At 40.6% G+C, this 280,947-nt stretch overlaps 6 protein-coding genes and 1 non-coding gene across 22 annotated transcripts in view; 6 read left to right on the top strand and 1 right to left on the bottom strand.

The window, feature by feature from the left end:
• Positions 1-32,202, top strand: part of SKOR2 (SKI family transcriptional corepressor 2) — a 40,719-nt gene extending 8,517 nt beyond the window's left edge. The window contains exons 5-10 of one of the 2 annotated variants that reach the window (XR_012065780.1): positions 9,437-9,502; positions 9,883-9,981; positions 19,318-19,385; positions 26,507-26,572; positions 31,480-31,593; positions 31,758-32,202. Coding sequence is in view for 1 of the 2 variants with exons in the window: in XM_072952309.1 (XP_072808410.1) it covers positions 9,437-9,502; positions 9,883-9,981; positions 19,318-19,385; positions 26,507-26,569 (296 nt within the window). In the remaining variant the exon portion in view is untranslated. Of the gene's footprint in view, positions 1-9,436; positions 9,503-9,882; positions 9,982-19,317; positions 19,386-26,506; positions 26,573-31,479 lie in introns of both variants that reach the window. The other variant, XM_072952309.1, reaches the window with a different exon arrangement.
• A 17,652-nt stretch (positions 32,203-49,854) lies between these two features.
• Positions 49,855-61,830, top strand: IER3IP1 (immediate early response 3 interacting protein 1). Of its 2 annotated transcripts, XM_072952308.1 has the most exons (4): positions 49,855-50,038; positions 58,414-58,515; positions 60,480-60,598; positions 61,766-61,830. In XM_072952308.1, exons 1-3 carry the CDS (start codon positions 49,948-49,950, stop codon positions 60,551-60,553), a joined length of 267 nt encoding a protein of 88 aa, XP_072808409.1. In that variant the 5' UTR covers positions 49,855-49,947; the 3' UTR covers positions 60,554-60,598; positions 61,766-61,830. The 2 variants fall into 2 exon arrangements, with proteins under 2 accessions (XP_072808409.1, XP_006217862.1); XM_006217800.4 differs by lacking the exons at positions 60,480-60,598; positions 61,766-61,830 and adding an exon at positions 59,033-60,241 and having other exon boundaries at positions 49,856-50,038.
• A 2,315-nt stretch (positions 61,831-64,145) lies between these two features.
• On the top strand, positions 64,146-97,641 carry HDHD2 (haloacid dehalogenase like hydrolase domain containing 2). 3 transcript variants are annotated; one of them, XM_006217799.4, is made up of 7 exons: positions 64,146-64,295; positions 70,249-70,359; positions 72,847-73,055; positions 76,876-76,960; positions 90,987-91,203; positions 93,218-93,281; positions 96,301-97,641. In XM_006217799.4, exons 2-7 carry the CDS (start codon positions 70,259-70,261, stop codon positions 96,402-96,404), a joined length of 780 nt encoding a protein of 259 aa, XP_006217861.1. In that variant the 5' UTR covers positions 64,146-64,295; positions 70,249-70,258; the 3' UTR covers positions 96,405-97,641. The 3 variants fall into 3 exon arrangements, with proteins under 3 accessions (XP_006217861.1, XP_031548210.1, XP_015106302.1); XM_031692350.2 differs by having other exon boundaries at positions 64,159-64,352; XM_015250816.3 differs by lacking the exon at positions 64,146-64,295 and having other exon boundaries at positions 70,256-70,396.
• Positions 97,642-102,966: 5,325 nt separating this feature from the next.
• KATNAL2 (katanin catalytic subunit A1 like 2) lies at positions 102,967-192,669 on the bottom strand. 7 transcript variants are annotated; one of them, XM_072952306.1, is made up of 17 exons: positions 192,584-192,669; positions 190,767-190,803; positions 145,886-145,956; positions 139,198-139,364; positions 137,813-137,855; positions 133,811-133,928; positions 132,617-132,715; positions 130,365-130,463; positions 130,082-130,159; positions 127,098-127,196; positions 125,080-125,143; positions 124,763-124,881; positions 120,237-120,328; positions 117,948-118,058; positions 104,797-104,959; positions 103,865-103,967; positions 102,967-103,385 (listed from the first exon to the last, which is right to left on the bottom strand). In XM_072952306.1, the coding sequence occupies exons 3-17, from the start codon at positions 145,948-145,950 to the stop codon at positions 103,246-103,248; spliced, it is 1,560 nt and encodes a 519-aa protein (XP_072808407.1). In that variant the 5' UTR covers positions 145,951-145,956; positions 190,767-190,803; positions 192,584-192,669; the 3' UTR covers positions 102,967-103,245. The 7 variants fall into 7 exon arrangements, with proteins under 7 accessions (XP_072808407.1, XP_006217860.4, XP_031548207.2 ...); XM_006217798.4 differs by lacking the exons at positions 190,767-190,803; positions 192,584-192,669 and adding an exon at positions 177,616-177,742; XM_031692347.2 differs by lacking the exons at positions 190,767-190,803; positions 192,584-192,669 and adding an exon at positions 177,616-177,742 and having other exon boundaries at positions 132,617-132,712.
• TRNAA-GGC (transfer RNA alanine (anticodon GGC)) lies at positions 143,657-143,730 on the top strand. Its single transcript has one exon. It is a non-coding gene; the product is annotated as a tRNA-Ala (tRNA).
• Positions 161,441-163,770, top strand: LOC102538905 (elongin-A-like). The gene has a single exon (XM_072952303.1). It carries the CDS (start codon positions 161,500-161,502, stop codon positions 163,417-163,419), a length of 1,920 nt encoding a protein of 639 aa, XP_072808404.1. The 5' UTR covers positions 161,441-161,499; the 3' UTR covers positions 163,420-163,770.
• Positions 192,670-193,476: 807 nt separating the features above from the next.
• PIAS2 (protein inhibitor of activated STAT 2) lies at positions 193,477-268,471 on the top strand. 6 transcript variants are annotated; one of them, XM_072952299.1, is made up of 15 exons: positions 193,477-193,693; positions 213,170-213,278; positions 219,765-220,239; positions 226,375-226,459; positions 233,205-233,255; positions 233,386-233,476; positions 237,969-238,103; positions 240,347-240,452; positions 241,851-241,924; positions 247,264-247,424; positions 249,624-249,757; positions 251,291-251,462; positions 258,645-258,784; positions 263,589-263,626; positions 266,298-268,471. In XM_072952299.1, the coding sequence occupies exons 3-15, from the start codon at positions 219,768-219,770 to the stop codon at positions 266,478-266,480; spliced, it is 1,842 nt and encodes a 613-aa protein (XP_072808400.1). In that variant the 5' UTR covers positions 193,477-193,693; positions 213,170-213,278; positions 219,765-219,767; the 3' UTR covers positions 266,481-268,471. The 6 variants fall into 6 exon arrangements, with proteins under 6 accessions (XP_072808400.1, XP_072808401.1, XP_072808403.1 ...); XM_072952300.1 differs by lacking the exon at positions 213,170-213,278 and adding an exon at positions 196,522-196,580; XM_072952302.1 differs by lacking the exon at positions 213,170-213,278 and having other exon boundaries at positions 266,327-268,471.
• Positions 268,472-280,947: the final 12,476 nt, after the last annotated feature.

Below are 280,947 nucleotides of genomic sequence, written 5' to 3'. Positions count from 1 at the left end.
AATAAAATAGGAAAACTTGCATGTAACCCATTTAGAGGCACGATATGGCCCCCACTTTTCATTTACTAAAGACAGGTTTTAATTTCATGTTACTTGTTAAAATTAGTTCTTTGTAATTCATATGCATGAATTTTAAGGTCATTTTTGACTACCTAAGTTTGGCAGGTTTGGAGGCTTTTATTTTGGAGTTGATTATTGGTGCTATCAAAGTTCAAATTATAGTATACATATATTTAATATAAAACAACACATTGAGAGAATAATTCACACCAGATCTCACACTTCATTTCATTAAACCATAAATCATCAGAAATCTCCTTGTGTTAAACTCTTACTCTGTTTCGGTGCATATTTTAAAACAATTAAAAAATTTTTGTAAATATTCCATGAAAGATACAAAATGTACATAGTTTTTCAAGCAGTATCAATGATTTGTACAAAACTATGGGATAATTTGATGTTTAAATTGTTAAATTTAAAATAGTTTCCATAGATTTAAGGAGGAAATCCAAATTTCACAATCTGAAATCATCTTTTTAGGAAGTCTAATTTTCTTCTTTGCATTTAACAGCTAGTATTCATAATTCTTATAATAATTTTAAGTTACTATTTCAACAAATGTGTATACCCATTAGAAATCTAAATGTATGAGAACATACTGATGCCTTTAACGAGTTATATTCACTTTGTGTACAATAATAGTGTCTGTAGATTTGTTAGAAACTGCATTTCTCTTCTTTGTCTTCCTCTGATTTGAATTGGCTGTGCTAGTTCCATTGGAAAACAAGTTTCTCCTGTCCTTGAAAGGGGCTTGGTTCCCCCCCATTTAGTAAGTTCAGTAAACCCTGAAAAGTCATTAGAACCCCCAGGATGATGGCCAGAGTAGGTCAAAAATCACAGAATCCACTGTTGTTTGATGTTCAGATGGAAATACAAATGCCAAAAGGAAGTAAGAAAAAGTACAGTCAGGATCGGTGTTCGCATGACATTTCCACGGTGCCTGGAGCTCAGCGCAGTGCGGTCAATAGTTACGTTGGTAATAACACCTAGACATACTATTGATATATTACTAATCCCTCCCTCACATTAATTAATTTGATACAGACTCCCGGAGAATCTTGTTCCACATTGATTTTCCATGTTACAATTTCATTCTCACATTATCCAGGGAAGTATGTAGCTAGTAGGTTATACGATATTATTATCCTGTATTGAATGGGGGGCAGGTGAGATGTGGAAGGGATGAAAAGATACTGTTGAAATGAACAAATGTTTGGGTGAAGAATATATTTTGCTCAATTTATCTCGGAATCTTGGGTCACAAGAATTTCATCCTCATGATTCCTTTGCTGAGCCCGGAGAGAGAATGTTTTAAACACCAGGAAGTGTTAAGGAGTTTGGGTTGTTGTAGGATTTACTGTACCTTCAGGTGTCCTTGCTGGTAGAGTCTTCACACTGGAATATACATTTGAGAAGTTTCCAAAATGGTCAGCTAATTGGCCTATCTTTTGGTATTAATGTATTTACTTGTGGTCAGACTCCAGGAATCCACTCATTTAGCCAAGTGTCAAAAATCCAGATGCGCCAAAGAGATTACGAAGACTTGTGATTAACTGCTTTGGAGTGGTAGCAGTGGAATGCTTTATCCAGAACACCATGCTTGTTAATGGAGTTATTTCTCCCCATGTAACAACAGCTATTAACTTCCATGTGCGCTTGATAGCATTCATGCATTTATTTACTCAATTACTCCCCTAAATACTTCAGAATGCCTACTGTGTGCTAGACTCTGGTTTAGAGTTTAGAGATAAAATTAACACCAGTCCCTGCTCTCAGATTGCTTCCAATCAAAAAGAGGGGACAGATAAGCTGTAATGCAGTGTGAATCCTATAATAGCAGTCTACACAATATAATGTCCAAGAAGGGTTATAACCATATGTCTCTTTAGCCAGTGTTTAATTCAGTCATCTTATTGGAAAATATTAGTATTTTATTTCTCTCCGTATGCAGTATAACATAGAAGAATGAAATGTCTTTTCAAACTGCATAATAAGTATGGAATTTTTTATTTTTATGTGAATTTTTCAGTCCCATGACAATCATAAATGTAGTTTATCAGGAAATTTCTGTGACCCTTCTCTAAACAAGTGAAAACACAGACTCTTCTTTAAATGGTAGATACTTGCTTTAATTGTTCCCTTATACAATTTCAGTTTAGCAAGAATACTCAATCCCAGTTCATTTTTTTAGTTCATCATTTTAAGTTTGGCCATCCTTCAACCTTTCAGTCTTATTGGTAACTGTTAATTCTCAGCAATTTCAAAGAGATTACATTTTTTTAAAATATATATTTTACTTTTTTTTATTATTTTTGCAGGGGGGGAGTAATTAGGCTTATTTATCTTTAGAAGGAGGTATTGGGGATTGATCCTAGGACCTTGTGCATGCTGAGCATGTGCTCTAACACTTGAGCTATACCCTGCCCCAAAGAGATTACGTTTTTCAGTGATTTTTTAAAACCTCCATGTTTGTGGTCATTAACCTTACAGCGATATTATATGATATTCTTTATAATTAGAGGGACCAAACAAAGTTTTAAGCAGCCCAAATCCCCCAGAAGCCAGTATAACTTTTACCTGTAGGTCCCTTTAAAATAAGACCCATGGCTTTAAAGCCAAATGATACTGACTTAGGGGGATGGTAGTTTGGTCAAAATATTACCTACTCAAAAATATAAATGACAGCATTTTGCTTGCAATCCCAGAGTAAGGTTTTGCATAGCCGTTTTGAATAACTTTAGTGAAGTTAAGTGATTTGAAATTGAATGCAGGGGGCTGAGCTGGTGAGACAGCTGTAAGCCACTGCAGGTCAAGGAAATCACGGGAAGTGGAGTCATCCCAGATTTCAATCCCTTTCATTGTCGAACCGCCAGCACCATTGGACTCGGAGCGTGGCTGCATCTTGTTATATGTATAGGAGTTTTAAAATCAATTTGATTTTCACTGGTATGATTCTCTGGTGTACTTAATATGCTATGGACAGATTTCTGAGAATGGTGAGAAGCAGTTACACTTCTCATGAATATATAGCGGATGAGGCACTCTGATTTATTATTCCATTCTATTTTAGAACATGCTTATGATTTAAAAAAAAAAAGAAGAGGAAAAATTCTAAAAAGCACAGACTAGTAGATCTGAGTTGTAATTCTCTCACTTACTAGATGACTTTGGGTAAGCCTTTTAATTCTTTTGAGCCTCAGTTTATCCACCTGTAAAATTTGATAAGCCTCCTACCTCCAAATTCCTACAGACATTTTGATGAGCAATGAATACTGAGATATTTAAATAGATGTATTCAGAACTAAATAATCCATATGTTTCAGATACGAGTTTTTCTTTATGGAAACCTTTTCCTTCTTGTGATTTTTAAAAATTTATAGGAAAATCAAGGAGACAGAGACAATAAAAAACTCCTCGGGAAAGAAAAATAGCATTAATTGACAACACAGTCTAAAACTCAGGAGAATTCCAAAGGAACTAACGATTGTATTTGATATACTGATTCAAGAAGCAATGTGTTTGCAGCTCACGATAAATTTTGATCATGAATTGTGAAGTTTGCTCTTAGTTTACTAAATCTACCGATATTAATCTTACTTTTGTTCCTTTTTTTAGCTAATAATATTTAGTTAGTTTATTCTGTAGCATACCCTCCCCGGTGGTATTGATTTTCTTTTCTCTTCTGTTCTGTGACCTCACTACAGGGCCAGACGTCACAGGGAAGAGTTTAATGTAGAATTTAACACCAAGAAATTAGCAAAAGTCCATGTCCCACTGATTGAGGAGAAAATTACTTAACCTTGCTTTCTGTGTAATTGATTTTTTTAATGCCTTAACGCAACGTGTTCTTTAAAACCTCTCTAAACCATACATTGTGCTCCATTTTGGTCAGTGTCAAATGTGCTCGTTGTATCAACTGTAGATTAACTATGATCCCATCCAAATTGTACCTCTAAGATAGATTGCTAGGGAAAAAGAAAATAACAATTCCAGGAATTTTAAAGCCCGATGATAAAACTAAGATTAATGATTAAAATTCAGTGTTTCTTTGAGAGTTCAACGTCTATAAATGCAGTCTCTCTCCTTGAACAGACGCCAAGGCCCTGTGCTGAGGGCAGGACCTCAGCCCAGCCCTGAGGGCATGACAGGGCCCTGGGGACTGCGGGCAGACACTGTGGCTTTGTGTGCAGATCGTGCCTTCCCTGCCAGGGTCTGCTCCCCTGCGCCAGAACACACAGGGTGGTGGCACCCAAGTCCCCGTGAACGATGGAAACATCTGGAATTGTTTTATTCATCCAAATGTTATCATGCATGTGTATCTCATGTAAACCAAGATAGTTGCATTGACCAAATTTACCCTTCAGTATGCATTTTCTGAAATGCATTTTCTCCAAATGTTTTTCGAGTGTCTTCAACAAGAATCCCGGGAGAACACAGAGGATCTTTCAAGGGCAAGCAACTTGCTAGACCCTGGGACTGCTGGCTGGGGTAGTGCCCCTGAATGCTGGTGGCAGGCTCAGAGGGAAAATTTAAAAGGGAGACGGCCAAGATAAGGAGTAGGAAATGGAGTGGGGTTGAAAGGAGGAGGAAAGAGGGTGTTTCCATGGAAGGGATGGGCGAATGCCCAAATTGTTACTCTTCACCCAAATGTCAGGCATTTTGTATTGTACCCTATATGCTCAGATGCTCTGTACACAGACAGGATGTAATACTTAAATGATCTTATTTATTGAATTCAGGCTTAGCTTGAGAACAGTAGTATATATTTAATCAGCTTTTCCTCCCATCTCACGACCACTAACAGAACAGGTCATCTGAACTCTTCATGTGGCTCTTAAAATTAAATGAGTTTTAAAAATACGTAAGATAGTTTTGCTATTGGAGGCCACATCAGACATGTATGTGAATTAGTACTTTGATGTCTCGGTTAATATCCAGTGCTATGATTTTGTTTGTCTCTGAAAGAAATTTTCAAAATGTCAGATGGGAACAGAAATTGAAACATCACAAACTTCCCCAGTAAACTGAGAATATAGGGTGAGTCTTAGAATAGACAGTGGATCAAAATGTGCTTTTTTCATTCATAGGAATGAGTTAGTGCTTCAAAAACCTTATGACAATTGAGGATTTATAGTAGCATTAGTTTGTATTTCTTTCACAAACAAAATTGGATTAAATGAAGCACAACGAGTGTTTGTGGAGTGTTATCTGTACCCTTCCCTAGGGTGGAGGTGACAGGGATTATCTATATGGCAGGTTCTTCTGCCTTCAGAAAGCAGATTTTCTAGCTGGAGAAGACCAGGCTAACATAGGTAAAACGCTAGAGTACTGGGTACAAGTTGGCAGAGTGAAGATGATTAGGACTTAGAACTTCAGCCCAGGAAGGAACAGATCTGCAGGAGTTGGGAAAGGCTTTATGAAAAGGCAGGTGCCACTTGGGTGGCATTCTGGTTCTGGCTGCACAGGGAGAGGAGGGGAGGCACCTTAGACAAGAGAAGCAGCATAAGGCAGAGCCAGCAGATGTGAGAAGTAAAGGCGTGACTTGGGTAAAGTGTTCGTGCTTCTTGACAGGTTGGCTCAGCCGGAGGGGACAAGGTTACGGGAGAATGTGGAGGCTCCAGGGGGAGGAATTGAATGGATTCTGCAGTGTAGACCATGGAGAACCACTGAAACTTCTTGAGCAGAAGTGTGCCGTGATGTTTAAGAGAAAGCAATTACCCTTGTGCCTTGAAACATAGTGCAAATGAATCTGTTGGCTGTTTCTTTGGGTTTTGGGTTTTTTTCCTTTGGATACTCCAGCCTCCTCTTCATCTGCTGTTTACTGCTTGTGTCTGCGTTGTCGTGATGTATCCTCACAGCGATCCCTCTTGCACTTCCAGTTTCTGATGGCTCTGTGAGGGTAGAACCAAGGGTGGGATGGAGCATTCACCGGAGTGCGGGACCACCTGGTCCCGGAGGACCCTGGAGAGACAAGGGAAGCAGGAACCATGTGGCTCCAGGCTCTCTGGCCTCTGCTGTACTCAGCGAAGGTGTGGTTTCTCTGATGTGGCATCCCACTGCCTCTATCCTCCTGGGACGAGCAGGATTCACGGCAACAATGAAGGTCACAGTTAACTGGCCCCTCGAACGTGCACTTGTGGAGAACTGCTGTAGACTCATCTCTGAGCAGCAGCTCCCCGTCACATCAGTCCACGAGATGCATTTTAGGCCCTAATTTTTCATCACTCTCCAACTTTAAGCCACCCAACTATTTTGTCTTACAGTCTGACTTAATATATACTTTAGATCAGGCCTCCAAGAAAAATGTTCTCTCCACATTTTGATTTTCTCTCCTATAGATCCACAATTAAGATCTCTATGCCCCCTGCCCCTGGCGTTTTTTGGGGTTTTTTTGTTTTTTTTAAGAGGGGGAATATAATGAGAAGGAAAGTAAACATTTCAGTTTTAGGATGTCTCCATTCATTCATTTTAGAAAAGTAAGATGCATTTAACCTTATGGAATATTTATAAAGATGGGAAGCTCATTGTCAACTAAATCTCGTGTATTTAATCTAGTATTAGACTGCCCGTTTTTTTTTTTTAACCAGATGGAAAACATTAGCCGTAATAGTGAACAAACACATCCAGGCTCCCAGAGGTCATTTTTAACCACCATTAACAATCTGGTTCTCGCAGATTAGTAATACACAAAAGGCAACAGTCCAGTAAAAGACACACGAAAGGCAACTGAAGCGTCTGTGCGCCTTAGCTACCTAACAGTGATCCACTTTTTAAAACCCCTTGTAAGTGAGACATTTGAATCTTCTAAGCTCAAAATTGGCAGCTTTTTCTGGGAAGTTGTGGCAAAATATCTGTTTGAAATAGACACTGGTATAAAATATTAATAAAACCCCCACAAAGCTGGGGAAAAGAAAAGTTTATTATTAATGTCATCAGTAGATTCGCCTGTGGTTAATATAGTTTTCATTCACTTGCTATTTGTTTAATGCTTCATATCTAGGTAAACCTCCTAACTGTAAAGAGGAAAAAATGTATTTTTGCATATTATAGTTTTTTTAGTTGAAGTATAGTCAATTTCTGGTGCGCAGCACAATGCTTCAGTCATACATGAATATACATACGTTCATTTTCATGTTCTTTTTCACCATAAGCTACTACAAGATATCGACTATAGTTCCCCATGCTACTACATTTTAATTGTTAAAGTTAATTATCTGGTTGAAATGTAATATAAGGTAAACAATCCAGAAAATACACTAGTAGATCCAAAAGAAGCTGGTCTATAATGTGACAAGGAAATAGCTCCTAGAGTTGCCTATTCAGAAACAAACTATCTCATTTAAATCATGTCTTGAGTGGTTGGGAAAGTTGTAGGATGATAAAATCTCATTATGCTCTGTAGATAAATGTGGAGATGTTTGCATGTGACTTTTCTTGTTCAACCTCAACATTATATCTGGGCATGAAACATTTATACATTTAACTGGTTAACTGAGACTAAAGTAAACATAGGCAAACTGCCCATAATATGCATTTAGCTTCATTTAAAAATAACCATTTTCTTGGTTTATATGTTTATGATTTGTTATCAACCTTCATGTTACTCTTCTTTTGGATAATGATAGTTTATAGGAATTACGTTGAGGTCTGTATTTAAAATGCTTCACAGGTATTTCCTCCTTATATTATTACATGGAGAAGAAAGCCAAGGCATTAATGTGCAAAAGCCTTGAGAGAAAAGTCATGTCCAAGATGAGAGGGAGAATGAGTGTGTGCAAATATGATCTAGATAGTACGGGAAATGACTGCCATCAAGGAACTCAAGGATGCCCTGGATATTGCGTGCTAATGGTGGGGAGCCAGAGGAAGTGCCTTCCCGTAACTATGCACATGCTTGGGAATATTCATATGTATGAATTCACATGCACACACATTTGCACACCTGCACACACATACTTCTGACAGTCATCAGGTAGACTGTAGGATTGCTGTTTATAATATCATGTTAAGGATTTTCCTGTCTGTCCTTGATACTGTAGGCTCCTGCTTTGGGAAATTCTGTTTCCCTCTTTGTAGAAATTTTTACCTTGACAGTGAAATTCCCCAGTATTCCTGCAAGTGCCCAGGGCCATTACTTTCCATTTCCTGCTGAGGAAGGGAAATGAAAAAATAGTGAGAAGAGGACTGAAGTGATGCATCTGGTCTGTGCTATAATTTAGAATTTATGACCTTCTAAGGTCCCTCCCTTTCAGTGACAGCTAAAGACACTTTATTGAGTACCCAGTCTGTGTGTCCAGCACTGCGCTAGGCACTGGCCATACAGAAAAAAACAGAGCCCCTGCCTCCCAAGTAGCTGGCTGCCTAGTAGGTTCTGAAGGCTAGAAGCAAACAGTACCAAAGACACAGAAGAGCTAACCTGGGGCGGGGGCAGGGGTGGGAGAGGGAGCCAGGAACCCTTCTCAGAGCACCTTTGTTTGTACAGCCACATCTTTTTTGATGAAAGTGGAAAGCTTACTTGAATTATGTAGGTAACTGCCAATAGCAAGTTGACATTTTTTGAAAATTCTGATAGCTGAATGATTACATTTCTTTGGTTTATTTATGTTTTCTGGATTATATAGACTCAATTTATGACTGTCAATATGTTCATTTTCTTAGCTAGCCATCATTCAAGTTAGCACGTAAGCAAAATAGGTAAGAACAACCATCTAACTCCTACCCACAACGTAGTCAAAGACAGGTAGTTAGGAACCATCGTCAGCAAGCATGTGAACGTTACAGAGTAACGTAATTATTTCGGATCTCTTTTTGGTTGATGTCTTTTTTAACCAACTATCAATTATTAGGGAGCCACTCCAGGTTTATAAATTCTCTCCCAGGGACAGCTAAAGCCTCCTCCCACTTCTTTTTCAGCGCCCCACATTTTGGTGGCCCAGGAAGGCTGGAGGCTTTTGCTTCCAGTCTTGGGGGCCTTCCTGTTGACACCAGCCTTCGATGCTTCTGGAAGGAGAGGGACTCTGATCAGGTTTCTACAAGAAATGTCAATTGTTCAACCTCCTCTCTTCCATTCTGGCCATTAATTTCGTTGTAAAAGATGGGTGGTGGTGAGGGCTGGGAGGAGGGCTGACATCAGGAAATTTGCTTTCAACGGAGCTGCCGTCACAGTCTAGGAAGACTGCCCTCATCTTCCCCTCGTTGTTCCCCTCTGTGGGAATTATACACGAGTAAATGAGGACAGCATTTGACTCCGAGGACTTCCACTTTGAAGTTATATTAAACAAACTCTTTTGTAGATATTAAAAGATAATGAAAATAAAAACTTGCAGAAAATAGCCTACACAAAACTAATATTTTTTTCTCCTTTTTTTTTTTAAAGGTGAACACACGCAAGAGACGAATTCACCCCATTCACTCAAAAAGGATGTAGAAAATATGGGGAAAGGTAAAGAAAAGTTTTAATTCTGTAGAACTGCTCTTAGCTTTAAAAGACTAAAGAGATAATAGGAGGATATTTTTGTTCTACACCATATTTTAAGCTTGACAAGCAACATATGAATAATATATGGACCATTGGGTGGATATAATTGAGATTAATGCATACATATCAATCAATACATGACATTGTAATATAATACTTTAAAATAATATATTACATTGATTTATATTCATGGATTTCTGCACAAAATCTATCCTATGTCTATGCAACACTTTCTAAACTGGTAAAATATTTTGTCTTCTAATAATAAATTGCTATATATAACAGTTCTCTGGAGAGTTATTTGTAAAGATTAGTAAAATGACTCTTCTTTTTTTCTTTATTAGAAGAACTTCAGAAGGTTTTATTTGAACAAATTGATTTACGGAGGCGACTAGAACAAGAATTCCAAGTGTTAAAAGGAAATACATCTTTCCCAGTATTCAGTAAGAAATCACTTTTATTTCATTGCATTATGAGATTTGATAACATTTCTATTATTTGGCTTCAGCATATGTTTCTAAGTATTAAGTGATTGTGTAGAGTACCACACAGTCTTCCCATGGTCTTTAAGTATTTGGAAATTTTAGTCTATTATTTATGCTTTGAATCAGCTCACAGATAAAATTTCTTACAAGAATCTTTTGGTATTGATCGTACTGTTGTATGTGTATCTGTGCATATGTATTGTGTATACTTAAAACGTGTATGCAAATGTATCATTAAATATGTAGATATATTTAAATATTCAAATATATTTAGATTATATTTTTTAAACAAAAGAAATAGGTATTTTTATTCTTGTTTTAACATTTTTCATTGATTTATAGTCATTTTACAATGTTGTGTCAAATTCCACTGTTCAGCACAATTTTTCAGTCATAGATGGACATATACACACTCATTGTCACATTTTTTTTCTCTGTGAGCTACCATAAGACTTTGTGTATATTTCCCTGTGCTATACAATATAATCTTGTTTATCTATTCTACAATTTTGAAGGTAGGAAAAACAAAAGAACAATTAATTCCTATTCTCAGATACTGCCAGGGAGCTGCGTGGTCCTTAAGATGTGAAGATTTAAAATTTAACAGTTCAATGTACACATATTTTGTTAATTGAAATTAGTATAATTTTAGTAGTTTTGAATTCTCCACTCATATTTAATGTTAAAAATCCACTCCAAATTTGGTGGCAAGAGATATTATAGCATTAAAACCTGTTGGTTCTTCTCCCAGAGTCCTGGAATTTCAGAAAGAACTTGTGACAAGTTGTCCAGATTTCTAAAAATCACCAGTTCTGTTCTGAATCACATTTCGACAGGTATTTCACAGTAGTCTTTTTCAAGTTCTTTGGAGTTTTGTTTAGTCATATTCCTTTCTCCAGAGAGAGGAAAGTGGGAAAGAAAATAGTATGTTAACTTACATTTTAAATTATATACATTTAAAATTAATTTGGGGGTGGGGGAACACCTTTTTAGAATGTCAGTGTCCTTTGTTTTTTAATCCAAGCATCACAAAACTCGTGTTGGCAATTCCTGTGCTAGACTCATAAACGAGCACGTGGAGAAAGATTTGTTGGTAATTGTGGCAGGTTTAATAGTATGAGCATGAAGGTCTGCACTCACCAGGACTTCCCAAATGTAATCATCAGCACAGGGGAAAGACATGCCCTCTTTGGTAGCATTTTTGAATAGTACTGTGTTCCTGGTAACATGTCAAACTAAGTCCCACCAGAACACTTAGCAGGGGTTAAAAATAAGGAGGACTCATGATGGAAGAGAGTTCTGGCCACAAGGAGCAATAGGTCGGCCAAGTTTGTGATCTGTCAGTACCCACAAAGGAGATTTGCAGCTCACATTGCTTCAGTATTTTGAATTTGGTGGATGCCCGCTGAGGCTTAAAATAAGATCAAAGAGAGGAGAATGGCCACTAGCTTTTGATAGTGTGTTAAGGTCATTATGACATTTGTAGTTCCAGAAAAAGAGAAACATGTTAAAAATGTCTTTGAAACCTAAAAAACCAGGTGGTTTCAGAGGATCCAGGATTCTCTAATTTCTAAAATGGCATCTTAAGAAAGACTGCACAGTTCCTTGCGGCAGTGAGCAGACACTGAGAGATTTGTTCCCTCTAAGCTGACGTTAATCTATTAATTGAGTTTGCAGATCTAGCAGAGTGGATCCCAGTCCTACTGAGACCCTGAAGTGCCCACCCAACTCCCTGAAAAGCCAGTATAGCCATAATTTATCCCATTAATAAAAGCTGATCAGGCATTGTAAGGAATTAAGTAATTTATAATAATTTATACATTTTCTTGCTAATTACTCTACAATACAACAAATACATGTTTCTGATTTTTAAGATATTAGAATGTTATAGTGCAACTGGCCGGTTTCCATTCAGATCCATCACTTATCCATTTGATGTGAATGAAAATGAATCCTCTGTGATGGCCATGTATAAGAAACACTTCAATGAACCAACAACAGAAAAGTTTTCCTCTCTTTTATCTGTAGTGTACTCCACTGACCAAGGAAGTGGTGGGTGCCCAAGTTTGAATAATGCGCGGTTTAGACACACCGCAAAGAGGCAGTTAATTTCACACCAATGAAAGTAGCAAGTGCCCATTATGTGCTTGTTAACTAAACGTGAGAGGCTGTGAGGCTGGCAGACAGATTTAGTTTCTCTCAGATGGAAGGGGGAGGACGGAACTTTGTAAAGCCACATCAGAGAGGAACCCCTGCCAGAGCTTTTTACCAAGAGGTGGACTCATGGCCAGGACACTTTAAATCCAGTTCACTTAGAACACGGGAGAGCTAGGCTAAGCTATGGCATGTGACAGTTAGGAATCCAGGCTCAAAACCCCCCAGACCTGACATATTTTGAGGCTCTGCTACTTCCTTGGTTGTAAGACCTTGGAAGCTGTAACATGGGCCAGACCATTCCTGTCCCGTAGGAAGAGGCTCCCCAGGAAGGTCTGTGTGCATCCCCAGCACAGGACCAGCGCTCAGTGATGTCTGCAGCGATGGTGATGGTGCTGACGAAGCAGGAAGAGAAGAGAGTCCTAGAACTGAGTTCTAGGAAAGAATGAGTCCTGACTTCTGAGTTGCCCTTGGGCTTCTTGTTGTAGTTCTGGGGGTTAATAAGGACCACAGGAATGATCCTTGGCACAGAAGAGTGAGGATAAAGATTAGAGGAAGGAGAAAGAGGAAACCAAGGGGAGGGAGGGAAGGATGGGGGAGAAGAAAGCAATTCTCCGTGCTTTGGAGGCAGAGGCTGGGAGAAGGAAAAAGAATAAGCAACTTCTCCATTTGCCAGGACAGAGGCTTCCAGAGCTGCAAGACCCTGATGGGGAAATACAGGAAGGGTGACAGGAGCTAAAACAGCAGGGCAGCGGGGCAGGCAAGCGTGGACGTTAGTAGCCGGAAGGGGGTGGGGGACTCTGGGTTTGGGCACTGACTCCCCCACTGAGTACCTTAGGCAAGTTTCCTAACTTCCTTTTCAACAACTGCTACCTACCTCACTGCTCTGCAGAAAGCATTAAACGTATTAAGCGTTTATGTGAGTTGTCACTACTATTACCAATTCTGAGTGTAATACTTAGAGTCCTGCAGGGCTTTGTCGTAAAGCAGCTGATATTAGAAACTAGAATTTCTAGAGCTTTACTGGGCTGTAGTCATAGAGAGTGGACGAGGCAGTGCGACTTGTTTTGATACGAGACAATTCGTTTAGTTGACCAACTGAGTAGGAGATGAGAAGAGAGATTGGGAAGGCACCCTAAGGAAAGGCGAGAGAAAAGTAATTGAGAATTGGGTGGAAATAAGAGTTTGGAGGAAACAGAAGAGGTGGAGCGTCGCCTTTATCAAGGTCACTTTGAGATGACAACAGGACAGCTGGTCCCACATTCTGCAATGACAATCGTGTGCTACCCTCCTCTCCCCTACAGTGTCGTAAATAAGTTCAGGAAAGAGCCTCCTATTGCTACCCACACATGACATTCTCCCAGCCAATGGTTGGTATAAATTTCAGGGTCATGTTGGAAGAGATTCAAACTGACAATGCAGGATAAGATTGGATCACTGAAAATTGTTGTATAAAGGGATATTAACAAGGACTCGTGAGTTGAGTCCTTGGATTTGCAGGTATGATGCAAATGGAGTGGGAAGGCCAGTGAATGCCGACAGGGAAGACCTGATGGCTGGGGTCTTGTGAAAAACTTAACTTGGAGATTTTGGTCATGGCATGATTTTAGATTTTGATAAAGAATTACTCTTCCAAGTTACTGTTAAGGTCGCTTCTTATTAAAAACAGACTACAGTTCATCTCCCTGAGATGTCTGTCCCTTCCTTCACCTGTGGCTGTTAGTAGACTTACTCTGTGTTCAATGGTTTCCATCCTGCCTTCTTTTGTAGAGCAACCTCTGGAGCGGGGGGGGGGGGTTCTAAAACACGGTACAGATCAAAAGTTTCTATTGTTGTTTAAAAGCAGTGATAACAAAATGAAGATTGTGGAAATGAAATAAGCCCCAAAGCCTATTGCCTGATGGGTAGGACCTACCGGGTCCTCTTATTTCTGGTACCAGGAATGTAGGCAGGATACTTTTTGGTGCTGTTTCAAAACCTCTTCCGCTTTTCAAACTGTCCACGTTTGCAGAGCACAGCCCTTGCCTTGAACTTCAGTGCTTTTCCCTATTAGCTCCCTTTATGCTGTCATCTTCCAAAAATAGTTGGGTTTTAAGTGATTCTCACTAGAGAAATCAGCTTAATGATGTTTTCATCTCCAGTTAAATTGTGCTTTCATTAACCTTAGAACATAGGAGGGGAAAAAAAGTAGGTTTTTTTTTTCCCTTTTGCCAATTAACAATCTTTCTATCACAGAAGCTATACTCATGCTTGTTGGAGAAGAGCTTAAATATACAGGAATATAAAGGAAAGAAAATTAAAATCACCTGTAATCTTGTCACCTAGAGGAAAACCAATGTTAACATTTTGGAATTTCAGTCTTTTTAATGCCAATTAACTCATGCTTTCAACAAAATGAAGTATTATACACACCATTTTTTACCCTCCCTTTTTTCGCTTCACTGAGCGGCTTTTCATGACTACACAGCAATCTATAAATATACTCTTAGGTTGGACCTTAAAGTTTATCCAAGTTTTAGACATCATTGTTGCTAAATCTTCACACAAATCCGTGATCATTTCCTTAGGATAAACTCCTAAGAGAATTACTGTGTTAAAGAGTATGAACTTTTCAAAGCTCCTGATACATAGAGTTACGTTGCTTTCCAGGAAGATTGTACTAATTTATACTCCCATCCCTGGAGCACCATGTATCATCTTTTCTTTAGAGCTTTGCTAAGTTTGGTGGAAAAAGTGGTACCTCATATTATTTCCTTTTCTTTTGTTGCCAGGGATACGGAACACTTTGCATGAGTCTTTTGTCTATTGTAGGTTTTGTGAATGCCTATTATATTTTCTTGTCTTTCTTTTGACATGTTCATTTTCTTATGGTTTATATGAACTCTTTATGTACTAAAATATTAATTCTTTGCCACGTTGCAAATATTCTTTTGTTGTAACCCTTTTTTTTAAAACATTGACTATGGCATTTTTGTATTTGGAGAGTTTAGTTTGTTTGTAGTTTATTGTCATACTAAAGTTTTAAATTTGTATCTAGTCAAACTTACCGATCTTTTCCATTTGGTGTTTGTCTTAATGCCTTTTCCCACTCCAATTTTATAAAAATAGGGCAAGTTATAGCTCAGTGGTAGAGCATGTGCTTAGCATGCACGAGGTCCTGAGCTCAACCCCCAGTGCCTCCCTTAAAAAAAAAAAAAGATTCAATAAAGCAGATCAAATAGCAGATAGTAAAAAAATTTTAAATAAATAAATGAAGCAAACATTTTTTAAACAGCGGGAGTTGGGGCATAGCTCTGTGGTAGAGCACATGCATGCATGAGGTCCCGGGTTCAATTCCTAGTACCTCCATTTAAAAAAATTTTATAAAAATATTCACCATTTCTCTAATGATTTAATGGCTTTCTTTTTTTGTTGTTGTTTTGTTTTAACTTAAAGAATTGTACTGTGTACCATCATAGAGCAGTGAGCATGAATTAAGTAAGGACTAGTTATCATCGTTCCACTCTGAATTGCCTTTAGCTGTTTCTTCCTTCAAAATCAGACTCTCCTAGAATTCCAGGAAGGTACCACAGCCAGCTTCAGGCAGCCCTTATTCCCAGGCCATCTCAGTGGCCACCCTGATCAGAGGCACTGCGGAGCCTGAGAAGGACAGAGAAGGCTGCCGAGGCTCAGAGGGCAGGTCTCTCCTTCACAGACAGAGACCTGCCTGGGATGTGCGCTGGTGTCTGGAAAACATACTGATCTTCCTGGAGGTGTTCTGGCCCAGGCACCTAGCCAAGGGCACTGGAACCAGGGCAGCTTGTGGCACACTGTTTCCTGTTGCCTTGTGCCCAGCCGATGGGCTTTGACCCACCTCCAGAGCATCCTGAGGTGGCAGGTGGGTGCCAGCCCCTCCTATGGTACTTGACGCCTAATTGTTATCATTGTAAGTCGAGATGACCCACTCCCCATTTTCCAGCACAGGAAAGACAGAGCTAGGTGTACAGAGCCTACGCAAGTCTGTTACCTTGTCATCATATCTTGAAGCACTAGAACAAGAAAGGACCTTTGCAAGCACATCGTTCCACACCCTTGTTTATTCAGATAAAGGTCCGAACCCCTAGAGTGTGGTAATTACTGTCCCTGGCAGAATCCAGACCTTCTGGTGGACACTTCAGTGCTTTTTTAATTCCTCATTCATTAACTAACCCCTGTGGTGTTGCCAAGCACTGTGATGGGCTTTAAAAAGTGTCTAATTTAAAAAGTGTCTAAAATTTATCTTCCTGCCCTCCAAGAACCCACTTGATATTAGTTGATAGACAGATGTATAACAACGAATCATAGTACAGATTATGGTTGCATTAACGGAGGTACATACAGCGTGCTGGAGGAGGACGGGAGAAGTGTGGCGATTTCGGCAGGAGGAGGCAGGAGAATCAGAGAGAACATCCCAGAAGAGATGACATTAGTGCTGGACTTTAAAGAAAAGGGAGATGTTTGCTGTAAGGGCAAGACCACAGCAGTGGCAAACACACAGTGTCTAGGAGCACAATGCATGTGTGAACACTGGGGTGTGGTTTGATGGGTGGGGTCCACGGGGTGTCCTCCACCCTTTTCGCTGCAGTCAGTTGAGCCACTTGCTGTTGCCCACTCCTGCTCCCACATCATAGTGAAGACTGCCGACCACATCTCTGCTCAAGGCCTTCCTCCCCCCACCCTCCAAGGGAACCAGGACTCCTCCCTTAACCCTTGCATCATGCCTTGCACGTGTTTATTAGAGTCACGTTAAATTCAGAGGTGAGGGTAGGAAATGGGTCTTTTAAAAATTTTATATACTTGGGGGAGGGTATAGCTCAGTGATAGAGTGAATGCCTAGCATGCACGAGGTCCTTGGTTCAATCCCCAGTACCTCCATTAATTAAGTAATTAATTAATTAAACCTAATTACCTTCCCCCCCCAAATAAATTAAATATATATTATAAAAGCCAAAACTACAGAGACAGTAAAAAGATCAGTGATTGCTAGGGGTGGGATGGCAGGGAGGAATGAATAAGCAGAGCACAGAGGACTTTAGGGCAGTGAAAATACTCTGTATGACACTGTACGTCACTATGTATTTGTCCAAACCCATGGAATGTACAACACCAAGCGTGACTCCTAAGGCAAGTAATAGGTTATAATGAGGTGTCAATGTAGGTTCATCCTTGGTTACAAATGTACCATTCTGATGAGGGATATTGATAATGGGGGAGGCTGAGGGGGGCACAGAGGGTATATGGGAAACTGTACCTTCCTCTAAATGTTGTGTACCTAAAACTGCTCTTTAAAAAAAAAAAAAACTCCTAAAACTAATTAATTAAAAATATACACTTGATGCAGGGTTTTTGCATTTTAATACGAGATTGTTTGGTAGTGTTTATCATCTGAAATCCAAACCGTGTCAACTTTTTAGCTATGATATTTAAGATCCGTGTACTTTAAAAAAAATTCACACCGAGTAAGAGACTATATTGAAATACCGTCACAACAGCCAGTAATGGGCCTTGTTGGGTTTGGTTTTGTTTTCTTTTTCTTTTCTGTAAAGCAACCCATAAATAATGAATTCACTTTATTCGCAATAAAAAATAGACACACAGGGTCAAAATGAGTATTTAATGGTGGCTAAATTGTAGACACTACTCAAATCCGCCTTTGGACACGTGCACCTCATTACACTACTAGACCCTCTATTATAACGTTATTTACAATGTCTAAGTATGTATTTTATACACAACGTACCAAACATCTCCGACAGCCAAATGTTGCTGCATTCTTAGAAAATAGAAGTGAAACAGGAAAAAAAGAGCAAATTCTCTGTTCTCAGGACCTCTTTTTTGCTTATTTTGATCCTCAGGTCACCTTGTTTCAAAAGATACCCACCTTCTTTCTTTTTTCACTGGAAAAAAATTTCAAATTAATTTACAATAAAAAGTGAATAAAACAAAGCAAAACAGAAACATATAGTTGAGACTAGGGAAGAAATTCAAATCATATAGAAAGGTGGAAGTCAAAAAAAAAGAACAGTATTTTTAGTTTCTAAGTATGCAGAATCTCATGAGTGGTAAAGGATGTATTAGCTTGAAAGTGATGGAAACCATCACAGACTTCCAAGCAGGAGAATGAAAGGAATTTGGAGGGATAGGCACTGGAGGCCAGGTGGTCAGCTGGGAAACTATTCAGGGAAGAGGTGTCTACATTTGGGAGGTGACGATGGCAAAGAGAAAAGAGGATGGAGGTGGAATGTGCAGGATTCACACCAGTTTCTTTCTGGTTTCTTTGAGCTATTGCCCTGACCATCCACCGCAGGTTCATATGAAATCATGTTAACTTCTCCTTTAAAACAGAAAAAGCCAAAGTTAGCCAAGCCCACATTGTAAAGAAAGATCACACAGAGAAGATGCAACAACAAGATCTACATTAGGAAGTCATTCCTTTCCGGAAATACAATAAAAACGATCAGTATGTAGAATTTCAAAGATATTTTGCACAGCAATCTCTCTTCAAGTTCATTCCTTCTCAGATGGAGGCAAGGTCTGTAGACCCACCATGGCCCAAGGAGGAACATAAAATAAGGCTGATGCCGGGTGAGAGAGTTTGCAGGTTGGGAGAGTCTGGCCAGAATACATTTATCACTCTCCTAGGTGTGAGATGAGCTGCAGTGAAGCCAGGCAGGCATATCTAACAGACCTACGTCTAATCTCCCAGAAGGCATTACGTGCACAAGGGTCCACGTTTCCTGTGATCAGCTCTCTCTGAGCTTCACTGCCTCGCTAGCACTAGACTTCCAAAGACAGTGGAAACTGTGACTTGCTCAAGTGTGCAGAGACCAGTGAACATGATTGCCCTCGACATTCCTGAGTAGTTAAGCGCAAGGGATGACATTAGATGGCTGTGAGCTACTGTGAAATGTACCATCTAGACCTTAGCCTCTCCGAATTTACTGTCTATTCTGATTAAATTATAGTCTTGAAGAAAACATCTCTTCAAACAACCATATTATTTACTTAAAAAAAAAGAGGGATGGGGTTTTTATGGGACCATCAGTAATATTTTTGCTAAATATACCAAAAGTAGATTTTGTGCTTTAATGAATTTCTTTCTCTATTTCTCACTCCTACCAGATAATTTCCAGGATCAGATGAAACGGGAACTAGCCTACCGAGAAGAAATGGTGCAACAGTTACAAATTGTAAGATGCATTTCTACTTAAAAATGAGTGCAAAGGGATGGGTTTGTCTGCAAACCACCTGTATGCAGGAAGCTGTTCGTGTTTTTGCCTTGAAATCCATTGGTCCACTTACCTCTCAGCTGGTTTAGATGCTAATTGCCAAGAGATTTACTTAGACACAGAATAAACAGATGTGTGGGTACGTTTCCTCTAAATGTAACTACTTACCATGTGTTAATAGACAGATGTGTACGTTGTCCCCGTGGATGAACCAGAGGTAGTTGCATTGTCTTCCACTGCTAACGTCCAAACACGGTCCTGGGCTGCACCAGCAGCTCAGAGAAGGGCCATTGTCTCCTGTCTTCCCCGTCCTTTCACCGCCCAGACCTGAGTCAGGCCCTCCGCTGTCAATAGAACGTAGTATAAACACAATTAATCAATTACGTTCACTTGAAGGATGATGAAAAGAAACGAATTATCTCCAAATGAAGTATGTTACTCACTCTATCCTAATCATGTCTGAAAGTGGACACTAAGCTCTATTTAAACACAAGCAGGGAAACAGGAAAATGGTAAACAAACAGAGTGAGGGTTTTTTTTTTTTTTTGGTTTTCGTTTTTCTCAAAAATTTTTTTTCTGAATTCTTCACCTTCTGTCCCCACGTAGATACATCTGGTATAATTCATTAGTGCTTGGAAAGCAGTCTCCCAAGCGTCCTCATTTTCCTGAGTACAATGGGGAAATAATTTCTGCTCAGTATTTGTAAGATATTTGTAATCACCTGGGTCAAGACATACACTGATCCTTAGTGTTATTTACAGCATGATTATTATAATTTGGGTTGCTTGGCATTTCTAGGCAGGTCCACGTGGTCCTCATACCATTAAATGTGTATCTGTGCCGACCCTCTTGTCTTGAGAGCCAGGCATCTCTCTTTCTGTCAGGATTATTTAAGAAAGATGGTTATTAATGTTTCCTTTCTGCGTGGGAGAAATCATACTTGTGTTAATGGAGATTGCTGAGAGTCATTTCGAAAGCGTCCTTGTATTTCACGATGTTTTCCCCCCCTTCTGGGGGCTCTATTAAAAGTGCTACTTCTAACTCTGCTGAGGCTTTCCTGGCTCTCAAGTGCTGTAACAACTCTCGGTTCTGAAAAATCACCTCAGCATAAGACGCCTCTTAAACAGGATCTTTCTTCTTGTTTTGGTTTTATTCATACCTAAATCCACTGGGGAGCAAAAGGACTTTCTTAGTCAATTGATGACTAATCCCCTACCGAGGTTTAAAAAAAAGAAGTATCTACTATTCTTTGCTTTTGATACCTGAATAATAGGAGCTGCTCATCACTTGCTGTGAATTTATTTATTGTTTTATTCGTCCAGAGGCAGGCTGTGAATATAGAATCAGAGGCAGAAGGATATAAAACTTTAAGACCTTACTTATTTACCATAGGATATCATTTTCAGACTCTTAAAACAAAAATTGCAACACATGCAGCCAAAAATGTGTGATTTCGGGGTGATGACGAGCATAGCAAAATGGGCATTAGGAAAGGAACCTATTCCAGTGCCAGTTACTTAAGGCCAGTCATGTAACTTTAATGTGTGAAATTTCTTTGCTATTTGGTTTCTTTAGTAGAAGAGAAAACGATATTACCTCCATGTACTAAGCAGGCAGTATTAATAAAAGAAAAAAATGTCTCATGTCTTTTGAGATATTTGGTACATGGAAGATATAAATTGGTATTACAAAATACCTTTATTATACTGTATTACTAAATATTTTATCATCATGTATTTATTCATTTATCTAGACAAGTGTTATTAATACATATTCCTCTAGATAGTAAATTTTCCTGGTTGCAAATTAAAGTCTCCTGGAGAAGCTAGAATTTTTCCCCCCAGCCTTCTCTCCTCTACCTAATTCCTGAAATTCACAAAGGCACACCCGTGCTACTAACATGAAAATTGGTGAAATAGTCATGATTTGTCCCTTCTGCTCCTTCCCCTTCTTTTGTGTCCCCCACCATAAGATGCCCAGGTCTTCATGCTGCCTTCAACGCCTAGCCTGGTGTCTAATATCAAATAGCTCTTAGTAGACATTGTTGAATTAATCACCACCCGTGGATGCCCCCGACCAACTATGATATTCTCATATAGCAGCCATCTTAATTCTTTTCCAGATTTCCCTGGCTTAGTCCTAATTTCCTCAAATGTTCTTTTGTGCTAAGTAACTACCACCAAAACTACTAAAGGAAGGCATACTAGTAAATTACCAGGAGCTTATGTATTACTGCACTGTCCTTGTGACTAACAGATAATAAGCTTTAAGGGTCTGCAAACTTGAGTTCAAGACTCATCCCACAGTTCATTAAGTGTCAGTTCCTAAACCAAAGGAACCTGTTGTAAGGGCCAACCTAGTACCCTGGTAGGGATATAATAAGGCACAAGTGCGTAATAAACATGAAATCACATGTAAATCATAAAATGCTATGCCAGTATGAGTAATCACTTTAATGGCGTGCTCCTCAAAGTAGCATTTCTGATAGTGGACCTGTTTAAGCCCTGCTGACTAGAGACATGTTTGTGCCGGAAGGGCCTATGTCCATACTATACGATTGCTTTAGATTTGAGGCAGCAGACTCAAGGTTACTTGAACAGAAACTTACCCCGTCCCTTATTCAGCTTGTGGTACCTGGGGAGAAACGTCTTTAGAAAATTATATCTGAAGATTATCAAGAAGTTGCCAGGCATCACAATTACTGACTTTCTCAATATTTTTAATTGAATGTTCTGATTCATCAGTAAATATGGTTACATGCTTTCCTCCTTGAGAACAGAACGATTCACTCAAAATTAATTTATTCTTTTACATTTAAATTATTTTATATTTAAAGTTTACAGAGTATATTACAGACTAGTCATTTCCCTACAGAATAGGCATTTTTTTCCTTCAGATGAAATAAAAACCCACTCTATCCTGCAATCAAGAAGAATTCAAATATATTAAAACCATCATATTTTGTAACAATTCCCATAGACCCACAATGCATTTATCCTATGCTGTTACACAGTGTTCTTATTCAAAAGATTATATCAAAAGTGTCTTGGGTATCATTGCCATAGAAAGAAAACTTATGAATTTCTTTGGCTCCTGCATTTTTAGATTCTCTGCTGACTGTAATTTCTACACCATTGCTTCCTTCTCCAATTTGTTAAGTGCAAAGTTGTGAGGACTACAAAGTCGTATGAATGTGCATTTATCCCAATACAAAGTTTAAAGTACATGCAGTTTATTTAACACTTGTACATGGACCATAAGCTAACATTTTTCACAAATAGCTTAAAATTAGAGTTTTGCAGTCCTGAACACAGTTTGTGTTAAAGTCCCCCACTTTTGCCCTGGGTTTTCAAATGCTTAAAATGTTTTCATTACCATTTCATTGATTTATTACAAGCAAAGAAATATATTCCTCTCACTAGGAACCTCAAATCAAAAGTCTGAGAATTTAGCAAGTTCACGAAGATGTTAGTGTTTAGTACAATAAAGAGCAAACGATTGCTCCTTCACAAGTGAATTGTGATTCTAGGGGAAATGTGTTCCATTTTTAAAACACAATCCATTACCCCTAAGGAGTAAGAAGAAGGTGAAAAAACCATTACAACGTTATGTATAAATTATATCTCAATTTAAAAACTTTTTAAAGAAGAGAGTGAAAGTATATATTAAGCATATAACCCTTTGATTAAAGTTTTTCCGAGGACTGGAAATATAATACAATTTCCAACATAGATTTTTTTGAAGGCACGTCATAGGTGAAGACATAGTTACTTAAGACATTGGTCATAGTTCTTGAAGTACATTACGAAGCTCAACAGAAAACACATGATAAATGGCTAAACCCAGATTCACATCCTTTGAACTTGCTGGATCGTTACCAAAGGGCGCATAGATTGAGAAAAATGTGCTAAAAAAAAATGTGCTAGTCTTGAAGTGCCCTCTGCTGTCTTTCTAGAATGCTGCAGTCACACGCAGCCAGGGGGAACTGGTCTCAAAGTTCTTCATTAAAAGACTCAAGTAAAATAATGTTAAATCAATAGATTTAGTACCAATGTTTCATTCACTGTGGACTTGTAAAAAAGCATCTTACCGCTTTCTGATGGTGTGAGCACTGCGCTTCCTTGCAGGGAAAGGAGCAATGACATGTCTTCACCGTTGCTGGACAAGTGCTCCCTCTTTGGCAAGGGCACAGCTCTTCGGTGATATACGGTCTTTTCTTGGCAGTTCTCCAGTATTTATTAGGATGGGAACTTGCCCAGATTTCTACCATCTGAACCCAGAGAGTTTTTAAAATATGTTTTACATATTTCTTAAAAGATAGATAGAGCACTTTATTTTTAGGAAAAGTGCTGGGCCACTAGAGGATTTTGGTTTTGTGACTAAATATATAACAAAAAGAGGTCCCGGCAAGTCAGAGGATTTGATGTAAGTCTGAACTTCCATAGAAGCTGCTTTAAGATTTTGCAGGAGACAGACTTCAACCACAGTGGGTCCTTTTCCAATTATTGGCCTATTGTCTGGCATGCTGACGATGCAATCACTTGTTTCTCAGTTATATATCCTTTTCTCCCCTCATCTTCCTCCTTTTGAGACGTTGACCCACCTTAATGTCTGAGCTCAGGCTGACTCTCTTGGCACAAACTAGGCAGTTATCTTTTTCGGTAAAAATCACAATACTTTTGATAGACTAGAGCCAACTGGATAATTTAGAAGTTACACGGCAGCTTTGAGGGTTTCTTGTCCGTGCCAATCTTGGTGATTTCCTAGCTGGTCAAAATGAAAAGAAACCTTTTGTAAGTTCTGTTATAGGACATTCATGTGGGATAATTATCTTAAATGGAGCCTCTGAGATCCTGAGCTCCCCAAGTTGAGAAATACAGAATTTGAAGCACCATCAGTTGTAGGAGCCCTCATTATTTGATGTGTCACAAGAAAAAAAGCTTCCAACCATTAGTCTAAGATACCATCAGTTATAATACACCCAACTTCAGAAATGTTAAAATGTGAGGGAAAAAACGTACATCTTAGAATCAGTGAAACAGGATAGCTTCCATGAACCACTGGGCCATGTGCTAATATACTCTTTATTTATCATTCATGATTTAGGACTTAGAATTAATGATTCTCAGCTTACAACCTTTGCTTTTTTTTTTCTTTGTTGTTGTTCAGCTTTTATTTCATTTTGTTTTAATGAAATAAACTCATCAATCAGTGTTCGATTGGGGAATCATTCTTCACACAGATTTAAATTTCAGTCTGGAAATTTGGGGGGGTCAAATGTGCTTATTTGGAAATGTGGGTTTTTTTCCCTGAGTCCTTTTTTTATTTTCCTTATCAGCTTCCCATCTTAATGAAATGCTACATTGTTATTTCTTAAAAAAAAAAAAGAAAAATAGAGAAAGAAAAAGAAAAAGTAGTGCCCTTCCAGCAGTTTTCTTGGGTTTAGAATGAGTAGATTACTGGCTTTGATGAGATGGCTCATGGTGATATTAACTTATCTCGTGTAGTGCATGGCACAGAACAGACACTTACTAAATCTTTGTGGCATCTAATTTTGGTGTTGCGGAATGCTTTCTAAATGTGAGACTGGCACAACCACATTTCACTAGGCGATTCCTCACACCCCAAGGTTTACATTGTTTCTGCTTGTTATCCTCGATAACAGAATTCCATTCAAAGCTCTCTTACGTCATGCATCTAAAGAGAGAGGTGGTCCGTGTGTTTTGCCATATTGCAGCATACACCATAATGGAAAATCAAGATTCAGATATGTCTCTGTTAATAGCAGGTGTAGCATAACCCAGAGTGGAAAGAAGAGGTAACTAGAGTAGGTCCCAGTGTAACTGTTCTTGTCATAATTATCAGGCTGATCTCAGTTCTCATCCTAAAATGTGACATTAAGACACTGAACATTTTATGGTCCTCGATGAATCCTTAATTTCAGTGCTGCTATTATGACCTTTATCAGGTATGTCCCTGTCAGGTATATCCGTGTTGTGACTGTGTGTCAAAATAGTGAGGTGGTTATTTTTGTCTTCTCCCTTTTTTTTCCATTAAAAGGACTTTTTGATTCAACCGGCCAGTTATGGCAAAAAGGTACAGCTAATCTTAGTCACTAGCATCATTGTAGATTTGCAGCTCCTCCCCACTAATAAAGGCTCATATTTATGGGCTGCTAAACCAGGAGAGAAAACATAAATATCCTACGAGTGTGAGGAAGGCATCTAGCAGTATTCAATATATTGCCTAACTGAATGACAGTGATTGTATTTCCTTTACTGCTTGTATGTAATATCAGCCATATTTCGTGTTACGTTCTAGAAGGCTGAATATTTCTTTAAATATAAAATGGATTTATATCTTTCGCATCCTGAAGTTCGCCTTGTAATGATGAAGGTAAGTACCATACCTGGGGTTAATGAAGAGGCAAATCTAAATAATCCATGTGGTCCGGTTTCAACCATTTGAATTTTCCAATGAAAAGTAGCGTACCAAATGCGATAGGCTTCCATCCAAAGCTCCAGTATTGAAAAGGACTTTTCAGATTTATCCAGGTCGAATTCTCAAGGGTCATATTTTCCATTCCGTGCAGTTATTTTATTGGGGAATTACCCAGAGTAACAGCTTGTGTTTAGATAGTTAGTCTTATTTGTGATTGTAATGATGGCATATTTCATCGCTCTATCTAAATGAAAGATGACCTCGCTCTGGTTTGTCACCACATTCTTGTTTTGTGACCTTGGACATACATGATACCATCATGAGTTAGTTTTCATACCTAAATTAAAAAAATAAGAATACCGTATTATTAAATACAACATTTAAAAAACTTCTTAAGTGAAATGTCACCAAGGAACCTCAGAGAGTAGCAGTGGCAACACCCTAGTGTCATTACCTGGTCTGTCCTTAATACGCTTTCTCACGGGCCTTAGGGATGCTGGACCCCAGGAACCTCATACTGCTTCTCTTCTCAAGGCGGATCCACTGGCATTCAAATTGCTAGGCATGATGAAGGATCTCCATCACTCATCTGTCTCAAAATTTAGCTTACCCAGAGAGGTTTGCTTGTTTTTATCTTGCAGATCCCCTATGCAGCAAGCTTGATCAGGAAAGAAAAGCTTGGTGCCCATCTCAGCAAAAGCTAAAAGGTGAGCTCACCAAGGGAAACGGACTTTCCGTAACTCTCTGAATCGCTATCGCTCAGCTGTATTCTCTGATGTACTTGAAATAGTCCAAGGGATTGGGGACGCTGCATCTTCTTATTGTGTCTCCTCTTCTCCGTCTCTCTTTTGCTTCCCAAAATTTCTCCCTGAAATCTGACTTTCAGTGAGTTACTGACAGATGGTGCTATAAATAATTGCTGACAACGTAGACCTTTGAGAACTTCTACTGCAGGAGTAATCATTCTTTCCCTAAGCCAATCATTGCTTTGCTACAGCTGAAGCCAGAGCCAATGTCCCACACCTGGCAGCAATTTAAAGGACAAATATTCAGGACTCCTCAGGAAAAGAAGACAGTAAAAATTCAATGACTATATTCAGAATATACCTAAACATTTCAAAAGCAACCTTTTGATTATATGGAAGAAAAAATATATAATTATTAGCATTGAAGGAATACAAAAACTGGGAAATTGCTGTTTCTGCAGTAAGACATGAGGATGACATAGCAATTGGAACTGCTAAATCAGGGGAAAACTCTGATGTTACAGAGGTAGCATTTGTAAGTGCTCATGGCCAACTAGGATTGCAGACATTTATCAGTTTTATTCATTCCCATCAGTACAATTCTTCCCACTCCTTCCCTCTGGAACATATTTTCAACTCAAGAGAATTTATTGGCAAAAAAAAAAATCCTGTACAGTGCGGGTTCACAGTTCCTTTTGTTCCCTTCCTCTCTTCCGTGGATCACAAGCCGCCTCTATAATGTGCACGCGACAGTCCTCCTTCATGCCATCATCTTTATTTGTGATAATCTTCAGGATTTGTCTTAAATAATTATATTTATGTCACATTTCATTAGGAGCTCAAAACTCTTTCCAAACCGGTCTCTCATTCATACGCTTCCCCCTAATTTTACACACAGGAAATCGAGGAATCCTATTTGTTTGAAATCCATAGGCAATCCACTTACAGTGCAGAGAGCTGAGATGTTTTATGTCTCTGTTGCAAAGCTAGGAAGAGATTCCAGGGCTCCTGACTTGCAGTGCAGTGCCTGCTTGCCCCTTATGCTTGGACTTTCCTGTCTTCTCTGAGCAGATATTTCACAGCAGAGTTGCCCAGATAATAAGTCATTCTGTTTTCATCTCCATGAAGTCATACACAGATGGACCTGTGAGCTTGGCTTCATTAGAATTCTGTATATTCAAGTATTTTTCTTAAGTCTGAAGTTGACTTCGGGCGATTTCTTTCTCATTATTGTAGACCAGTTTTGTACCAGCAGTGAGAAATAAATAATTTTAGAACATTCAGGCTCTAATATATCTTAACTCAGCATATCAAGGTAATCAAACAAGAATCACCCAAATTAATGCTGATAAACTCCTATGTATAAAAGTTTAAAAATGTCAAACTCGTTTTTTTTCAAATCGAAGAGTATATATTGGAATTTCTTTTTAGGTAACCTTTTTATTGAAGTCTTAACACCTAGTCACTCAAGCCTATAAATCATCGTCATACAAGCCATGAAGTCTACAAATCAAAACTCAACCAACTCGCTTAAGGTTTCCAACACCCAGAGAGTTACCTGTGTTCTTGCCCAGTTACTCCTCTGGCCCCCAAAAGATTGGGTTTGCCTGGTTTTGAACTTTAGTAAAAGACGTTATATAGAACTTTCTTTTGTATCAGGTTCCTTTTACTCCACTTTTGTGATTCATCCATTAGAATGCAGTTTGATTTATACTTAGGAACTTCAATAAACTCTTTTCACTCCTTCCACTTCCCCAGTTCATCTTCTCTGCTTGTCAGACATGAGCTGTTCTTGCACCTGCAAAATGAAGACTTACTGCCCAGAAACCGTGCCTTCGATGGCGACAGAGTATACAGCGAGGCTGGGGAAAAAAAGATTGATTTGTGTTTAGTAACTAATGCTTCCTCCATGCTGATTTTGTTTCCATCCTTGCAGACAATAGGGATTTCTCTAAGTAGACCCTGGTGCTTTCAGAAGATTAGTGGTTACTTAAATGCTGAGCTAAATCAGCCAAGCAGAGAATCACAACCATATTGTTAGAGACAGTATTTGATTCTCAACATGCCAAGCCTGCAAGGAATTACCCCGAGAGAGATTACAAAATAAAAATCATTACACCAAGGGAGAGAGACAAATTCCGTCTTGCTGAGTGAACACAGGTTTCCAAATTAGGGACTGATGCATTAATGTCTTATGCAAGAGTGACCCTTAAGGTAGTGGGCTGTGTTCTTGCCACCCAGTGGATTCCAATATGACTCTTAAGAGGAGGAAGCTTTTCAAAACCATAGGCAATCCACTTAATAAGCTGAGCAAGTACTGCCACATATCACTGCTCTACACGTCTTTTTTGCCCTACATTAGGACGTAAGAAGTTTCACGTTGAATCAAAATAAAAGTCCACCCATACCAGGGTCCTAACTGCAATTCCATGAGAAGATCCAAACTGTTATTCTTAACAATCCCAGCCTCAAAATGTAGACCTCTGTATTGAATACTCTTAACTTTCCCTTGATAACTCCTTGAAGATCCATTATCCATGGATTTACTTAAACCTTTCTTCCACCTAAGCATAGTCCCCTTTGGGGCAATGAATCCTATTTGTTTAGCGACCAGCTGTGTAGACTGTAGTTTATTTTATTTATCTTCAAACTCCCCGCTAAAACAAGCCCTAGTAGATTAGAAATTGTACTGCTCTGAGTATTTGCTTCATCATGAGCTCACAGGTACAAAGGAAGTGATTTGAAAAACAAATTTTTAAGAAAAGGACTTCAGAATGTTGGGTGTATTATCCTTTCATCTGGAAATGTTTTTTTAAACACCAGGATTATTCTTCATGGTCTTCCTCACCTTTGGTAGTTTCTGTACCCCAGTTCCTACATAGACACTCCAGTATAATCTGTGCAAAATCTGCACCCCAAATAATAGTGTCATGATGTTAACACCAATTTCATTATTACTTTACATTCTTTTTTCCCAAGCGCCTTTTAACATTCTGCACATGTCATGCCTGTAACTGGTTGTAGCATCTATGTCTTTCACAGTGAACGTGATCATTTTACATAAGTGGAAAGTGAATCATGGGATATGACTCATTCAGAGTCATACAGAAACTTGTGGAACAAGCTGGAAATAATAACTATCACTTATAGAGTATTAACTATGCCAAATATTGGGTTAAGTTTTTTGCCACGTTCTCTCTTTTGATCCTTACAATCCAACTCTGTGTGGTAGGTCCTATTATTCTCCCCATTTCATACATGGGAACACTGAGGTTCAGTGAGGTCACTTAGCTAGGAAGTGACAGTGCCTGGATTCCATGCAGGTCTATTTGACTCTAAGCCCCTCCTCTGTCTTTCTAGAATCACTGGACTGGTTTTAAGAGAGTCTGGCTTCTAAATCTGACACTACCTCCCTATGTTAAGAGATTACTCTTGGAGGCTCTTTCTTCTATATAAATGTGGATGGTCAAACCTGACCAAAGGCTTTGCTAGCTCAAATTTTTAAATTATATTTCTTTTTTTAAGGGCAGGGTTGGTAATTAGGTTTATTTATTTATCTTTAGAGGAGGTACTGGGGATTGAACTCAGGACCTCGTGTGTGCGAAGCATGCACTCTACCACTTGAGCTATACTCTCCCCACCAAAATTTCAACCATCACTCTTTCATGCTAGTCTTCTGCCAGATTCTCCCTTCTTTCCCCAAAGGGGGTGCTTTTATCTAAGTCTGCTCGGAACCATCTATAACACCCAACGGTGTAACCCACCTACTTTTTACATTATGTCTGCATTTTCTTCATCACTTATTGCTACTTTGCATCCTTCTGGAGAGTTTGAAACTGCGATTTTTTTTTTATGCTAACAGTATCTACCTCTTTGGTAAACTCCTGTTATTCTTGTTTCACTTCTGGGAGAATTTCTAAGATACAATAGCAATGAAAAGGTCTTAAAAGGGTGTGGAGAGATTCTCATCGAACACTCTTGTGTCTTCCTTTTGCAACGATAAAAGATAAAAACGGGGTGGTGTGTCCATTTCTCTCCTCTGTAGTCAGACAAAAGAGGACCAGTTTCTTTCAAGAGTCTCCATTGGTAATGACAATGTGCCCCTACACTTCTAAGTGCTTTACACCAATTATCTTATTTAACTTTCATAACCACTCATTGAGAGACGTACTGCTACTGTCACAGTTCATCCACTGAGCAAACAGAAATGCTGAGATGAGTGAGCTGTGTGTGGTCTGACTGCTAGCAAGTGACAGGATCTGAACCAGGCTGCCTGGCCCTGCAGCCCACACTTCATCTGTCCTTCCCTGATTTGTCACCTGAAATCGTGGCCTCACTCACATCTTCTGCTATCACTTATAAACATGAAGTCAATAACCAATCTGGTGCTTTCATTGATGTTGAATTGCAAAACCTCCAGTCACACTTCTAGAGCTGCCCTAAGACCCCAGGACAAGAAAAAGAGACATAACTTGGACCAACCAGCCAAAGCCAGCCGAGCACCAGTGCATGGAATTCTGTCTGCCCCTTATACCGCGGGCTGCCTTAATGTTTGCCCAACAACAAATCGAAGTTTCCAGAACCCAGCAAATGACTGAACTGTAAAGAAGGCATAGCAAACCATCACACTCTGATTTAATAGTTCTGGTTTGGCTCAGTGCCAGCAGAGACGCATACTCTAAGACAGCAGGCCAACAAATGTAAAAAGGAAGATGCTTTCGTGGTCACTGTTTAAACATTTTTATCCAAATGGTACTAAAAATCTCTTGTCTTAAGGATATACTAAATAATACTTTCAATACTTTTCAGTTATCAGAGTGTATCATACTGAGATTGTCATTCTGTGCTTTTTTTTTGTCATATCCCAGGTGCCCAGAACCCCTTACTCTTGTTCTCCTGTAAGATACAGCCTGCCGCTGAACACTTCTGACCCGCACAGAGACTGCAAATTGAAAGGGCTTGGGAATCAAATACAAAATCAGGTTCGGGAGAACCCAAGGGTGAGCGACCTCAAAGCAGCATGGACAGCCATGTGAAATGGACTGCAGGGGCCGTTCATTGGTGGGGGGAGGGGGGCCCACCAGAGCAGTCAGTGCTTGTCGCATCTTTTGGTGGAACCAAAGTTTGAGTCTTTGTGTTTTTAAAGGCCAGCTGGACCCAGAGCGTGGGAGTGCTATTAGCCAACCGGGGTGGGAAATCCATGGACGGTCCCAGGGCATCTCAGTGCCGCACACTTGGAGAGAGCAGCTCACCAAGACTGTCTTTTACATTTGAAGAAGTGATTCTTGGTGGAAAGAAAACACAAGACCTGTCGTAGGAGTGGGGGTCACGTTTCGATGGCTAGAATGGTGTCAGCCGTACGAACCTGCTTTTCACAGCAAACTGGACAGATTTACATGTGGCCTCTTCCTCTCTGCTTCTTTGCCTGCTGTATGAATGAAGATTGTATTCCTCTGGAAATATTTTACAGTTTAATATTGAGTGTAATTAAGAATATAATCATGTTATCAAAAATGGTATTTAACTCTGTTGTAGTTTCTTTAACATTCATGTGGATAAAAAAAGTCTATAATAAAAAAACTATGAAGTAATAGTTGTGTTCATGTAGTTAAATGCACATTTGCTCGGGAGCAACTAATAGAAACATACTTTAAAGAATTATTTTGGCATAAAATACTTGAATAAATTATTTTTGAAAACGGAATTCCTCCAAAAATGATTATTAATGTCCAAGTTAGCCTTTGGCCATTGTCAGCACCTGGGGTCCTCCCATCATGGTAGGATCTTTGTATGGGTAAGGGAAGGTCCTAAATTCCTGCTAGGTCTTCTAACAGAACTGGTGAGGGAGTTGATAATATGCCTTCCTCATCACTGTGATGTCAAATCAAAGTCCATGATTATTTTATGCCAAAAATCCTGCCTCCCAGATGAGACAGAAGAGCCAAAATGGGATTTCTAAAGTAATGCCGGGTTGGGCAGAAGTGCACTGTGGATAATCTCCCCTGGAGCTGCCAAAGACCATCCTAACATAAGAGGCATCTCTCCACTGCCAGTTTCTGAAACTGACCGTTGTGCTTGGCAGGGGGCATAGCTGGTCAGTCCAAGTTGGTGGGGCATTTTCTTTTATGTAAGCTTTAAATTACAGGTAGGGATGGAAGCCTGAACATCCTTAGCTTTGTACTCAAAGCCGGTAACACCAAGGGTGACAGAAAATTACCAGGGTGGACATAACCCTGGCTTCATGACCAGCCACCAGGGGACAGCAGAGGTCATTTTCTGCAGAACCCAATACAAACTCAGGGACCAGGTAGCTTCTCAGAGCGAGGGCAGCAGCTCTGGAAGGAGAAAATAATTAAAGATTTGCAGATGAATTTAAGGTCTTTGTCCTGCAGCTGCATCAACTGACCATGTAACAAGCCTGAAAGGTTGTTCTTTACTTTCCAATTGCAACTTTAAATGTCTCAGAGTTCTTAGTGCTAAAACATCAGCAAACAATTTTGAGCAAAAGAGAAAGGAGAACCAGATAACTTGACACGTAGGTCTGAGAGCCTAGAGGAGTTAATCGTGGCATAGCTCTGAACTGAGTTTACAGCCAAGTTCAGCGTGAAAGTCCATCGGCGTCTGCTGCTAGAATGTTGAAAGTACATCAGTGCCTTCCTGTTCGCCACCTAAATCCCAGGCTCCACTGAAGCCCCTCTGTGCACCTTTCCCTGGAGCGCCAGGTGACTCCTGTCATCCTTATTGTCATGGCCTTAGCACCTCCGCATTTCTTGAGGTATTTTGTCAGACTGAGTCTATTCCTTGACAGCACTGGAGCCATTCAATCCTCCATGCAACCATGAAGTTACACACCACAGCCCAAAACCTTCAGAATGAAATCCAGCATACAATATGGAAGCATCACTGACCCATATATTTTCTCACTGAGGGGAGGAAAGACCTCTTCTCTATTCTAAGGGATGCTTGATGCTTCCAAGTTGGAACGAAAAGAATTTGTCCCTAAAACTGGACGTGATTGGGTTATCTGACCTGCTGTGTAGAAACAGACAGGACATTCATTTAGAGTGCTGCATGGAGCTGAAAATAAAGCCACTCTTTAGAAGGACAAATAAAATTCTTGGCTCCATGAAATGACAGCAGAGAAATGCTGTGTTCTTTTCTTTGGCTGTCTTATCATTCCGAGGTTGACCCGAGTATCAGCTAATGAAGAATATGAGCAATGCAAATAGAATTTTCTATTTTAATTCCAAATGAAATTGTAAGGTGAGAAAGGGCCAAAGCAAATCAAAGCAGAAATCCAGGCCCATCCTGTTCGGATTAGACTAGACATTTCAGACTGATGCTTTTGACCCTCAGAATGCCTGAGTCACTGCTCATCCCTTTGCCACAGGCAAGGAGGGTGAGGTATCATGTCCCAGTTTCCGTAGATTGTGCAGTAAGTGTAGCCTCAGCTCTTTGGAAAATAGAGACGAATTCTCTCCCAGCTACAGGGGATATAATCAAACAGAGAGGAATCACTTTCATTTAAGGGTAAGAGTTTAAAACAGCCTTCGTCAGCAGTAGGGAAGTTCAGAGAAGAGAAACACCACTGCCATGTTAAAGATGTGTAACCGTGTCATTCAATGGGGGACTTCCAGTCAATTCCAGCCCCGATGAGGAAAGCTCCTTTGTCTCCTTCTACAGAGTTGAGTTCACAAAGTTCAAGTGTGACCTTCTTGCAAGATTCTCCATACACTCACTCCACTACAATATGTAATTATACCCTCTTTTGTGGGAAGGAATACACTGTAAACTTCATGAAGGCAGGAGATGTTTGTTTGAGCTCACTACCATCTCCCTCGTGTTGAGACTGGTCCCTGGCATGCACTAGCTAGACAAAACAATTTTGTTGAATGAGTGAATGAATCTCATTTATTTTATTTGAGCCAGTCGTAAGAGCAGCTCATTTAGCTGTTATCCCTTTAAACTCTCTAAGAATGTTGACATTTCGTTTGGTTTCACACAGCTATCCGTTGCAAGTTGCTAGTTGTCATCCAACGGTATCCACTCTCAGGTGGCAATACCCCGTAAATGAAAGACTACATTTCCCAGGCTTACGTGAGCTTAGCTGTGGCTGTGCGACTATGCTCTGTCCAATAAGATGTGTGTAGGAATATGTGGGACTTTCAGGAAGGTCACTTCAAAAGAGCTTGACTTACTTACGCAGTGTTTCTCTTTTTCCTTCCCTTTTCCTTTTTTTTGGGGGGGGGAAGGGAGGTAATTCGGTTTGTTTGTTTGTTTGTTTGTTTGTTTGTTTGTTTATTTATTTATTTTCAGAGGAGGTACTGAGGACTGAACCCAGGACCTCATACATGCTATGCATGTGCTCTACCACGTTGAGCTATACACTCCCCCTGCCCTTTTCCTCTTTTCTGATGTCTGGACTGTGGATGGAGCCTCAGAAGTCATCTTGGACCGTGAGGTGGCTTTTAGGACAGAAGCCATATGCTAACACAGCCCAGAAAGATAATAGAAGCCTGGGTCCCTGACAGCTACTGAGACACCATTCCAACTCTGAACTGCCCAATCCCAAACTTCTTTTATATTGAAGAGAAACGAGGTTCTATCTTGTTTGACCACTGTAACTTTGGATTTTTCTGTTAACTCCAACTGATTACAAAATCCTTTTTTCTATTTGGGGGCTCTGATCAGCCAACAGTAACACACCTTCCTATTTGTATGACAACTTTCCAATGCATATCTATGCTGGTCACATCATTTTATGTTCTCATTATCCCTGTGATTTAGCTAAAGGAGGTCAGTGGTTATGAAATCTATTTAGTTGCCAAGTCAAGCCTCCCATCCAGTTCTTACTGCCACCGCGAGCTTATCCTACTCAACCTCTTGGCCTCATCACCACAACTGAGCCGGTCTGTAACGTCTCGATATCCCCCACTGCAGTACAGACAGGTAAAGGTGGGGGAAGGGGCTGGGCCTGAACCTGATCTGCTCCCCAGAGTAGGACAGAAACTGAGTCAGAAAGGTACTCTGTCCAAAAGGCAAGCAAAGCTATGACCAGGTGTACAGCCAGGATCTCACAGGGAGCAGAGCCCAGTGGCACCGGCATCTCAGCATCGGGAAGTGGTCAGTCGTCATTACCTGTGCTAGCAGGCGCCTGCTGCTCACCTGGTGTTCGTGGGCAGGTTCCAGCCTCGGGAAAACACACCGCTGAGAATAAGTAGTGTGGCGAGAAGCTAGCTCAGTCCTTGGCTCAGGGATGTGACAGGCAGACAGGAATTTGGCTCAGGAACCCATATGGGCACTGGCTCTCCCAGTCAGTGGGAGAGAGCAGCAAGGTGGGCTTAGGAGACCACATGGTAGCCCTGGGACTCCCAGACTTGGGTCAGAAACCATCACACAAGACTAGAAGAGGACTAAAGCTTTCTAGATGCCTCTTGACTCCACTCTTGATTCCAGCTCTGAAACAATGTTGCAGCTTTAGGAGGGGGAATGGAAAGAGGGCTGGTTTTGAGCTGAGAAAAGGTCAGAAGAACCCTAAGAGCTGACAGTACCTTTCCATAGCAGGCCAAATATACAGACAGTTTAGAAGTAATAAGCTCGAGTTACCTAAAGGAAATAATCATGCTGAAAAGTCATGTCTCTGTACTAAATTAAGAACTTCCCTGAAAGCATTGGTAACGTCTGGAGTTTTCAAACAATCAAATCATTCTTCTCATCCAACTTTTATATCATCTCACTCTTAAGGGCAGTGGCTTCCTGGATGATTGTTAATGATGGCTTTCTTTATTATATTTTAGACCATTTAGCGAAGTTTATTGATTTATACTTCCTTGTAATTAGTTGTAGTGATTAAAATAGCTTTTATGGCCCTCTAGAGATTGACTTTATAAAGAATCAACATTTCCCCCAAATTGTGTGCTTTAAAACATGGTTAAATACTGTTTGAATTCAGTACTAAACCATCATTGGGGAAACTGTGATTTTATATGCAGCTTTCTCATCCCGCCACTTAATACGGCGCTATCACCCAATTACTTGGCAGCCAATAATAATCACAACAGCCAACTTTCAATGAGTGATGGAGCCAGACATTGTGCTAAGTGTCTTACTGCATTATTTTATGTAATTCTTTTAACAACCCTATGATGCCAGGACTGCAGTATTTAACTGTTTAATTGAAACTTGAAGAAGTTAAGTCACTCTGCTGATAAGTGAGTGAATAAGGAATTTGAACCTTCAGCCGTTGTGACTTTGGAACCTCTGCTTTTAACCACTAAACTCCACTGCTCACTGCCACGTGAGCCGAGCAAGACCTCTTGTACACCTGAGTAAACTGGCAGTCCTTCGACTGACACAGATTGAAGGGTGCTGGAGATCTGTCTTAAAAATTCCTCTCCTCACCAACGTCATTTGAAGCTGAAATTCCACCGTTAGCATGATTCTTTGGACTAAGGTAGTATGTTCCTGGAAAGATAAGTGCCCAGAACTTGCATCTGTCACTTCTTCCACATTCTACTGGTCAAAGCAAGTGCAAAGGCCAGCTCAAATTCAGAGTGGAAAGAGGAGAAGCAAGGAGGTTGTGGCCAGAATTAATCCATCACACACACCACATCGTGGCATCACCTCTGAAATCCAGCTCTCGTCATTGAAATGTCCTTTCTAACCTCAATCACCCTTCTTTCTGCATTTGTCTTCAAGACTTCCATTCCCTGACCTCTCAATTTTCTCAGTCTCTTCCTAACCTTTCTTCTCTCTCAGGGTAAGTGGTTGATCTGAGCTCTCTTCTCACCTGCCCCCATCATTCCTACCCAGAGGGTGGAAGGGTTGGGCAAGGCTGAAATCACGCAGTTAGGAAGAAATCACACAACCGATTGGGACTGACAGATTTGCCTCCCCTAGTCTTAGAATCTCAGCTCTCAGCCCCACCTCACAACATGTTCACCTGTTTTTGGTCAGTTCCTCTCCAACCGCCCTCTAAAGCTAGTCCAGCCCTCGACTGCACTGTAAGCTCCTTACACAAACCTTCTCCCACACTCTCAGCAGACAGTGCTCCTTCTCCGCTAAGGAGACATAAGTCATCACATATGACCTCTCTCAGCTTCCTGCTCCCCACTCACAGCAGTATCTACCTCACCTTTTCCACTTCCATCTCAAAGGATGAGGTTTCCCCTCATCCAATTCAAATCTCAACTCCTACTTCCGCCCTTGACCCTAGACCAGCATTTGGATTCAGGGAATGTAAATTGAAGACATACAGAGGAGTGGCTGGTGGCAGGGAGCAGAATCCAAAATGGAGAAAAAAAGGCAATAAGCGAAGTTGGGCGGCAGTAAGAGTAATTAATAAGCAATGGAGAGGAAGCAGAGGCTGAGTAATCAGAAGCAATAAGGCAAAGAAAAGGAGAGTTGAGAGAAGGTGGTTGTCAGAGGCAGGAACAGTAGAAGCAAAGGCAGCAAAAACCAAAGTAAACTCTTTTTTTCAAATTTACTTATTTATTTTTATTGATGTATAGTTAGTTACAATGTGTCAATTTCTGGTGTACAGTATAATGTCCCAGTCATATATGTATATGTGTGTGTGTGCGTGCGTGTGTGTATACATATATATATATATATATGTATACACACACACACACACATATGTACACACTTATATTTGTTTTCATATTCATTTTCATTAAAGGTTATTACAAGATATTGAGTATACTTCCCTGTGCTATACAGAAGAAATTTGTTTTTTATCTATTTTTATACAGTGGTTAACATTTGCAAATCTCAGACTCCCAAATTTATCCCTTCCCATTCCCTTTCCCCTGGTAACCATAAAATTGTCTACTATGTCTGCGAGTCTGTTTCTGTTTTGTAGATAAGTTCATTAGTGTCCTCTTTTTTTTTCTTTTTTTTTAAGATTTTTTAAGATGAGTGATATCACCAATTTTTCTCTTTCTGGATTACTTCACTTAGAATGACAATCTCCAGGTCCGTCCATGTTGATGCAAATGGCATTATTTTATTATTATTTTTTTTGTCACTGAGGAGTATTCCATTGTACACATATACCACAACTTCTTTATCCAGTCATCTGTTGATGAACATTTAAGTTGCTTCCATGTCTTAGCTACTGAATATAGTGCTGCTGTGAACACTGGGGTGCATGTATCTTTTCAAGTTAGAATGTAGTTTGGTGCAGCCATTATGGAAAACAGTATGGAGGTTCCTCAAAAAACTAAAAATAGACTTACTGTATGACCCAGCAATCCCACTCCTGGGCATATATCCGGAGAGAACTCTAATGCAAAGTCAACTCTTAATCAAATAAAGAGGCCTGTAGACTGGTGTGGCTCTCACACTTTGGTAGCTTACATCAGCAAACCAAACCTAAGCCAGTGTCAACGCACTTGAAACCAAGAGAGTGAAACATAAGAACAACCACAAACAGTATTTTTCCCAAATAAGGCAACTGCTTCAGCTATAGCCAATCAAATAATTGCTTTGCTCTTTTCAGCGTCTTCTCTGCAAAAACCTTGGCCCCTGTCCTGGAGTACTCCTAACCACCTTGGTTTGGCACTGCCCTATTCAAAGCAATGTCTGGTCAAATAAACTCTTGAAAACAAATTTTTAATGTGCCTCAGTTTACCTTTTAATACAACATAATAGCCAAGCATTGAAAGAGGGAGCTACAGACCCACTGCTAGGCTGGAAACTGAATATCCAGGTAACTAACCAAGCTCCATCCCTGTCTTTGTGAACCCCATTGTGTGGCACTCCAGGGTCCTTGTGAGGCCTAGATGCACAGACAAGATTCCTGTTCTCATTATTGCCAGATACAAATCCTCCAGTCAACTCCAGGTACCTGAAATTACTTGGATCGGCCTTTACCAGTAAAACCTACAAACAAATGCTTAGCCCACTATCTGTGTTGCTTTCTTATAGTCCTAATTTACTTACATTTATGTCTAAAGACATAAAAGACATTTTCTGGATTCCCTGCTCAAGGAAATTATGGTGGAAGAAAACCATGCATTTTTCCTACTACTTAGAAAAAGGAAAGGCATTCCCTAATATAACAGGTCTTCATAGCGCTTCCAGTACCATATCCTCTCTAACATCTGTAAGGCATCCTTCCTGATATACTTTGGCTTCCCTCCCCTCCCCGCCTGTCCCATCTTTCCTAAGTGTATGAGGTTGATTCAACAGAGATTAATAAGGTAATGTTTGTAAAGAGAGCTCTTTTCTTTAATAAGCTACATAAATAACAACAGACATAGGGAAATCCCTTGGGAGATACTAATTAATTCTCAACGCATAAGAGGTTTCCTTCCTTAAATATTAAGTAACAAAGAAGGAAAAATCTTGGCAATAGCAGATGGGTGTTCCATCTTCCGAAACAGAACTTTTTATTCTTAACTCTCAATAAGCCAAGGCTAATTGACCCTTGTGGCTGCCCCAGAACCAGACTGAACTGGTATCATATTCTCAGATATCTGAAGGCTTAAAAGACGAATATTGGAAAAATAATAAGGTTTAAGGTTTTGTACCACCGCTGTTACCTTGAAAATTTCTGATGCAAAATAAATCCCAAATCCTTACCTGTTGTTCAAGGCCCTGTGTACAGGCAGACTGCCGTGCACTGTGCTTCACTTTATTGCATTTTGCAGAGATTGGGTTTTTATTTTTAAAAATGGAAGTTTTGGGGGCAACTCTGCACCAAGCAAATCTGTCAGCACCACTTTTTCCAACAGCATTTTCTTACTTCATGTCTCTGTGTCACATTTTGGTAATTCTTGCAATATTTCAAAACTTTTCATTATTATTCTATTTGTTATGGTGATCTGTGATCAGTGATCTTTGATGTTACTATTATAATTTTTTGGGGGGGGCACAAACATGCCCATATTAGACAGCAACAGACAGAAGCATAATAAAAGACATAGATATTCATTGCATGTATTCTGACTGCTCCTCCGACCAGCCATCCCTCCCTCCCTCCCCCTCTCCTCAGGCCTTCCTATTCCCTGAGACACAGCAAAGTGGATACTAAGCCAATGAATAATCCTACAATGGCCCCTAATTGTTCAAGTGAAAGGAACAGTTGCCTCGCTCTCATTTTAGAGGCTAGAAATGAGGAAGCTTAGTGAGGAAGGCAAGTTGAAAGCTGAGACAGGCTAAAAGCTAGGCCTCTTGTGCCAAACAGTTAGTCAAGTTGTGAAGGCAAAAAAAAAAAAAAAAAAAAAAATTTAAGGGAAATCACAAGTGCCACTCCAGTGAACATACAAATGATAAGAAAGCAAAACAGACTTATGGCTGATATGGAGAAAGTCTGAGTGGTCTGGATAGAAGATCAAGCCAGCCACAACATTCCCTTAAGCCAATACCTGATCCAGAGCAGGGCCCCAACTCCCTTCAATTCTGTGAAGGCTGAGAGGTGAGGAAGCTGCAGAAGAGAAGTCTGAAGCCAGCAGAGGTTGGCTCATGAAGTTTAAGGAAAGAAGCCATCTTTGTAACATCAAAGTGCAAAGTGAAGCAGCATGTTCTGATGTAGAAGCTGCAGCAAGTTATCCAAAAGATCTAGCTGAGATAACTAATGCAGCAGGCTACACTGAACAACAGATTTTCAATGTAGATGAAACAGCCTTCTATTGGAAGAAGATGTCATCTAGGACTTTCATAGCTGGAGAGGAGAAGTCAATGCCTGGCTTCAAAGCTTCAAAGGACAGGCTGACTCTCTTGTTAGGGACTAATGCAGCTGATGACTTTAAGTTGAAGCCAATGCTTATTTACTATTCTGAATATCCTAGGGCATTTAAGAATTGTGCTAAATCTACTCTGCCTGTGCTCTATAAATGGAACAAAAAGGCCTGGATGACAGTACATTGCTTTACAACATGGTTTACTAAATATTTTAAGCCCACTGTTAAGACTTACTGCCCAGAAAAAAGATTCCTTGAAAAATATTACTGCTCATTGTCAAAGTACCTGGTCACTCAAGAGCTCTGATGGAGAGGTACAATGAGATTAAAGTTGTTTTCATGTCTGCTAATACAACATCCATTCTGTAGCCTGTGGATCAAGGAGTAATTTCTACTTTCAAATCTTATTCTTTAAGAAATGCATTTTATAAAGCTATAGCTGCCATAGATACTGATCCCTCCAATGAATCTGGACAAAGTAAATTGAAAACCTCGAGGAAGGATTCACCATTCTTAAATGCCATTAAGAAGATTCATGATTCCAGAGAAGAGGTCAAAACGTCAGCCTTAACAGTTTAGAAGACATTGCTTCCAACCCTTTTGGATGACTTTGAGGAGTTTAAGACATCAGTGGAGGAAGTAACTGCAGATGTGGTGGAAACATCAAGAGAATTAGACTTAGAAGTGGAACCTGAAGATGTGACTGAATTGCCGCAACCTCATGAGAAGACTTTGATGGATGAGGAGTTGCTTCTTACAGATGAGCAAAGAAAAGTGGTTCCATGAGATATCTGCTCCTGGTGAAGATACTATATGATTGTTGAAATGACAAAAAAGGATTTAAACTGTGACATAAACTTAGTTGATAAAGCAGGAGGAAGATTTTAGAAGATTGACTCCAGTTTTGAAAAAAGTTCTACTATGGGTAAAATGCAGGCTACAGAGAAATCATTCATGAAAGGAAGAGTCAATCAATATGGCAAACTTCACTGTTGTCTTATTTTAAGAAATTGCCACAGCAGCTCCAACCTTCAGTAGCCACCACCTTAAACAGTCAGCAGCTGTCAACACTGAGGCAAGACCCTTCAGCAGAAAAAGATTACAACTCACTGAAGGCTCAGATGATGGTTAGACATTTTTTAGCAATAAAGCATTTTTAATTAAGGTATATACCCTGTTTTTTAGACATAATACTGTTGCACACTTAATAGACTTCAGTATAGTGTAAATATAACTTTTATATGCATTGGGAACCAAAAAAAATTGTGTAACTCACCAAACCCACAATATCTCTGAGCTATTCCTGTAATTTGGACCCAACCTGCATCTGCCATCTCACAGCAGGACTCTTTTCCTATGCTGGCCCTCAATTCCCACCTTCTTGCCTTGGCTGACACCATTTCTCCACTTGGAATGCCCTTCCTTCTTCCTCTTTTCTTGCCTAAACTCTGTCCAATCTTCAAGGTTCGGCAGCTGAAGTTCACGCTTGGATCTGGCTCTAAAACTTTCCGATTTTCTCCATCCTCTAAACCCTACAAGGGGAGTTGGATTTCTGCACCAGTCACCTGGCCCTCCTTATGTGCTGCCTTGGGTTTCTCATTACTCTTTTCTTAAGCATTTAAACTACTCAGTACCCTTGGAGTCTTCTCAGTTTGAACATTCATGCACTTGTCATTTCTGAAATTTTTAATTGTTTATTATTATTTCTTGTGTCCTTCATTTCTGTTCTTATGAAACCCTCACTTTTCCTGTTTTCTATCTTTCTGTCTCTATTTTCTTCTATATTCTTGAATATTCCTTCAAGTGTATCTTCCAATGAACCTTTTTGGAGGGCTACCATATTTTAACTTTAAGAATTCATTCTTTTTCTCTGATTCTTCCATTTTAAAAGAAATTTCAGGGGGGGGGTACTGTTTAAATGTCTTTCAAATCACTTTCATTATCATTAATTGGCCCTTTTCCCCCCTGAATTATCACTGTCCTCTTCTGAAGTCAGTTTTACTGATTTTTTTTCATCTTAATCTTTCCTCTCCATGTTGCTGGTTTTCATCATGTGTCCTGGTTACCTGTTAATAATGAAGCTGAGTGGATATTTGTATAATGGTGTGAGGAGAAATATCTAACTGGAAGCTCTATGTATTTGGAAAAGGATGTAATCAACAACCTAGCTGTAGACTGGACTCGTAAGGAGTGAGTAACCAAGCTAACAGCCTCCTCGATGTCAGAGTAAGAACGGCCCTACCCTAGAGCAGCCCTATGCACACGAGAAGGGTGTAGCTCTCCTCGGATAGTTTAATTTCTTAAGAGCAAAGTACTTTTAGTCTTGCCTGGTGGGAAATGCATACTGTTCGCTATATTGTCCAAGTAGTTTGGGAGTCAGGGTTGGGAAAGTTGACTATTTCATGAACAGATCATCAATCAATCCACCTGTTTTCAGCCCCGATTTCCCTTCTGGATCTCTGAATCAGGAGCTTTCATGAAATTCTTCAGGACAATAACTTCTACTTGCACGCAACCCCTTCATGGTTCATTCTGGGCTACAGTTTTAACCATTTATTGCTATGCTCTCTTCCCTTTTTTTTTTTGTCTTCCAGAAATTGTTGAAATTTCTTATGTTCCTCTATATCTTTACTATTAGAAATGTATTTCACATTTTTATTCCTTTATAATTTAATGGAGTCTTAGGAAATAGTGAAGAGAAATACATGTTCTTGATGTGCCATCTTTTTTAAATCAACAAATATTTTTATTTCAGTAATGTAGGTAACAAAAAATGGAAGTAAAGTAGGTGACCATACAATTTATCATCTGAACTGGGACGATTTTGAGAATGAATGGAAGAGCTGTTAACAATAATGCAAGGACATCACATATAAACCAGAACTGTCCATGGAAAATAGAAATGTTCTCTATCAATGGGAAAGTGGTTAAATGAATTGTATTATATCTAAGCAGTGGGATTTTATATAGCTAGAAGAAAGAAGATCTAGGTAACTACCAACAATTTATCTATCTTCATAGAGGCTGCCTGTATACAATTTTGATTGAAAAAGAGACATGGAGCCATATATACAAATACAAACAGGCTTGTGCAAGTAGCCATTTCCAAAAGGATAAAACCTTAGCTCTGGGACATGGGATACAGAGGGAAAAGAGAGAAGAATTTTAAGTTTTTAAATGTTATATTGAATTTTGGAATTTGGGGCCATAAGCACACACAATAAAAAGCTAAAAATAAATCTATTCTTCATATGTTCTGGTCTGCATTAAGAAGATCCCATTGAATGGCTCCTACATATTTTTCCCCTTTTGTCATCTCATAGCTACTGGCTTCCTTTCCCTTCTGTCAAGAATGTGTATTTTAATTTCACTTCCACTGTCTCAGGTCAATCAAATAACACTTAAAAAATACAGTGGAAGCTCTTTAAAATAATATCCACTTAAGTGGCTTAAATTATCCAAGTTTTCCATTTTCTTAGTAAAACTGGATCTTACTGCTTGCAGGCAAGGTAAGCCAGTTTCTAGTATACATTGTGTCACCTTGATCTAGAAGAAAATCATATATATTTAAAAGCTCCCAGGCAATTCTGATGATCTGCCAAGTTTGGGAGACACTGTTCCAAATCATCTTTTGTTCTCACTTTCCCTCTATTTTAGGCACTGAACATTTACTGCTTTGTAACTCCTTGCATTCTATGGCTCATTTTCCCCATTATTTGATAATTTTCATCAGAGCAGGACGTCTGATTACTATTCATGCTTATCCCATGCCTTGCACAAGGTAAGGCACATTTTAGAAGTTCAGTAAATTCGCCTTGAGTAAAAGAATGAACACATGAAGCAGTGAAATGCATTTGAGTGAGCAGTTTCTCTATTTTTTTTAATTCTGCTTTCATTTACTCAGATTTTTTGAAAATAGAACTAGTCATCTATATGTAGCCATTTAGGATTAATTCCCTTTAAAAATAGTTACAGCAACTTATTTTTATTTTTTTAAAGAAACTTTCCATTTTTAAGAGCCCTATTTCCAGAAACACTTTATAATGCACAAGCTTTCAGCTTACAAATGGTTCCATTTGAGTCTCATACCAGGAATAGCTTGTATGAATCCATAAACATGAATGAGGCTCATCTTGTGGGATTCTCCTATTTTAGTCCAATGCTTACCTCAAATAGAATCCATTTGAGTGAATTCTGCTGCCATAAATGCATTTAAACTGAAGGTAGCCATTGTAAATAATAGGATTAAAAGCAAACATACCTCAGTCATCATTGATTCATACCTCAGACAATAAAATAAATATATCTATGAAAATATATTAGGCTAAACATGTTAAAACCCAATCATCCATTTTTATTCTTCATGGTGAGTCTAAATATTTAATAAATACTATGCCTAATCCTTATAATGAACTGTTTTTTAATGAATGCAGAAATAGAAATGCTGAAATTTAAAAAAAGGAATGGAAAAAGAGCAGCCAACACATTTATTAAAGAATTTATCCTAAGAAAGATCTGACTTGTGAAATTTGTTTCCTTACAGTGTACCTGATATTCTTCATTGAGTCAGTAAAAGGTTTTAGTTTAAACAGTGGCTGTTATCTTCAGTCAGCTAGCACTTTTTTCATTTTTGCAGGTGATTCAGGTACTACGCCTAGCACTTTAGCCATCCAGGACAAGGGGGATGCAATCAGCAAAATCCACAATGTGGGAAGTTCTCCAGGACAAATGACCCAGTTCTCTCAGCAAATAAATTGTTTTTCTTGCTTGGCCTTAAAAGACGTACTTGAGCTACTCTGGGGAGAATAAGCTTCAGAGAGGCACTGTTGGAAACACAGAGACGTGTTAGGAGCTTTTGCACTACTCTGTGCAAGAGATGATCATGAGTTGGATCAGGGTTTTAATGGTAGAGAAGGTGAGAAGTAGTCAGATTTGGATATACTGTGTGTTGAAGTTTAAGTCAAGAGAATTTGCTAATGGACTGACTATACAGTGTGAGAGAAAGAGCTAGAAGAATGGAGATGCGATTACCTGAAATGGGATGACTGCAGGCGAAGTAGGTTTCAGAGGGAAACCAGAAGCTCAGTTTGGGGCAAGATGAGTTTGAGATAATGTATTAGACACCAAGTGGTGCTCAGCTGGAAATGCGGTCAAGAGTTCACAGGTGAGTTCTGGGTAGGAGATATAAACTTGGGAGTTTTCAGAGTAAATAAGTGTTTTCAAGCCATTACAGTAAATTAGATCACCAAGGGAGTAGGTATAGTTCCTCTGTTCCTTCAACAACAATGCGGAATGAACAACCCCAAAATTTAGTGACTTAAAACAACAATCATTTATTCTCACGGATCTGTGATTGGATGAGGGTTTGCTGATGTAGGCTAGGGTTGGCTGGGATGACTTTGTTCTGTTCCAAGTGCCTCTCATTCCTTCTCCTAGAACTGGTAAACTAGCTGAGGCTTTTTTTTTTTCATGATAATGTCAGAAGCACAAGAAAGAAAGCAGAAATATATAAGTTCTTTTGAGGTCTAGGCTCAGAGGCGGCGTGGCATTCTATTGGCCAGAATAAGTCACATAGCTGAACTCAAAGTCAAGGACCAGCAAAATGGTAGGCAAAGGCATTGATACAGGGAAGGGTAAAATTCTGAGTTCATTAACACAGTCTCTCAGAAGTCCAAGGACTGAGTCCATCCTCGGTCATTTGAACTTTAAAAAATAAGTTTGAATTCTGCATCTATTCTGCTCCCCACATCTAATCAGGGGCCACACGTAAAAATTACCCTAGACATAATTTTAACCATTACTCCCCCTGTCCTGAAGGAACTTTATTGAAGACATCCAATTTTTGATTCCCGTCAAAGGAATAAAAACACTGGCTCCATATTACTAGTTACAAAGAAAGTCTATAGCAAAATGGTCCAAGATGCTAAGATGAGTCATCTAATAGTTAGAAGAGAAAAAAAGCAAAACAAAACTTGAGGAAGCAAATGATAAGGGGACATCTGTGTCTAAAATTGGAAAAACAGTTTCATCCTCAATAGTAGTTAGGACATCTGACATGAATGTATTAAAATGTATCATACACACATCAGAAGCTTGGCCAGTTCTAATTTTAAATAGGCCATAGCCAGTAATTTTTTTTCAAGCTAGTAAGATGCAGAATATACATTTTACCCAGTTCTTTGTTTGGGGACAGCTTTTTTTTTTTTTTTGACTGAGATAACTATTTTATAAATATATTTTAAAATTTCAGAATTAAAAAATTCAGGAAGATCAGAGGGAAATTCTTTTTTAAAGCCACAATCTGCTGTTACCAGCTTAGGCTACAAACCTGGATTTTTGAAAAGTAATGAATCAGATAACATGGTACTAGTAGTTGTACACTATCTTATATTTTAAGCTTCTTTTGCTAGATCTAGAGATTTTGGGGGGCTGAAGCAGCCTTAGAGATCATAATCACCTAATTTTATAGATGATGTAACAGAGGACCAGAGAGGTTAACCTGATTCTTTTGACAATAGAAGAATCGGATTATGTGAGTTGTAACCCAGCGGTGGGTGGACAGAAAGGGGTGACTCTAAGGTGCTTTACTCCCACCTCCACTCCATCCATCCATATAATCCAGTCATCCCTCGTTACCCCCTCTTCAGTAAGCATAAATCCAGTAAAAACTGATTCACTGATCAAGCAAAGCTTCTAGACAAGGCCCCCAGGGGCCCCCTAACTGACCCCAGCCCATTGTAGAAATCCTGGAGTGGTCACTGTCCTTTTACAAGAACAATTTTCCTTCTCTATCATCAGTGTCTATAGAGTCTTGTGGGCCTTGAAAAACTGGAGGATTTGTTGGCATCCTGTTGTTTCTTTTATTCCCTTACTTTATTTTCTTGTGTTCCTCCCTACTTGATTTGCACTAAGGCCGATTTTGGAGATAGTGTTTATGTGTATCTGTGGGAAATGGTACATCTCTTCTTCCCTGTAGGCACTAACTAGTTGTCCTATTTAAGCTTAATTTCTTCTTGGGAGTTTAACTAATTATTCTTTTTTTTTTTTTGCTGATGTCTCTTCCAGCAGCAGCAACATACAGGCTTCCAAAATCCTTCCTGAGACTAATGTGCTGCTTTTTCCTTTTTTTTTTTTTGTAAGGGAACCTGAGAAATTCGGGAGATGATTACTTTGCATACTTGCTTTCAAGAAGTATCTAAAATTTGCCATGATTGAACTCAACCTCTTACTGCTGCTGTCAAAGATAAACAAAGCTGGGCATCAGTTACAGTGGTAAAGACAGACTGTAATCAATAATATTCTATTGCAACTTCCATTTGTGCAGAGGTAACTCAGCATTTTAAAGGGAGAATGAAGGAGTACATAAGGGAAGTGAGCAGGGCTCAGTAGAGTCAGGGAAGTGAAAAATTACCAACACGTAGTCATTGTAAATGCTGATTAGGCCAGCGGTGTCTGTCAGCTGGCAATCATCAAAACTAGGATTCTTCCCTCCCACAGAGGCTGGGAGACCGGAGGCCCTTCTCCTTCCTCATGATTACACTTCAAAGGAAATGCTTTCAGGTCCTTGAGAAAGACACTAAGTGAACTGTAGGAGATGCATATACATCTCAAAGAGACAGAGGAAAGATTCACAATTATAAACCCATTTTTTAAATGGAGATTAAATCCCCAAGACCTCGTGCACGCTCAGCATTCGCACTCTAACCACTGCGCTATACCCCCATCCCATGTGAGCTCATTTTAATAAATGCTAATGGTCTAAGAAAGAGTGGGCAGGACTCTATTTGCAGGTCTTGACTAGAACCAACAGTAAATTCTTTGGGAGCCTTGAGCTTTCTCAGGCAGGCACTTTAAGGGGGGCTGGGGTCATCCTAGGGATGACTTGAGCTGTTAGAAACTATGTTAGGTTTAAGCTTTTTAATATGGGGGTAAGGGGAGTGGATGAAATCATTGTGTTGAGAATCTGTAGTTTTTATAGTCCAACGCTGAGATCTAATCAAGAAGAGGGCTCAGAGGGCCTGCAGGAGTTTGATCAAGGACAGAATGTTTCTCACTGAGTAATTTTAAGACATACTAGTTTACTTTAAATTTTTTAAAGGTTTATTTGCCAAAGCCTTCCTTTCTTCATCTGTGAAATAGGAATTACGTATTGACATCTCATACAGTTCTAGGGCACATCTAGTACAACGCTGTCCAACAGAAGTATTGGACACGCCTCACATGTTTTTATCAATATCTTCACAGCCACTTTTTAACAAAAAAAAGTAAAAATAAATAGTAAAAATTGATGTTAGTAATTTATTTTACTTACCTAATATATTAAAACTTATCATTTCAACATGTAGTCAACACTTGTAAGTTATTGGGAGATTTTCCCGTTCTTGTTTTCGTCCTGTGTATTTCACAGTTCCAATACAATTTTTAGTCTTCAGTACCCACTCTTGGCTGCTGCACTGGCCGGAGCAGATACGGACCACTAAGCAGCCACGCCTTGATGACGTCAGCGTAGGGCGGGTCTTAGCCGGATGGGGGCGGGGCTTTTCCGGGAGCGCGTTTTGGGCCTCACTGGCTGCCGTAGCAGAGCGGCGGCGGCGCCACGTCCCCGGCCGCGGCGGGAGAGGCATCCGTTGGGCCTCGGGGCGGGTGACCATGGCCTTTACGCTGTACTCGCTGCTGCAGGCGGCTCTGCTGTGTGTCAACGCCATCGCCGTGCTGCACGAGGAGCGCTTCCTCAAGAACAGTGAGTAGGGCCGCGGGGCCGGGCTGAGGGGCGGCGGGGGCGGCGCTCCGGGGGCGCGGCCCCGGCCCCGAGTCGGGCCGCGCGAGGGGAGAGCCTGGGCCGGGAAGGAGGCGCGGCCGAGGGCTCGCCACCTGGGGCCCTTCCTTGGGTGGGGAAGCCGAGCCACTTCCTTCTCACCAGGTTTGTGCTCCACAGTGGGGTGAAGATTGTCCAACAGACGCCCGCTGTGTGCCGGGCCCCGGGGGCGGGGCGGGATGGGAGGATGTGGAGATGAGCCAGGGACGCCCCTCTGCCTGAGACCAGTTCCTCTTTGGCGTAGTCGAAAACCCGGGGCAGGAGTTTTCAGTTCAAGAGGGAGGGGCGTGGCTCGTTTTGGAGCATCGGTAATTAGAATGAAGTGGTGGAGGGCCATAGGGGTTCCTGGGCTTTGGGAGTAAGAGGAAAGGGAAAGTGTTGGGAGTATCACGACATCCTGCCATCCACGTTTCAAGAAAAGCTTATTCAGCACAGTTTATTGGGTGCCTACTATGTGCCAGGCTAGAATCTAATACAAAGAGGACAGAAGTTAAGCCTACCGGCATCCCAGAATCTAGAGACCTCCTTGCCTCCTGGGCAGCCTGCTTCCTTCTGTATGAGGCACAGTTAAGGCAGGATACTGCATGATGTGTATCATATGTCACAGCTTACCAGATATGCCTGTGTGGATCACCGAAACTCAAACCCATGAACAAGATTGTTTTATTTCATTTATTTCTTCAAGAGAGATTTTTTGAGCACAAATTACGGCCAGGCCCACGTAATAGGAGCTGAGGGCGGCCACCCTGCCCTTCTAATAGAAGTTAATCTAAATAAAAACTGAACAAGCACCAATAACAAGTATGCAGAATGTTATGGAAGAGAGGTGCTGGGAGATAGTAACTTGTGAATCTTTGGAAGCTTGGAGGAAGTATGTCTAACCCCAAATCTGATAAGTAAGTTATATGAATGAAGTGAAGGGTCAGGAGGTGAGGAGTAAGAGCTGATGTGAACACTGGCATGGAAAAAGCAGGGCAGTGACAGGACCAGATCTATGTTATTTGCAAGATCATTCTGGTTACTGTGTGGAGAACAGATTGGAAGTGGAGAAGAGTGGATGCGGAAAGCACCATTCCAAATTGAGCAGGGAGAGATGGTGGATATAACGTAAGTCAAGTGCATATAATAAAGTAACTAACACCTAGCACGCGCCAGGATCTGCATCAAGTGTTTTACACGTATTCCCTTGTGTGACCCTCACAACAACCCATGAGACAAGTCCTGTTTTCATCCCCGCTTTAGTGATGGAAAACCTGAAGCACAAGAGTAGATGACTTTCCTGAGATCACACAGCTAGGAAGTGGCAGAGGCAGGATTCAGTTTAGGCAGCCTAATGCAAGAGTCCATCTCTTCACCACTACGCTGTCCAGAAAAGTAGAAGGAATCATGTCATGTGTTGAACTGTATGCCCCTAAAAGACATGTTAAACTCCTAACCCTTGGTTCCTGTGAATGTGATCTTATTTGGAAATAGGATGTTTGCAGGTGATATCAAGTTAGGATGAGGTCACACTGGATAAGGATGGACACTAAACCCAATGAGGTGTCCCTGTCAGGAGAGAGATAAAGAGACACACACACCCAGGGGGAAGAAGGTCTTGAGACAACAGAGGCCGAGACTGGAGCGATACAGCCATGAGCCAAAGATTGCCAAGGATTGGCAGTAACAGCCAGAGCTAGGAGAGAGGCATGGACAGGATTACCCCTCAGAGCTCCCAAAAGGAACCAGCTCTGCCAACACCTTGGTTTTGGACTTCTGACCTCTAGAACTGTGAGAAAATAAACTTTTGGGGGGAGGGTAGTTTATTTATTCATTTTTCTTTTACTGGAGGCACTGGGGATTGAACCCAGGACCTCATGCATGCTAAGTATGCACTCTACCACTTGAGCTCTGCCCTCCCCATGAGAAAATAAACTTTTGTTGTGTTAAGCCACCCAGTTTGTGGTGCTTTGATATGGTAGCCCTAGGAAACTAATACAAATCAGGAGATATTTTAAAGTTTGAAAAGACAGGATTTACTGATGGACATTGGGAATGAGGAGAGAGGAAAAAGCAAAGGTCTTTCTTGGTTTTCTGGTGTAAGCAAATGAGTGAAGATTAATTAGTACCTTTCCTGAGGCAGAGAGCCCTGGAGGAAAATTGGCGGGGAGGAGGTAAGAAGGTGAAGAGATAATGAAATAAGTTTTGGACATGCTGAGTTTGAGATTTCTGGGAGATAATGCAAGTGGAGATGTGGAATAGTCAGTTGGACTTGAGTCCGGAGACCAGAAGCAAGAGCCAGAGTGGAGACTGAAATTTGAGATTGTCAACCACAGATGATAAATGAAGCCATATGAAGAGATGAAATTGCTCAGGGAAGGAGTAGGGTACTTTGTTGATCAGGGCAGTCCTAAAATCTCCAGTGCGTGATGTTTAGGTAGAGATAGGAGAGCTGACCGGAGAAATGATGCGAGAGCGAAACAGGGAGATGGGGAAATCTAGACAGTGGGGTTTCACTGAAGCGCCAAGGAGTATTTGAAGGAGGAGTGGAATGTTCTGACAAGCCAAGCAAGATAAAGACTGAAAGGCGTCCTAAGGGTAGCAGAGGTTGTTGGTGATTTTACAAGAGCAGCTGCAGCAGTGGGCAAAGTCCACATTGGAATGGGGTTGAGTGAGAAGTGAGTGGAAAGTGACAGAATGGAAATGGGAGGATTATCCAACTGCATCACTAAGTTCAAGGAAATGAAGAAACGATGCTGGACGGGGGTGCAGGGATATGTTTTATGGTGGTTTTGTTTTTAGGTAGGAGAGCTTGAGCATGTCTCGGCAATGACAGAACCAGCCAGGTCTCTTCAGCAAATCAGTGCCATGAGAAAAGTGGGGAGGAAGTGACCACTGAGGCAAATATACAAAATACGAGAAAGACAAAAAGAGATGTAAGGGAGATATTCATATGCAGCATGTGGGCCTTGATTGAATTCTGGCTTAAACATATCAACTGTAAAAGACATATTGGGAACATCTGATGAAATTTGAATATGGACTAGATACTAGATGATATTAAGGAATCACTGTAAATCTACAGTGTGAGGAAGATGCATACTGAAATATTTAGAAGTGAAATATTATAGCACCAGCATTTTATTTGTAAAATACTCAAGCAGAAAAAAGATGAAGCACATAAGGCAAAAATGAACAATTATTAAATCTAAGTGATAAGTTTTAAAAGTTAAGTAATTAAAGGTAAAAAAAAGAATTGCTATGGAAAGGATCTAGTAATGAGAGAAAAATGAAAGGTATAGGACAGAAGTGAGATATTTGGTAGTTCAAGGTTTCTAAGAAGGTGGATAGGGATGGGTTCTAAGGCACAGATGGAGGAGATGGTACCATACGTTCTTCATTGAAAAGGAGGAAGGATTAGCTGGTGAAATAGGAGGTTTGTAGAGTTGGTGGCAGGCAGTTTTTCTTTTTTCCTTGTAACAAATAGGCCAGTCACTGTGACCTCGGTGGGAGGGAGGTCGCAGTGAGCATGACACGGCGTCTTTGTTTTCATAGCTTAGAGTTGGATGGTAGAACAGAGTCTAATGGCAGAAAGCAAACAGTTGAGTCTAGGCTAACTTGTTTGAAGGAAGAGAATTGGGTAGGAACCACGGGAATGTAACCTCCTGGTTGAATCAGGACAGTGTCAGTTCCTAGGAAACAACATTAAAAGCTGAGTCCTGAAATAGGAATAGAAATTAGCCAATTTTTAGGTACCTTTAACACTTCCAAGAGGTGACGTGTGGGCACTTGCATATACAGGTCTGGTGCCCAGAGTGGCAATCTGGGAAGGCGTTACATGTGGGGACAAAGTAAAGCACATGTATTCTCCTTTACAGATACAGAAACTGATCTCAAAAGACCCTGAGACTTGCCAGGGTCAGCCAGTTCTCAAAACTGTAGCAGATACTTGTTTTCGTCAAAGTGTGTCTAGCTGAGCATTGTTAGCTGAACCTGGATGGATTGCCATTTTTTGTGTGACTTTTTGAAGTCCCAGCAGTGGAAGAACATGTGTGGTATTTGCAATTAGTAACTTTTTCTATTTAAGTTCATTCCTGAAATTACAGCAGCAACTACTGCTGCCTGGTCTGATCATTTGTTCTCTATTAGGCCCTCTAGCTGTGGGCAAGAAAGCTGAAATATTTCTCCTTAAAAAAAAAAGAAAAGCAAAGCTCTTTAAAGGTTTGGCCAGGTTCCTTGAAAAACAACTGAGACTCCCTAAGTAGCAGTTGGAGAGAAAACAGATAATTTACTCTCTCTACCCAAAATTCAGTTTTCTTTTTCATTCTACTGGCATAAAAATAGAGAGGCTAAAATTAGCTAATAACTCTTAAAATTATTTCAATGCTGATGCTTAAATTATGGTACTCCCAATATTGTAGAGTTTTATCCTTTTTTTGTTGAAGCGCAGTTGGAAGATATATTTTTTTTCTGGGAGTCACTCCTCTCCTTATGTAAAAATATAATTTTACAAAAATATATTTAAACATCTTTTTGGAATGGGTCTAAAAGAAAAAAAAAGATTGTTGGAAATCAACGTCTCTATTTAATAAAAATTGAGTGCATAATCTACAAAGTACTTAAAACAAGTCCTTTAACCATCTAAGAGACTTCAGCCACGGAGGGAAAGGATTGGTAATTTGAGCAATGATTAATTTCCAGAAAGTAAGTAAAGGAAAGGAAACCAACAATACCATATAGCAAGGTGGTTTTAAAACAGTTTTAAATATTCAAAGTGACTCACAGTGGAAGCCCCACACTTGAGGAGCTCATCCCTGCCCTCAGGCTGTGCCTGTTCTGGAGAGGAAGGCCTCATTCCAGAGGGGTTTCTCCAATAGAGGAGCATCTCTGTAGGCTTTTTTTTTTTTTTTAAGCCATTTCTGTTTTTATGGAAGCAGGGTATGTATGTGGTTTTAAAGTCAGAAACCTCTTCAGTTTATAAAGAAAGAGAGAACCCTCCTGCCCCATCTCCTCAACCTCTCCCATTCCTCAAAAGCAATTATTTTCAACTCTTCCAAGTTCTAAGTCATGTACTTACTACTGTGGAAGTGTTTAGCACAATTATATGAGCAGCAGCACACTCATGGTGTGTAAGCACAAGTGCAAACATACCTCCCTTCCCCCCATCTCCAGCAGACTTTCATTCCTTCCACCTTCCCTGGACGTCCCCAGGTCCAGAGCTCCTGCGTTCCGTGTGTGCTGAGAGGAAACCCCTGTCTTCTGAGGCGGTGACTCTTCCCATCGGTTCAGTCTAGGGAAGGGGCTCGGAGGGGCGGGGGGAGCAGCGCTCACTACCCTTGTAGAGACTTGCAGTTAGTCCTCCTGTGTTTCAGCTGTGTCGTCCTCGCTGGCGTTTTGAAGTTTCTCTCAACTTTCCAAGGTTCTCAGCACGACTCACCTCAGTTTTTTGTTGTGTCCTCCCTGAAGGTTTAGGCTTCAGCTTCCCCTGCTACATCAGTTACTCTAACGTTTATTTTTTATTGTCCCAGTTTTTGTGGAGTTTTGCCTGGAGACAAAACTTGTTATCCTACTCGTGACATTAAAAGAGGAGATAAAAGTGTGAATCCATTGTTGGAGTTCAGGACGCACTACCCCAAAATAAGGCACCTTGGCATATTGAATATCTTAAGCCGTAGGAGTTTGAGAAAAGAGCAGAAGCAGAGATCACTGCCCCTCTCCCTCCCTGGCCCTTCTTTTCTGAAAGCAGGAGTGAATCTCCCACGTGAAAGATGCCTTCCTTGTACCAGGAGGAAGGGAGACATTTTTATCCCTAGAGATGGGGAGTTTAGGGCCTGGAAGGCTGTGTTAACAGACTGTTAGTTTTTCCCCATTTACTACCCATAGCGTACACTCCTTTGTATTGTTAATTCTTCACAAATTTATTCCTTTGTCTGAAATTTATAGAAGCTTCCTGCTCTAGTCACTTTTTCAGATCTTTATTCTCTTGTGAAGGCTCCCAGATATATTTAAAAGCTTAATAAGCTTGTATGGTTTTTTTTCCTGTTACTCTGTCAGTTTAATCTTCAGACTTAGCCAGGGACCCTAAGAGGGTCAAGGAAAAGTTTTTCCTTCCTTACAGCAACCACTGTGTTTAACCAGAACCAGGCTACCTTCTCACTGTGCAGAGCTGTCAAATAGGTTTATATGAGTAAGACTAAACTAGCTTAGAAAATGACACAGCTGGTGCTGGTGGTCATTTGGGGTTTTATGTCTGTCTAGTGACGCTAGTATGAAATAGTTTTGACCGCATTATAAGTAGTTAAAGGCTGGTACTATGCCTTTGAACTTAGATTATAAAAACGGGACTGCCTCGGAGTGGAAAATGCTGATTGAGTTGCCTGGAGGAGTGAGACAGATGTGTGGAAGAAAGAAGTTCTCGTAGAACCTGTGACATGGTAAAAGTAAATGGAGAAGCAGCATAAATATGTTTGCTCGAGGGAGAGAAGCAGATCCAGTAGGAAGCACGAGGCAGGTGGGCCCACTGGAATTGTTTCCAGCTTCCACAGAGGTGTGCACGTAATCCTGGAGGATTTCTTTTCCCCTCCCGTAAAACTGCAGTTGAATGATTGGTTCATGTTATACTTTATGTGTCTTAAAAGTAAAGAAATAGGGTTCTTTGCAAGTTTTATCTATGATCGGAGAATTTACCCTAATTTCCTTTATCCAAGATTAACTCTGTCTGCTATAAATTCACCTTAATTCCACAAACATTTACTAAGTGTTTGCTCTGGGGTGGGGTAGAGGGGAAAGTGAAGACGGACTAAATTCAGTTCCCATCATCCAGGAATTTATAACTTTTAACTTACAATCTAGGAGCAAAAAGAAAGGTCTATTGTGACATGGGAGGGACTTAGGAAAGGCCCTGACATTGATGTCAGACAGACTTAGATTGAGAAGCTGCATTTAACATGTACACCAGTTAGTGGGTAATTGAGTGTAAGTGGGAATACTTGGAGGGTTGCGGTATGATACGAGACTAGCCTGTCAATTTAAGGAGTTTTTTAACTTCACTCAGTAGGAAGTGGGAATCATCACACATTGTGAGCTAGAAAGATCTGACCCTTGAAAGGGAGAAAACTCAAGAGGCTGAGATAAGACTGCTGAGGCCTCTGTTGAAATAGTAGTAGAGATAATAGAAGCTGTGACAGTAACCACGGTGATGAAGGCTGCCCCACAGGGGCTCGAAAATTGTCCACCCCTGTGGGCTGCTGGGAAGGCTGAAAGCACAGGGTGAGCTAGGCCTTGAAGGGTGAGTTGGAGTCAAAACATATCAACTCTGTTGTGAATCTGAACTTTAAATTAGTTTTATACCACAACATACCTCAGTGTTGATGTGACAAAAAAGCAAGCAACCATTATTTAACCTTGATTTCAAGCAAGCAGAAGCTGATTAAGCAAAGTAAAATCTTGTTACCTCATACTTGGTTCTTTCATGTATAAAATTAAGGCTTGTTCTCTGTCTTCGAGTTTAAGGGTTAGCATGTCAGGAATTAATTAAGCCCTGTAGTCATATGAGATTAAAAAAAAATACAGTCATATGAGATATGGAAAGTGGACCTGAAATGAGGACAAGAGAAAGACATTGCCGAAACGAGGACATGGCAGCCTCTAGAAGGATGTAAGGCAAGAAGAAAAGAACTAGCAGATAAACGTAAAGAAATAATGACTCTTAGTATCAGGAAAATGATTTAGAAGAAGGTAAAAGACTCATTTACAGGAAATTAAGTCGGGTAGTAGGCTAAGTTCCTTACCTCAAAATTGAGAAATCAGGAGGAATGATCAAGTTGAAAAGCTGTGCATCTGCTGGCAGGTTAGAGCACGCTGGGAGCACAGCGTACCCCCAGGGGGTACAGATGGTGGATCTCAGCTACAGTGCTTTTACACTGATGCCGATGTTGGGTTTTATAAATTCTGAGTTGAGCTCGTTAATTATTCAACTTGACAATATTCTGTGGTTCTCAGTTCTCACCTGAAAAAGATGTATTGTTTGTTAGTTTAAAAAAAGGAGAAAGAAAACAGTCAGGGTGTAACAAGTCATCTCTGAACTAAATGCCATGGGATAATTTATTAGACTAGCTATTTTGTAAAATCAAAGTGGAAATTAAATGAGTTTATGCTACTTGTCAAAAGTAAAAAAATATACTGTAAAGTTTTTAAGTCCTGTGACTTTATTTTATGTTTTTAACAAAGACTCAAGATCATCTTTCAGAAGGTAACTAATGAGGGAGCAAGGTGAGTACATAATACATTTTCACACAGCTAATCATCTTTATATTATGCAGTTGGCTGGGGAACAGACCAGGGAATTGGTGGATTCGGAGAAGAGCCAGGAATTAAATCTCAGCTAATGAACCTTATTCGATCTGTACGAACCGTGATGAGAGGTAAGAAGAAAAAGTAGTGGAATACTCTTAGGTTTTAATTTTGTGGTTTGATTTAAGTAACAGAGCTTCCAAGTGTGACTGCTGTCACATACCATTTTTGTAACGGGAACTTCTCTTTAACTTGGCTTTACTGCTTAAAATTTCCTGGTTTCTTTCCTAGCTTGCCTCTTCTCTCTGTCTAAGCTGTTTGATGCCCTGTAGTGTAATCTGTTTATATGTTACCTCGCAGTTGAAAGACAGTGGTGTTCTTGCCTTTTGGAAACTATTGCTTCCAAGGAGTAGAGTCATCTAGAGTCTTGTAAGGCTTTCAAGAGAAAAAATAAAGGTCCCATAAGTCCCCTTGCAAATAAGTTTTGGATTTTATGATCCAGTGCATGTTTGAATGTTATAAGGATTTGCAGTGTGATTATGATGACATATTATTAAGTATTTCCATCCTTCCTGGATGCTAGTAACTATGACTTAGTTTTTTTTCTGATACATTCTTTATAATAAAAAACTTTGTTTTTCTTTGCAGTGCCATTGATAATAGTAAACTCAATTGCAATTGTATTACTTTTACTATTTGGGTGAAGATCAATGGGGGAAGTGGAGACTCAGAAGAAGAGCTGTCAGAAGTTACTACTTCAGTCTTTATTGGAATATACATATCTTATTTACCTGGCTGTCCTTGGACTTGACAAAAATCTAAACCTGACAATAAAACCTGCGTCCCTATTTATCTGATTTTTTACATGTTGCACTTACAGTTTCGTTACAAAAAGATCAGATCATCAGAGGCAGTAACTATCCAGGATTGGATACATTTGATTGCTAACTATTAACAAGAGTTCATGCTATGGTAAAGATTGTTTAAAGGGTACAGGACTGTCACTTCTGTGTTTTTAGAGATTTTTCTCTTTCACTTCTCAGGGATGAATTTTTTCTTTCAAAGTTTTGAAGTTCCTTGTGACTTAGCCATGATGTAAGAATGATTGTCCTCCTAGGTAAAATTTAAAGGATTTTTGAAAAGTAATTCCTACATATAAAATGATAAATAGGTAATTTGGATTATTTTATTTTAACTCTTTGGTTAAATACTTTATCTGTATACTGTCTCAGCTATGAAAAATTCAAATTTGTAGTAACTATTGAGGAGCAATACTCTGACTTCAGGGAGATTCCTAATTTTGTAAGTCAGAGAGACACATGATGATTGTGTTTTTATTTTTAAGTTCTTTTCATGTGTTTGTTGTTTTATTAATTGGCCTGAGTGATGAGCCCAGATCAGTATCTACGTATTTCCATTGGTAAAAAAATCTGTGTGGAAAAGTCTATGTCCTTTTAACAATGATGACTTATTTTATAAAATCAGCGTAAAAGCCTGCAAGAGCAATCCTAAACAATCACCACTGAACCATACTGTGTAAGAAGACTTTATTGTCATATGTTTACTCCCCCAAATTATCACGTTTCCATTTCTTGGAGTAGCGCATTGAGGGGTGTGATTTGTAATTCTTCATTCTGTCAGTCAGTAGAACATTCATGGTAGATAAATTGTTTTTTGTTTTGTTTTTATGTCTTAGACCATCCCGTATTTGTTTATCTCATAATACTGTTTTATACAGAAAGATTAAAACTATGTAAATGGTTTTTCTGGAAATTAGTTATAATATGTTAAAGGGGATGGAATGGCATCTTTGTTTACAGGAGAACATTTGTAAATAAAGTTAAATTTCCAACTCAAGCATTTGTTTTTGTACCTTAGTACATACCTGTTGGTGTTAACTGAATTAATCTCATTTTGTGTGTAATACTTCATATATGTGTTCTTTGCTATAAAATCACTGAACACAGATTTAAGGGAAGTAAACATACACATTCCATTTTTTTTTCAATGAATTAACTGAATTGCTGTCATCATCAAGAAGACTCACGTCAACTATTATTCTGTGACTTAAATTCCTTCTGAAACGTTGGAACAGGTATTGGATGCCTGTTGGCCGTGCCTCAGCTGGAGGGGTGGAAGATCCCTGGGCCGTGGGGTCCTTGCAACTGAACCAGAGAACTGTACCGGGAACCCTTAGTTGATTACTTGGCTCATGTGAGTAACGTATTTGGCACTTACAGGCAATGTTCTTTTGGCCTTACAAAGATCTGATGCATGAGTCTGAGTTTAAGCCACTAAGAAGATTTAAAAGAAGAAGTTAATTGAGGGCACTCCCACAGTCCATGAGCCATACAGAATTTTAAAAAGAAAAGAGAGACCTTCGCCTGATATTTTCATGTGAGCCATTACTACACACCTTCACGCTCATTTAGTGTCAGGATACTGTTCATATTCCAGTGGGGAACAGTCCCAGCAGGGCAGCATCAGAGAATTCTGTAGCAAAGCGGTTCTAAGCAGTGAAACATGAACATCGAAATATTTTCTCTCTTGAGACCACTTAGAAAATTCTAGCTTTACTGTGCCTGAAGAGGAGGTCTGTAAGCTTTCACAGGTTAACCATGGTTCCCCCAGTGCAGTTGCAACTCTAACTACAGCATCGTATTTTAGTAGACAGTAACTTAAGTGCCTGCTTGCCTGCCCACATCCTGTCCCTTAGCCATTTCTAGGATTAACAGTTTGTGATCGTTCTGGACTCCAAATACTCATGATGTTAATGGTTTGATGTATTCCGGAACTGTATCTATATGCCTGTCTCCTGTGGTGAAGACTCTATCAGTGTTAACCAGATTAATACCTTAATCCGTAATCAAGTACAGTGGTTTTCAAACTTCGATTGTTAACAGCAGGACCAGATTGTCAAAGGAATAGTGACAACTGTAATGCTCCAATATCTAAAACAGATGAGGCAGGTCAATTTCTTTATTTCAGTTGAATCAGGGATAAGGCCCAAAGACCCACTGTTCAGCCTCCCCCTCACTTTGATCAAGCTTCCTAGAGTGCTTCCACAAAACCCTGAGCCTTTAAAAACATGATTAAATGGTAATTTTTTTAAATCCCTGCTTTATATAGAGTAGGCAAGGTAATCTGTGTTCTATAGGTGTATATAGTGGCATGTGTATATGTGCTTGTGAAATGACTTGAGAAAAAGCAGTATGTTTAAGTACAATAGGCAGGATATTGCTGAAATGCCAACCAGAACCTTCTGTCATGTGACTTAAATAAACTTCCTAACTCCTCCTCAGTTCTTGGATGCTTCATCTGTCAATAACTGTTTCAGAACAGAAGTCAGCTCCAGGTGATAATATGTCTTATCTTTTCCAGGTCACCTTTGATTCTGGATGTACCCCAACCAAAGAGATGTTCTTTTGAAGTAAAATGTTTTTGGTGAAATGAATCATTTTCTTATTGACTTACAAAGTTATTACCAATAATAAAATTGATATCCAGCAAAATGGAGTTCTTTTTTGCTAAAATTTTCCTTGGCCCTTGTTTGGTCATTAGACATCAGGTGTTGTGAAGACATTCTGTGCAAGGACCTGGGACACAGAGTTGGGCAATGTCCATGGGTACTAATGATCAAGATAAATTTTGGACTCCTACCCTTTGTTTCAGTTCTGATACTGTTTTCTTTACATGTCCACTCCTCTGGGGTTTTGCCCCATATTTTTCTTTCCTGAATTCCCCCTTTGAGGTCCCATCCCATCTTTACTCATCTTGCTCTTTGGCAAACAAAGCCATTTGAGTCTTGGTGAGGAGGAAGCCACCAGTCCTATTCCATTATTCCACATCATAGTGAATGGCACCATCAGTTACAGTACCAAATTGCCCAAACCTGGAAACTAGTAATTATCTTGAAGCCTTCCTGTCCCTTACCCTTAATCTAATCTACCACCAATTTCTGACTCTTACCTCCTAAAGACCTCTTGAATTTGTCTTGTTTGCTTTGCTTCCCACATTTTAGTTTAAACATCTCTCTTGTAGCCCTGCAGTAGGTTCCTATCTGGTCTCACAGACACTTAGGCACCTCTCCCATCTATCCTTCACATTGCAGCCAGAGTAAGCATTTAGAAAAATGCATGTATTAATGTTAATACATGCTTAAAATCCTTCAGTGGTATTTTAATCATGTCAAAGACGTGACTCCTAGTTCTGAAGTGGAAACTAGAAACAGGTTCCTTTTCCTTCAGCCAAATAGGCCCTCACACAGAAAACTTAGACTTAAACATAAAACGAAACCTCCAGACCCAGTGAGGAGGAAAACCAGAGGGTCTCTAGTCCAGGGGACAGAAAGGCTTATAGCTTACAACATGGCTGACTGCAGCAATGGGCAGAGGGGGTGTTGGTGTTCTAGCAGCATTTAAATCCCCAGTCAAGGGCGAGCAGCAGTTTTGTCAAAGGGTTCCCTATGTGTAAACCAGAATATGTATTTTGTTATGTCAGACTGCTCCTGAGGCTTTTCATTTAGTCATTTTCATAGAGAGTGCATAAGATGACCATTTCTGCACTCAAGGGGTTTAACTTGTTTGGACCAATGGGAGACAAGTAGAAATTCCCAAGATGCGTGTGGGAAAGGAGCCGTGAGAGAGGTCGTTCTGTGCGTCCCAAGATATTTCTCTCAGGCAGGCTAGGAAACTTGACAGTGTAAATTTCCTTTCCAGCGGCATAAGGGATAGCTGATGCAGGAAGGGAAGGCTGATGCAGGAAGAGAAGGCTGTTGCTGCCAGTGGGGGTGGTTAATAAAACAGCAATAAGTATGCTATTAAAGTAGTAAAGCAGGAAATGATGGCTTCAGAGATTGGGTGTTTCAAGGAAACCACCAAGGACACACTTCTGGGATAGCCCTTAAGAATGAGCGAGAAGTGTAACAGAGAACAAACCTGAACAAACCTGACTCCATATTAGAGCTATTCCTTTATAGCTAACCTTTGTGCTCTGTTGCCTGTGCTTAGTCGTGCAGGCTCTGCAACTTCGTAAAGGAATGTTGCCTATAGCCTGAAATACACATAATGGCCCATTCTCAAGGCTCTGCCTCCCAGGCTTGACTTTTAAAGATACAACATTTCATTCATATATAGATAAAAAGTTAAGAGAACAGAAAATAACACTTGTCTCGTTGGAGGAACATTCTTACAGGACCGTCATGACCAGACCTATGTAGACAGGTGAAAGAACAGAGGATCATCACATCCATTTCAGGGTCTGGCCAGCACGGAAAAGTCTGCAACAACCAGCCACAACCTAACCGTAACCCTTTCTCTGTAAAATAAGTCTGAATTATAACTCAAGTAAGATGGTTCTTTGGGACACCAGTCCACTCTCTTCTCCATTTGCTGGTTTTCCAGATAAAATCTATCTAATCCTCGCCCCAACACCTGTCTCTGGCTTGTCCTGAGGCAAGAAATACAAACTTGGACTTGATAAAACAAGTGATGGAATGAGGGCGGATGGCAGCAAAGAAAGTTGATAATAACAGTTTAGCAACACTGTTGTGGAATGACAAACAGCTGCCGAGCAAAGGCAGAAGCTTTTGTTTTCCCTCCTGCATCTAGGCCCAGTAGGCCCCGCCCTCGAGGGAGCCGGTTTTAAGAAAAGTTTATTCTCCTCAAGGATGGTGAAGGAGTAGCAGCTGACCAAGTAGTGAGAGTCCTAAACCCGGAAGAACTCTGGGCGGGTGGGGCGGAGACGGGAGCGGGGAGGCGGGACTTCCGGTGCGGGCCGGGCCATTTCCGGCGTCATCAGGCAGCTTCCCAGGCTCCCTGGACTCGCGGCAAGGACGCCGCGGAGGGCGCGGCTTTGCTGACTGACTTCCCTGCTAGCGGGGCCTTTGCTGAGGACGGCGTGCGGAGTCGGGGTGAGGAGCGGCTCCGAGGCAGGGGAGCGCCCGCCTGTCTGGAGGCTGCATTCCTTTGTGAGCAGGCTGGGGACATACCCGTTGTGTCTCTAGGCCACCACCCTCCTGGGGCCTGGACCAACCCACGCGCTCGCTCTGCGAGGACTCACACCCCTCTCGGCGGGGGCGGCCCCTCGGCCGCGGCGCTACCGCGCGTGCGCGGAGCGGGGTCGGAGGCGCTTCTGCGGGGCGGAGGATGCGCGGGTCTTCTTGTAGCCCAGGGGCAGGTGGCAGCTGCGCTGCGTTAGTTCTTCCTGGGGACGTTCCTCTGGGCTGTATTTCTTAGCTGGCGTCCCTTCTGAGCAGCCGGGCTTTTGCCGGGCGTTGGAACTTGCGCAGGGGCAGAGTGCGGGACCTGTCCTGAGGTCCCTGCACACTCAGGAGAAGGAGTGGGTCGCAATTCGGTTAGTTTGTGGACGCCTTCCAGTTACAGAGACTGGAATTCAAAAATTGAGTTAATTCAGAAGTCTTTATTGAGCGATCAGTAGTACAGGTAACACAGCCTCTTTCCTCACAGAGCTCCGCAGAGTGGGCAGAGTGATGAGTGATGGGGGATCCTGGCCCAGCCCTGGAAGGAAGGGAGTTGGACTCAGGAATGCCAAGGAAATGATACTTGTCTGAGAACCACGGACTGAAGGCGTTGACCGGGGAAAGGGAGGATGTAGGGGGCCGGCGGGGTAGAATTTAGGGAGCAAAAATGATTTCAGATAACAGTCCAGCGATGTTGGAGGTGAAGTGTAGATGGGACTTGTGGGCGACTGCAGTGCCATTGAACTTTGGTGCAGGAGTGGAGACAAATGATTTGGAGAGGGGTTCTGGGCAGCAGTGTTCATTGTTCGTAATTTATCCTGGGGGCATTGGGGAGTGACTGCACAATAACTATTTATTAAGTGTTTGCAGTGGTTCCAGACTTTCTCACTGGAATCATGGGGAAGAAAAGAGAATTTGTGCTCTCCAAGGAGTTTAAGAGACGTGCTCTGAAGAGCCCTAACCTAGGAGAATTTTTTATTGAACTCTTTTTAAAATATTTTAAATATTTAAAAATATTTATGCAAGTTTTTTATTTTATGCCACAGTATATCCTTATTTTGGTATAAGATGTTTTCTCAAATCCCAGTTACACTGATGCCTTAGGGTACTGCATCATATTTATCCTGTGATTTTTGTAACCCTTGACATCATATAGCCCCCCAGCTCCCAGTACATACATAACCCAAACCCAGCATCTCTGTGTGTGGAACACTGGTCACAGCACTTTACATAATTTACTTCCTTTAATCCTCCAATCAGCCATTATAGATGAGTGTTATTCTTTCTACTTTAGAAATGAAGAAACTAGGCTGAGAGTTTAAGAAATTTGCCCAAGTTCACACAGCTAGTGAGTCTAGGTTTAAGTCCAGTCACGTACAACTCCTCAGTTCTTGTACTTAACCACTGTGCATTGTTGCATTTCAGGGAACAGATTTGAGGCTAAAAATAGGGAGAAGATTGAAAGCAGAGAGGACATTTGGGAGGTGTTTAAATAGGCTAGGTGAGATGATGATTTCAGTACTAAGATGGTGTTAGTAATGCAGAGAAGTGAGTGGATTCAAGATGGTACCGGAGCTAGCACGTGATTGGACCCTTGACTGGATGCAAGGAAGGAGAGGAAGAGGCTGGTGGGTACGTCTGTGTTGATGGTGCTGCCATTCACTCATACAGATCGCAGGATGAAGAGCAGCTTTGAGGGTCACAAGAACTTGTTGGATTGAGATGCCCCTGGGATATTCAAGGAGACATGTCCTCTGAAGTATCTTGAAGAGTTCCTTTGGGAAGGAGAGAGAATTTACTATGTTCTTTGCATTGAATATGTGCCAATATCAATTGTTTATGACTCTATGTATATCCCACATAAGTTGTTCAAGCCATGGGAGATGGTAGGACATGGACTCAGTATAAACACACACGGACTGCCTCTGAAGCCTTCGCAGTTCTACTGGGGGTGATACTAATATTTTACAATTATAGTTTATCAGCTGCTAACTTGTAGTTCAGGTAACAAGTGCTATTAAAGATTCAGACTAGAAAAGAGATCATGGTCGAAGTGGTGAAGGCCTGCAGCAGGGCTAACTGAAGAAGTATCTTTTGAGGTTTGAGGGGGCACCTCAATTATATTCTCCTAGGCCTCAATTAATCATTTTCAGGTATGCTCCAGAAGAGCATTTTAGAGTTTAAAAGTGTATTCTGTGGAACTGATGAAAGCAAAAATAAAGGCTTTTTAAATGCTTTGGTTAATATTAACCCTATATGGACACTTCGGTGAAGGTTAGAATTATCAGTATTGTTTATGACCATTCACTGGTTCTAATTGGACAGTTTTGGTTTTTTTAAACAGTACAATTCTTTTGTTGTTTTTCCAGTCTTGTTTATATTTTGTTCTTTAATCACCTCAGGCAAATTTTTTATTGATTAGATGTCTTATAAAAGTTAAGTTTTGAGTGAAGCAATTTTAGGTTCCGCGATATGTAAAAAGAGAATGCTTTGTCTACATTTTGCATAGCCTTACCTTTTGTGGCACAGTGTGTTTAAAATTAAAGACTCCTTTAATCGCCACACATCTGCATGGAGCTGCTAGGAACAGTGTAGTCTTTTGATTAACAAACTGCCCTCTCAGGCGGGTAGTGGTTGGTGCTCCTGTTGATAAAGTACTCCATTTCAAGGTCACAATAAAGATCTGAAATAGAATACCATATGAGAACTGTTACAAAAGAGAGAATTCTGTAGCGGAATCTTTAACCAGGACTCTTAATATATTTTTTTTTTTTTGACTCTACTCTTCCACCCCCACCACCCTCCTCCACCCCTCCCCCCAGCAGATACATTATGAAAGACAAACAGAACTAGGGATTTATTTTAAAATCAAAATACTTGATTAGGGTTATTATACTGACGTATAATGATTGGACTAATTTAATTTTTTATAACTATATTAAATATATGAGAAATGACTGACTAAAACATAACGACTAATTTTTACTGTGAAATATGTCATCTACACAACAGTATGTAAAATGTGTATGAAAGTTTTAAATAATTATTATAAAATAAAAAACACCCATGTACTCACCATCTAGGTCAAGAAGACGTTAGAGGCGTCCCTGTGCTCCTGGTTTGCATCTCCTCCCTGCCCCCGGAGGAGTCACTAGCCTCGCTCTCGTGATAATCATTCCCTTGCCCCTCTTTGCAGCTTGATCACCTGTGTGTGCATCCCTGTTCCTAAGTGCTGCAATATGAAACCACGCGGTGTGTGTGCTTTTGTGACCTGCTTTTTTGACTCTGTAGTAGATTTTGGAGGGTTATCTAGGATGTGTGTAACTGTAGCTCGTTCATTTCCACTGCCTTTTATATTCTGTGTATGAATATACCACAGTGTAATTGTCCATTCTGCTGTCCGTTGATAGACATTTGTATTGTTTCCAGTTCCTGGCTGTTACAAACAGTGCTGCTGTGGATGTTTTTGTTCATGTCTGACAGTACAGTATGAAAGACTCTCTAAAGGCTGTGGTGCCTGGGAGTGGAACTGCTGGATGGTAGAGTATGGGGATTCCAAACTGATTTCCAAAAGGATTGTAGTGGTTTATTCTCCCACTAGCAGTAAATGGGAGTTGCTTTTGAAAACCTTTGATATTTTCTGACTTTTTTCCTTCCAATTCTTACACCTTTTTCTTGCCCTGCTGCACTAGCTGAAGCATCACTTGCAGTGTTAAATAGAAATGGTGAAAGTAACATCCTTGTGTTACTCCCTCAGTGCTTTCAGTGTATTACGAAGTGATATCACAGTATAAAATATAAGTTGTATACTGATAAATAAATACCAGTATATTACTGTTAAGTCTAATGTTGGCTGTAGGCTTTTTACAGATACTCTTTTATCAGCTTAAAGAAGTTCCCTTCCATTTTTATGTTGTTTGGAGTATTCTAGGGCAGGGAGATGCTGAATTTTATCAAATGCTTTTCTGCTTGAATGGATTGACATGATCATAATATCATTTTCTTTAACCTATTAAATACTTAATTATTAATTACTTTTTAAATCTATTAGTATGGTAAATAACATTAATTGGTTTTCTAATTTAAAACAGCTTGGTAGTACTGAGGTAACTCCAACATGGTCATGGATTTTTTTTAATATATCACTAGATTGACAGTTGTTTTTTCACCACATTGAAAATATTACTCTGACGTGTTGTGGCTGTCATTGTTACTGCTGTGCAGTCAGCTCGCAGTCTAACCGTTGTTCCTTTGAAAGTAATCTGGTTTCCCTCAGCTGTTTTCAGGTTTTTCTCTGCCTTAGTGTACAGCCAGGGTGTAGGTGTGGACTTGTCTTTATCTTGCTCAGAATTCTTTGAACTTTCTGATTCTGTACATTGGGAGTCTTTCGTGTTTTCTGCATACTTTTTGTATCTTTTATACTTTAAACAGGCATTTTACAGTAGTCTGGTGATTCCATTATCAGGAGCCTTTACAGGCCTGCTTCCTGCACTATTGTTTCTGCAGGATCTCTCTTACAGCACCTGGTTTCTTTAGATTACTTGCTCGTTGTGCTTAGAATTTTATTTGATCTTATTTGTGGGATTTCTTTGCTGTTTGGACTGAAACTAATACCTTGGGGATGGTTTATGTTTGCTTCAGCCAGGCACCTGGTAACCAAGGTCACTCTGATTAACATTTTGAAGTTCGTCTGAGGACTTATCTTACACAATGTGAACTTAGTTTGCATCCTGGGTCCAGGGCTGGCTTACAGTTCTGAATTTGCTAAGGTGCTTCCTTCCTTCCACCCCTTCGGCCAAGTTTGAAAGCAGTTGACCTTGTAATGAACTGAGACGAAGTGGGCTGCGGTGCCGGCAGTGGGCTTATTTCTGGTTCGTTCTTACAGTGAAGTCTCCGCTTTTAGGTTGGGAGAGTCTGTTTCCTCATGTAGGCCCTGAATTCTATCTTATTCCCTGAAGGGGCCAAGGAGGCGGCAGGGGAGAACCTCAGCCATCACCTAGTGTGGCAGATGCTCGTGGGACCAAAACAGGCTGCAGTGGGCTACTCAGCTCCCAGCTTCTTGCTTTTACTGAGATCTAAGAATTCCTTATTTTCTTCTCTGCCCCTGGAAGATATAAATATATATTTATTAATTTAGTATTGCTAGGGTACCTTTGGAGAGTTAATTTGATTATAAAAACTAAAAATGAAGTCCCATCCTTTTCTTTTTTGGCTTCTGTATTGTTCTTACCCACTCCCTTATTGTCTTTAAATCATACATATACCTTATACTCCACTGTATATGTGATACAGCTCATAGTAAACTTATTTTAAAAGGAAAATGTGCCAAAGGGAAGTTGGACATTCTAAGGTAAGGAAAATGTCTCCTGACCAAAATTACTGTGTAACTTGAAATTTCCTCCTTGTGACCTATATAATTCCTGGTAGCCCTTGAGCCACACCTGCCACTTCAGGATGTAACAGTGTAGATGGGCGATTAGAACATTTTCATTGTCTGTAACCAAAGATGAAAAAAATTTTGCCATTGGTTTAGGGCTTTCGTCCATCTACCCATTCTTCAGAGTACACTTTCTCAAATTTAAAAATAAATCAATGAGTTGTCCCACCAAGAGTTATTTTAAGAAACCTGAAGTAACATTTCCTTTCCTCTGGTTTTAATTTAAGACTTTAAAAACAAACAAAAGAAAGACACTAACCATTATAAACGTTTTATGGAATAAATTTGGATTTTTTTATTTTTAAAGCACATTTTTTTTCTAAGAGAGAAATAGCTTAACACTAAGCAGTATCTTTCTAGCTCTGAATGATATTTTGAAGACTTCCCAGTTTTTAATTGTCCATTGTTTCCTAAACTGTATTTTTAATTTCATTTGCTCTCTCCTAGGGAATGAAGGATGGCAGCACGCCGTGCGTTAAAAGCTGTTTTGGTAGATCTCAATGGCACACTTCACATTGAAGATGCAGCTGTGCCAGGCGCACAGGAAGCTCTTAAAAGGCAAGCTATCCTCCAGGTTCAGCTGACAAATATGTTTGTAAGTGCCATTTTACCAAGGCAGATCATTAGCTGAATGGCTGGCCTGAAGATGGCATTTTACCAGTTTACCATGTACACGGGAGCTGCCTTGGGCTTTCCTGGAAGATGTGTGCGTTGTTACATCTTCCAGACATTGTTGTCCCAGCCTTCATTAGGTTTGGCTTTTCGGTCTTGGCTTTTTGTTCTTTATATGTGTGTCTTTTTCTAAGTCAGTAATGTAAATTTGGGAATGAAAACTCAAGATTCTAAAATGTGGAATAAATAAGCATTGGAAAAATCACAAATGACTCCTGGAATCACACAAAATGAAACGCACACATGCACAAAGGCAGTTCTGCCTGCTCCTCCTTCACCTAAGATCTAGCATTGAGTGCACAGCTGCTCAGATAAAATTTAATTAAGGGACTTGAAATTTTAGAATTATTTCCATTAAGTAAATTGAATGCTTTCAAAAGTTTGAGACTGTCATATTTCTGATGCCCTGCTTACCACAAGTCTGGATACGAACCAGGGATACATAGTAAAAGCTTGTTACAGTGAGCTGAATGTGAATGTTTATTTCTGAATATCCTGAAAGAAAAAAATACCCCTCAGTACAACAGAACTAATAATGTCATTAAGCACCTCATCCTAAAATAATTCAGAGGGTTTTTCAAAATCAGCAATACCTAGCATGTGGTGCTTTATCATTTTCAGACCTTTAAGTATTCATAGTATGCTGTCATTCAGGAAGCCTAGTGACTAGTGTCACGGTGCCAGGTGTTAGGGTAAGGGATCAGTCCAGACTTTGTGCTTGCTCAAGGAGCTTACTCTCCAGTTGGGGCATCAACAAGTATGAAGAGATTTGTAGGTCTGCTAGCCCTCAGTGGGAAGCTGCCAGTTTAGCTGGAGTTCTTATCATTTCTTAGGTGGACACCATGTGGTTTAAAGCCAGAAGAAAGTCAGCTGGAGAGCTGGACTTCTGGCTGTGGTCTGCCTCTCTCAGGCTTTCTGGGGGAAAGGATGTCTGTTGATCTGTCTGCTGTCCCATTGGACAAGAGTTTCTGCTAGTTTGAAGATGCACTTTCTACTCTGGATCAAAAGAAAAATCTTGAGTGACATCTCTGAGTACCTGTATAAGCCGCGAGCCTGCCATTCTGGAGGTGCAGGAGCCTACAGAGTGTTCTTTCACTGGCCCCGGCGGGTTTCCATCCCAGAGAGTTCACTGTACTGTCCCTGCCAGTTTTGGTTTCTGTAGAAACAAACAGACTAAGGGAAGTTGATGGACTAGTAAAAAGAAAAGTTTTTTTAAATCCTCGTTAAAAATATGATTTCAGTACTTAACACTTGTTCATTTTTAGGTTAATAGTTACATTGAAGTGATCAATTTCTTTTGAGAGATAAACCACCAAATTTAATGTTTTTCAGAAAAGCTACCATACATATTACAGAGATAATCAGGATTATAGTGAACTATGTAATCATATAAATTTATTTAACGCTCTTTGAGTGAATACTTAAAAAATCTCTTTTCTAGTTTATTTGCTTGCTTATTTTAAATTGTGGCTAGTGCTTTCATGCCTTGTGTCCATCTGGGGCAGGCATAAAATAAAAAGCAACAGGGTATTAATATAAAATTTTTTTAATTGTAGCTAAATTGCGATTATTTTTAGATTAAAAATCTCTGGACCAAGAAAATATTTTTTGTTTTGAAAGAAAGCTAGACTATCATGAATTCTTTCTCTGATTGCCAGTTTAGGTTCCAAAAGCAGATTATGGACTCAGAACAATCCTATGTGTAAGTAGTTAAAGAAAAAACACATTTCAGTCTGTAAAAATGGAATGTTTCTTTGAGCTCTCCAGGTGGTTTTACAGACTTAGTAGCACATTAGGATTTAGCCAGTGTCTTAATTGGCTAAGAAGAAGGAAGAACTCCTCAGGTGCCCCCTGTTCTCTTAGTTAGGGAGTCAGACCCTGTCCGGACACAGGTTGGGGTTCTTGTCTCAGTCCTACCACTGCTGCCCAGCTGTAGAAAGCTGAGCCCAGCCATCAGGCCTGAGTTTTCTCATCTTCAGGAAGAGAAGGTTACACTGGTAGACAATCCCTAAGGTACCTTTTGCCTCTCATGTTCTGTGACTGCGGTGGTTACTAAGCTTTGGTTTTGTTTTTTGTTTTTGGGTTTTTTTGGTTCCACTTTTTTACTAAAACCCTGCAGTAAAATTCAGTTAAAGTATAGAAGGCCCTTGAAAAGGTAGACTTTACAAGCCTTCGGAGATGCAGTGTCCTACAAAGTGTGGACAATTTGTAAGCAATTCTGGGTAGATTATAAACCTGTTGGCCATAAAAACACCTAAACTTGGTGACTTATCCTTCACTTTCTGACCTTTGGCAAGTGTTTCGAAATCAGGAGGTTTTATGGGGGCTAGAATGTAAAAGCTGCCTACTGACACCTGGACTTTACTTTTGCAGATTACGTGCCACTTCTGTAGTGGTTAAGTTTGTGACCAATACAACCAAAGAGAGCAAGCAAGACCTAATGGAAAGATTGAAAAAATTGGAGTTTGATATCTCTGAAGATGAAATATTCACTTCTCTGACTGCAGCCAGAAATTTGGTAGAGCAGAAACAAGTCCGACCTATGCTGCTGGTTGATGATCGGGCCCTACCTGATTTTAAAGGTGGGGGCAATTTGGAAAGATTTAAAAATTGGTTCTTAAAACTAGATGTTTAAAAGTGTTTATTCAGATTTCTTCATATTATCATTGAAAGGTCTGCCGACCTTATTGTAATAACAAAAAATTGAAAACGACCCAAATGTTTATTGGAAGAGACTAAAACTGTGATAACCCACAAAATGGAATGCTTTGTAGCTGAAACATAAGTGGTGAATTCTGTCTCCTGATAGAGAGTGATCTTCACAGGATATTAAGTGAAAAAAGTAAGGAAACTTTATGCATTTTCTGTGGAGGAAAATGGATATATATGTATTTGTCTTATGAAGGGAAACTGAAGGAGGATAAATGAAAAACTAATGAACACAGTTGTCTAAAGGGGAAGAGTGGCTCCGGCAAAGAAACAAAAGTCCGTCCTGCCCCTGGGGCCCCTAGATTAGGCATTCAGAGATTTTTACTAATTTTACCTAATAGGCAGGGTCGACACCCCTACTCAGCCTGGAAGTAGTTTCAGAAGATGACCATCGCCCCTCTGCAACCCCATAAGATTATGGGAGTAAAATCTCTGAGAGGGGAATGAGACAGGAGGGAAGGGGGCACAGCACAGCCATTCAAGAAACAACACAACAGTCAACATCAGGATGGCTGAGAATTCAACCCCCAGTTGGCCTTGGGGCTCAAGATGGTGGGAGATTTGGCTTCTGGTAGAACTTGAGCTTCATTACATGACTATTGTAATATATTAGTATGGTGAATAACATGCCTACAGGCACCATGGCAGTCCCAAGGCTAGCCACAGAAGACCAAAGAGTGGGCAGTGGCCAACTTCCTGGGAATCCCAGCCCCTTCCCCAGGCTACTTAGACTGGTCCTTCCACTTAGTAGCGTGTGAAACTACCGCGCCCATAAAAACTGGCAACACAGCACCTGGCCACCGCCCTCCCTCTCGCTGCTCCCCCTTTGGCAACGGCCTGAACTCTGTCTATGGAGTGAGTACTTTTACTCTAATCTGAGCGCCCAACCCCCACACCTCGTGGCCTCTCTCTTGCCTTTCAGTGTATCTCTAAATAAATCTACCTTTACTCAAAAAAAGAAAAGGAGAGGGTTAGGGAGAGGGCGGAAGGAGGAGAGGTGATTTCTCTAAAAGTACCGTATTATCTAGTTTTGACTTTGGAGCCATGTAAATATTTCACATATTTAAAAAAAAAAAAAAGCCCTGAAAACAAAAAACAGATCAAAACAAATGAACTCTATATAAAGTTGGTGACATCACCACTCAGAAAATAATTACTTCAAATGACTTTAAAATACAGTATTTTGACAGTTCATTCATAGTGGGATAAGTTCAAAAATAAAAACTGCAGAGAAATCTAAAACTGCATTCAGTGGTCTTGGTGTTATTAGCAGTGTTGCTTTATTTTATGATTCTAGATACAGGATTAAGCAAAGCTGTAGTTATGCTAGGATTGTTAGTACTCCAGATTTTAAGTGTAAGTGAAAGAGATGGCAAATATAAAATAGATTTGAAACACACTAGGTGAAGAGTTGATGGGGAACTTCAAAATGCAGGGTCAGGCAGACACCACTTGAACCTACTGCTCAATCTGAACATCACTAGAAGTGCAACAGCCTGGACTCTTGTGCTTCGTGATGTGTTGTGCTAGGAAACTCGCAGCATTGCCTATGAAGTAATCTTGCCTAATAATTCAGTGTGAACTTAAGAAGCCTCTAGATCCAGTTACTGGTTTACGGGAAATAAGAAGAGTAAAGGAACACATTAAATAATATTACAGTCAGCCAAATGCAGAACGTGGGACCTTTTCCAGGGTTGATGATCTAGTTGCTCGAGTAAGTGGGGAGGAATGCTGCTGTAGCAGGAGATGTAAAGGATAACAGTCAAGTGCAATGTTGGGTGCCAGTTACATACTGGATGTGGAAAGACATTTTGAGACATTTGGGGAAATTCAGATGTGGACTAGATGCTGAGTAATATTAAAGAATTATTATTAACTTTGTTGGTATAATAGTGTTAAGATAGTTATTTTTATGTCTTTATCATTAAAGATACATAGCAAAGTATGAAGGGATGAGATGATGTGATATCTGGGATTTACTTTAAAAAATCTAGAGGATGATAGATAAGATTGGCACACCTAAAGCTGGGTGATGGGTACATTAGGGCTCATTATGAGCTAGTCTTTCTATTTTTTAAGATGTCTATGACAGAAAAAAAGGCTGTTTGGGTAGCCCACGGAACTGCCAGGGGGAGCTGGATTAGCGTCAGGCGCTGGGCTGTGCGGTGAGCGAGGAGCAGTGTTCACCATCCCGTGTGAGAACTGACCGGGTTCCCCTGACATCCCTACTGAGCGCTGACCTCCCAGCTTGCCTGTTGACCCCAGTGCCGCTGGAGATTGGGTGTTCCAGCTAGCACTGCTGCCTCAGAATTCCCAGGGGGGTTCTCCCTGCTGCTTTGTGTCACTAGCTCCAGGTCTAAAGCCCTGGGTGGGTGCTTTTAATGGGCAGAACCTCCGTCTCAAGCCAGTATCCGTAGCTGCAGGGAGGCTGGGAAAGTGAGTCTCTGGTGTTTTCATCTTCTTAGGAGAGGGTAAGCTCTGCTTCTTACCAAGCCTTATGAACTGGTGGATTCCCTAGTAATGAAAATGCTATGCAGAAACCAAAAATAATGACAAATACATTCTATAATCCATATGTATATTTCTGGGTTAGCTGAAGCACTGCAAAACAATTTATTCAGATTTTTTACTTTATTTTGAAGAAAGTTAAGATTCTAGTTGTGTTAGCAATGAGCTGGAGTTGGCATATATAAGCAGAATCCCTGGTCTGAAAGAAATCTTTGTTATTTGGTGTAGGACTAAACTTGCATCATCTTTATATACATGAAAATACCCAAACTGGATGGGTTTTTGAAGGGAATGGAAATATCTTTGCTAATATTGAATATCTTTGGTAGCAGTAGATGGAGATAATAAAAAGAACACAACTTAACTGGAGCCATTGATTTTATTTTCTTCCTTCAACGAACTTTAACCAGTTACTCAATACCCTGGCTGCTGGTAAGGAGGAAATTGGAAATCTTGGATATCTGCTCTTTCTGTTTCTTCCCCTCACATGTTGGTAGAACTAATAATGAGAACGCTTAAAGGCAGGCAGTGAGAGAGGCAAATAGGAATTGGCAGAGGGATAATACACAGGACCTTCAGTCAGACCTGTAGTAACTGTGATGGTGAATGTACTTGTTTGGTTCTGTATCTGGAGTCCTGTCATCATGTACCAAGGCCTTAAAACATGTTTTAATTATAAAATAATGTTTGTGAAACTAAAAGTGGAATAGACATTATGTAGAAAAGTGTAAAATCTATGGTGCATTCTGTATTTATCATGAATGTGTTAGCCTTAACTGTGTCAATTAGAGAGTCTAATTTCTTTTGCCTCTTAGCTTTTCAGTCCCTCATCAGGTGCTATTGATCTGATGGCTTTAACTCAGGGCTGTTGATTGTAATCAGTAAAGCTTTTGAAGTTAGAAATTGTTACTTGTTAGCATCAGGTTACAAGTTTCAGATCAAATCTTCTAGTTACTAAGGAGGTGTAAGACTATGCAAAAGGAATACACAAAAACACTAGCAGACCTTTTTTTTTTCTTCTAAGGATTGACTATACTTCCAAACTACACTGGGCAGGATAATCTCTTAAACTGTAGATTATGGTCATAGCAAAAATTTATACTTGATTGACTAAAATTACTTTATTATAAAATGTGACATCACTGTTAATTGCATTTCTCAATGATTTTTTCTTTTCATTCCCAGGAATACAAACAAGTGATCCTAATGCTGTGGTCATAGGACTGGCACCAGAACATTTTCATTATCAAATTCTGAATCAAGCATTCCGGTGAGTCTTTAGCTATTTATTTTTCATGTGACCATATACTCTTTTATTCTTAAGTCTTTGTCATGTAAGATTATACATATTTTACTTTTTTGGCCACCTAGATTATACATGAGGACAGGTATCTTATAGATCATTTCAAGATCAAATAATATTTATTACTATCTTGCTTAATTTTTAAAACATAATCAGTGTATTAAAATATGATTGGGAGGCAGGACCAAGATGGCGGAGCAGAAGGATGCTTGTAGCTCACCCTCTCCCACAAATACACCAAAACTCACATCCGCGGACCCACCTAGCCAACCAGAGCACCTGCGGAACTCCGCCAGAACATCGCCCTCTTCAAAAGACAAAGACACCACAAACCTGATAAGAAAAAGGAAAAAAGAAAGAAGAAAAAGCAAAACAGTGCGGGACCAGTCCCACAGGGAGGGAGCGGCAAAGGAGGACTGGCGCTCGTTCGCTGGGTCTCCCGCCTCCAGTGAAGAGGCCAGTGGGACAGAGGGGAACCTCCGAGGCTCAGATCTGCACGGAGCAGCCCGTGAGCGACAGAACTAAGTTAAACAGGCACAAGGGGTCCCCGCGACACCCAGCCCAAGACGCAAGACGGCAGCCAGGGGCCGGGTCAGCCCGCGGGAGACGGGCAGAGGACGGGGGCGGCTGAACCGAGGCAGCCCCGGGGGATGGCAGGGTGCTGCTCACTGTGGCTGGGAGGGGATACGGAGCAGAACAACCTGAGCCCCCATAAATTACCAAAAAAAAACGCAAAGCAACACTGCCGGTGTGCCCTGGGGGGAGGGGCACCATAACCTTTGTCTCCTCAGACCTGCGCCGCCATTACTGGCGATTTTTGCAAGAAGAGAGGTGGGGCGCAGCCACAGCTGCCATCTCCTCCTGTGCAGAGCGCCCCGGCGGGGGTGGGGCCGAGCCCTGAATCCGCACCCAGGGGCTCTGCAACCTCCTAGGCAGGACTGAGACTTGTTTACAGCCCGAGGCAGATAGGGTCTTTCTGTCCTGGCACTTCAGAGAACTGCTGCCAAGACAAGCACAGAGCTGGGTTTTGGCATGCAGCAGGGGCACGGGCTGTTCTGCGGTCTTCCCCGAGCCCGCCTACGGAGCGCTGACCTGAGGCCGAGTGGGCAGCTGCACAGAGCAGTGGAGCAACCAGCGCTGGGAGAGGACAGTCGGCCACCCGCCTTCCCAGCAGGAATGCAGCACCTGACCATGGTGCTGGGAGGGGGTGCGATCTGCTTGCCGACAGGGGGAGCAGCGCAGACCAGCACAGACGAGGGCGCCAATGGAGGGCCTTTGGAAACAGCAAGCTGAGTTCGCGAAACAGGGCGAAGACAGAAAGACTCCTTGATAAAATCATTAAGAGTGCACAGTCTTCAGGAGAACACATCCTTTTTTTTCTTAATTTTTTTATATCTGTTCTATTACCTTTTTAATTTTTACTTTTTAAACAGTTGTATATGTCTACAGTTTTAATTCCTTTTGAATTTTTCTTTTAAAATCTTTTTATTACTACTATTTTTTAAAAATCCACCTCATTTCATTGTTATTTCTCTTGGTTTCGATCTCCTGTTACTGATTATACACAGGTTTCAAATATTGTTTTCTGATTTTTTTCTCCTTTTTTTTTAAGGTTTTTAAAAGACGTCTCAACTCAATTGCTATTCTGCTTCAACTTGCTCTTCTATTATTGATTCTACACTGTTTTCAAACCTTTTTTTCCCCCACTCTTAAAATTCTCTTTTTTTTTGAAGTTTTACTCCTGCATAGCCTTTAGGTAGATAAATAAATAAACTCCTTAAGGACCACAATAGATAACTGATACTGCTTAAGCCACAGTGCCAGAGAGATATGAGCGATATGAAGAAGCAGAGGAACCACTCCCAATTAAAAGATCAAGAGAAATCCCCTGAAAGCACGATCAATGAAATAGACACTGATGGCCTACTAGGTCAAGATTTCAAAAAAGAAGTGATCAAAGTACTGAAGGAACTAGAAGAGATAGTGTTTAGAGATATAAAATATGTCAAAAGTGAAATTGAAGCTATAAAAAAGAGCCAGGTAGAATCAGTACACTCATTTGCTGAGATGAGATCTGACCTAAAGGCTGTACAAAGCAGGTGTACAAGTGATCTAGAAGACAGGACAACAGAAAGCACCCAAGCAGAACAGCTGAGAGAAAAACAAATAAAAAACAATGAAAACAATATAAGGGACCTACGGGATAATATAAAGTGTGCCAATCTGTGTATAATAGGGGTTCCAGAAGGGGAAGAAAGAACAAAGGGGATTGAAAAGGTATTTGAAGAAATCATTACTGAAAACTTCCCAAACTTAAAGAAGGAATCAGATATCCAAGTACAGGAAGCTCAGAGGGTCCCAAACAGGAAGAACCCAAACAGATCCACACCAAGACATATCATAATCAAGATGGCCAGAGTAAAGAAATGATCCTAAAGGCAGCAAGAGAAAAACAAAGAGTGAGTTACAAGGGAACCCCCACAGGGCTCTCAGCTGATTTCTCTACACAAACACTACAGGCCAGAAGGGAGTGGCAAGATATATTCAAAGTCCTGAATGAAAAAAAGATGCAGCCTAGTACTCTATCCAGCAAGGATATTGTTTAGAATAGAAGGAGAGACAGAATTTCATAGACAAGCAAAAACTAAAAGAGTTTAGCATCACTAAACCCATGCTAGAAGAAATACTGACAGGTCTACTCTAAATAGAAAAGAAGCAGGATGCTACAAAAATGAGAAACTCATAACTGGAATGGAGATAACTATCATGAATTACAAATAAAATAAACACGAAATTGTGAAAGAAGACATCTAAATCATTAAGAGTGGGAGACGGAAGCAAGGAAATATAGAGTTTTCTTTTTTTAATTTTTTGTTCTCTGTAGGATGGGTTTGAGATTATATTACTATTTGTTTAATACAAACAGTTATAGTAATAGGTTAATAGACTTACAAAAAAGGGTAACCACAAGCCAAAATCTTACAAGTGAGTCACAAAAACTAAATAAAATCCAACATAATACACAGGAAAATTACCAGACCACAAAAGGAAGAAGAAAGGAACAAAGAGGAAATACCAAATCAACTGCAAAAATAAGTTCAAAATGGCAATAAACACACATCTGTGTTTAATTTAATTACTGTAAATGTTAATGGTCTAAATGCTCCAGTCAAAAGTATAGAGTGGCAGACTGGATAATAAAGCAAGAACTTTCAATATGCTGCATACAAGAGACCCACTTTAGGGAGAAGGAACCCTACTTCAAAATGACACCTGCACCCCAGTGTTCATAGCAGCACTGTTTACAATGGCCAAGATATGGAGGCGGCCTAAATGTCCATCAACGGATGACTGGATAAAGAAGGAGTGGTATATTTATACAATGGAATACTATTCAGCCATAAAAACCGACAACATAACGCCATTTGTAGCAACATGGATGTTCCTGGAGAATGTCATTCTAAGTGAAGTAAGCCAGAAAGAGAAAGAAAAATACCATGTGAGATCGCTCATATGTGGAATCTTAAAAAACAAAAAAAAACATAAATACAAAACAGAAACAGACTCATAGATACAGAATACAAACTTGTGGTTGCCAAAGGGGTGGGGGGTGAGAAGGGACAGACTGGGATTTCAAAATGCATAATAGTAAACAAGATTATACTGTATAGCACAGGGAATTATATACAAGATCTTGTGACAACTCACAGCAAAAAAAAATGTGACAATGAATTTATATATGTTCATGTATAACTGAAAAATTGTTCTCTACACTGGAATTTGACACAACATTGTAAAATGAGTATAACTCGATAAAAAATGTTTAATAAATAAATAAATAAAATGTGATTAACATTGGAGCTTTTCTGGCTTACAGGATCAATACTTTGGGGCCGAAATTTTATAATAAAATTACAACTCTCAAGCTAGCAGTTTTAGGGGGAGGATGTAGCTCAGTGGTAGAACGCAGTGCTTAGCATGCACGAGGTCCTGGGTTCAATCCCTGGTACCTCCTTTCAGAAAAAAATTATTATAATAAATAAGTGAATAAATAAACCTAATTACCTCCCCCCCCAAAATAATTAATTTTAAATAAATAAAGCTTGCAGTTTTATTATCACTCCTGTGATTCTTCACTGACTGTGATCTCTGAAGAAAACAGGTTCCAGGCTAATGCACCAAAAACAGTAAATGCGATTCTTCCTCCAGTGAGAATCCAGGCTGTTGAAAAAGTTGGCACATTTGAGTACTCTAGCATGGAAATTATTTGATGAGTGATAACAGTAGTCTGAACTGGGTTAGTGGCAGCAGGGATGAAGAAAATCAGGTTCAGGTAGCGTCAGCAGGACCTGATGGAGCGTTGGTTTGAGGGGTGAAGAACGACAGTGAGTCAAGGAGGATGGCCACGTTTCTGACCTAAGCACACGCGCTGGAGAACGCTGCCTGTGCAGGGCCCGGGAGGTGATAAGTTTAGGGTGGGGCTTTTCCAACTGGGGGCCTTATCAGTGGAGATGTTCCAGTGGCTGTTGGTAGAAATGGGGGGAACCACAACTAACATGTAAAACGTTACGAATCTTCACTTGTGTGTGCATTTTACTTATATGAACTTTTTGCTGCTGCTTCTAAAAATACTGGTTATCATGATTCCTAAATAAATTAGACCAGAATTTATTCGCAGTTCTTCCCTAGAGTGAAATTGTGATTTTTGTTTTTCCTTGGATTTTTCATTTTTTACTCATTTTTCACTTTTCATCTTGCCTTTTATTTCTTGTTGAACATTAAACCATGTAACTTGCCTTTAAGTTTATGACAAGTTAAGTAGTTACAAATACTGCGTGGGCATACATTGAACTAACTGAAAAAACATTTTTTTTAATAGCTTGATAAATTTTTGGTATTAAACTGCAAGAATGCTATAAAAACAATATATTCTTACCAGTACAAAGGCCTGCAAGAATCATTCTAACTTATACTTGATGTAGAATTCATTTATTGATGTATATACCCTAGAATCAGAATGTTTATAGGAAACTTTAAAACTCCTGCAAGGTGCACGCATCTGGGCACAATATTTGATACTGAAGATGGCTGTCCTCGTGTACAGCCCCTCTGACCAGGAATAGCACTCTGGGAATGGTCACCGTTTTCCCGTTTGCACATTAACTTTATATCCTTGGTTACTGAAAGCTGTGGCTGCTTAATGCACTTTCATTTGTGGCTCTTAGTCACTGTGACAGTCAAGCCTTTCTTTAAATAAAAACAAACTCGCTTTTTTGTAGCCGCTCCTAGACATTATTTCCCAGAGGCCCACTGCTGTGCCAGATTGCTCGAGTGTTAAAATTTCTTGGCTTCACTTGCTTCAGTTACATGCGCTCGCTTCTTAAGGGACAGGGGGATTATCTCACCTGCTCCGTAGGTAAGGTTTCCAACTGTACCAAAATTACTTTTCAGTTGAAATAGAGAACCTGCTGTTACTTCTTACCTCTGAATCTACCCCTACTACATTTTATTCATTTCTTGAACCACAGAATTTAAGAAGGTATTGATTGATTTTAGCTGGTAATTTGGGAAGGACATATTTAATAGGAAGTTGGGAGGTCTCTGTCTTAGATAAATACTAGACTCAGGGTAATAAAAATGTGTGTTGACATAATACTGACTTTGTAATTGCTCGGATGCTGCCTAATTAGTACACTTCCCTGACCATATCGATTTTTTTAAACACTACATTTGAAAGCATTACAGTGCACTTATAGGTCAGCTCTAATTTCACAAATGCACTTAACAGCTGGTGGAGAGTTAACAGAAAGATTTTAGGCCTTGCCCTTCTTTGCATATTGATGTCTCCACAGAGACTACGTGTTCCAACCAATGACTGCAGCTCTTTGGACTGTGAGTGGCAAGTAAAGACATCTCAGATGAACCCCCGGTTACTTAAATTACTATTCAAGTTCATAATGAGAAGAAACATTGGATTTTAAATCCTGTTGTATTGCTGCCTTGAATACCACCTTTAGGGGCATACTGGCCTCAGGCAGATATGTCAGCCTTCCACATTACACTGCTTCTTACTGTATTTGGAATGGGTGGGCCCCACTGAAATGCCCAGTACAGTTTGTCTACAAATATGTCTTAAATGTCTGAATGAAATTGGGGACACTGAATTTTAAAGAATTGATTTGGGGGAAGAATATGAACCACTTACAGAGAACAGACATGATTTGGGTTTGGATTCTGTTAAACATTCTCATCCTGAGAGCCATTGATGGCTTTTTTCTTTTTACCCAATACTAAAAGATACAAAGTGTACTATAATGAAAACCCATATGCCCATCAACCAATTTAAGAAAGACAGATTATCAACCTGTTTGATATCCCCTGTGTATCCCTCCCCAGTTTTATCAACCACGACCCCAAAATAATCTGGATTGTGAATTTTGTGTTTATCATTGTCATGCATTCCTCTGTACTTGTAACACATTTCTAGACAGTATATAGTAGTTGCTTGAGTGTTTTATACTTTTTGTGTTCATCAGTTTGCTTTCTCCCCTAGAAATAAGATTCATCAATATGAATACCTATAGCTCCAGTTCATTTATTTTCACAGTTATAGTAGCTTGTAGCAAGGTCTTTTTTTTTTTTCATCTTCTAACCTGTTAGAAACCCAAAGGTTGAATATTTTAGTAATGGACCAATTTTAATTAAATTTGATATTCTCTGTTAGGAGAAACGCTACCTGGGCAAGCAGATCACTTAGTCTAACTTGAACTAGTAAGACTTAAAAATAGCTACCCTCAAAAGTAATATGTCATCATTGTGGAAATTTTTAAATGCTCAAAAAGGAAAAATGCATAAACAAAATTACCTGTAATCCTGCACCTAAGAGAACTACAGTTAACATTTTGGCACATAGCTGGTTTGTTTCCATGCACATACGTAGTTAGACAAAACAGAGGATTTACATACACTGTGTGGTAACTTGCCATTTAAAACCCCAACAATATATTGTGCATGGTTTTCTGTATTCTTAAATATTCTAAAACATGTTTGATTCCCAGAGCATATTCCACTTCTAAAAAGTACAGTAAATTATGTAGCCATGTATTTCTAATTGTTGGTTATTTCCAGAATTTTAGTTAGTTAAAAAAAAAACTGAACGTTTGTTAAGCAGCGTTTGTTTCCTTAAGATGTTGTTTCAGAAGTACAGCTGCTGGATCAAAGGAATTTTGGGGAAAAACTGCACAGGACTGCTAACCTAGGAAAAGTTCACAGAAATTTTTTTTTTTCTAAATTAAGAGCAGCTGCTCTCCAGCTTCTAGAGGAGCCTATGAAAATGTTGTTACAACTGAAGACAAGTACATCATAACTTTCACATTTACATGCAGAGATGAAGCCTGCTTACGTATAGTGTTTTGAAGCTTTGTTAATGGCTTCTTTCCTGTAATTGTTAACAAGGTACAAGAATCCTCCAAAAGTCTTAGCGGTGCGCATAAATTAGTTCCTTGTGTGTTTTGGGAGGAGAGTCTTATCCCCATAAATGGTTTCTGTTGAATGTTGGCTTCCTTTCTTTTCCCCATCTCATTAAGAAAAAAATAAAAAGTTTTCATTACTCCAGTATATTCAATTCCTTAGAAAGGGAAGAAGAGAAAGGAGGGGAGAAAAACCAACGGTAATGGCGTTGGTTATGACTGCATTTATACAGTAACTCCTGAACCTTTTCTAAGGGCCCTGGGCATGAGGAATTCTAGACATGTGTGTGGCAGCAGGGCTCAAATTAAGTATTTCTGTGGACTTTTTCCATTTTGGAAGGGTTGACTGCTATGCAGTCTTTTTAATTAAAGTCCAGACTATAAAAACACTCTGGAGATGAGAAATTGTTGAAGACTTATGAACTTGAGTTATTTAAAGTGTTCCATTAGTATATGCGGGAGGACAACTTTCTATGCCAATTTGAAAATCACAGAATACAGAATTGACTTTAATATCACACTACTCATTTTTTAATTAACTAGGGAGATTCTTTTATGGTCAGGGCGACTCTTGCTACTCTAAATAAAAGCTTTAGGTGAATAAACCACATAAATACATTGTTACTGATTTTTTACAATTGTCATGTAACATATACAGTAAGATGTACAAATTGTCAGTATATAACTCAGTGGAAATTTACACATTGATATACCCGTGTAACCCCGCTCTCATGAAGATACAGGACATTTCCAGTGCCCTAGAAGGCTCCCCGTCCCAGTCAGTACAGTCTCTTCCTCAAGGTAACCACTACTACGGCTTTATCAGTATTGCCAGTTCTTGATCTTCATATGAATGAAATGACAGTTACAGCATTTTTTGTCTATTTTTGAGATTTATCTAAGTTGTTGCATGTAGCAGGACTTTGCTTTTGGTTTTTTGTTGTTGTTGTTATCCTATTGTATGTATATTCCACAATTTATTTATTTATTCTATTGTTAATAGGCATTTGGATTTTTCCAATTTTGGCTCTTACTTTTAAAGCTACTATGAACATTCTTCTGCATGTTTGGGGGGAGGCGGGGACATACCCACTCATTTCTCTTGGATCTGTGTCTAGAAGTGAAATTACTAGATAATAGGACAAGTACTTACTTAACTTTAGTAAATATTGCCAAACAATTTTCCCCCGTGATTATGCCAAGTCCTACGTTCCCGTCAGCTGTGAATGAGAGCGCCGTTTGCTCCGCCTTCTCACCGGTGTCTTGTCAGTCATTGCAACTGCTCTTTCTGGTGTGTAGAGTAGCTTCTGACTGAGTTTCAATTTGTATTTTCCTTGTTATAATATTGTTGAAGCATTTTCATGTACTTATTGGCCCTTGGACAACTTCTTTTGTGATCTACCCAGTCGAGTCCTTGACCTTTTCTGATTGGGTTATGGTTTTCTTAGTCGTTTGTTGGTGCTCTTTATGTGTTATGTACAGAAGTCTTTGGTTGACTGTATGTACTGCAGGTGTCTCATCCCTCTCTGGGTTGCCTTTTCATTCCTTTAACAGTATGAGAACATGAAGTTTTTGATTTTGGTGGAGTCCAATTTGTCAGTGTTTTCTTCTGTTCTGCTTAAGAAATTTGTGCCCACCTCTGGGTCATGAAGATGCTCTCCAGTGTTTTCTTCTGCAAGCTTTGTTGTCCTACCTTGAACAGTTAGGTCTGGGGTCTGTTTTGAATTAATTTTTGTGAGTTGTGTGAGGTAAATTTCATTTTTTCTTTGCAGATGTCCAGTTGTTTCTGCAACATTTACTGCTTAGCTCCACTCTTTCCCTTACAGAATTGCGGTGGTGTTTTGGTGCTTTTGACATAAGTCAAGTGACTATATAGGTGTGGGTCTGTTTCTGGATTCTTTATCTATGTTTGTGCCATTCTACACTGTCTTGAATACTGTAGCTTTTTAAGTCTTAATATCTGGTAGTGTAACTTCTTTAACTTTTTTTTTTTCAAGATTCTATATCCCTTCTATATAAATTTTGGAATCAACTTGTTAATTTCCACATAAAAAAAAAGCCCACTAGGAGTTTGGTACTCATTAAATTTATAGTTTTGGATAGAATTTGCATCTGAACAATAATGTGTCTGGCAGTCTATGAAAATGGAATACAGCTTCATTTATTTAGATTTTATTTTTACATTCAGTGTTTTTCAGTTTTCAGAGTATAGATCTTAGACATTTTGTTAAACTAATTGTTGTATTTCATGTTGTTTGATGATTGTAAGTGGTATTTTATTAAATTTTGTTTTTAATCGCTTGTTGCTAATACATAGAAATGTAATCGAGATTTTCTGTGTTAACTTTGTATTCAGTGACCTCACATTTACCTGCTAATTCTAGTAATTTATTTGCAGAATCTTTAAAATTGGATTTTCTACATAGACAATTGTGTCAACCACAAATAATGGCAATTTTATCTCTCCCCTACCAATCTTTGTATTTTCATTTCTTTTTCTTATTTTATTACGCTGTCTGGGCCCCCAGCTATAGCACTAAGTAGAAGTGGTGATAGTGGGTAGCCTGCTGTCAGTGAGAATGTCGCTGTGTCAGTGTGGCACTGGAGACGTTCTTAGGGCTTCAGTTAGTGACACGTTGGTAGGATTTCCCTTTGATGTATTTCGTGATTTGTTGTTTTAATTTGAACTTTGGTGGTTTGTGTTTGTCTGGTTGATTGGTATTAGTTTTAAATGTATTGATGTCAAAATCTTGGCTTCATCTGGGTCACTGGTTCTCAACTGGGGATGCTTTTTCTCCCCAGGGGACATTTGGCAGTGTCTGGAGATGTTTTTTGGTTGTCACAGCTGGAGGAACAGGAATGCTACTGGCATCTACTGGGTAGAGGCCGTGATGCCACTCAGCGCCTGGCAGTGTATCGGACAGACCCCACGATAAAGCATTTTTCAGTGAAAAAAAAAAAATTGTCAGAAGTGCTGAGGGAGAAACGACCTGATCTGATTCAGCCCCTTTATTTGGTAGGAAGCCGAGGCCCGCACACGTGAACTGATTTGCTGTGACCTGTTCTAAGTAGCATAGGTGTGACACTTGCTGTATTTACAACAGTTGTCATTACTGTCAGATACTGTGAAAAAGTTTGTATATATCATCTCTCTTCCCCAAGAAGGTAAACATTTTATAGCTCAAGACACTGAAGCATACGGTGCTTCATCCAGAATTTATTCAATAAATATTTAGTGAGAGCTACCAGGGTTTGGTTTGGTTTTGGGTTTTTTTTTTTTTTTTTGAAAGTAAGAAATACAGTGATGAGTAGAGCTGACGGGCAAAGTGGAGATGATATCCTAGTGAGGAAGACAAACCAAACACAGTTAAATAAGCGTCACAAACTGTGGGAAGTGATAGAAAGGAAAAAGAGAGGCGAGGCAGAGGTGAAATGTGAGGAAGTCCACTTCAGAGGGGACGTTGGGAGTGGCTCCTTTGATGTGCTGACATGTAAGCTGAGACCTGACAAATGAGCGAAGACACCTGTGTGAACAGCGTGGGGGACTGTTTCAGGAGGAGGGAACAGCGTGGGAGGGGCGGGGGCTGAAGCAGTAAAGAACTTGACCTTTTTTAGGAATTGAGAAGACTGTTGTGTCTGGAACATAATGGCAGGGACAGTGACTTGGGCTTGGAGGTGTAGACAGTAGCCAGACAAGGCAAGGCCTTCCAGGCTGCAGTGAGGCCTTTGCATTTCATCCTCTTTGCAGAGAGAGGTTGTGGAAGGTTCTGAGCAGGGCAGGGACATGATCCCATCTGTGCTTCTAACCCTCCTGCTCTTTCCTGAACCGTGGATTGGAGTAACAGGGCAAGTGTAGAACGTCAGACTGTCTCAGGAGTTCAGCAGAGGGTAAGGCTGTCTGAGATGTCTTTATTTTTGTTTTGAACTTGGAAATGACTGGATTTGCTGGTGAATGAGAATGTGGGGCAGTGAGGGACTTCAAGGAGGACTCCTGGGTTTCTGGCCTGAGCAACGGTGACTATTGATTTGGGAAAGACTGGGGGAGGGTTGTTTTGCGGAGTGGGAAGAAAAGGACTCAACATTTGATGTTGGACATTTGGGAGGTTTCTGACAGTTACTTAAGCTTCTGTGTAATTTCATTTCCACATGCACTGTCTTCAGCAGAAAAGGTGAAAATTTGATCATTTTTCTAGAAAAGTTAGTTTATTTGGAAAAGTGTTAGACTGGCTTTCAGGAGTCCTGGGTCTGGCTCTCGCTGGTCTTGGCCGGCGTTGCTGGGTGTTCTCCTGGACTATAAAACAGGGCATGTTGGACTGAGTGTTCTTTAAGGTCCCTGACAATAACGTTCTGTGGCTCTGAATTTAAGTTATTCCATAAGCTTTTCTCTCACTGCCCTCTGCCTAAGATTTTTTATATTCTGTCCCCGCTCCCTGGCTAGGACTTTTTATCCTTTTTTCCCTTTGCCTACGTGGAATTCATACCCAGAGATTTTTGCATCAGGCCTTCTTTGTGCCTCTTTTTTCTCACTTCTTGTGCCTCAGTGGGCTTATAGTTACATACAGACAGAAAACTCTCAGATTTCCTGCCGATGCATTACTTCTGGTAACAAAACAACCAACCTTCTGTTGCCCTGTCTAGGAGGTGTGAAAAACACTCCCAAGTATTGGGGTGTCGATTTTTGCATATTTTTTGAAAATGTTTAACTATGAAAAATCTTTTAATCTGTGTCCTAGAAAACATTTACCTTTCAGTCCATCCTGAACATGCCTTGGCTTTTCAAAGCCTCAATAAAGCTTATGCCATGCGGAGGAGAATGACAGAAGCAGGAACCACTTCCGTGAGAGCTGCCTGTCTCCCTCGGCCTCCTGGAGGACCAGTTCCCACTTAGGGAAATGGAGAGGAGCCCACAGGTTCCACCCTTCCAGGGAAGGCACTCCAGTGCTGCCTGGGAATTAAGTGCACACATCAATCAAGCTGATAAGTCTTATCCCCAGTTAATACATTATAAAATATTAACAAAGTTAAATCAAATGAGTTTTTAGTTTAGCTATGTAAGTGGAAAGCAATTTTGAGGTCTGTTGCATAAAGAATTCCAGTTCCGTGGCAGAGCAGCAAATAAATGGGATTGGGGGCGGCGGGGAGGTTGGGGGAGAGGGGAGACGGTAAACCACCCGTCATTCTCTCGTTGCTGCAGCTGTGGTTCTTCAAGGCCAGCATGGTGGCTTTATCAGGTTTCCCAACAGTTGGATTTTAAGATCTGCTTTAAGAAATAAATTTGTGTTAATATTAGTGAATAAATTTTAAGGCTCTGTCTTATGCTGTGAGCAATTTGTAGTAACTAACAATAAGGCCCTGTAATAATCCAGTATTGGTTTTTACTTAATAAAATATTTAATCATAAATGCCTGAATTCTGCATCTCCCACAGGAAGGCATTTCCATGCCCACTGACAAGAATAATTTAGCAGTTTCATAGTTGAGCGCTTAATTACTCATAATTGTGAAGGGTAAGATGTGATGAATTCTTCCTCGATGGACATACTAAATATTTTAACTAAGTAGATGGCTTAAAGTAAATTAAGCTAGTGAGATCATTTATCACATTGGATAAAAGCAGTTTAAGATGACCGTCATGTCCCGCGTTCCATCAGATAATAGCACACGCGTGACTGTCCCTGCTGTGTGACTAGGCTGCGCTGTCGGGCTGGATGGCAGACTTCTCTGGGTGGGGGTTGGTGGGGTTTGGGGATTTGTTTTATTGTGTTTTGTCTGAGTCACTAACAAGGGTCCTTAGATATGTGTAGAGTTTAGTTCTCAAACTAACGGGAAACTATGGCGTTTCGCTTGGTCTGAGAGCATCTGTCCTACGTCAGGACAGAGGGCGGGACTTGAGACATGGGCTGTCCCTTACCCTCACCGTGTGCTCCTCAGGGAGGATGGGCTGATTTGCAGAGTAACATCAGAAGCAGCCAAAAGGTAAAACGAAGAGGGAAGGAGACTCAAGCAGAAAGTGTCTGTACAGCGCTCTGAGGAATTTCTGAATCAGAAGGAAGCCTGTGTTTTGGAGTCGAGGAGAGAGGAGTCCAGGCCTGTGAGGGGTGAGCTGGCTTGTCCCTGCAGCAGCAGGTGTGCGGCGGCGTCAGAAGCCCCGGAGCCACCTGCGCGCCGTTAGGGAGGTTGAAAGAACTTGTCTCATTAAGTTAAGCGGCTTCCCTTGAGCGTCTTATTTGGCTTTACTTCTCTTAATTCTCTTTCCCCGGCGATTTGGGTAAAGTGTCTGAAACCACTAAAGGTAAAAGGTTGAAGCAATCCCCAATTTAATAATCTATCACCTTTCTTTAGTGTATCTGAGTGTAATTCCCAGCAGTTCCTAGCGAATTCATTAGAAGACAGCAAGTCATTAAAAGTTAATAAGAAACTATTTGTTTCTGTGAGTGTGACTAAAACCACTTTGTAAGTCTGACATTCTTTCCCAGTCATAAAAGCCTTGCTTTTAGCCAGTTTCCATTTTCTCTGTCTCTGTAGGTTACTCCTGGACGGGGCGCCTCTGATAGCAATCCACAAAGCCAGGTATTACAAGAGGAAGGATGGCTTAGCCCTGGGGCCTGGACCATTTGTGACTGCTTTGGAGTTTGCCACAGACACCAAAGCCACAGTAGTAGGGAAACCAGCGCAAACGTTCTTTTTGGAGGCATTGCGGGGCACTGGCTGTGAACCCGAGGAGGCCGTCATGATAGGAGATGTAAGTAGACGAGCCCAGGAAATGCCCCGAGCTCCCCTGTCCTGCTGGGAAGAGCCAGCTTCAGACACTTTGAAACTGTAATTGGTGGTATCAGATGGGAATAAGTGGCTGCCTGTGAAGCAGGCTTCCCAGTACGTGTGGGCTGGTGTTCCTGTAAAGAACTGAAACGCTGGTTATTCCTGACATTCTTCATAGTGTGATGAGATATACACAGTTCAAGAGACCATCAAATGCAAGTCACTGAAATGCTTTGTATGTCTTTTTGAAGAAAGCTTCTACACAAATTTAATTTTTTTGGATATTATTTAATTCAGAGAACACCTACCTGTTCCTAAAGAGTTCTCCCATTCTTGATTTTTTCCCTCCCCAGTCAGTGTGCCACAGATAGCTGAGGGTATTGATGGTCTCGGCCCTCTGGGCGGCAGGGCTGGACCTGGATGACTGGTGGCCCCGAGCCGGTGCCCTCCAGCTGTGGCCCCTGTCGGTTTACCCCTGTGTACTGGGAAAACTGTATTTTCTATGTGCGCCTTGAGGGGGAAAGAGCTAGAAAGCGCACTGCCTTGTGGTAAGGAGGTGGCAAGGATTATATTTCAATTTTAAATAATAACGCATTAGTCTGGAAGGGACCATGGAGATTGGCCCAAACCCCCATTTTATAGACTGAGAAACTGAAGCCAAGAGAGGTGGATCTCCAGGCTGGCGTCCCCGTAGCTCATTAGTGGCGCAGCTGGAGGTAGAACTCGAGGCCCTGGGCTGCCTCCCAGGCCAACTACAGATCCCATGCCCTCTTACCTCGTGCTGGGCGAGCTGTGTCACGGTCCTCCTGACTCCACCTTCCCCTTCATTCCACGTCATTCACCTAAAACCCAGTAGGATAATTGCTGGACTCAATACTGTTTTGAGAAACCATCTTTTCGGGAATGCCTTTTCCCCTTGGCAGGCCTTGAGCTGACTTTCCCAGGCAAATGTGTGTTTGGGAAGGTGGATACCTTAGCCTGGGGGACTCCAGAATTCTTCATCCCTGGAGATACTGGTCCTGGGACAGGATGGAAGGTGGGAGGGCACACAGCAGCAGCGTCCTGCTGCGGGGAGGGTCGCTACCCAGGAGAGTGGTCGTTTCTTCCCTCCCTTTCCTTGTCCACGTGTTCCCACCTCCCTTCTCTCTCCCACCCCCGTCTCCACAGCTTCAACAAGGCAAGTTTTGACACAACAGAAAACATCTGAAGTTAGACCCTGAATGAAGATTTTGACATTCTAAGACTCATTCCCCAGGGCTGTTGTTGAATAATACGCATGCTTTTTAAGGGCATAGTATGGGGCATGGTCTGAAGGAACCCTGCTTCTAGACATGAGATGGCAGGATTGATTTTTTTTTAATGTTGTCTTCCAGTTCTTGGATTTTTATTATGTTGCATTTGTCATCACCGTCCACCAAGTATATTCTCCCCTAACTTGAGTAAGAATTGGAAAAGAAGAGCTTTCCCTTTCAAGCTGATCTGTTATCCCCTAGTGTGAATTGAACATCAGATAGTCTCACAATCTGTTTAAGCAGCTGACCTGACTTGATTCTGCTTGTGAGGGACGATTTGATGGAAAGTAAGGAAAGTATGTTACATGGGAGGCAGAAAAGCTGCCTTCTAAGCCTCATTCATTCACTGCCCTGCAGTTGGATCGCTTGCCTCAAAAGCTGCCGAATGATAGAATCCTTTTTTTCTGTGATCTCTTTTAAAAGGAAATAGATGTACATGTGGCAGAACACGAAGCCCTGTAGGTGTGCTTTTCATGCTTGGTTTCTAGGATCATTGCTCTGTTACCTCTGGGACGCTTCCCTTTCCAAATGGGATGTTCCCTCAGACTGTTACCTGTGGGGTTGCCCTTTTTACACCTTCCTCTCTTTCATTTTAAGAAGAAACATGGGGTTACAGTTGGCCATCCCAGCCTAGTAAGTCATTCGATAGGTTTTCTTGGCGAGCTCTGACGGCCCTGGACTCAGTGCTTCTTTGTGCTTTTCTAGGATTGCAGGGATGATGTTGGTGGGGCGCAGAACGTCGGCATGCGGGGCATCTTGGTGAAGACTGGTACGTACCTTCTGTGTAAGCTTTCTCTCAAACAGAACGGTAGGATACACAGTGGCTTAAAGAACAGTCTTTGCAAAGCCCACTGGGCATTTCAATTCTCTTTCTGCCACAAAGCAAAAATAAAGTGGGCTTAGGATCCGCAGGGGAGAAAAAGACAGTGTGAGAGGACTTGTGCTGTACAAAACTGGGAATGTCCGATCCGAGTTGAGAGGTGTCAACACTTCCCCAGAGGTGACCGTCCCAGCTGACAGCGTTTATGGGAGCTTTTGGGTGTACAGATCACGTGTGCGCCAAAAGACCGGTGGTTGTGGGGCTCTGTCAAAATACCTTTTTTTTTTTTTGCACCAGCTGTAAGATGCTGGCGTGGTCTCTTTAGGAACTGGCTGAGTGATCTGATAAAAACTGTGTGTCAATGTTTAATGTTTAAAAAAACCTTTTCTTATCTTTTCACTTACTGTTTTAGTAACTGTTTTCTATACCAAAATTAGATATCCTAAGTGTGGTCCCTCAAACAAATTTAAGGAAAGGGAAAGGACTTAATGGGAAAGACTCAGCTAATAGAGTATCATGACAGCAGGGGACCAGTCGGGTGTCCTGGGTCTCGGTCTCAGCTCTGCACCATCTGTGTGAGACTCTGGCCAAGGCCCTTCACCTCTTTGGGCCCTTTACGAATGAAGGGGTTAGACTGGTCCCTTGTCACTCTTGGTATATGATTCTGTGCAGTTTTCCTATGTGGCATGTAAATAATGAATTCCTTTCAAGGTAAAGACAGAGCAGGTATGAGAACTTAATGGGCCTTTCCGGATAAAATGGAGAGGTCTGCCCCTAAATGGCACCTGCTAAGCTTGGGACGGACAGCACAGGTTTGAGGACGGCAGCCAGGAGTCTTGGACAAGAATTGTCATCGGCTCCTGTCAGTTCAGTAGCAGATAAATGGTTCTGTAGTTGGTTCTATGAGTTCGTATGCCTTTCGGCGATAGTCTGGAGCAATTTTGTTCCTCAGTGAGTAGCACATGATAGATGCTCGGTATGTATTTGCTCCATGATTTGTTAACAGGCTCTTGATTCGCTCTAACCAGAATTTATTTCCCGTTGAGCATGTAAAGCAGCCACCTAGAAGAGATGGGAGCCCCTGGTCTAATGTCATCACGTGGCTTCCTGCATGCGCCCTCCACTCGCCATGTATTCATCCAGGGAAGTACAGACTGCCACGCTGAGTCAGGCCTGAGTGATGGGGGCCTGCCTTATCCACTCAGCCAGCATTATTGAGCACCTGCTGCATGCCAGACACAGGCGAGTTGCTAGAACTGTCACATGTACCTGAGCCTCTGTGTCAGTTTGTACCTTGTAGAAACCCCACTTGTGTTCTGCACGCCCTTGTCTCTGTGGCTCAGGACCTTGATTTTCACACATTTGCCCTTAGACCTGGATCCAGGCAGTGGGTGGTACAGCAATAGTCAGTCATTAACTTACCTATGCGACCAAGCAGGAATCTTGCAAAGGACTTGATACTCAGTGGGATTTAAGCTTGAAAAAAATTTAAAAACTAGCAATAGAGTTGCTTTATGGACCATCCCGTGGACAGGTGCTTTGAGGACACTCAGGTGAGTGAGGCGTACATTCACTGCCTTTGTACATTTGATGCTGGTTCCCTTCCTGTAGGAACTCACAGTCAGGACAGGGCTGGGAGCAGAGGTGTGGGGCAAGGGGTTTTCAGGCTTGGTGTTTGCTGGACAAAGGCTCTTAAAGAGGTAGTTGTGGAAAGCAGAAGAAAGTGTAGAATATGGTGGGTCTATTGCTGGGGAACTGGATGGAGGCAGAGGATACTGGGAAGTGCAGGAGAGTAAACAGTAGGATCACAGAAAAGGGGATGAGAGGGCGAGGGGGGCAGGCGGGCGCAGAGGCAGCGTTGAGGCTGCAGGGCGGCCGTTCTCTTCCCCACGGCCTCGGCTGAGGTGTGTTCTGCCTGTCCGTCCATCTATCCATCCCACCTTCCTTCCATCGTTCTTAAAAAAAATACTGGGAATCGGGTGCTGGGAGTACACTGGGGAATGTCACAGGCCTGGTCGCTGCTCTCGGAGAATTTATCATCTCAGCTGTGAGACCAACATTAAACACACGTGATTCCAAATTGTCATAAATACGGTGGAGACAGAGAACAGGATGCTGAGAGAGAAACAGGGAGGGAATCTCAGTTAGATGGGAAGGTGGGTCTGACCTGAAGCGTGAAGGAGAGAGTCAGGTGGGAAGAATGTTCCAGGCAGAGGGGATGGTGGGCGTGCCGGGAGCGGCCTGCAGCCCATGAGAGCAGCATGTGCTTAGAAGAGAGGGGTGCTGGCTGGGGGACCGAGGCCCTGGTAGGCAACAGTGGAGACTTGAGGGTCTTTCTGAAGGGAATTGGGACAAATCAATGGTATTTAAATAGGGACCATGTGTCGTCTGATTTACACTTGTGAGAGCTCTCTGGGATCCTGTGCTTCCAGAATGGGCTGTTTGGTTGTGGGTCCTGAATCCCAGAGTCTGGGAGAGTTAAGCGGCGTGCTGGGCCCAGGCTGTGAGCACTGAGCGTCCATCCCTCCTGCCCGCCCTCCCCTCCCCAGGCCGCTCACTTGCCGGCTCACACAGCTCCTGCTTGGGAACAGCACGTGCCACTCCCGGTCACCCCCGGGAGCGGACAAGGCCTCTGCCTGTGGGGTCTGGGCTTTCGTTTAAAAGCACTGATTTAGTAACCATTCCTATCTAAGGGCCGGTAGGGAGAGAAAGTGATTCCACCAGTTGTGGAGACGTGAAGGCAGCCTGAGCTGTCAGGACAGCCAGACCTGTGACCAGCCCTGGTGACAGACCAGAGGGCCTGGGAGATGCTGAGTACAGTGTTTCTCTGACTTGCCTCCTTGCATCCTGAAGCCTCCGTAAAAGCCGACTCTCTGGTCATTGTCAGGGTGCATCTGTGGTGGCCCCGGTGTGATGAACGTGGCTTCTGAGCAGTGGCCTCTGTTCACTAGCTTTACTTTCATTTCAGGGAAATACCGAACAGCAGATGAAGAAAAAATTAATCCAGCTCCTTACTTGACTTGTGAGAGCTTCCCTCATGCTGTGGACCACATTCTGCAGCATCTGCTGTGAACCATCATGCGAATCAGAAGCAACTTGAAACGCAGCTTTTCATCATCTGGAATGAGTCCTTGTGCTGTGAGAGCCACCACAGACGGACAGACCCCTCAGCGCTGGTCGCGATTGCGCCGTAACTAGAAGGAGGGGCACTGAGCTGCAGCCCACACTAAGCCTTGCTGGTGCCTTTTGTTTTACTTTGTAGAAGAAGATGAGAGCCAAAGAAAGGGAGAGCTGAGATTCTGTGCCATTCCTTCTGAAATATTCATCAGGTTCGCAGGGCTGGAGGGAGAGTCTGCTGCAGGGAGCCTTACCGTCTGCTGTCTGCTCCCTGGTAAACTGGGGGTGGGGGTGGGGTTCAGGCTGTGAATAAAACGCATTAAAGGGTGCATTAGGTTGTAGTTTTAATATTGAGTTCAACTGTGAGATCCATCAGAAGTGCCAAGTGGGGTGCAGGACAGAAGCAGCAAAATGAATTGTCCTTTAGCCCAAGCCATCAAGTGAATTTGCTTTAACAGATGTTGAAAACTAGATTAGCTACTGTGTTATTCCCAGCACGGGTGACTTCTTTTTCTCTTCATTAGCCAGAGATGACTAATTTAAATTTAGAACCTGATTTTAATTTAAAATAATATTTCCATTAATAACCTATTCATTGCAGATACCTATTACACTGTGTAACAGTTGTTTTGGAAATTTTATGTAAAATTAAAACTATCAGTATTTTACAGATGTTTTAATTAGACATTGTTATTAACAGGAACAGTGCAGAAACTAAAATCAAGCTTTTAATGTCTTATAGACCATGCATTTTTGAGGTTAGTGTCCACCAGGGTCCAATTAACTGTACATTTGCAAGATTTCATTATTTTTGCCTCTGACACTGTGGGGGAAATCTTTCAGAAGCTATTGGGACAGATTCAGGCTTTTATGTACTTGGTTACTACAGCTGTAAAATGAAATCTCGTCCTGTAGCATGGATCATTCTTCTCGTGTCAAGCCCACCAGAATGAGGGGGACTACGTAGGTACTGATTTTCCCAGTCATTTGCATACCGTGATGATCCTGGGCCTTTGCAATTGTCTTACAGGGCTCGCGGGCATTGAATTGTTAGCACGTGACTGTGCATCGCTGTAGTGTTCACCTTACGAAGCGCACGGTGTTAATGAGCTTCGGGTTTTGATGCTTGTTTAGAGATCAGCTTGGTCTTGGATGGGAGGGAGCAAAGCGAAATAAATGGCAGCTCCCTCTTTTTGGTCGTTTGGCGAACACTGTTCTTGTCTTTGCCCCAACTTAGTATTTATACCTCCTGGAGTGGGAAGGACAGCTGTGGTGGGATCACTACCCCGAGGGAAGATGAGTGCGGGGGCAGAGGGCACAGGTCCGGAGCCTCGCCGGCACCTGGCTTCCGTGACCGTGGGCCTCCCGTGCCTCCCTCCCCTGACCTGTGCCGTGGAGATGACGCCGGTGCCCACCCCGCAGGCCTGCTGCGGGGGCCAGATGCATAACCTGTATGTTAAGTGCTTGGAGTAGAATCAGGCGGATGCTAAGTGTTGCATGTTTGCAGTGATGACCGTGCAGAGGTAGCAGGAGTGTCGCATTTAACTGCCTGAAAAAGGCTGGTGGGACTCATCTCAGTTCAGTAGGGAAAGACTTCCTGAGAATTTAAAACAGCCATGTCCTGCTACATCTTACACTCCCTCAGGCCAGCCCCGGCAGAGAGCAGCCCCGGCTGCAGACAGAGGGGCTGGCCGCCCTCAGCTCAGTGATTCCTCGCGAGCTGCTGTGTGCAAGTGCCATGCTGCGAAAGAAGCATCTGAGAAAGGGATTTTTGCCTTGAGTGGCCTTACTAGTTGAGCTGGGGAGAAGACCCAAGGCGGCGTGCAGACGCCGTGTCCCCGCTTCTGTGATGCCACCCTGACCGCAGGATGGGGTGAAGTGCTCCCTCCTCCCACGTAGCTCTTGCTGGATGGCACTTAGGTCTTCACACCTCTCTTGTCCCCACAGCACGGGCACTCAGGTGGTCACCGAGCCCGTAAAAACCAGCTGTGCATGTTACAGGAGTTTAATGCTGTGGGGAGGGAGGGCAACAGTTTCATGCTCGACCTACTGCCCGTAGGGGAGGCCTTAGACACTTAAGTAACGGCCAGGGTGCCCTGGAGACAGGTTAGAGCTAGAGCCCCGCAGGAGACGTCGCAGGTGGGTGAGTGGCGGGAGCGGGCGAGCTTGCCCAGCCAGGAGAAACAGCTCCTCCGCTCTTCTCCACTCTAGCCTGGCCCTGTAGGCCATTAAAATGCTTTTAATTGGGTGTTTTATTTATTTAACAAACAGTATATAGATCTTACTAACTGACCCGTCCACAGTGAAGTTTGTAAGGATAAATAAAAATCTTGGTTTAGATCGAGGTTACTGAAAACCTTCCCAGCCCGGCTGGCCGGTCTGCCTTGGGCCTCATGAGGGAGATTTAACAGCTGAAGAACGTCAAGGACTTCACTTTCTAGCCATTTCTTTTCGAGGGCTGTCTGGTGGTATTGACCCAAGCAAGGATAGTGTTTGCTTCAGCTTTTCTGTAATCCTGTCCTGACCCCAGAAAAGGGACCAAGTGACATCTTAGGACTAGAAAGGGCCGTAGAGAGGCACCCACTGTCAGGAGATGGTGGTTGAGCATCCGCTGTGAGGCAGGTGCGCACTGGTGCGGAGGGGGGCGGAGGCGGGCGGAGGTGGGCGGAGGGCCAGTCCAGTGGAGGAGGCATGGTTGTTCCAGCCTCTTCACTCACCTCCAGAATCAGCTGGTTTTGCGGTGGCTCTGCCTCTGCCATTCTGCACCTGTCAGAGCTGATGTAATGCCTGGGAGGGAAAAGGGGGCTAGCCCATGTCTAAGTGACGGCTCCATCACACACCTGTAGCTGCAGATGTCAGCAGTTCCCTTGGAATGATGGTGTTGTCACCTCACTCCTAGTCTCACGTTTAAAAATCACTGAAGCAAGTTGGACAGGAAAGTCAGAACTCACCCGCGCTGGTCGTGTTCAGCTGGATCAACGGCGTTCACGGAGGATGAAGCCACAGCCCTTGGGCACCGACAGTAAAGAATTTTGACAACTGCACTCCTCTGTGTCGTGAACACACCGACCTCTCGCAGCTGAGTCCCTTATTCCTGGCACCAGTTGTTTGCACGGAGCCGGGTTTGCATGATGGGGTTTTTCCGACATAAGTCACAAAAGCCTTCCTCGGCCTGAGTGCACAGGGCCTTTGCTGACTTCGTGTTCCGCCCGCCATCAAGGCCTGCACCGCAAGCGTGCTGCTCTCCCTAGGAGGCGACCAGAGCAGGGTGCCAGAGCCCCAGACATCATTTATCCTAGTCCAAACTGCTCATCTGTTCAAATCAAACACACTTTGAGGCCTTTTTCCAGTGCTCACCCTAATGTCACACACATCTCAGCGCCTGCTTGTTTCCCTGGCTCCTGTGCCTCAGAAAATCAGACCGTTAAATGCCCCCGAGGGTAAAGCACTAAGGGAGACGGAACAGACTGTATCCCCAACTCCTAAGGTGTGTTCTGGTTGGAAAACTGAAAAATAAAAATACATCTTAAAGTCCAAAGGGCTCTGACAGGTTCAAGATGACTGTGTAAGGAAACCCTCTCAGAGCAGAGGGCCGGCGTGCAGCGAGCGAGATGCTGCGGAGCGCGGACAGCGCTGGTGGCCTTTGTCTGTGTCACTGTAAGGAGTGCTTCCGTCACTCCATAGCAGGGAGAGAAGTCCCACAGCCACGGCGCTAACCCTCGGGCAGGGTCAACAGACAACACCCACAACCACGCAACAAAGAGACGCTGATGAGTGACGAAGACGGAGAAAGCCAGCAAGAGTGAGGGTGCCACCACCTTAGGTAAGTACAGTGCACCCGGGAAAGCCCCGCAGCCAGGACGGAGTGCAGGAGAGCGAGCCGCGGGGAGGCGGGGAGGCGGGGAGGCGGGCGGCTGGCCTCAGTCGCCAGCATCTGAGCGTCAGGAGGTGGCGAATGCGGATCAGCGGCTGGTTTTCCTAGGACGGACGGGCGATCTGGCAGAGTCGGGTCTGAATGTCCGCATCCCGCTGGAGCTGGGTCAGGTAGCCCTGGCCTCTGCAGCTCACCACGGCCCCCGCCCCTTCCGTGTCTTACTTTTCGTGTGTTACTGTGTCGCAGGTTCCCACAGGCGTCTGAGTGCGACCTCTGCTTCAGACGAAAATACCACATGTGGGGTTAAAGTTCCACCAACAGCTGATCGGTCAATCTCCTGTATCCCTTAAACTCACATAACTTTTAATCTGCTTAAAGAAAAAAATAACCAGAGACTAAACAGTAGATCAGTCACTCGTGTTTGCTCATCTCTCTCAAAGCCCCACTGAAATGAGAAGGAACAGAGATGGTATAAACCCACAAGGACAACCCAGAGGAGAATGGTAGAGGAGACACCCGTGGTCGAGAAGTTGCAGTAAGCTGGGAGGCGGAGGTGGATGGAGTGGAAGGCGGGACTATGGAAGTTAAGGCCTTAGAGACGGCAGGCAAGGTGGTGGGCCGCAGTGAGACACAGGGTGAAGATGGAATTCGGCAAATCTCTGCTTACTCTGCGGCAGTCCTGGTCCCCTTCCCCTTAACACCGCCAGGACCAGAGAGTGCGGGAATGGAACTGAAAGTTTATCTGACATGTTCGGCCATTTGGAAGACAATACTGGTGGGTATGTGACAGATCTGAGGATGTTGCCAAATAAAAATAAGAATAAATTCTTAGAAAATTAAGCAAAGGAAAAAACAAGGCAGTTGTTATTTCTAAGAAAGACAAAACAACAAGAAAGGAAATGTAATCCTAATTCACTAGTTGGCTCTGCAATGAACAATGTCATAATAATACTGATTATTGAGTTAACCTGAAACTGTAGTAAACCTATTTGGGGATGGTAGGGAAAGAGGTGGTTGTAATGGGACAAAGAGATGAAAGAACTACATTTTGTTTCATCCAAAGCAGGAAGTCATTAGAAAATGTATAAAACTAACAAAGAAGCAGCCACCAAAATAAAAACATGACCTAAAAACATACGTGCATGAGTGTTTACAGACTTCCCAAGGGAGCGAGGAGAGGAGGAGGGGCTGTGTGGTTGGATTTAGGTGGAGTGTTACAGAGATGGAGGACGGACGTGAAGGTGGCTTTGAAAGTGGATGGTTATGGCATTTGCCGTGAAGGATGGCCAAACCACACTGCTCCCGAATGGAGCCAGAACTCCCGGGCAGTGAGCTAAGAGTGCCCAGCCCTGTCGGCACAGAGCGTGCTGTCCGTGGCAGCTCTCCTGCCCCTTTGCCTGTTCACTCTTAAGGACACACACGGTGCACACTTACCTGTTTTCCAACCACAGCAAATGAACAATAATTGAGGTTCCGTCCACTTGAGATTTTATGAAACCAGAAAGGATGACAAAGGCCATGAGCAAATGGGCTGACAGCTACAAGAAGTGACAGCTGACAGCCTGACAAAGACAATGACCTAAAGGCACAGAAGGCAGATGCTGGAAACTGGTAACGACAGTGGTCCGAGGCGCTCGCGCTTAGAGACCTCGACACCCCGGGTGTCGGCAGTGCTGCGCAGGGTGAGCCCCAGTGGTCTCGAAGTTTCAGTTTCGCTTACACAAAGATGAAATGTCCTTTTGTTTATTTTAAATCCGTTATATAAGGTATATTTTCAATTTGACTACATTTTCTGTGAAATGACATTTTATGAGGCATTTGAGAATATTCTACTCAAAGTAATCGACACCCAAAATGTTTTTGCTTACAAGGGTAAAATCCTCTGGACAGTTTAGCCAGCCTGAGTGTCCCTTCTCCTGGAACTTTGTCTTCTCTGGGGGAGTCTGCCTTGCAGGGATGAAGAAAACAAGGCGAAGGAGAGAACAGACGGTGACTTACGGTAGGAAGGTTCTAGGTGGGGAGCGGGTGGCATGACTGAGTGGAAGCCTTCAGAGTTTACCAGGAGTTGAAAGTAGATGCCTGAGGTTGTGGGTTTCTGAAGATGCTTCTAGCTGTGGAGGAAGGCACCTAAGAGCAGGGGAGATGGGATGTCTGTTCTAGAAGCTCAGGTACCCCATCCTAAGCTTTGGCTCCACCAGGGAGCTGTGGCAATGGAAAGAGAAGGGAAGAGCACACGGGATGTGAGATGGGAACAGTCAAAGATGTTAGTAGGAGCCAGAACCCAAAACACTCCAGCTGGTAGCTAGTGGTGGTGGTCTCCTGGCCCCCACTGCTCTTAGCTCATCCCTGGAGACGGTCAGGGACACTCCTGAGTGGGGCTAGTCCGGGAGGGGTTTGCTGCTGATGAAACTGGTTAGGGTTGGAATCGGGGAGAACTGATGAGATTCAGAATACTGTCTACAGAAGCGGACTCCGTTTCCTTCCCCGTCTTGAACTGTCAGCTGATCAGGTGGTCTGCCAGGCTTAGCCTTCCGTCGGCCCCCAACGCCGAAGCACCCTGCGCGTCCCAACCCAGCTTTCCTAACCGCATCCTCCCCTTCCAAATGAAAATACCAGTTCACAAACAGGGAGACGCACAAGAAGTTGTTCATCAACATTTTATGGCCTCTCACCGTGAGAAAATCTCCCACCGCACGGCCGCACAGCACATGGGCCTGTAAATTAGAATCCTCGATATTTCACCGACATTGACCATGAAAAAACAATGAAACTGCTTCCAAAATGATACAGCTGTCCAAACCCGTCCAGTCTTCAAGAGTAGTTCTCTCTTTTCTATTCCAAGTATCGCGTCCTTCTATTTACACTAATCAACCGGGCGGCCTCTGCGGTTGTCTCTGTGGCCAGGTCAGGGTACATGTGATTTCAGACAGACTCGAACTCACTTTGCCAGGCTGCGTATCTCTGAGTCAGATTTTTTGCTGAAGGCTTGGTGTGAGCCAGCACATCCAGAAAGTCGGCAGTGGTCACTGTGTCCAGCTGGATCCCAGGTAAGTGGCTGCTCTCTAGATAAAAACACAGGCGTCACGGCACACCGATCGACCTAATGGTGATCGATGCTCTTGAAACGCTAATAGACCTTCTTTCAAGACAATGCATAATGCAGCATTCTTAATGGTTAATGCAGCAAAAGGCAAGACTAAAGAGGGCTGAAGCCCATACACAAAATGTGACTTAAATATATTGTTATAAAGTATTATTTAATATTTATATAGGGGCCGCAAATGGATCCAGCCCAACGTCATAGTGTGCCAGAGAAATAAAAGCCCGAGCCCACAGGAGTTTATCATCTCTAGGGGCAAAGTTGGTCCAAAACAGAACAGCAGAGGAGGAAGGAGTTGAGTGCAGGAAGATTTTTGCCCAAGGAAGGAGTGCTCGTGTAAAGAGCCACCAAGAACAGGAGCAGGGCGCCATCTGCTGGTGAGAGTTGAATTTTAAAACACATTTCTCTCCCGGAGCTCATCTGCTGTCATCCCAACCATACCTGACTGGTGATTTTCAAGGGCACTGAAGATCTTCCTCACAGGCCGCATGGCTGCCTCCCTGCAGACTAGCTTAATGTCCGAGCCCGAGTAGCCCTCGGTCTCCTGAAACAGCCGCAGACCCAGCCATTAGGCAGCAGCCAGGGCGCCAGTGGTGGTTACATTCTTATGGGCAGGACGCAGTATCAGAGCCCCTGTTTGGAGTCTGTATCTGTCACCCGTGAACACTGTATGAAAGCTCCCCAGGTAAGTGATGTTTGGGGGGAGAGAGGCTGCTAACGTGTGTGGATAACCTCAGAAGCTGGGTAATGAACACCTGCCTAACAGCATCCACGTGCAAGGGGCAAGATGCTGGCGAAGGTCTGGACCACCCAAGTCAGCCTGACGGGGCCCTTGTGCCCAAGTCCAAGAACGACCAAACTTGGTAGGCACTTTCCTTCTTGTATGTGAGATCACACCCGCTTCGAGGAACATCAGAGAACATCGTGTTCCAGTGTCCACTCAAAGAGGCAACGGTACCACTGACAATGGGGGTGACAGGCAGGTACCTAAAGCTTCTCCGTCTGTGAAAGACTTTCACTGAACCGTCACAGCAGCCCTGCGGCATATGTGTTACCAGCTTGCAGATGAAGAGGCTGAGGCTCAGAGAGTCAGTGACTCCCCTGAGGTCACACAGCTAATAAGCAGCGGGGCCAGGATCTGACCTCAGTTGCTCTAAGTCTAAACCCCATGCTACTTCCACAACATCACATCTCTCTCTGCCCAAATGTTTCCAAGGGACAGAGCTCACTGTTTCATGAAGGAGAGGCCCATTGCGTGGTTGGGATCTTTTCTAAGTGACTCAAGGCTCCAAACAGCTCACGAGAAGACCCTGCCCCTCAAGAAACTGTCACGTGGCCACCCCCCTGACGGCAGAGGCCCCGGGGCAGCTCACCCGGCCCAGCACGCTGTACTCCAGCTCCGCGCGCAGCTCCAGGGCGCTGCTCCTGCTCACGGGGGGCAGCCAGTGGTGGATCATGGCCTGCCTGGCCTCCCGGCTGGGGAGACCAACCAGAATCCGCTTCTCCAGGCGGCGCAGCATGGCGTGGTCCAGCTCCCTGAAACCACGCCAGAGACATGAGCTGCCTGGGGCGGTGGAGGACTCACTTCTTAAGCAACAACTCTATTTGAAGAACAAATTTAGCATTGCAGGAGACAGTTCCACCTCTTACCTGTGACTGCATCTATCCTGGTTGGATGGGGCTGTCACTGCATGCTGTTTGGGAGAAATGGTTAAAAAGAAGAAAAAAAGAGAGAGAGGAAGGAGGGAGGAAGGAGAGAGAAAGAAACAGAGAAAGAGAAAATAACTCCCCCAAATACCCCATGTGAAGGAGGTAATTTTAGGCGACAATTTGAGGGGAAATAAATCACAACCACCACTCCTGTAAGCGTCCTCATTGCACGTGTCACATCAGTTATTCAGTCTGATCCTGCCAGCGAATGCATTCTTGCTGGCAGTCACTCGGGCACTCTGGGAAGTGTGTGAATCCTTCGCAAACTCATGAGCGCTTCCCATTCTGGCCTGAATGGCTACCTCACGCCACTGCTTTGGTGAACTCAAGAGTGAATGCGCCTTCCGGGGTGCCCAAGGCAAATGCAGCCCTTTGAGACCCTCACTCCTGCTCCTCCCAAAACACTGTTGGGCCAGGTTTATGCACTTTTGCGTCTGCAGGCCATTTCCTGAATGTTCTTAGTACACAAATTTCAAGCAAATAGAAAAGTAGACTAAAACAGCGAATGTCCACATACCTGCCTACCATCCTGATGCAACAACAGTTAGCATTTTGCCATATCTGCTTCATATCTATTTATCTTTTCCTGCTAAATTATTTTGGTGTAAATTACATCACGAACCCCCACCCCCAAATGCCTCATATGCATTTCCCCAAGAGGACAATTTCTTACATAGCTACAATACCACCATGACGCTAACAGAATTAACACTGAGTGCATAATATGTCTAATGCTCATTCCGTAGTAAAATCTCTCCAATCACACCCAAAATATCTTTTCCAACCAAAACTCCATCAAGGATTATGCACTGCATATGATTATGTCTCTTAAATGTCTTGTAATCTAAAGCAGTCTCCTTGTCTCGGCTCCTTTTTGAAGAAAACAAGGCTAGTTGTACAATGTCCCCAATTCCGGATTCACCTGAGGTTTTGCTCACGGTATCAGGTAAACTGGCTCCTCCATCCCCTGTCCTCCAAGATGGAAGGCTCGATGTAAAAGCTTAATTAGAATCAGGAGAAACATTTTTGGCAAGTATATTTCATAGATGATGATGTTTTCATATTTGTTACATTGGGATCCACATATTGGTGTGTCCCAGCTAGTGATGTGGTGTTTAATTACTGAGATCATCTGGAGACCACAGATCTCTTCATTGCATGATCTCTCATTCACCTCTGTGCAAGTAAGTAACTATTCTACATATAGTATTCTGGCACCATGTGAATACCTCGCTTCCCATTCCCTTTCAACTAGTTCATGGTCTTTGAATCAATTATTTCATGAGAGGTGTGCAAAACAGCAATTTAAAATTGTTTCCATTCCAAATGTGTTATTTGGAATTATTATTTAAAGTAGAGCTTTTCCTCATTAACTGGGGCTCTTTGATTACCTTGAGTTACAACTCCTATTAAAAACAGATTTTATGTAGGTATACACATGACTGGGACATTGTGCTGTACACCAGAAACTGACACATTGTGACTGACTGTACTTCAATTTAAAAAAAAATCATTTTGTGCTGGAGAGGGTGTGGAGAAAAAGGAACCCTCCTATCCTGGTGGGAATGTAGTTTGGTACCACTATCGTGGAAAACAGTATGGAGATTCCTTAAAAAACTGAAAATAGACTTACCCTATGGTCCAGCAATCCCACTTCTGGGCATATATCCAGAGGAAACTCTAATTCAAAAGGACATATACACCCCAATGTTCATAGCAGCACTATTTACTTGCTTGGAAGCAACCTAAATGTCCATCGACAGATGAATGGATAAAGAAGTGTGTGTGTGTGTGTGTGTGTGTGATGGAATACTACTTCGTCATAAAAAAGAATAGAATATTTGAGCAACAGGAATGGACCTGGAGATCGTCGCACTAAGTGAAGTCAGTCAGAAAGAGAAAGAAAAGTACCATATGATATCACTTATATGTGGAATCTGAAAAAAAAAACACAAATGAACTTACAAAACAGACAGACTCATAGACATAGAAAGCAAACTTATGGTTACCAGGGGGGAAAGGAGGTGGGAAGGGATAAATTGGGAGTTCGGGATTTGTAGATACTAACTACCAGATAAACAACAAGGTCCTGCTGTATAGCCCGGGGAACTATATTCAATACCTTGTAATAGACTATAATAAAAAGGAATATATATATGCATAAATAAATCACTGTGCTGTACACCAGAAATTAACATGACATTGTAAATAGACTACACTTCAATTAAAAATTAGTGAAAACAGATCATTTTGAGTGTGTCTGTGAACTCCTTATATGTTAAATTTTCAGGTCCCAAGATGGGAGGGAAATCCTTGTTTGATTTTCTAGTATGGAAACTGGAGGTGCCTATGTGTCAGTCTGGCTTAGCCTCTAATAAAGAGGAGCAGTGAAAACACTGTAACCAGATTTTCTCGTTCATGAAGACACCAGGAACTTCCCCAACACCCTCCCGTTTCTCTTACTCTCACCCTGAATCTATGTCATGATAGTTCCTTTTAAACTGAAAACATGAAAACACCTTTCAAGGTAGCGAATCTGAACCCTGAATTGGAGTGGCCAGATTTCTTAAAAGATTGTGACTTTTCATTACTTATTATTCCTCCGATCCTGGGCAGAGAGTCCACATCCAAGGGCTTTTTTTTTTTTTTTACCAGCAATAACAATTTCCTATTTCTTTTTCTCTTTTGCTTTGTTCTCTGTCAGCCTCACCCTGTTGAAATTCATCTCACATCAGAGACTCAGCCACCTGCACCACCACGCCCCCCTCAAGGCCAACATTTATATTGCAGACACAGGGTCAAGGGAACTTTGCAGACCTCTGGGAGATTGTTTTTTTATATTTGAAATATTAATAAAAGCTGATGCCTAAATAGCACTCACCGAGTGGCAGGCACTGTTTGAAGGATTTCTCAGATATTAATTAATTTGCAGAACGACCCTGTGAGGTAGGTCTCCTATTGTTATCTCCATGTAAGATGAGGAAACTGAGGCCCAGAAGTTGAGTAGCTAGCTTGCAGTCAAGGCTAGTGAATGGCGGCTCTGAACTTGAACCGGAACAGTGAGGTTCTGCAGCCCGTGCCCGTCACGGGGGCAGTCACCACGGCAACTGCAAGGAGACTCAAAGTCACATCACGGGGCAATCTCAGAACCCTGAGAGCAAACGGAGGCTCATAAAAGCTCCCAGAGAGAAAAAACGGGCTGCACACAATGGATGGAGAAGACTTCTCATCAGCAGTGTGAGATGACCAAAGAAAATTGAGCAACACCTTCAGAGTTCTGAGGAATAATACTTTCCAGCGTAGACATCTGAATCTTGATCAAATCATCAATTAAATGGAAAGCTAGAAAAAAGAGATTTTCAACATGCAAAGCCTAGAAAGATTACCTCCCATGTCCCTTTATCAGGAAAGTACCAATGGGAGAGAGAAACCAAACCAAAGGGCCCCAGAAAGAGAAGGAAGTCTGCAGGACAACGAGCGGGGTCCCGGGAGCAGAGGACAGCCAGCTCAGCCTGGAGCCGGACAGAAGGCTCTGGAAAACACGTCTCCAAGAAGATGACACCAACTGGACGCCGGGTACGTCCGCGGGAATCCAGGCTGGCTGTAGCAGCAGGGAGCTGGGCCTGAAGCAGCGGCAGGAGGCGGTGAAGTGAGCCGCGCAGGGTGGGCCGAGGAGAGAGAAGAGAAACCGTGGAAGTCACACTTAGGGGCTCAGTTCAGAAACGCCGACCACCTGCCCAGTGCACTGTCACTGCGACGTCTCCAGCACACAGGAGCGACGCCGACGACAAACTCCCTGCTTCTAAGTGAACAGAGGAGCGGTTTGGTCCGGGGGACGGCATGCATGTTGGTCCCCTAAACTCCAAGGATGAGATAAGACTTGAGAACCCCAAACTGGAAACCAGGGAGGAAGAGAGAATAAGGCGAGGAAAAGGCAGAGCCGGGGTGACAAGCAGGTGCCGTATTTCTTCCAAGGCCTTTCCTTGGACCAGCTGCCCCTCCAGAAAGGGCAGGGCTGCAGAAGGCGGGCTGTTTGGCAGGAGCACCTTCAGGTCTCCCCGTCCCGGCCAGAGCGACTTCGTGTTGAGAGGGAGGCCAGATCCCCGAACGCGCTGGGAAAATGGGAGTCCAGGTGGGAAACCGGTCCCTCACTGCAGATGGTCGTATTGATCAGCTAATGCCCTAAAGCAAGAGATTTACCTCAAAACTGCTTGTGGGCACAAAATAAGTGCCACTCGCTGACAGCGGGGCCTGATGAATGCACTTTTAATGACATCAATAACAGTAGAATCATACAGGGGAGGAAACAAAAGGACAAATGCAATGTACCCAGGAATCATTCTTTATGTCAATATGTTTATGTGAAAAATTTAACCTCCAGCAGCCAGAAAACACTCCCTGTAGCTGCTACACTTTGATTCTGAGACGTTCATTATTCTTTTCTCTCATCTCCTTTCATCATTTGGTAGTTCCCTCACCTCAGAGGTCAAAAGCAACCAGCGAGCGTGACATGTGACACAGGGAAGGCTCGCAGACCTCACCACGGGCCACTGGACCCACACCCACTGCTCTATACAACGTGGCAGCGCCCACTGGCCACCGAGGCAGTCCGCATGGACCACTGAGCACCTGGGATCCTGCCCTAAATCTTTGGGGCCCTCCCTCAGCCCCATGGCCCAGCTCTCCTGTTAAACCATGTTGTTCCTGGAACAGTAATCATGCCAACTCTGACAGAATTTGGAAACCAAACACAATTCTCATTTGTTCATTCTGTAGTTAAAACATGAAATTCGAACCATCTCAGTGTGGGAAGAGAAAAGCAACCTTCAGTTCTGTAGGCAAAGTCTTTGCAGGATGTCCACAGCCAGCACGGAGCGAGTGACCGTGGCGATCCACGCGGAGCAGGTTAAGGAACTGTGGTATCCTCTGGTCGCTGACAGGGAGCCAGCGAAGGCGGCACTGAAGGTGACAGCGTCTCCCGCAGTGAGCCCCGCAGAGGCTGGCTCCCACCTCCACCGCCCACGTGGGCCAAGCGGCTCTGTTTGCTGCTGTCTGAATCTGTCCTTTGCCATCACAGCTGAGGTTCTACTCGGGCCTTTTTCTTCACTGGGAACTTCCACTTTGTCTGCCAAGAGCCAGGGGCTTTCTACAGGCCCCACTCAAGTGCTCTCTGTGCCTTCTTCCTGAAACATCTTTCATCGGAAATGGCCTCTTCCCAATAACAATTTCATTCTGCTTATTGTCGGTACCAGTGCCATGGCCGGCTACAGCCTCACGTCATAGTGATTTGCATTTATCTCTCATCCACTGTCCCATCAGAAGGTCAGCGTCTAGAGGCCAAGGATCATGGACCATGTATCTTGGGTTCCCCCTTCCCTCCATGAGGCAGAATACTTACAACGGGTGCTCAGTAAATACTACTTCGGTGAATGAAGGAACTAGTGGTGCGGGGCGGCTGGCTTCATGCTTCCTTAAAGCTCAGGCTCTACTTGGGAAGCTGATTCGCTTTGTTGAAAATTAGCATTCTATACGCATCACTCGTTTGAATTAACAGAGAAAACCAGCATCAACTTGGGCAGTGGGAATAAAACATTCTATTTTCATCTTTAGTGAAAACAATGAAAATGATGATTTTAGGGGATGACTCATTCCACTCACTTGGCTGGGCGGTGCTTTTGAAGATGAGGTGAAGGACGTAGTCTCTATGCAGGGACTGTCATCTTCAGAGATGCCACTTCTCATTCTGAGAAGCGAGCTCACAAGCAGAAGACAAGCGTCAATAAAATTAGCCTTGCAGATTAGAAGTCCCCATCATGCACCGATGCCATGACACTTCTGATTCAGACTAAATAAGGACAGACCTCCATCCTCCCTTCAGGAAGGTGGAGTCGGGATGAAAATCACGGAATATGACTCCAAACCCTTCCCTCCCCAGTGAATATTCCGCTCGTTCATTTTTGCACCCTATGTAACAACTTGCCAAAGAAACTCAGGGCAGCTGCTCACCTGAGCCTGCCCGCTCTCTACCCTCACTTGACTTTCATAACCTCCCTGTCTCTTCTGTGACAAGAAGAGAACCTAATCACCGGCAACACAGTCGTCACGTGTCTGCCCCGTTGCACCTACGAAACCCTGTACCACACACTTCTTTCCTGGTTGTATCAGAGTCACCCACCAACCACGTGTGGGGATCACGGACTTAATATTACTGCGTGGGGGAGGGGAGTTTTGTAAGGAGAGAAGCAGTTCCATCACCGGTACGCACAAACGTGCCATTGTTAAAAAACAAAATTCAAATGAGTAAAGGTAAAGACCTAACTGACTTTATTCAATGATGCAGGAATCCAAGAGCATCCCGTCCAGCAAACTGAAAGGAGCTCTATCTGAAACGCTGCAGAAAATGCAAGCCTTTTATAGGCAGAAGGAAGTTATCAGCAAAGAGTGGACTGTTTCAGGTAAGGTCCCCTTCCTTTGGGGGACAGCGGGAGTCCTTCGATAGATGACCTCACTAGTGCCCACCAGGTAATTCCAGCCTGACTGGTTAAGGCTACACTCCTGGGGAGGCTGAAACGGCAATTAGATAAGGTACTGAGTCTCAGTTTGGTGACGCAGGCTTATAACAAGTGACTTCATTTGGGGCCTCTTGTCACTTTTTAAAAAACTATAAAAGATTTTAAAAGCCTGAAAGCCTAATTGAATGTAACTGCAATGAAAGATGCAATCATCAGATCAGAGTGAATGAATGCAAACCAGTTTCCCAGAAGGCTTTCAAATTGAACACCGGTCTGATGAAATGCTCCTTAAGGGAGGAATTCTGGGGTCAAATGAAAATGGAACATACTGCTTTCTCATAGCTTTTCTTGGAGAGTCACAACACACAACAGCATCTTAAAGACGGTGAGAAGTCCTGCCATGGGGGAAGTCAGCTGAACTCTACTTAACTCAGAATCTCTTGAATTTATTAGACATTAGACCCATTTTTTGGACTATGCTTACTGACCTGTGGGAGACCACTCTTGGAGAAACATTAATTTAGAAGTGAATGACAGTCAAGGCAGGAGGCTAAAAGGTAGGACCTCAGAGAGCATAGCTTCCCCCTGGAGCCCAGGAGATGAATGGAGTTGTGGAAAAGCCCGGGGTTGTACCCGCTGAGCTCTTCAGTCACATGTGTACCCTTCTGCAGACATCTCACGCCAGACAGGAGGGAGCTCATGTGGGAAGAAGCCAGTTTACACGGTACATTCCTGCCCATTTCCAGTGCAGTAATCTCTTGGATCTTATGCTTTCTTCTCCATATTAAGGTTTTTTTTCAATCCAGACTTTGGTTATTCCAGGCGGGTGATTTTTAAGAGGGACAGTGAAATGTCTAGCCCTTTTGCAAATAGCAAAGAAAAGATGAGTTTCAACACGCTGCACACGTAACCCAATTTTTACACCTTATTTGTACGAACTACCATCAAGTTAAATAGACGTCTAAAGATGGCATTCGCTTTAATGGCCCTGTTCAGTATTTTGTTTCCATCTGGACTCCTGGGCCTGAGTTTGTGAATACTCAACAATTGAGCCGGGTCAAATTAGTCCTGATGGTGCTTGTTAAACGCTCCTTCCATGGCTATTACTCTGAGTGGTAATATTAAAGATGCAACCTTTGTTACTCCTCTCATTGCTTATTTACACATCAAATGACACAGATGAGCTGTTAAATCTTGCTTCCTTCTCATCCTCTCTGTGATGCTATAGATCAGGGAAGGGGCTCCTCAGCGGAGAGGCACTGAATAAACTAAGACACCTCACACTGTCCCACTGTTGAGAAGGGAGACGATGACTAACCCTTTGGGACAGAATGGATTTGTTTAGGGGAAGTGATGAGTTAACAAGCAGTAAATGATGGTCTAGTGCCCTGGAAGATGCTGTAGATGAGAAATAACACTAACCATCAAAAATTTCCTTGGGGATTGTAGGACTGGGTTCTACATAGTTTGGTATGACTGAGTTATTTCCCCAAGAAGGACAGAGTGCTTGAATTAGGTAACTTTATTCCCTCATCTAAGACCTTGAAACCAAAATAAAGGTCTGTCCCAATATTGATAAAAATACACTCTATTTCCTAATAGAAGTACTTGGACAACACGTAGCATGGGACTTTAAATAAACATCTCTACCCTTTGATACAGCACTCCGACTTTCAGAACTCTGTCCTGAAGAATTAACTAGATTTTGGTTGAAGATTTTTATTCAAGGAAGTTCATTTCAGTGTTACTTATAATAGAGAAAGTTGGGAACATTATGTATGTTCAACAGGAAAAGAATGTTTAATGAAATTGTGGTATATTCACATGTGGGAATTTTGGGCAGCCAGTACAAGATCCAATTTTCAAGGATTATTTAATGACATTGGAAATGTTCTTTCTATAATGTTAAGTAATGAAAGCGGGACACTGGCAGAAGCACAAAATGTACAACCTCTACGGAGCGAAGTCTGGTAGCCTTTGTTACAACATCATGCACACGAACCCTCTGACCCAGCAATTCTACCTCCGGAAACCTACTCCAAAGATGCACCAGCAAATACACTAAGAGACACATGCACACCATTACTCACGGCAACAGTTTTTGTAACCGCAGAAGAGTAGGAACAGCCCAAACGCCCATCAGCAGGTGACTGGGATAGACTAGCATATGAACAAGATGCAAAACACGCAGCTAAAGAGGGAGGGAGGGAGGATGCTCTGTCCTTATCTGGAAAGGTCTGCAGAACATTTTCTTCTGGAAAAAATCACAATACAGAACAATTTCCATAATATGCCACCTGTGTGTAAGTAAACCAAGTTCAGTCGTTTTATGGAGTTCTTCAAAAGAAAACTGGAGCCTGTTAGTGGTGCTTGTGATAGTTTGCCTCCATATAATGTCTGTCATTCCTTCCTTTAGTCCAAGAAGTCCCAACTGGGGGTGACTTTGCCCCCTCCCCCAGGAACATCTGGCAGTGCCTGGAGACATATTTGGGTTGCCACAACTGAGGGTGATGTGACCAGCATCTGGTGGGGCGAGGCCAAGGATGCTGGCTCACCGGGGCCCCCACACAGCTAAGAGTTATCCGGCCCAAAATGTCAGGAGTGCTGCGGCTGAGAAATCCCAAGTTAGCTCTCCCATCTCAGTTACGCCAGGTCTGTACCACTGTCGTCATCAAAATGTTTACTGCCATGATCATGTTGGTACTATTTCTGAAAACTCGTTATTGACACATAATCTGCATGGTGGGAGATCTACATAATCTGCATATTAGGATAAAGTGAATAGTAATTATATTAATGTTGTTAAGAACTAACATCTTCACAATTAGAGAAAAGATACAAATATAAAATCAAATAATTTAACTAAAAACCTTGCCATCTTAAATTTGAACGGGACATACTAGTATGAACATGTCTTGAAAATGAGGTATGTATTTCCTAGCTCTGCCCAATCAAAAAGCCAAGAAGCAATGATAATCCACGAGCAAGGGACACCCGTAACTGTGAGACTGTGATCTCTAAAAACAGTATTTCCCATTGAAGGGAAGGAGGGCTCTGTAAATCAGTGCCTGATTCCAGGTCTGGGGCAGCATATTCAGACTGAGCCTGCGTCACCTTGTGCAAATAACAAAGAAGCCTGGCTTTGCCACACCTAACAGCAGGAGAGGCTAAAAAATAGAATCCAAAAGTTGGGGTTCTATTATTAAATTAGGAGGACGAAGTGAATATTGGGAGGCAGTTATCAACCTCTGTCACAGCAGCATGGGGGCAGCCTGATTGGCCTCTGGATCTGCACTGCCCGATACGCTCGCTACCAGCCACGTGTGGCTACTGGGCACTTGAAACAGGGTTAGTCCAAACTGAAACGTGCCCTAAATGTAAAATGTACACCGATTGCAAAGATTTCATATGAAAAAGACCATAAAATATCACAATAACTTTTATATTGATTCATATTGAAATGATAATATTTTGGCTATGTTGGGTGAAATAGGAAATGTTACTATATTTTATTTTATCTGTTTCTTCTTACATTTTGAACGTGGCTACTAGAAAATTTTAAGGTATGTGTATGCCTCATGTTATGTTTCTGTTAAGACAGTGCTGCTGCAGAATAAACAGTTACAAGGTCTTCTGAAAGGCTCAGAGATCGGCAAGCAGAACAGACATGGGACATTTAGCAAAGGCAGAAAGAGAGAGAGGGACAAAAAATCCAGAGAGGGAGGGAGGGAGGGCTGACCGGTGGCCACAGAATGGGAAAGCAGCTCTACAAGTCATATATCTTACAGTGGACTTGCATATACATAAAACAGAATATATAAAACAAATGTATAACTCAATAATTGTAAAGTGGACGAAGGATTTGAAAAGACATTTCACCAAAGAAAGTATGCCATCGGCCAATAAGTACCTGAAAAGATGCTCGGTATCATTAGTCATTAGGCAAATGCAAATCAAAAAGACAAGACACCACTTCTCATCCACTAGGGTGACGATAATCAGAAAGACAGACAACAAGTGTTGATGAGGATGTGGAGAAATTGGAACCTTCATCTGTCGCTAGCAGGAATGTAAAATGGTGCAGCCACTTTGGAAAACAGTTTAGTAGATCCCCAAATGATTAAATACAGAGTTTTCATAATGATTCCACTCATAGGTATAAAAAGAGACAAATCTATAGAAACAGAAAATAGATGAGTGTTTACTTAGTGCCGGGGATGGGGATTTGGGGGTGATGGCTGATGGATATCAGGTTTCTCTTTGGGGTGAAGAAAAATGTTCTAAAATTGATTGTGGTGGTGGTTGTACAACCATAAAAAATATAGCTAAAATCATTCAATTGTACACGTTAAATGGGTGAATTGTATGGTATGTGAACTTTTTACCAATAAAGCTATGAAAAAAAACGAAACGAGGTTATAGCAAACAAGTCATGAGATTGTGATAAGACGGAGGTGGGGGGTGGTGATTCACTGGTCACCACTGGAGATTGCTAGGGCAGCACCTCATGAGTCTAAAAATCAAAGAGAAGGAATCCTGCTTTTCTGCTATAAACTATATTTCAGGGTAACCAAACGACCCTATTGAATGGGAGAAAGTTCTGTCATAGAGAGTAACTCCAGCTGTCAATCAGAAGGAATGACAGAATCACACCCCTAGAGAAATACGTGATTTAGGCCAAGTCATCAATGGATGCTAAACCTATGGATGGGAACTGTGCACTGGAGGAGCCTGACACACCAAAAGGGGGGCAGCAGGGCGTTACGTACTTCTGCATGCGACGCAGTGTGATGTACATGGCACCCCCTATGAAGTATGTTTGCTAAAACACTATAATGATCCTGAATCTAATCAATCTACCTTTGAAGTCTTGAGTAAGCACATATGTATTTACCATTTGACATGAGCCACAATTCTTTCAGAAAAGCCTTTCTACATTTCATTTCTTAATTTTGATTGTTTACTAGCTTTTTTTTTCCTTCTCTGAACTATTTTATTTGAGGTTTACCCAAAACTGATCACCTTAGGGAAACTGAAGCAACACAATGGCTTCCTCAGCGAAGACCTAGGTATTCCCGGCGGGGAGGGGGGCCCTCTGTTCCTCGTCGCCACAGCCCTTCCCAGAACCATGCACCGTGCCTTCCGCTTTGCACACACCCTCCTCAGCTGACTCTCCCGGGCCCCTGGTACAGAAGTAACGTGGTTATGCTCAGCTCCGTTTCGAACAGGGGAAGGAATGGAGATTCTTTCTCTAAAGGATTTCACAGCCACATTTCAGTGATGGTTCTTTGTTTGAATTCAACTGTCGCCTCATGTGTAAACACCTCTGTCTTCAAAGTGTAAAATGCTGATCACGTTAGCACATTAGAAAAGCCTTCTAAACTTGAGAAGCGGTGGAGCCAGGCTGAAATTATGAATATAGTTAAAATAATAGATTACACATGGAGATCCTCATCTCTTTTGAGGGACTTCTTTTTGGGGGGGAACTAGAGGACCAGCAAGCATGAACAAAAGAATGTCTCTTTTCATCTTTGAACGTGGAAACAGAAATGGACAGGACAGGGGACGGGGGAAAGGTGTCAGGAGTCCCAGCTCCGTCAATGTGCTGTTGACTTTGTATGGATTGACCTCTTCTGACCTTGGTCCCCCTCTGCGAATGGTTTCCTTATCTGTCTCCTGTCTCACCTGCAGCTCGAAAGAAATGATGTACGCAAAAATATTCTTGGAACTACAAAGGGATTATAATTATTTTTTAAAATATTCTTTCCGAGTAGATACTGTTTTTCTCTAGTCAGCATCTCTTATTTCCCAGTTCTACTTCTAGAATTGTTCCTACACCACTCTGAGATACAGTCTGAATAAAAGACTCTAAGAGTAGATTATATTTTCAATTAGAGATCAGTTAGCTTCCTATTTACTGTGCAACGTTAGAGGTTTTTCCTCCTAACTTAAAAATAAAAGTTTAATTTTAACACTGTTAAAATCCATATTATTTCTGGAACAGTCTGTAAGTCCTGGAGATTTTAGCATTTTGTAGTTCTCTGCCAAAGTCCTGCTTAAACATAGTAAATCATTTGGCTTTCAGCTCAGAATGTCCGTTTTAAATGTTGTCAGAGACAACCCTGGCCCATGTAGCTTCTTTCTAGGCAGATCCCTTCGCAGTACAGAGAGCAAGGACTGAGGACTGGACTAGGGCTGAAAGCCAATGAGGAGACTTTGCCCAAAGTGGTCAACACAGTACCTCCATCTGTACGCAGAGGCTCCCGGAAATGTATTCCAAACGTACTCCCTAGATCTCTTACCACGGCAGGTTGGAGGCTGCTAAGACAAACACAAGATCTTCGGAGCGAGCCAGCCCATCCATCTGCACCAGCAACTCTGTCTTCATCCGCAGGCTCCCTTCGTGCTCTCCCCTAGAGGAAGACGAGGAAGTGAGGTTCTCCCGAGAGGAAGGGTCTTTGCTTCCATGACAAGAGTGACACCCACAGCAAGGACTCAGTGACTTCAGCCCGGGTCTACCTCCTGACAACCAGCCCCTTCCCCGCCACCTTCTCAGGAGCTACTCGTCCCAGGGTTGGAGAAAATAAGAAATTGGTACTATTTTCAAACAGAGAGTAACAGAAAGGAAGTCAATGAATATAACGATGATATTGAAAAGAGCACCAAAGATTGGTAGTGAACTGGAAAATACCTCCCAGGGAGACAGTGGTGCTGGTGGGGTAAAGGCAGCCCAGGTATGTCTACCTGCAGTATTATTTACCCTTTTTTAAAAAATGATTTAATTGAAAATAATCCTTTTTATTTATACAGCAGGCATGGAAGTATTTTACACACACTATTTCTTTTAGCCCAATTTATGGATATAAACTACCCCAGAAGAGAGATGAATAAATACCACACAGAATCTGTTTCATTCTCTTCTAAGAGGCAAGAAAATGACATGGAAACTATGCTTTCCTCACACAGCAAATTAGAGGCGGTTTTCTGTGCAAATTCACCCTCCAATTTCCCCGCTGCCACCACTGCCACCACTGTCTGTGACCCTCCCGCCAAGGAACAAGCTCCCTACACCACCAGACCCGTGCAGCAGAAACTAGCTCTAAACACTGGCCACCTCCAGCAGGCCCTCCTTCCTCTACACTCACGTAGACCAAGTTAAAAGGACCAAAAATGCCTTTCTAGCACAACATGGTATTCAAATTCCCATCTCTCCATGTGTATGGTAGCAGCCCAAGGTTTTGGGTCTTTTAAGAAACGGTAGCCCTTACTATCTAAGAGAGAAGCCCGTCTCACAGTATAGTTACGTATTTATTTAGCATTTACAGTAATTATTATTCTTTTAACATAATATGACCCCGAAAGTCTTCAGAGCACCTGCTCCTATGGTCTGATCCTTTGAAGACTCTAGTTTTAGTGTGAAACTTCCAGACAAGGAAACTGACACACGCCTGGATAGCAGATGGAGAGTTTCCAAATTAGCTCAATCAGGGCTGTGGAGAACCCCGGGGACGGAGACGGACAGAGGGCATCTAAGAGCGAGTGTCACCACCGTAAGGTAAGGCGGGCCGGGTGCGCGGGGCTCTGCAGAGGGAGTGACCACCAGGGCGGTGCGGCGGGCTCCCAGCCTGGCCCCCGGGCAGCTGCCTGCTCCCACCAGGCCCGGCCTGGAGCGGCAGAGTGCCCAGCCCGGGGCTGACTAGCACCCGTTAAGCCACAGAAACTGTCGCGTTTCAATCACCGACATGCATCCCATGCATCCTGGGTGCATTTCAGTGGTTGTCTTCCCTGCTGGGAGAATGATCTCTAATAAGTAAAATTTCACAAACGACACTGTAGTTATACTTCCAGTGAGATAATCATTTGCTTTTTATCACTGTGACTTCTGCCTTGACGACGGGCGTTTAGAGGCCATCAATACATGCAGCTGTGCTGAGATTGCCCAGAGGCCTGTCTTTCAAGCCAGGGACACCAGGCTTGGTAAAAAGGTTCAAAGAGCACCGCTGAGGAAGACACAAAGGCGCTCTTACAATACACACGCACACGGAGAAACTTACTAGTCTGCGGCATGTTCTCTCCTGCTGGGGACATTAGCGGACACTTAATCTTTAGAGGCAACACGTGTGACATATTTAAAATCGAGCAGGCTGAGCCACAACCTGGTGTCACAGAGAAGCGGTGACTTCCCTGGCCTCACACACCCTGTCGGGGACTGCCTCCCGGGACTTGGCCCTTGGCAGCCCCATCCCCCGCAGGCAGCCCCTCTGGCTCCAGAGGAGGCGTTCACGGGCAGCTGTTTTGAGCCGCCAGGACCGTTCCGGCAGCCCGGGAGCGTGGGGCTGGGTGATCTTCAGGCCTGCAAACCACCCTGTGGGGAAGGGGGGAGGGGGCAGGACGTTTCCTCCAGTTACAAAAGCTACTTAAGTCAGCTATTCAGTTAACAGGATCTAATTTAAAGAGCTTTCCGTGTGTCTGCAGAAAATTTGTGGGCTTATTAATAGGCTCATTCTGCTGGTAAATGTCGATGGGCTTCCGACCATCAAACACACTTACAAGAGGGGAGAAGTGATGACCAAAAAAACCCTGTCTGTTACCCAGGAGCCGTGCCTCTCTGACTCATCACCGACTCCAGCTCGTCCAGGAAGATGGTGGAGGGGGCGTGATAGCGGGCAAGTTCAAATAACACCTGGTGGGGGGAGAAAAGCAACCACATGTTCAAATTCACCTACTTAAAGTCCTCAGATGCTCCCAGAGATTAAAAGCTTACGATGGCTGCCAGATGAAGCATTTATGCTACACTCTGTTATTTCACAACAACTTTATAATCGTTATGATTATTTCTCCCTAGCACCACCCCATGGGGTTGGATGGTCCAATTATTCCCATTTATCACTTGATAAAATTAGAGCCAGAGAGAATAAGGGGTTGGCTCAAGGTTACTAATCATAAATGGGAGAGCTTCAGATAAAACTCAGTTCCCGAGCTTCCAATTGGTTAGTTAACCCCTGAGACGCCCTGCTAATGACATGTTCTATATGGACACAAAGGCCCATGTAAAATCACTTAATGATTTTTTTCCCTTTAACACTTAGGGACAACAAGAGGGTTATTCTCAGAAAGAAGAATGGCAGGAAAAGGGTGCAGTTCCAGTCATGGGTAGTGAGGCTGAAGAATTTTGCCCTTTTCTGCTCCCCAAATTACTCCACGGGGTCCCCAGCACTGCTACTTGGTAGGCATAGGTACCTGAAGGCAATTCCCAATTGAGTAAAATATTCCATCCCAGAATAAAACATTATAGACTGAACAAGAATAGGAAAGCAACCAGCAAAAGAACAGACATATAAAAACAAAATAAAGAGCTCTAAAGGGAGATGCGGTGGTGATGAAAAGAGTATAAAAAACTATACCTTTTTTTTTTAACCCTGAAACTGATCTCTTGAGCACCATATACAATTCTTCGCTGGTTGATCAGCAAAAGCATTAGAGATTTAGAAAAGAACAGGTGTCCTTTAATAGGCATAGGAGATCTACTCTCCATGTCACTTAGCACTGGCAAAGCATCACAGAGTGAGTAAGAGGGGAAGGGCTCACAAAAGGCCAGACTGTGGTTTTCACGGTAGGAGCAGGTCGTCCCTTCCAGGCCTGCCTGTGGGAAACACCTCGCCCTCCCCACTGCTGATGTGTGTGGTGCCTCTATGCTGAGGCCCAAGTGTTTTCCTTTCACAGAGTCCTGTTTCATTTGGCCAAGACGACTGGCTCAGCCTAAGCAGCTTAAGAGAACAGTGTCAGTGCTGGGACACTCATCACCAATGCCTTTTTTTTTTTTTTGAGTAAAGGTAGATTTGTTTAGAGGGATACATGGAAAGGCAAGAGAAAGGCCACGAGGTGTGAGGGTTGGGTGCTCAGATTAGAGTAAAAGTAGGTACACACTCCATAGACACAGTGCGGGCCATCTCCAAAGAGGGGGAGAGAGGGGCCGGCAGCCTCTCCAATGCCTTTTTGACACAACAGAGATCACCTCATTAGAAGCAGGTAGCTTGTCTTCCCATCACAAAAAAGAAAAGCTCAAAAAATATATATAAAAAATTTATTTAAAAATATATATATACACAAAAAGAATATACCTGTTATTAAGAATAATTGCAACAGCAGCAATCTATCCAATGAAAAATGGGAGTATTGGAATTCTTTTAGAACGATACACATTTTTAAGGAGCTCCCTAAGGTGCAGAGAGACCAAGAGACTCTCTGAGACCAAACATCCCGCTGGAAGGAGACCCACATCTGGAGCCCACGACCCCATACTGACAACACTGCTCTTCCCACGGCCCGAGAATGTAAGTGGGTAAGTGGTAAGTGCTCTGGAAGCATTAGTCTAAAATTTCGAAAGTACTTAGAGGAAGTTAAATCATACAACTGGGGGTTGGGGGGGGAATGCTGAAAGACGTAAGCACCAACAGGTGTGTGCATTTGCTAGCAACACCACTCAACTATTCAACAGCATCAACTCCTAAGAGGCACAAACATTAGGGAGGAGGGAGAGACATAACCGAAGGGTTCCCTATAAATAACCCTTTAATTGCAATAGAAAGAGAAGCAAATGGTAGGAAAGCTTCTCTGATTTAGGGGAAGGTCTTGAAGGGCTTCACAATAAGAATCTTGACGGCATGACCAAGGTTTTCCAGCTAAGGCTCTTTCTAAGGGCTCAGAAAATAGAGTAATTTCTGAAAGGATGAGTAATAAGATCCTTGAAGGTTAGCAGAAGTTAGCTGTTCTCCCTTTGAATTATTTTTTAATGTCCAAAGTAAAACTATATTTCACAGAAAAAAAAGAAAAACGAGTATCTTCTAAATCTATAAAAAGATGCTCAAATTCATTCACAATTAAAGAAATGCATATGTGAGCACTGAAATATTACTTTCACTATCAGACTGGCAAAGATTGTAGAATTTGGGTACCACCTGGTGTTGGCGGGGGGCGAGGAAGCAAACACACACACCGTTGATGGGAGTGTAAGCTGGTGCAACCCTGTTGGCAGGGAACTTGGCAATCAGTGGTTTTCTTTCCTTCTGACCCCGCAACTCTACGTCAAAGAAACTAACTGCCCTACACTACACTTACATGCAAAGACCCTTCAGCGCAGTTTTGTTCATAATAGCAAGAGACTGGAAACAACCTAAATGTCCATTAAGAAAAGACTGGTTAATCACGTTTTGGCATACTCATGCAATGAAATGCCACACAGACATAAAAAACATGTTCTGTCTATCCACAAAAGTGTGGAACAACATTCAAGTTACGTTGTTAAGTGCAAACAGCCCACAAGGTCTTGAATCAATGCCCTGGAAGGCTGCACCAGCAACTGCAGTAATTTCCTCTGGGGAGAAGGCTCAGGGCTCTATATATACCATTTTGTTCTGTAAGAAAGATTACTTTTTAAGTATATGGTAAGGGAAAGAAAGAAACTGGGGGCAGAATCATTTCCTAGACTTAGAAGTCTAACAAAAGAATACTGAAGCAGAGGAAAACTTTACATAAAATGCTGGCAGAGAAAGAGGCATTCTAGTTAAAAGACTTCCCTGGCTATTCAGCATTAAACAAGAAAATCCATCTAGTTTAAATCTTTGTTAAGAATAGTCATAAAACATCTAAATTTCTTCTTCTGCCTAGGAAAGTCCTGTCCAGGGGACGTAAGGGATTCTTTCTCTGGGCACCTTGCATAGTTCTAAACACCATTTTTCACAATAGGAGATGAATCTAAACAGATTCTGGGGAACTCTTGTAAGTTTTGTTGTTCCTCAGCACACAGAAAAGGAATGTTAAAAAAAAAAGTCTTTAGGCGGATAAGAATTCTAGTTAGTTGCATTTAAGCTAACTGAAACCTAGCTAACCAGAAGCAGCTAAGTGTAACCCCATCTGGCCCTGAGTTAGACTCAAGAACAATGAAATGGAAGCTGTCAGCATAGATTTCCACAAATTACACTCTGCTAGGGGTGGTAAGAATTTAGAAAAACTTACATATTTGAAGTAACTTGGGAACAATATCAAAGTAATAAACGATAGACTGTTTCAGGTAAATTAATCCTTTAAAAATACTTCATTATCACTTCCAAATAAGCCATAACATTTTGAAAATGAGTCTATCCAAGGCAGTGTAATTTAAGCAGAATTTTAGAGTAATTTCTTTTCGGAAGATGTATCGGATTTAGATTCTCTTAGTATTGATGACTTATCAGTCACCCTACAGAGCGCCAGAGTTTAACAGGTTTCTGAGAAGGATCCACGTTACACTGAGGCATGAATCAAAAACAGGTGTCTCATAAGGTGACTGGAAGATAGGGCTAAATTTATAATAAACACTGTACCATATACTATGAAGGAGATATTGCAAAGATGGAAATAGTCTCTGAAGGGAAGAAAAATCCCTGCAGGCTGTGGGCACCGTGGAGGAAAGCTGCTCAGAGCATCTCAGAGAATCACGAAGTTTTACGTTTCTTGATTCTTCCTTGGAGTAGCTGGTATAGGGACTAGCACACGTGATACCCTCTCAATAAATGTTAACTGCGTAAGGGGCGGAGAGCTTCGCTCAGCGGTAGAGCGCATGCTCAGCACGCATGAGGTCCTGGGTTCAATCCCCAGCGGCTCCATTAAATACAAATAAGTAAATAAACCTAATTACCTCCCCCAACACACAAAAATAATAACTAAGATAAAAAAGAACAATCCTATTTAGCTTTGCTTTAATAGGAAAAAATGCATAAAAAAGAAAATACATTAAAAAAATAACTGAATATACTGCACATGCTTAATAATAAATGCTTCTTGAATGAAGGAAAAATAGGCCACTTCAGGAACAATCTTTTCCAGCTTGCATTCCTAAGTTGCACCAATCAAAAAAGAGCTGTTGGTCAAATTCCCAAAGGGAGGGAGATCATGTTTGCTGATGGGGGGCATGACTGATACCCGCATAGAGCAGTCAGTCCACCTCCTGGTCTCTGGTAATTAAGATCTAGGATGTCGAACATGTAAGTCACTTAAAAACAGATACGACGTAACATCATTTTGTACCACTGTTTTCGGCCGGCACTTATTTGAAAAAACCCAAATCAAGCACCCTTACCCGGACAAGTTTTTCCGAATCCCCTCTCCATTTGCTGACGATGGTGGAGGCAGAGATATTGAAGAAGGTTGTTTTGCACTCTGTCGCCACAGCTTTGGCCAGTAAAGTCTTTCCGGTACCTAGAGACACAGGTGGATAAAAGACGAGTCACCCTCGAACTCCGTTCCTCTGCTTACAGACAGAAGTCAGTCGCACAAGCCAAGAACGAGGTGCTTCCTCAGCGGTCACTGCCCCGGTCCTGAAGTGAGGACAGGTGGGGCAGCTCATCCACTGCACGCACGCTTAATTCTGCGGCCAGAATAGAAAGCTTTGTTTACCTGGAGGTCCGTAGAGCAGCAGTCCTTTCCAGGGGGAAAGAATTCCTGTAAACAGCTGCGGGTACTATGGGAACAAGGAACAACGATGAGGTTTGGCCCCTGTACGGCAGCCGGCCCGCCCTTAGCCCACCCCGGCCAGCTAGGAAAACCAGAGAAGCGCTGCACGCCTCTGGGTTGGGCCCTCCTTTGTTGAAGGCTGGCTTTCTCTCGATCTCTATGTATACATCTTATTTATCCCAACTTTACCTTCACACTTGATGGGATGCATGGCTTATTTTTTGTGGCATTTCTTTTCGGGTCGGGGAGGTAATTAGGTTTATTTATTTATTTTTAATGGAGGTACTGGGGATTGAACCCAGGGCTTCTCTACCACTGAGCTATACCCTCCCCCCTTTTCGCAGCATTTTAAAAGAGCATTTTAAGGAGAAGAAAGGCGTATGTAGGTACTTTTCCTTTTCATCATTTCTTGCATGTATAATGTCATTTCTCCCACAGTTCTATATGCAGAGCATTGGGCAATCTTTTGAATGATGTGAAGCAGGGATGTTCTTTAAGATGCACACGAGAACCAACAAATAAATGAAGGTGCATGTGAATGAAGCTCAAAGCTCTGGTGAAGCCTGATTTGGAAGCTGAGACCATCCAGTGCAGAATATATTATGAGACACTGACTCCAAACAGGACATGCATGGAACTTCAGTGAGTCTCTCCCATTAGTTCAAATTCAGACAATCTGGAGGGAAGGTAGAGTTGGTAGAGAAGAAGGGAGAAGGGAAAATAACAGTAAAATTATAACTAGATGTTTTTAGCTTCTTGCTAAAGTCAAATTCTCGACATCATATGGTACTTACAATACTACGGAGATAACACATCCAGAGAGATTCAGTGAGATGGTCTAGCCTTTCTAGAAGACTTGCACAATAGAGGCACTTGGAGGAAACAGGGAATACACTGGTGCTCATTCTGCACCCCAGTATATTTCTCACCCCCATGTCGGGACACAGGAAGTAAGAAAGGAAAGAACAATCCAAATGTATTGATCAGAATAACTCATTAGAATAGAAGCAACCAGAAGTCCGGGGCTGCAAGGGCTCAGAGGTGAGCATAAATAGATTATTCAAGAAAATCAGTTTGTAACCCTGACTGTGGGAGATGACCAAAAATGGCCACAATTGTTTGCTGCTCCTTCCACCAAGAGGCAGAGTGTATTTCTCCACCACCTGAATCCGGACTTGGCCTTGTGAATTTGGCCCGTGGGACCTTAGTGAATATAAGAAGAGACTTGAAAATCAAGACTAGCAAATACGAGGAGTAGAAGAGGAGATGAGCCGGCCCCGCCGAGCCCAGCCCAAAGTGCCTACCCCTAGAACTGCAAAGGAACACATGACTGTTGTTCTGTTGCGCTCACTGTGGGGCAAACGCTGGGTGGTACACTGACCTTTCCATCATCACTGCCGTAAAGCAAACATGGAGAGTCTCGTTTTTCTAGTTTTCTTCCTGTTTAGTGAGCCGCTCTGCACAAAGCTTTGTTAAGAATGAGCAACGAGAGCAACGCGATGGCTCTCCTGACTGATGCCCTGGAAGGGGCTGTCTCGTCTGCACAGCCAGCCCACAGCAAAGCCCCAGATGATAGGGGTGTTGGGTGCGGGGGGAGACCCATGCAAACAAAGTGAGATGCTCCCTCCTACGGGGTTATTTCCACTATAAGTATATTTTCAGGGAGGCTGTCTGATTTGAACCTATAGTAACTGACAAATCATACATACTAGAGTCTTAGATCTTAAATTACCACTTAGGGCAGACACCTGCCTTCAGCCAATACATAACATGATGTCAAATTGCCTAGAATGGACTGGGCCTTGGTGCTCCGGTGTGGACAAAGCATTGTGATACAGGCAAAAAGATAACTTGTGGACAGAAAACCATCCTTGTCCTCCTCTTCCTGGCGGGTGTGTGACCTACAGCTTGTCCAATGGAGAATGAACAGAAATAGCTCCCCAGAGGCTTCCCATCCTTACCCTGATGGGATACACAACGGCTTCTTTGACTAACTGCTTGGCTGCATCCAGCCCAATAATGTCATTCCACTTGATGTTCGGATTATGGAGATAAATGTCCTGCAATGCAGATTTCATCATTTTGTTAAAACTAATGTTCTCCTGCACAGCTGTAGTAAACACAGGAACACAGAATACTGGACTTACAATAGGACATAGAGTGCTTGTGATAAAAACTTTTCATAGCAAATATATGTGTATATACGCATACTACATATGTGTATATATATTTGGGGTTAGTTCAGTAAAGGGATGCCATGAAAATATTCAGTGATTTTCCCTGAAGAAGATATTGCTGATATAATATGGTACTTTTAGGGTGAAAAAAAAAACCATCTCCTAACGATGGACTAGACCTGTCTTCAGTCAATAGCAAATCATGCTGATTTATGACCCTAATCAAAGTAGCTGCAGAAGGTGCCTTCAAATTACATTAGCTTTGACTCCAAAACATGGTTCCTAGCTGCTGCCCTGCCTCGCTCTTGCTCCTTGATCTCGAAAACACTTTCTTAATTTGTTGCATAAAAGAGATAATGCTCCTCTGAAACCAATTTCTCTTTTTCCCCAGTGATCGCTCCCTACTTCCATCAGGCGTGATTGCTTCAACAAAATCCAGGACGCCAACAACCAAGCAAAAGTACAGTTTTCCGCTCGCAGAGCAGAGCCTTGCAGCAAACACCGAGGGTAATCAATTACGGTAGCTTTTACTGATAAGTAATTTACAGTTGCCAAACTTCAATTTCAGAAGATGCTCAGAAGAGCCACTCAGGGGCCTTTTTCAGTAGGAGCTATTTCTGGCAAACTGAATATCCAGAATGTTACAGCAAAAAAAGAAAAAGAAAAAGAAAAAGGAAAAAGTCGCCCTTTTAAAGTCATTCTGAGTGACTACAGAACAATCTGGAAACTACTTTTATGTTTATTGAATTTTTAAGTAAGTGATACAATCACCTGGTTCAAAAATATAAAAACATAGTTTTTAAATGTTGGTGAGCTGTTAGGCTCCCACTCCTGTCCCCTCAACCTCCCGGTTTCCTCCACCAGGGGAGACACTTTTTACTAGAGAACTATTTATGCAGGTGATTTTGGTGGTGCAGAATATATATGATCCGTTCCTGGGTGAGACGACAGAGAAAGGGCTCAGTCTTCCAAAATCTTGGGAGAAGCACCCTGTCTTTAAAGGACAGACCTGCATGCCGGCCCACTCAACACTCATTACCTCACTTTCTTAGGGAAAGCTTGGCACACAATGGGGATTCAGCCACCTTGGAGTTCAAGGTCGCAGTATTTCTTGCCCTCTCCTAGAGCTGACATTGAGTTCCACATGGGAGTGTTCAATTTCCCAATAGCAAGTTCCTCCTTATATTGATCAAAAGTCATCAGTCAGAACTCAGTAGGGCTGCCTTTCAAGGTAGTGAGCTCCCCGTCACTGTCAGCATTCAAGCAGAGGCTGGCCAGCCGCTTCCCACGGTGCTCTAGAAAGGATTCCAGATGGGAGCATTTCCGGCCACTTCCACTCTACAAGTTCATCATCACTAGTCATGCTGTCCTTTTGCAAACACAGTAACAAGACTATTGACTTGGGATTATAAAAAATATTTGTCTCTGCTCTCTTATGTACCCCAGTTACCAGCCTGGCTCAATCCCTCATCCTCGTTCCCAGGTGATAACTTCAGAGCTGGTCTCCCTGTCTCAATTTCTTTGACATCCTTCGACACTGTCATTAGAACAAGCTATCTAAAAGGCACATTTGATTATCCCATTCTCCTGATGGATGCCTTTCAAAGGTTCCCTGTCCCCTACAGCCTGACGCAGCCTGGGACCAGTTCACAGCACCCGCACTCAGGAACCCTGGGCTCTCCCTCCTGCCCCATCACCCACCACCTCTTGCGTCCCTCTTGGCTCACTAGAAACACTGCATGAGCTGTGCAATGTCACACACAGGTGTGTACCTCTGCCCAGACTGCCTCCCCCGCCCTCTTCTAGTCTTTTTCACATGGCTATTTCCTGTGTATCATCTTTGCTAATGCCCTCCCCACTCTTTGGCACAATGAGAACCATCCTTTACACTCTCCAAGTGCACCTTTCTGGTGGGACAAGAAACTCTTGCGGGCAAGGACTGTGTTGGTTGGCTCACCTTTGTGCTTCCAGCCGCCAGCACATGCCTGACACATCAGAGGCGTGCAGGGGACAACTGCTGGGCTGCACGGAGAACCAGGGAACCCTTCGTGACCTCAGAGCAGCTCTGCAGTTTTTCTGCATCATTTTAAACATCTCTCTGAGCCTGCCTAGGTTTCAGTCCTTCATTAAATAGGAGATCACTGGAAATTAGAGAAATCTCCTGTAACTCAGGAATCTACTCTCTTCCCAAGGAACCTGCCCAGAGTCACACAGAGGAATATCTAGACATCAAATCCAGGTCAACCTATTCCAGAGCTTCTGTCATTAACCATTAGACTTCACTGCCTTCAGGTTCTGGGGGCAGCTTGAAAAATCAGGAGTCTGGATGGTAAGAGCTTTCCTGCTAATCTGTTTTCTCATGGAAACTTCCAACTATGAAATCAGACTCCCGACATCCCTATTTCTAGGCCTTGACTATTTCAACAAGACGCAGACGTGCTCTTTCCTTCTCTAAGAGGCTTTCTTTCCTTAACTCTTGGCTCAGCTCTAAAACCTTTCACCTGTCCCTTCCACTCTATGTCTTTTTCTCTTTGGGTTTTCTTGGCCTCTGTAGTGAGATGGTGGGCTTTTTGTATTGTAATTTTATGATTCTATAATTTATTTATCATGCATTATTGTGCCTCTAAACAATATGAGTGCCTTTGCAAGTGGGGGCACTTTATAAATAAATGATCATATTTATTGTTATTAATAAAAGAAGCAGCCCACAATGCTCCAGGAGCCCCAGTCCGCCTCCGTAAATTTGTGAATCGAATATCAGATCTTACCCGGCTCACCACGGCTGCCAATTCTCGCATCTCACTGTTCATGCCAATAAATGCACTCAGAGGCTTCAGCAGCCGTTCCTGACAGTGGGAATAGAAAGCCTCGCGTTACAATACGGCTCCAGCACTTAGGAAGAAAAACAGGGCATGGATCTCCGTGACACAAACCCTGGCAGGTTGCTATGACCTTCGACTTGATCTCAAGGTTTCTCGGGACTCAAGATTCTATTCCTAAAGTTCGTCTGGACTTTGGCAGCTTGCAAGGGGAATGTCACACGCCACTTACTGAGGGGTCTGGGTTGCAGTTGAAGCTGTTCAAGCCGAGTTCATTGGTGGCTCCTTTGATGGCATCTGTGAGCAGCCCTCGGAAGTCAATGACTTGGCCCTGAAAGGGAGTGAGGGTTATTTACACCATTAAAACAGGAGACGATCCTTAACGGCTTGGCTTCCTTAAAGCAAGACACACGCATGGACCTCGGGAAGCAGGGCGAACTTGAAGGGAACTTAACTCTGTGCTAATAATGAACAAGATGATTTCCTCAAGCAGGGGCACTCTAGAAAAAAAATACAATTGTAAATAAATTCTTCAGAACGAAGTGGGTCTGAATAAAAACCCCCCAGCACTTTTCAGCCCCTGACACACCATCTGCTTCCCCATACTGTGTCGTCATTTACAACGTTTCACACGGGAAGAACTCACTGGCAGAAGAAGGATGACAGTCCCTATTTACTGACTACACCATACACCCACCACCCACTAGAGTGCCCGGCACAAAGCAGACGTGCGAGGGACCTCGTGAGGATTATTTCCAATTCTTCAAACACTTCTGCTCATCGGGAGTGCCATCCTAGTTTCAAAGATGTGAAGGTTAGCCCAGAGAAGTTAAGTGACCTGCTCAGGGCCACACAGCTAACAAGTGAATTAAGACCAGGATTGAAACCCAGATATCTGTCTCCCATACCCATACTCCGTCCGATGCCACCTGTCTCCCCTAGAGGCAGAAGGAAAAAGCAAGGATGCGTGTAAAAAATAACAATAGCAGAAGCCAACATTTATGGAGGGTTTATTATGCGCTGGGCGTGCCCCACTGTACTAAGGCTCTCTGTTCATTATGACACTGAACGTGGGCACCATGGTTATTTCCATTTCACAGGTGAGAGAAGTGAGGCTTGGAGAGACTGAACAACTCACCCAAGGTTCACAGCCAGGAAGGCCTGACCCGGGGGTTTGAACCTGGCCAGCCTGACTCCAAAGCGTGTGCCTTTAAGAACAACACAGCTAGTAAATTTTCAGGGGGACTTGAGAATCATGAAGCCAGCCAGAGATGGCAACTAGAGACCCGTTCTGGAGATGGGCCCCTGACCAGACGCCCTCATTCAGCTTATGAAACATTAGGGAGAAAACTCTGCCACATTATACCCTGAGGACATTTCTGCTGCAAAGAGGATTTATAGCCAGACTTTTTCAAAGGTTAAGTGCTGGGTTAAACAGCCCCTTCCTTGACCTGATCAGGAAGATCCATTCACGCCAGTGTGAGCTGTTCACGCCAGCAACTGACGCCCCAACACGGCTGGGCACACGTGACACCAGCAAAACAGGACAAAAGTAGGTGACGGCAAGCAGGGAAGGACTTCTCCATGGGAGGTGCTGATTCAACTGTGCCACCTCCAGTGATCACCCCCTGAGAGGAGCCAGCTCAGGCCAATGAAGCAGCTCCCTTTGACCTCCAGGGAGACACTCCCAGTGCCCTTAACACTAGAGTTCTGGTTGCCTGAGACTTGCTGGCCGGAGCTAAGTCAGTAGTCCCATGTGATGGAAGAGAGACGGATGACTTACAGAAATCCAGCCCTTGAAGTTACAATCAAGAGACACACGCTGGTGTCGATGTTGCTTTTTATCTCCACGTGACATGTTTTTACCCACCTTTGTCCTACAACCACCCAATATGGGTCTTTTCTGTTTAAGAGACTCTTATTTACGAATCAGGAAATGAGATTCATTAGGAAAGGGGGAGAAATAACTATTGAAGGTACGCTGTATGTTCAGCTGAAGTTTCATGGTTCACATGAAATTACATTCAAGGCTGGAGCCAAGTCTCCAAGGAGGATGGGACACCACTGATCTATTACCACTCTCAGGGCAGGAGAGAAAGAGTATGAGGTCACAGCTCCTTAAATAATGCAGAACAGGTTATCATTGTCATCACAGGATTTTTAAGCCAAAAGGAACATTAGAAGCCATCTCTCCCCAGCCAAACCCTGCAATTTACAAATGGGACACTGAGCCCCTTAGAGATGCGGCCATTCATTCAAAAACAACAACAACAAAAAAAATTCCATCCATCCAGAAGCAAGATCCAGACCAGCCCCAGGGTTCTCATCCTCAGCCAGCACTCTTCCCAGTTCACCTCGCAACTAACCTTTGATCATCACATATTAACTTTCCCGTGTGTCAAAAATAACATTTAAAAATGTTCGTTTTCAAAAAGAAAAAGGAATTTTTCCCCGTTCAGCGTAAGGCTCACGAGTTCCACTTACTTTTTGCGGGCGCGCGTTTTCTTCTCTGCTGGCTTTGCTGAGTCCTGATACGCTTAAGCCAAAGTCAGCACTTCCCACGTAAGTGTGATTGACAAGCTGCTGAAGAAAGAGGAAGACGGTGAGAAGTCAGCTGTGGCCAGCAACTCAGAGATGCTGGTTGTGGCTGCCCGTCCCATCTTCCCAGATTGTTCTGTAAACAGGGAACCCCATGTGTGGTTCCATCATTTCCGGGCAGATCCAACAAGATGAATAAACTCTGCCGGTGCCACTGAGAGGAACTGCCCTAGGAAGCCACAGGCTCCAAGCAGAACAGCCAGTGGAGGAAACTGTTGGGCCTCAACCCTTTGCCACTCACTGGCTTGTCTTTTCTCCTGTGGTCAGGGTGGCTGAGTTTGGAGACACAGCAGAGTCAACAGTCAACCAGCCTCCTGTGCGATTCAGCCTCCCCGCCCCCTTCCACACCCTTCCACCCAAGTCGGTCTGCAACGGTCAGAAGCACACAGCCTCCTTGAAGGTGAGATTCCTTTTGACCGGCTGAGTTTTGTGATGATGTCTGTCTGTCCCACCGGACACTTTGACATTCCTTCTCCCCGGCCCTCTCCGCCATTCCCGTTGGTTCTCTTTCCTTTGAAATCTGGTATGTTTTGCCCTAAACCTGCAGGTTCTCGGCAGGGATTGTACCCACCTGCTGGGCTCTCTCCTCCTGCTGCCCATCTCCTCACACAGGAAGTCCGGTGTGGAGGTCTGGAGTGGGGACCAACCGTGTGGGCCTTGGAGAAACCCAACGGGAGACTCTGAGCCCAGCCACACCACCCCTGGCTACACTTAGGAACCTGGGGACGAGCTTTGGGACAGGAAGGCCTGGCGCCCACAGTCCCCTCAGGCAGGAGGATTGAGTTGTGCAGCAAGCTGGCCCTCCTGCTCTGATGGGGCCCAGGACTCAGCCCTCAGGGCCTGTCACCCAGCACTCAGACCAGGAGCAAGCCTGTGGGGAGGAAGGAATCCTCCTGCCCAGTGGGAGGAACATTCGGAAGCCCGGGGATCTGCCTGTCACTTGAACCCAGTGTGCCGGATAAAAATCTACACTCTAACACAATCAAATTGTCCTCAATAAACAAATAAATGTGACGTTTTTCTTGGGGCTGCTTCTTAGCCACGTGCAATTGTACCAACACCAAGCAAAGCCGTCCCGACCTGGTCAGGGTGCTCCCTGGGGAGGGGTCTGGCGTCGCCCGTCCTCCCCACTGTGGTTTTGGACCGTGGCCTCTGCTGGTTGATCTTGGGAAGATTTTGACAACTGTCACTCATCACCCTGGGGAGGGAACAAAGACCTTGGAGGAAATTATTTTAATAATATGTAAATAAATTTAATAATTGAGTAGCTAATAACCTTGGGTAACATGCTTCAAGAGAGTTCTGAGAAGATTTACAGGTGCAAATGCATCTGCACTGTCCTCCCACCCTGCCCATCCTGGCCCTGGCCCTCATCAGTCTACCCTCTGGGTTCCTCCAAGACTGGGCTAGAGGCTCCACCTCCTCCTGGAGCCCCCCCAGCTCCCTCTCTTCATTTCCCTTTACACCACCTGGCCTCTGCGGATAGCTTTATGTCCCCAGAACACATTGCCTTATAAGAATTCTGCCAATGTTTCTTCTCTCCTTCCCAAAGACTAGCACTCAGGCCAGGGGAAAGGCGCAGGAGAGGAAGGAGTCCTCCGGCTCAAATGAAGAAACATTAGGAAACCGAGGGATTTGTCTGTCATTTTAATCTGGTCTGCTTGGGTGTACCCTGCCCACTTAAAGTACCTCTTGGGCCGTGCATAAGAACCATCAGAGGGGGCTTGTGGAAGGAAAACAAAACTTACCTCGTCTCTATTGTCACAGATCATTCACATTTGCTGAACAAGTTTTCACCAAATGTTGTTCACTTAAGGCAAAATGAATTGATGGGGCTAGAAGTCAGAATAGCCAACTCTGGTGGAGATGGGGAGTACTGACTGGAAGGGGGCCTGCTGAGGGGCTGGACATGTGGTGATTACAAGGGTACATACTGAAGGGAGGGTAGAGCTCAGCAGCAGAGCGCATGTCTAGCATGCACAAGGTCCTGGGGTCAGTCCCCGGTACCTCCATTGAAAAAATAATAATAAACAAATAAATAAACCTAACTGCCTCCTCCCCCAAAAAAGAACATATACACATTTGACTGTATTTGTGTCATACATCAATTCAAAGGTAAAATAAATCTGTTCACTACATCCTCATAAGTCCGCATGAGATTTAGTATTGGAATTTGTTTTTTGGGGGGTTTTTTGTTGTTGTTGTTGTTGTTCGTTTTTTCAGTATTGGAATATTCTTAGATAGGAGATGACATCCGGAAAGAGGCAGACATGTGTTGGGAGCAGAACCTGAGCTTCCCCAAGAAGAGCTGTTTGGTTCTCTGGTCCTTCACATGCAGTGCATTTATAGGACGTTTGCTAAAAGAATTTCTCCCCGTGTTCTAAGCGGTCTCACAGAGCTGCTATTTCAACTCCATTTCTTCGTGGGAAAGAAAAAGTTGTTTGTGTCTAATATAAATGCATCGTTACTTGGCCAGCAATCCCACCACACCAACACCACCACCCACGTCCACCCGTGGTGACCCAAGCGTTGGGCACACTGGGGTGGGTGTCATAAGAGGCAGGCACCTGGTGGTGTCTCAAGGCATCTGTTTTTCATCTGTAAACTGAGAAGAAGAAGGTCTGTCCCTCAGGGCTTTTGCTGGCACAGAAATGAAGTATCTACGAAACGAGTACCAAGCATTTCACAAGTGCAAACCCTTATAAACAGCTTTGAAGCATTGATTTAAATGAAGTAAGGAGATCTTTGTGAAGCTGGCAAGGAGCTAGGAGTCTATTCTCCCACGTTGATTTCCCACTGGAGGTAATTGATTCACAGACTTACTTTAACGTGACCAAAGGCAAGTGCACTAACGTGCAAAGCAATTCAGTTCATTTCCAGTCAGCTCTATGAACTGTGAAATCCTTCCAAATATGAAACCACACTCACTCGGCTTTAACTTTAGTCACCAGTCCTTGGAGTGCCCTGTGGAATTCTGCAAAGCAGGCCCAATGCTCCTTTAGAGAGTGAAGACCACGGCTGTGCTGCTGTAGGCCACGCCCAGCTCGCCCCAGCACAACCTTCTGATCTTCAAGCTAAACAGTTGCTCCAAGCATCCCTAAGGTTACCTGGCTCCCAGATGCTTCCTCATCCCGGTCATCTTCTCTTTGTCCACTGTCATCCGACCAGAACAGAGTCACCTCCCACTTTTTGGACACTGTATTCCTATTGATGAAGCCCAAGACCACAGTAGCAGTCACATCACACTGTCGACTCACTCTGCGTCTGCTGTTAACTCAGACTTCTAAGGTCTTGGATTTTGTTATGACAGAGCTCTTTGTTGTGATCTTTGGTTGGAGCTTAAATCTTATTTCATTAAATTTCATCTTGTTATTTTGGACCCATCTCCCAAATTGTCAAGATCTTTTGGTGTCCTGATTCTGTCATCCATCACACCGGATGACTTTTCCTCCTTTGGGTCATCTGCAAATCTGTAGAGTGGGAGCTTGCTCTCTGGTGTGAGATGCAAGAATTAGAGAAAAGCCCTTTCATTTGCTAATAGCCAGTCTCACGACCCAACCTCTCACTTCAATAATTATCTCTGAGTATAAAATTATAAACAAACACCATCCACTACTTTCCCTGTCCTGAGCCACCGTGCCCCAGCCCTAAAGGGGAGCAAATTGCTCCATTTGCTCACAGAAAGTTCTGCTGGGGAAGGAATGCTGAGGAAGTTCCAGGCATCAACGTGTGCCTGAAAAGCAAGCAGAATCCAAATGCGCTCCAAAGCTGGCCTCTTAAGATGCTCCTCACTGTTAGTATTCACAGATAGTTCTCATTTATTACCGGAGTTTGACTAGCTTTACGGAAACTATAAATAAAAGAACAATGCTTTGGTCAAGAAGATGGAACAGTTCCTCAAGAACAGCACAAAGCAAAGGCAGCCTAAGGCCAAGTGTCACGGGGGTACCATCAGGAAACAGGCTGGGCCCCATGACGCGTCTATGAGTGATGCCAAACCTCGTGGCTCATATAAGAGGTCAGGTGTCTCCGTCCCTTCCTTCTTAGGCTACAGGCCCGGGGCTAGAGTCACAGAGCAGGGAGCCCAGTGGGGCTCCCGGGATTCACGACACCTCTTGAGGGTTTAAGGAGCTGCTTCCATCACAATCAAAGTTTTCTTCTTTCAATTGCATTCTAAGATTTTTAAAAATTTTGTTCACTGCCAGAGTGGTTGTGGGGCCCCTCCCAGAACCCCACATCCCCCTTTCCCTGAGGTCTGGGTTTTATTAGCTGTTTTTTGGGGGGGGGCAGTAATTAGGTTTATTATTTATTTTTAAAGTGCTAAGCACACGCTCTACCACTGTGCTATAACCACCCCTCCTGGCTTTATTGTAACAGCAAAAACTCACAGGCCTTGATGTCAGAGCTGTGCCGTCCTGGGCATCTCTGAACAGGCGCTGACGACACGGGTGTGGTCAGAGTGGGAAGAGGGGAACAGGATGGACACTGAGATAAGAGTGGGGGAGACTGTGTCAACCCAGAACAGTCAAGAGACGGAGGGGCTCCAATCAGATGCCCACAAATCCCAAATAAGATTTGGATTTGAGAAGCTGGAGAAAGAAATAGAAGGTGAGTGTAAGAAAAAGAGAGGAAAAGACAGACTCGAGTCCCCTCGGACAGTCAGGACAGGTGATCTGGGAGTGCACAAGGTAATGACAGGTACGATCTGAAGAGGGGAAATAATATTTCTTGGGTGCTTACTAGGTGCCGGGAACACACCATGTGTCTCTTGTTCTAAACTTGTAAGTAGCAGAGCCGGGAATTGAACCTGGGTCTTTTAATCTCTGAGATCCATACTTTTCGCACCACCCAGTCTAGAAGGACAGAGCATCGGGGATGCAAATACTTGTGGTAAAACCAGAGAGGTGACAGCCATTGGCCCAGGTCCTGGATATCTGTAACATGAGGGGAACCCGTGGTCACATGGCCACAGGCTAGTATAGCCGGTGGGCAGACATGGAGCCGCACTGGAGAATCTTCTGGAAATGGATCTCACAAACTCCTAGAGTTGAGTTGGTCGAGATGAATTACCATTGACTTTACCTTCTGGTCTTCCCTCCACTTCGTTGTGGTAAATTATTTTCTGCTGTGGCAAAACAGATATTGGGAAGAAAAGGAAAGATTAAATTTGTAAGAGAAAGTGATTTTTTTCAGGCATATTTGTCTTTTGTCATTGTTCTTAAAATCTGTGCTATAGCCTTTTAGAATCCAGAAATTCTAAGATTCTATTCTCACCTAGAGAGGAGTGGAATTGCCAGCGAAGGGAAAGAAGCCCGTGTTCCCTAAGCATTTCCACACAAAGACCCCAAAGGCGTCAGATATTAAACGTGCTGGAGACCACAAACTCGGTGGCACCTCCAATGTGGGCTAGCTTTATAGTTTCCATTTCATTAAGTTTTCATGAAATTGACACCATTTTTCTGTGGTCCTTGGGACAACAGGATGATTGCATGAGTCTGGCAGGGAACACATATCAGTTGCCGGTTTACCTTAAAAGAAAGACATTGCGTCCAGCATCCCAGGAGAATGTGGTTCCAAGCTAGAGCTAGCATTCTGGAAATCGGAGCATGTCAATACCAGTCCTGCTGGCCCAGGGGTTAGGAGTCAGTGTTTTTTTCTGCCAAAACCCCGATCCAACAACCAGCCAAGGATGTGGAGCTTTGAACCCGGCACTGGAAGGGAGCTCAGATAAAACACCTCTCTCTCGGACCCCTTCCAGCTCGGAGATTCGGCCCTGGCTATTTTTAATTGATGTTCCTCTTGGTTTCCTGGTCCCCACATGAAATGTTAAAGTCTGTGGCTTAACAAGTGCCTTGTAAACAGGACAATGATCTCCCTTGGTTTATAATTACTTCCCCCACTTACAGACTTCTAAGTCAATGTCACTACAAAACAGAGGGCCCTAACTTTAGATCTTTCCTCCAGCCAGCCTCCCTGACTGCTAACCTATACTGGGTCTTTGCATTATATTGATCAGTATCTGGATTGATGGCTTTCAAAAGCATTTCATTATCTATACATGAGCTATTAGCCTCACCAATACTCATTTTCAATGTTATTTTCAAGACAGATAATAGGTCTTCCTAACAAGAAAAGAGTCCTCTGTCATTTACTGTCTTCCAACAGCTCTTTTCACCTCTCAAGAAACAGTAATGTTGATCTTCTAAAAAGTACCTGTGATACACTGGGGTTTTGCTTTCATTGACCCAAAATATTCCTCAAACAAATGCCAACATGACTAAAAGGATGTCAATGTCCAGACAATCCTGTTTAAATTTTCTGCACTGGATCTAAGAGCGGCCACCCAATCCTTCTGGTCTATTCCTTCAGTGCTGGGTAAGGGTTATCATCTATCTGGGAATAAAATGAGGAAAAAGCACAAAATTAAAGATGAGATAAAGCCTTACTTCTAGAAAATAGCCATGTACCTGTGTCTGATGCCTTTTTGACAATTTTGGGGTATTTCTGAAATTTTACAAAATAATAGCTCTCGTATTCCATCAAGATAGTTTCAAGATCGACGTTGTCACAAACTTCAAAGCGTCGTAACCCAAGTTTCGTTTCTTGCTCCAAAGCATTGGCTGCATCAATGTATCTGGCCATTTCACAGAAGGAAAAAAAAACAAAAAGAATTAACTCTAGGTAAACAAAAGAAAGGTAAACAGGCATTAGAAGTCCAAAGAGACTCAATACAAATAGTAAGCTTACATTAAATAGCATATACGATGAAAACTACAATGTATGAGTTTTGCCTACAGGGTAAGGAACCTCACGTATGTTAAGTATAACCAAATATTATCTTTCGAAACATTTTGGAAGGACTTACAAGTCAAATACATGAGTCAACTAAGAAAATGTCTTGTGATTCACACTCATTTCTTTTTCGACAAAATGGTTATTTGCCCGAGTTGATCACTTCTTTCTCCGCCAGCATTCACTTTAGGTAACACTTGGCAATTGAGAAAACCCAAATTCAACCCCAACAGGCAAGATTTGCCATCACCGAGGCAACTCAAAAGAAAACGTCATGCGCTCTGAAGGGAATTCCAAAACAAGGCAGATCGCCATCACCGAGGATCTGCAGTGGAAGACGTCATCTACTTGGATGTAGTATTTCTGGTCATTTCTTCATCACTCACAGATTACACTACCAGGTACCTCTCTATGTAAGAAGTGTCTTCACCATGGATTCTTGGCTCACTTTTAACCTGCTCCATCCTAAGGCTGTCTGACTCAAGTGGTCTTAGCAGTAAAAGCAAGCTCCTTTCTCACAATCCTCTGAAAGTGGAAAAACTCCCCAGGTTTCAATCTGAGTTCTTAACTTCTTTTAAAACCAAAAACTCTCTCCTGAAAAATGTGCAGATACGCACAAATTAGCATACAATTGCAGGGGTTTATCTAAAAACTTCAGATTAAGAATTCTCCCTGCAGCTGGAGTTTTTTCTGTTTGATTTTGAATCTAGGAAGGTAGGGGAGAAAGCTTTCTTTTTTATTATGCTTTCCTCCCTGCCCCAGATTCAGATCAGTTAGAAGACTGAACTTTCTTCAAAGAGTTTGCCATAATTATTTCCAATGATTTGGCTAATTTTAAAGAATTTGCAAACATCAATCGTCAGTCAGCTTCTATACTTAAGAATGGCTCACTAGGCTTCTGCCTATGTCTTAATCCTCATTTTACAGAGAGAAAAACAAAATCCATTTTTATTAAAAAATTTTGTTTAGTATGATGTAATACATGTTCATTTAAGATAAACTAAATAGTAGAAAATAGAAAATACAGGTAAGTCCAAAGACTAAAACTAGAAAATAAAAACTCAAAAGAAAATTCCATCACTGAGATAATGACTGTTAACCTTTTCCCTCTTTCAAAACATTTTTAATGACTAAATACCATATACTTACTCGTATGAACTTGTTAAAAAAAAAAAGAAAAGAAAAGGAAGATGGGAACATACAGTACAGATTGCTTGTACATGAAGATTGCTTTCCTGCCATCACTTTATATTCTGAACTTTTTCCAAGATCAGAGGGTTCTGACTTCAATAAAAATGTAAAAGATAGATGATGGCAGCCTCCATATTTCCTAACTAACTGACCAGGGGAGTAAAACCACTTCTGTGTGTTTCTGTTCCACTGTTTGAGCTTGAATGAGGTCCGAACTTAGTAGGACGACAGGACAGGATTGCAGGAAGAGGCATGAGCAGTTATGAGAAAGACACGGTAGGAGAGACGGGAGGCTGTTGACAGGCACTCAAGCCAAACGAGATGCATGTGCAGAACTAGAAGAACCCACATGCATGAACTTCCACTGTCTGATCTCACCCATTCACCCTCGCACATTTGGACTCTGGTCATTCTGTGTACCTGACTGTTCCACTTACACTCTACCCCTTCTTTCTTGGTGCCCCTGCCTTGAATGTCCTCACATCTGTCCATCACTTCTGTCTATTCATATTCTACACGTCTTTCGTCTTTCGAGAACAGCTCACGTCACCTTCCCTACAAAGCCTTCTCTTGGTTTATTCCAATCCACAGTAATCGATCCTCTTCGCTGAATTCTCAGTTTTTCATTAAAGGCAGGTCTATTTTTCTTACACTGATATGCCCTTAAAAATACCTAGAGTTGACTTTTCATCTTGAAATAATCCACTCATAAGTCCCTTTCCCAGCAGATCTCAGGAAAATGATCAAATCTAGTAGAATGTCATTGATTTGATATGTAAGAGGCCATCTCGTGGCTGAAAGGGGAAGTGCATGTTTGTAAACACACAGTAGACTCCTGAGGCCAGAAGAGGAGAAGGGGATAGCTTTGTGATTTTTCTTTGTCTTTTTGTTTTGACAATTCTCTTTTCTGATACAGTTTCTGGAATACACAACACATTACAACAAAATCAGGAATTACCTGTGTAAAGGACTGTGTCTTGTTCTCTAATTACTCCACCCATCTACATGCTAGTGAGTTCCTCAAAGCCTGTTCAAGCCAACAGTTATTGAGCGTCTATTAATACAATGTTCACAGTGTTGGGGTCTTGTAAGGAGAGTTCAGGTTTTACAAGGGTTAATTAATCTATGAAGGCAGCATTTCTCAAAGTGTTCCGTGGAAAACTAGTCCCTGAAGATGGCCTGAGGGCGAAAAAATAAGGTTTTTTTGGCCAAACTGGCTTGCAAAACCCTGACTACTGTGACTTTAGGACACATACTCCCATTGCACATCAGTAAATTGATGATCTGAGAAGTCCTGAAGTGAGGAAACCTGCTTAACTCAGTTTAACCCGATGTTTGCCAAGCTTACTTGCCATAAAGCTCTTTTAAAGTAACGTCAGTTAACATTCTGCAGAACGACTGATTGTTCCAGTGTTCCACACACTTCAAAAACACTTCCCTGAAGTAATTTAGCTCAGGGTTTTTTGAATGAAGCTGAGATTTTATCAGTAGATAAAGTAAAATGGGCCAAACCCACATTCCAGCTGCTTTAAGTCCTTAGCAGAACCAGGTTGGGTATGAAAAGAACAACCAAGTCCTACCCCCCTCCATAGTGAAAACAGCAAGCACTCATATATGCTTACTTTGTGGCAGGCATTGTTCTAAGCATGTCACATATTTAATCCTCATAATAATAGTGTCTAACTGATACTTAAACGCTATTTTCCATTACTCCATTTGACAAGCAAGGAAACTCAGGGGACAAAGAGAGTAAGTAACTTGCCCAAGGTCACTGGCTAGCAAAGAGTAGAGTGGGCGTTTGAGCCAAGGCAGGCTGGCTCCTGAGTCTGTGTTCTTCCCCAGGAAGCCCTCCCTACCGCGCCAACCCACCAGCCCTTGTCTTAGAGCAGAAACTCGGCACTATGCTGCCCTTGGAATTGCTTTCCACGGATGGATGGTGAACAGTGCGGAGCAACCCACTGCCCACATGCAGAATGCCAGGCTCGTCAATCTCAGGAACTCTCTCATATCCCATATAGGGAAACTGAGGCAGAGAGAGGACTGAAGTCAGCTTTGCTCTGCTCTGGTTCTTGTTTCCACCTGTGTGTGGACGCAGAGATTTAGCAGTTGGGCATCACCTGACTGGCCTGCTGGGGGCCAGCTGGGGAGGGGAGGGGCACTCATTTCTCTGGTCGGAGACTGGTGGTGATGTGGAAGGAATGAGCCATTTTTTCAATAAAACTTAAATTCCCAGCACCAAAAAGAGAAGTGTCTGATAAAACCCTGTGTTTCAAAGTAAATGGACCGAGAAACGTTTTTGTGTTAAAAATGAGGTAGTTCATCACATTTACCAGGGGGAAAAGGCCGTTTCCAAAACTGCAATGTTAAGGTATTATGAGAAAGGCCACACGCTGTAACTGAAGATCTTACGTGGCCAGGCCAGAGGAGAAAATAAGTCACATTACTCAATAACAAAGCTTGTTCAAATGTGCAGTGTTATAATCTGTCACCAAAAGGCATGCATCTGAAATTCTGGCAAAAAAACAAAAAATTCAAATCGTTCAAAGACTTAAGTAATAAAAGAAAGCTTAAGTCCAGTTGTAGAGATTTCATTTTCTGACTTTAAAAAAGCCATTAAGGAAAAAAAACTCCAAAAATATGCGCTACACGCATTTTGATTTTCCCGAGGTAATCCTCAAATAAAGACAAGTCTTCCACATCGGAGCAGAGGAATGGGAACCTGGAAGACTTTGGGGCTGAGACGGGCCTAGAAAGTGCCCCCACTTAGAGCCAGGAGACTTCCAGAAAGTTCCTTGACTCCTTTACACCTCAATTTCTTCAAATGTAAAATGGGGACCCTAACAACTACTTCCCTTAAAATTTCAAAGAAAAATTCCTCAAGGTCTCTAGAAGAGTCATCCCGCTCAAGAGGGTGCTGGATTTATTTAAAACAGCTGTTGTGCTGGGTGGGTGTAGCTCAGTGGTAGAGTGTGTGCTTGGCATGCACAAGGTCCTGGGTTCAATCCCCAGTCCCCCCATTAAAACAGATAAATAAACTTAATTACCACCCTCACCCCCCCCAAAAAAGCTTAAAAAATAAGAAATTTAAAAAGTAAAATAAAACAGTTGTTGCCAGCACAGCTCAGTGAGACAATCATAAACTCTTACTTCCGTCCTCGCTGCCTCCCACCCTCCTTATCTCCATCCTTCCTACCTCGACACTAGGGTTACCAGATGCTTAAATCTGACTTTCAGTTACCGTAGATCTCCAGAATCATTGACAGCTACTTTGTTCATCATAAGAAAAGACGATCACTCAGACTTTCAGGAAAACGCCAGCAGCTGGCTGATTCCTCCTGCTCTAAGGAAGGGTCTCTCCATCCTGCTGATTGACGTTTGGGGCTGTTTCATGCACTGAAGGCTGTTTAGCAGCGTTCTGGCTTCTACCCATCAGATGCCCATGTGCTATCCAAAAGGTCTCCAGACATTGCCAGAGGTCCTCCCAGGGGTTCTCCAGGTTAGGAACCACTGCTCTAACTTGAAAGTTTTAAGCCCTAAGCCCGAATCCTGACTATTTTCTTTCTGGCTAAAAATTGAAAAGAAAGGAAACTCTAAAGCAAACGGTAGCCTTTAGATACTTAGTGGGCTCTCTTCCTCTCAACACAGCAGCCTATCAGCAGCCTTCACTGTGAGTGCTTGCAGATTTTTATTTTTTTAATTTTTTAAAAAATACTTATTTATTATTTTATTTTGGTAGGGGGGAGGTAATTAGTTTTGTTTTTATTTTTAGTGGAGGTACTGGGGATTGAACCCAGGACCTTGTGCGTGCTAAGCACATGCTCTACCACTTGAGCTATACCCTCCCCACTACACTTACACATATTTAAATGATGTAGGTGGCCACCTCCAATGCTTTCAATTTTCCTCCCCTGCCAGTTATAGAGTGGGCATTGCTGAGCACAGGTGGTCCAGGTAAACGCAATACCTTTATATTGAGGGAAGGGAAACTGAGGAGTCACAACGTTATCATTGGGTACATTGGCCAGCATTGGGACCTCGGAAATCCTACTTGAAATGCCTACACTATCTTCAAGTCTGAACCAGGAAGGGAAAGTATCTCATGAACTGGGTAGCTTTGTTTAAAAAGTTTTCAAATGCATAAAATGTAAAAAACATCTATGCAAATGAGGCGATAAAATATGTGTCCAGATTGCTGGGGTGGGGCGAGGGCAGCAACAGGTAAAGCACAAGAGATTTTTAGAGCAGGGAAGCTATTCTGTACGATGCTAACAGTAGTGAAGACACATTATGCTTTTGTCAAAACTCATAGACTGTACAGCACGTGTGAACCCTGATGCAAACCAGGACTTTAGTTAATAATAATTTGTCAATATTGGCTCATAAATTGCAACAAACATACCACACCAGTATAAGACCATAGTAACGGGAGATGGGGCAGGGCTGAGAGTTGCTGGTATATGGGAGCTTTCCGTATTTTCTGCTAAATTTTTTTGGAAATATAAAACTCCTCTAAAAAATTAAATTATTAATTGTTTTTAAAAGCATGTATCTTCCCCCGCCGTCCCCGCCGGCGTTGGCCGTCGCCCGCGTGGCGTGGCGCGGCGCACCCCCGCCGCGCGTCGGGACCGGGGTCCGGTGCGGAGAGCCCTTCGTCCTGGGACACGGGGCGCGGCCGGAAAGGCGGCCGCCCCCTCGCCCGTCACGCACCGCACGTTCGTGGGGAACCTGGTGCTAAACCATTCGTAGACGACCTGCTTCTGGGTCGGGGTTTCGTACGTAGCAGAGCAGCTCCCTCGCTGCGATCTATTGAAAGTCAGCCCTCAACACAAGGGTTTGTTAAAAAAAAAAAAAAAAAAAAAAGAAAGCAAAAAAAGAAAATAGAAAAAAAAACAACATGTATCTATTACTAACTACCATATATAATATAAACAAGCTCCTTCTGTACAGCACAGGGAACTATATTCAATATCTTGTAGTACCCTATAATGAAAAAGAATATGAAAACGAATATATGTATGTGTATGTATGACTGAAACATTACGCTGTATACCAGAAATTGACACAGCATTGTAAACTGACTATACTTCGATTAAAAACAAAGTGTGTATCTGGAAAAGTGGAGGTCAGAGAAAGAGAGGAATCATCTCTGTAAATATCCGTAATGTAACGTACCCTTCTTGTGTTAAATAATGCAAGATCAAAATAAGAAGATTTTTTCGTCGTGCTTCTGTCCTCATTTCGCACTGTGAACAAAATAGGAAAATTTAGATGGAATGACAATGAAATATAACACTCCTCTTAGAGCAATAAACCCTTGAAGGTAAATGTAACCTGTCAAAAGCAAGAAGCATCACTTAAAGGCTGGAAGGCAGTTTGATGTCTCTAAGGATGTATAAAGTTGTTTTCCATTGTTACCGTCTTCTGGAGCTGCCTTCTCAATTGTAAACTGAAGGCACAATGATTTCAGTTGGAATTGATTGCACTTGACTAGTTAACTTCTTATTGGCAAGCTAATTGGCATGTTATTGCTTATAACCACAAAGAAAGAAATATACATGTCTATTTGGACCAGGCAAAGGAAAGTGATGATAAAGATAAACTTGTGACCCAGAAATCAAGCTTTGACATCAAAGGTACCTACGTGCTGCTCTGTCTTAAATTCACTCAGAGTCCCACCCAGACTCTGCACAAGAGAGATGAGGTCCAGTAAACCATTTAGGGGGACCGCACAGCCGAGCATATAGAATACCCACTGAGTAGCAGGGGACTTGAGGGGGAAATTCCTGCATAATGATGTCCTTATTCAACCTGGATGAATTTGTACTTTTATCCACAGTGTTAATGTGCTCCATTACGTTATCTGGTACCTCAGATTCCCCGGAAATGTGTTCATAAAATATTTACTTTCAATAACATTTCCCTTATTTGAAAATAACTTATCTTTATCTAAGGAGAACACTGGTAAGAACTGAATAAAAGCAAAAAAAGAGTGCTAAGTGGCCCATATTATGTCATAAAATCTATCCACAAACACACTGATGACACACATAAAAACTTTTCAGGCATTCATCCAAGCTTTCTAAAAATTAATGTAATAAAAATTAAAAATGCATAGTTATTTAAAAATCAAATGGTACCATAATGTTTTTCTTTTTAAGTTGCTTTTTTACTGTGATAAAATACACCTAACTTAAAATTTACCATTTTACCCATTATTAAGTGTACAGTTTAGTGGCATTAAGTACAAGTTGTACGACCATCACTACCATCCATCTTCAGAACGTTTTTATCTTCCCAACTAAAACTGTGTATTCATTAAACAGTAATTCCCCAACCTCATCACCCGAACCCCTGGCAACCACCATTCTATTTTCTGTCTCAGTGAAGCTGCCTATTCCAGGATCCTTGGACAAGTGGACTCATACAGCATTTGTCCTTTTGTGACTGGCTTATTTCACTTACCATAATGTCATCTGTGTTGTATTATGTGTCAAAATCACAGTTTCATAATATGTGAATATTAGACATTACACTATTCACTTCTCGTTAAGGTAGATGAGAACTGAGCTGCCTTACACATTTCTCACCCTCTCCTCTTCTTAGAGGTATAAGCAGTATTCAGGGATCACATTATTATGACCATGTAAATATGTTCACTGCTGAATCAAAAAATACTATGGTTACTTTACCATTTCTGTACAACATTATTTCCCCTGGAATGAACAATTGCCTTATTTAAAAACTCTGGTTACTTTTCTATATAACCTAATGCTAACTTTCAAACACCAATGTACCTCTAAAGGCCCCTCATATCACTTTCCATACCATCAAACACATCAGATGACGCATCAGTTACACTCCCGCGACCCACGGCTCCCCTGAGCCCTCCAGCCTCCCTCTCCACTCCAGGTTGCTGTGGATGCTCATCTGGGGGTTTCCCTTTGAAACTCTGCTGCACTGGATCCCCTAGAAAGCAGTCTTCTCCTTCACTGGTCCCTGGCTTATTTAACAGCACACATCCTCTAAAGTAAAGGTACGCAGGGATAAAGGTGGTTGAGAATTTACACGCCTGAAAATGTCTTTTTTCTACTTTAAATTTGATAGTTTGAAAGGACATAATATTCTTATTCCTGATCCACTGCACGTAAAGGATCTCTTCTTCCCCGGAATCTTTCAGAATCTTATTTTTAACTCTGGCATTCTGAAATCATATAACTTCCTTGGTGCCAGTCTTCTTCCAGTCACTATGCTGGCCATTGTCAAGTTGGGCATTCTCATGTTTCCATTCTCAAAGTAAACTCCTTTTATTAATTCTTTGTTAAATCACTCCCCTATGTTTTCTCTGGTTTATTTTTAAGAACCTCTACAAACTGAATGGGGCATCACCTGGATTGATCTTTTAAGACTTTTTTGTTTTCCTATAGTGTCCCATTTCTTGGTCCCTTTTTTTCTATTTTCTGGGCAATTTCTTTGGCCTTGTCTTTGAACCATTCTACAAAACTTATTTAGACAATGATAATTTTTAACTTCCAAGAGCTTGTTCTTATTCTCTGATTGTTCCTTTTTCACAGTGTCTTGCTCTTATTTTTTGAATGTACTATTCTCTTATGATTAAAAGGCAGTTATGTCCAATATTTGCTGTACATGTAGGCAGGTAAAACACTAACTATTTTATAAAGGTATCCATCCAAAATGATTCAAATAAAGTTTTGCTGCTTAAGGTGATAAGCTTTTATTTAGATTTTCAAAAAATACAGAAAATAAAGCAACTTGTGTTTCAAAGAGCTTGTGAAGGAGGCACAGTTAAGTACCACCTTTTCAACCAAAATTTATTTTGTTTTCTGCCTATTTCTATTTTGTTTTCAAAAGATAGTAACTGCTTTTTAAAAAAAACTAATCTGCATTTTATCACATAGCTTTATATACATTTGAGGTTTTTTTTGGTGGTTGTTGTTAGTTAAATGTTTTGCTTTGAGTTCAGGCTAAAATAAATAAAATCAGGGATATCAGAAGTCCAAGAGAAAAGGAGATAAAAGGAAAATTATAACATAATAATAAAAGATAACACAAAACGTAATGACTTGTACTGGGAGAAAATGTTTACAAATGACATAGCTAATAAAGAACTATTATTAAAAATATACAAAGAGAGGGAGGGTATAGCTCAAGTGGTAGAGCACAAGCTTAGCATATAAAAGGTCGTGGGTTCAATCCCCAGTACCTCCTCTAAAACTAAATAAGTAAATCTAACTACCTCCCCCCACCAATATAAATCAATCAATCAATAAAATATACAAAGAGTTCTTTAAAGTCAACAATAAGAAAACAAACAACCCAATTAAAAATGGGCAAAAGCGATGAAAAGACATCTCACAGAAGATACACAGATGGCAAATAAAACACTTGAAAAGATGCTCAGCATCATATATCCTCAGGGAATGGCAAATTAGAACAACAAAATAGCACCGCTCACCTATTTGAATGGTGAAAATCCAAAACACTAACACCACCACGTGCTGGTGAGGATGTAAGCAGTGGGAGCTCTCATTCCTTGCTGGTGGGAATGCAAAGGGCTACAGCCACTTTGGAAGACATTTTGGTGGTTCCTTACAAAATTAAATATGCTCTTTACCATATGGTCCAGCAATCACTCTCTTGGGGATTTACTCCAAAGAGCTGAAAACTTATGTCTACACACAAATCTGCACACTGAATTTTTGATACAGCTCTATTCATAATTTACAAAAGCAACCAAAATGCCCATCAGTGGCTGGATGGATAAATAAAGTGTGGTATAGCTACAGCATGGAATATTAATCAGTAATAAAAAGAAAAACTGTCAAGCCATGGAAAGACATATCGGAAACTTAGATACACATTACTAGGTGAAAGAAGCCAATGTGAAAAGGTTACAAAGAAATTTTCACAGACTGAGGTATGGGGAAGTCATTCTGGCTTGTACATGATTTGGCTTCATCTAGGATACCTTGCTCTGTGGCCTATCACACATACATTGTACATCTGCTTTAACCATTAAAGATAGGAATGCAGTTAAAAATCAAAATGGAGTAACTGTGGTTCAGGCATTTGAAAATGGAGCCTGGTGGCCATTGTAGATGTGGTTTCAGACAAGTTCCTGCATCCCTGAGAACTTGAATTTCTGAACTATATCAGACTCAAGGATACAAACAGCCATTCTCAAAACAATGTCTTCTATCAGATGCAACCACTTTGGACCCCAACCAACCCTTACTTAACAAGCTCCCTTGGAGAATTGCTGGTTTAGGTCTTCTGCCCATTTTTGGATTGGGTTGCTTATTTTTTCCTTATTGAGTCCTATGAGCTGCTTATATATTCTGGAGATCAAGCCTTTGTCGGTTTCATTTGCAAAAATTTTCTCCCATTCCGTAGGTTGTCTTTTTGTTTTACTTATGGTTTCCTTTGCTGGGCAGAAGCTTGTAAGTTTCATTAGGTCCCATTTGTTTATTCTTGCTTTTATTTCTTCTAGGAGAAAATTTTTGAGATGTATGTCAGATAATGTTTTGCCTAAGTTTTCTTCTAGGAGGTTTATTGTGTCTTGTCTTATGTTTAAGTCTTTGGTCCATCTTGAGTTGATTTTTGTGTATGGTGTAAGGGAGTGTTCTAGCTTCATTGCTTTACATGCTGCTGTCCAGTTTTCCCAACACCATTTGCTGAAGAGATTGTCTTTATCCCACTGTATATTCTTGCCTCGTTTGTCGAAGATTAGTTGACCAAAAGTTTGTGGGTTCATTTCTGGGCTCTCTATTCTGTTCCATAGTTTTTGTACCAATACCATGCTGTCTTGATGACTGTAGCTCTATAGTATTGTCTGAAGTCTGGGAGAGTTATTCCTCCAGCCTCTTTCTTTCTCTTCAGTAATGCTTTGGCAATTCTAGGTCTTTGATGGTTCCATATAAATTTTATTATGATTCAAAAGGCACATGAAAAAATGCTCAATATCACTAATTATCAAAGAAATGCAAATCAAAACTACAATGAGGTATCACCTCACACCAGTCAGAATGGCCATCATTCAAAAATCCACAAATGACAAATGCTGGAGAGGCTGTGGAGAAAGGGGAACCTTCCTAATCTGCTGGTAGGAATGCAGTTTGGTGCAGCCACTGTGGAAAACAGTGTGGAGATTCCTCAAAAGACTAGGAATAGACTTACCATATGACCCAGGAATCCCACTCCTGGGCTTGTATCCAGAAGGAAATCTACTTCAGGATGACACCTGCACCCCAATGTTCATAGCAGCACTATTTACAATAGCCAAAACATGGAAACAGCCTAAATGTCCATCAACAGGTGACTGGATAAAGAAGATGTGGTACATTTATACAATGGAATACTACTGAGCCATAAAAACCGACAATATAACGCCATTTGCAGCAACATGGATGCTCCTGGAGAATGTCACCCTAAGTGAAGTAAGCCACGAAGAGAAAGAAAAATACCATATGAGATCGCTCATGTGTGGAATCTAAAAAACAAAAACAATAACAACAACAACAAAAAGCATAAATACAAAACAGAAACAGACTCATAGACATAGAATACAAACTTGTGGTTGCCACAGGGGTGGAGAGTGGGAAGGGATAGATGGGATTTCAAAATTGTAGAATAGATAAACAAGATTATACCGTATAGCACAGGGAAACATACACAAAATCTTATGGTAGCTCACAGAGAAAAAAATGTGACAATGAATATATATATATGTTCATGTATAACTGAAAAATTGTGCTGAACACTGGAATTTGACACAACATTGTAAAATGATTATAAATCAATAAAAAATGTTTTAAAAAAAAACAAGCTCCCTTACTTCTTGCCAGCTCCAATTATAATTCTTGATAAACACTCATGTAACTAGTTGTAACCTTGCAGTTTCGGCCTTTATAAGCCTCCCCCATTTTGTAGTCCTGCAGGATACAATTCAAATGCTTCCTGACTCTGTGTCTCCTGGACTATAGCCCTCAGTTTAGCTCAAATAAAACTCTTTTCTATTCCTACTATAGATTGTTTCTTGATTATTTGCATCAATAGTTTGCTACTGTATGATTCCAACTATGTGATATTCTGGAAAAGGCAAAACTATGAAAACAGTGAAAAGATCAGTGGTGGCCAGAGCCCAGGGGAGAGGGAGGGAGGCAGAGCACAGAGAATTTCAGGGCAGTGAAATTATTCTATATGATACTATACTGGTGGCTACATGTCACTATACATTTGACAAAATCCATAGAATGTGCATCAAAAGTGAAGTCTACTGTAAACTGGGGACTTTGGGTGATAATGACGTGTTAGTGGAGTTCCATCTGATGTAGGATGTTGATAATGGGGGAGCACGTGCATGTGTGGGGCAGGGGGTATGTGGGAATCCTCTTTACTTCCTGCTCAATGTTGCTGTGAGCCCAAACTGCTCTAAAAAATAATGTCTATCTTTTTAAGTATTAACTAATTTTTAAACACATACATCAAACCTAATATATTTAAATGGAGTTACCATTCCAAGTAGTCACCTTAGCAGGTCATGCTTTTATTTCATTGCTCAAAACATTTCTGAAATTCCTCATTTAAAAGTATCTTCGGTATAGGTTAATGACCACAGTCTTTCCCCAGCCCATATTTACAAAAATTATATGTGGCTCTGGAGAAAACTGGCACATTGCATAAAGGCACAAGAAAAAAATTAAATATTTTAGTCACATTCTTTCCACCTTCTTACAAAATAGGCTTCTCATGTGTTTTGATAACCTGTGTGCTTTTTTTCTTAAAAAGACTTGGTAAATATTTTTTTTGGTATTATGAAATATATAATTCATACAGAAGAGTGTATAAAACATCCATTTAAAAATTTTTTTGTTTTTTTGTGGGGGAGGTAATTAGGTTTACTTATTTATTATTATAATTTTTAAATTTAACATAGGTACTGGGGCTTGAACCCATGACCTTTTGCACACTAAGCTTGCGCTCTACCACTGAGCTATACTCTCCACATCCATTCATTTTTAATAATAATTATGGTAATAATAACAAGCATCCTGGCTAAGCCCCAGAGCACGTTCAACATCTCAGAAAATCCCTGGCGTAGTCCTTTCAGATGTTTCCTCTCCTTCCTCCAGAGGTAACCTCTATCCTGAATTTTATGCTCATCTTTACGTTTTCTTTATGGTTTGACCAACTATATATATATATATATATATATATATATATATATATATATATACATCCTTAAAAAACATATTGTTTAGTTTTCACATTTTTGAACTTTATGTGAATGGAATGTATTTATTTTTCTGACTACTTTGGTTTCACAATATGTCATTTCCCCCAAAAAAAGTTCATATCAAATTAAAAGCTTAGATATGATCCAGCTATTCCGGAATATCTCCACTTGAGTTATCTGCTTCCGCAGTTACCAGTTTCCTCGTCTGTAGGCACAGTTTCACAGCATCTTACAGGGTTGTTCGCTAATGTCTCTCGACACGTAACTCTTCTCTTTCTCAGGAAACAGAAGTACACTTAACTATTTCTTTAAGTCTCCCAAAGTACCTAGCACGGTGCCAAGTGCTAAGCAAAGGCTGATATTTCTTCATAAGGTCAGCAGATAATTGTTTTTTTTAAACTACAGAACATGAAATCAACTTACTGGGTCACACGCTGCATAGTTCAGTGCAAGAGAATTATCACAGAATGCACAACAGGTAAGAAGGCTTAGTACTGCTTCATGAAACTTCTGTTGCTTTTGTATGTGTATGTGAACTGGATCCCAGTCTAAGAAGTCTTACAGTTAGTTGGTCACAGGAAAAAAGAAGAAAACCTTGAGAGCCACTACACAAAATGACATTATCCTATTAAGATGTCCAACACTGGCAGCTTTCCCTCATCTTGCTGAAGATGTTGACACAACTCCTCTTGGTGAAGACTGAAGCTTTTCTAATTCACCAAAATTGGCGCTGAGAGTCCAAGTCTTTTTTGGCAAATTGATTTGCCTTGCCTATAGTGCCATCTAGTGTATGAGGAGGGGGAAGTACTTCATGAAATGTAGGTGTTTCCAAATTACGATTTCCATGATAAAGATGACAATCATCACAACATACAGTCCAAATCAAGTTTGCAAAATAAAAATAAAACTGCATATTAAGCAGGCAGTAATAAGATGGATGATATATGTTTCTAAATGTACACTCTCAAACTCATGCTCGGGGGTTGGATTCAGAACCTAGGTCTCTGGCTTCCAGGCCAATGCTCTTCCTTCCCCCAGTTCCTCCCCTGCACTTACCCCTCCTCATCATTGTCCACGCCCACGCCTGCACATTCACAGCAGACCAGAGAGAAGCTGATGTTCTAATTTACCAAACATTGTGTGCCAAATTTGCCAAAATTAAATAACTGTGGTTACCAGTCTCTCTTAGCTGACCTCACATAGCAACGAATGGTGTCTCTTACAATTCCTCAAACCTAGTATCTCACAATTTTAGTGACCATTTCAAAGCAACTACCAGCTCAGCCTCAGTCACCCAGCTGCACCTGGAGTAGTGTGTCTTATAGGAGATTATGCCTTTAATTCCTAAAGAGTCACAGTCCTGCTGTACAGAAAGCCAGTCCATCTCTTTTGTATGCAAAAGTCTTTGGGAACAAAGAAGTTGGATTAAAGAGCCCTGAAAGCCATGAACATTCCCAGAGGGATGGCACGGATGCTGAGCAGAGACATTTCTACCTGCGCAGTGTTTTGCAAACTGTCGGGTGCTCTGCCAGCATCATTCTCAGTGATTAGCAGGTGCTCAACAGCTGTTCGTTGCTCTGTTCACACAGTTCAGAGTCCCTCCATCCTTCCATCTGGAAGCGAGTGCACTAATGCAAATGTTCCTATGACTAGGACGCTGAGAGACAACAGCCAGGAGTGTTTTGTTTGTGTTCCTCAGTAGGAAACTTACTACCGGGTTTGGCTGAGCGCCCTGAATTTCCTAAAGATCATCTGGGTACAGTCAGAAAATTTTTAACGTAGTTCCAGATTTATACAATCACCACGATAATTTTAAAACATCTTCACTACCCCAAAAAGAAAATCTGCACCCCTTAACTGTCAAACCCTGCCCTTAAAAGCCATTGAGTTGTACACTTTAAATGGATGAGTTGCATGGTATGTGAATTATATCTCAATAAAGCTGTCTTAAAATGAAAAAAAAATATGGCGAGGTAGAGGGGGGAAAGGGCTAAAACGAATGTAAGTAATTTGAGTAATTTTTTGCCCTGATACATAAAATAAATGATATGACTGGTAATAGAAATAACTCCATGAAATCTTTTGAAGTTATTCAAAATGGTAATGGTGGGGGCAGAGCTGCGTATCACCCACACAGCCACCCTGATGGTGAAGCCCAGTCTCGTCTTGGGATGTGGCAATGATACTTCTTTACTTGCTGTGATGAATTGACTGTAACAAACTTGCTGGGTCAGTGTGACTACAGGGTAGACTTATCGGCCAGAAAAGAAAACACAAAATCATCTCGGCAGATGTTCCCTTTCTACTTTCTCTTTTCAGTTTTATCCTAACTTGCAATGCACAGAAAAGCTGAAGAAAGCACTTGAATAAGTACTGTTAATATTTCTTCAGTTCACCTGGACAAAAATAAGTTTTTTTCCCATAAGAATCTCAAATTTTAAAAAATAGCAGAAATGAACAAAATGTACCCATATAATATCGAGTTGGCAAGGTGCGAAAGAAATGTACTCAGATATAATTGGTCGAAATGTAAACTAGCACAACACTTTTACAGAGTAAAATGAAAAAGGTACATGGCTACTGAGCCTGCAATTCCACACCTAGCAATTTATGCTAGAAGATCAATTACACTATATTATAGAAATACTCCATGTGTGCAAAATGACTAATGTTCAAGGATGTTTAATACTGCATTATGTGTATTTCCCCCCAAATTAGATATAGCCTAAAATGTCCATTGGTGGTTAAGTAAATTATGATACAGCCTTCCTATGGAACACGATGCCCCGGTAAAAAGGATGAGGTGGTCTAACTACACTGATGAGGAAAGATTTTGACAAAGCCGTATTGTCTCTCTACCCATTCACCACCCTCTCCCAGATATAGTGTCACTCAGGGATAGAATGTTTGAATTAAAGATAATGTTTAAATTTGACAAAGAAAAACTTCGATTAGTGCAAAAATTTAAAAAGTTTCTCTCTTCACTCTACACAGCATTGTTAATTTCTCATGTAATAGTTCTGAAAGGGGTTTATGAATATATCAATATATACACAAACTTTTTAAAATTTGCAAAAATGGAATCATTTCATATATACAGTTGGGCATCTTGCTCCCCCTCCTCCACTTAATTAATAATAGGTCTTGAACGTCTTTCTATGCGAACATATGCAGATCTACCGAATGCTAAGACGTTGTAATACGAGAAATCACAGCAATACACATCCACACTCCTCCAAAGAAATAAAAGCCTAGATTATGTGGTCACCTTGGGATAGAGGCCACAGCAACTTAACTTTTTATCCACAGATTTCTGAATTGTTTAATACTTTGGCAAGCAAAAAGCAAAGAAATACATTGACTTGGGTTCAACTCTTCACAGATCAAAAAATTTCTAGGCTAAGGCATTTCATCAGCACCTTGGCAGATGATCCGCTCTGACATCAGGGTCCTCCATTCACTGGAAGGATCCATACAAAGTCACCCCAAGGCACCTCCTCCTCCACACCACACTTCCTACTCCCACGTCCCCTGACCTCACCTCCCTGCCTCCATGTGCACATACACCGATGCAGAGAAACCCAGGAGCCTTATTGTCCATAAGTAGAGCTTGGGTTTCATAGCTGCCCCTACAGAATTTGAGCTGGAGGATTTGTCAGAATAATTTCCCTCAAATTTCTTTTAGAATCCCTGGAGAATTGCTTAAACAGTGAACCACTGACCTAGTGAATCATGATACATCAGGGTGAATGGGCAATGCTCTCATTCTTAGGAAGGAGGGACTACTGGATTCTGAGCTGATCTGAGCAATGTTGACCACATCCTTCAAAGACTATAATCTATCAAAGGGGCTTGTGTGGGGTTTTTATTATATTCCTGGAAAATGGTAGTTGTCCCAACTCCAGTCAAGAGTATTTCTAGGGTTTTTTGTCTGGAATCACAAAGTTTCGCAAACAGTCCTGATCTCCATGGCAGATGATGGGGCGTGAAGGACACTCTTCAGTCCAGTGACTTAGAATCCTGTTTAGTAATGAGGCTACTTCAACAATGGCTTTCTCACTATGCAGACTGTGAAACAGCTTATACTTGGGAGCACCCAGGCCTTGAAAGAATATTGCTCCTTTTTCTTTGAAATAAGTTTGATGGAAATTCAGAATTTGGTAAGAATAGAAAAGAGAGATAAGAAAACTCTATTCAGTATCTAGTACTAAATATTTGAGATGTATTTCAAGATGTTACTTGAAACACAGAATGTGGTCTCATAAATTTGTTAATTAAAAGTATAAAGTTGGCCAGATCTATAACACCTTTCTACTCATGCCTTTCAAATTAGCATAGCAAATTGTCTTCTGAATTAAAAAACTAATAACCCAGCACCAATGGTCAATTTAAACTGTAAAGATGACACTCCCCTGAAGTGGACACAATTAGATGCTCAATTAATTTCTGTCTACCCAAGAAAGGAGGCCCAGAAGTGAATGTCTAACAGAGGCGTCTCATTTGTCTCTGCTTCAATAATCTGGCTGTTTTCTACCTCCTCCATTTCCTTTGTGGGCTATTGTGCAACAAAAGTGCCTCTATTATCAGATTCAAAATTGAATCCTATGATACTGTAGCCTGAGGAAAAGGAAGCATTGAATATCATTCCTACTTTTAGACCCAGAAGATATTTAGGAAATGCTACTGTATATACACCACATGCAGCATTAGTGCTTTTAATTTCTTTTTTACGGGTGCAATGGAGATTAATTTGCATGAGCTCGTTTCAATTTTCTGTAATAAGATCCAAATTTTGCATTAAGCTTTCCATCTCAAAAACAAACAGTTAAAAAGGACACATTTCTTCTTTTCAAATGTTCTTATTGTAGTTCTATTTTACAGTCCCTGCATCTAATACTCACTTAAAAGCTTGCCTATATATACCCATAGGTTCTAATTTGTTTTTTGTTCGTTTCCTGATTACCTCCGGTTTCTACCAGGAAACTTCCTAAGTTTTCAAATGCTGCACAACTTGACAAAGCACTAGAACTACCAAAAGGGGTGTCTACAGATCCAGGAAAGGCATTTACTGTACTTAGTACAAAGTCAGAGCAGGTCAACTATGCTCAGGAACAGTGTCCAGAAAGGGAGGCATTTGTTAACCCCAAGTAAGAACTGATTATAGAATTTGGGATTTCAAAGAATGATAAAGCTTACTGAAATACAGGGGACTTTGCATACCAGGCTATTGTTATTAAACACTGAAGAACTAGATGATGGAATTATGATATTTATGTTCTTTTCAGAAGCTCTTGCTCACACAGGCTACTTTCTAGTTGCAACATAGCTACTGATGGAGAGATCAGACTGCCACCACACCACAGACTCCGGACGTGTGCAATGTGAACTTCTCAGTATCACCTATGACGTGGTCAATTAAACGGTTTAACTTAAATCCATCAAGCCTCTAGTACCAAGTTCCAGTTCACCAGGAAGAGAACAGCAGGTGAACCCTCAAGGAAGCAATTAGATAAATCTAGATGGGGAGAAGTTCTGCAGAACAACTGGCATGGTTTCATGAACAGTGTCATTAAAAAGAAATGAAATGAAATGAAATGAAATAAGAGTAGCCAAGGTGGTGGAGTAGGAAGACCTTGGCCTCACCTCCTCCGATGAGCACATCAAAATTATAACTATTTACAGAGCAACTACTGATGAGTGAGATTGGAAGACTAGCAGAGATCTACAACTAAAGATGTAGAGAAGGAACCATGACGAGACAGTTAGGAAGAGTGGAGATGTTGTATAGACAAGACCTAACTCCCCAGATGGACAACCCACAAATGGGGGGATAATTACAACTGCAGAAGTCCTCCCCAAGGAGTGAGGGGTTTGAGCCCCATATCAGGCTCCCCGGCCTGGGGGTCCTGCATCAAGAGAGCAAGCCCTGATTTCAAACTGTACTACAAAGCTACAGTAGTCAAAATAGTATGGTACTAGCACAAAAATAGACACACAGATCAATGGAACAGAATAGAGAGCCCAGAAATGAACCCACATTTATTGGGCAATTAATCTATGACAAAGGAGGCAATAATATACAATGGGGAAAAGACAGCCTCTTCAATAAATGGTATTAGGAAAATTGGACAGCTACATGCAAAAGAATCAGATTGAACTACTTTCTCACACCATGCACAAAAGTATATTCAAAATGGATTAAAAATTTAAATGTGAGACCTAAAACCATAATACCTCTGGTAGAAAACATATGCCCTATGCTCTTTGACACCGGTTTTCTATTTTTTTTTTTTTACTCTATCTCCTCAGGCAAGGGAAACAAAGGCAAAAATAAATAAATGGGACTACATCCAACTAAAAAGCTTTTGTACAGTGGAGGAAACCATCAACAAAACAAAAAGGCCATCTTCTGAATGGGAGAAGATATTTGCAAACATTATATCTGGTAAGGGGTTGGTATCCAAAATATACAAATAACTCATGCAACTTAACATCAAAAAAAAAAAAAACCAACCAGATTTAAAAATGGGCGGAGGATCTGAATAGATTTTTTCAAAAAAGACATCCAGAAGGCCAACAGGCAAGTGAAAAAATTAAACATAAAAATTTTCTCTCCCCTTTGCCCCCCCAACATTGTGTATCTGTATTATGCATCGACCAAAATTTCCCCATCTGCAGAAATACCTCCTCCACCATAAACAGCAATATTCTCCTAGTATCAGTAAGACAACCCCTTAAAGATAACATTTTTTCTCGATCTCAGGAGTCACATGGCGCTTAGATGTGGATTATGTAAACTGTCAATTATAGGTCATCTGATGTACAGTCCTCTGTCTCAAAAAGCTTGTGTAACTGCTCATTGATTTCTAATGGGCAGAACAGTTCTTGGAGCTTTCTGAGTTGCTATTCCTAAATTATAATCCTCAAATGTGGCTCAAATAAAACTTCCATTTCTTTCATAGATTGACTACTGATTAATTTTCATTGACAGGTAACTCCTTAGTGTATCTGGGTTGTAGGACTGTGGTGGTTTTATCTTCTTACTCTGTTACTATCATTTCTTTAAACTTGATTTAGAATTATGTAAGTAATCATATGCTATTAGAACTGCCAATTTATACTATTGAGAACATTGAAAATAAAAATAACTGTCAAGAATTCTTAGATCTAATAAATTCAAAGACTTTGGATATCTTTAATCCTAGAATGATGGTGGGAAATATAGATTATTCAATAAAAATCTTAAGACAACTGGGGAAAGTTGAAGGAAAAATTGATACCTCAGATTGTATAACTAAAGAATTGTTCAAGAGATCAAAAATGTAAATATAGAATATAAAGAAAGAGCAACCACTGGGCTTTTCTGATTTGAGCAAGAGGTCAGGCCAGGTGCATTCTTTGAGATCTAGCTAGGACGGAATCAGCTCCTGATATAACCAAAGGAGATGCAATCAATACTGGCATTTTAAGTCAGGTCTAGTTGTTATTTTTAGTAATAACAGTAATAAATTTAGTAATAAATAATAATAAAAATGAATCTAGTTCTTCTAAGATGAAGGTAATTACCCTCAAGGATACCTGGGGTGTTTCAGACTGATGTGACTCAGGTCCTACTGCTGGTGTTCAGGTAATTAGAGCAAATGGCCATTCGATCATTATCAAGAATTATTGAGGGGGAGGGTATAGCTCAGTGGTAAAGTGCATGCCTAGCATGCACGAGGACCTGGTTCAATTCCCAGTACCTCCATTGAAAAAAATAGATAAATAAACCTAATTACCCCCCTCCCCCAAAAAAAGAATTATTGAAGACTTTGTCAGACACTTTGAGGGCAAATCAGACACAGGGACTATTAATGAGGCTAAGCTGTTTGATTTCAGACAAACCCCTTTGTCTCTAATTGGCCTCACCTTCCCGACCTAACAATAGGCGTGTGCTCACAGTGGGCCTAAACCACCTCCACTCAGATTCCGACTTCACCCCTTCCTGTTAAGTGACCGCATACAAGTTACTTTGTCCTCCCCCCGCCCCCAAGAAGCCCCAAGGTTCCTCAGCCGTAAAATGGGGATAATACACCCGTCTTTGGTTGTGTTGAGGCTGGAATTAGTCGACGGCAGGCGCACAGCGCTCGGGCGGTCACTGGGAGGGGCTCCCACTGCCCGGGGACCCCTGACGGCAGGCGGTGTGATCCGGACACCGCTCGCGGCCGCCACGGTAGGGGGGCGCTAGGGCTTCCTTCCGTCGCGGACGCCGCACTGTCCCCGCGGCGAGGGGCGGGCCGGCCGGGCGGGCGGCGTCGGGGCACCGAGGCGCGGAGGAGCCGCGGCCGCGCCCGGCCGCCCACCCCGACCCGAGCGGACGGTGGGAGGACGCGAAGCGCCCCTGGCCTCGCCGGGCTCGGCAGCCCTTCCGGCGGACGGCCGGCTCCGCCCGACGGCAAGGCGCGGGCGCGGCCAGTGGAGGCCCCGAGCCGGCTGAAAGCGCGACGGCAATTCCCGAGAGCGCCCGAGGGCCGCTCCTCTGGAGGAGGAGGAAATGGAGGGAGAGGACCGCGGGGACCAACCGCGCGGCCCCGAGCACAGACGGAAGCGGCACAGAAACCCCTCAGAGATGGCCAGGTCCCACCACAGGTCCCGCAGCCCGGAGAGGGGCGAGGACAGAAGGCAGCGCCACAGGGTTTCTCCAGCTTATTCTTCGAGACCAGGATCTTCTGGTTACGGCCAGTCCCCTCCATGGTCTACGCATCCTCATCTGATGACTGGGGACCGTCACAGACGCCCTGCCGAGGCCGGCGCTGCACACCGGAGGCCCGGAGAAGGCCCCTCGGATGCCCCTCACGCCAGACGGGGGCTCAGTCAAGACCACCGCCTGGGTGCACCCCACGGCAGCGGGGCTGGGAGTCAAAGCAGAGGGCACCAGCCTCATCATGGGGACAAGCGCCCGGTGGGTGCCAAGGGACACGAGACATCCTCTGCTTTGATCAGCAAGAAGTCAAGCCTTGACTTCTCCAGACAGAAAGGCCCAAGGCCGCCTCTCTCCTTGGGCCACACGAAGGAGAATCCGCCCTCTAGTGGTGTCAAGAAGGAGAAGGAAAGAGAAGGCCACGGCATCCAGTTTTCACCTCCCTTCAGGCGACCTTCCCACCATCTTAAAAAGCGAAAGCACGAAGACTCTGTGAATACCAAATGGGACAGGAACAAGCGAAGTCTCGACTGCTTAGACGCAGTCGAGCGTTCTGGAGGCGTTTTGCCCAAGGTGAACGATAAGATTTCTAATAACCGAAAGATTCAAACAGGAAAAATGAGACCTCCTGTTTTGAATGGAAAGCCAGTAGGGGGCTCCCTCTCTGAAGATACGGATAATGAATTCAAGCCGCCCACCATGTCTTTGGAGTCACACCTCAACCACGACCAGCCCAGGGAGAAAAAGATTAGGAAAACTTCAGCCACTGCTCTTGAAGAAAAAGGACTTAAAAAAAATGATTCAAGTGAAAACTTGGACTCGGTTCAGGAACTATCTAAGGTGAATAAAAACAAATCTGGGAAGCTGCTGCCACCTGGAAACGACTGGGCCAAACTGAAAAAGGTGCCCCCTGATGCATTACCAGTGTGGCCAGACCTCCCGTTACCCAGGGTCCAGGCCAAGTACAGTCCACTTCCAGCCTCTGAATTGATGTCCTCCTTCCGACCAAAGCAAAAAGCACTGCCCTCACCCCAGGAAGAGGAAGAAGCTGGATTTACTGGATGCAGAATGAACTCTAAGATGCAGGTATATTCTGGTTCCAAGTGTGCCTATCTCCCCAAAATGATGACCTTGCGCCAACAGTGCATCTGGATACTTAAAAACAACATCAATTCAATCTTTAAAGTGGGAGGAGTCCCATATTCAGTTCTTGAACCCATTTTGAAGAGCTGTGCACCTGATCAGCTGTATCGCATAGAGAAATACAATCATGCACTAGTCAAAGAAACAGATAAATTATGGAAAATTCACTGTCACCAAAACTTTAGGAAAGAAAGGCCAAAAGAGCATGAGTCATGGCGAGAGATGTACCTGCGGCTTCAGGATGCCCGAGAGCAGCGGCTTCGAGCGCTGGCAGTGAATATCCAATCTGCGCACGCCAGTAAGCCCAAAGGCCGACAAGCACAGATGATCCTTTTCAACTCTGTGGCCAGGCCACCTGCTGACGTTCAAAGGAGGCAGAAGTTTGAAATAGGAGGAGCAGCTGTCCCAGAAAAAGTCAAGATCAAGCCAGCCCCATACCCCACAGGAGGCAGCCATGCTCCCTCCAACAACTATAGCCTTGACCTCATCCACGAGAAGCCGGCCTATGCCTGCCCAAGCACCACTAGTACCCATTTGATGCGTGTGGTCAGCAGCAGAAAACCTGCGAAAAAAATTGCCCCAATGATGGCCAAGGCCATTAAAGATTTCAAGAACAGATTCTCCCGATGATAAATTGAGGCCTTGTCTTGGAGATGGAATTCAGGGAAGAGGAATACAGAGGCTCTGGGGGAATGGGACTTCTAAAGGAGACCAGAATCTTTTGCTTTGTAAAAACTTTTGGACTCTGACTCCTGTAGTTTTCAAGTGTTGTACCTGTGAACGTTCATGCCGCAACCACGGTCTCCCTGCCTGGAGAACACTTTAGGATTCTGAAGATGAGAAGCCTCATTCTCACTGAGGATTTTAAGATCAACTGTGCTTTTGTTGTTAACTAGCCTCTTTGTAAACAGTAAGGCATAGTCTTAATAAATATTATCCCTAGATTGTATTTCTATAATTAAATAAAAGTACTAAATGTGAGATTTTTTTTTTAAATCTCTGAGTAGATGAGGCCTTCTTGGACACAAACCCAGAGGCCATTAATTTAAAAGACTGATATATTTGACCGTATAAAAATTTAAAAATATACAGGGAAGGGTATAGCTCCATGGTAGAATGTGTGCTTAGCATGAATGAGGTCTTGATTTCAACCCCCCAATACTTCCATTACAAAATAAATAAACCTAACTACCTCCCCCCCCAAAATTTAAAATATATTTAAAAAAACCCACCAAGGTCAAAAGATAAACTGGGAAAGATATTTACAACTCAGTTAACATTCAAAAGGTCAATTTCCTAATTATATATAATAAGGACCCAAAAAACAATGACTAAAATGACAATAATTTACTATAAAAATGGGAAAACATAGGAAAAGATGGTTTACACAAAAGGAAACACAAATGACTCTTAAATATATGACAAGATGCTCAGAAATAGACCTACAAATATATGGTAACTTGAATTTTTACCAAGTTGCCACTGTAATTCAAAAAATGTTTAAAAGGTGCTGGAGCAACTGGATAACCAAATAGGGAAAAAATGAAGCTTAACCTCTATCTCACAAACACACAAATTAATTGAACAATCGTAAATTTCTATGTACCTAATAACATGACATCAAAATAAATAAAGCAAACGTTGATAAAATCAAAAGGAGAAATACGCAAAAAGTATAATCAGTGTGAGATTTTCATATGCCTTCCTCAATAATTAATAGAACAAGAAGAAAAAATGTAAGATATAAAAGATTTAAACAACACAGTTAAGAAATTTAAACATACACTGAGCCATAAAACAATTCTGGACAAATGCCAGAACTGAAATCATGTAGAATATTGTTACATAAACACAATGCAATTAAGCTAGAAAACAGTGTGAAAAGGTATCAATAGACTTCCTATACACAAATAATACGCTTCTAAATACTTATGGATCAGACAAAAATCACCATAGAACTTAGAAAATATTTGGAATTGAATGAAAAGGAAAAAATTAAAATGCTACATATTAAAACATGTGGAAGCAGGCAAAGCAGTGATTAGAGGAAATTTTACATCTTTAAATGCATCTGTTAAAAAAGAAAAAAGGTAAATATTAATAAGCTAACCAACTATATTAATTAGAAAATAATAAAATAAATCCAAGGAAAGTATAAGGTCATAATTTTAAGAATATAAAAGCAGAGAAATAGAAATCAAACTTACAATAGTCAGGATCAATAAAACAAAAGTTGGTTCTTTGAAAAGACCAATAAAACTGATAAACCTTTGGTAATCTGATGGAAAAAAAAAGAGAAGGCACAAATAACCAATGTTAAGAATAAAAAGGGAAGATGGTTACAGATCCTCCATATATTTATTTTTAAAAGCTAGGATATTATGAACAATTATGCCAATATATTTGCAATTTTAGATGAGATGAATAAATTCCAAGAAAACACAATATACCAAACTGACACGAAAAAAAAATTTTAAAGTATCAATAGTCCTGTTGAAAAGAACTTGAATCTGTTTAAAAAAAAGAAAACAAACAAACAAACAAAACCCTTTCTATGGGAATTCCATACCTAGGTTTCTTTGAAAGCAAATTCTACCAAACATTCAACAACAGCAACACAATGCCAATCTTCATGATTTCTTCTACAGAATGGAAAGAGGGAACATTTCTCAATTAACTTTTTGAGGACAGCATATCCCTTATATCAAAAGCTGCCAAGGACATTTTAAAGAGAAAAGTAATAGGCCAGTGTCACTAATTAATACAGACGGGAAAACCCTAAGCAAAATACTAGCAGAGTGAATCAGCATTATGTAATACCAAACTTCAGGGGCCCAGGAGTGAGGTAAGTTTGTTTGAATATTAGAGAATCAAGCAATATAGTTAATGCACCACATTACAAAATAAAGAGAAGTCATATGATTACTTCAACAAACATAGAAAAGTGTTTGATAAAATTCAGCATCATTTCCTTGATTAAAGAAAAAAAAACAAAGAGCAAACAACTCAGGCAGACTAGGAATAGAAGAGAGCTGCCTTAACTTGACAAAAAGATATCTACAAAAAAACCTTACAGTAAACATCGTAGAAGAGGGTGAAATGTTAAAAGCTTTCCCTTTGAGATTGGGGAAAAGACAATAATGCCTCTTATCCCCACTTCTATTCAACATTACATTATATTGGAGGTCCTAATCAGTAAGAGTAGACCAGGAAATAAATGGCATTAAGAATCGAAAAGGGGACTTCCGGGCAAGATGGCGGAGTAGAAGGACGCTTGTAAGTCACCCTCTCCCACAAATACACCAAGACCCACATCTACAGACCCACTCAGCCAACCAGAGCACCTGCGGAACTCCGACAGAACATCGCCCTCTTCAAAAGATAAAGACGCCAAAAATCTGGTAGGAGAAAAGGAAAAAAGAAAGAACAAAAGGCAAAGCAGCGCGGGACTGGTCCCGCGGGGAGGGAGCGGCAAAGGAGGACTGGCGCTCGCTCGCTGGGTCTCCCCTCTCCAAATGAGAGGCCAGCGGGACGGAGGGGGTGCCTCCAAGGCTCGGATCTGTACAGAGCAGCCCTTGTCTGACAGAACTAAGTTAAATGGGCACAGAGCGTCCCCCCGACACCCAGCCTGAGACGCGGGCCGGCAGCGGCGGGCAGGGCCAGGCTGCACAAGCCGGGCGGAGGACGGGGGCGGCTGCACGGAGGCAGCTCTGGGGGACTGCAAGGGGCTGGGCGCCGTGGCTGTGGGTGTACAGGACAGAACAACCTGGGCCCTCCATAAAACAGCAAGGTTGATGTGCTCTCGGGGGAAGGGTGCATACCCCCATCTCCGAAAACCCACGGAAACTTTTCAGGGGAAGAGAGGCGGGGCCCAGGCAGAGCCGCCATATTCTCTGGCGCTTAGCACCCAGGCGGGGGCAGAGGCGAAACCTGCGTCCGCACCGAAGGGCTTAGCAGCCTCAAGGGCCAGACTGAGACGGGCCTACCGCCCTGGGCAGATAGGATCCTTCCATTCTGGTCCCCCAGAGAACTTGCTCCACAAAGACAAACAAGCAGCTGGGTCTTGGCTCGGAGCAGGGACGAGGCTGCCCCTCGGTCTTCCCCGAGCCCACCCAAAGAGCTCGACCAGGGCGGAGCGCCGGCTCAGAGCTCGCAGCCGCACAGAGCAGCGGAGCTACCTGCGGTGCAGGCAGGGGGAGAGCGGCCCCCCGCCTGTTGGGCAGGAACACAACCCCTGACCGAGGTGCTGGGAGGGGGCACGACCTGCCCTCCTGCCTGGCCAGTCTGCAACATCTGACTGCCGCATCCGGAGGGGCAGTGACCCGCCCGCCCCCAGCAGAGGAGAGCTGCATCTGACCCCCTGTTACGAGGAGGCACAATCTGCTTGCCTTGCCGACAGGTGCTGGGAGCAGCACAGAAGAGGGCGCCAACGGAGGGCCTATGAAAACAAGCTGAGCTTCCAAAACAGGACGAAGACAGAAGGACATCACATTAAAAGCACACACACTCCAGGAGAACACCGACAACCCCCTTTTTTTTGGGGGGGGGGTTGTTTTGTTTTTTTGTTTTTGTTTTGTTTTTTTTAATCTGTTTTTACCTGTTCTATTTTCAATTACTCTCTTAATTTTTACTTCTTAATTCATTTCTATATCTCTTGGGTTTTGATGTCCTGTTATTGATTAGACACAGGCTTCAAACACATATATTCATCTCCCCACCCCCCTTTTTTTTTTAAAGGTTTCAAAAGGACGTCACCACCTGATTAATACTCTGCTTCAACCCGCTCTTCTATTATTCATTATACATTGTTTTCAAACCCTCTTTCTCCTTTCTTTTAAAAATCTTTCTCTCTCTCTGATTTTTTTCTCTTTTTTTTCCTAAGTTCTATTCCTAAATAGGCATTAGATAGATAAAATCCTTAAGATCCAAAATAGACAACTGATACTCCATAAACCACAGTGCCAGAGAGGTATGAGCAAGATGAAGAAGCAGAGAAACCTTTCCCAATTAAAAGAACAAGAGGAATCCCCTGAAAGAAAGCTCAATGAAATAGACATCGACAGCCTACTAGATCAAGATTTCAAAAAAGGAGTGATCAAATTGCTGAAGGAATTAAAAGAGATAATGCTTAGAGAAATAAAATATGTCAAAAATGAAATTGAAGCCATAAAGAAGAGCCAAGCAAAATGGGAAAACTCATTGACAGAGATGAGGAATGATCTAACAGCGGTGCAAAGCCGACTAGTTAATGCAGAGGAACGAATTAGTGATCTAGAAGACAGGGCAACAGAAAGCACCCATTCAGAAGAACTACAAGATAAGCAAATAAAAAATAATGATAATAGCATAAGGGACCTATGGGATAATATAAAGCATCCCAATCTTCGCATAATAGGGGTCCCAGAAGGGGAAGAAGGATCAAAGGGGATTGAAAAGGTTTTTGAAGAAATCATGACTGAAAACTTCCCAAACTTAAAGAAGGAATCAGATATACAAGTACAGGAAGCTCAGAGGGTCCCAAACAGGAAGAACCCAAATAGACCCACACCAAGACATATAATAATCAAGATGGCCAGAGTCAAGGATAAACAAATGATTCTAAAGGCAGCAAGAGAAAAGCAAAGAGTGAACTACAAGGGAACCCCCATAAGGCTCTCAGCTGATTTCTCTACACAAACACTACAGGCCAGAAGGGAGTGGCAAGATATATTCAAAGCCCTGAATGAAAAAAAGATGCAGCCTAGGATACTTTATCCAGCAAGGCTATCCTTTAGGATAGAAGGAGAAATAAAGAGTTTCACAGACAAAAAAAAGCTGCAGGAGTTCAGCAACACTAAACCCATGCTAAAAGAAATATTGAAAGGGCTATTCTAAATAGAAAAGCAGCAGGATGCTACAGAAATGAGAAACGTACAACTGGAAAGGTGGTAACTCATGAATTACAAATAAAGAAAACATGAAATTATAAAAGAAGACATACAAATCACTGAGAGTGGGAGAGGGAGGCAGGGAAATATAGAATTTTTCTTTCTTTTTTAAATTTTTTAACAGTAGGATGGGTTTGAGATCATGCTATTATCAGTTTAACAAAAACGGGTATAGGTTAATAGATTTACAAAAAAGGGTAACCACAAGTCAAAAATTTACAAGGGAGTCACAAAAATTAAATAAAATCCATGATAATACAAAGGAAAATTACCAAACCACAAAAGGAAGAAGAAAGGAACAAAGAGGATATACCAATTCAACTGCAAAGATAAGTTCAAAATGGCAATAAACACACATCTATCATTAATTACTGTAAATGTTAATGGACTAAATGCTCCAGTCAAAAGACATAGAGTGGCAGAGTGGATAATAAAGCAAGAACCTTCAATATGCTGCATACAAGAGACCCACTTTAGGGAGAAGGACACATATAGATTGAGAGTGAAAGGATGGAAAAGGATATTCCATGCAAATGGAAAAGCCAAAAAAGCAGGTGTTGCAGTACTGATTTCAGACAAAATAGACTTTAAAACAAAGGCCATAAAGAAAGATAAAGAAGGACATTTTATAATGATTAAAGGAGTGATACAAGATGAAGATATTACACTCGTTAATATATATGCACCCAATATAGGAGCACCTAAGTACATACAAGAATTACTAACAGAGATAAAGGGGGATATTGATGGGAATACAATCATAGTTGGAGATTTTAACACTGCATTAACATCACTAGACAGATCTTCCAGAAAGAAAATAAACAAGGCAACAGAGAAATTAAATACTACAATAGAAAAAACTAGATTTGGTGGATATTTTCAGAGCTTTACACCCCCATAAAATAGAATATACATTCTTTTCAAGTGCACATGGAACATTTTCCAGGATCGATCATGTACTTGGACACAAAAGAAACCTCAACAAATTTAAGAAGATAGAAATTATCTCAAGCATCTTTACTGACCACAATGCCATGAAACTGGAAATCAACAACAGAGAAACAAAGGAGAAAAAAAGATCTTTACTGACCACAATGCTATGAAACTGGAAATCAACAACAGAGAAACAAAGGAGAAAAAAAGAAAAGCATGGAGATTAAACAATATGTTATTGAAAAAAAAATGGATCAATGAGGAAATCAAAGCTGAAATTAAAAAATACCTTGAGACAAATGATAATGAAAGCACAACCACTCAAAACCTATGGGACACAGCAAAGGCAGTGCTAAGAGGGAAGTTTATAGCGATACAGGCCTTCCTCAAAAAAGAAGAACAATCTCAAATAAACAAGTTAACCCACCACCTCAATCAATTAGGAAAAGAAGAACAAAAAGCCCCAAAAAGCAGCAGAAGGAAGGAAATAATAAAGATCAGAGAGGAATTAAATACAATAGAGATTAACAAGACCATAGAAAAAATCAACCAAACCAAAAGCTGGTTTTTTGAAAAAGTAAATAAAATCGACAAACCTCTGGCCAAACTCACAAAGAAGAAAAAAGAGAGAGCACAAATTCGCAAAATAAGAAAGGACAATGGAGAAATTACAACAAACAAAATACAAATACAGAATATCATACGAGAATATTATGAAAAACTATATGGAACCAAACTGGATAACCTAGAGGAGATGGACAAGTTTCTGGAAACATACTGTCCACCAAAACTGAATCAAGAAGAAACTGAACACTTGAACAATCCAATCACTAGAAAGGAAATAGAAATAGCAATTAAAAACCTCCCTACAAATAAAAGTCCAGGACCGGATGGCTTCACCGGGGAATTCTACCAAACACACAAAGAAGAACTCATACCAGTCCTTCTCAAACTCTTCCAGACGATTGAAAAGGAGGGAATACTCCCAAACTCATTCTATGAAGCCACCATCACCCTGATACCAAAACCAGGCAAAGACACTACAAAAAAAGAGAATTATAGGCCAATATCACTGATGAACATAGACGCCAAACTCCTCACCAAAATTTTAGCAAATAGAATCCAACAACACATAAAAAAGATTATACATCATGACCAAGTGGGATTCATCCCAGGGACACAAGGCTGGTTCAACATACGCAAATCAATCAATGTAATATATCACATCAACAAGAGAAAGGACAAAAAGCACATGATCATCTCAATCGATGCAGAAAAAGCATTTGATAAAATTCAACACCCATTTATGATAAAAACTCTCGCCAAAGTTGGTATAGAGGGAACATATCTCAACATAATAAAAGTTATATATGACAAACCGATAGCCAGCATAGTTCTCAACGGTGAAAAACTCAAAAGCTTCCCACTAAAATCTGGGACAAGACAAGGATGCCCACTATCACCACTCCTATTCAATATAGTCCTGGAAGTTCTAGCCACAGCAATCAGGCAAGAGAAAGAAATAAAAGGGATCCAAATTGGAAAAGAAGAGGTAAAAGTGTCATTATATGCTGACGACATGTTACTATATATAGAAAACCCTAAAAGGTCTACAAAAAAGCTACTAGAGCTGATCGAAGAATTCAGCAAGGTAGCAGGTTACAAAATTAATGTTCAAAAATCAGTTGCCTTTCTTTACACTAACGATAAATCAACAGAAAAAGAAAGTAAAGAAACAATCCCCTTTAAAATAGCACCCAAAGTAATAAAATATCTGGGAATAAATCTAACCAAGGAGGCGAAAGAATTATACACAGAAAACTATAAACCATTGATGAAGGAAATTAAAGAAGACTTTAAAAAATGGAAAGATATTCCATGCTCTTGGATTGGAAGAATCCAACTGCCCAAGGCAATCTACAGATTTAATGCAATCCCTATCCCATTACCCAGGACATATTTCATAGAACTAGAACAAATCATAATAAAATTTATATGCAACCATCAAAGACCTAGAATTGCTAAAGCATTACTGAAGAGAAAGAAAGAGGCTGGAGGAATAACTCTCCCAGACTTCAGACAATACTATAGAGCTACAGTCATCAAGACAGCATGGTATTGGTACCAAAACAGACATATAGACCAATGGAACAGAATAGAGAGCCCAGAAATGAACCCACAAACTTTTGGTCAACTCATCTTCGACAAAGGAGGCAAGAATATACAATGGAATAAAGACAGTCTCTTCAGCAAATGGTGTTGGGAAAACTGGACAGCAGCATGTAAAACAATGAAGCTAGAACACACCCTTACACCATATACAAAAATCAACTCAAAATGGATTAAAGAGTTAAACATAAGACAAGACACAATAAACCTCCTAGAGGAAAACATAGGCAAAACATTATCTGACATACATTTCAAAAATTTTCTCCTAGAAGAAATAAAAGCAAGAATAAACAAATGGGACCTAATGAAACTTACAAGCTTCTGCAGAGCAAAGGAAACCAGAAATAAAACAAGAAGAAAACCTACGGAATGGGAGAAAATTTTTGCAACTGAAACCAACAAAGTCTTGATCTCCAAAATATATAAGCAGCTCATACGACTCAATAAGGAAAAAATAAACAACCCAATCCAAAAATGGGCAGAAGACCTAAACAAGCAACTCTCCAAGGAAGACATACAAATGATCAAAAAGCACATGAAAAAATGTTCAATATCACTAATTATCAGAGAAATGCAAATCAAAACTACAATGAGGTATCACCTCACACCAGTCAGAATGGCCGTCATTCAAAAATCCAAAAATGACAAATGCTGGAGAGGCTGTGGAGAAAGGGGAACCCTCCTACACTGCTGGTGGGAATGCAGTTTGGTGCAGCCACTATGGAAAACAGTGTGGAGATTCCTCAAAAGACTAGGAATAGACTTACCATATGACCCAGGAATCCCACTCCTGGGCTTGTACCCAGAAGGAAATCTACTTCAGGATGACACCTGCACCCCAATGTTCATAGCAGCACTATTTACAATAGCCAAGACATGGAAACAACCTAAGTGTCCATCAACAGGTGACTGGATAAAGAAGAAGTGGTATATTTATACAATGGAATACTACTCAGCCATAAAAACTGACAACATAATGCCATTTGCAGCAACATGGATGATCCTAGAGAATGTCATTCTAAGTGAAGTAAGCCAGAAAGAGAAAGAAAAATACCACATGAGATCACTCATATGTGGAATCTAAAAAACAAAAACAAACAAAAACAAAGCATAAATACAGGACAGAAATAGACTCATGGTCAGAGAATACAGACTTGTGGTTACTGGGGGGCGGGGAGGGGGGAGTAGAGGGTGGGAAGGGACAGACTGGGATTTCAAAATTGTAGAATAGATAAACAAGATTACACTGTATAGCACAGGGAAATATACACAAAATGTTATGATAAATCACAGGGAAAAAAATGTGACAATGAGTGTGTATATGTCCATGAATGACTGAAAAATTGTGCTGAACACTGGAATTTGACACAACACTGTAAAATGATTATGAATCAATAAAAAATGTAAAAAAAAAAAAGAGTCGAAAAGAATGGAGGGGATGGCTCAAATGGTAAAGTGCATGCTTTGCATGCACAAGGTCCTGGGTTCAATCCTCAGTATCTCCAAAAAAAAAAAATAAATAAACCTAATTCCCTCCCCCCCAAACAAATAAAAAAAAATTCTTTTAATTGAAAAGAAAAAATTAACTCTGTCTTTATTCATGGATAATTTGATTGAGTATGTAAAGATATCGAAAGAATTCACAGATAATTATTAAAAGTAATCAATGAATTTAGCAATGTTGCTAAAATAAGGACAATACAGAAAATCAGTTGCATTTCTACATATCAATAACAAACATAAAATGAAGTTTAAAAAAACAAGAAACGGGGGTGGGGGGAAGGTTATAGCTCAGTAGTAAAGATCTGGGTTCAATCCCCAGTACTTCCATTAAAAGAAAAAAATAGTAATAATAAATAAACCTAATTACCTCTTCCCTTCCCCCCCCAAAAAACAAGAAACCATTTACACTGACATGAAAACCATTTAGAAAGTATCAAGAAACAAAAGGTATTTCTAACAAAAGGTGGGCAAAACCTCTATGCAGAAAACTCTAAATCACTACTGAAAAAAATTAAGGAAGCAAGAATAAAGAGACACTATATTCTGTGATTGGAAGACTCATTATTTTTAAACTGTCAATTCTTCTCAAATGTATCTTCAGATTCAATGCCTCCCCAATCAAAATCCAGCAAGCTTTGTGGAATTTGACAAGTGGATTCTAAAACATGTAAGTAGATGCTGTCAAAATTAGTGGCCATTTGACAAAAAAGAACAAGCAGAAGTCTTTGCTCAAGTGGATATAGAGAATGGATACAACTACAGTTATTAAGACAGTGTGGTATTGGCATAGGAAATATACAAATAGACCAGTGGAACAGACTTGAGGACCCAGAAACAATTCTGCCTATGTTTCTCTAAGTTCCATTTTATTCTTCTTATAACTTGTTTTTCTCTTTATAATCATGTTTTCCTAAATGCTTAAACATATTTATAATAGCTACTTTAAAAGACCCTGTCTGCTAATTCTGTCTTTTCTCATATTTCTGGATCTTCTGTTGACTGATTTTTGTCCCAGTTTTGCCACATTTTCCTGTTTTTTTAATGACAGCTAGTAACTTTTTCTTGGATGCCAGTCTTGTGAATCTAGATTTTATTGCCTTCTTTTAGGTGTGTTGAGGGGTTCTGGAGGGCAGATAGTTTAGTATTTGCAGGTAAGTCTGATCCTACCAAGCTTTGTCAGGAAAGAGGTTATCTCAAGTCACCAGTATTCTACAGTTTAAGTTTAGCTTACTCTTAATGCACTGCCTTCCTGGAATCTCTACAAAATGCTCTGCTGTTCCACAAGGTGTCTCCACTCGGTTTGGTTGGAATGAAATTGTCTCTCAGTGTTATGTGAGCACTGTAGTTTAGAGAGTTCCCTGGAAATTGGATTTTCCCCAGTTTCAAAACGTTTTCACTCCATGTAGGCACAGCTTAGTATTCAGCCCCAAACTGAGAAGTACGGAACTGTTTGCAAAGCTCCCTCCTTTCTGGTCCTCTTTCCTCCCAATTCTAAGCACCTAAGTCCTCCCAAACTCAACTTTCTGCCTTATCTCTGCAAAACTGCTGTGCTCTGCTTAGATATTCCCTGTGTGCTGGAACCCAGGCAGAAGACCTTCTCTCATGATCACATTGTCCAATGTCTGAAAACAGATTATTCATATATTTAGTCCAGTTTTCTAGTTACCTAGAGCAGAAAGGCTAGTCTGGTACCATCAACACTATCACATTTGAAAGCAGAAAGCCATACCAATTTTTTCTAACATTTACAAGATTTATCTCTGTAGTGAGACATATACTTTCTGTACTTAAAAATAAAACCTAGTATAATTAATGTTATTTTTACAAAAGAAAGGATCTTTAAAACCCAAAACATCAAATATACAAATTCATAGCTGTAGATTCTCATATTCTCAGTTAGTAGTTAAAAAGGAAAAAAAGAAAGAACAAATCTCTAAATGTAGCAATGTGACAACGCGCAATATGTCCCAGGTTTTCTGATCAGCTTCCTTTTCTTGGTCCAGGCACAGGAAGAAAGTGGTTCAACAGCAGCCACAGTATTTTTAAAGATGCCCACAAGGCTACAGCAGTGGTCAGCAGTGAAGTGGTTAATCTTTCTTATGTAAGAGAGAACTGATCACTTAAAGCATAAGAGTTACTTAAAATTCAGCTTAGCTTTATGGTGATTTAGAGTTTGTTTAATTAGTATTTAGAACTGCACATTGTTTATAGCTATTGGTATTTCAATAGATCCTTAAATGTTGGATAATTTAAAGTTTAATAAGCCTTAGTTCTCTGAAGAAAAACATAGATGTAATTAAATTTTCAATTACTCTAGTTTTTTTTAAGAGGCCCATGCAATTAATAAAATCCAAGGCATTTAACAACACTCATTTAAAAGCCTAGTCATCCACCTCATTAATTAGCTAACACTTTTACAGTAGATATTTAATATAAAAGTCTCACATAAGCGAAGTCCCATCTTTCGAAAAGTACGTGTAATGACACGAGAATAAATCTAAGCAACTGTTTCAGATTATTTTGTATGTTCACATGAATGTGCGGCTCAGCTATGACTTTCTAAAAACCATTCTTCTGCATTCGTACCAATTACTGTTTGTGTTTGTTTTTGGGTGGTCAAATGAAAACCCCTGAAGCAACTGCTCCTCAGAGATTCCTTGCCCTTAGCACAGTTTACAGGATCTTACATTCAAGTTGAAAAAAAAAAAAAAAGGAAGTGGCAGAGGCTTACAGACTGAAAAGTCTTATTTTAATTAAACACGAAATTTAAAATGGAATAGGAGCAAATTCTCCATTCACAGGTCTTTGCCACCCAGAGATCACTGCAGCAGCAGGACTACGCAGGAACTCATGACACACGCCCAGTCCGAGAACTACTGGATCACAATCTGAATTTTCAAGACATCCCAGTTGGGGGCTCAGCAAAGAAGTCCAGTCTAGAGTCAGTTTGGGGGAGTTGTTGGCATACAGGTGGCACTGGAGGTCATGGCACCGTATGAGACCACCTAAGGCAGTAGTTTTCAAACCTAGAGTGTGCATTTACAATGTAAGTTTCAAGACCTCCATTCCAGAGAATTTCTGATTAAGTAATTCTTGGCAGGTCCAAGAATCTGCTTTATTAAAAGCCAACCCAAAACGTTCTGATGCAGGTAGTACAGGCTCAGATCGGAATGGGCTTAGCACAGTCCAGAGGTGAGGAAGCAGCAACAGCAAGTGCTGCCAATCCTTCCCAGAAGTTGGAGAGAAACTGGAGAAGGTGGAGAGAGGCTGGTAGGTAGAGGGGATGTGAGGCCAAAGGGTTACCTTTTTTTGTAATATTGTTTTTTCCCCCCAAAGCAAATGGCTGCTTTATTTCTTCAAAAGAAGAGAAGGAAAGAAAGTGCGGGAGCAGGGAAGAGGAAAGCACTCAGAGTGGGGAAAGGAAAACGTTGGAGTGGGTGGTGTCAGCCAAGATGGCCAGTGGAGACAGCTCCTGTATTGTTAGTTTGTTGTTTTTTTTTTAAGGTGGGAGTGGTGGTTCATAATTTTGGCTACAGATTATAATTACCTGTTGAGGTTTTTTTAAATATCAATGCTCAAGAAACACCAAAACCAGTAAATCATAATCTCTGGAGGTGGCGCCCAGATATCAGTGGTTTTTATTTTTTATTTTAATTTTATCCCTTTCCCCCACTAAAGCATTGTTTTTATTTCCCCAGTGACTGGCATACAGTACATCTTCAATTCATATTTTTTGTTGTGGAAAGTATTGCTGGGCCAGTTAACCAAAAACACACACAACAGTAAAATGCATGTAATCTCTGTGTGAAAAGGATTATAGTCCAATTACGTTACTTTCAAAAGAGGAATTCAATTCCTAAGGTCTCTCAGCCTTGGTAGTAGTGAATCAGGACCAGAGCCCAGTATTCCCACTCCCAGGACAGTGTTGTCCTGCCTTTCAACAATCTCATTTTGACCACTCCGCAAACCCGCTCACCCATCAAGACTCAGCCTGCATAGTAATACCCACCCCTCGACACCTCATTTCCTCAGTCACAAACCAACCTGCCATCTTTCACCAAACCCGCTGTCAAGCTCAGACCCGCCTGGGTCTCAGACGCATCCTTCCCCATCACCGCCTCAAGCCCAGCCCCCGGACTTTACCGGTGAGGCGTAAGGGCCCACACTACCCTTGCGGCACTCGGACAGTGGACTCGGTCGCCATAGCAACCGGAGACACGCGAACCCGCCCGCAGCGACAAGGGGAGAGAAGTTCCTGGTAATACAGCTTTTTTCGCGTATATGCCTTCCTTACCGCTTCCCGCGCCTGATGCGTTAATTTGAGGGTCTGGTAAGAAAGCTCCATCAGGACACTGTTAGACACCAAGAGGAGGCAGGATAGGAGCCTCCGAGGAAGGCGGCTCAGGGAAACCTGACGCTTATCTAGCCCGCCCGCTTTAGGATTGGCCAGAGCCTAGACATGCCAGCCAATCACTGGGCAAAGAGGATTCTTTACTCATGCCAATCAACGTTAAAATAGGCCCGTTAAACCCGACGTTTGCGCCTGTACTGGCCAATCAAGAGACAGAAAGGGGGTGATTGGCAGATCCTGGGGCACTTACAATTGTTTTCTTTCTCTTAATTCTGTCTCTAAAGTTTATATCCCATGGTATTTGTCCTTTTAAAAAATTTTTTTTGAAATTTCTCTTATATATTTTTTATTTATTTATTTTTATTGGTGGGAGAAGGTAGTTAGGCTTACTTATTTATTTTTAGAGGAGGTTCTGGGGATTGAACCCTAGACCTTTCTGTAGGTTATGCACGTGCTCTACCGCTTGAGCTATGCCCTCCCCCTCCAGAGTATTTTTCCTTGATTTCGGCAGTTATTCAGGCCTCTGTGGCCTAAGCTTATGTTCCCAAGTCTATTTCGGTATCCCATCTTGTCTAGGCTCCCCCCTCCCTCCCAATTAAGGTAAAGGTTTGGAAATTCCTTCCTGCTTTACTTTTAAATTGTCTGTACTTAGTCCATTTAGACTGATAGAATCTGTAGGTTTTGGCTGTCAGGAGTTTTCTGGGATACAACTGTGAATTAAACTTTCCCTTCTTCTCCAGCGTCCTCCATATTATACCTACTCTCATAAGAAGTGGACAAACATGGACTTGACATTTTCCTCCACCTTATTTCCTTCATGTATTAACTACTCTTGTGTCTTCAATGTTGTTTCCTCCTGTCTCTCTTGCTGTGATTCTTACTCTAAACCATCCCCTCTTCATTATCTTTGACTTTCTTCATCCATTCTCTCCCCTAAGGATACAAAAATATTCAAATCTCCTCAATTAAAAAAAAAAGTTCTTATTGTATAATTGTTGAATTGAATCACCTGGCTGGCATTCATTTCGAACTTTCTGAAAGGACTGGCCATTCTCTTCACTTCCTCACTTTCCATTCATTTCTCAGCACATTTGTCCCTTCTCCTGTGAAGTTGTTCTTGCCAGAGTTGCCAGTAACTTCCAAATTAGGAAATCCAGTTATAGATTATTTTACACTTTACCTTATTTAAACTTGGCACCACTTGAAATTGTTCACCACTCTCCCATTAGTAATAATAGCTATACTTTATTCAACATCTATAGACCAGATAGATAATGTATTATGTGATCTACGTGGTTATTTAATTAAATCCTAACACCACATGGAGAAGTTATTAAACTCCCAATTGACAGCTGTGGAAATGGGTTCAAAGAGCTGAATTAACCAATTCTGGGTTATTCAACAAGGTAGTTAGGATGCAAACCTAAGTCTCCTGACTGAGGCCAGTGTTCCTTTCCACTGCACCATGTTGCTACTCTTTCTGTCCAGTTTCACCTGTCATTCCCACCCCGACACAAGCACACTTGCCTAATAAAAGCCTATTTTGCCCACTAAGAGCCAGGTGAGGAATCACTTTCTAGGAAAATTCAGTGGAGTTTATCAGATCACTACACTTACTCCAGGCAGAGCCGAGGTGGAGAGAAACTTAATTCCTGATTCTACTACATACCTTTCATGTTACACTCGTTACATTGTTTTGTCAACATGATTTTCAAAAAGTCAAAAATATGACTCTCTTTGATATGAACAGACACATGTCAAAGATTTTACCTAACTCTTTGAGGGAGCCAGTAAGATGGTAAAGCTGGTTTAAAGAGCATTTTGAGGAACTGGGTATTTATAGACATTTTGAGAGAAAAATGTTAGAATAAGATTGCTAGGTTAGATACAAAACTAGTTAACATTCCACAGGGCAATACAACCTTGACATTTTCTTTCTAAAGGACAGAGATACATTCTTCTAGTACTAGGGCCATTTGTATTTAAATTTTAACTAATTAAAATTAAAAATTCAGTTCCTCAGTCACATTAGCCACAAATACTCAATTGTCATATGTAGCTAAAGCCTAATGTATTGGACAGTACAGATACAGAACATTTCCATCATCACAAAAAGTCCTTTTGGACAGAGTTGGGCCTCTTAAACTTTGCTCTAATATAACATTGAAAGGACATGCTGTATTCTTCTGCCTTATTTCCAAATTTAATATAATTTTTTCTAAAGAATTTTCTCTACATTACCACTGGCTTTCAAATGTTTCTGAGACCCACATTAAGAAATACATTTTGGGGGCAAGGGTATATAGCTCAGTGGTAGAGTGTGTGCTTAGTATGCATGAGGTCCTGGGTTCAATCCCCAGTAACTCCTCTAAAAAAGTAAAATAAATAAATAAACCTAATTACCTCCCCCCTCAAAAAAAAGACCCCAAAAAAGAAAGGAATACATTTTTTGGTCAATTAGTGTTTGACAAGGGAGTCAAGAATATTCAGTGGGGAAAATACAGTCTCTTCAACAAGTGGAGTTGGAAAAACTGGGTATTTACATGCAAAAGAATGAAATTGGACCCCTATCTTATACCACTCACAAGAATTAACTTGAAATAGATTAAGGACTTAAATGTAAGACCTGAAACCATAAAACTCCAAGAAGAAAACATAGGGAAAACGCTCTTTAACAGTAGTCTTGGCAATGATTTCTTTTTGATATGACACCAAAAGCACAAATGACAAAGCAGATATCAACAGGTGGGATTACGTCAAACTAAAAACTTTCTGCACAACAAAATAAATGATCAATCAAAAGAAAAGGCAACCTACAGAATGGAAGAAAATATTTGCCATCTTTCTGATAAGAGATTAATATTCAAAATATATAAGGAACTCATACAACACAATAGCAAAAGCAAACAACTCTTTTTAAAAATGGGCAGAGGACTTGAATAGACATTTTTCCAAAGAAGACATACAAATGGCCAACAAGTACATGAAAAGATGCTCAACCTCATTAATCATAAGGGAAATGCAAATCAAAACCACAATGACATATCATCTCACACCTGTTAGAATGGCTACTATTAAAAATACAAAAGATAAGAATGTAGAGAAAAGGGAACCCTTGGGAACTCTTGGTGAGAATGTAAACTAATACAACCACAATGGAAAACCCTATGGAGGTTATTCAAAAAATTAAAAATAGAGCTACCATATGATACAGCAATTCTACTTCTGGGTATATATCTGAAAGAAATGAAATCACTATGTTGAAGAGATATCTGCATACCCATGTTCATTGCAGCATTCTTTATAAGACCTAAGACAAAGAAACAGTCCAGGTATTATAGAAATACATCTTTAAAGTGCTGGAAGAAAACAAAATATTGTCAACTTAGAATTCTATATCCAGTGAAAGTATTCATCAGAAATCAAGGTGACTTTGAAAGTGTGACTGCCAGCAGCTGGGAGGTCAAAAAGGAGGCTGTGGAAGTAGTCTAGATGAGAAATAATGGGACAGGGACTATTAGGACCAAGAGGAGAGACTCTGGAAGTCACTTGACCCCTGAGTTATTTCCAGAGTTAGTTTTCTAGAATAGAGATCTTATCACACTACTACCTACAAAATTTTATGTTGTGTCCCAGAGCATCCAAATCCCTTATTTTAACATGTCTGACCCTCCCCAATTTCATCTCACCCTGTATTTAAATTAGTTTTTTTTAAATTGAAGTACAGTCAGTTTACACTGTGTCAATTTCTGGTGTACAGTATAATGTTTCAGTCATACATATACATACATATATTCCTTTTCATATTCTTTTTCATTATAGGTTACTATAATATATTGAATATAATTCCCTGTGCTACACAGTAGGACCTTGTTGTTTATCTGTTTTATATATAGTAGTTAGTATCTGCAAATCTCAACTCCCAATTTATCCCTTCCCACCCCTGTTCCCCTCTGGTAACCATAAGTTTGTTTTAATTAATGCCACCGTTTTAGAAAGAAAAAGCAAAGGCAGAAGCATGGGTTTTTGTCCTTTTTAGAAAGGAATGCATGTTTTCTCACTGCAATTCTCTGGTGAGATTTGTTGGGCCAGGGCAGGATTTCTCAGTCTCAGCCCCATTGACATTTGGGGCCAGATAATTCTTTGTTGTTAGGGAGCTGACCTGTGCATCCAAGGATGTTTGGCAGCATCCCTGGCCTCCATCCACTAGATACAGTGGCACCCCCAAATTATGACTACCAAAAATATCTCCACATATTGCCAAATGTCGATTGGCCCCTGGAGAGCAAAACTGCCCCTAGATTAGAACTTTTTTTTTTCTCAGAAAGAAAACAAAAGCAAAAACCCACCACCATATTTATTAAGTTTAACATTTCCCCTGATCTAAAGAGAAAGATGTCAAAAGAAAACCGAGGGCATATACATCACAACCACCACCATCCAACCCAGATAACATAAAAGAAAAAAATAAGGGCAAAGTTCCATTCAACAAATTTATCTTAGCTCCTGGAAGATATTTCCACATCCTCTTTCTCTCATGCCCACTTGGGTCTTCAGGATAGCAGTTTTTCCTCAGCTGCACAAGCCTTGGTTTTTCTTTTTCTGCCCTTTACTGTGGGTGCATTTTCCAGCATGTCAGGCAAGATCAGAAAGCAGATCTTCCAGCCATGGATGCGCAGCTGCTCCAGCTGAGCCACTCAGCCATCTCTGTGGGGGCCTGTGATGCTGGACATCTGGCAGCTCTTGTCCTGGCCTCATGAACTTCCCATGAGACACCTCACAGGGTGTCTCACATTCACAATGTGGCCCTTAGGCTCGTGGAGGGCTTGGACCCGCACAGCAGTAGACATCTCCACGGGAAGACAGTGTGGCTTCTGCCTCAGAAAAGGACTTTGTCACTCCACGGACTCAGGGAGGGCGTCAGGTGAGTGAAGACCCTACCAGCATTACTGGACCCATTTTTTAAAATGTATCCATTAATTGCCTTCTAAACTATTAATACCTACAGAGAAAAGGAAAACTCCCCTTTCTAAGGAAATTTTATTGTCCTCTCCATTCATAAAAAATTCATTAAATTTCTTGTTCTTGAATTTTAAAACATTGTTCAAATAATCACCGAAGTAACAAAGTTGTGTCTGGTGTGCACCTTGGTAATGCTTCCAAGTTTTGTCACTGTCACTTGTTTCTCAAGGCATATTATTTCTAAAGTATTGAAAAACACAGCCCAACTCCAGTTGGAGAAAAAGAGTTTTTCCCACTTGTTCTTCCTCTTACAGCAAGGATGTTTTACAGGGTGAATTCTGGGTGTTTTCTAATCATAAGCTTTTCGTTTTACTGATCACTGTCTTCAAATTGTGCATGAATCCGTCAGTACCTATCCCTTTCTCTCCACCAGCCTCTCCCCACGCAAACACCTCGGAATTCTGTGTTCACAAACTCACTGATGTCAAACCTCCCTCCCCAGAGCTTCTCCAGGCATGCGAGAATGAGGGGGAGTTTTCAAGAACGACCACAAATACACCTGCTTATCTGCCAACCCTGTGACAGGCAACTATGTCATCTCTGAATATATATTGTTAAAATTCCATTTTTCATTGTTGCTTAAAAAGAATGTATCCTGTCATTCCTTAAAAACTGTCAACTCTGTCAGTGAGAAGAGAAGACGTTTTCATCGTATCTTCTATGTTGGTATAAATCTTTCTCTGCCAAAGGTTGTTGAAATGTAAGAATAAAGACCTTTTACTGGACCTTATCCAAAAATGGAACGAAATCTGGTTTTTACCCCATCACTGTTTTCAGTGTCATTTTCTAAGTGGTATCAAAATCTTTGTCCTGCCTTTCTAACTTCAACTCCACAACAGTCCTCCTGCCGCTGTTCCTGCAGCCACAGAGAGTGATTCAGAGGCACACAGACCAGGATTGGAATATTGCCCCGTCACTTACTGCTCTGTGACTTTAGTAAAGGTATTAGACCTGTTCAGGCCTTGTCTCCTCATCTGAAAATGGGTACAGTAATATCGTCTCATAGTTGGATGAGACCATGTGTGGGAAAGACTGCCTTAGTCAAGTTTCCTTGATTAAGAGATTGTAAGTTTCTTGTTTGTTTCTAGAAGAATGAATCATCAACAAGACAGAGTTACCTACCCATATTACTTTTTTAAATGAAGGGAGTGGATTTTCCTGGAAGAATAGTGGGGTAACATGCCATTAAGCCAAGGAAACATTGAACAGTGAGGTTCAGAAAGGGTAGAAACCAGTGCATCTGCAAGGACCGCAGCAGCTGCTCCCTTCACTCAAAAATGTCCTGCCATTCATATGAGTCATCTTCAAACTTCTTTAGCTGACACGTCACTCAGCACAAATTTTCAAGAAAAAGAAACTGATTGCTTTCCCCTGGGTAACAGATGGGCCTTTCTCAGCCTGCCCTCCTCCAAATCTGACCAGCTGTGTGACTGGGGAGTAGGCTCCCGTGTCACAGATGGGTTTGCAGGGCCCATGAGAAGGAGAGGAAAGCTGACATGCACCCCAAAATGTAGGCGGGTCCAATGCTTGGAAATGCCTGGCCCATAATGAGTACTTAATGAGTCTTAGCAATTGCCAATAGAGTACCCTGTAATTTTCAGGCTCCATACATTTGATTACACCGGGTTTTTTTAACCACTGAAATATCATTCCTCCTCTATTTGAATGAAAATGAAATAATTCATTTATTTATTTGTCCAGAAAATATTTATTTCATAATTAACATGAGTCAAATGATAGGGACAGAATGAAGAACAAAGCCCCTGCCTTCATGGAACTTATATTCTGGTTGGGGTGGGGACTCTGGGAAGAACTGTTTCCCTAAACCATCACTTAGTATAATTTGAGATAATGAGAAGTTCCAAAAGGAAAATAAAACAGTTTGAGGGAATAAATAATGATAGTGGAGGAATAATAAGGGCCAAATGGGGGAGATAAAACAGGGCCTGTGGACTGTGGTAAGGAGTTTAATTTTCATCTTTAGAGTGCTATAAACCTGTTGAAAGATTTTGAATAAGGAGATGGTGAAATCAGATTTATATTTATGAAAAAAATCATTCTGGCTGTTATATGGAGCATGATTGTAGAGGAACAAGATAGAAAGACAGGAGGCTACTGTGGTCATCCAGAACAATGGTGGCAGTAACAGTGAAGTAGTTAAAAATGATCAGATTTAGGATATATTTTGTGTTCTGTTTTATTGTGAAATGTTTCAAGCATACAGATATAGAAAATAATAGATTGGTATATCAACCTTCCGGTTCTCTCATATCTTAACCTTTTGCCATGTTTGTTTCAGATCTTTTTTTTTTTAAAGAAAGAAAGCTTTACAAACACAGTAGAATCCCCCAGAATAGCCTACAAACCTTATTCTCAGAGATACCCACTGTTCTGGTTTTGATTTTCATCATTCATGTGTATGTTTTTCAACTTCTATCATTTATGTACATATTCATAAATATACAGCTTAGTTTTATCTTTTTGCAAAATTTATATAAAGGGCATATAACTTCTTCCAACGATGTTTTTTCATTTAGCATTGTTTCGGGAATTTGTCCATGTTCTTATATACATTTCTGGCTTGTGAATTTTTTTTCTTACTCTATATTTTCTTACTTATTCTTTTGCAGGAACACACTACAGTGCATATATCCACCTCTCTTCTTGATGGCCAAGATAAGTTGTTTATAATTTCTTGCTGTTACAAACAGTGATGTAACAAGTATCTGTACATATCTCCTGGTGCACATGTGCAAGTATAAGAGTTTCTCTAGGTTAGTGCTTCCTAACATTTTTCAGGTCCTAACACAAAGAAAACAAAATTCCTGAGGCATGTTGATAAACTGGAAGGGATTTACAAACATCTCTATGGAGCTTGGTGAAAAAGCTCATCACTTTTTTCCTCATAATTATAAGAATGGAATACTAAAGTATTAAGGAAAATAGAAAACATTAAATTTGTATCCAACTTCCAAATAAAAAATTTCAGAAATTTTAGTGAAGAGCTAAGAGCACTTCTATGAGCAGATTTAATGTTTGAGATGTCTGTACTTCCTGATCAAGACATCTTAATGACAATGTCTTCCAATTCTTGCAGACATAATTGACAGGAAATTTTATATTTTTACAAGCATTCGAAAGTTGAGATTATTTTTTAAAAATCCTTTCCCATCATTGACAACTATAATTTTAAAAACTTTTATGATAAATACAATAGGTTTTAGATTCCAGTTGGGCAGATAGCACAGAGTTCCCATATACCCCAGTTTCCTTTATTATTAACATCTTGAATTAATATGGTATATATGTCACAACTAATGAATAGATACTGACATATTATTACTAACTGAAGTTCATACTTTATTCAGATTTCTTTAGTTCTTGCCTATTGTCTTTGTTCTATGCCAGGATCCCAAATCACGTTCAGTTGTTGTGTCTCCTTAGGGTCCTCTTGGCTGTGATGGTTTCTCTGACTTTCCTTGGTTTTAATGACTTTGACAATTTTCAGGAATACTGGTCAGGAGGTCCGTAGAATGCTCTTTATTTGGGATTTGTCTGATATTTTTGCCCATTATTAAACTGGGGTTGTAGGTTTTTTGAGAGGAAAATCACAGTGGTAAAGTGCCATTCTCATCACATTATGTCAAAGGTACATACTATTATCATGGCTTATTATATCTCATCAGAACCTGGGAGATGATAAAAAACTGTCTCAAGACAATCTCTGTGATAGAGAAGTGGATGAAAAATAGACTTGTAGCAGCTTCTCACAAACTTCCCATGTTAGTTTTTCGTCATTTGATCTTGTTTTCTGATCATTTTTGAGTAAAGTCCAAGCATAGTATATGAGTTGTTTAGTTTTCCCTTTTATTAGTTTCTTCTCTTATGTTTAATATGTCTTTCCTCTTACTTTCCTTGAGTTTATTTTTCTGTTCTGTCTCTTAGAGTTGCTTAGGTCAACTGATACATCCAGCCTTTTTTTTTTTTTTAACATTTGATTTAAGGTTAAAAATTTCCATGTAACAATGGTTTTGGATAGAATTCACAAATTTTGACATGTAGCATTTTCAGTATCATTCATGTAAATAGTTTCAAAATTTCTTATTGTGATTTCTTCTTTAATATGTAGGTTATTTAGAATGGTGTTTCTTAATTTCCAAAAATATGGTGATTTTCTAGTTATATATTATTGATTTCTAACTTAATTGTGCATAGAACTTAATCTATATGATTCCAATCCTTTAAAATTTGTTGAAACTCAAAAACAAAAAATCAAATGACCTGATTAAAAAAAAAGTACTTGAATAGACATTTCTCCAAAGCAGTTATACTGATGGCCAACAAGCATGTGGAAAGATGCTCAGCATCACTAACCATTATGGAGATGCAAATCAAAACCACAAGGAGATATCATCTGGCACCTATTATGATGGCTACTATTAAAAACCAGAAAATAACAAGTGTTGATGAAGATGTGGAGAAATTGGAACCCTCGTGCACTGCTGGTGGAAATGTAAATTGGTGCAGCTGCTTTGGAAAACAGTATGGCAGTTCCCCCAAAAATAAAAATACAATTACCATATGATCCAGTAGAAATCAAATAAACAAACGGGACCTAATCAACAGAATCAAATAAACAAATAAACAAACGGGACCTAATCAAACTTATAAGCTTTGCACAGCAAAGGAAGCCATAAACAAAATGAAAAGACAACCTACAATTGGAAAAAATATTTGCAAACAATGCAACCAACAAGGGCTTAATTTCCGAAGTATGCAAACAGCTCATATGACTCAATAACAAAAAGCCAAACAACCCAATCAAAAAATGTACAGAAGACCTAAATAGATATTTCTACAAAGATATACAGATGGCCAATACGCACATGAAAACATCCTCAACTTTGCGAATTATTAGAGAAATGCAAACCAAAACTACAATGAGGTATCAACTCACACCAGTCAGAATGGCCATCATCAAAAAGTCTGCAAATAATAAATACTGTAGAGGGTGTAGAGAAAAGGGAACCCTCCACATTGTTGGTGGGAATGTAAATTGGTGCAGCCACTATGGAAAACAGTATTGAGGTTCCTTAAAAAAACTAAAAATAAAGTTCCCATATGATCCAGCAATCCCACTCCTGGGCACATAGTTAGAGAAAACTCCAATTCAAAGAGGTATGTGCACTCTAGTGTTCATAGCAGCATTATTCACAATAGCCAAGACAATGGAAACAACCTAACTGTCCATCAACAGGTGAATGGATAAAGATGATGTGGTATACATATACAATGGAATACTACTCAGCCATAAAAAGGAATGAAATAATGCCATTTGCAGCAACACGGATGAACCTAGAGATTATCATACTAAGTGAAGTAAGTCACACAGAGAAAGACAAATATATGATATCACTTATATGTGGAATCTAAAATATGATATGAGTGAACTGATTTACAAAACAGAAACTGACTCACAGACATAGAAAACAAACTTATGGTTATCTAAGGGGAAAGGGGGACAGAGGAGGGATAAATTAGGAGTTTGGGATTAGCAGATACAAAATGCTATATATAAAAAAAAACAAGGTCCTACTCTACAGCACAGGGAACTATATTCAATATCCTGTAATAAACCATAATGGAAAGGAGTATAAAAAAGAATATATATATATTCATATAACTGAATCACTTTGCTGTACACTAGAAACTAACATAACATTGTAAATCAAGTATACTTAATTTTAAAAAATTGTTGAGGCTTGCTCTATTGTCAGTGTATGCTCAGTTTTAATAAATGTTCAATATGTGCTTAAAATAATACATTATCTGCACGTTATTTGTAGTCACTGGGTCAAGTTTGTTAATTATGCTGCTCCAAAAATCTATCTCTTTAATGATTTTTTGTTTGCCTTTTGTATCAGTTACTGAAATAGGTATGGTAAAATGCTTCACTATACTTGTGGATTTTGTCTATTTCTCACTGCGGTTCTGTATGATACATTAAGGGCATGTCATTAAGTGCATGCAAATTAAAAATCGCAGTATTTTACTGGTGAATTGAACTCACTCAGGATCCTAACTCCCAAGTATGGGATCCCCATCGGTATTTATAGGCCATTTATACATCTTCCTGGTCCAGAGACAATTTACTAATCAGAGGTCATTTTATCATAAACCTCTATCATGTTTCCAAGAGTTAGAAAATTAAATGAAAATTAAATGAAGTTTTCATGTAGAATGGGAAAGGATTTTAACCCTTTATCTGCAGTATTTTTTTAATCAGTCTGAAAATCTCAGGCTTTGTCTCTTCACATATTGCTTTTGCCTCATTTTGGTTTTTTGTTCTTTGAGGACTTCAATTAAATATTTGTTAGACTTTTTCAATATTATCTTCTCTGTCTCAAGTCTATGTTTGTCTCTACTATTTTCTTTTGCAGTTTCCATCTTTTCATTTCCCTGTGCTTCATTCTAAATAGTCTTCTAATATGTTCTGGTTATTCTTTCTTTAATTTTGTGTAATACACTATTAAACCTATCCATTGTGTTCTTAAACTTCTCAATTTTAGAGTTTCTATTAGATTGCTTTTCAAGGTTTATTTATTTATTTTGTAAGCATGCTTTTATTGCAGTCTTTTTCTGATCTTGACTATATGTTAGTTGTTTTATTTGGAAAATTATCTGTAGGATAATTTGAGGTTTGGGGTGATGATATCTTCATCTAAAGAGAATTTTTGTTTGTTTCTGCCCAGTGCCTGTGGAATACCACTCTAGGACCTGTTTATTTAATATTCAGGCAGTGAGATTTCCTGATAACTGTAAAACCTGAATGCAATTTGTGGAAGTGCTGATTTATCTCTGGTTTATCTTTACCCCCGGGGTCTTGCATTACATATGGGGGTTGTTTATTAGATTTTACATCTTCTATGGCACTAGATTTACATTTACTTCTCTCTTGCCCAGCAATCCTGCAAAAGCCATAGCTCAGTTTATAGATTTTACTTTTGGATTATCAAATGCCTCAGGACAAATGTTCAGTTCAACTGCCTGCACTACCACCTTCTAAGATTTGGACTGGATAATTCCTTGTATTAGGCATTTGCTTCTGGTTTTCTAAATCCAGATTTTTTGATTGTTCTCAGTTGTTGAGTTGTATCAAATCACCAAGTTCTTTAACGTATATGCTAGTGTGAAACCATCCTTGCATTACTGGGATAAGATCCGCTCATAAGTTAGATAAGAAATTAATTTTTGTCTGGTTTTGGCATTAAGGTTATACTAGCATTTTAAAATGAGTAGAGAGGTTTTCTTTATTTAAATATTCTCTCTACAGTATAAGAAATCATATCGTTGTTTATTTCTGGAGGGAAGTTTGACTGGGAAGAGGCAGGAGGGAATTTTATGGGGCAATGAAAATGTTCTGTATCTTGATAAGCATTTACATGAGGCTTTAACTGTATATAAATTATACTTTAATATAAATTGTTTAAATATTGAGAATTGTTGAATCTAGTTAGAATGTATATAGATGTTCACTGTGTTATGCTTTCACTTTTTTGTGTGTTTAAAATTTCAGAATAAAAATCAGAAATATAAAATAAAAGATAAACTCATTGTTCATTTTCCTTGATACTGTATTAGTTTCAGTAAAGGTTGAGGCCAGACACTATCTGCAAAGTGTAAAGGAGTGAAGAAATGTGATTAAAATAGGTGTGTGCTTGGCAAAAGAAAAACAGTGGCTTGAAATTATCTAGTTGGCTTGAACATGGATATAGTGAAAGAGGAAGAAATCCAGGGAAAGGAAAAGAGAGATGTTGAGATCAAGGAGGATTGATGGGCTCAGAGACAGGAAGAGAATGGGTTCACAAGACAACTGCTTGGAAGGTAAACTCAATATTCCATGCATGGTCCAACTAGGTTGAATACTCTTTTCAAAAGATACTAGCATATTTCATATGGGTATATGAGTGCTTCTAAATACTTTTTTGGGGTGTGTGCTTATCAGCTGTTTAAATTTTGAAAAACAATCATCTGATCATCTATCACTTTGTTAGTTTATAAAGTGTACTCACTTTCCTTATCTTGTTTAATCTTCCAGCATCCTGAGATCTGAAACAGATCAGAAAAACTAGGTTGGGACTTTGCCAAAGTTAGACAAGTAGAAAAGCTACTCCTGAGACTTGTCAGTCCATGTAGTATAATCTTAGAACACTTTAATTACAATACTTATGTTTTTTAATTGGGGCCAAATTAAAGGGTTGGCCCAGCTAGGTAACTGCCTAGAACCTTCATCCATAAAGAGTGTTAACACATTTAACCATTGAAAATGTAATGAGAAAATTAAATAGAATTCCTCTAGGGGAACAGTTCTATATGTGGCCTATAGTAATGGTGAGGCTTCCATACCTCTCTCCTTCCCCACTCCCATCCAAGGATATGTTATGCCACATTACAAGGAAGTTAGATCTAAGTAAGTTGCAGAGATTTCTTTTTGATGAATAGTATATACAAATGTGGACCAGAGCTAAACTGTTTATCACAGTAAAGAGATAGACTTCCATTCTACCCTTTACCATTGTCTTTCCTTTAAACAAATATTGAATATTAGGGAATACAGTTTTAAAAAGATGCCAAATTTGTCATCTGGCCTGGTGAGACAAAGTAGCAACCTATTGCAGAATTCTTCTGGTTGCAACTAATAGAAAACTATTACTATCTACAATAGTAAAGGAAAGGTATTGGCTTAAGAAAACTGACAAACAGAGATAGGTGTTAAAGCTAATTCTGATATTTTTTGCTGATTCTTACCTATGAGATGGGTTGGTCTTCAGGTTAGCCCCTCATTGTGGGAAAACGACTACAGTGTTTCACGTGCTAGAAAATCTCAACTCTGATTCCTGAACACATGTCCCAGACGCTTACTGGTCTGCCTGATTAGGCTACCTTGGGGCATGGGCCCACACTTGATTTAATTGGCCTGGAAATGCTCTGTAGTAGTTGGGTTGACAGCTACAGTCCTGATCTAATCCCCGCTATTACTGGTTTAGGCCAGAATAGGGCAGCATCTAGAACTCTTTCCAGTCAAACCTACCCATCCCTACAATGAACGCTTCAAACAATCTCAGCACGGCTTTGCTTCTTACAATTCTGTTTGTGTTGGTGCCTCTTATGGGTTGTAAGTTCCTTGGTGGGAGCGCTATATTGTATCTTGTTGATCTTTATATTTACCCAAAGCTCCTGGCCTATATTGGCCTTTATTTAATGTTTGTTGAACAATGTTAAACTCTGCTGAGGTGGAAATCAAGGCCTATGGAGAATAAACTCAGATTAAGAATAAGCCAAGCTAAGACTACAAAATTAACGGTGGAGATACAGAATTAGGACCTACTCTAGAGACTCTTCATTCTTTTCTTCACTAAACAAGTAGTAGGCCAACAATTTTCCAGGCATTTGTCAGTCATTACAGTCTAATGGGTTTAAAAAATTTTTTTAAGAAAAAAGTTAAACAATAATTATGATTGATTTAATAATCACACAAAGACCTATATAATTACCATGGAAAAAATGTGAAGGAATGGTTCAGGTCCTATGAGCAGTCAGAGAGTGATCTGAATTACAACGGGGCATATGGGTTTAGGGAAGGTCTTTCTGAAGAAGTGATATTTAAACTGAGACCTGAAGTATGAACAGGAGATAGGCGAAGAGGTAGAGTGGGAAGTTATTCTTGGCCCACAGATCAACATTAAGAGTCTTAAAAGGCGGTGCTGGTGATGGTGGGTAGAATCTGATGGAAGAACTGAAAGAAGTTCAGTGCTGGTGGAGTGAAGGGGGAGTGAGAAGAGAAAGCAGGTAGGAACCAGATTAAGCAGGGCCTTGTAAATTATATTACCTGTTTTAAAGTCTTTTCATGGTTGGGTTCCAACTACCTCTTCAAGAAAATTTAAACCCTGGACTTGTTCCAGTGAATTTTTTGATCAGTTTGATCTAGCATCCCCTCTTATCCTTTGTCAGCACGTCAGGGGTGCCGGGAAGCTTCTTTCCATCTTCTCTGCCTTTGACATTTCATTTTTCCTAGCTATCTGATTTCCCTGACCCCTCGACTTTTCATCAGGACTCTGTTGGGCGCTCTCCTGTTTCACTTCTCCAACTTCCCTCCCCTAACTCTCTCAATTCTGCAGTCCATGACATTCAGCCGCCCTTCAAAGTCGGAGAGACCCAGCCAGGTTAGTACTCTGAGGATATTAGCAACCCAATCAGGTCTCACCAACCCTGCACCAGTAGATCGGAACAAAAGCTTATTCAACACGCATATTTAGGTTGTTCCGCCAAAACCACTCAGGGGGATGGCTTTATTTATGGGTGCTCCCTCCGTCCACAGCCAACGTGGGGAAGGGCACCGTAAGAATTTTCCCGAAATGTTCCTGTCACGGGTCCCAGCCACCTCTTCTTCCCCTCAGTCACTCCCTCCTCCAGGCCCGCCGGTAACCGTGGAGTCGCGACGGCGCTTTAGGGGATCGAGCCGGGACCTCACGCCGGGAAGGGAGGCACCAGCTGGGGCTGAGGCGGGCTAGGCGACAGGGCCGGGCGCAGGAAGGCGACCGGGAGGCTGGCACTCGGCCGGCGAGGGCGGGGCCGAGAAGAGGAGGAGGCCGAGAGCCGGCGAGCGCCGCGCGGGGGGAGGGCGGGCGGAAAACGCGGGCGGAAGGCGGCGGCACGGGTGGGCGGGGCGACGGGAGGGCGGGGCCGCGGGGGCGGAGCTCCGGTGCTGGTCACGTGACGGGCCCGGCGGCAGCAGCGGCGGCGGCGGCGGCGGCGGCGGCGGCGGCGGCGGCGGTGGCCGCGGCGTCTTTAGTGGCGCCCAGTGCAGGATGGTGCTGGAGGCGGCGGCGGCGGCCGTGGTGGCGGCGGTGTTGTTGGCGGCAGCGGGAGGGGGTGCTGTGGCGGCAGCGGCGGCGGCGCCCGCGGGTGGTATAAAATGGCGGATTTCGAGGAGTTGAGGGTAAGCGGGGCCGCGGGAGTGGAGAGCGGAGGCCGCGGGGGAGGGGAGGGGAGGCGGGGAAGCCGCAACGTCGCTGGCCGCCACCTTCTTGTTTCGCGGGAACCGGTTGGCGGAGCCCCGAGCCCCGGCCGGCTTCCGAGCGGGCGCCAGGGCCGGCGGGCGGGGGAGGGGAGCGAGGCGGTGGAGGACGCCCGGGCCGCGCGGGGGTGGCGGGCCTGGGGCCCAGGATGAGCCCGCCGGTGGGTCCGGTCACGGATCCGCACACCTGGCGCGGGGGCCTGGGGCTTCCCTCGGGAGGCGCTCGTGGGGACCCGACTTCCCCGTTTGTTTTAAGGGATGAGGTGGGAAGCAGGATTTGCTTCTCCACCTTCGCGAGGGGGTGTACGTGTCTGGCGATTCCTAAGTCTACAGGCTACTCACTTGGTGGGTAACGGTTTTCTGAAACGTGAAATTGCTTTTAGGAATTCTCTCTTCTGTGGCTGACGCTACCGTTTAGTCAGATCTGTCACGAGAAAGGCTCCTTCCTCCCACCGTGCTTCCTCAACATCTTGGAGAGAAGCATGGTCTTTGGGGAACCCTGCCTTCAACAGTCGGCCTTAAACATTGATGTTTTCTTAGTGCCGTGGTAAGAAATCCGCAAAGTCCGTGCTGTCATGAGGTTTGTTTGTGAACTCCTTTTGCTCTTGAAAATTTTTCTTCCTCGCCTTAGAACAAGATCACAACTTTATTGTTGATACCTTCGTATAGTAGACGTTTGAAATGGGCTGTGTTGGGGTTAGAATGGAAAAGATATGTCTCCCTGGGCTGATAACCTTCACAGTCCTCAACTGAGGCAAAACCGTGGTAAATCAGCCAGTTGTTTTTTTTTTTTAAATCGATCGCTGAATTACTGACAACATAAATGGAATACTTAAGGATGGAAACCCTGATTAAAAAAAAAGTCAAAGAAGGGATGAATAGGAACTTGAAGTTAACCGCGGCCAGTTTGCACAACATAGACATGTGTTGTTAGGATTACTTTTTCGGAATAAGGAGGAAGAGGAATCTTGCAAAAGATTCAGTTTGTAGGTTTCCTACAGTTTTTAGGCTCGGGATGGGATTGGGGGAAGGATGTTGGCTGGTTACCTGGCTGATGTGGTGAGCATGGTTTCGATTTAAAGGGAAATTGTTTCAGTTTGAGTAATACCTTCCATTTCCCCTCTGCTGTTTCAGAAATTAATTCTCAGTAGAGAGAAAAGTAGATTAATGCATTTTATGCCTTGTACTAGTTTATATAGAGAACCTTGATAGTAGGTAGAGTGTTCATATTGATAAGTGCGAGGATTTTAGTGTCTCAGAGCCTCAGCTGTAGAGCTTTTGAAACAATCAGGCCTGAGCCTCTCACCTGTGTACATTCATGTGTTAGGTTTAGGAGGGGTTGAGAATACTGAAGTTTGTAGTTAAATTTACTTTTATCTGCAATATTGTCTTAATTTTTGTGTAATAACGGATGTACACAACTTTTTCTCTTATAAGATTTTTTTTATCAATGAAAACTTTTCCAAGATTTGTGTTAGACTCTATAAATGTTGTTGCTTAAAGCTTAATAAAAAGTGGAGAATGTCTTTATTGGTATAGGGCAGAAAGGGCAGTCAGTGCTTAGGTTGGAATGGAACCTGGAACTAGAAGGTGTTTGGAAACCATAGGTTTTCTCACTTTCTCTTTGTCTCTCTCCCTCCCAGTCCCCGCACTTCGACCCTTTCCCCCTTCTCCACCCTCTCCCCCTTCCCTTTCTTCCTCCCTTTCCCCTCTTTCTCCCCACTCCCATTTTGTTTTGTGGACCAGCTTCATCATCTTTTTCTATAAATCAGCTGTCGTCTCCCTGCCCTTTATAGAAGACGGCCCACTCCCCCACAGTTCACATAAGGTGACCAACAGAGACTAACTGGAGGGAGTTTTCAGAGGAGGGGAGGTATGGGCTGTGCAAATGCTGAGTTATCTAACCCAGTCTTTGCCTTAGCTGCTCAGTAGCATCTTCTATGTTTAAAGATGTGCTGTGTCTCTCCCCACTCCCCACTGCAATGATGATGATGATGGTGGCAGATATCCATTGTAGTAAAGTGCTTATTACATGCCTGACTCTGGTTTAAGCACTTTACATACATACTTACTTAGTTCTCACAACAATTCTATGAAAAATTGAGGCACAAGGAAGGTTGAATAACCTGACCTAGATCACACAGTTTGACCGATACTGCGTAAGTCCTGGGATTTTTAACCTCATAGGTCTAGCTTTAGAGTAGGTACTCTGTACTGCTCTGTTCAGTTTCCTTTGGGTCCACGTCGAGCTCCTAGCTATCATCTTGCAATCTAGGAACTAAATTGAATGATAAATAACCAAGCACCCTTCTCATGTGACATACAGTGTTGTAGGGAAAACCGGACAGCTGACTAAAAATCTCCTTAGAAAGGAGGAGAAGGTGAAGAAACTTCACACGTTTTCTAAATGATCTCTGCTCCAGAATATATTCTGATGATCAGAGTGATAATGAAGTGAATTAAAGGAAAAGGGCCAAGAAAAATCATAGGCATTGGTTTGTTGGCTAACTTCATGCCAGCAGAGGGAATGGCCAACCGACCTGGATGCCACATGTTTGGCTGCTGTTAATGCCGCTGAGAGAATTTCCATCATCTTTGTCCATTTTCTTTCAGGGTAACTCCCTAGGGGCCTGTACAGCTGTACCAGGTCACTTCCTGCTAGTGCTGCCATCTCTTGTACTGGAGGTTGGGAATTTGGGGACAGGTCATCTTCACTGTGCGACAGTGACTCCTGTGCCTTTGCTTTTTAGGCTCAGCGGAGGGGAGTTCCTGACGAGGCAACTCCTGTAGAACATTAAGAAGCTGCCTGGTAAATTTCAGTTTTTAAGACTGCCTTGTGAGCCAGTACCAGAGGTCTTGTTCAGTCACAGCCGAATGTGGCATCCCTACACTTCGCTGCCTTCAGTTCAAGTGACCAATAAATACTAGCACATCTCTCTTCAGGTCTTCTGGGGGAGAGGATCTGATTGGCTGAGCTTAGGTGGGGGGCGGGGTCCACGTCTCTTCTAATCGTCTAGAGGTCTATAGCCGGGAGGTTAGAGTCACCTTATACAAACCTGATTCTCAAGCTCGTCCTGATGGGTTGACGGAAGGGAAAAGGGGTTAAGTTCTCTGTGAAGGGAAATGATGGGCTGTATAGTCAGAGATTATAGTAATGCATCACGTATTAGAAACTTTCAAGGCGCTAGAGAAGAAATTATTCAGTTGAATAATTGCTTGTTTAAAGCGTTTATGTTACTAGGAGTTCGTGAATTAACTAGTTTGTAAATTAACTAACTAGTTGTGAATTAACTTGGGATAGGCTCATATAATCTGACTACCTGGACATCTGTCACTGCTGCCCCACTTTCTTTCCCCAAAATAGTCTCCAGTAGCACCAAACACAGTGAAGAAGAAGAGGCAGGGTAATTGGGGTCTGAAGTCCCTTATCTCTTTTTCAGCCAGAGTGGTTTTTCTACTCTGGTCTCCTGGTGGCATAATTTCAGTCCTTAAAGAGGTCCTTGGTACAGTTTAACCTGGTTAATCCACTTTCCCTACTTAAAGTGTCAGGGGTGGAGGGGGGAGTCTTGTGGTAACATTCTTCTTTTTAAGGATTTCTTTCTCCTGTATTCCGCACCCCCTTCCTTTTGTGCATTGAGAGTTTATTATCTCCAGTGAATGTGTGTGCAAAAGTCTAGATATGTATTTGGGCCAGTGAAAGAGCCAGTGATTATAACTTTCTTTATAGATACTGGTAAACCAGACACGGAAGATCTACTGAAAGGCTTAAGTAATTCTGTATTAGAAGATTTTCTGCGTTGAAGGCTTCAATGTTTGGTTCCTTACTTCCCATCCTCATAGCTTCGGACACTGTTGGGATGCAGATGGAGAATGGAAAGTTAATGGAGAGATTTGAGGTTAGAGGTCTTCACCCCTCGGAGCCCGCAAGTATTGGGTGAACACATAGTCTAATAGATATGATAGATGTAACAGAATTCACTTTGTAATTCAAAACTATTATTAGTGGGCACAGCTAAAATTTCCAGGACTCCATTTGAGATCATGTCAGGTGATTATGTTAGCACATTCAAAACCAAATATGTAACTTAAAATGAAATAGATAAATTTTAATTAGTCAGTAAACCAAGATTTTCTTAGCTGTTTTAATTTTTATGTTTGTTTGCTTCTTGGGTCTGCACCCTCCCTCTGGTAAACATGAATCTCTTTTGTGATAACTGTTGCATTCTCCAGATGTTTCTCTTAGCATTTTTGCCTTGGTTTTTCTGGATTGGATCTTAGCTAGTCTATTTAAAAAATTTTTATTGAGATGTAATTCACATACCATAAAATTCAGTCTTTTAAAATGTTCAGTAGTTTTGGTCTGATCACAAAATTTTGCAACCATCACCACTGTCTAATTCCAGAACATTTTAATCACCCCAAAAGAAACCCATGCTCATTAGCAGTCACTCCCTGTGCCCTCTTTCCCCCAACCCTCAGCATCTACTAATCTACTGTCTCTATGAATTTGCTTATTCTGGACATTCCATGGAAATAAAATCTTACATGTGGCCTTTTTTGTCTGGTTTCTTTCATTTAACACAATCTTTTCAGGTACATTCTTGTAACATATATCAGTACTTCATTCTTTTTTATGGCTGAATAATATTCCATTGTCTGGGCCATACTACATTTTGTTTATCCATTCATGAATTTGTGCACATTTGGATTGTTTGCACTTTTTGGATAGTATGAACATTCATCTACATGTGTTTGCATTTTGTATGGACATAGGTTTTCAGTTCTCTCGGATAGATACCTAGGAGTGGAATTGATGGGTCATGTGGTAACTCTTAAGTTTTTGAGGAACTGCCAGAATCTTTTCCAACTGCTACACCATTTTACATTCCCACCGGCAGTGTTATAAGGGTTCTAATTTTGCCACATCTTTGTCCTCGTGGGTATGAAGTGGTATCTTAGTGTGGTTTTGATTTGCATTTCCCTGATGACTAATGATGTTGAGCATCTTTTCATGGGTTTATTGGCTTAATTTTTAGAGAAATGTCTATTCAGACCCTTTGCCTGTTTTTTAATTGGGTTATTGCTTTTTTTGTTTGTTTGTTTAAATTCTTTATATAGTCCAGATACAAGTTCTTTATCAGATACATGGTTTGCAAATATTTTCTTCCTTTTTATTGGCTGTCTTTTTGGTTTTTTGATAGTGTTCTTTGAAGCACAGATGTTTTTAATTTTGACAAAGTTTAGTTGATCTGTTTTTCTCTTTTGTTCCTTGTGCTTTTGATGTCAAGTCTAAGAAACCATTGCCTTATCCAGTGTCAAAGATTTATGCCTGTTTTCATCTAAGAGCTTTTACTTATAGTTTTAGCTTTTACATTTAGATTGTTGATCCAGTTTGAGGTTTGTATATGGTGTGAGGTAGAGATATAACTCCCTTTGAATGTGGATATCCAGTTGTTCTAGGACTAATTGTTAAAAAGATGATTCTTTCCCCACTGAGTTATCTTGACCACTAGTCTGTTTTTTTCAGATATCGGAACTTAAAAAACTGCACAGTCGAATTGAGGTAAAAGTGATATGGAGTCAATTGGTATTAAAGTCCAAACTATTCTCTATGAATGTTCATTTTGAACCCACTAATAACATGGCCCTTTCTCTAGACTTTTTGGAAAAATGGTTTGAAACAAATAAGTGTTTTTGTGACTCTGTAGAGAACAGTATAAACTTAACATAGACATTCAGAAATCTTCATTTGGTTATTCATACAAGTCAGTAAAAAGCAAATCTTGATTATGCTGCAGAAAGTATTTTTTTGGTATCAGTATTGGAGAGGCATGGTTTTCAACTGTATGACCTTGGACAAATTATGTGACCTCCCCCCCACCAAAATTCTGGAAGATGGCTTTAATAACGTTTTTAAATCTCTTACTTCTTTTCCTCATTTCTTTCTTTCTTTCTTTCTTTCTTTCTTTCTTTCTTTCTTTCTTTCTTTCTTTCTTTCAATGAAAGCAACACTTGTGCAGACTGCAGAAAAATTCAAGAAGAAAAGTAAAAGTTCTTTCTGAAGTCCTGGATATAATTGCCTTTAACTTTTTTTTTTTTAAGTTTTTTTCCTTAGGTTAATTCCAAAACTCAAAAATGAAGCATATCTTTCTGTATCTTGATTTTTCTCTCAACTCTAAACGGTGTCTGTTGCCTGACAGTCTGGTAGATAAGAAATTCGGATCATTGTGTTTTCCACCTGCCCTGGCACTTTGATTTCTACCAGTTGCATTTTTGTTCCTAGAATTCTGTTGTTGATTATTTTAAACTTTTTCTAATAGTTAAATGTCTGTTTCTTGACCTATCAGTTTTAGGCAGTATCTCTTTAGTTCCCAGTCTTTCAGAGAAGGATTTAACATTCATCCTTTCCCCTTTGTTTCTGCCTACCTCCACCATTCTTCCTCTAGCCTTCATTTTCTATTATGTTGTCAAGGTTTATAGCATTTATGTTACGGTTTATAACTCTTCTGAACCTTCCTGTGCTTCTACAGGAAGATTCTAGAAATTAAATATGAATAACCAGCCTTTGTAATATGCATGCTGATGGAAATATTAGTTACTGTAGAACCAAGTAGTGTGGCGCTCTGGAGGAACTTTGCTTCTGTTGTTAAACCTGGGCTCCTTAAAGGAGAAATATAACCAGGTCCTGCTTGATGGTGGGAGCTCATGGAAGTTATTTTTTAATTTTAATATCACAGTATGTTCTCATCGTGTAACCATTCATCTTTCCTCGAAGATAGGCTTTGTGGAGCTCTCAACCTTCCTAGGGCGGCTTAGTTCTAGTATCTGCTGCACACCTGTCATCCTGGGGTTGCATGGCACTCCCGAGTTAGGTCGGCTGTTATTGGGATCTCATGTCTTTCTCTTTTTTAGACTCCTTTTGATTTTACTGGGATATAATCTTGAGAAGTTGTTTTGGGAAGGGTATGCTGGTGATACACTTCCTAATTTCTTAAATGTTTGAGTGTGGCTTGCCTTTGTTCTTGATGGAAAGTTTAGATGCAGAATCATAGGTTGGCAGTATGGTTTTCCTCTCCAAATTTTGATCGCTTTGCTCTAGGAATTTAAAACACCCAGTGTTGCTAATAGAAGTCTGTTGCAAACCTCTTGGCTGTCTTTTTATGGTAACCTTGTTTACAGTCTTCATGGTGATCTCCATGTCTTTGGTGTTGTGAAGTGTGTCTCGTGTGCCTTTTTCTTTCCTTCTGATGGGACCTTTTCAGTTCTAAGACTCCTCAGGTCTGGGGAATTACCTTCTATTTCTTGGTAATTTCTTTCCTATTTTCTCTGAGACTCTTGACAGGTAAATATTGGACTTTCTAGATTGATGTTTTTATTTGCTTACATTCTGTAAGATATCCATGACTTTGCCTTAGAACTCTTCCATGGTTCCATAGAATTTATTTTAGTAGTTATATTTTTGATTTTTAAGAGCTTTATTCTCTTTTTCTCTCCCTCCTCCTTTTTTTAAAATAGCAACCTGTCCTTGATTTATGGGGGAAAATAACCTTGAACTCTCTAAGGATACTAATTCCTTTAAAAAATTTTCTTGAGACAGTTCTCTGAATTGGTTTATGTATTTAGGCATATCATGCTAATTTTAAAAATTAAATATTTAAGTTATTTAATAGGTACAAAATATTGTTTATAATAGGTAAGATATAGGTAAATAAGCATGCAAGTTAAATAGTTCATTGGGTCAGCAGGGTCCCCTTCCTGATCATGTCTGCATTATATAGATATATAAAATTATATATAGAAATCACATATATATATTTTTGTGTGTGTGTTTTAAAATTTTATACAAATCAAATAATGCTGTATGTATTTGGGATTTTTGTTGTTGTTGTTTATCATTGTTTTTGAGTTTCCATTGTATAAATGCCAATTTATCTATTCTTGTTGGAAATTTGTGTAGTCCCCCCCAACTACAGGTCCCCAAATCCCTTATTTATACTTTTTTTTTTACATTTTTTATTGATTCATAATCATTTAACAGTGTTGTGTCAAATTCCAGTGTTCAGCACAATTTTTCAGTCATTCATGGACATATACACACTCATTGTCACATTTTTTTCTCTGTGATTTATCATAGCATTTTGTGTATATTTCCCTGTGCTATACAGTGTAATCTTGTTTATCTATTCTACAATTTTGAAATCCCAGTCTATCCCTTCCCACCCTCTACCCCCCTGGTACCACAAGTCTGTATTCTCTGTCCATGAGTCTTTAGATTCCACATATGAGTGATCTCATATGGTATTTTTCTTTCTCTTTCTGGCTTACTTCACTTAGAATGACATTCTCCAGGAGCATCCACGTTGCTGCAAATGGCATTATGTTGTCGGTTTTTATGGCTGAGTAGTATTCCATTGTATAAATATACCACTTCTTCTTTATCCAGTCACCTGTTGATGGACATTTAGGTTGTTTCCATGTCTTGGCTGTTGTAAATAGTGCTGCTATGAACACTGGAGTGCAGGTGTCATCCTGAAGTAGATTTCCTTCTGGATACAAGCCCAGGAGTGGGATTCCTGGGTCATATGGTAAGTCTATTCCTAGTCTTTTGAGGAATCTCCACACTGTTTTCCATAGTGGCTGCACCAAACTGCATTCCCACCAGCAGTGTAGGAGGGTTCCCCTTTCTCCACAGCCTCTCCAGCATTTGTCATTTTTGGATTTTTGAATGACGGCCATTCTGACTGGTATGAGGTGATACCTCATTGTAGTTTTGATTTGCATTTCTCTGATAATTAGTGATATTGAGCATTTTTTCATGTGCTTTTTGATCATTTGTATGTCTTCCTTGGAGAATTGCTTGTTTAGGTCTTCTGCCCATTTTTGGATTGGGTTGTTTATTTTTTTCTTATTGAGTCGTATGAGCTGCTTATATATTTTGGAGATCAAGCCTTTGTCGGTTTCACTTGCAAAAATTTTCTCCCATTCCGTAGGTTTTCTTCTTGTTTTATTTCTGGTTTCCTTTGCTCTGCAGAAGCTTGTAAGTTTCATTAGGTCCCATTTGTTTATTCTTGCTTTTATTTCTTCTAGGAGAAAATTTTTGAAATGTATGTCAGATAATGTTTTGCCTATGTTTTCCTCTAGGAGGTTTATTGTGTCTTGTCTTATGTTTAAGTCTTTAATCCATTTTGAGTTGATTTTTGTATATGGTGTAAGGGTGTGTTCTAGCTTCATTGTTTTACATGCTGCTGTCCAGTTTTCCCAACACCATTTGCTGAAGAGACTGTCTTTATTCCATTGTATATTGTTGCCTCCTTTGTCGAAGATGAGTTGACCAAAAGTTTGTGGGTTCATTTCTGGGCTCTCTATTCTGTTCCATTGGTCTATATGTCTGTTTTGGTACCAATACCATGCTGTCTTGATGACTGTAGCTCTATAGTATTGTCTGAAGTCTGGGAGAGTTATTCCTCCAGCCTCTTTCTTTCTCTTTAGTAATGCTTTAGCAATTCTAGGTCTTTGATGGTTGCATATAAATTTTATTATGATTTGTTCTAGTTCTGTGAAATATGTCCTGGGTAATGGGATAGGGATTGCATTAAATCTGTAGATTGCCTTGGGCAGTGTGACCATTTTAACAATATTGATTCTTCCAATCCAAGAGCATGGAATATCTTTCCATTTTTAAAAGTCTTCTTTAATTTCCTTCATCAATGGTTTATAGTTTTCTGTGTATAATTCTTTCGCCTCCTTGGTTAGATTTATTCCCAGATATTTTATTACTTTGGGTGCTATTTTAAAGGGGATTGTTTCTTTACTTTCTTTTTCTGTTGATTTATCGTTAGTGTAAAGAAAGGCAACTGATTTTTGAACATTAATTTTGTAACCTGCTACCTTGCTGAATTCTTCGATCAGCTCTAGTAGCTTTTTTGTGGCCCTTTTAGGGTTTTCTATATATAGTAACATGTCGTCAGCATATAATGACACTTTTACCTCTTCTTTTCCAATTTGGATCCCTTTTATTTCTTTCTCTTGCCTGATTGCTGTGGCTAGGACTTCCAGGACTATATTGAATAGGAGTGGTGATAGTGGGCATCCTTGTCTTGTCCCAGATTTTAGTGGGAAGCTTTTGAGTTTTTCACCGTTGAGAACTATGCTGGCTATCGGTTTGTCATATATAGCTTTTATTATGTTGAGATATGTTCCCTCTATACCCACTTTGGCGAGAGTTTTTATCATAAATGGGTGTTGAATTTTATCAAATGCTTTTTCTGCATCGATTGAGATGATCATGTGGTTTTTGTCCTTTCTCTTGTGATGTGATGTATTACATTGATTGATTTGCGTATGTTGAACCAGCCTTGTGTCCCTGGGATGAACCCCACTTGGTCATGATGTATAATCTTTTTTATGTGTTGTTGGATTCTATTTGCTAAAATTTTGGTGAGGATTTTGGCGTCTATGTTCATCAGTGATATTGGCCTATAATTCTCTTTTTTTGTAGTGTCTTTGCCTGGTTTTGGTATCAGGGTGATGGTGGCTTCTTAGAATGAGTTTGGGAGTATTCCCTCCTTTTCAATCGTCTGGAAGAGTTTGAGAAGGACTGGTATGAGTTCTTCTTTGTATGTTTGGTAGAATTCCCCTGTGAAGCCATCCGGTCCTGGACTTTTATTTGTAGGGAGGTTTTTAATTGCTATTTCTATTTCCTTTCTAGTGATCAGATTGTTCAAGTGTTCAGTTTCTTCTTGATTCAGTTTTGGTGGACAGTATGTTTCCAGAAACTTATCCATCTCCTCTAGGTTATCCAGTTTGGTTCCATATAGTTTTTCATAATATTCTCGTATGATATTCTGTATTTGTATTTTGTTTGTTGTAATTTCTCCATTTTCCTTTCTTATTTTGCGAATTTGTGCTCTCTCTTTTTTCTTCTTTGTGAGTTTGGCCAGAGGTTTGTCGATTTTATTTACTTTTTCAAAAAACCAGCTTTTGGTTTGGTTGATTTTTTCTATGGTCTTGTTAATCTCTATTGTATTTAATTCCTCTCTGATCTTTATTATTTCCTTCCTTCTGCTGCTTTTTGGGGCTTTTTGTTCTTCTTTTTCTAATTGATTCAGGTGGTGGGTTAACTTGTTTATTTGAGATTGTTCTTCTTTTTTGAGGAAGGCCTGTATCGCTATAAACTTCCCTCTTAGCACTGCCTTTGCTGTGTCCCATAGGTTTTGAGTGGTTGTGCTTTCATTATCATTTGTCTCAAGGTATTTTTTAATTTCAGCTTTGATTTCCTCATTGATCCATTGTTTTTTCAATAACATATTGTTTAATCTCCATGCTTTTCTTTTTTTCTCCTTTGTTTCTCTGTTGTTGATTTCCAGTTTCATGGCATTGTGGTCGGTAAAGATGCTTGAGATAATTTTTATCTTCTTAAATTTGTTGAGGTTTCTTTTGTGTCCAAGTACATGATCGATCCTGGAAAATGTTCCATGTGCACTTGAAAAGAATGTATATTCTATTTTTTGGGGGTGTAAAGCTCTGAAAATATCCACCAAATCTAGTTTTTTCTATTGTAGTATTTAATTTCTCTGTTGCCTTGTTTATTTTCTGTCTGGAAGATCTGTTTAGTGATGTTAATGCAGTGTTAAAATCTCCAACTATGATTGTATTCCCATCAATATCCCCCTTTATCTCTGTTAGTAATTCTTGTATGTACTTAGGTGCTCCTATATTGGGTGCATATATATTAACGAGTGTAATATCTTCATCTTGTATCACTCCTTTAATCATTATAAAATGTCCTTCTTTATCTTTCTTTATGGCCTTTGTTTTAAAGTCTATTTTGTCTGAAATCAGTACTGCAACACCTGCTTTTTTGGCTTTTCCATTTGCATGGAATATCCTTTTCCATCCTTTCACTCTCAATCTATATGTGTCCTTCTCCCTAAAGTGGGTCTCTTGTATGCAGCATATTGAAGGTTCTTGCTTTATTATCCACTCTGCCACTCTATGTCTTTTGACTGGAGCATTTAGTCCATTAACATTTACAGTAATTAATGATAGATGTGTGTTTATTGCCATTTTGAACTTATCTTTGCAGTTGAATTGGTATATCCTCTTTGTTCCTTTCTTCTTCCTTTTGTGGTTTGGTAATTTTCCTCTGTATTATCATGGATTTTATTTAATTTTTGTGACTGCCTTGTAAATTTTTGACTTGTGGTTACCCTTTTTTGTAAATCTATTAACCTATACCCGTTTTTATTAAACTGATAATAACATGATCTCAAACCCATCCTACTGTTAAAAAATTAAAAAAAGAAAGAAAAAAAAATTCTGTATTTCCCTGCCTCCCTCTCCCACTCTCAGTGATTTGTATGTCTTCTTTTATAATTTCGTGTTTTCTTTATTTGTAATTCATGAGTTATCACCTTTCCAGTTGTACGTTTCTCATTTCTGTAGCATCCTGCTGCTTTTCTATTTAGAATAGCCCTTTCAATATTTCTTTTAGCATGGGTTTAGTGTTGCTGAACTCCTGCAGCTTTTTTTTGTCTGTGAACCTCTTTATTTCTCCTTCTATCCTAAAGGATAGCCTTGCTGGATAAAGTATCCTAGGCTGCATCTTTTTTTCATTCAGGGCTTTGAATATATCTTGCCACTCCCTTCTGGCCTGTAGTGTTTGTGTAGAGAAATCAGCTGAGAGCCTTATGGGGGTTCCCTTGTAGTTCACTCTTTGCTTTTCTCTTGCTGCCTTTAGAATCATTTCTTTATCCTTGACTCTGGCCATCTTGATTATGATATGTCTTGGTGTGGGTCTATTTGGGTTCTTCCTGTTTGGGACCCTCTGAGCTTCCTGTACTTGTATATCTGATTCCTTCTGTAAGTTTGGGAAGTTTTCAGTCATGATTTCTTCAAAAACCTTTTCAATCCCCTTTGATCCTTCTTCCCCTTCTGGGACCCCTATTATGCGAAGATTGGGACGCTTTATATTATCCCATAGGTCCCTTATGCTATTATCATTATTTTTTATTTGCTTATCTTGTAGTTCTTCTGAATGGGTGCTTTCTGTTGCCCTGTCTTCTAGATCACTAATTCGTTCCTTTGCATTAACTAGTCGGCTTTGCACAGCTGTTAGATCATTCCTCATCTCTGTCAATGAGTTTTCCCATTTTGCTTGGCTCTTCTTTATAGCTTCAATTTCATTTTTGACATATTTTATTTCTCTAAGCACTATCTCTTTTAATTCCTTCAGCAATTTGATCACTCCTTTTTTGAAATCTTGATCTAGTAGACTATCGATGTCTATTTCAATGAGCTTTCTTTCAGGGGATTCCTCTTGTTCTTTTAATTGGGAAAGGTTTCTCTGCTTCATCTTGCTCATACCTCTCTGGCACTGTGGTTTATGGAGTATCAGTTGTCTATTTTGGATCTTAAGGATTTTATCTATCTAATGCCTATTTAGGAATAGAACATAGGAAAAAAAAAGAAAAAAGAAAAAAATAAGAGAGAGAGAGAAAGATTTTTAAAAGAAGGGAGAAAGAGGGTTTGAAAACAGTGTATAATGAATAATAGAAGAGCGGGTTGAAGCAGAGTATTAATCAGGTGGAGACGTCCTTTTAAAACCTTTAAAAAAAAGGGGGGGGTGGGGAGATGAATTTATGTGTTTGAAGCCTGTGTCTAATCAATAACAGGACATCAAAACCCAAGAGAAATAGAAATGAATTAAGAAGTAAAAATTAAGAGAGTAATTGGAAATAGAACAGGTAAAAACAGATTAAAAAAAAAAACAAAACAAAAAACAAAAAAAAAAGGGGGGTTGTCGGTGTTCTCCTGGAATCTGTGTGCTTTTTAATGTGAAGTCCTTCTGTCTTCGTCCTGGTTTGGAAGCTCAGCTTGTTTTCATAGGCCCTCCGTTGGCGCCCTCTTCTGTGCTGCTCCCAGCACCTGTCGGCAAGCAGATCGCGCCTCCTCCTAACACGGGGTCAGATGGAGCTCTCCTCTGCTGTGGGCGGGCGGGTCACTGCCCCTCCGGATGCCGCAGTCAGATGTTGCAGACTGGCCAGGCAGGAGGGCGGGTCGTGCCCCCTCCCAGCACCTCGGTCAGGGGTTGTGTTCCTGCCCGACAGGCGGGGGGCCGCTCTCCCCCTGCCTGCGCCACCGGTAGCGCCACTGCTCTGTGCGGCTGCGCGCTCTGCACCAGCGCTCCGCCCTGGCCGGCGCGCCGCCCTGGTCGCGCTCCGAGGGTGGGCTCGGGGAAGACCTAGGGGCAGCCTTGTCCCTGCTCCGAGCCAAGACCCAGCTCCTTGTTTGTCTTTGTGGAGCAAGTTCTCTGAGGGACCAGAGTGGAAGGATCCTATCTGCCCAGGGCTGTAGGCCCATCTCAGTCTGGCCCTTGAGGCCGCTAAGCCCTTCGGTGCAGACGCAGGTTTCGCCTCTGCCCCCGCCTGGGTGCTAAGCGCCAGAGAATATGGCGGCTCTGCCTGGGCCCCGCCTCTCCTCCCCTGAAAAGTTTCCGCGGGTTTTCAGAGATGGGGGTATGCACCCTTCCCCCGAGAGCACATCAACCTTGCTGTTTTATGGAGGGCCCAGGTTGTTCTGTCCTGTACACCCACAGCCCCGGCGCCCAGCCCCTTGCAGTCCCCCGGAGCTGCCTCCTTGCAGCCGCCCCCGTCCTCCGCCCGGCTTGTGCAGCCTGGTCCTGCCCGCCGCTGCCGGCCCGCGTCTCAGGCTGGGTGTCGGGGAGACGCTCTGTGCCCGTTTAACTTAGTTCTGTCAGACAAGGGCTGCTCTGTACAGATCCGAGCCTTGGAGGCTCCCCCTCCGTCCCGCTGGCCTCTCATTTGGAGAGGGGAGACCCAGCGAGCGAGCGCCAGTCCTCCTTTGCCGCTCCCTCCCTGCGGGACCCGTCCCGCGCTGCTTTGCCTTTTGTTCTTTCTTTTTTCCTTTTCTCCTACCAGATTTTTGGTGTCTTTATCTTTTGAAGAGGGCGATGATCTGTTGGAGTTCCGCAGGTGCTCTGGTTGGCCGAGTGGGTCTGTAGATGTGGGTCTTGGTGTATTTGTGGGAGAGGGTGACTTACAAGCGTCCTTCTACTCCGCCATCTTTCCTCCCTCCTTATTTATACTTTTGAAATCCAAAAAGTTCTGAAAATGCAAAAAAAGGAAAAAAGTAACTTACTTTGTGAACATAGTTAACTTGCATTGATATGATGCTGTTTGTAATCTTTATTAATCTCATTTAATGCGACTGTTTAATACAGTGTGTTTCACTTTAGGAATTCTAGGTGTAGCATTACTGGAACTTAAGGATATGTGCATCTTCAGCAATACTGGATAATGCTAGGTGGTTTTCCAAAGAGGATTGTATCAGTGTTTGCCTTCTCCCGCAAGCAGTGGTTTTCATTGCTTAGCTTTCTTGCTAATACTTACTTTTATCAGACTTCAGAAGTTTTCGCCAGTGAGTATAAAATATCACCTTTTAGTTTTTCATTTTTTCCTTTTGCTAATGAATTTGAGCATCTTTTACTATACTATTAACATGTTCTTCCCTCTTCTGAGATTCTATTCATGTCTTTTGCCCGTGTTTGTACTGATTTTTCGTTGCTGTTTTATTTCTTACTGATTTGTTATAGTTCTACAATTGGATCTATCTATGCTTTTTGAACTCTAGTCTCTTAGTCTAACAGCACCATCACATTATTTTAATTACTATAACTTTGTAACAACTTCCATAAAAGCAAACTTCTATTGCTATAGGGTATTCATAATAGAAAGCATATAGATCTTGAGAGTACGGCTGGATGAAATTTGTCAAAATAACTATATGCAGGTCAAGAAATAGAACATTACGAGCACTCTCAAGACTTCCCTTGCGTCCTCTCCCAGTGACTAACTCCTCCTTCTTAAGGACGCTTACTGGCCAGACTAACATCTTACAGTAGTTTTGCCTATTTTTTGAAACTTGTATAAATGGAACTGTATAGTATGTGTATGTTTTTGTGTCTGACTTTTTTTCCTCTCAATTTTGTTTAAGAGATTCATCCATTTCATTGTATGTAGTTGTAGTTTGTTCATTCCCTTACACTTGCACAATAATAAGAGTTCCAGTTCCTCCACATCCTTTCTCATCTGCCCTTTTAATTCTACAATTTTGGTGGATGTTTAGTGGTTTTAATTTGCATTCCCCTAATGAGTAATGATGTTAAGCCCCTTTTAATATAGTTATTGGCCATTTGCATATCTTGTGTGAGATGCCTTGCTGAATCTTTTGCCCATTTTTATATTGGGCCGTCTGTCGTTTTTACACTGATTTGTATTTATTATATATCCCAGATACCGGCTCTTACAGGTTATATTTTGCAAATATCTCCAGGGGAAAAGAGACATTAAATATTGGACTCTATTTTCTAGGCTTCTTTCCGTAGTCTTGGCCTCCCAGGTTCTTGCTGCCGTGCAGTGCTTCATACTTTCAAATAGATGTTTTGTATATTATGCACAGTTTTTAAAGTTTTCATAGGGAGGATTGGTCTGAAATGATCCAGTCAGTCATTGAAGGACACAGAAGTGGGCCGAGTCCTCCTGCCTTCATCATGGCGATTTTCTCCTCTGTATAATTCTAGAACCATTTAAAAAAATTATGTAGATACACACAGACACACGACCTGTTGGAACTTTGATGGGAAATTGAATTTGTAAACAGGTTGAAGACTACTAACATTTTGTTGTTAAATTTCTTAATTATAAACATAATATCCATTTATTTAGGTCTTTTGCAATGTCTTTCAGTAAAGTTTTATAATTTTCTTCAGCTAAACTATTGTAAATATTTTGTTAGGCTTACTTCTAGGTACCTTATTTTTGTGTCAAAAAAGTATCTTTTGAAATTATATTTTCTACCTTGCTCATATATAAAAGTACAATTTGACTTTGTGTAACAATCTTGCTGTCCTTCTAATTGTGATAAATTGTCTGTAGAGTTCTTTTGGATTTTCTGTGTAGACAGAACTATCTGTGAATAATGACCTCTTTGTTTCCTCCTTTCCAATTCTTATGCTTTGTTTTCTTTCTTTCTTTTTCTTGTCTTAATGTGCTGGCTAGGATCTCCAGTACAATGTTGAATACAAGCGGTGATGGGGGCATCCTGATCTTGTTCCTGATTTTAAAGGGAATGCTTTCAGAGTTTCACAGTTAAGTATGATGCTTGCTGTAGGTTTATTGTAGATAACCTTTTCAGGTTAAGGATGTGCTTTTCTATTACTAGTTTGCTAACTTAAAAAAAATAGTGGATGTTGATTTTTATTAAAAGCTTTTTCTGCGTCTTTTGAGAGGATCACATGTTTTTCTTCTGTAACCTGTTAGTTAACACAGTGAAATACATTGACTGATTTTCTAATACTTAAATCAACCTTGTGTTCCCAAGTATAAAGTCAACCCTGGTCTGACCCTTTTTTTCATTACTTGACTCAGTTTGAATCAAGTTAAAATAGGACTTTTGCCTCTAATAATGAATAATATTGATCTATAATTTAAAAAATATATACTTTTCCTCTTTCTTCTGAAGGAGTTTATTTAAGGTTAGAAAGATCTGTTTCTTGAGTGGTAGAATTCCCTTGTAGAATTGTTACTGTTATTTTCTTTGTGAGTCACTTCATAATCACTGATTCCATTGCTTTGGTTATAGGATTGCTCATATTTTCAATTTTCAAATCAATTTTGTTAGGTTATACTTTTATAGACAGCTGTCCATTTCATCCATGTTCTTGAATTAAGTTGTTAATGTCTTATTTTGTAATACCTGTAGTTAATGTCTTTTTTATCTTTTTCAAGATGCCTTTTTCTTGATGAGTTTTAAAAGCTAAAAGTCCCACTTTTTCAAAACTTTTCAAAGAACTAAGTTTTTTTTTAGTGCTCTTCAGTGTATTCCCCGCCCCTTTTCCCCATTTAATTAATTTCTGCTTTTTATTTCTTTCCTTTATACTTCCTTTGGGTTTATTTCTATTGTTTTTCTGATTTCTTAAGTTGAACACCTTGCTTATGAATTTTCAGTATTTTGACAGGCATTCAAGATCACTAACTCTATGTATTTGCCTTCCCTGCATCACATAGGGGTGAATTCTTCAATTTATGAGTTATTTAAAAGTTTTATTTCAAAACATACGGGAGTTCCTTTAGTTAATTTGGTTACTGACCTGTAACTGTGTTGTGGTTGGGCACGATGATCGGTATGGTACAATCCTTTGAAATCTGTTGACACTGTGTGTGGTCATTTTTTACCTATTTGAAGAGAATGTTTATTTTTCAGTTGTTGGTGCAAAGTTTTATATATGTCCAGTAGTTAAGCTTGTTAATTCTGCTGTTCAGATCTTTTATCTTTATTTTGTCTAGAGAGCAGATGTATGTTAATCTTTTACTAGAGTTTTTTTCTCAGTTTTCTTTGTAGCTTCTCTACAATTTTTATAATTATTTAAAAATTGTTGCTAGTACATGAAATTTGAGTTTATTATATATTGCTGTTGAATTGGAATTTTTACTCTGTGTGGTGACTCCTTATGTCTAGTAATGCTTTTTGTATTACACACTACTGTTTAATATTAATATGCCTGTTATTTTTCCATTGGTCAGCTAACTTTGCCTGCTTTTTAAAATTCCCTCTCCCTCTACATTTTTGTATTCTTTTGTTTTAGTTTTATCTCTTGTGAATGTCATGCTATTGAATTAAAAGAATTAACCTGCTGTGATAGTCTTGGTCTTTGTAATTTTAAATTAAACTTTTTTATTAGGATAACTCAATTCATTCACAGTTGTAAGAAATAATACAGAGATATCAGAAACATCCATATAATCTTTACCTAGTTTCCCTCAATACTAATGTCTTACAAAACTGTAATGTAGGATCACAACCAGGATATTGATAATGACACAAGATACAGACCATTTCCATCACATAAGGATACCTCATCTTACCATTTTTATAGACACACCCATTTCTTTCCCATCTCCTTAATCTCTGGAACCCACTTATTTTTCATTTCTATAATTTTGTCTTTCAAGAATGTTATATAAATGAACTCATATACTTTGTCACCTTCTGGGTTTGGTTTTTTTCACTCACCATAATTCTCTGGAAATACACCCATGTTGTTACATATATGAATAGTTAATCCCTTTTTATTGTCAAGTAGTTTTCCATGGTATCTATTTGTTTAACCATTTACCTTTTGAAAGACATCTGGATTGTTTACAGTTTTTGGCTATTTGAATAAAAGTGCTATGAAGATTTGTGCATAGTTTTTTTGTTGTTGTTTTTTTGAACGTTAAATTTTCATTTCTCTGGGATAGATGCCCAGGAGAGCAATTGCTGAGTTGTATGATTATTGTATGTATAGTTTTTTTAAGAACTTGCCAAACTGTTTTCCAGAGTGGCTGTACCATTTTACATCCCTACCAGCAATGTATGGAGTGATCCAGTTTCTCTGCATCCTCGCCAGCATTTGGTGTTATCACTGTTTTTCATTTTAGCCATTCTGGTATGTATCTAGTGATACCTTAGTGAGGTTTTAATGTACATTCTCCTAATGGGTAATGATACTGAACACACTTTCATGTGCTTATTTTTTATCCATATATTCCCGTTGATGAAATGTCTCTTCATGTCTTTTGTCCTTTTCCTAATTGAATTTTTTTTTCCTATTGAGTTTTGAGAGTTCTAGATGTATTCTAGATACTAGCCCTTTGCTGGATATGTGGTAGACAGATATTTTCTGCAGGCCTCTTGATTTTCTTCTCATCCTTTTAAACATGGTCTTATTAAGAGTTTTTAATTTTGGTGAGTTTCAGTGTATGATTTTTTCGTTTGTGGATCTTGTTCTGAGTGTCAAGTCTAAAAACTCTTTGCCTAGCGCTAGATCTTGAAGATTGTCTTCTGTGTTTTTTTCCTCAAAGTTTTATTCTAGCATTTAAGCATGTGATACATTTTGAGTTATTTTTGTATAAAATGTTAGACTTAGGTGGAAGTTCGTTTTTTTGATCTGTGGATATGCAATTGCTCCAGCACCATTTGTTGAAAGGCTGTCTTTCCTCCATTGAGTTACTTTTGCACCTTTGTCAAAAACTGGGCGTATTTGTGAAGGTCTGTTTCTGGGTTCTCTATTCTGTTCCACTGACCTCTGTGTCTGTCCCTTTGTTAATGCTACAGTCTTGATTACTGAGCTAAGTTGTGAAATGGGATAGACTGATTCCTCTCTCTTTCCTTTTTTCAAAATTGTTTTGGATCTTCTAGTTCCTTTACCTTTCCATATACATTTTAGAATAATCTCATCTACATCTGAAAAGTCTTGGTGAGATTTGGTTAGGAATTGTGTTAAATCTGTATATTATTGTAGGGAAAAGTCATGTTATTATTTTGCTGAGTCTTCCAGTCCATGAAGAATCCATTAATTTAGATCTTTTTAGACTTATTTCATTAGCATTTTATAGTTTCCAGAATACAAGTCTTGTGTTTTGTTATACTTTTAAACATAAGTATTTTCATTTTCTTTGGAGTGATTATGAATGGCATTGTTTTTTAAACTTATTTCCTCATGTTCTTTGTTAGATACAGAGGTGTGATTGGTATTTGTGTGTTGGTCCTGTGACCTTGCTGAACTCAGTTCTGGTAGTTGTTTTGCAGATTGCTCAGGATCTGCAAATATAGGCAGTTTTTTTTTTCTTTTCAGCCTGTATGTCTTTTCTTTTTCTTGTCTTATTCCACTGGCTAGAATTTCTAGCACATCGTTGCTTTATTCCCAGTCTCAGGGGGAAGCATTCGGTCTTTCACCATTAAGATCTTGGTCCTAGATTTTTGTGGATGCTCTCTGTCAAGTTGAAGAGGTTCTTCTCTATTCCTGTTTTTCTGAGAATTCTTTATCATGAGTTTTGGTATCAGAATAGTACTAGCTTCATAAAATGAATTTGGAAGTCTTCTCTCACATTCTATTTTCTGGAAGAAATTATGTAGAATTGTGCTAATTCTTTTTTAAATGGTGAGTTGAATTCTCCAGTGAAATGATATGGGCTTGGTGATTTTTTTTAGGGAGGAGTTTCAAAATTAAGAATTAAGTTTCCTGAGTAGTTAGAGGATATTCAAATTATTTCATATTGGGTAAGTTTTGGTAGTTTGTGTTTTTTGAGGAATTGGTCCATTTCACCTAAGTTGCCTAATTCATGTGTGTAGAGTTCTTAGTATTCCCGTATTATCTTTTTGATACCTTTTTATAAAATGCAAAGGCATAAATTTTAAAAATTTGCAAGAGCTATATTAAAAAACCTCACAGGACATAAAAGAACCTTTTATTGAGACGTTTTATCAGGAGTGGATTTTATCAAGTACCTTTCTAGCATTTATCCAGATAATAATATGGCTTTTTTTAACCAGTAAATCTTTTTGTATCATTTTCCCTTTTTATCAGTTTTCAGAATACTCATGAGTTGGTTTTCCAGTATTTTTTAAAGGAAATCAGTGAGTTGTTTTCTAGTATCATTTTGTACCAATGATTTTTTTAAAAAATATATTTGATATGTTGGAATCTGATGCAGTTACTGTTCTTTTTGCTGCTCAGATTGTCTCGTCTTGGGCTCCTGGGTTGTTTTCTGTGTCCTGACAAGATTCCAGTGGTCTTTGATGATGACTTTGCTTTCTAGATAAGATGTTCTAGGCTCATCTTGTGCATTTTTTATCCAACTTGCAATTAGCCATTTCCTGAAGCCATTTCCTTTTGTGGGAAATGGTGTTTAGACCACAGTTTTTTCCCCCGTCTCCAAACAAGTAAAATTTTTTGTTTGGTTAAATCTAGAATACTTTCATGTTAATACAAAATGTGGGATGATAGTACAATGCCATCTCTCCCGCAACCAGCTTCCCCTATTCAGACAAACTTTTTTTAATGGAAACATTCTTACTTACAAAGGTAGAGAATTCCCCATGTACCCAGTACACAGCTTCAGCAATTATCAGCTCTGGTCTTTTTTTGTGTATGTCCCCACCTACTCTCCCCCAAGTGATTTTAAAGGAAATCCCATGTATTTTATAGTTTTATCCATAAATATTTCAGTATGTGACTATAAGGACAGAAATCATCTTAGCCAAGTAATTTACTAAATTTATGTTAAACCAGTATTTTCGTAGGTTAAACTATATTTGGGCACTTAAGGGGCTTTTGTGTCTGTACTGGTAGGAAACATAGACGTGCTACAAAAAGATTCACTATCATCCATCTTGGGAAATGACAGAGTAAGTGGCATACTAGGCTCCCTGTTTCACCAGGCTTTTGCCTAAAATTTTGGTTGGATGAGTGGACTCCCCTGGTGAAGTTTGAAAAACAGTAATTTGCATATTAAAAAGTTTGTGTTTGTGTTCAACAGCTTTTTCCATGTTTGTTTTCTATCATGTATTTGATTTTCTGAGTCTTACTCTCTTGAGAAGTTTAAGGAACAGAATTCCATCTTTTCCTTGAAAACTTAGTAGAATTTATCCATTAAGCTGTCCTGTTTAGGCAAATACTTTTGGAAGTGGAAGGGGACAAAGATAATATACCTCTTGAATCAGACTGAGTAATTTACATTTTTCTAGGAAATAACATTTGCCTGTAAGTTATTAGAATATAGTTGCATGTGTTTTTCTCTTTGTTTAAAGAAATTTGCTTAGTATTTGTGATCTTTATGTTCCTTTTCTTGTTCTCTAGACTGTTTATTTTCTTCCCTCCTTTTTGGCCTGACTTTACAGACTTTCTGCACTTTGCTTTCTAATTCATGTTTTCTTGTTTTTATCCTTTAATTCTTCACTCTTTGAGGGTGTGTGTTTGTTACTTTTTTGTTTCTTGAACTGACTACCTAATTTATTTTAAATCTTGTGTAATAGTAGAAGCATTTAGGGAGATGGAGTCTCCCAAGCTTTGGCTTGTTTTATAGGTTTCTAAAAAATGTAGTATTCTCTTTATTGTTTTTTTTTTTAATTTAAAGTTGACTTTCAGTTTTGATGCTTTTGGCTGTGTAGTTATTTTAATCAATGTGTTGTAAGGAAGAGATCCACGTTAAGTCTCTCAAGTAAAAAAGAATTTCATTATAAGGGAATATATGATTTCACAGGAATACAGGGCCACCAGCTGGGTCCTCATGTAACTTCTGGAATTGGAGTGACTTTCTACTTTGCCATATAGTTTCTCTTAGGGCATCAGCTTGATCACACTCTGATGTATTGATTATCTAGTGGTTTTTTAAAATTTATTGCTACTTGTAAATGAAGATGTAGGTGGTTTTCATATTGTAGCTAGGGTAGGCGATGTTAGTAGCATGACTTGTCAGTTTTAGCAGCTCCTCTCCCTTCCCTGTGTTACACATCCTAGCGGATGGAGAACCTACAGGGCTGTATTGATATTTACCACGACTTCCAGCCTACTAGAGCTTCCCCAAAGTCTGTGCTGTTTTTGCCAGTTTTCTTAGCACCTTCAACTTGCCTTCACGCCTGTGTGTAAAGTTTCAATTTTATAAAGTCCCAGCTTTAAAATGTTTTTATAGTTTTGTGTTACTCAAATCTGATAAAGAAGAAGGTTGATTTAAAGTCCTAGTCTTAATTTGTATTAGCTTTTCTTTAGAAATCAGATTATGTATCTTTTTAAAAATCAATCATGCCAACATAGTTTTCTGTAGCTCATGAATTTCCTTAAAGTGGGTCTGCAGACATTTATTGAGAAATTCCTCTTTGTAGAGCACGTAGCAATTGTGACTGAAGTATAGAGGGCAGACTTTGGGAGGAAGCAGGGTAGACTGGGTAAAATCCACGTGAAAAAAAATGTACGAAAAATGTAGACATCAGAGGTTGGTGGAAAACATTAGCTGAAATTCATTCTTGGTAGTATTCATAGCAGGCTCACCTTCCTGGTGACTGCTGAAACTTGGTTGAAGACAGAGGTTAAAAAAAAAAAAAAGATAAGCAGCACTTTAAGAAGTGGGATCCAGCAAGATTTGCCAAGAAAAACATATTCATAGAATTTGACTTCGTAAAGTCCTTAGAGAATATCTTAATAGTAAACGCTAAATAAAGGAGAGTTTTGTTGTTGTTGTTTTAAAATAGAAACTGATGACCAGAGCGATGACATGACTTTGCTGAGGTCCTCAGTCTTGATGGCAGGACTTGATCTTCAACTACTGATTGCTGGTGTGAAGTTTTCCACAGAGCGCATTGACTCTCACAGCCGTCATCTTTGAGCGAGTGCCCGGCAGTACTTTGTCTTGGCAGCGTTTTGCAGAGCAAAGACTGTTCTGTCCTCTCTTGTTTCCTTTGCCCCCTCCCCAAACCAGGGGATTTCTGTTTTGCTTTCAGAATCCTGTGATTCATTGTTCTAAGCCTTTCTTTGTTTCTTCCATTTGTATGTTTATAATAGCTATTAGACCAATTGCATTAGCATTCTTTGCTATTAAAGTTACCATTGGAAATAAGTAATATCAGACCTTCCAGAAATTCGTTCTTGGGAGTCAAGCTTCTTATGGTGAAAAAGAATATGAAAACAAATGTATGTATGTTCCTACACGACTGAAGCATTGTGCTGTGCACCAGAAACTGACACAACCTTGTAAACTGACTATACGTCAATAAAATATTATTTTGAAAAAAGAGAGTCAAGCTTAGGGTGACCTTTTGCTCTGTTTTGTCATTTCTATAAAACAAATTCCCTAAAAGTGAGAATACATGAAAATAAATGTAGGGAGGGAAGCAATATAATGAATTCTGAGTTAGCTTGGTTTCTTTAGAAAGAATCAGATGTCTTATGTCTGTATGACCGCTGCTGCTGCTGGTGGTGGTGGTGGTGGTGTTCTCCGTGATGTAATGTTACTTACGCTACTGAAATTAAACAAGCTTCAGACTATGAATCAGTGCCAGCTGTAGGTATCGCCTCAGCCCTCCGGGTTGAGAGGGAACCCCTGGTTGAGAGGGGATCCAAGGCAGCTGTAGAGTGTGCAGCACTGAGGAGGCCTGGGGAGGGTTTCCCTAGGGTCGGTGTCTGGAAGGGCTGTTGGTCCGCCCCAGGTCTTACTCCTCTTTCTGGCCAGATGTGTGACACAGGTAAGTCTGACTCCAGTGTGGATTACCTCTGAGCTCAGAATTGACTGAAAATTACTTAAGTAGGTGGATTTACGAGACCACAAAGTGGTTACAAGAATTCATTAGGTTCTGTTGAATAAATAGAAGGTGAGATGTGGGAGCTACTTAGAATCTTCCTTTTATACCCGCCAACAAGTCAGCAGAGTGGCAAGGAGGGACTCTTGCCCTTCAAGATTTATTTCCACTCGTATCCTTGCTCTTCAGAGGTGTATTTTCACTTCGGCTAATTAGCTGGGAATGCCAGTCCTTTTCAGAAGTTCAACTGCTAAATAAGATGTATGTGATTTTTTTACCTTTGATATTTAAAAATATTATTTTCTTATGTTGTCCGTTCTTTCGTATTTGAGTTGGGGTGAAAAAAAGCATTGGATTTTGGATTACAGTTCTGTCTTAATTTTGTCAGTTTCCTGCTTAGCATCAGAAGTTGTAGATACAGGGTTGCAAAAATCTAATTTTTGTTTGGTTAATTAGTGATAATACCATAATAACAAATATTACGTTGTGTATTGGTAAGGCTTGGTTTTTTGAAAAGGCACATTTTCACTGGTTATAGATTTCATAGTCATATAGCAAATACGGCTTTACATTTGAGCATAATCAGATAATGAGGTGGTTAATAGAAACCAACAGGTCATAGATCACGAAAATTTAGTACAACAAAATGTAATTAACACTGTAGCATGAATGCAGTTGGGTGGAGGGCTGGTGCCTGTGTAAACAGTAACAGTTCTAAGTGAGATGTGAAAATGCTGTTTATTAGCACATGCCAATTGATAGAATGCTGGAAAAATCCGATTTTACAGTATATTTTAAATAGGGTTTTCTATGCTTGGGGCTGACTGTTGGTTTATAGCCTTTTTTTTTCCTTTCCTTTTAGAATATGGTTTCTAGTTTTAGGGTTTCTGAACTACAAGTGTTACTAGGCTTTGCCGGACGGAATAAAAGTGGACGCAAGCATGACCTCCTGATGAGGGCGTTGCATTTATTGAAGAGCGGCTGCAGCCCTGCGGTTCAGATTAAAATCCGAGAACTGTACAGACGCCGATACCCTCGGACTCTTGAAGGCCTTTCTGATTTATCCACAATCAAATCATCGGTTTTCAGTTTGGATGGTAGCTCCTCACCTGTAGAGCCTGACTTGGCCGTGGCTGGGATCCACTCGTTGCCTTCCACTTCAGTTACACCTCACTCGCCATCCTCTCCTGTTGGTTCTGTGCTGCTTCAAGACACTAAACCCACGTTTGAGATGCAGCAGCCGTCTCCCCCAATCCCTCCTGTCCATCCTGATGTGCAGTTAAAAAACTTGCCCTTTTATGATGTCCTTGATGTCCTCATCAAGCCCACGAGTTTAGGTAAGTGGGAGAGAAATCAGGTTTCTTCCAGACAAGAGCAGATAAAGCAAGAGGCCTTCAACTGTTGAATGATTTGCTGTTAATATTGTAAAAGTGAGGCATTAAAATGCCAAATGTTTAAATGTAGAGATAAAAATATTGGCAGCCGCGACAAAAATCTCATATAAAACTGTTAATTTGTCGATCAAGCTTTCTTCTTGCAACTTAGAACTCAGGTTGTGTGTCTAAGAATAGACAGCAATCTTATTTATTGCCTGTGATTCCACCTTTTGATATTTTTACAAAGAGAGTTAGTTTCTGTTTAACCTCACTTTTTAAACAATTTTCTTAAGAGATAAACCTTTTATACTTAATTTTTTTCTAAAATGGCAGAGTTTGATACAGGTTTTTAGCTTTTTGTTTAATAGCCATTGGCTGCTTAGAAAATTTAATACATTTTATCGTAATATTAAATGTTATTAACATGTGTTACGTGTGACTTGAAGGAATTTTTGCCGAGGTTGATGACTTCTGTGTTGTAATGCCATAATTTCTTACTGCCTAGTGAAATTATTTACAGAGGTATTCGAATTTATTCATAAAATAAACTGTTGGGGAAATAGTACTTCATAGTTAGTTTGGGAGATTATTTTCCTTTCCATTTTAGGAAAAAGCCTTTTTGTTTCAGGTCATTTGAAAACTCTAATGTGCTTTTTTCATTTTGTATAGAATTGTACTTGTACATCTTGGTTGAGCCAGAAGGAAGTTTTGAGGGACAGGGCTGGTTAATGGGGTCAGTATGGCCTGGCGGTGCAGACCAAGGAGGCCGTGCCTTTCCCAGGCCCTCCCTACTTGCTTTAATTGTTTTTGTTTAGCAAAACTGAGCCATGCAGGTAGACTAATCATTTATCCATTCATGACATTCATTCTGAAATAAGGATTCTGTGTTGGTTCACATTTTATTATTTGTACAAAGTCCTGTGAGTGGAATTATTGCATCAAAGAGTAAGGACTCTTGATAACATATTGCTAAATTAGTTTCCAGAATAGCTGTGCCAATTCGAATTTCACAAAGTGAAAGAATGTCTCTCATGGCACTTTTACTTCCTGTCTTTATTAATCTTTGCACTTTGGATAGATGGAAGTTTGTATCTTGTTTAGATTTTTCATTTTTTAAATAAATAACAGGAACAAACCTTTTAAACATTTATTGCCCAGCTGTTTTTCTTTTATGATTTTACTTTAATTTTTAACCTTTTTTTTAATGGTTTCATTTATCTGGTTAAAATGTTTCCATAATTTTTTTATTTCTCCCTTTTTCATGCTTTTTGGTTTATACCAATGTACAGCATCATGGCTCATTCACTTGTTTCTTTCTCAGAAACTATGGCCAATTTATTTCTTTGTATGTGTTGTGAGAAAGATTGAGACCAGTAATACGCTTAAATGACCCTACCTCATGGGACCCCTCAGGAAAGTGGCTAAGGCGGAACAGAGAAGGTCACAGTGGAAGGTGTTTCAGAGCCATGGCTGGTGGCCTGGAAGGAAGATGCCTGGAGATGAGAAAAGACGCAGCAACACGTCTTCTCTGCTCCTTAGCATCGGTGGTGCGCCAAGCAGTGAGCTCTGAAGAGTCTTTGTGCTTTTCTTTCCATACTTTCCTTTGTTCAGAAACAGAAGTAGGAATTTGCTTACTTTTCTGTGTTCTTCATAGAGTTTCTCTTTCATTATCCTCACTCAATAAGGTTAAAAGGAAAAGTAGTAAGCTTTTTAGAAGTTTACTGAAATAAAACATTTGTATCTCATTTGATTTAGATAAAGTAACGCCGGAGGCATTTTGTGTTGAAGAGTGGCTAAGAAAAACCTGCCTTTTGCTCACAGTTTAAATTAGAATGTAAGAAATACGTGTAACTTCAGGCCTTATAAAATAGCTTTTTGCTCCTGAGCTAAAAAATTGTTGATTCATGTAATTTCAGGAGTCCCACCTGTCATTATTTTTATAAACTTTAAAAACTGATTCTTGTTTCAAAGCAAGGTTTAAGCATTTCCTCATCCTGCCTTCCCTAAAAAGAAAAAGAATTTTCTGAGTGTACGTAGTCTTATTATGTCAGATTGATAACACTGATCTAAGAAAGGCAGTTTCAGACTTTGTAAAGTAGAAAGTTAAAAAATCAGCGTAATACCTTACAGTCAGTCAAATAAAAGTAGAAAAATTTAATCCTTTCTAGTAATGACCTTTAGCTGAAAATGTTTAGTGTCATAATATCTAAAGCAATATAATGACATTCAGAATTTGCCTTCATTTTTAATAATTTGGTTATATATGTCGAAAATACTTGGAAAAATAAAAATTCTGGATAAATTCATTTATTTGGAACACTGTTATGGAGAAACCTATTTACTTATGGGAAGTGAGAATTAGAAATCCTCAGGAATTGAAGGAGATACCAAATCCTTATTTCAACATATTCTTGACATTTGTGGGCCAGTCTGTGTATTCTTGATTTTATATACAGTTCTTAGATGACTTTTATTTCTAAGCCATCAACATACTGTTGAGCAGGAATTAAGTAACAACACGGGAGAGACTGGAAGAGCCCTGGTAGGAAAAAACAGAAACAAAGTCAAAAAATGTCATCCCTAGACCTCTCAGTAATAATGAAACCTACAGCCCTTCAGTGCTGAGGGAATCACTGTTCAGCAAGACACATGCACTGATGCTAAATAAAACCCCCAAACAACCACCAGGAGAAGCTTTTATTTAAGAAGATACATTACTATATAGTTTTGCAGTTTGGTATTACTTCTATTCAAATAGTTTAAATAAAGATATTTTAGCATTTAAAATGACAAACTGTGGCATCTAGAAAACAAGAATGTGCACAGTGATACTGAGGTTCTGTGTAGCTGAGGTTTTTACTGTAGCAAGTGGATAATCCCTTAATCTGAAAGCAAGCTAACAAAAATCTCTTTGCTCGTCCCTTAAATAGCTATTCTAACTTGCTTTCACAGGTAGTATTTTTATCTTCTTTTCAATTTTCTGTTTTTCTTCTTTAAGATAATTTTTGATGAAATCTTTTCTATTTTAAAAGTTTATCTGTATTCAATCTACCTCAAAAATATATATATAAAATAAAAATATAAAAGTATATAAAGAATATCCATGAATGAACACCTGTGAAACCACTACCCAGTTTTTATAAGAAGGCACATTGCCAGTATCTTTTTTTTTTTTTTTTGGCCAGTATGTTTGACACCGTCTCCTTGCCTTTTCCTATCATTATTCTGGACTTTGAATTTCTTTTTTACCGTATATGTATAGGAAAAGTCATGTTTAATTGGCTTACTTTTGCGATGGCACACTGTATACTGTGTTCTTCTGCGGCTGGCTCTTTTTTGTTCACCGTGTTTAGAAGCATCTCTATGTTGCTATGTCTGTTTGGTATTTTGGGAAATACCTTCAGGGTATTATGAGCCTTTGATTCCTTAAAATATCTTCACAGTGTTTTTCAGATTACAGAAGTAATTTTTGCTAATAGTTGAAAATTCAAACATAAGAAATAGAACAGAAAGGGAAAGTCCCTCATAACCTCAGTTACCACTCAGCTAGAGTCTTATCGGTAATCGTTTCTCTGCATGTTACGTCATCTTCTTTCTCTTCCCCTTCATTAAAAAAGCCTCTCCACCTGCAGAGCCACTGTGCCTCGTTTCTGGTGGAGGGAGAAGGGTGTGATTCTACTTGTATCCACTGTGCATAGAGCCCGCAATGACCATCTACCGTAACAGAATTTTCTTGGAAATGTATTATAGATCTGTAGATTATAGTAGATCTGTTATTTTGTACATGTACCATAACTGAACCAGTATTCTGTTGATGTATATTTTCAGTGGTTTTCAATGTTCATTGTTTATTCAGAAGTATTTTAGTTATACCTTGTCTCAGGCACTATTCTTGCAGTCTTACAGACACTGCTTCTGTGACGATTCTTGCATATGTGTTTCTGAATACTTAACATGCATGTTTATGAGGTATAAATGCCTAAATGTGAATTTGTTGGGTTAAGTAGTATGAGTATTTAATATTTTGATATTCAACTTTTGTAGGGAAATTTGGCAGTTGCTTCAAAAGCATGGTGCCAATTTGTACTTGCAGTAGCATCTGAGTGTTATTATTATTTTCCCTATATGTCATCCGCATTTTATTACTGGTTTTTTTTCCCTATACGTCACCCGCATTTTATTACTGGTTTTTTGATCTTTGCTAATCTGGTAGGTGAAAAATTAATGAGGGTCAACATCTTTTCATATTCCTAAATTCTTGAATGTTAGAAAGTACTCATTAAGCCTCTGGATACAGGTTTAAAATGATATGCATATTAATGTAAAGCCATTGAAATAGAATCTCACTTCTGAAGAAGTTGGATTAATTCAGACACTGTGTGTTTCATTTCTCTTAACTCAGTTAACAAGTATGTGGTGAGTATTTAATTTGGATATCTTCATGGAAACTAACTGTGGAGAAGTCGGAAGAGCGAGATGGGCTTTAGGAAGTCTGCTGTCTAGTTGGGGAGATAATGTTCACATGAGAGAAGAGTAGCAAGCAGTTTATGCCTGTATGGTGAATCCCTGTAACTTGGGAACTGGAAGCTTAGATACCGCATTGGCCTGATAAATGCGGGAGATAACAGACTTCTTGGAGTAGAAGTGAGACTAGAGGGAACTTTGAAGGATGAATGTGCCCGCTTTGAATTGATGGAGTTTATAGGAGAATAAACGTCAAGAGAGGGGAGAACTGTTAAGTAGTCACAAGAGTAGATATAAAAATGGCACAATTGTGAGACCAGACAGTGAAGAAACTTGCTGTGAATAGAGTAAGACTTGGGGAGACATTGGAAATGGATGTTTGCTAGGAAAGGGGTGAAACCACTGTTATGGAGGCTCTTATAGATAAAGGAGTTTTAGACTTGGTTCATTCAGAGATAAGACACTGCTCAGCATTTTTGATCAGAGGAGTAGTGATGAAATTGATGCTAAGGATGACCAGCTCCACACTTGTGTTCTGACAGGAGACCGGCCAACAGGCAGGTTGCTCCTTCATTTGTGCGAAGTAATAATAGGTTTTAAATAAGACAGTGGTAATGAAAATGGAGAGGAAGCAGCGATAAGAAAAATTTTAAAAACAGGACTTAATGACTTACTGGATACAGGGGATGAGGATGACGACTGAGTTAAAGGAAATGAATGATTTCTAGTGATGGAACAGTTGGTAACGTTCTCCTCTTTCTTAATTCTGAACCGAGGCCACTGTTTACAAGAAGCATGGAACCTCAGTGTTCTGCCTCCCCCAAATGGTCTTTGCAGCTGTTATAAAGAAAGAAGTATTTAGTATTATACATCACTGGTGATTATTAATATGGTGATTATTTCTATATAGAAAAAAATTCAGATGATTCAAGTTTTCTATATTCTGTTTAGATCTCACAAAATTAGAAAAAATTTGGTGTGTGTATGGGAGTATTATCATTTTTAAAATCTTCACATAAAGCAGTGTTCAGTGATAAGTGTAAACAATTGAATATTGAAATATGTGTATGTACGTATTCAGTCAAGGTTCTATTGAAAGCATTCATTGTTCTAATGACTACTAGAACATCATTAAGTAATGCATCAGTATAATCTGTTAAAGTTCTTTGAGAAGAAAATACATTTCAGTTTTAAATTTTCTCTTATGTGTATGCTCTGTGTAATTAAGTATTGAAAACAAAACACAACAAAGAAAGAAACAAAACAAAACAAACAAAAAAAATCTGAGTTGTGGATAGAATTCTCCTGAGGGGAGTTTGACTTCTTTAGGTTTTTCGTTAGATGATACTATAGTCAAAGATGAAATGTAATTTTGAAGAGTTGTGTTATACTTTGACTGTAATTAGTGTGTGAGAATAAAGAATGATAAATGCTTAAAATTGGACCTGATTTAGAGTGACTTTACTTCATAATTCTAAGATAAATGTAGCTTAGTACTTTATTTTGGCATATTTTAACCATAAAAATTTCAGAATTTGGCAGACTCTGACCAGAAATGCCTGGTTACTACATGTTCTTATGTCCTTGGATTTGTTATTGGAATATTATCTTTCTTTTTTCTCTCCTCCCCAGTTCAAAGCAGTATTCAGCGCTTTCAGGAGAAGTTTTTTATTTTTGCTCTGACACCTCAGCAAGTTAGAGAGATATGCATATCCAGGTAAGAGGAATGTTTGGGATATCTTTCTCCAGGGTGTTGGTGTGTTAGTTTGTTGGGGCTGCCAAAGTGAAGTACCCCACGCTGGGTGGCTTAAACAACAGAAATTAATTTTCTCAGATTTCAGGAGGCTTAGAGTTTAAGACTAAGGTGTTGACAGATTTGGTTTCTTCTGAGGCCTCTCTCCTCGGCTTGCAGAAGGCCGCCACCTTGCTGTGTGTGCTCCTGTGGCCCTCCCTCTGCGTTTCTGAGCTTTCCTGGTGTCTCTTCCTCTTCTTCCAAGGACATCAGGCGAAGTGGGTTAAGGCTTCATCCTTACAACCTCTTTTAATCGTTATTACCTTTTCAAAGTCCCCATCTCCACAGCAGTCACCTTGGGGGTTAGGGCTTCAGCATAGGAATTCTGCGGGGGACATGATTCAGTCCGTAACAGTTGGACCATTTCTCCTCAAGCAAGCATAGTATACTTTGACTAAGATTAGCCACATATTTAATAAATACTCTGTTAGAAAAAAAAACTTCTAGATTTTGAATAAAACCCTTTTTGAATTACTTTTTGTCACATTTGGCATAACTTTTTTTAAATGAAAATTTTCTTCTAAATATAGCAACATAAAGAACTTGTGATAACAGCTCAAAGATAAGATTATCGTAAACTTTATCATCCTAACGGGCATTTCTAGAGTGAAAGTGGACATTATGAATAATTTTTCTGGGATAAGAACATAAACTGGGACCATCCTGAGCTGTATGGTCACTTGGACCAAAAAATTGGCAGAAATCTGAAAACAGTTATGAAAAGTACTCTTAACTTCGCTGTTTCAAAAAATAGGATAAACTTAAAGTAGACACATTTATAAAGAGCAGATGAACCAAGAAATGTAAGAGGAAAGAAAAGGAAATCTGTAGTATATACTTTTCCAGTTAAAAAATAGTCATCTTTAGTGTTAGTAATATATTATTTATGTGACTTTTAAAAATTACATTCTTAAAGATTTAGATAAGAAAGCCAAACCTCCTGGAGGTTAAATGATTTTCTGAGATTGTGGAGTTAAAAGTAGAACAAAGAGTTGAACAAAGAGTTGAGTATTTTTTCAAAAATAAGCATTCTGTGGTTAAGTTTTAGAAATTCAGTATTCACTATAATTACGTAAGTTCTTAAAGCTGAGCTTTTCAGAGTCCTTGATATGTTACTGTGCATTGTCAGTTCTTCCAAGATGCTGGGTCCAAATTAATGGGCCTCACATCTCTGGCATCTTGAAGATACTCTGTTATGTGGAAGAGTATGGGACACAGCTTTAGATTTCTTTCACTAATCACATTTGTTTTACTCATATATATATATATGAGTGAAATATGTGTGTGTGTGTGTGTGTGTGTATATATATATATATATATATATATATGGTATATCCAGTATGGTGGGGGTGTGTGTGTGTGTATGTGTATACACACACACTAATTTATATAGGGAGAGAGGGAGAGAAGGCTCTGAACAAAACCTCAAAATAATTTTATAATTTGACCTGGTAAAGTTTGAGCTCCTAAAAAGTAGTGCATAGATAGGCTGGTTCTTCCACAAACAGGAAAAAGACAAAGTGTTGAAAAATAAGATTAAAAGGAAGAAAAAAGAAACCTACTAAGGATTAGTCCAAAAGAGACTCAGTCCAAATAATAAAAGTTTCAGAAAAAGTAGAAAATTTAGGGGAGGAAATTATCAAATGTAACTTGATGTAGTTCACATCCACCAGCGCAAGGCATTGCTAGAAGTTTTTATAAATTGGAAGTAATTTCCATCTTGGGGACAGTAATAAACCAACTAACAAACAAATAGAATAAATTAAAAATTATATATTGTATCTAAAACCATATCATTATTCATCTTTGTTATTCCTTGATGATCCCTTGCTTGAGAATATTTACTAGGTATTTGTTAAGTACAAAGCACTTACTAAAAAAACTTTACTTTGAAGGTTTATAGAAGAGTTGTAAAAATAGTTAATCTCTTCAGCTAGCTTCCTTTAATATTAATATTTTGCTTAATTGTAAATGCAGTTATCAAAATCACAAAATTAACTTTGGTGTAATGCTATTAACTAAGCTACAGACCTTATTCAGATTTCACGAGGTTTTCTACTAATTAATTTCTGTTCCTGGGTCCAATCCAAGATCCCAAATCACATTTCATAGTTATGTCACTTTAATCTCTTATAGTCTGTGCTGGTTTCTTAGTTTTTCCTTGTCTTTCATAACTTCTGACACTTTTGTAGAGTACTGGTCAGGTGTTTTGTAGAATGTTCCTTGATTTGGGTTTGTCTGTTGTTTCCTTATGATTAGATTGGGTTTATGCATTTTTGGCAAGAAGACCTCAAGTTATACGCACTTCTCCGTGTATCATATCGGGAGCTACATCATAGTGATACATCTTATTTTTGGTGATGTTAATCTCAATCACTTGGGTAAGGTACTGTCCACCAGGTTTCTGCACTGTAAAGTTGCTGTTTTTTCCTTTATTATTAATAAATATCTTGGGGAAGATACTTTGAGATTGGGCACATACTCTTTGTATCTCTAAATTTTTGCCCACCATTTTAGTGTTCACTCATGGATCTTGCCTTCAGTGATTACTTCATCATCAACACTCTTGTGTTCCAGTGGTGTGATTTTCTGTTTTTATTCTTTTGCACATTGGAGGTACTGTAAGGAAGAGCTGTCCCTTTCTCCCCATTTATTTATTCAATTATTTGCTTGTATCTGCGTGGGCCCTTGAGTGCAGTGGGCTATAATCCAGTGCTATAGTAATTTGTATTGTTGCTCAAACTTCCACCTTGGAACATGGGCCATTCTTTCAGGTTGGCTCCTGTGCCCTTCTGATAGGTCTCCACCTGTTTCTGAGCGTGCCCATACTGCTCCAGGCTCATCTTGTAATTTCTCTGCCCTTGTTCTGGAATGGATAGCTTCTCCAAGGAGCTCTGGTTCTGCTCTTTGAGTACTTCCTACCACTTACTTTGGGAAAAAAAGTGGTTCGCTTGACTCTCTTGGCATATTACACATTCCAGATTGGTGAGCATGCTTCTTGTGATACCTTCCTACTTCTCTCCCTGTGGTTCTCAGACTTTGCTGCATATAGAATCAACTGGGGAGCTTTTAAGAATCCACAAACCCAGAATTCATTCATACCATTAAATTAGAGTCTCTGAGGATGGAACCAGTAATAGTTTTAAAAGCTCCGTAGGTCTTCCCAGTGTGCAGCAAATTTGAAAACCACTGCTGTGTATCCAGCTCCTCCCCTTTGCCTGTAATGGTGAAAAGGTCTAAACCAGACGCTTGAATACATTCAGCTTTGGGTGGTTTTGTTCTTTCTGTTACATCTTGTGAAGACTGATCAGTGAGTTCCGCTCTGTTCTTGGCTGTAGCAGTACTCCTTCCATGGGGTACCACTGCCTCCCTAATCACGTGCGCTCATTTTCTCACAGTGACTTCTCTTACACGTTACTGGAATCTGTGTGAATCTCTTCTCACTGCCCTGTGGTGGTATCCGTGAATGTGCTTTGTCTTTTTTTATATTGATGACGGCAGAATCACCAACACTTCCCTCTAAATTCCTTTCTCACTGCCTCTACATAGATGACCCCTAAGCACATCAAACGGCACATCCAGAATGAACTTGCCTTCCTCCCAGACCTGCTTGTTTGTCTTTGTACTTCAATTTATTCATTTAGTCTCACAACATGTATTTATTTACTATCTGCTGTGGTCTAGACAATGTTCCAGGCATCCTGGGGTGCAGAGTTGATAAATAAACTGGCTTCAAGGAGATTTTTGCTTAGTATATTTCCTCCTGTTGCCTGTTTCACTAACGGCGTGGAACCTGCCTGGGCAGAGGCTTCTTTGTGTTACCCCACACTTCATCTGCCACATCCCGTCAGTTTGCTGCACTCCATGGATGATGCTTCTGTGTCTCTTTCAAGATTTAAAACTTGACTCAGCTCAACCTTTGAGGGAGCTGGCATGGTCTTTGGAGTAATACTAATTGGATTCTGAATTCTGACTCAACCACTGAGGTCTGTGTGCCCCTGGGTAAGTTACTAAAGCCTGTTGAATCTTACTTGCGCAGTGTGTGAAGTTGGAAAATCATCACCGCCTCACTCAGCGGTCGGGGATTGAATGCCATACCTGGCTCTGCCTCCTCTTTTCCTGGTGAGCAGCATCGCCGTCTGGCCAGCTGCACCTTTCCAAAATCTGGGCACCATCCTAGATGCCCTTCTCCCCTTATCCTCCCTTTCTGTATCTAGTGACCCATTGAGTCCTGTCAGTTTTTAAATATCTCTAAATATCAATTAGTAAATTTATGTTTAAATAACTTTCAAGCCCTCATCTTTTGCCTATACAATTGTAGTAGTCTCGTAACTCTCCCAGCTGTCCAAGTGATCTTTCTAAAGCCCATTCAGTTTTTTCTCTCTTGTGCTCGAAAATCCTGTAGTGATACCCCGTGAAGTCTGCACTCCGTTGCCTGGCAGATCTCTTCAGCACCCTGCTGTCGTCATTTTCTTTATCAGCTTCCCTCCTGGCGCTCTTCCCCAGCAGCCTGCGCTCCGACTGGGCTCTCCCAGCTCGGAACCTTCGCATGGCCTCTTCCTCCTCACTCTGCTTGGCAAACCTGAGTCATGGTTTAAGGGCCAGTCAAGTCTTCCTCTTCTGCAGTGCCTTTCCAGATTTCCTCAGACACATCCTTTGTCTCTCACTGCACTGTTCTTACTTGCTGTTACAGCCTTCCTGCATTTATTTGACTACTTGAATCTACAGACTTCTTGATGAAACCAACATCTCTTACTCATTTTTTCTTAACTGTCTTACTCATTTTTATATTCTCAAAGCCTGTCCCAGTGTCATACGGTAAATGCCTACCTTATATCTGGTGAATGAGATCAACATTGGAAGTTTCTAGAACAGTGACTGGCAGAGAAATGGATGTTGGAAGTTGCTTAGTCATTACTCATCATATTTGTGAAGAAATATAGCACATTGCACTTCTCAGTTCATGTTAATTTTCCTTACTGAAATAAAGTGTAAATCCTCAATGAACTATTCAAAACCCCTTTTAATATTCTCCCGTTTATCTTTCTAGATTCATCCTCTGTCATTTCTCTTTTTAAAAATCATGTTCCCCACCTAACAAGTTTCTGCCGTGTATCTCTGGTTGCGTCTCACCCCAATAGGGAAGCCACTGTTACTGATGGAAGCCTGTCTCTCTAAGTAGAAATAGGCAGAACCACTGCTGTATAAACGCTGTTTTCTAATTTGTTGGGGCTAATTATGGTAATTGCCTTGAACTTTCAAGACAAAATTGAATTTCCCTCTTTTCCGTAACACACACTTTTCATAATACACCGTGGCACTTACTACATGTTATTTTAGTTGTATCTGTTTGTTATCTACTAGCACGTGAGACCTTTGAGAGCAAATACTGTGTCTTATTTATCTTTGACTCTCCAGTGCCTAGACTTTGAAGTGTTTCTTGATTTTAAGGAGTGGAATTATATGGGTTACTCACAAGAGGTCAGTGTTGTTTAGGATATCTTGAATAGACATTTGAGAAGGTTGCGACTACCGCTGGCAAGGGAAACAGGACAGAGTTAACATAATAGCAGCCGGCTGCTCACACGCGTTGGGCATTTCTTATGTCCCGGCACTTGACCTGTGTTACTAACACGTTTGCTACAGTAACTCCATGTAGTAGGTACGGTAATTTAACGTCTTTAACAGATTTAACTGAAGCACAGAAAGGTTAGGGAATTTGCCCAAGGTCATCCAGTTTGGGACTCAGGCTGGTCACTACAGTGCTGTTTTGCCTTCCAGTGAACAGAGAGAATTGGAAACAGTAAGAGGACTGGCCTAACTGGAGCAAGATGGAGGGCTCTGTGACTCACAAGAAAGGACTAATCTGTTGTGATCTTCTCTCTGACGTAGTCCAGGATTTATAATACTAGCCAAGGACAAGACTTCTTAAACTATAAAGTGAATACATGTCCTTTGAGGATCTTGTTAAAATTCAGGTTCTAGTTCTGCAGGTCTGGGATGCGGCCTGAGAGTCTGCGCTGCTAACAAGCTCCCAGTGACAGTGCTGCTGCACTGCGGGCTCCTTTTTGAGAGGCAAGGGTTCGGCCAAAGATATTTGATACAGGACTCTGGTTAGATTCTCATCTAGAAATTCTGAGAGATTCCGTGTCCTTAATTGAGTATGTAATGATGAAATTGCCGTGATACAGAGATTCTGAGGCTCTAGGTACCAGTTCTTTATCCCGGTTCTGTGTTAGCTGCAAAAGCTACTAATGCTCAGGCTGTGCTTCAGAACGAGTAAGAGTATCTGGTGAATGGGTCTTTGTATTAAAAAAATTTTGCAAGTGATTAGAGTGCTCAGCCAAGGTTAAAGAACCATTATAAGCAAACAATTTATTAAACTCTTTTGGAACCTAATGTGCTCCTTTTCATATTAACCAAATCTGTTGTCTGTTGAAATAATAATTGCATTGTGAAAGTTCCCGTGAATTGAACATGACTTGCCGTAAAGACAAATGAGGGCTGTTACCACTGCAGCATCTTGATTAAGGCTTGTGCCGTTGGTGGGCAAATGTTCATTTTCTAAGGACTAAGAATAAAAATGCCAATAATGCTTTTTTCTGGCGAGAATGTTTCTGTAAATTCCAGTTGTATTTTCTTAACCCAGTTTTTTTCTCTTTTCCAACAGGGATTTTTTGCCAGGTGGTAGGAGGGATTATACGGTCCAGGTTCAGCTGAGGCGAGTTGGAAATTCTCTGTTACTTTAATTTTATACTTGCTAACTATGTGCATGTAGTCTTGAATTTGGAAATACATAGTGTGTTTGAGTACACTAAGAATTTTTCTTTCTTTTTTTTTTTTAAATGCAGGCTTTGCCTGGCGGAGACAAGTTGCCCTCAAGAAGATAATTATCCCAATAGCCTCTGTATAAAAGTAAATGGGAAGCTATTTCCCTTGCCTGTAAGTTGCTTTTTATTCGCCAGCCTTGCATGTAAGTTTAGTAGAATACTAACAAGGCCTAGAAATAGTGACAACCAGTGAACAGTCCTGGCATCCAGACTGAACACTGTTTTCCCCTAGAGAGATTCATAGCTCCTTGGAAGAATGGCGGTGCCAGGGCTGGGGAAGATGGGTGAGCCTGAAGCATCTTGTGCCAGGAAGCAAGGAAGCTGTGAAGGAGTCCTAGGATCCCGTCACGTGGCCTAGTAGCAGGGCAGGACATGCATATATAGATAGGGCAGCGTGTTGTGCTGGATGTCTGAGTTTAGTTGGGTGCCAGCCATGGATGAGATACAGTTAGAGGCTGCTGAGAGGGACTGGACGTGGAGGCTAAGGATTCCAGGCTTGGGTCTTGATGTACACACATGGGGAATGGATGCAGCAGTATTTGATCGACAACCTGTTGTTTAGGCAGTGAATTAGTATCCAGGCTTCGGCACCTGGCACACTCTTTATGTGTATAGCCTGTTTCTGACCTGACAGATAGCTCCAGGCTCTTCAGATCCTGTTTGTCGAATCTTAGAATAATGCTTCATTGTTCAACTGGACCATGTATCTGTCTCCACTGAGGTTTGGACTAAACTGTGAATTTGGTAGAGTTACGTAGAAGGCCAGCAAAGCCTTAATTAAAATAATAGTAGAGCATGGCCAGTTTCTCGGGAGCTACAGAGTGGAGGTGTATCTAACTGAAGAAGTGCTGTGAGAACAGTGATTCCACCGTTAGGCTAAGTTGCCGTTTCAGCAGAGCCGAGTGACTGTTGAGAAGGAGATGGGCAGCTGTTTAGCATCCCTGGTGAGCACAAGACTTGGCTCTGGAATAAAATACCCGTGAGCAGCTGAGCAAGCCAGACAACATAGTCTAGGACTGGGCTCGACCAGAGCCAAGCGGTTGTTACTGAACCCCACAGTGAGGATGGCTCCTGGCCAAGGCCGACCCTTGTCGTCAAAGACCTGACTTCTTGGGTGTCAGGAGTCTCATTTTGCTCATACTTAGCCTGCGCACTTAGAGAACTGAGAAATAACTGCTTCATGAAATTTATAGGACTTGAGCAATATGGTGCCCACTGCCTCTTTATGAAAGGTGTCTGTAAGGCTGAGGCGATCTAGGGATGAGCAGGGAAAGTTCAGAGGCTGAGTGGACATGATTGGGAGGAATGCTTACGTGCCCTCAAGCACGTTCAAAGCCCAGGTGGGACATTTTGCCTCTTGGGTTTCTGGCAGCAAGCAACAGCAGATCTCAGGAGGTTTTTTTGGCTTTTATCTGGATGGATCATGCAAAGATGTAAACCAAGGGAAGAGGCAGCCTTACTTGGAGCTGAAGGATGCCAGTGGGTGGCCAGAAGTGTGGCAGAGGAAACCTGGAATTTTGGAATGACTCCGCACATTTTCCATGGCTTTTCAAATCCAATCTTCTTTGTCCACAACGTGCTAAGATTTCTTTTGACCTTTACTTTTGTTGCTGTTTAACGCTCTCATTCTCTTGGGAAAAGATCTATGATGAACTTCTTGGTATCTGTAGACCCACCTTGAAGATCTTGTCCAGTATTGAATGACAGTCCCAATGAGGGGCTGAGTCTGAAATGTGTGAGGTTCTACCTAAACTCTGTCATTGCTGCAGAAAATATGGTAGCTACAGAGACGTATACACACAGGCTCCACAGAATTTTCCAAATGGGCCAGTGTCGTACTTTGGTGTGAGATTTCATCCATGAGATTTGGAGCACCACAGAGGATAGCTCTGAATTTGTCACTCTCCCAGGACTTGAGAGAGAAGAAATTAGGCAGTTAAGCCCTTGCTCTGGGATGTTGTTAGTCAGTCATGCTGGTTTCTTTCCAAAAGCACTAACCAACCCTTGAGTGCTTACACTAGGCTGTTTGTGAACATACCAGCTACCACGTGAAACACCCTATGTCTGATGAGTCAGGCACTCGCCTCTGCAGCCAGGGTCCTGCAGGGGCACTTGTGAGTGATGTGAAGAAATGGAACATTAGGACAAAGACAAAAACAGATTTCAGGAACAGAATGCAATAAGGGTGGTGGTGGGGGCAGTGGGAAGCTTGCCTGACCGTGGTAGGATCATCCCAAAGATCAGATGTCAGCCTTTCCCAAAGAGGTTTTTCCTCTTCAGCCCTGCGAGCCCCTGTGGAACAGCTGATGTAAATTTACATGCAACTGATGGAAAACCACTGAGACCTCCTCTGGACCCACAGTTTCTCTTGACTGGAATACTGACATTTGGCGCCTTTACTAGCATAAAGCAAGTTGATGAGAATCATGTGAGTATACTGCAGCCTCAGAAGAAGAAACTAGTGACCCTGTGGGAGCTAATATATTGATCTCTTCACCACCATGGAGATCTTCAGAGACTTGGTTCCAGTTGTAAGAAGCATCAACAGGCCATAAAGGAGTTTGACCTGTGGTCCTTGCCCATGATCCTGGTGTATTACAGAACAAATCTTGGAGGAATAAACTGGACACAGTCATGGGATTTCCAACTAGAGCCCTGAATAAATTGAAATTTGTGTCCTGGGACAAGTCCCTGTGTGTATGACCTTGTGGCAGTATCCAGTCTTTATGGAACCACGATGGTTAGCTGTTAATGCTTCATGAACAAAGAATGAACTGAATGGGAAATGGTATTACTCTGGTGGTAGCAATTTGTCCCTCTCTTCTTGTCTGATAGTGATGAAAGCAGTTTATGTGCCATTTTACCACATCGGGATGATGAGTTTTATAAGACACCTTCATCCGTTGATTTTTCCAGAGTCTCTTGATACGGGAATGACAGTAAGCAGCTCATAGCAGGACTTGTAGAGTGCTGCGTGCAGCGTGGACAGACAAGTGCAGCTGCCTTCGAGAACATTCCCCACACCTCCACCTTTGACTCAAGCACTACCAGTGGACAGACTGATGGCCAGATGACAAAAATTACATCTTCTTAAGGGCAGAAGAGGGAAAAAAACCCTCCTTTATTGGAAAGTTATTTTGGGAGGCTGAATTATTTTTCCTTTTAAACAGATTTTGAGAAATTTTGGTAAACCTGTGAAGTGGAAAGCTTGCGGGGTCTGGAGGTGGATTGACAGGAAAGTATTTCTTGGAAAGATTCAAAAAAATGGAGAGGTTGTGTGCTACAATTCTGCTGGCAAAAATCTATTTCCTCTTTGTGCAGCAGAGAATTTATCAGTACTGGCACCATTAGTCTATAAATTCTCTTTCTGAGTTCATAGATTCCTTTTTCCTGATATATTATCTTTTCCCTGTATGTGTTAGTTATACCAGTGGTCTGCCTCACGGTAAATCTGGATTGAAGTAAAGTCAACATTTTCTTATTTTAAAACACATGTATACACACATGCACACACACAAGCTAATTTGAAGAGATTCCCTTGGCCTGAGTTGGGATAATATTGACATCTAAAAAATACTATGGACTCAAAACCTTCAAATATATAAATGAGTCTTTGATCATACTGAGGTAAACCATTGGAGATTGCACTAACTCATTGCTCTAAAAATTGATAAAGGGGGAGAACTTGATTTCAAGGTAACCAAATGTTGATCTGGTCAGGTTCTATATGGAAAGATTTCAACTAATACAAGCAAAAGAAAGAGTGGATTAGAAAACCTTTTTTTTTTTTTTTTTTTTTGCAATCCGTAGTCATATAGTGGATCTAGGTAACCATCATACATCATCAGTGGATACTAGAACCATCGGGTCAGAGCTGAATGGGGAACTGTGTAGTGACGGCATCAGGCTGACGCCAGCGGAACTCCTGATCCATTATGACATCACTGAAAATGGGGCAAACAGACATGTACCTTGTGATGTGGTACAAGAGGAAGTGTGCAACATTCCCTACATAGCTTTTGTGTCTGAAAATTTGAACTTGAATCTGATCAAGCCAGTACAGCTGATTACCAGTTCAAAACATATGAGAGTATCACACCTTCATACTATGAGGAAGCAATCTACCTAATCCAGGAGATGCAGTCGTTTTTCAGGACAAAAGCCCTGGTGTCTCCAATAAAACAACAGCATTGGGGAAAAACGGGGTGGGGTAAGGGCAGGGGGTGGGAGAGAATAATACCCCTAGTATTTGAATGTGTTTTGAATGAGAGCTCCTAAAAAGAATCAGTGTAAAGGGGTGCGACTTTAGCTTTAAAAAGGAAACAGATTCATAGCCAATATGGCAGGATATCAGCATCTTTCATTTTCTTGATGGATCATGGATTTTTATTGTTGTATTTTTCTGAAGTTGTGAAATATTTTATAATGTTTTGCAAAGGTCAGTTTGGCTTGGTGACCTGAGGGTGAAGACTATATGATTTCCAAGGATAAAATAAAAATAACTTGATGTAACTGAAATTAGGCAAGATACTGTACCTGCCTTGGCGAAAATGTTTATTCCTCTACAGAGAATTTAAAGTTCTTTTTCTTTCTTATGGTTATAGGGCTACGCACCACCACCCAAAAATGGGATTGAACAGAAGCGCCCTGGACGCCCTTTGAATATCACATCTTTAGTTAGGTTATCCTCTGCTGTGCCAAACCAGATTTCCATTTCTTGGGCATCAGAAATTGGAAAGGTAATGATTCTCTTCTCTGAGTAGCATGACAGTGATGCCACTAGGTGTCGGTTTACTTTGTGTTTTATTAGGCTGCTAGCTCCGGCTCGTTCAGTTTTCTGTTTGTAACCCCCAAAAGCAGTAATTTTCATTTCAGGGTAGAGACATGGGGATTCTTCAGGTTAAAAACTACACATTTCTTGCGTATCATCCCCTCATTTTCTTATAAAGGAAATAAATATAATTAAAGTATTTAAGTTAATGGTTAATCACAATTGTATTTATGAGTGTGTTTGAGTAGTATTTTTAAGAAACTGGGAATTTTGGGTGATGTGTATTTATGAAGAGAACAAAGGAAGCTTTATCAGGCTTTGGGGAAAATGGTAAAAGGTACTCAAGTTGTGATTAGAAGTAACCTGTTCCAGCCTTTATATGAACAGCTGACACTTCAGATGACAAGTGGGCATCTCGTATGAAAATACTGACTTCGACTTATATTGTTTCCTCCATACTTTTTTGAGAAACCTGACTTTCTCCTGATTCTTGGTCTCAAAATGCATTTTATCACTTATGAGATACTGTTTAATACAACAAGGGATTTCCATTTTAGAACTGCTTGTCTATATAAGTGAAATAATAGAATTGCAAAAGAGGTTTCAGTTAATTTCTGAACATTAGCTTAAATGTTGCTATTTCATAGAAGTAAAGGGTAGTATCCCTATTTATGTATGGAGCTGAGTCATGTTTGTAGCTGGAATTATGTGGTTTTATCACCACGGTGATTGCAGAGCTGGATATGAAGGAAAGTTTTGTATTAATCTTTGGACTATAAAAATATTGCTCTCTCTTTAACAATTGTTCTCTTGAGCTCTCATTTCTGACTTTTTACCGGAACTTGTATTATCGTTAGACAGTGATCCTTAATACTTTTCATTTGCATGAACTGAATGTACAGTGATAAAGCATTATAAAGGGAAAGGGTTCGGGAAATCTTGGTTTAGTCTCAAGTTGGCCAGTTTTGTCTGATTTTGGCAAAAATGCTTAATTCCCTGAGGCCTACTTATTATACAGAAGATGAAAAATCTTGAGAATGGCTCTTATATACAGATGTAAGGCTCATTGTTAAATGAGGAAGTATAAATGCTCTTAAGCTTAGCAAAGAGAATTTGAACAGAAGAGTAATATTATCTTTTTTAAATGATTATTAACTTACAGAGTCTGAGTAAATGATTGCAGACTTTGAAGGCCTGTCAGGGGTTCTCCGCGCCCCCACCCCCGGCCACATAATGGGAATAAAATTCTTTCCTTGCAATTATGATGATTAATTGACTTAAAATTTGCACACTGTATTGTATATTCAGATGTTGAAAGGACTATTGGCAAGACGTTAAAAATGATATTTCAAATATTTGGTTTGGCAGCTATTAAATTAAAAGTGTTTTGTTTCTTATAGAATAGATTGAATGAATATATGTAGTGAAATGGTAAGGTAGATTTTTAGCACTAAGGCAAAATTATATTTCTTCTTTTCATAGCTCTGTAAATAGCTAATGAAGATGCCAGATCTAAGAGGGTGTGGGATTGGATGCTATTACTTTCTGGCCTTGTCTTTTGTATATTTATCATTTCTTCATGTGTCTTATCTGCTGTAGTAGCTGCCCCTGCCCCAGTAAAATAAATGCCCATTTGGGAACAGAAATTAATGTCCTAATTTTTCTCAAAATAAAGCTGATTTGGGGTTCATATGAATGATTTGCCCAAGGCCATGTAGCAAGTGTCTGCCAGAGTTAGAACTGTGGGACTCTGGATTTGAGGTGTTAATTTAGACCACTGGTACTTGAACTTTGTTTCAGTGGTGGAACTCACTTTTCAATGAAAATATTATCGGAGCTCTTTTACATAAAAACAGAAAATTGTACTTGGAAGTGGTCATGGATGGTATATTGTCACTTACACCATGGTGGCCCCTCGGGTACCAGTTTTGCTAAATTAGAAACACAGTTTGAAAACCACTGATCTAAGCCATCTTACTTTCACTTAGATATTTTAAAGTGATAAGTGATTGAGAAACATCTTTAATATGATTAAGCTTTCATCTTCCCTGAAGTCGCTGAGTTGATTTTGTTCCTTTCTCAGTCATTGACCTTCCTGTGGAAGTTACTTTGAATGTTATTTTTAGAAACCAGAATTTCTTAGACAAATATTTTATGTAAATAAAGAGACTATTGTCTCTCATCTTTAATACAGATTATCTTTCTTTGTAGAATTACTCCATGTCTGTATACCTTGTACGACAGCTCACATCAGCCATGTTACTACAGAGATTAAAAATGAAAGGTATTAGAAACCCTGATCATTCCAGAGCACTAAGTAAGTAATGTTGGTAAGACTGAGCATATGAGATGTTTTAATGGGGGAAAAAAGGCCTCACGTACACATCCATATAGAAACAATTTGGGAACAATTATTAGAAACCTAAAATGAATTTTAAAATGCTCTAAGAACAGAGCCCTATAAATTGAAAAACCCTCCTCTTAGAAACCACTCCCAAGAGGATTAATTTTAAATCCCAACTAGTCTGATTTTTTTTGCCTTTTTATAAGAAGTTACTTAGATAAATGTCAAGTTGATGGCAATTTTAATGCCTACATTGGCTTGAGAATAGGAATGCGAGTCTTCAAAACCTCCATTGTGTGGTGTGATGTACATTTACGAACTTCTAACTAAGAAGAAGGTCTTTTTGCAAAAGAAGTGTTGATATCCATCCAATATTTGCTTTCTGAGGTGTTTTATTTTGTACTTCGCTTTCATACTGTGTAATAATAGGTAGAGAAAAAAGTCTAACCCAAACCAAATTATTTTCAGCTTAGTAACTAAATTTAAGTGAACAAAACATTTTTTTTGGGAAAGAGTGTATTTTTCCCCCAGCTACTCCCACGTTACTGAACAAACCAGAAAGGAGATCTTTAGGTTGAAAGGGGAGCCAAGTAGGGCTGTTGAAATGGTATTTTGTTTTTTTATGCTGAAGCCATTTCTCACTTCATACAGCACAGTATTGATCTTCCTGCCTAGAGCTGAGAGCCAAGGAAGCTCTTCCCTAATTTTTCTTACCCTGCTTCGGTTCCACTGTCTCCACTTCCAGTCCTGTTCTCCTTGTGGTGGTGTTCAGAATTCGGCATCTGCAGGCAATATATGTATTTATTTGCTTGTATAGACAGTAACTTGCATGCATTACCCAGTGAATAAGATCACAGACACATGTGTTCATCCATAGTAGGTTTCAGTTGTCAGAGGAAATACAAGAATATCTTACCTTTTCTGTTTACAGATTTGACAGTTGTTGGAAATTACCGATATTCCCTAATTAAAACATTCGTGAATGTGTTTTAGAAAAGCACGGAAGCTCAGAGTACCACTGCCTTCCAAGTTCCTTTCCTAATTGAATGGTTCTGAGGTCTTAGACAGCTTTCTTTTTGAAACACTTCCTTACCTGCAATGTTACTTTTAAAAAGGAGTTTTAAACATTCAATTAAACATTTGATCTAGAGTTTGCAAGTTTGTAATTTTTTAACCTAATACTGAAAGTACTGTGTTTGCAGTACATTAATACTTAACACTTTGGTTTTTTGTTTTGTTTTTGTAGTTTCTTGACCTATTTGAAGTGTTTGGGAAACTTTAAATAAGATGATATGTATTTGTATAATTCTGTGTATAAGTCACAATTAATTTTTTAAACTTTTTTTTTAATTTATTTTCCTTTTTTTCAAGTTAAAGAAAAACTTACTGCGGATCCTGATAGTGAGATTGCCACCACTAGCCTTCGGGTCTCCTTGATGTGCCCTGTAAGTACAGTGATGGAGCATTCTGGGGCATTCTACTTCTTATAAATTACTAATTTTCCTATTAAAAAAAGTCAGTGTGGGAATGAGTGATATATTATGATAGAATTTTGAACTGTTTTCATTTTCCCATTAAGGACTTTGTGGTTAAGCATTGTAATTCCAAAGAAAGCAAACATTCTTCAGGCAATGACAAAGCAAGGAGAGGCCTAGAAGGATGTTATATCCAAAAGGGAAGAGAGATTTAGGTTCAGAATAATCTGTCACTATTAGTGTAGATAATCCACAGCCAATACTGAGTATATATAGAGAATTGGCTCCTTTTTATTTTTTAGAGGGGGACGTAATTAGGTTGATTGATTAATTGATTGATTGTCCTGGGGACTGAATCCAGGACCTCGTGTACACTAAGCAGGCACTCTACCACCCTCCCTGCTGAGAGCTGGCTCCTTTTATCAGAATATAAATGATATTCAAAACTAGCAATAAGATTATTAGGAGCTAATAAATGCTAATTGATAGTTCTGGCTTAATGAATTAGAATGTGTGAAGTGTCTTAATCTGTTTATAATGTACTTCTAAATTGCGTTGTTTTTAATTTTGTATTTCCTAACATAGAGACTGTGAGGGAGAAAGCAGTCAGCAACTCTGAGATCCTCCTGTGTGCTTGGTGCTGAGCTAATTGTGGGAGAAAATACGGAAGACTTGATAAGGAGTCATCAGAAAGTTAATAGCCTAGTTTGAGAGAGAAAACCAACTCCCGTGAAAAAGTAGACTTACCACATGTAACTGTGCTGCTGGAGGACTGGAGAAGAGATGAGGGGTGTCAGGAATAGCGGATGAGGTCTTCTTTAACATCAGTACTGTTGGAGGGGACCCCTTCCAGATGAGAGGAACTTTATGAGAAAATATGTAATGTAGCTTGGGGCGGGTATTTGGTGACCAGCTACCACTGTGAGAAATGTGTAGTTTTTCAGATGGAGGGAGAATTGGTCAGAGAGAGAAGGGAACCATTTCTTGAGCTCCTATTATCTGCCCCTTATGCTTTCTCCTTAGCAAGCCTGTATGGAGTTGTTCCCATTTTGCAGATGAGAAACCTGAGGCTGAAAGAGGTTGGCTAACCCACATCACACAGTTAGTTTGTAGTTGAGCATGGATAAAAGTTTTGCTCTTCTGACATTATTCTGATTCTCTTAACAATATACCATATTGCCACATTGGGCCAAAAATACAAGTATCCTGACTATATGTCCACCTCTCTGCCATCCTGGAAAGCAGTGTTTACAAATACTGTTCTTTCTAAAAGCTTTATTTTTTATTATCATTAACTTTAGCTTACCTTTATGGAAAAGGGATAGAATTACATGAACTTGGGATTGCTTTGAGACTGGGAACCTGTGGTTATGAAACAGAGAAGGTCTGCAGGAGGCCACTGATGCCCTGAGGTGGTGGCAGAGGCCACGTGTTTTGACCTGGGGCCACCTCTACTCGCAAGCTGTGTGCAAACCTTCAGGCATGAGGTCTTTTGAGTGTTTTCACTTTACCTTTCTCTTCCCTCTCGCGTTAAAATTGATACTAAGTTGAAACACGTGACATTGCCACTTTGGTCAAAAACAGTTAGATATTGACAGTTTCTTAGGGTTTAACTGCAGTAAATTCAGCAAATGTTAATTGCTAGCTGTTTGGGGCGGGAACTCATGTCACCTGTATTAGTATGTCAGACTGTTCTATCAGGAAGAAAGTGCCTCTACACAGTTAACCTAAGGAGCTGTACAGTTGCACAAGGCCATTTTCTGTAAGTCTTGTATTCTTGGAACCTGTTTTTTGCTTTTTTCCTTCAAAACACTGTGCCATTCTACATGAGAACAACCAAAACAAAACACAGCAAGCAAACTAATGGATTATCAGACTTTCAAAATAGTGAAAATGATATATGGAAGTGGTTATATAGGGTTTCTTCTATATAAAAATAGGGAGCATTCCTTTTAAATGTGTCAATTTTAATAAAACTGACAGTTTTAAGGAAATTAACATTTCAATTATTTGAAGTAATGATGTAACAAGATTCTGTTTTCAGTTCATTAAATGTTTTCTTACTCTTTACAAGTGAGAACAGGGCTGTCTGTCTCTGAGACTGTCTTTCGAGCTTTATCGCAGCATTTATCCTGCCTGTTTTTTCCAGAGGACTTTCTGAGGAAAGCGCACGCTACTCTTCTGGCTGTGCTAGGGATAAAGTTGGGTGGCTGATTGTAGGATGTGGTATATGTTCTTGGAAAACTCGACACCAGTGTTTTGATCAGATTTAACAGATAGATTGATAAAAGTTAGATGATGAAAGTAGTTTTGGAGGCAGAGACAAGTACTAGAAGCAGTTGAAGAAAGCAGAATGGAGTGCAGCTGGCTGACTCTGGAAATAACTCAGGGTCCTGGGTGATGACGGGAAATGGAGAAGGAAAAACAGGATCGTAGGCGCCTGGAAGGATAAGCGGTGAACTGTGGGTTTATCAGGCAAAAGTGAGAGAAAATGCTAGCTTAACGTGGTGGGAGAAGTGTTCTATTTCACAATATGTAAAGTGATTTAGGATAGACACGAGTCTGGATGGTGAGAGCACAATGCAAAAACCTCTGTCCCTGGGACGTAAGGAAGGTAATTTTATAGTAGTTGTTGAAGAGGGATCTGATTGAGTGCGTATAATAATATTTTTGAACACGATGTCTGAATTTTACACAAGAGTGCCATCTTAGTGATATTAGCTAGTGATTTTCATTCTGTCCCATAGGGTGGGGGAGACAAACTAGATTTGATTTTTATGGATTAAGTTTCTGACTCATATATTTAAAACAAAATAAGGTTCTGCTTGTTTCTACAAATAGTTTGGAACCACTGATTCGGGCTATTTTTACACATACTATACTCTTAATTTAGACAGATACTAAGTAGTCTACAATGAAGTAAAAATCAATTTAGATACTACCTGCTTAATATTAATTTAAAAAGTTGCATATCCAGTGTTAGATACCATTTTATTCAGAAAGTCAGTAAGTTTCAAAACAGCACCATCATCTGACTAAATAGAATTCAGCACATTCAAACCTCTTTTTTAATTAACATGCCATAATAAATATTAGGAAATTGGTCAGATTTTGCCAGTTTGTAATAAATGCTTTCTTAACTTGGGGAATGCTCATTAAGTCTTGTAAAACACTAGAGTAAGATGAAATGTAGGATCGGCAACTTTGTAGTCCTGAATGTTTTCATTTCTTTGTGCTGTGGAAATTCTAAAACAGTGAGAGGAGAGATGAAAATGGCATAGAAGAGGAAGAAAAAGGAAAAAGCAGTGCTTTGCAAATTGCAGCTCAGGGATACTTGGGGATCCCTGAGACTCTTTGAAGAGCTCCTCTAAGTTAAGACTATTTTTATAATAGTACTGGGACACAATTTGTCCCTTTTTTGCTCTCATGCTTTCCTGGGTAGACAGTGGTACTTAATAGGTGTTACCTGACAGTGATGATGTCATTGCTGTGCTGTCTGATGGAATGTGTACTTGTGTATTCTTGTGTTTTAAAAATGTCTTTAATTTCTAGTACAGTAAATATTGATACATACAACTTAAATGCATAAAAATTCCTAGAGGTTCTCAATTTTTAAGAGTGTAAAGGGATTCTGAAATTAAAAGTTTGAAGACCAGTTGGCTGAAAAAACCATAGTAGGCTTAGTTAGAGGATTATTTTAAAGAAACAAATTATAAACATTGACAGATGATGCTGACTTTATTATACCATTGTTCAAACAAAAATGAAAATTTTAAATTACTAAGGTCTATTTGGAAGTAACATTATTAATAGTACGATATGAAAAATCCTACCCATTAGGCAGAGTTAACGGTGTTACAGTTTTGCTGTGACTTCCTTTGTGATGTATGTAAAGAAGTCCTTCCTTTTCTTTCTCTTTGCCATTTACTCAGTCTCTCTCCATTCATTCTGCCATCTGGTTGACAGATACTGAGCAGGTGCTGAGTGCTTGGTAGTGCGTTGTGACACTTGGATTACAGTGGTGAACAGCATCGTAGACCTTGTCCTTGCAGGGCTTGGTGTGTAGGAGGAGAAACAGATTTTCTATCAGAATAAAAGAGCTGGTAACAATTTCTGTAAAGGGAATATACAGGGAGGTGTGAAAGTCTGTACAGAAAGGCTTCATCTGGTCTAATCTCGATGCTGTGTATGTCTTGTTGATACTCTTCTTCCAGTTGGAGTAAGAATCCAACAGAGCACTAGGTTATATGAAAGTATATTGAAATATCAACATACGTGATTATATAAAAGTAAAAAATTTTCATAAGTGAAAAATGCATTTGCAACTTATATTATATGCATAAGGCTGATTAATATAGGTAGCCAAAGATTAGTAACCAAGTGGAAATGATAAAAGGTTATGAATAGACAGTTCTTGGAAACACAAATGACCTTTAGAAATTAAAAAAAAAAAGAAGAAAGCAGCTCAACTTCACTTACAATAAGAAATGTACTCCCCAACTATAGTGGGGTATTTTTCACCTGTCAGATTGACAGAAGTTGAAGGATTCAGTAGCGCTGTGCTGACAGCGTTGAGGGGAACCAAGCCCATTAGTACATGTGCAGATGTAAGTCAGTAGGTAACCTACGTGGAAGATACTTTGTCAATGTGACAAAAATCACGAAACACTTTTTATTTGACCCCAAAATTTCACTTTTAGGAATTTATCCTAAAGATAATTTATTGCAACATTATCTGTAGTGATAAAAGATTGGAAACAGTTTAAATGTCCATCACTAAGGAGGGTACTGGTTAAATAAATAATGACTCTTCATGTCATATACTTCATATCAGTTACGGTACCTTCATGGTAACTTCTTATGTACTGATACATGTGAAACAGGCAACAAGTTGTATTATGTGACAAAGTACAGAATTGTGTGTATTGCATGCCACCATTTGTGGGAAGTATTTTTTAATTTGATTTGCATAGAGCATCTGTGAAAGGACATGCAAGAGATGGATAAGTGGTTCCCTCTAAATAGGAGAACAGATGAGAAAGACATGTTTTCATTGTATGTGTATCTTTTTCCGCCTATGAGTTTATAAGTTACCTTCTTTAGAAACTTGAAATAGTCTTTTAAAAATCGCAGTCAATCAGTGAAACCAAATGAAATGTACAGTGATCTTGATAGAAATAAATTCTAGTTTGAATTTCTTTTTCGTTTTGGTCTTCTGTGACTTCTTCAGACTTTTATGACTGACTGTTCCTATTGAGGCTTGGTTTTCCGTTCTGAAATGTTTCCCCGTTGTCTTCCCTGTCCTGTAGTTAGGGAAAATGAGGCTGACAATCCCGTGCCGTGCAGTGACTTGTACACATCTGCAGTGTTTTGATGCGGCCCTTTATCTGCAAATGAATGAGAAGAAGCCCACCTGGATTTGTCCTGTGTGTGACAAAAAAGCTGCCTATGAAAGTCTCATTTTAGACGGGTAGGTATATCTCAGCATATACTTAACTACACTCAGTCTTAGTTTTAAACTGTGGTTAGTGGCCCTTTTATCTTTACAATATTTGTGTTGGGGGCAAGAGAGTGAGTAGTTTCCTTTTCTTTTTGCTTTCCATGATCAGATTTCCTGGCCCATAGGAAAGAAGGTAAAGTCACCTTAGCGATGTCATTTTGCCTACCTAGAACTTCTTGAAGAGCAGTTAGGTCTATGGAGAAATGCAGAGCAAGGGGTAGGGTACATAGAATTTTGTTACGCAGCTGGTAAGTTCAAAACTGGAATTCACTCCCTAGGTATTATTTTAATTTAATTCATTCCCAGGGTATTGATTTGTCTATATTTATGTCATATTGTGCTGTCTGGAAATCAGGGTAATGTGGATCTTCCAGCTTTGCAGCTTTGTTTTTCCAAAATTATTTTAGCAATTATAGATCTTTTGCATTTCATTGCAAATTTTAGAATCGATTTGTCAATTAGAAAAAAATCCTGCAGAGTCTTTGACTTGTATCATGTTGAATCTATAGATGGATTAAGGGTGTATTTGTATCATGTTGAATCTATAGATACATTAAGGGGTAGATTAAGGGTGACTTTGCAGTACTGAGTCTTCTGATGCATGAATATGATATATCTCTTGAGTTAATTAGGTCTCGGTAATGCTTGGTAGGTTTCAGTATATGGGTCTTGCATGCTGCATGTCAGATTTATCTCATTCTATATTTTTGATGTATTGTTTTTATATTAATTCTAGCTGTTGTATATAGAAATAAAATTGATTTTTGTATATTCTATCTTGAAACCTTACTAAATGCATTTTTGTAGTTCTAGTAGTTTTATTGTACAGCATAGGATATGCTGTAAGAATAGTAATTTATGAATACAGACAGTTTTATTTCTTCCTTCTTAATCTGAATGTCTTTTATTTCTTTGTCTTGCTGTCTTGAACTGACTAGTCTGTTAACATATGGTGATTGATACTGACTTTCAGATATTAAACTAAGCTTGCATTCTGGGGATGAACGCCACTTGGTCATGATTTGTTATATTTTTGTATGGTTTATTGTTGGATTTGTTTTGCTGAGTTCATGAGAGAGACTGGCCTGTTGTTTTCTTGTAATGTTTTTGTCTGGTTTTAGTATCAGGGTAATGCTGGCCTTAAACAGTAAATGAGCTGGGAGGTGGTGGTATTATGTCTCCTCAAATATAGGGTAGAATTTCCTAGTGAAGACATTAGGGTCTGGAATTTTTTATGTAGTAAAGTTTTTACAAATGCAGTTTCTTTAATAGACATAGGGCTAGGCTATCTTTTTTCTTTTTTTTTTTTTGAATGAGCTCAAGTCTGACTAGAAGTTTGTCAGTTTTATTGATCTTAAAGTACCAGCTTTTTGGTTTCATTGATTTTTCTCTGTTTTCTTTATTTCTTGTTTTGTTTGTTTCTGTTCTTTGTTATTTCCCTTCTCTGGTTTACTGTCACTTTAATTTGCTCTTTTTTTCCTTCCTCGTTTCATTTAGGGCAGAAACTGAGGTTATTGATTTGGGTCTTTCTAATATAGGAAGATTGCATTGCTTGAACTTCCTTCCACAGATTTTATTATATTTTCACTTCAATTCAGTTCAGGATATTTTCTGATTTCTGTTTTTATGTTCTCTTTGTTTCATGGTTTTCGTTTCATTTCCAGGTATTTTTCTGAAGATGATTTCAAATTTAATTTAACTTTGAGCATAGAACATAACTTGTATGCACTGAGTTACTTTAAATTTATTGAGACTTCTCTTATGTCCCTGTTTCTACCTCCTTTCCCTACCTCTGTGATCCTTTTTTCTTGATAATAAGCTTATAAATTATTTTTATTTAGTGATTTTTATGTTTAATGTTTGTTTTATGTTGAAGGTGGTTCTTCCCTGCCAGTCCCCGCCAGGAGGCTCCAGGTGTCTATTTCTGTTTAGTCACTGATTATTTTAGTTGATACTCAGTAAGTCACTGAATTCTTTAGTTGCTCAATAAAGATCTAGAACCTAGGAGGAAGGGGGTTATGATAGTTGTTATAAAGTGTGATGCATTAAAATACAAAACAAACCAAAAAAGCATGACTTTTGTCTCCAAGGTAAAATGTATTACTTTGTTATTTCACCTTTGAACAAAGCCGTTTGATTATATTTATGTACTTCTTAATTGGCTTATAGGCTTTTTATGGAAATTCTCAATGACTGTTCTGATGTGGATGAGATCAAATTCCAGGAGGACGGCTCTTGGTGTCCAATGAGACCGAAGAAAGAAGCTATGAAAGTATCCAGCCAACCGTGTACAAAAATAGAAAGTATGTGCAGAACAGCAGCAGAGAGCGAAGCAGGGAAGCTCGTGCAGTGCTGTCTTTGTCATTAACCTTGGCGGCTAGAGCTGCCATGTGGAGCTCAGTTTGCTCACTTTATCTTTTGATCAGCTGTTACATATGTGATGTCTCCCTAGTGATTTTTATTCTTACGCGTGTTAAAGTTTATACCGTGTTATAATCAGTCTTTTCATAGTATATTTTTCTTACATAAAGTAAAACAATCACCTAAAAATCACTTTAATATATGGTGCTTGTTACAACATGAAAAGTTATAAGTGAGATTTCTGCAATTTTTCAGAATTGTTTTTGCAGCACCTGTTAGAGGAGCCCCACGGGGTAGCGGTGTGATTAGAGAGGTGGCATCATCCATTAATGGAGGGTGGGAGGAGGTGGTCAGAGGTTAGTTGCTGAAAAGTAAACGGATTGTCTCCATCTCTTTGTGGGAAGACATTTGACCATTGTCATGGTTACCAAGGATTTATACTTAACTCAGCCTTCAACTCCCTGTCCACGCTGAGTAAGGAAGCTAAGGGCAGTTTGAGTAATTGAAGCCCATAGGTAAACGTAAACTTACTTTTCATCTGACATAATCCACGCAACTGCATTTGAGTTTTATGCTGACTGTGTTTAACATTTCTGGTAATGAGATGAATATAAGAGGTTCGGAGTAAGAAATGAAGAAAATAGTAATCATTTAATCACTATTAATCATTGTCCTGTGATTGTTACTGACCCTGTGGGTGAAATGATCAAACTTTCCCTCATTTTTCGAGAAAGATCATAATTTACGTAATTGGTTACTTACTTAGTTTTCTGTTATCAAGTAGCATTCGTTTTCTACTAAATAGAACGTAGGGCATAATATACCTTCTTTGAATTGGTGAGTTAACTTACAGTGTGTGATATCTTGGGCAGGAAGGATCTAAGTGATTAGTAGAAAGTTGGTAAGAAAAACTTTAAATGTCTGAGTGACTTAAGTGAGATGTTTAAGGTTTTTTTCAGCTTGTCAGGGTGAAAATTTTTATCAAGTTCTGGCTTACAGTGAAGAGCCATTCTTTGATATGAGCACCATCAATAGCTTTGCTAGAATGCAAGTATCTGATCCTGACCTGACAGCACCACACGTCTGTGAATACGCAGCCGGTAAAGCCATGTAACTCTCGTCCATGGCCAGAGTGTAGCCCCCGGACTCCAGCTGTCTAAAATGAGTGCTTACCTGGGGAAGCGTGAGGAGCAGAATCTGCGTGTGTCTGCCAGCAGTGCTGGGGAGGTAACAGAGCTGCCGTCGGAAGGAGGCTTCTGATCCTCTAACATGGCATAAAGCTCACCCTACCTCCATCAGTAAGTAATTTTACAGACAGACATCTGGAGTTAGGGAGTTGGCTTCTGTCCATGGGCCAGAGTATGCGGTTTTACTGGCTGTGAATTCTCCGGGACATGCTGCACAGTTAAGGCTCTTATGGCTAGAGTTTGTGTGACATCCATGATTTTTTTTTTCCTTCTGTTTCCTACATGCAGCTTCAAGTGTCCTCAGTAAGCCTTGTTCAGTGACTGTAGCCAATGAGGCGAGCAAGAAGAAAGTGGACGTTATTGACCTAACGATAGAAAGCTCTTCTGATGAAGAGGAAGACCCTCCTGCCAAAAGGAAATGCATCTTTATGTCAGAAACACAAAGCAGCCCAACCAAAGGGTTTGTTAATTTATAGTTCACTATTGTTTATTACACGTGGAACTAACTGTTCTCGGGGTAGGTTTGTACATATCTCTGAGAGTTGCATAACCATAGAAGGCTGTTTTAGTTTGCCTTTTGTTTAGCTGAAATATTTTTAAGTGGGCATGTTGTTTATAGGAAAGCAGATTTTGGTGAAGAAAATATTCCCATCTTTGGGAAGAGAGAGTTGAAATCTCATGTCTAAGGATTTATTTCGCATTTGATACTCATTTTCTTTAACCTATTTGTAACTAGTAGATTTGGCATCAGAGACCAACATGAGCAAGCCTAGAGTGTGGAGCGTGGAATTGGAAATCTGACGAGTGTGGATTCCAGTTCTGTGACACCATTGCTTACGTTTTCTGTGATCTTGGATGAAATACGTGTTTGAGCCTCCTTTTTTCTGTTCAGTAAAATGGGGTTAAGTAATGCCTACCTCATAAGCTTATATTCAGGTTTCAATAAGATAATGAAAGAGCATCGCCTCAGTGTCAGGCACATGGTAATTTTCTCAATAAAAATTGATTGCCTTCCGATCTCACTCTCTCCAGGGCAAAATATGAGCAAGTAAATGCAGTCCAGCGTGCATTTGTGATTTATCTGGTGGAAGCTGTTGCTGACCTGTAAGTCAGTGACAGATTTGAGTATTTAGCAAGAGGTGCTTCGTAGAGATTTGGAACCTGCAAAAAAGTAGCAGAGGGTCCTCTTGACATCCCACGAGCATATTGTTTCAGTTGGGTGTGCCTGTCTTGTCTTCTTGGCCTTTCGGTACACTTTTCTCTAATGGCTTTATTGGAATATAATTTACGTACCATAAAATTCTCCCATCTTAAGTATTCAGGGGCACAATTCAGTGATTTTAGTAAATTCATAGAATTGTACACTCATCGTCACAATTCAGCTGTAGAATATTCTCAACACCCAGTAAACTCTTGTGTTCATTTGTAGTTAATCCCCATGCACACCCCAAGTCTAGGCAACCATTCGTCCTCTTTTCATCTATAAATTTGCCTGTTCTGGACATTTTATGCAAATGAAATTGTATTCTTGGTGCACTTTTGCAACATTCTTTGTTTGAAACCAGGAGAATTAAACTTTTTGTGCTGCCTTCTTCACTGTTAAAATACTTGTATTTCCTGATGTGATTTACACATAGTAAGGTGGGTTGTTTGTTTGTTTGTTTAAGCAGAACAGAAAATGAAATAAGTATTTCAAGTGGGGTTTTTTTCTGGGATGCTGATCATTTATTGTTCCTTTCAGACAGTTTGGTTGGCACTTACAGAATTTAAATGGCAAACAAAAAATGAAAATATAATTTTGAAATGTTTACTGAAGTGGAGACTCATGGGAATGAATAATTAGATGTGGTATTTCCCGATTTTACACTCTAATGATATCCTTCAGAATATGCTGGAAAAACATGAGTTGCACAGTACTGTAGTTCGGTGGATTCATGCCAGGTTGAAGGGTCATGCAGAGCAGTGTGGACTCATGAATTACTGTGATCTTGGAGGGTGTCTGTGGTGGCTTGCCATCAGGGTCTAGCCTCTCTGTGACCTTTAGCACATTTTACCAGTACTTGATGAAGACTCAAAACTGGAGGACTGGCACTTACATCAGGTAACAATCTGAAGTGACTTCAGCATGCAGAGGGATCAGGATGGTTCACACCACCACAGAGACAGCCGCCATAGACAGATGTCAGTCTCCTCATCTAGGGTCAGAAGACAAGGAAAACTAACATTGTGAGTCTAAGTAGAAATTTGTGACTAAACTAGTAACACATGAAAGTTTTGGTTTAAAATGTCTATAAATTGAAGCCAGCCAGCTCATTCCACAAAGTCGACATACCTCCTAATATCCAAACTAGACTTATACGTCAGTAGCCAAACAGAAAAACCATTATGAAACAAGCTCACATGACGAAGATCGGTGAAAATTCTGAATTCAGTTTTAGGAAATCATTTAATTATATATTAAAGTGGCATTCATGACCACCAAATAGGATTTATCCAAAAATGCTTTCTTATTAGGAAATACATTGATAAAATGGATCTTGTCATAAAGACAAGTCAGCCCTCCATATCTGTGGATTCAGGCAACCTGAATCATTACAAATATTTGGGGGGAAAATTTTTTTTAAGTTCCAGAAAGCAAAATTTGAAGTTGCTGTTTACTGCCAGCAACTATTTACATAGCATTTACATTATACTGGGCATTAAAAGGTATAAGTATGTAGGAGGATATGCAAATACTACACCATTTTGTATAAGGGACTTGAGCATCCATGGATTTTGGTACCCATGGAGCAGGTGTGTTGCGGTCCATGGAACCAATCCCCCATGGATACCGAGGGGCAACTGTGTGTAATCATCTTAATAGATGTCGGAAGGCATCAGTAGATTAATGGCCATTCCCGATAAAAACTATTTAAAATGTCAGAATTCACTAAGCGGTTTGAAGGGTTCACTACTTGAGCTGATTTGTTCTTAGACTGTATTGTTAAAGAAGCAGTGTCCAGGATACATACCCGTGCCAGTTCTGTTCCATTGTAGGTGAGATAGCTTTCACTTAGACCATTTGAGTGGGTGTTGATCATCAAGAAGGGGATTAACGAATGAGTACAGCCAGAGGAGAGGGATAGGATGGTCGCAGTGGGAACTGTAGCCTGAGGGGTGAATGGGTCCTAAGGACTGAAGCTGTTAAGCTAGGAGAAGAGAATGGGATATAGTTATCTTCTAGTTCTTGAAAGGGAGTCATTGATTAACTGGGTTAAGCTTGTTCTTTGTTATACCATCTGGCAGATCTAAGTCCAGTGGGGGAAAGATACATGGAAAAACTTTCCATTGGAGTTTTCTGAACACTAAGAAAGTTGATGTTTTGTGCTAAACTCACATTTTCTGTTTGAAGGGAGAGTGGATGCCGCCTGTCTCGGTGGAGACTCGTGCTGTGGTTATATCATCTCTGTGATCCCTTCCAGCTCTTAGGCTTCGATCAGGTTTTGTTCCTGTCATTCTTCTAATATCCTCTCTTTTGCATCAGCATCTAGAATTTTTATGGGTTTTCTCTGAGGTGTAAGTTTATCATAGGACTTCTTGGTCAATGGTAGTAAGCAAAGGAGAAAGAATAGAGAAAAAACCAGGAAGACTTATTTTAAGTTACAATCCCAAAATCATCTGAGCATTATTGTTTTTCAAGACATATTGTTTAAGAAAAAAATTATAGACAGTTTTACAAAGCACCAAGAAGTAAAAAGTATTCTGCCCAGAGATAACCACTGGGAACATTTTGATGGTAATTCTTCTAGCCTCTTTCCCTGCATGCCCTGTCAGAAGAAACTGGCCCCTTAATCTTAGACTTTTAGAAAACCTCTGATAATTTTTCTACATTAAAAGATAATTTTAAATATTATGCCCCTACCCCATTCCTAGAAAATTGAATGACTGCTTTGTTATTAATAACGAAGTATTCTAAAGACAGGAAACTAAGATTAGAGCTAGATTAAGAATCATTAGGAATTGGTATCAAATTGAATCTTTTAAAATATTTGTATGATCATAAAGTGGGAGCACCCAGTGAATTTCAGGTTTATGGATAAAAGTTCAAGTTATTGAATTTTCGAACATCTAAGTCTGGGCCAAGTATGATGAACTAAGTGATCCGATACACAGTCTGGAATACCAGTGTATGCTGTCTAGCAGCGTTCCAGCAGTTCACCCTTGTGCTGTGATATTATGTATGGATAACGCTGTAAAATTTTAAAACCTATGTACACATACATAATGTACACGTATGCCTGTGTATTTGCCGATCCTGTGAGGAGGGGGTAAAATATAAAAACTTTTTAAAATGTTTCATTATTTTATAGCATCACATTTTTATACCCGCAATTCCACCAGACATAGCCATTTACATGTCTCCATGATTCCTTTTACTCCATATCTATAAATCTGTGTTTTGCATAAGCATTAGAATAATTTACCTTTCTGAGCATGGTCCTTGTGAAGATTCTGATTCAAACAAAAATCTGCTACCACTAGGTAATTTGATATCCTAGCAAACAGCGAATTTCACCCATTCTATATAAAGTTGAATTTGTGTTCATGGCTGCAAATTTCAGGTAATGGAAATTAATCTCCACTAAATTTTTCAGATGTTTGCTGAGGCTTTAGATGTTAACTTAATAATTTTGCACTGTCACTGGATTGTGCTATTTTCACACGTTGTGACAGCATTTTGTATTGGAGAAACATGGAGTAGTTACCTAGTCACTGAAGGTTTCATGTTAAGAGACGTGTGTGACGTGTGTTGGGACATTGACCTCAGTCCTGTACAAATGTAAGTGAAGGGGCCAGGGTGTGAAAGTGTGTTTTGTTGTTGTTTTCTATAGGTCTGATCCAGGTTGAAGGGTCAGCTCAGGATCAGGACAGAAGACAATCTCCAGTGTGAGTTATCAAAGGAAGAGAGATGGGGAGCAGGAGGAAGGCAGCCATTGTCTTTTTCTTGTAAACCTGAAATTTTTCTTTCAGTTTCTTTTCAGTATCAGAGAAAAAGTGATAGATTAAATGTACTTTTAAGTAGGAACTCTTTAAAATAAATGAAATCAGATGTATGTTTGTGTGTGTGTGTGTGTGTGTGTGTGTGTGTGTGTATCTTCTTCAAAAGCTTGCCTTTTAAATTTAAGAAAGTGTATATAATTAAGATTTATTAATATTGTGAGGAAGACAGAATAATCAGAGCCACTTCTAGAAAAACTGCTTTCTCAGACTAACATAAAGCAGTCTCTTTCTTACCCCCCTGCTCTGTCCCCTCATTTCTGATACGAAATAGGATCATGTGTGATTTGAAAACACTTTCGGTCATCTCTTGTTCTGCTTTCATCCTTATAGAGGGCCTGTGTCTTCAAACCTCCAGAAAAAATGTGCTTTAATACAACAGACTTACTTGATCTCACTTCAGGTTTTCTCTTTCTGCCTCCAGAGTCCACCGTTGTGGTTTTAGGTTGACGGGTAACCCCGGAAGCCAGGAGACCTCTTGATTCTGACCGAGGCAGGTGGTTCTTTTTTCTGTCTTCAGCTGTGTCTGGAAAATGTTTTGAAATACCAGGCTTATGTTATCATCTCAAGCATGTTATACTTCCTGTGCCCCCTTAATGTATCAGTTTAAGGTTTGTGAACTCTGACCTGTGTTGTTTATTCACTTTTCTGAGACTAACAGTTGCCAGCACAGCCTTCTATGTCCTCTCAAGGTGACTTCATTTTCTGCATTTCCGGCGACATCTACACTTTTGACAAACTACAGAATAACAGCCGGACAAGATCCTCATGTCATAATGCAGGCTAGTGTTAGAAGGACTCTAGTGTCTGTGTAAGTTGTGATTATTTAAGTGGTTTGAGATTTAAATCGAGGTTATGAAATAGTTTTGTCAGGTGTTTAGAGTATGAAGAATGTTATGCAAATAATGTTATGTCTTCATTTCTTATTACTAGTATTTAAAAATCTGAACAATAGGAGGAAAGGACATCTTAGAAGTCCTGCTTGTCATCTCGGTCTGACTTCGATGGTTCTACTTTTAAGTTTCTGTCGGTTGTGCTTCATGTTTGTAGTGGTCCCTTCCAGCTGCAGAATTCTGTGTGTCTAATTAAACTCGCACTGGCAGCACTTTGGAATGCTAACCTTAATGTCTCTGTGCCCATCCCCTGCCTCCCCATTTTTATTTAGTAAAGTTTATTTTTCAAAATGTACCGTGGTGGGACCTGTTCGTGCGTCTTTACTAGCAGCTGGGACATCTCCGCCTTTGGTGTTTCTGGTAGAAATTACTTGAACTCTGTGCTTTGAAGCCAGTTTAATGAGGCCTTTACTAAGGCGCTCCTGAGGGCTGCCTCCAGGGAGCTGTGAGCCTTCAGTCTCAGAGGTGACAGCGGGGCTTATAAGCTTGTAGTCGGGAACTTTCTTACAGAGTTTGTCTTACTTGACGTTGTCAAACAAAACTAGATTATTGAGCTTGTCCCAAATTTTGCCTTTGAATCACTTCTTTTTGGCCTTGCCTTCAGGTTTGTTCACTGGGTCTCTGTCTGTCTATCTCGACTCACTTCCCAGCGTCTCTCTTTCTCTTGTCACCCTCGGGTGGCATCGCAAAACTTGGAGAGGCTGCTACCACTGCAGCCGTGCTAAGGTGTGGGACCAAGAAATGGTCCCCATCAGTCACAAAGTCAGGAACATTGTTTAGTTTCTTGTATATATTCAATATTTTCTTGAGAACTTATAAATTGCTTACCCTGGACTAAGGTAAAATGAACATTAAGTAGGAAGAATGCAGAATCATCTCTTTTTTCCTGAACTTTTTCAAAACTATGTTTAATTATACTGCTTCTTAAAATTATAAAGCTATAATTATATATATATAGTGTGTGTGTGTACATACATACAACATACCAATTATAAAGTGTATCTTAAGTGTATGTAATTTGTATTTTTAGTAACATGAACAGCTAATTTCAAAATCATAAGCCGTCTTAGAAGAGTAGATGGTATCATGGTAGCCAGTGTTTTTCTTTCTGGATGTTATATCTTAAATCTTAAATGGTCATCTAATTCTAATTTCTATCTGCTGCCTGTTGTTATCAGGCTGGGTGGCTTTAGCATTGACTATCTTTGCTCAGGTGAAATTGCCAGATAAAATTGCTAATGACAGACACGATTCACGTTAGAATAGAAGAAATTATGGTTGAGCTATATAGTAAGTAGCTTCACTCATAAAGATACCCTGATTTAAATAAAATCATCAGAGTCTTTTTTTCTAAATTTCTCTCTATAAAATTACTAATATCCACATACATGTTACACATACATTAATAAAACATACGTAAAGTATATTTCTGTTTGTGGATCAGAGTTTTGTGTTACTCCAGCACCGTTCATTATGTTTTAATGCCACCTTACTCTGACATCTCAGCTGCTGCTGAGCGCCAACGTATGTCCACGTTAGAGTGAAGACCAGGTTTTGACAGGCGAGTAGCTGGAGCACTGTGTAGTGAGTAGCGTCATTTAGTTGTTTTGAAACTTAGCGAACTTACGACTGAGAATGCCCAGAGGTACAGCCCTTCTCTCCTGTGAACTAACAGCCAGACTGTTTGTAATTTCCCGTGCTATTTAAAACAGGGTTCTCATGTATCAGCCATCTTCTGTAAGGGTGCCCAGTGTGACTTCGGTTGATCCTGCTGCTCTTCCGCCCTCATTAACAGACTACTCAGTACCATTCCACCACACGCCAATATCAAGCATGTCATCCGATTTGCCAGGTATGTGAAGCGTTGTTTGGTTTTTTTTAATCAAATTTTAACTTTTTATTTTTTTTCAATCTTAATCTGTGGAGCAAATATAAATATTTTAAATAGAAATGTGAGAAAATTTGAAGGGTTCATGTAAATACAGTACCTGTTTTAAATATATCACATTCAGTTCCTGTCATTTTAACTATAATGCAATCTATGGATTCCTGCTGAGAGGAAATAAATAAGTAGGACACTAGGAAAATCTTGCAGAATTATTCCCCCTCGTAGAGAATTTATATTCAGGGACTTTTTCTTGATTTACTGATCATGGAAGCTTCACAGGTTAGGGAGGATGGTTTTCATACCTTTTTTTAAGTAGTCCATCACTTCTTGGTAGCCCATCACTTCAGAATATAGTGGTGTATGGCGGGGTCAGTGTTGCCTTCCAGCTTTACCCTGTGAAAATAGGGTCGACCTGCTGCTTCCCCAGAGCACTGCTGATATGTAGGGACACCTTTCATGGATATATTAACTCAACGGGTAAAAACTTCAAGACTACTTGAATTACCAAGACTTATGCAACCAAGGCCATATTATAAAACTTAACCTTTTCCCCCCTCACTCTTCTTCCCTCCTTCCATAGCCATTGTTTCTGCAGACTTTTTTTTTTAATCAATCAAATTTGAGTAACTTAGAATCAGTGACTCTTAAATTCATCACTTCCCTTCTCTCTGAATGCCCCTTTTAGTGGGAATACAGCAACCTCCTCCTGTTATTAATTTTCTTTTCTGGATTTACAAACTTAATTTTGACCTGTGATTTATTCTTTTACCCTTCTTGATAAGGTCTTTATTTTCAGCCCACTATATATTCTGTTGGACAAAATTTGTGTTGTTGAAACAGTTGACAGTTGTGTACTCGGGCCCAGTATAATTTTGCCACTTGAAATTTGTTCAGAGTTTATTCAGTTTGAATAAAATTTAATGGAAAAGAATAGACTAAAAATGGTATCCATCAAAAAAAGTTTAAAATACTTTTTACTTCTCAAATACGTTTACTCCATATGTACTTTGGGAATTGGCATTTTAAAAAATTATTTGTAAACCCAGCAAACACCGATGATAAAGTATTTATTGTGCACAAAGCTTGATGCTGAGGTACAAGTGAGGTCTCATGGTCCATAAGAAAGATGGAAACTCAGAGATTCTTAATTCCTAACTGCCGTATTTTGGTTTAACTGTGGCTAGTTGTAAATGAAGTTAAGGAGTGTTCATTTGTCATCTTAGTGTATATTACAAACAAGCATTCCAGAAGGATTTGTTTTCTAAGGATTTTGAATGAAAAATTAATTCTGAAAAAAGGAATGAACATTCTCTGTTTACTGAGTGACTCTGGCCATTAGCCGTAGAATAGATACAACGTACAAGTCACTTGCTCTATCAGTTTTCAGGTTATGTGAGTTTGGATGAATTTTTAATTTCAGAGAATTTACATTATTTCAAAATTGGGGCATAAAGTAAGGCTTTATTTGATAACGTGTGGATTTGAGAAAAATGCAGAAAAATATGGTAACTGTGTATTTCATAAAATACATTTTAAACTGGTATTAAGGAACTAAGACTAATACCTTGGGCTGATTACTAAAATGTAGAAATGCTATCTTATCAATTGATAAACTGCGTAGACTGCGATCTGTTGTACTTAAGAAGAGTTACCAGTTTATCATCATCTATGAATTATGTAGCAGTTACTACACCTAAATAGTTTTTACTTTGGTTCTACTGTTAATGTGCTCTTTTGTAATTAGTAATTACTTTGGGGTTTTTGGTGCATACTTTTGATGTAATTAGTCATACTGTACAGTTTTGATACTTACAAATTTAATAGTTTATAATAAAATATTAACTAGAATAGCAAGAACGGAGAGCTGACAGACTTTTACTGCATTTCTTAACGTTCCTTTTAAAAATCATAAACATGAATCTTCTGAATCTGCAGGAGAACAAAGAAGAAATGATATTAATAATGAATGGCAGCTTGGAACATCTTCTGATACTGTGCAACAGTGAATGCAAAATAAATAATTTGTATTTATGGAATGGAAAACAGCTTGATTATTTCACGAAAAAATATGACTACCTTATTATTGGTAGTGCCATATTGTCAGGTGTGAATGGTGCCCAAAAGTTGTATCATTAAGATTTGGAAATGCTAAACATTTACGTATTTAATCATGTAGCGATTATGTTTTGTTAAAGTTCATGGCTCAAGTAAGGAAAATGTGTTGTTATTAATAAGACTAATGTAGAGTCAGTTTGACATCAAGAAGCATTTAAAATCTAAAAACTACAATTCCGTTCGTATTAATAAAAACCATACCATCAGAATTTTTAACACTACCTGCTTTTCAGTTAAAAATAATTGAGCATTTTCAACCATAAAATATTTAAGAGGCCCTAAAAATGTATCAGTACAAAATATCATTGCAGTTGAAATGGTGAAATAAGAAAACAGCATTTTACTAAACTTACAAAATAAGGCAGTAACATTTTAATCCCTATTCATGAAACTTTATGTATTTCATGTATACGAGTTTCAATAGTCTGCTTACAAAGTATAATTGCAAGACGTTGATAATAGTTTTAAAGTTTTTTGCTAGAAGGAGTAACATCTGAAATACTATATCAAACTTCAGTGTTACCGTTTGAGAAAAAATGGTTTCAGTGAGAAATATTTACATTGAAACATTATTAAATTTTGTATAGATAGTGTCTGTAATGCTAGGGGAACAGTGAATGGGTTTCAACCGAAATTTTAGAAAATGCTATTTATTTAACATGGCATTGTGTAAGTCACCATATTCAGTTAATCCTGAATGAGGTGGCAAAAGATACAGGTCAGGTAATCTCTTAAAATCTTTTATCAGTAGACTGTATACAATCTACTGCACACACGAAATAATTGTCAAAGAGAATTACAGTACCTCTGGAGAGCTGGGAACTGAAATAATGAAAATACGGAGACACTTGGCACCTTGATGGGCAGCCTTCAGTGCTAGAGCTGCAGAGACAGGTTGAAAGTTCTATATCATGCCTACGTATTTATTTAAATTGAGGTCATGAAATGGGGCTAAACATTTAGAAAATGTTTGGATTCAGTATATGGTATTCCAGCAGAAACAGCAATACTTTCTGTAGCTTTATTAAGAAAGTTTCACTTAGTCAAATGGACTGAGTGATTCAACAAACATTAAAAGTGATTGAACATATAAAATTAAACTATTCAAAGCAGAAGGTATTATATAAAGAAAGATGTTATATACCATTTGAAGCAAAACAGTTAATAAAATTGAGCCAATTGATTAAATGACATGCCAGTAAGCTATTTTTGTGACTTAGTCGATAATAGAAATGTTGACTGTATAAAACTCTCAGAAGGTATTATAAGGGCTAGACGACTTTTGTATTACTGTTCAGCTGAAGCAGAGAGAGGATTTACTGGACAGTGTCATTAATGTGAAGAGAAGCTCTGCGTATCTGAGATGTCACCTCCTGGTTACCAGTTTAATGGGGAGCTCCTGGGAAAAGTCTGTTGTGATTCCCTTTCTTTGTCCAGTGTTGGCTCAGACCTTGCTGTGTCTTAGAGCTAGTGACAAGCTTGTGAAATGAAAAGTCATATCAGCAAGTCTCAAAAATGCTTTAGAAATTGGATGACTTCTTTCAGATGATTGGTGCTACAGCTTGTATTTCTTGATACGTATTTTTTTATCATACCTTTATTTAGAGATTATAAGGGAATAAATATGCTTTAATATTTTGAGTTATAAATTGTTCATACTGGCTACTCAGTATCTTAAATATTTCCCACTGACTTTCTCCACTTAGAGTTAACAGTCTAGTATCTGACAACACTCTGTGTGATTGTTATATTTGAGGTGACATTGACTCCTGACATATAAAAATTCATTGAATGAACAGAAATTGGCCTGTCTTCGTAACCTGTACCTGCTGTGTGATTTTTATTATTTTTTTTCAATTTTGAAATTTAGTCAAACAGGTCTAGGGGACCTGACCTTGAAGTTTATTGCTAGACTTTTCAGACCTGAAATTATTGTTCACTGTTATAACTTCAGTATTTCAAAACAGTATTACTGGGCAACCTTTACCACATTCCTGTTTCTAAAGCATCATCGGAGAAGCCCAGATGTTTGGTTTAGAAAACTGCATTAGCTTATAACCCAGTAAACCTTGGTAAGATTTAGCGTGTTAGTGAGCATCAGTTACCAAGTGCTTGCTTTGTGCAGAGCGTTGAGCTGTGTACTTACTACTCTTGTTGTGGAAACAGGGAGATGGAAGGCTGTCCATGAAACAGACATCTCTCTGTCTAAGAAGTAGTATTTTAGGTGAAGCTCAATGTGGTGTACGTCTAAAAAATAAATGTGAAGTATCTGAAGAGTCTAAGTATGTTTTTTTTAATGATCCAAATCCAGATCATTATTTCCTCATCTTACGGCTTCTCATTGTGCTGAGTGATGAAGGAGGAAAGTTTGTTTTGACTAGTCCTATTTATCTGAAAACTTTTGGACTGCTCCCTGTAAGTCTCTGGGAGGTGCTTTTTCCAGTTGTTTTGGCAGGAAATATGTTCACTTTTGGATATTATGTACATTAAATGTCCTGAAAGAGCCTGATCGTGGTATAGCTCTTGCCTACAGCAGAATGGTAAGAACTTGGCCCAAATGTTTTATGACTTATGATAAATAAAAAATGATTTGGGGAAATAATTCTTGTCTCCAAAATACGAGACACCTATTAACAGAGCATTTTTGTTTTAGGTTTGGATTTTCTTTCCCTTATTCCAGTTGACACCCAGGTATGTATCCTGAATTTAAGCAATTAATTTGTATGTGATTGTTGGTTGTGTCGTACTAACTAAAAATGACCAGTTGCATAAAATCAGGACAGTCACCTCTCAGTTACTTAAATTGATGGAAAGGAAGTACATAAATATTTCACAATTTTACTGGTGGGATAAAATTGCTATTTTTCCATTTATATTTCAGCCTTAATACTGAAATTTTAAATTCGATTTTGTTTAGTGTAATATAATCAGTTGGCATTCCTTACAAGCATTTGAGTGATTAAGATAAGGAGAAGCAGTGCTAGATGACTGGAGGTTAAAACTTTATGGAGATTAAAAAAAAAAACTTTACAGAGATAATTTGTTAAACACTTGTTCTATATAGAGGAGTTAGCCGAAGCTGATTAAACAGACTGAATCATTAGCTTGATTCTTCCTTGTTTTTGCAGGCAGTCAGATTCAGACTTTGGGGATGCCCTGATGTGAAATTGCTATAAACCCGTCCTTCCTGTTTTCTCCGTCAGGGATAAACTCTTAGTATCCCAGCCTCCCAACATGAAGGCCTTGGCAGTGAGCATGGACTCTACTGATAGGCTTAGAGCAGAGGAGGAAAAGGCATGGGAAAAGCAGAAGGGGGAGGCAGGACAGAGGAGACTTGGAGAGCAGTGTTGAGAGTAGGAAGGAGTCGAGGAAGAACCGTGGACCATTGCTTCAGAGGCTGCTTAGAACCCGCTCGCCCCAGGTCTTGCCTCCGCTTCCTAGTCCAGCGCTCTGTGTCTGAGCGCGTAAGCAGCCCTGGAAACGGGGGCCCCAGGTGGTGTGCCCAGATTGAGGGGTTTCTTCTTCTCACCCCGAGCTGACTTTGTTTCATCAGTAGTTTCAAAAGCAAAGTGTCTATTTTCCTAGGAGATAGATTCTTCAGGCTTAAAGTAGTACTGATTTGTATATGAACCGTCCTATTTTTAAAAAGTGACCTTGGAACCGAGAGGAGTTTGTTTTTCTAGGGCTGTTTGGCATGCTTGGTGTCAGCCAAATGAAGGGTGAGGTGGGGCCTTTAGTTTTGCTTGGAATCCTTAGATTTGATCTGCTTTACCTCCATATTTCTCCCTTATCCCAGTTATCCTTGGACGGATGTGTTCAGATTACACATAAAGGATGCAGAGTTAATAAATTGGCTGCAACCTGAGTATTGTTAAGATTTCAAAGCATAGAGGCTATTGATGGCAAGGCTGTATTTGGCATTCATTTTATGAACCAGAAAGGGGACCTTTCTCCTACTAGGCAGTCAGAAACTGCCTGAGAGCTAGTAGCAATAAAATGTTAAATCTGGGGGCTTCTTCCAGATTCTTGTCTTAATTTTAGTGGAAAATTAGAAGTTGATTTGATTTTAAAGTTGTTTAATACCTGATAATGCAACTCTCTTTAGAGCTTCTCCCCCTTTACCAGTGTCCCTGGAACCTCTCGGTGCCTGGCATTCATTTTATTGGTGAACCAAGACAGTTGTCCGCCCTAAACTTGACATCACGTTTTGGAAGGCAGCCTGAAATTCAGTCGTTGCTCTGCTGCTGCCTGGCAGCCTTAAACATGAGGTGCTGGTTCCCATCTTACGATCTTTTTGAAGATCATGTAGTCTAAACAACTTCGGTTTTTTAATTTCTGGTCTTAATATCTCTGATCATAGGCTGAAAAATATATAGAATTGATAATATTGGTCAGATATCCTTACTGATCTTTTTTTATACAATCTAAACACAAACTTAGGACCTCTCTTGTAGTATATACAGGACCTCGCTTATCTCACTAAAGTCAGTGCAGTTGTTTCTCACGTAAAATATTTTGTGGTGATATAAAATAAAGCTTTTAACTCTGTCTCTCTGTTCCTCCTGGCCAATATTAGAGTGCTAACCTCAGGTTGGAATTTGTTTGGAAATCAGCAACTCAGATGTTAAGGAAACTGGAAGTATGAACTCTTAGAGAGGGTTGTCAAGCAGGTATCTCAGAGGAAGATTAGATTAGATAAGATCTCATCTCCTTTAAGACTTATCCCAAAGTTTTGTGAATACTTGTGGTAATTCTCGTTCTGAGCATCCTGTGGTAATTAGCTACCAGGTAGTCTCAATATTAGTGTCTGCTGCCTTCTGGTTACCCAGGTACTGATACATGTATGTACAGAGGAGTCAGCTGCTGCTTTTCTGCTGATCAGTCTTAATATTATTGCTGAAGGGTGTGATTAATACTAAATTTTGAAAGAATTATTGAATTTTGCATTAGAAATTTTGCTTAATACCGTTAAAGATAAGTATTACCCTTTTACAGTGTGCTTTAAACCTGGTATAAATACATTTAGTGAACAAGTTCTCTTTGAGACTAAGTTATGAGTCATAATTCTGGGGCCAGTATTTAGTATTAAATAACTTCAATTATTGTTGACTGTGTACTTATTCCTTCATAATTTAGTCAACAAATTCTGTAAGTTTTGAGAGAATCAAGAAAATACTGCGCTCACTAGTAAATAATAAATTCATGCCACCTTCAATCCAAAGATGTGAAGTTTTGAGAAACGTTTAAACCCCACTGGGATTTAAATATGTGACTATCGCTTGTGCATACCTAACAATTTCTAGTCTCTTTATTTAAAAATCAATGTAGCCTCTTCCTCATCGGCATCATTGTTTGTTTCAAGCAGTACTGTCCTCCTATGTTTTTGGATAGTCTCACCTCACCCTTAACAGCAAGCAGCACGTCTGTCACCACCACCAGCCCCCATGAGAGCAGTGCTCACGTTAGCTCGTCCAGCAGCAGGAGCGAGCCAGGGGTCATAGCCAGCAGTGGGAGTAACATTCCTGACGTCATCTCATTGGACTAAAGGAGGACTCACTCGATTCTGGGAATCATTCGTCAGAACCGCCCTTTCTTGGATCTCTGGTCCGTGGAAGCTATTTTTTTGGTAACAATTACTTTGATATTTATTGAAATGTCAGACGGATTCTTTTGCCTTCTGAAAGATGAACACAAATGACTACAGCAAGAACCACATGACATGCGAGGATTTTTCCTATTCATGCTGTGCTCTGAGCATCCAATGTGTTCAGCCATTTAACTGTGTCTTCAGAGATGGATTTCAGTTTCATGTGTTACTGGACGGAGTCTACAAATCAGTTAATTTTTTTGTTGTTGTTGTAGTAAACAGCAATAAAATTATGTAAATATTCAAGTAAACTTTTTTCTAATTAAAAAGATGTAATCAATGATTCTAAAATGACAGCAGCTTTTGTTTAACCTGATGTGAAGGAAAAATACATGGAAAGAAGTTATGTTTGCCGAATGAGTCCTTTCCACAGAGATTTGTTCTGTTTTCGTTGAAGTAATGAAGCCTTCATACGTGCCCAAAGCTGGGGTTTCACTTTTTTTTCCTGCAGCTCTACTCTTCTTCCTGATTCCATCAAAGAAAAAATGGCCTTTGTGTTAAGCATTTTCCCTGGTTGTCGTTTAATTTTGATATTGTGTGCCGATGGATGCGGAGTGAAGTTCTGGGATTGGCTGCTGTTCACGAGTGTTTATGTTGAAGAATGCTATGCAGAGTCTGCCCTGTGTATGTTATTTTTGGTAATTGTACATTCTCATTCTAGAGATTTCTATAAATTGGGAGCTTACCTTCTCAAAACAAATTCTCTGCAGCCATTGAGTGGAATGTTTTTGGAGTAGGGTGTGGCTGGAGTGTTAGGATTCTGTTCACACTGTCCGGAAATACTGAGAGCTTGGAGACAATGGAAGAACAGATCTAGGGGCGGTAGGAGTAACAAAGTTTAGTATCTTCCCAAGAACTTCTTTTGCTCGTGCGTTTTATAGAATAATATACAAATCTGCATTGAAACTTGTCAGTTTAGTAACACTGACAAAGGAAACATATTTTAGATCTCCTATTTCTCACAGCAGTGATCTTCAAACTTGAACAAACAATTACAAGGGTTGGTGATGGCATCGGATTTCCTTTTCTTTTTTTCTTTTAGAAGGAAGTCTTTCCTGTAACCACAAAAAGACAAAACAGAATTGGAAGTGTTTGAATATAAGAAAGGATTGCAGAGGATGGGCCTGAAACCCATGTTGAAAACCACTCTCTTACTGTGTGTTTGATTATAAGTCTCTCAGGAAACTGAGTTTTACCCTTAGAGAAACATTTTTTATCCAAATTTTCTATTCTCCTTTGCTTCATTTGGCTTCCTAAATCATTTTTGAGTTCTCAAGGAGTTAATACTTCCCTAGTGTTTAGCTTTCTCTCCCTAAGCTGTATCTACTTTAAAAATAAACCTTTTTGTTTTTAATAAAATGATTAAACTGATTTCTCAAATCTGATTTCCCAAAAAGTGCCCAGATGAAGAGTCTGCCTGTTTCAGTTAGAATAGGAAACACCCTGCTTCAGGTCTGGTGCGGCTTCAGGGAGCTGACTGGTCACTGCTTGGGTTTTGTTTTTTTTTTTTTTACACTTTCTTGAGTTTTCTTGGCCTCTGTGCTCATTTTGTACTGATTTAATTCCCTGTCATTTTCTGCATCATCCTTTCTTCAGCTGCATCATCCCCTTAGTGTTTTATCCCTTTTGGAGCGCTGCTTATTATGAAAAACACGGAAAACAAACCTACATCTTCTCACAGTATTAACATAGTTGCCCATTTGACCTTCTTTGTCCAAGTTACAGCTCTTTGGTCCAGATACAGAATTTCTTCCTAGTAACATTTTATGTCGCTACATGTCGCTGCTCTAAATATGGATGCAAGTTCTGCTAACTCTGTAATCAGATAGAGAAAGGAAACTGATTTGTGTGGAATAATTTGTTAATAAAGAAATGCTGTATATTTGTTATCATTTTGTTACCCTTTGGATTCTCAGAGACCCTCCCCTCCCAGTTTAACCAACAAAGTTTTCTAAGGTAAATGAGAAAATTAATAGAAACGAGTTAATCTACTTGGTTCTTGTAAGTGATACCTCTGTGCTTTTACAGCTGTGCTTTGTTTCCTGTTCACTATTTTACGCGAACAGTTTTAGTGTTCATTTTTGGTGCTTTTCCCTTGAATTACGTCAGTTTTTAATTTATCTCATGCAGGCGACTAACGTTTTTTAAAATATACTTTTAAGTTTATAACCTTAAAATTGGGACTTTTGTGTATGTGTCTTTGAAGGTGAGTACTTTTCTTTATGCTTTCGGCCCTGTGACAACAGCGTGCTTGTTAAGCCATTGTCCTTTGTTTCAGTACAGTCACTAAATATTTCTAGTAAGACCCTGACTTTGTAGCAGTTTCTCTTACTAGCCCAGCTGTCTGCTCAAACAAGTGTGATTCGGTTTCAGAGGAGGTCATCTATAGCTTTTACTTAGATGTCAGCCAACCAGTGGTTATGTTTAAGGAAAGAAGCTGCAATTACGAGTCTGTCATTTACACTCAGCCGACCTGTTTCTTTCATCTTCATTCACATAGAAACGTTAAGGGATTTCCTTCTTTGGTAACTCCTGCAGTGTGATGGGTGCGGAGCCTCGCTTCACACCTAAGGTCTACTTGAACTTCACTAACTTTCTGACCCTTAGGTGAGCCACTTTAGGGTTTTGTTTCCATTTCTACCCAGAAGGTATACACACTTAGTATCTGTCATAGGATAATTATAAAGGCCAAACAGAACAATAGAGGTAAATTGAGGCTTATGGGACATCTGTCTGGTAATCAGAAAAGCTCGAATGAAAATGCCATGCTTAGGTGAGAGATTGTGAGTATAAATAAGGAGAACCATAACTCTTGGTATAAAAGTTTTCCTGGGCTAGAATCTTAAGGAAAAAAAAAAAAAAGGTAAAATGTCAGATTTTAGATGAATGATACTCAACAGAGCTTATTCTGACTTTAGATTCAGTCCTTTCAGACATTCTCCCTTTTCATCAGTCCAGGACGTTCGTCATTTAGTAACCAACTTGTCTGCTTTTCTTCTGCCAAAAGGTATTCATTAGTTAACAGTCTGTTTTTGTAAGTAAAGTTGATTTTTGCAAAGCAGCAGTTCTCAGGTATGCCCTTTCTCTCCAGCCCCCAGTGGGTAAACACACATACACACACAGCGGTTTCATTTTTCCCCCCACCCAAGTAAACACTTTTAGCTTCCCATTCTTTTTCAACTTGGAAAATGTCAGGCCGTGTGCCATTTAAACTTGGCTCTGGCATAGTGTTTTGTGGCCCTGGGCCTCTGGGTTGTGGAGTTGTCATTTAGATCAGTGACCGATGACTAGACCTGGTTGACCACCTTTTTCCTGTAGCAGTTCTACGTGAATGTGGTAAAACTTGTGGAAACAAATTTAATAATTTCTCTGCCTTTTTAAGAGTCTGATGCTCCAATCAGATGGATGACTGGTTTGTAAGCCCCCACTTTGTTGTTAGGACCCACGCTCCGATTCCCAGCGGAAACAAATGAAGCTACATAAAAATGCCCATTTTTCTTTAATGCTTGCCTGATTCAGTACTGTTTTGGTTTTTTCTGTTTACGTTAGTGATACATGCTTTTGTGAGAAATCTAGGTAATACAGAAAGGGGGGGGAAGCACCATATTTCTTGCCAGTCTTTGCTACTAGTGTATGATTTCATATAGTTTCATTCATTCTCAGTATAATTTGTGTCTTGATTTTGTTCTCAGGCTACAAGCATTACTCCACATCATTAAAAACTGTTGTGTGGATGCTGCCTCCCTGTTAGCTTTGCCCGCTGGACGCTTTAGCTGCACCTCATGGTGCAGTGTTACAGAGCACGTCTCTGCACAGAAATTACTTCCTTAGGATAAATTCCTAGAGGCGGAATTTCTGAGTCGAGGGTTATTATAAATACATAGTTTTTGATTCATACCACTTTTCCAAGTGGCTTTACTAATTTGTACTCCAGCCATTTGGTGTGAGAGGACTGTCTAACCATGTTTTCCAAGATTGTGGACCATTTGTCCCTGCAGACGTCTGCGTCGAGACCCTCTCTCCCTCCTGAGCCTGGGGAGCTGGGCTGACTAATCTGGAGATGATTGGCAGAGATTTTCCTGGGATGTCTCAGTTTCAAATATATCTATCTGATATGTTCCAGAAATACCTACACAAGGATACCGAATGATTTTTCACTTAGTTTTACTTGTACTAGTCGGAAGTAGCCCATTTTCCATTTTTAGTTAGAAAATCTTTTTTTTTTTTTTTTTGGAAAACTTTGTGCCTGGGGCCAGCCCGTAGTAGCCAGCGCTTTTCCTCTTCCTGTAGGCTTCACTTCGGCCTTTCTCAGTTCCCAGCGCCAGGGTCTTCTGAGCCAAAAGCAGTCCAGTTCAAACTGGAAAAGTGATAAGGCTGGATCACCAAGGAGAGCAGAGTCAAGCTTTGCTTTCTCATCTTATATTTTGTGTTTCCAATCCCATCTTGGTGTTTTAAGGGCAGTCGTGGTAAAAGGAAAAACAGACTGCTGTCTTGAGATGCTCAAGGTAGTATTTTCTTGATGGACAAACTGCATTACTTACTGAACTGCTTTTTATTTCTGAATGGATGTTAAGGCTTTATTTTGTGTTCTCAAAGCTCAACTCTTTCATGTGAAGAAGTGTTGTTGTATTATAAAGTATGCCTCTTATTTTGGCCTTTATCAAACTATTCAACAAATACTCGGTGTGCTTTGTAAGTGTATGTGCGGCGAGTATTATAAAAGATCTGGTCCCGTAGTTCAAAGGGCTTCTAATCAAGTGTTCAAAAATCAGGAATTCTTACCCTACCAACAGATGTGCTGAGAACCTTACAAAATGTCACATTCCTTACCACATCCCTTCAAGGAAAGTCGTAGTGTCTCCATTTTGCAAATGAAGAAACATTAAATTTCGCAGTGGACTTGGGAATCTGAAACAGACCTACCTCAAAAGCCTTCTGACTAGACTGAAGTGACCCTGGTCAGGTGGGCTATTTAGGAGACTGATGGGAATCTAGACATAAAATTAGGAAAAACTGATTTCAGATAATGGCCACAGGGATAAGGAAAGAGTGGATACTGGAGCCATTTCAAAGGAAGACTCCAAGATTCATGTCTGAGTAGATACAGGAGTTAAGGGCTGAGTCCCTTTCTCAAACCAATGGTGCTGTTACAGAGACAGGAGGCGGTTAGAGTGGACATTAGTCATTTAAGGAAGACAATGGTGCGTTTGATGTAAGTGAGATTTCAGAAAGGAAGCGTCTAAGAAGCTCATGCTTGTTTCCTGCAGTCTTAAGTGCAGGCTTCCCTTGCCCCCATTTTCACCTTCACTTGCCTCCCCTCTGTATATATTCTAGTCACTCCCAATTGCCTACCCACCCTCCCTTCCTCCCTAAACCCCACCTGGCTGCGTCTCCATCTTTTCATTTGATTTTTCTCTTAATGGCCTTCCCACGGCAGATTTGGCTGTCCCCCGAAGTCCTGCCGTGCCCTGCGGCTCTCCCCGGTGTGCGCTGTCTTCACGCTCCACGTGTCTCTGGAGGCGCTGGCTGCCGCCCTTCCTCTCTCTTGTGATTTCTAAATTTCTCCCAAGGCTTCTGACAAAAAATCTGCCCCTTTGCAGCCCATGCTGAGAACTTACACTTCCGGTGACCTGTACGCTTATCGAGTAACGTCCTGATCACTCCCTTTGATCTGCTGAAGACCTCACTTCCTGGCTCACAGTGTATCTTACCATCTCTAATTCTGTTGTTTTCTCAGTGTCCTCATGGATCTGGTGGATGGTCCATCCAACACTTCAGCCAGTGAGATTTTCAGTTACCTCACCTCCCACATTTTGTTCCATTGAAACTCCCTACCACTGTTTCACCCTTTCTGTTTCCTCTGTACTCTTTGTCCAGCTTAGACTTGGCCCTTCGTTACCACAGCCTTCAGCATATCCTCGGAGCCCTTTCTCAGAGTCACCCACCAGTCCTTTGACGTGGCGTTGCGCGGTTCTGCCCATTCTCATCAATGCATACAAGTGTCGCCACTCCTTTTTTTTCTTGTTTTACTTGAAACATGGTTGATGTACAATAGTATGTTAGTTTCAGGTGTGCTACATGATTTGACATTTGCAAACGTTATGCAAGGGTCACCGTGATAAATGTAGTAACCATCTGTCCCCATACAAAGTTGTAATAATACTGACCATACTCCTTACGCTGTATGTTTCACCCCTGTGGCTTATTTATTTTATAACTAGAGGTTTATTCCTCTTAACCAGCCATTAGTTCTCTGAGTCTGTTCTTGTTTCATTTGTTTCTTTAGATCCCATTTGTCCTTCTCTGTTATTTCACCTAGTGTAATACCCTCTAGATGTCTGTTACAAATGGCAAAATTCCTTTGTTGTTGTTAATAGCTGAGTAATACTCCATCTTCTCTACCCATTCATCTACTGATGGGTACTTAGGTTGCTTCCACATTTTGGCGATTGCAAATAATAGTGTAGTGATCATTGGTATGCACATATCTTTTTGAATTCATGTTTTTGTTTACTTTGGGTAAGTACCCAGAAGTGGAATTATTGGGTCACACAGTAGTTGTTTTTAAACTTTTTGAGGAGCCTCTGTACCATTTTCCATAGTGGCCGCACGGACGTACGGCCCCACCAGCAGTGCATGAGGGTTGCCACACCCTTGCCAATACTTTTGTTTTCTTTTTGGTGATAGCCTGCCCCTCCTTTTCTAACTACACCCTTCTCAGCAGGTGATGCTGCTTCCTGGCTTCCTTTTTCCAGTCTCAGAGGGTGAGGTCGGCCAGAGGCCAGTTTAGCCATGTGAGCCTTTGATTCCTCTGTAACCTTCAGGACCTTCCTCTATCAGACTTTCCCTCTTTCCTCCATGTCCTCCACCTCTCTGCTGCTGCTTTTGGCTTAAAAAAAAAGTATCAAGTCATCACATATTTGCGATCCTATTGCATATGCCAGGCACTGTATCAGGCACTTGGAACACAGGATAGATAGATGCCTACCTCTACCACAGTTGTACTCCAGTCGAATATGCAGAAAAGTGAATAGGGAGATGGCAGCGCAGTGGTAAAAGGCGGGGCGCGGGGTGCTATAGAGCACACAGGTGGCGGGGACTGAAAATGTTCAGAGCAGCTGGAAATGTGCTAAGGACTATTAGGAGAAGTATGTAAGGAATCATGAAAGGCCTTGTCAAGCGGCATGAAGTCATTGAAGAGTAGTCACGGTCATTCACAGTAATGAGCATCTGCGGGGTTTGGTGTGATTATCTCCATTCTACAAATGTGGAAGCAGATTCAGAGAGGGTAGGTGACTTGCCTAAGGTCTAGTAGCTCGTAAGCAGGGAGCCAGGCTTGCTACCCAGTTTTTCACTGCCTTCTCAGAGAGGCCTTCCCTGACCATTCTATCTCAAACGTATCCTTGTCCCATCACCGTTGAGATCCTAATGGCACATTGCACAGCCTGTGTCTGTTTTATGTATTAGTTCTCTGTGTATTGTCTGTTTCCTCTACTAGATTGTCAGCTCCATGAGGGCAGGGGTGATATCTTACTTCACTTGCATCCAGAGCCTAACATGGTGTGGTGCATAGTAGGTGCTCAATAAATAATTCTGAATGAAGAAATGGTGGGTTGTCATTTATATTTGACTTATGCTGACTGTGGAAATCACTTGATATCTGAGCAGCAGATATTCACAAGGGAGGGAAACAAGAAGAGACACATGTTTGGGGCAAATGGATGAAAGACGGTGGGGATATGGGAGGAAGTCAGCACATGGACATTTAGACTCCAGACGCTCACAGGGGCAAGGGCTGGAAATGGGGGTTGGTAAGGCCATGCACAGTGGAGATGATAACGTGCGAGTAGGTGTCAAACCTGAAGGCCTAAGTGGCCCCTCATAGACTCGGCCTCCTGTGTATGTAAGGCTGGGGAAGCTCTGCATGTAATCTCTGTATACTAAGGTCAAGTCATCTGGGCCAACTATTGCTGCTCTGAGTTGTGCAAACACAGTCGAGGATGTGAACATTGGAATTTGTCCACCTCTCAAGGCTAACAACTTCACCTAAGTCAGTATTGGACCCTGCTTTGGAACTGGAACAAGAGTCAGTTAATTTGATGTCTCTGAAAGTCATGCCCACCTGCCATTAGACGAGCTACAGGCTTGTCCTATGATACGTGGGTAGCACTGAAGCCATGGATGTGCAAGGGTTCATCCAGAGAGCTAGATGAGTGAGAAGAGGACTAGACAAGGAACACAACAAGGAGACTGAGAAGGAGCAGCTGAGCTCTACAGAAGGGAAATGAGAGAGACCTCAGAGGCCAAGAGCAGACCATTTCAGGAAGAGGATGTTCAATGAAGTTAAAAGCGTCTCATATAAGAAATAGACTATCCATTTGAAAAAAAACAACCTTTAATTTCAGAAACACCATATTTGATTGAATCTGACATCCTGATATAAACAAAAATCTGGTAATTAAACTATGACCCATTAACTACATTGGCTGTAAGCCATCCATTAAACTGTGGGGGAAGAATGAATACGCATACTTGAATGTAAGAAGAGTCGTAATCTATATCTTCCTTTTGTACTGATGAGGGTAAATCCAGGTTGCAGTGGGATGAAGACTGCAAGGTAAAGGAGTAGGGTGGGCAAGATAACTCAAAAACTGGCTGTGCTGAAGGGTGAGGCTGTAGAAAAGGACTATGTGTGGTTGAGGGAATTTTTTTTAAGATGAGAAACGAGTCTGATGTTTAAATGCTAATTTGGAGAGTGGGATGGAATCAGTAGAAAGGGAGAGGTGAAAATGCAGGGGTGAAGGAGGGCTTGGCCAAGGATCCATATCACAGGCAGATGAAGGATTGGGTATGGTCACAGGCGTGTGTGTCATCTGGGTAGCAGAGAGTTTAAAGTTTTCACCTAATGGTTTTACTTTCATGTCTTTAAGAATCAAGTGATATGGCCAGTCCCAGAAGTGGGGAGAGGGGTAAGGATGGAGGTACAAAGACAACAGAAGTGGTGGTTCTGGAGACTGGGAAAGAGAATGGACTAGAAAAAAAAACAGCAGAGTTGGACACTGCAGACTTACAGTGCATCCATCTGTCTGGAGGACTTCTCTTCAGCAGGCTCACTGGTAAATCCTATTCAGAGCTGGGTTTTGTCAAGTGGATGCAACAGAATAAAAACAGAAATAAAATCTTAAGGGTGCTGGCAAGTGCCTGACGTGACAGAATCTTAGTTACCATCACACTCCTGAAATTAATTCTTGCTGATGTCAGAATGGGCACATCATTGCCAAGTTCCACAAACCTGACTTTTACTAACTTCAACATCTGTGTTTGACGCAGTCCTTTTTATTCCTTGATTTTTGTGATGACACAATTTGTTTTCTGTCTTCTTCAGGAACTCATTTCCTCCTCTCTGCCCTGGAAATGTAAAAGCAGGTGTAAGCTTGCTTCATTAGCCGCCCTTTCCCCGCCACTTGACCCACATTCTTTGGCACACCCATCGACTCCACTAGAATGTGAGTTCCATGAGGACTAGGAGTTTTGTCTCTTTTGTTAACCATTCTATTGCAAGTGTTTGGAAGAACCTACATTCACCCCAGAAAAAAAAAAAAATTCCAAGGAAAATGAGCTGCTCAAAGTAAAACAAAAAGTACTTTGCAGTCTACAATGATCAAGGGGAAGAAAATAATAAAACAACAAAAACCTTCAAGGATTTCAGATAATGAAATTATTAGAGACAGACTCTGAAATGGCCATCTTAGCATGCTTAATGAAATGAAAGACCAAGAAATACATGCAAGGAACAGGTGTGGACTGCCTAGGTTCGAATTCTACCTGCCTTTCTGCCATTTATGAGTGTGATCTTAGCAGAATTACATAAGTGCCCTACATTCCAGTTTTCTCTTGTGTAAAATGAGGATAATAAAAATACTTTCTTTTTGGGTTTGTCATTTTTGAGACTTAAAATATATGTAAAGCTATCAGAGCCATACCCAGCACTTACTAAGTACGTTATTCCACTCCTTTCTAATTTATTGAAGTGACCCACAAATTATCTGATTACTAAATCTCAGGTGAGAATAAATGGCTCTCATCTGCCAAACCCCGAATTAAGCCCCACTATTAATATTTTTCCCCCTAAGGATGACCACAAATGCAACCAAAGTAAAAAAGAGTAGTGAAGGAATGCAAACTGATAAAATGATTAAACCAAAGGCATTTGCCAACACGAACTCGTATTTTTCGCTCAGTTTTAGTGTATTTTCTAATTGGATGTATTTTGCATATAATAAGGTTATTACACTTTTCTTACTTTGTAGCTGATGCCAAGGTTACAATTTTATTGGTTTCATTGATTTGGCAACCCCCCACTTCCACTCCAGCAGTTTGAGGTTCTCCTAAAAGCTTAGAGGAAAACTTGCTGTGAGCTGTGTAAAGAGATATTAAGGATATTAAAACACATTGCCTGTACTGGGCCACTGACTTTACGAGTATTTCTGAAATAGCCTTTTATATAACTTTTTTCCCCAAAGAGCTATATCCCGTAATCCCATGAGGAATACAGGGCAGAAGTCTATTTCTCTCTCTCTCTCATTTCCCCAGAGGGAAACCAAGCCACACGCTGTTTGTTCACCAAAGCTCAAACAGGACTCCAAATTGATTTCCAGCTCAAGGCCTTTCCCATCAGGCCCCGCTGTCTCTGGCAGGAGCAGTAACCATCCTACACGAGGCCTGGGAGGTAGTGGCAGGGCGGCATCAAAGGACACTAAATTCACTCATTTCCTCCAAATCCTCAAGCTCTCAACCCAGTGGTCCCCAGCCCTGCCTGCCTGTCAGAATCACTTGGGGATTTCCACGAATTTACCTGCCCCACCGCAGACCAATCAAATCACTTTCTGGAGAATGGGGGTCCAGCATGGGACGGTTTTAAAAAGCTTTGGGCAGGGAACTGGGGAGGGGAGATTCTAAGGTGCAGAACCATAATACCTGGAAGTAGAAAGTATTTGGAAAGAACGGGGAGGAGAATGAACCTGCAGGATGTGGGAAGTTGCAGCGCACTGAGGCTCAGTCACCTGCGCGTGGAGAGAATTAATTTTTCCAGAGGCTCCTGTCTACGTGGGAGAATCCTAGCCCTGCTGCAATCAGAAATAGGGGTGGCAGGAAAAATAAACACTGAAACTCCGGTTCCTTTTCCTTCTCCCCTCCCCAGACTCCATCTTCCCCTCACACCCCAGACTAGCTCTTCACCCCAGCAGGTACCGGCCCCCGGGCATTTGTGCCGCCCCACGCCTACCCTTCAGCCCTCTGAGGGAATACTGCTGTGGGTTCTGCAGGGTTTGGGGAAGTCGGGTTCTCCCCACCCCAACTAACAGTCTTCCAAGCCTCAGAGGGAGATGGTGGATTTTGAACGGTGACCCAGTACCCCTTTGTGGCTGCTACCCAAGAAGTTGAGTGGCACTGCCAGGGACAGATAAGGTGTGTTAGGAACTCCGTTCCCACTCGGGTCCAAAAAAGCCACTGTCCAGAGTCCCCACAGGAGCTGAAGACCTACACTTGGGACCCCTGGGAGCCCCGCGTCTCTAGGGGAGCTGGGGAGAAGCTCTCCATACACTTGAGGCTGAGTTTCCAGCCTGCTCCGTGGGTGTGGGTGGGATGGAGGACAAGCAGGATTATACTTATGTAAAGGAAATAAACACAAATGCGGAAGTCTATGAACAAATTCACTCCTGCTGTGCAAGCCAGAAAACGGAAGGGAATTAGCCTTCACTGAGTGTCTCATAGTAGCTAACGTGTATTGGCCCCGACTCCGTCCCAGGCACTGGTCAGCTCATGCAGTCAGTGATCCCACGAGGCAGGCGCTGTCGTCCCCATGACGGAATGGAGACACTGAGGAGGGGAGGTGAAATTACTCGTCCAGAGTCACACAGCTACTAAGGAAGGAAAGGAGGTTCAAATTCAGGGCACCTCATTCCAGCCTCTTACCCGAAGTGCTGGCTACATCTCTTCATGTCCAGCTTCTCAGTTAGTCCTCAAAACAAACTTTCAGGCAAGTGATATTTCAACCAATTGACATCAAGGGGACTGAAGCATTAAGAGGTAAACTTGCCCAACATCCCACAGCTAGTAAGTGGCAGGTTCAGGGTCTGTCTAGTGATAAGTACAAATTCTTTCTGCCTCTGTCAGGTGCCTCAGCTGCTCCTGTCTCCTCTCCCTTCCTGAGGGAATAATGATGGCAGAGCTGGTCCTTGCCTGGTCCAGCAAGGCATCTGTAATGGAAGTAATTCCGCTATAATGTGATAGGTGCTCAGAGTTCTGTGTGAAGTGTTGTGAGCGGTGAGGACGGAGTCACTGCTCTGTCTCGGAGGACACAGTTCTGGCAGAGACGCAAAGGATGGAGGCTATTTTCAGGTGGATTCACCTGAAACAGCTAATAAACAGTAGAAATTTATTCCTCACAGTTTTGGAGGCTGGAAGCTGAGCTCAGGGTGCCAAGTGAAGATATTACCGTATGAAAAGACCCAAGAAATGAGAGGACTTGTGCACAAGCAAAGGTAGATCCAGATTTTGTAGAATTTTAAAATTATCTGATTTGGGGTGTCCCTGTTTTGGAAAATACAGTATTAGGAACACGAGGCTAGGTATGAAGGTAAATATTTATCGAGAAAGCAAAAGGTCACAGCAGTTCAAAACTGTAAAAGCTGATGTATTAGAGGTCCCCAAGGGCACCTCGAGGTTCAACAACAAAATACAAGGGTTCAGAAAAGCTGCTACGCTCATGGTTATGGCTTATTGTGGTCAAAGGATACAGATTAAAATCAGCAAAGGGGAAAGGCATAGAGGGTGCTTGTGTTCAAATAAGCCATATTTTTCTTAATAATGGCCCCAAAGTACAAGAGCAGTGACGCCGGCAATTCGGACATGCCAAAGAGAAGCCATGAAGTGTTCCCTTAAGTAGAAAGGTGAAGGTTCTCAAAATAATCAGGAAAGAAAAAAACCCCCGTATACTGCAGTTGTAAGGACGAATCTGCTGTCTGTGAAAGTGTGAAGAAGGAGAAAGAAATTTGTGCTAGTTTTGCTGTTGGACCTCAAATTGCAAAAGTTACGGCCACAGTGTGGGATGAGTGGTTAAGACGGAAAAGGCATTAAATTTTTTTTGTATGTGCTGAGAGACAGAGATCACATACTCACAACTTTTATTACAGTGTGTTGTTACAATTGTTCTATTTTATGTTATTGTTAATCTCATCCTGTGCCTAATTCATAAATTAAACTTTATCACAGGTATGTATGTATGTACAGGAAAAAACAGAGTGTCTGTAGGATTCGGTACCATCTGTAGTTTCAGGCATCCACTGGGGGTCTTGGGACGTACGCCACGAAGATAACGGGGGGGCCACTGTACCACACACTGGGCAGCCAACAAACAGCAGAAATTTATTTCTCACAGTTTAGAGGCTGGAAGCCGAAATCAGAGTGCCAACAAGATCAGGTTCTGGTGAGAACCTGTTCTCAGGTTGCAGACTGCCGACTTCTCGTGTCCTCACGTGGTTGAAAGAGAGAGCTCTGGTCTCTTTGTCCCCCTATAAGGGCCCTAATCCTATCAGTTAGGGCTCCACCCTCATGACCTTAGTGCCTCCCTGTAGCATCACACTGGGGACAACACGAATTTTGGGGAAGGGGACATACACATGCCAGTCCACAGCAGGAGGTCTGTGAAGCTTTCTCCTCGGGGCCCTTTGCCCTGGCGTCCAAATCTTCAGGTTTAGCTACGACTCAGGCTCACTTAGGATCAGAGGGCAAATTGGGGGATGACTGATAAAGCAACAAATCAGGAAACTGCTTTATTCCTAACAGAATGAATTTTGTAAAATACAAACCTAGATTTCAACTTCATTTAGCATGTGTGATCGTTTTTTGCCAAAATTATTTAGAAAGCAAGAATGAAATGTATTCAGTGTATAACTGAACACTGTTTTATTTGTATTTAATGGGTGAATGAAACAAACTGTGGTTACTAATGGCTATTGGTGTGATAAAGCTAAAAACACGCTGATAAATGAACTAACGAATAAAAGTAAGTGTAAAGGGCTTATATTTTAGGTATTTTATATATATTTTTATATATATTTATATACATTTTAGATATACCAAGTTTAAATGGATGCAAAGTTAAATAGAAAATGTACAAAAGCACAACATATTCAATGTTGGCTGCAAAACATTTTTTTTAAAAAGATGACTCACAAGACAATATAAACAGCTAAGCAGTGTCATTAACATTAAGACACAGAAATGGAAAGGACAGCCGTTTACCAACAGCATCTCCCTGTGTTTTCTGCGGGCAGAGGCTTGTGGAGAAGGGAATAGAGGCAGT

Source organism: Vicugna pacos, chromosome 30, assembly GCF_048564905.1.
Source record: "Vicugna pacos chromosome 30, VicPac4, whole genome shotgun sequence".
NCBI lineage: Eukaryota > Metazoa > Chordata > Mammalia > Artiodactyla > Camelidae > Vicugna > Vicugna pacos.
Note: the sequence above shows the minus strand (reverse complement) of the source record. Positions and strands in the feature narration are given on the sequence as shown.

Excerpts from the sequence above, each read along its gene's own strand:
- PIAS2 (XM_072952297.1), top strand. The coding sequence starts at position 193,670 with ATGGCGGATTTCGAGGAGTTGAGG. Across the intron at positions 220,240-226,374 it reads CATCAAGCCCACGAGTTTAG|TTCAAAGCAGTATTCAGCGC; the intron begins GTAAGTGGGAGA and ends TCTCCTCCCCAG. Across the intron at positions 233,256-233,385 it reads ACGGTCCAGGTTCAGCTGAG|GCTTTGCCTGGCGGAGACAA; the intron begins GCGAGTTGGAAA and ends TTTTAAATGCAG.
- IER3IP1 (XM_072952308.1), top strand. The coding sequence starts at position 49,948 with ATGGCCTTTACGCTGTACTCGCTGCTGCAGGCGGCTCTGCTGTGTGTC. Across the intron at positions 50,039-58,413 it reads GGAGCGCTTCCTCAAGAACA|TTGGCTGGGGAACAGACCAG; the intron begins GTGAGTAGGGCC and ends TATATTATGCAG. Across the intron at positions 58,516-60,479 it reads TGTACGAACCGTGATGAGAG|GTATTGGATGCCTGTTGGCC; the intron begins GTAAGAAGAAAA and ends ACGTTGGAACAG.
- LOC102538905 (XM_072952303.1), top strand. The coding sequence starts at position 161,500 with ATGGAGGGAGAGGACCGCGGGGACCAACCGCGCGGCCCCGAGCACAGA.
- HDHD2 (XM_006217799.4), top strand. The coding sequence starts at position 70,259 with ATGGCAGCACGCCGTGCGTTAAAAGCTGTTTTGGTAGATCTCAATGGC. Across the intron at positions 70,360-72,846 it reads GCACAGGAAGCTCTTAAAAG|ATTACGTGCCACTTCTGTAG; the intron begins GCAAGCTATCCT and ends TTACTTTTGCAG. Across the intron at positions 73,056-76,875 it reads GGCCCTACCTGATTTTAAAG|GAATACAAACAAGTGATCCT; the intron begins GTGGGGGCAATT and ends TTTCATTCCCAG.
- KATNAL2 (XM_006217798.4), bottom strand. The coding sequence starts at position 177,666 with ATGGAGCTTTCTTACCAGACCCTCAAATTAACGCATCAGGCGCGGGAA. Across the intron at positions 132,716-133,810 it reads CCAGGGAGCACCCTGACCAG|CAGCTTGTCAATCACACTTA; the intron begins GTCGGGACGGCT and ends CTCTTTCTTCAG. Across the intron at positions 103,968-104,796 it reads AGTACAGCGTGCTGGGCCGG|GAGACCGAGGGCTACTCGGG; the intron begins GTGAGCTGCCCC and ends CGGCTGTTTCAG.